General features: G+C 40.8%; 3 protein-coding genes and 2 long non-coding RNA genes across 8 annotated transcripts; 1 reads left to right on the forward strand and 4 right to left on the reverse strand.

Moving 5' to 3' along the window:
* Positions 1 to 47,654: 47,654 nt before the first annotated feature.
* On the reverse strand, positions 47,655 to 48,589 carry LOC120045571 (piggyBac transposable element-derived protein 4-like). The gene is made up of 2 exons (XM_038990475.1): positions 48,301 to 48,589; positions 47,655 to 48,134 (listed from the first exon to the last, which is right to left on the reverse strand). The coding sequence occupies exons 1-2, from the start codon at positions 48,521 to 48,523 to the stop codon at positions 47,842 to 47,844; spliced, it is 516 nt and encodes a 171-aa protein (XP_038846403.1). The 5' UTR covers positions 48,524 to 48,589; the 3' UTR covers positions 47,655 to 47,841.
* Positions 48,590 to 48,657: 68 nt separating this feature from the next.
* Positions 48,658 to 58,240, reverse strand: LOC120046427. Its single transcript, XR_005476803.1, has 8 exons — positions 55,001 to 58,240; positions 54,340 to 54,795; positions 53,935 to 54,154; positions 53,508 to 53,714; positions 53,141 to 53,285; positions 52,952 to 53,035; positions 49,467 to 52,813; positions 48,658 to 48,699 (listed from the first exon to the last, which is right to left on the reverse strand). It is a non-coding gene; the product is annotated as an uncharacterized LOC120046427 (long non-coding RNA).
* A 7,014-nt stretch (positions 58,241 to 65,254) lies between these two features.
* Positions 65,255 to 220,448, reverse strand: cpn1 (carboxypeptidase N, polypeptide 1). Its single transcript, XM_038991648.1, has 9 exons — positions 219,954 to 220,448; positions 180,248 to 180,444; positions 145,289 to 145,444; positions 126,088 to 126,264; positions 125,904 to 126,015; positions 86,789 to 86,928; positions 83,522 to 83,621; positions 66,423 to 66,541; positions 65,255 to 65,840 (listed from the first exon to the last, which is right to left on the reverse strand). The coding sequence occupies exons 1-9, from the start codon at positions 220,186 to 220,188 to the stop codon at positions 65,730 to 65,732; spliced, it is 1,347 nt and encodes a 448-aa protein (XP_038847576.1). The 5' UTR covers positions 220,189 to 220,448; the 3' UTR covers positions 65,255 to 65,729.
* LOC120046429 lies at positions 157,410 to 160,816 on the reverse strand. The gene is made up of 3 exons (XR_005476804.1): positions 158,781 to 160,816; positions 157,877 to 158,101; positions 157,410 to 157,691 (listed from the first exon to the last, which is right to left on the reverse strand). It is a non-coding gene; the product is annotated as an uncharacterized LOC120046429 (long non-coding RNA).
* Positions 220,449 to 249,302: 28,854 nt separating the features above from the next.
* LOC120046430 (inhibitor of nuclear factor kappa-B kinase subunit alpha-like) lies at positions 249,303 to 267,298 on the forward strand. Of its 4 annotated transcripts, none has more exons than XM_038991650.1 (22): positions 249,303 to 249,709; positions 249,863 to 250,100; positions 250,319 to 250,413; positions 253,898 to 254,015; positions 255,532 to 255,601; positions 255,885 to 255,973; positions 256,079 to 256,168; positions 256,260 to 256,384; positions 256,472 to 256,579; positions 260,605 to 260,740; positions 260,940 to 261,140; positions 263,012 to 263,114; positions 264,754 to 264,877; positions 265,018 to 265,169; positions 265,291 to 265,352; positions 265,469 to 265,578; positions 265,673 to 265,722; positions 265,845 to 265,953; positions 266,062 to 266,209; positions 266,740 to 266,831; positions 266,953 to 267,052; positions 267,134 to 267,298. In XM_038991650.1, the coding sequence occupies exons 2-22, from the start codon at positions 249,996 to 249,998 to the stop codon at positions 267,209 to 267,211; spliced, it is 2,265 nt and encodes a 754-aa protein (XP_038847578.1). In that variant the 5' UTR covers positions 249,303 to 249,709; positions 249,863 to 249,995; the 3' UTR covers positions 267,212 to 267,298. The 4 variants fall into 4 exon arrangements, with proteins under 4 accessions (XP_038847578.1, XP_038847580.1, XP_038847577.1 ...); XM_038991652.1 differs by having other exon boundaries at positions 249,868 to 250,100; XM_038991649.1 differs by having other exon boundaries at positions 249,303 to 250,100.
* Positions 267,299 to 288,358: the final 21,060 nt, after the last annotated feature.

The following is a 288,358-nucleotide window of genomic DNA, read 5'->3' on the forward strand; positions in this document are numbered from 1 at the left end:
TGGGGGCCTAACGTTGTATCCTAATTTGAATTTGATGCAGGTCATGTTGTTCTTCAAATTACCGTCTCTGGTAAACACACACTATATCAAATAAAATCAATGTTTATTTGTCACATGCACAGGATCTAGAAATTGTAAACGGTACAGTGAAATGGTTTCTTGCACAGTGTCATTCATATTTCATTCACACAGTGAAGTTTAAGATGAACAGGTTTAGGCTACTTATTACACATTTTTACTACAAATTTTCCATATACCCATCATGAGGTTTGCTACCACCTAGCCTATGAATAAAAATGTATGACGTAGGTGCACAGGTCGAGAGAAATTTGAGTAATCAAGGTGACAGACATTGACACATTCAATACCACCTTGCACAATCTTTCCTGCATCTAGCTGTTCTAGGGTGTAATCATGAGTCAAACACTCGCAAACGAGAGTTTCTATTGGACAAATTCAGGTATGTTTATCCCCGTTTAGTTCCGTTTAAGAAACGCTTTTCAAGAGAATCGGCAGAATGAATACACACCTGATCAAGCACAAACACAGTTCACTTTCATAGCAGCCAGATCGTTATATAATTCCTTTTTGAATCTACTCACTCTCTTCCTCTCACGTTTTCCCTTAGCTTATGGACTTCAGTGAACAACAACACATCAGCTTTCTGTGTGTCACGCCCTGGCCATAGAGAGGCTTTTATTCTCTATTTTGGTTAGGCCAGGGTGTGACTAGGGTGGGCATTCTAGTTTCTTTATTTCTATGTTTTGTATTTCTATGTTTTGGCCGGGTATGGTTCTCAATCAGGGAGAGCTGTCTATCGTTGTCTCTGATTGGGAATCATACTTAGGCAGCCTTTTTTCCTTTGGTGTTTGTGGGTAGTTATCTTTGTTAGTGGCACTATAGCCCTGTTAAGCTTCACGTCGTTTCCTTGTTTTGTTGTTTTGTTGGCGACATTCATTTCAAATAAAAAGAAATGTACGCTCATCATGCTGCACCTTGGTCTCCTTCCGACGACGGCCGTGACAGAACTACCCACCACAAATGGACCAAGCAGCGTGGTAAGGAGGAGCAGCGGTTTTTGGACTAATGGACTTGGGAGGAAATCCTGGACGGTAAAGGACCCTGGGCAAAGGCTGGGGAATATCGCCGTCCAAAGGAGGAAATAAAGGCAGCGAAAGAGGAGCGGCGTCGATATGAGGAGGCAAGTCATCGAAGCAGGCACGAGAGGCAGCCCCCAATTTTCTTTTGGGGGAGGCACACGGGGAGATTGGCGGAGTCAGGCTATAGACCTGAGCCAACTCCCCGTGCTTACCACGGGGAGCGAGTGACCGGGCAGGCACCGTGTTATGCGGTAAAGCGCACAGTGTCTCCGGTGCGCATGCACAGCCCGGTGCGCTCGGAGCCAGCTCTCCGTAAGTACCACGCTAGAGTGGGCATCCAGCCAGGGCGGATTGTGCCAGCTCAGCGCTCTTGGTCTCCGGTGCGCCATTTCGGCCCAGGGTATCCTGCGTCGGCTCTGCGCACTGAATCTCCGGTGCGCTGTGACTGCTCAGTTCGTCCTATGCCTGCGCTCCACCCGTGCCGGGCTAAAGTGGGCATTCAGGCAAGAGGAGAGGTGCAAATGTTAAGCACCAGATCTCCAGTGCTCCCCCACAGCCCGGTCCATCCAGTGCCTCCTCCAAGGACCAGGCCTCCAGTAGGTCTCCCCACCCTGGTTCATCCTGTGCCTCCTCCAAGGACCAGGCCTCCAGGAGGTCTCCCCAGCCTGGCGAATCCTGTGCCTCCTCCAAGGACCAGGCCTCCAGCGACGGTCCGCAGTCCGGAATCTCCAGCGACGGTCCGCAGTCCAGAACCTCCAGCGACGGTCCGCAGTCCGGAGCCTCCAGCGACGGTCCGCAGTTCGGAGCCTCCAGCGACGATCCCCAGTCCGGAGCCTCCAGCGATGAGCTGCAGTCCAGAGCCTCCGGCGGGGGTTCCCAGTCCGGAGCCTCCGGTGACGATCCGCAGTCCGGAGCCTCCAGCGGTGGTTCCCAGTTCAGAGCCTCCGGCGATGATCCACGGTCCGGTTCCTCCGGCAATGATTCACGGTCCGGAGTCTCCGGCGACGATCCACAGTCCGGTTCCACAGAAGCGGAGGGATCAGCATAGGGAGCGGGGGCTACGTCCCGAACCGGAGCCGCCATCAAGGGTAGATGTCCACTCGGACCCTCCCCTATAGGTTCAGGTTTGCGGCCGGGAGTCCGCACCTTTGGAGGGGGTACAGTCACGCCCTGACCTTAGAGAGCCGTTTTATTTCTCTATTTGGTTAGGTCAGGGTGTGATTTGGGGTGGGCATTCTATGTTGTCTATTTCTTTGTTTTTGGCAGAGTATGGTTCCCAATCAGAGGCAGCTGTCTATCGTTGTCTCAGATTGGGGATCATACTTAGGCAGCCTTTTTTCCCACTTTCTGTTGTGGGATCTTGTCTTCTTTTGTTGCATGTGTTTGCACTACTAGCTTTACGTTCGTTGAGTTGTTTATTGTTTTTTGGTGGAACATTTAAAATTAAAGGAAAATGTATGCCTACTACGCTACACCTTGGTCTTCATTTAACGACCGACGTAACAGTTGTAAAAGTTAGTTTGTCCCATTTTTCTACTGTATCTGTTTCAGAGCTCTACCCATAGTGCACTATTTTATTACAGGAGGGTAACCCAAGCAACGAAAGAACAAGGCTAACTCATGCTATCTCAAAGTTTACCATCTAACGCCCCTTTGCCAGCTAGCCTATGCAGGAGTGAGCTAGCTGCACTTCAAAGTGATTTTAGTCAATTTTAGTAAAACAGGAATATGTGTTGACATAAACAGCAGGTACTGTATGTATTGACATGCACGCAGATTACTTTTGTTGAAATAGCTGACAGCAATTCAAAGACCTAAGACCTTAGTTAGAAAATGTAAAAATGTTGCTAGGAGAGACATTGAGTGACTGCTTTTGTTCCCCTTACAATCATCGGTCCTTTCCGATGTGACCTTGGGATTGTCCATGGGTGTGGGCAAATGTGGTTGAATTTCTACTCTATGGTAGTATTGAGAGAACTTTAAATGTAAATGTATTTACCAGGGAAGTTGACTGAGAACACATTCTCATTTAAAGCAACAACCTTGGGAATAGTTACAGGAGGAAGAGATAAATGAGCCAAATGTAAACTGAGGATGATTAGGTGGCCATGATTGTATGAAGGCCAGGTTGGCAATTTAGCCACGACACCAGGATTAACACCCCTACTCTTACGAGAAGTGCCATGGGATCTTTAGTGACCACAGAAAGTCAGGACACCCGTTGAACGTCCAATCTGAAAGACGGCACCATACACAGGCCAATGTCCCCTATCACTGCCCTGGTGCATTGGGATATTTTTTTTGCCCAAAGGAAAGGGTTCTTTCTATTGGCCCTCCAACACCACTTCCAGCAGCATCTGGTCTCCAATCCAGGGACTGAGCAGGACCATCCCTGCTTAGCTTCAGAAGCAAGTCAGCAGTGAGATGCAGAGTGGTATGCTGCTGGCTTTTTGTTACTGTACAATGAATATATATGCCAAATGACAGCTTGACTGTGCTAGCTTGCCTTCAAAACATTTAAAAGTGTCTAATGTTTGGTGATTTCAATGAAATCATTATTTAAATTTATGCAGTGTTATGACACATACAGTTGAAGATGGAAGTTTACATACAACGAAGCCAAATATATTTAAACTCAGTATTTCACAATTCCTGACATTTAATCCTAGTAAAATTTCCCTGTTTTAGGTAAGTTAGGATCACCACTTTATTTTAAGAATGCGAAATGTCAGAATAATAGTAGAGAGAATGATTTATTTCAGCTTTTATTTCTCTCATCACATTGCCAGTGGGTCAGAAGATTACATACACTCAATTAGTATTTGGTAGCATTGCCTTTAAATTGTTTAACTTGGGTCAAACCTTTAGCCTTCCACAAGCTTCGCACAATAAGTTGGGGGAATTTTGGCCCATTCCTCCTGACAGAGCTGGAGAAGCTGAGTCAGGTTTGTAGGCCTCCTTGTTCGCACACGCTTTTTCAGTTCTGCCCACAAATTTTCTATAGGATTGAGGTCAGGGCTTTGTGATGGCCACTCCAATACCTTGACTTTGTTGTCCTTAAGGCATTTTGCCACAACTTTGGAAGTATGCTTGGGGTCATTGTCCATTTGGAAGACCCATTTGCGACTAAGCTTTAACTTCCTGACTGATGTCTTGAGATGTTGCTTCAATATATCCACATCATTTTCCTTTCCTCATGATGCCATCTATTTTTGAAGTGCAGCAGTCCCTCCTGTAGCAAAGCACCCTCACAACATGATGCTGCCACCCCCGTGCTTCACGGTTGGGATGGTGTTCTTCGGTTTGCAAGCCTCCCCCTTTTCCACCAAACATAACGATGGTTATTATGGCCAAACAATTATATTTTTGTTTCATCAGACCAGAGGACATTTCGCCAAAAAGTACGATATTTTTCCCCATGTACCGTAGTCTGGCTTTTTTGGGCGGTTTTGGAGCAGTGGCTTCTTCCTTGTTGAGCGGCCTTTCAGGTTATGTCGATATAAGACTCGTTTTACTGTGGATATAGAAACGTTTGTACCTGTTTCCTCCAGCATCTTCACAAGGTCCTTTGGTGTTGTTCTGGGATTGAATTGCACTTTTCGCACCAAAGTACGTTCATCTCTAGGAGACAGAACACGTCTCCTTCCTGAGCGGTATGACGGCTGCGTGTTCCCATGGTGTTTATACTTGCGTACTATTGTTTGTGTAAATTAACATGGTACCTTCAGGCGTTTGGAAATTGCTCCCAAGGATTAACCAGACTTGTGGAGGTCTACAATTTTTTTCTGAGGTCTAGGCTGATTTCTTTTGATTTTCCCATGATGTCAAGCAAAGTTTGAAGGTAGGCCTTGACATACATCCTCAGGTACACCTGTAATTGACTCAAATGATATCAATTAGCCTATCAGAAGCTTCTAAAGCCATGACATCATTTTGTGGAATTTTCCAAGCTGTTTAAAGGCACAGTCAACTTAGTGTATGTAAACTTCTGACCCACTGGAATTGTTATACAGTGAATTATAAGTGAAATAATCTGTCTGCTAACAATTGTTGGAAAAATTACTTGTGTCATGCACAAAGTAGATGCCAAAACTATAGTTTGTTAACAAGAAATTTGTGAATTGGTTGAAAAACGAGTTTTAATAACTCCAACCTAAGTGTATGTAAACTTCCGACTTCAACCGTACAAGTGATTGTTGACCAGCTTCATTATTGTTATAATTAAATCGATATTAAAGTATGACTGTTTGAAGAAATAACATAAGTCTCTCTCACTGGGTTAGAATTTCCACCACATTAGAGACAAAGCTCTAGAGTCGAACTTGTAGCTATCATTACTTTCATCATCCTAATTACTATCGGGGCGGCAGGTAGTGTTTTGCGAGTATTTAGGCCAGTATTTCGAAAGGTTGCTGGATCGAATCCCCTGGCTGACAAGGTAAAAATCTGATGTTCTGCCCCTGAACAAGGCAGTTAACCCACTGTTCCCCGGTAGGCTGTCATTGTAAATAAGAATTTGTTCTTAACTGACTTGCCTAGTTAAATAGAGGTTACATTTAATCCCTCTCATTGTATGTGAAAGTTCTCGGTCCCTTACTTTAAAACAAAACTTTAAAGATGCCAATAAACAATGCAAATAAACTTACCGATAGAAAAGAGCAGGACTTAGTCCTCGGGAGAGAGTCTGACCCCCATGTCCTACAGTAAAGGGAGAAATAAAGAGAACATTCAGGCTAATGTCAGCGAACAGATGATTCGTTAAAGTCATTATCAGTGACAGTTTGTGATATAAGCCACCTTCTCTTTTTTTCAAGTTTTTTTTTTTTTTTAATTTATAAGTTTTTAAATAATTATTTATTACAAAAAACACAAGGAAGGGGTAACATTAAAGTATTAGAACATGAAGGACAAACAATACAGCATCAAGACACTATCAAACATGTATCAGTTTTTCCGCAACAGAGCCATCCTTATGTGTGAGGGTGCGTGTGCATGATAGTGATATAAAATATGTTATTGTTTCCTTTTTCATGATTACAATCTTGTGAATCCTGAACCCTCCAAGATCCCCCCACAGTTCCCCAATAGCTGTCCCTCAACCATTTGAGACCCCTCCCACAGCCACCCCAGAAGAAAATAAAATAAAAAATACAATTAATTCCATTCCCCACGCCAAAGAACCCCCCAAAGCACCAACAACCAAGAGAATTAACTAAATAGAAAAAAAGGAAAAGACAGAAGAAAACAGCAAACAACCATGCAAAAAAATCTAATCTTTTTTTTTTTTAAACAAAGGACATCAAGGACAACTGAAATCATAACAGCAATGCCTACTTTATATGTTTGTGTGCATGTCTGGCACTATTACATGTATGTGTGTGTTCTTGTATGTGTTTATTTGAATGAGAGTGTGTGTTTTTGCATGTGTACAAACACCTGCACGGCATCAGCCTCAGGCAAACCGGCATTAGTTGTAAAAACACTGCCACTTAGTTAGTGTCATTCAAATGTACTTTTATTATGTTTTATTTTGACTTTTTTTCCCTTTATCTTTTGACCCTCATTCTCTCTCTCACACAGCAACTCCACTCCCACTTGTCTCCAATTCCACATACCAACCCTCAGCTTCCCTCAGCCCATCCCATCTATCTCTGCTGGCCACCCACTTCGTGTTTCTACTCAACACATATCTTTCAACTAATGCTATGGTGTTTAACGTACAATTTCAATCTATCTAATCGAATAGAATCTATAGATTGCGTATTGAAGATAAATACTTTTGCGAAGAGTATGAGTATATTAGTAATTGCCTGACCCGGTCTCTCCAGATCTCATAACAATACTATTTCTAGGGTCAATTTTAGATCAATGCTGTGCATTTTCAGCCATTCCTGAACCTGAGACCAGAAACAGGCTACCTGAGGGCAATACCAAAATAAATGGTCTATTGATTCTGTATCCTCACAACAAAATCTGCAGATCTTTGATGATTTTATGCCCCAAATATTCAACATTTTGTTGGTGGCAAGAATTCTATATAATAATCTTAGCTGAAAAGCACGAAGTCTTGAATGTTGCGTTGTTTTATATATCAACTCATACACCCTGTACCATCGAATCGGTACATCAAAAATCTCTTCCCAACTATTTTGCAATCTGTATGGCACAGTTGTCAACATCCTGGTCCTCAAAAGAAACTGGTATACTTTCCTATTTATGATATTTTTATTCCTCCGCCAGTTTTGATCCTTTATATTGGGCAGACAGACCAGTTCCCTACCTCCTCCCGCTGCCACCCGCCTCCTCCATTTTTGGAGCAATGCTGTAATCAATTGGTTGTACTCTTGGATTGAGCAGACCTTCCCGTACAATTCTGATAACTCCATGAAGGACATAACTCTACCATTACAATTTACAATATCATTTAAGAACAAAATACCCTTTTCAAACATCTTTCCCATAAATACAGGTATTTTATCAACCAGCACATTTGAGTTCAGCCATAATATTTGTTGTAATATTTGTTCTATCTTTTCAGGGGGATGAAATTGAAATTGTAGCCAGCTCTGCAATGCTTGTTTGAAAAAGACAGATACTTTGAAAAAAGTATCATTTTCAATTAATCGATAATGAGACATGGCAATCTGCACAAAGGCAAACAGGCAATTTTTAAACAATGGATGAGCTTTTCTTATTAATCTACTTGAGAACCATTTAGGGTTCAAATAAAAATGTTGAATGAGTGAATCTTTTAGAGAGAGATTTAGTGCTTTTATATTTAATAATCTCAACCCACCCAACTCATATTCATTATATAGATAGGCTCGTTTTATTGTGTCTGGTTTAGCGTCCCAGATAAAGCGAAATATTCTTTGCTCATATGATTCGAAAAACGAATCAGGAGTAGGCAGCGCCATAAGTAAGTGAGTAAACTGAGATATGACTAAGGAGTTAATCAGGGCAATTTTTCCATAAATAGACAGGTATTTACATCTTGTCTATTTTTATAAGTTTTCTATTGAAATTTGTTGTGGAGAGCTTATTTATATATTTTGTGATATGAATACCGAATATGTCTACTTCACCATCAGCCCATTTTATAGGTAAGCTGCAAGGTAATGTAAAACTTGTATTTTTTAAGGATCCAATATTTAATATTGTACACTTATCATAGTTAGGTTTACGTCCAGAGAGTCCAGAAAAGTTATCTACATCTTCAATGAGACATTGCAGGGATCTAGCTTGCGGACTTAACATAAAACTTGAGTCATAGGCATACATTGACACCTTTGTTTTAAGCCTTGGATTTCTAATCCTCTAATGTGGTTATTGGATCTGATTTTAATAGCTAGCATTTCGATGACCATAACGAATAGATATGGTGACAGCGGACACCCTTGTTTAACTCCTCTTGACAATTCAGAACTCTCTGAGAAGTAGCCGTTATTTACTATTACACACCTGTGGTTGCTATACACTATTTTTACCCATTTTATAAGAGAATTACCAAAACTGAAAAAAATCCAGGCATTTTTAAATAAAATCCAGTCTGACTTTATCAAATGCCTTTTCAAAATCCGCTATAAACACCATTCCTGGCTTCTTATATGTTTCATGATGTTCTATTATTTCTAGTAGTTGTCGTATATTATCTCCAATGTATCGGCTGATCAGGATGAACAATATCTGGTAAAACCCTTTAATTCGGAGTGCTATGCATTTTGCTAGTATTTTTGCATCACAACATTGAAGTGTAAGGGGCCTCCAGTTTTTTAGATAGACCGGGTCTTTATATTTGCCATCTGGGTCTTGTTTTAATAATAGAAAAATCAGACCTTCCTGCTGAGTACCTGACAGACTGCCATTTCTATAGGAGTAGTTAAAACAATCAAACAACGGAGTGTTTAGTATATCAAAAAATACTTGTTTCCTGTAAACAGTATATGTTATAATCCTTTTCTTTAAGCCATGTAAAGATGGATCTTTTTTTATAATCTGCCAAATCGTTACAATTATAACTAGCTATACTTATTTCACCCCTTACCATAACTAGATACTATTCTCAGTCTAAATTGACCATAATTAGTGCTTGTAAAGTTACTGCCATCAGAGGGATTATGGTCAAAACTAGAGCTTTCAATGTCTGATATTTAGAATTCAAGAAATAGGTTCTAGCAATATTTATTTTATTACCTTGCCTGTTTGCCTGTGCGCCAATGCCAGAGATGTTAGAAAATTGAGACAAATTATGTGTTTAACAAATCTGAGTAGGTTGATGTGTATGATATTGGATATGATATAATGAGAGTGTGTATGATGTCTGTATAAGAGTAAGACTATAATGTGTGATGTTCAAGTAAATAATAACTCTGGCAATTTGCATGTTTGAGTGTCTATGTGTGTAACATGTAGTGCGTATAGCCTTAATATTCATAATTGTAATCCTTATCGTATCACCATCATAGTTGCATCATAATTACCTTTAACATAATTGAAAAACACATCCCAGCATTTCAATAGCAATTGACGTTTCACATGATCATGAAAGAGACCTTGCATTACTCTAGAGACGGCTTCACTACAGTACAAATATTTTGATATCTTCCCCTTGCTTGTTGTAAACATATATAAACTTGTAGACAAATACATCAAAAAAGATAGACAAACAATAAACACATTAAATTATAAAACAGTTCTTGACAAAAGAGAGAGGGGGAGAGAAGAGAAAAGAGAGAAAGAGAGAGTGAGAGAAGAGAGCGAGATCATGTGTATGTATGTCCATATGTGTAAGCAAGCATGTAGTGGAGTACATGTGTGTTCATATCCACTTCATAATGTTCAGATATTTTAAACAGTTCCCATACCTTCTTTTTTTCCGTAACCTGAAGTCCCTGTAGAATTTAGTACAGCCACGGTGTTATGGAGCTGTCTTGGAATAGCTGTCCATCTATAAAGAGTTTGTTCACAATGATAAAGGCACGCCTACCATCCATCCTTTGTTGTCTTTGTACCGGATACAGTCTCTTACGACGTTCGTTTATCTCCTTTGGAAATTGGTCATTGAGACCGAATTTGATCCCTTTAAAACCTCTTGAGCCTATGGGGGGTGCTATTTCGATCTTGGAAAAATTGGTCCCCAAATTAAACTGCCTCGTACTCAATTCTTGCTCGTACAATATGCATATTATTATTACTATTGGATAGAAAACACTCTCTAGTTTCTAAAACCGTTTGAATTATGTCTCTGAGTGAAACAGAACTCATTCTGCAGCACTTTTCCTGCCAGGGAGTGAGATTTCAGAAATCTCGGCCTCTGTTCCCAGGTCAGTTTATAAGTCCCTGTGAACGCTGTGGGGCTACAAACACTGCATATGCCTTCCTCTAGATGTCAGTAAGTGGTGACAATTTGAATGGAGTCGATTGCGCAATCTGGGACCTTATATAAGACCCTGGAGCGGAAGTACCTTTCTTTTCAACCGTGCGCTCGACGCAGAATGGACGTCGGACTGGCCTCCTTCCAAGCTTTGGTTTAGCCAGTTCTATATCCCCGGTCATGTTTTTATTCGTTATAGGTGTTAAAGACATCATAAGGTAGTTAATTTAAACCGACTTATAGTAATTTATATCAGTTTATTGCGATTTTCTGGCATTTCTTTGTGACGCACTTTCAAGAGTTGGACACTTTTCCGGTACATGCCGAACGTTAGTGGCCATTTCGACAGGACAAGAGGACATCTTTCGACCAAAAGACGATGGTTCTGGAGAAAGGACACCTTGCCCAAGATTCTGATGGAAGCTCAGCTAATAGTAAGAACTATTTATGCTGATAAATCGTTGTTCTGTTGAAAAATGTTAAATGCATAAGCCGCCATTAATTTTTGGGTAGCTTCGCTTTAGCGCACCCTGTATTGCGCAGTAAGGTTAATTTTAAAAATGTAATTCAGCGATTGCATTAAGAACTAATTTGTCTTTCAATTGCTGTCCAACCTGTATTTTTTTAGTCAAGTTTATGAATAGTTTTCGATAAAAATAGGTGTCTTTCCAAGATGGCGCCGGACAGATTGCTTGAGTAGTTGGACACTATTTTCATTTTATAAGCACGATTTGTGCCGCTAAATATGCACATTTTTGAACAAACTCTATATGTATTGTGTAATATGATGTTACAGGACTGTCATCTGAAGAATTCTGAGAAGGTTAGTGAAAAAATTAATATATTTTGGTGGTGATAACGTTATCGCTCTTTTTGCCTTGAATCAATGCTGGGGTAATGTTTGCACATGTGGTATGCTAATATAACGATATATTGTGTTTTCGCTGTAAAACACTTAGAAAATCTGAAATATTGTCTGGATTCACAAGATCTGTGTCTTTCAATTGCTGTACGCTGTGTATTTTTAAGAAATGTTTTATGATGAGTAATTAGGTAATACACGTTGCTCTCTGTAGTTATTCTAGTCGAGTTGTGATGGTGGCTGCAATGGTAAACTATGATTTATACCTGAAATATGCACATTTTTCTAACAAAACATATGCTATACAATAAATATGTTATCAGACTGTCATCTGATGAAGTTTTTTCTTGGTTAGTGGCTATTTATATCTTTATTTGGTCGAATTGGTGATAGCTACTGATGGAGTGAAAAAATGGTGGAGTAAGAAAAATTGTGTCTTTTGCTAACGTGGTTAGCTAATAGATTTACATATTGTGTCTTCCCTGTAAAATATTTTAAAAATCAGAAATGGTGGCTAGATTCACAAGAAGTGTATCTTTCATCTGGTGTCTTGGACTTGTGATTTAATGATATTTAGATGCTAGTATTTACTTGTGACGCTATGCTAGGCTATGCTAGTCAGCTTTTTTACTGGTGGGGGTGCTCCCGGATCCGGGTTTGGGAGGAACTAGAAGTTAAGCTCCCTTCCTCTGCTTTTGAAGCTCCTTTTGTTGGTAGTGTTCAAATTTTGCGATGATCGGTCGGGGACCCTTGGTCTTGTCGCTCCGAGCTCCAAGTCTGTGTACTCGGTGGAAAGCCACCTTGTTTACAGTCTCTATAGGAAGTTTCAATGCGGATTTCATGAATTCTCTGATCGCGCCCTCTGGATTATTGGATGCGTCCTCAGGAATACCAGAAAAAAATTGATTTTCACGCATGCTACGACTTTGTATGTCTAGTAGCATCTCCTTCATCACCGTGTTTTCCCTGAGTAGACAATCCATGTTGGAATCGTGTATTTTTACCTTAGCTGTGAGTGTCTTGTTTTCTCTTTGGAGCTTGAGAATTTCACTCTGGCTGAACTCCAAACTCCCCCTCAGCCCTGCTACCTCCTCACACAACTTTTCCATTGTTGCATGGATTCCAGCTAGAGCACTAGCCTCTACCTCAATGGTAAGTAAATCGTCAGTGTCTGTAGATGAATCTGTTTTTCTTTTTTTTGTCGGGTTAAAGTTATTTTGTGAGGTGTAGGAGTACGAAGGAGTATGTTGTTCCTCCATAGCGTAAAGCTGTTGGTACTTGTCGATTTCCCTCAGGATCTCCTTGTCATGTTCTGACCTTTATTTCCTTTGTTTTTGTCTTTAGTTAGTTGGTCAGGGCGTGAGTTGGGGTGGGCAGTCTATGTTCTGTGTTTCTATGTTTAGGTTTGTCATTTGGCCTGATATGGTTCTCAATCAGAGGCAGGTGTTTTTCATTGTCTCTGATTGGGAACCATATTTAGGTAGCCTGTTTTCACTGTTGGTTTGTGGGTGTTTGTTTCCTGTGTCAGTGTTTGTGCCACACGGGACTGTTTTCGGTTAGGTTACTTTGTTATTTTGTATTTGTGTCTTGCTCAGTTGATTATATTAAAACATGGACACTTACTACGCTGCGTCTTGGTCCGATCCCTGCTACACCTCCTCTTCAGACGAAGAGGAGGAAATCTGCCGTTACAGCTTGGTATCCAGATTGGCTCTATACTGCAAACAGTTGTTTTACAAAAAAGATAACAATGAGTCTTTCCCACGACGACGACAGGTGTCTGTAGTACAGCCAGCTAGCACTCGCGGAATCCACACAAAAAAAAAGGACCACAAACTTGCAGTCCCAGCCGTAAAGGCTAACCGTGGTGTGGAATCCTTAGTAACAAAACTTTAGTTCGGATTGAAATCTATTTAATGAAAAAGTTTTAATGTAAACAATAAACCGAGTGTAGACAGTACAGTGTCCTGTTGCGCTCTCTGATTACGTCTCTCTCTCGTAATGTCAACGCTAACGTTCCACCTTCTCTTCTTTAAAGACAAATTGGGTTGGCCTGAAAGTAATTATGTTTGCAAAAACCCAGACAGACATGGAAACAAATTACTGACGTTAGTTTACCATACAACTGGTTAACAGTTTTGCGGAGGAAGTCCCTTTCTTCTTCCAAAGCCTCCATTTTGATCTTCATCTTCAGTATCTAAATGTTCATCTTTTCAGTTGTATGGTCAGAGGGACTTGACACAGACACAAAAAAATCAAACAAAGGGTATTTGTCAAAACTTTATAAGATATTCTACAGAACAAATGTTTAAAGACGCCATTAAACAATGCAAACACACTGACCAAAAGATGAGGCAGGACTTGGTTGTCCTAGGGAGGGAGTCTGACCTCCTTGTTCTAAAGGGAGAAACAGAGAGAACAGTCAAGCTAATGTCAGCCAACAGATGATTGGTTACAGCAGGGATTCCCAACCACAAGTCTGTGGACCCTCCTGCCCATGTTATAGTTTATAGCCTGGCTGATGCACAGATCGGTGATACACACAAACAGGTCAGATAGCCATTCTGTCCTAAGCAATATTCAAAACACAAACAATCAAGATGGATTTAAGGCCGACCTAATGGTAGAATGGAATTGAATGTATTACAATTACATGTACTTAGCCTACATTTCAATTATCACTTAGTGTCAGTCTCTAAAACACACACCTGTGTCTGAGTTAAATGTGCATGTTTCCTTGCAGAGTTTGTCGAAACGAAGAGGTATGATCAGACTCCCTCCTACTCTATCCGGAAGTATTCAATGTTAAGCCAATCTCGGGTTCCACTTACGGATGGGGAAACATCTCTTCATCGGTAGGTTAATGAATTTGTCACACTAAGAAAGTTTTGGATAATGACATTTTTAGATGGGGCAGCATTCCTGCCAAAGACCATAGGCCTATGCAGACCTTATCTGGGAGGTTGGCAAGTTGGCAACAGAATGAACACACTGTCTCTTTCTTAGCCCTACATAGAACACCGCCCATTGAATGCATTGTCTTATAAAACATTGTTACTGTATGTACAATATTTACGCTGCAAACATTTTGACAATGTTCGGGAAACACCTTTTCTGCATATTATACTTTACATACACACTTAGAAAAAAAGGTGCTATCTAGAACCTAAAAGGGTTCTTCGGCTGTCCCCATAGGAAAACCCTTTGAAGAACCCTTTTTGGTTCCAGATATAACCCTTTTTGGTAACCCAATAGGGTTCTACCTGGAACCAAAAAGGGTTCTCCTAACCTTTTTTTCTGAGTGTAGGCAAACAGTGTTTTATGCTACATTACATAAATCTTATTAATTATAATGTAATAATAGATAAGGTATATGTATACAGCATAAAACCTTATAAAGCACACAAAAAATATGTGACACTCAGTTGAACTCCTTTTCAGGTCTCCCAAAATTGTGACATTGTTTTAAGAAAAATTGTTTTTGAAAAGTTTTACCTTCCTTTACTTTTGTGTCTCTCTGTTGACAGTATACCTATTAGGTTGAATTAATTCAACAATTTCATATCAACAGCCTAAGCCAGGTTAATGTCTTTTATTTTTTCACAAATATCATTTGCAAGCTTTGTAAATAGCCACTAGTGACTAGTCCACATTACATGGTAGGATAAATCAACCAATAGCAGTTTTCTGCACATTTTCTACTGCGTGCATCCTTCTCCGACATGCTCACATGAGCAAAACCACATTAAATTATTTCTACAACTTTTCCATCAAATACAATTTAACGAAAAAAAACAACTAAATAATAACCCACGAAACCCAATTACGGCATTGTTTGTCACAGGTTATAAAAAAACGGCAAGAATTTGCATAACTCATCTGACAAATGGCAAAATTGCCATACCTGATCATTCTGTAAAAGTAGATGCTTTCACTGTGCCGAGGTGTGTTATGTGGGGCATAAGGAAGTGATACTGTAAATCACTAACTGTAAAAAGGTGGCACCAGGGAAAGGCAGAGTTACTGGTTATTTATTAATTCAGTTTCTTTCGAAACACACACATACACCTCCCTCCAGACAGGTTCTGAGTATCAGGGGAATGTCAACGTGTAACATGAGAAGGCATACGGTAATCGACTAATTCAATTTCCGTAAAGTACATAACCTAAGAGACAGCTGACCGAGGCAAATCCCCAGTTGGTTAGGCCCACCTGTGGCCTAATTCCAAAACATCTTGTGAAGTTCCCAGTCTGTCAAAGGGCTCATAAACGCAGTGGCATTCAGATGCACGTGGCACTGCTGTTCCTGTCACTGCCGATATGCCCTCATTCCAGGTTAGCCTACTGTTAATCAACCTGGTTAGACTGATGCCCTTTGGAGTGCCATGTTGGGGTACCATACACTGTATGGATAAGCTTATTGGGTAGGTGAAGGGTAGGGTTGTCAATGGGATTTGATCATGTCAGTCTGAATCAGGCTTTGTGAAGGAAAAAGAGGCAGCTGTACATTTGGCATGTCTTTACTGGTTGCACATTCACACACCATTTGCACCATGTGTGTACGCAATTCACTACGGCTGTCATTGTCAGCATATAGGCCTATAATTGGAACATCCTGGCATCGACATAACTCTCATACTCAGATGGACAGGCTCACACACACACACACATACACACACACACACATAGCGCTGTACACCAGATGCACACCACACACACACATTTTCAGACCTCTTACACTGAACGTATTGCTGAGTGTGAGTCGAGAATGATATGCTACCCGTGAAACACAGACATAGTGTGAAATGTTGTAGTTATTTTGCTCACTGCCATTTGCTCATGCAAAATGTCACCCAAAGTGTAATTTTACTCTAAGTGTCCTAAATATTGATTTCATAACACATTAAATAGAATAACCATTGTGTATTCTTAGAATTCCTGGTCCAGCTCTAAATGACGTTTAAAAAAACGTCATAATGCCTTCATAAAGCACTACATAAATGTGTTACAAAGCATCTTTAACCGTATGTCATGCTATATTAAGGGTTCATAAATGTGGCATAACTGTGTGACATAATCATCAATGTCAAATATGATATAAACATGTGCTTTATAAAGGGTTGTGCTGAAGGATGGCATATGTTCTGAAGTGATGTCATGTTAGTCACATTACACCCAATCTCGTTCTCAGACAATTCCTCCCAAATGCAAGGTTGGTCTGATGGACCAACGCATAAAAGTTGGCCTTCATTAGTTAGGGTTATGTTTAAAATAACATTTTAAGAAGATGAATAGTGGAAATTGGCAGGATTTAGCAATAATTATGACTTTTTGACTGTGTTAAGTAGTGACGATGTCAAATCCTATAGAATTCTATGGTCCCTCCCACTAAGGCCAATTTTGAATAGCCTGGGGACAACAATACAACTAGAAACACTTACCTTGAAGAAAGCCCCCAACCTATAAGAAATTGAAAGTTGCTTTCTTCCCGGAACCAAGTTACATTTTTTTCAGTACACAAACACACAAATAACAAAAACAAGCCATAATGAATCTCAAATATAAAATATATTTTGATTTGTTTTCAATGTTTTGGTTACTACTGTAACCAAAATCATGTACTATGGTACATGTACAGTACATTTACAATGTAGAAACAAAGAAAAGCCCTTGAATGAGTAGGTGTGTCCAAACTTTGGACTGCCTTATATCATATGATGCTGTACTTTATTTAACCTTTATTTAACTAGGCAAGTCAGTTCAGAACAATTCATTATTTACAATGACAGCCTACCAGGGAACAGTGGGTAATCTGCCTTGTTCGGGGGCAGAACGATATATTTCTACCTTGTCAGCTTGGGGATTCGATCCAGGAACACTTTTGGTTACTGGCCCAACGCTCTAGGCCACTAGGCTACCTGCCACCCCAACAAGTCAGACCCATTTGGTCATTCATAACGCACACATAAAGACTTAACGATTTAAACACGAATGTATTAACACAGTGCATTATCACTAACAGATAAAATAAATAAACATTAAACACATGTTTAAACCATACATTTCCATTTATACTTCCGGATCACAGAATTTCTGACATTTTCGAAATAAAAGTGCCCCACGTAATACTAGAGAAGTGTCAATAACCAAAATAATTGTCTAAACATTAATAATGATTCACATCTGTTCATATTTAAGTGACATTTGCATTAAATTTGGGTTTTAAAACATGTTCCGAGGTCAAATAAATGCCCCTGATGCTAATCACTGTACAGTATATGGAATACATTTTGATTTAGAGCAAGAACTACTGTGGGAGCCGCAGTAAAAGTATTAAAGGGAATATTCAATAGGGTAATAGAATGTATATATGGTGTCATTTCATGGGGTATGGAGTGATGCTGGCCTTTTACTCCACCCATTACATTTACTCCACCCATTACTCCACCCATTACTAACTGCAGTACAGAAAATCCACTAACCAAACAATAGTCCAGGGCATGCTCACTGATTAAAAGGGCAAATACACAAAATAAATTAACTTCTCACATTTTTCCCAGACCTCAAAAGTCATCCCCTTATGCGTTTTAAGCATTATTGTGAACACAGCACATCTAAATGCTGTTGTTGTTCAATAAAAAAAGTTTGACTTTTGACAACACTTTAGAGTGGGGGAAGTTGAGGTCTGGTCCAATACTGACTATGCACTAGGGATTTTAGGGAAAGAGATTGGGCCATCCTAGAAGTGGTTTAGTGAAATATAATATAATATATAACATTTTGCAGATGCTTTTTTCCAAATTGACTGTGTGAATACATTTTTACGTATGGGTGGTCCCGGGAATCAAACCCAATATCCTGGTGATGCAATGCTCTACCAAGATGCATGACAGGGTTATACATGCTTTGTGAAGCCTCAATTTAATATGATTTATAAGTTCTAGAAATAAGCTGTGCTTACGCCACCCTTTTTTAAAGAACAGGTTTATGTCATATTTGACATAGTGGATTTTGTCACATTTGACACTGGTGGTTAAGTCACACAGTTATGCCACATTTATGAACCCTTTATAAAGCATGACGTAGAGTTATAGATTATTTGTAACACATGCATGTTGTGTTTATGAAGGCTTTATGAAGGCTTTATAAGCTGCACGTTATTTAAAGCGAGACTGAATTCCTTAGAAAGCCGTTATAAACTTGGAGAGCTCAATATTAAAGAGTCTCTTACACTGGTGTTAAAGATGCTGACATATGCCTATACAAACTAACACTCAATTACTCAAACCACACACACTGGCCTGACAAGTGACACCCACACACAAACAAAAGCCTCAAAGGGTTCAGGGGCAGGTAGATATAAATAGTGCTCCTCTTGACGGCTCAGTCACTGGAGGACAGAGCAATCCACGCTCTCTTGTGACCCAGCCCCCTGATCCTTCCATAGTGCTCGGGAAGTCACCCTTGTGTCTGACCCCAGAGCTGACATTTACGCTCCCTAACCCATACACGGAACAAGGCACATGCTTCCCAGGGTATGAGGACAGTGGGGTGGGGGAGGGATAGATGCCATGCTCCCTCCAACCAACTCCCCCAACTACCATGCCTTGGCATCAGATACAGGGGTATAAAAGCTTGGGTAATAATACTTCTGCTGGTAAGTTGCAGTTATCCTTTTCTGGGGAAGAAGGATAGGAGATACAGAAGGAAGGAGGACAGACAGTCATACATACAGGAGTTTGTCATGAAGGGCCATACGCAAGTAAATCCTTTGTAAATCAGTTGTTCCTCAAAAGTACACCATTGGTTTGATTAAAGCAACAATATTTTTTCTGTTTTCTGCTTCTTCAACCTTCTCTTGTTTTCTCACTTTATATGTCCTATCTCTTTGCTGCTTTTCACTCTTTCACAGGAAACACTTGTGAAACATCAACAGCACCTACAGAGGCAAAAGGATGTTGTCGCATACAGGATGAAGAAGTTGGCAGCTAAGCAGGTTGACTTTACAGTAAGTCAATGATTGTCTGGTGAATGTCTCTCGACAGATGCTTGAAGAACACTTGTTGGCATCCTATTCTATTTCATTTAGATTCAGAGCTGGGGTGAGTTCCATTGCAATTCATTCCAATAATATTTATGGAACATTATGTCTGAGGGATAAGGAGTTTTGGGAGATGGTGAAATAGACCTACACATGCGTTGAATTGCAGCAATGGTTTTAAAGGCTTTCCAAAGACGTCATAGTCACTTGCCACTGTGAATCTGTATCTTTAAAAATTGTATTTCCATTGGACTGCTGTCAAATATAGTCTAATTATGATTGTTTTTTCAAACTGCTAATTCTGATCATTTCACATGACCCCTCCCCCACTTCAGAAGAAGACCAATGCACTGAAGGAGAAGATTAAGAAGAAGTATGAGGACATGAAGAGGGTTCTGGATGAGGACCTGCGAATCACTCTGACCCAGCTGGACATGGAGTATCAAGCCACAGAGTGCACCATTGAGGACAGAATAGAGCGCTGCTACCACCTCAGTCAGGAACTTGACCAGGAGATAGCCCAGCTCAGCACCCAAATGGAGAAAGAGCAGTCAGACGAGAAGGTGAAGGCCGTCTGAACATAACATAGGGACATTCTAATTTGACTCACGTGCCTGTAACTTTCACATAAAGAGTGTGACAGCAAGTTATGCACACTTACTTCAAGTTTGGATTTGGCCCATAGAAGCAGGGTTGGAGTCGTTTCTGAATTCAATTGCTGATCAAATTCAATTATTGATTTAAATTCTTATTAAATAGTCCCCAGGTTGCAGAATAGGAATTCCAGTATAGGAAACAGAATATAATTACAAGAAGAAGCTTTCACCCTACATGAATGTCATGTTCGTACGAAGTCCTGATATTCATATTCGACTTACCTTGCAAAATCTAAAAGTTATGCTAGGACGCTACAATCTACATGGGTGTCAATGGAGAGGCTAATTTAGTCCAATTTATTGAAACAAATATTTGATAGCACTTTATAATATCTTCACATAATAAAGCACTTAAAATGGATAGGTAAATAGTTTATTCATATTTTATGAATCATTACCCCCACATTTGTAAATGTTAGTAACCTGGTTATTCAAACCTTTATAAACAACTTTTAAAGTATTTAATAAGTTGTATAACATAGGTCTTTAAAAAACATTTACTAATCATTAGTTACATATTTTTGTGTGGCCCTATCTAAAGTGTGGGATATTTATACTTTATAAATACTTTTTGTGTGACGATTGTAATTTCTCACAAAAAGCTGGACATGCCATTGGTAGATCCCAGCAGTACAGGATGCTCCTTAAGGTTTTAAAGTGGCCCCTAGAACATACCAATGGTTAACCTTTTTCTGCCTGTCCGTTCGAAAATCAGAAACATGTTTCCAGTGGATGTCACATCAATATCTCTGTGCTGCAATCACCAAATTGTTCATAAACCCCTCTTTTGATAGGTTAAATTATGCATTAATAATATATGATTGGTTTAGGGGTTAAGGGGCGGGAATTAGCCTCAACACGAATATTGCTCATTTGAGGCTGCTGCCACAGGGAGGCGCTTCTCCCCCCCTTCGATTTGACTTTGGCAGCTCCATCATTCAAATGTGGACAAAAATATCAAGGTAAGAAACTGTATGTAATTCGTTTTTATGTTAGTAATGATAATATTTACATTTTAGTCTGTTTTTTCAGATTGATTAGATGAGTCTGTGAAATTAACTTTTGATGCCTGGTGAGCTAACTATCTTTACCAAGCCAAGTAGTAGAATCAGCTTGAATATGAGTTGACAATTTCTGAGGTAAAAGTTAATATTATCTGATCAATGACATCGATATTTTTTTAAGTACATGAAAAGCTTTAAGAAGCTTTGTGAAATCTTCTCAGATAATGGTAGCTGTCTAGCTAGATTGCTAGCTAGCCACTTAACTAGTTATGATGGCTAGCTAGCCTGTGTTGTTCAAGTCAGTCACCCAAAACAAAGCAAGGTAGCCTACTTGATGTTAATGTTTACTTTGATAACTACAAAATAAAATGCATTTGTCAATAGGTGTTAGAGCTAGAAACTAACTGGCTAGTGATTATACAGTACCTTCAGAAAGTATTCAAATCCCTTGAGTTTTTCCACATTTAGGTTACAGCCTACATTTTTTAACATTTCTAAAAAAAAAAATGTTTTCACTTTGTCATTATGAGGTGTAGATTGCTGAGGAATTAAACATACATCTATTTTAGAATACGTCTGTAATGTAACAACATTTGGAAAAAGTCAAGGTGTCTGAATACTTTCTGAAGGCACTGTATTGTGTCCCTAGCTAGCCTGCCAAAAGGGAAAGGGTTGCTGTGAAGAAAAATTGGATGAGCACATTTTAATAGCTAGTCATGTCCCCATAGCCAGTCATCCCCTGCTGGCTGTATATCATTAGGTGTCTGTTTATCTGTGATATGAATCCTATAAAATATTAAGCCTTCTGGCTGTTGATTCCAAGAATAATGTAATGTTATAGCTTAAACCTACTTATAATAGCTTAGAAATAATGGCTTGGTGGTCAGCTTGGTAACTAAATGTTCCTGGTCTAGCTGGTTTGTGACTGGACTATCAGATATACAATTATATGGCATGTTTTCTCAAATGTTATAGTGAAAACCTTTGTATAATAACATGAAACATTGTCACCATGCAATTGATAACTTGTGGATACAATATTCAATTTCATTGATGATTCCCTTTTTTATGTACTGATGTGTATTCTGAATATAACTTTATGTCAATCTCACTCTATTCTTTGGAGGGGTTGTCACTGATTTACATTTGAAATGTTAATGTTCATTGTTTGAGTTTTAGAAATGGACAGCAGAGACCATTACCAGCGGATATTACAGTCCCTGTCCATGAGGAGGAGGACACTGACGGCAGATGAACTACGGGTCATTGCTTCGAAATGCCTGCAGGATGAGGAGGACCATGAAGGCACGGCTTTCTTAGAGAAAGATGCCCATGATGCTGAGCTACTCAGTGAAGAGGAGAATGAAGAAAATGAGATCAAGAATTCAGAGGAAGTTGAGGAGCCACCACCTGAGGCCTCTCAGCCAAGTTCTTCAACGGAAGGTAACTATAAAATGTGTTACTGATATGTATTATCAGGCCTTTATACAGTGCCTTCAGAAAGTATTCACACCCCTTGACCTTTTCCACATTTTGTTGTGTTACAGCCTGAATTGAAAAATAGCAATTAAATAGATTTTTTGGGGGGTCACTGGCCTACACACAATACCCCATAATGTCAAAGTGGAATTCTGTTTTTCAAAATTGTTACAAATGTAAAAAAAAATAATGCTTAAATATCTTGAGACAATAAGTACTCAACACCTTTGTTCTGGCAAGCCTCAATCAGTTCAGGAGTAAAAATGTGCTTAACAAGTCACATAATAAGTTGCACACTCTGTGTGCAATATTATTGATTTAAATTAGTTTTGAATGACTACCTCATCTCTGTACCCCACACATACAATTATCTTTAAGGTCCCTCAGTCGAGCAGTGAATTTCAACCACAAAGACAAGGGAGGTTTTCCAATACCTCGCAAAGAAGGGCAACTATTGGTAGATGGGTAAAAATAAAAAAGCAGACATTGAATATCCCTTTGTGCATGCTGAAGTTGTTAATTATACTTTGAATGGTTTATCAATACACCCAGTCACTACAAAGATACAGGCGTCCTTCCTAACTCAGTTGCCAGAGAGGAAGGAAACCGCTCAGGGATTTCACCATGACGCAATGGTGACTTTAAAACAGTTACAGAGTTTAATGGCTGTGATGGGAGAACTCAAGATGGATCAACAACATTGTAGTTACTCCACAATTCTATCCTAATTGACAGAGTGAAAAGAAGGAAGTCTGTACAGAATAAAAGTATTTCAAAACATGCATCCTGTTTACAACAACGCACTAAAGTAGTACTGCAAAAAAAATGGCAAAGCAATTAACTTTTTGTTCTGAATACAAATTGTTATGTTTGGGGCAAATCCAATACAACACATTACTGAGTGCCATATTTCCAAGCTTAGTGGTGGCTACACCATATTATGGGTATGCTTGTAATTAAGGACTGGGGAGTTTTTCAGGATAAAAAAATAAACGGAATGGGTAAAGCACAGGTAAAATCCTATAGGAAAACCTGATTCAGTCTGTGTTTCACCACACTGGTAAATGGCACCTTTCAGCAGGACAATAACTTCAAAAACAAGGCCAAATCTACACTGGAGTTGCTTTCCAAGAAGACAGTGAATGTTCCTGAGTGGCCGAGTTACGGCTTGGACTTAAATCTACTTGAAAATCTATGGCAAGACCTGCAAATGATTGTCTAGCAATGATGAACAACCAATTTGACAGAGTTTTAAGAATTATTGAAAGAATAAATCGGCAAATGTTGCACAATCAAGGTGTGGAAAGCTCTTAGAGACTTACCCAGAAAGACTCACAGCTGTAATCGCTGCCAAAGATCAACTCAAACTAGACCCTAAACTCATCGAGATGGAGAGGGCGCATAGGAATGGCACGTTATTCCCGATGGACTGCCCAGTTCTATAGTGGTGAAACTGCTCGGGTTCAAAGACAAGGAGATTTTCAGGAGAGTCAAGTGTCTGAAGGGAACCAAAATCTTCATCAATTAAGACTTTCCCAAAAATGTGTGCCTCAAAAGAAAGGAACTGCTGCCATAATGAAAAAAGGCAACATCGCATACCTGAAGTATGATCTGCTGTGGATAATATATTTACAGCCATTAGTGGCGCAGTGGTCTAAGGCACTGCAGCTCAGTGCTAGTGGTGTCATTACAGACCCTGGTTTGATTCCAGGCTGTATCACAACCGGCTGTGATTGGGAGTCCCATTGGGTGGCGCACAATTGGCCCAGCATTGTCCGGGTTAGGGTTTGGCATCTTTTTAGATTAATCCAAAGCGTTTGGCACAGTTAATTTAAATTGCATTATTACGGTTTTCATGATTATACATATAATTGCTTATATAGTTAGGTTTGATAGAGAACAACTTGTTCATGCAAACGGCTGTGCATCTACCAGGGCCAAGATATCCTGTGGTGTGCCACAAGGTTTGATAATTGGACCTTTGTTGTTCCTAATCTATATCAATGACCTTGCTGCTGTGTCTTCTACCATATTTCACATTCTCTTTGCTGATGATACTAATTTGATTTTATCACACAATTATGATTCACTAATTAATGAAACCACCTCAGGTATGGCCAAATTTTTCAATGGTTCAAGATAAACAAATCATCTTTAAATGTAAAAAAAAATGCACGTTTTGTGATGGTGACTTGGGTGGGTTATCGAGGTGAATTTGTATGTCTATGGTGGCCTGATATGGTTCCCAATCAGAGGCAGCTGTTTATCGTTGTCTCTGATTGGGGATCATATTTAGGCAGCCATTTCCCTTTTGTGTTTGTGGGATCTTGTCTATGTTTAGTTGCCTGTCTGCACTATTTGTATAGCGCCACGTTTCGTTAGTTGATTTTGTTGTTTTTGTTCAGTGTTCATTCATTAAAGAGAATGTATGCATACCACGCTGCACCTTGGTCTCTCTCATACATTACATTTACATTTAAGTCATTTAGCAGACGCTCTTATCCAGAGCGACTTACATTTTTAACCTTTTTTATTTAACTAGGCAAGTCAGTTAAGAACAAACTCTTATTTTCAATGACGGCCTAGGAACAGTGGGTTAACTGCCTTGTTCAGGGGCAGAACGACAGATTTGTACCTTGTCAGCTCGGGGATTTGAACTTGCAACCTTTCGGTTACTAGCCCAACGCTCTAACCACTAGGCTACCCTGCCGCCCCATACGACGATCATGACAGAAGATCCCACCAAAATTGGACCAAGCAGCGTGTACAGGAGGAGTGGACTTGGGAGGAGATCCTGGATGGAAAAGGACCCTGGACGCAGGCCGGGGAGTATCGCCGTCCTAAGGAGGAGATAGAGTCAGCGAAAGCGGAACGGCGACGATACGAGGAGATGGCTCAACTGACCAAGCACGAGAGGCAACCCCAAGAAAAATGTTGGGGGGGGGGGCACATGGAGCAGTCGGCGGAGCCGAGGAGTGAACCAGAGCCAGTCAGGGAGTTGAATGAGGAGCTTGACGCAAGATTCCGGAGAGAGGTGCTGGCATTGAGAGCGCTGCAGAGCGGTCGTGCTGAGGTGCATGTCATCAGCCCGGTGCCACGCATCAGATCTCCAGTGCACCTCCACAGTCCAGTACATCCTGTGCCTCCTCCCCGCACTCGCCCTGAGGTGCGTGTCATCAGCCCGGTGGCACCTGTACTGGTCCCACGAATCAGGTCTCCAGTGCGCCTCCCCAGTCCAGTACGTCCTGTGCCTCCTCCCCGCACTCGCTCTGAGGTGCGTGTCATCAGCCCGGTTCCACCTGTACTGGTCCCACGCATCAGGTCTCCAGTGCGCATCCACAGTCCAGTACGTCATGTGCCTCTTCCCCGCACTCGCCCTGAGGTGCGTGTAATCAGCCCGGTGCCATCGGTACCGGTCCCACGCATCTGGCCTCCAGTGCGCCTCCACAGTCCAGAGCATCCGGCAACAGTTCCCAGTCCAACTTACCTACCTTCTCCCTTTTCCACTTGCCTCCTCCATTTGTGGTAGTGCTGCAATCAGTTGGTTGTAAGTTTGGATTGAGCAGATATTCCCATATATTTTCGCTAACTGCATATGTGACATAACTCCTCAGTTTGTATTTATAATATCATTAATACATCTAATACAATTGTACTTTTTTTAACATGAAGTATGTTTTTTTATTAATCAGTATATTTGTGTTTAACCATAACATTTGTTGAAATCTTTTCTGGAGGATAAAACTGAAATTGTAACCAGCTTTGCATGGCTTGTTTAAGAAAGGGCAATACTTTCAACAATTTCATTTTCAATTAGTCGGAAATGAGAAGTTGTAATCTGTACGAAGGCAAAAGGCCATTTTTGAATGAAGAATGGGCCTTAATAATCTACTGGAGAACCATTTGGGGTTTAAGTATAATGTATGTATGAGTGAAGCGTTTAGTGAGAGGTTTAAAGCTTTAATATTACATAATTTTAGCCCCCAACTCATATTCATTATATAAATAGGCACATTTAATTTTGTATGGCTTAGCATTCCAAATAAAATAAAATATTTTTTGCTCATATGATTTAAAAAACGAGTCATCTGGAGTAGGCAGTGCCATTAGTAAGTAAGTCAACTGTGATAGGACCAAAGAGTTAATCAATGTGATTTTTCCAAAAATAGACAACTATTTACCCCTCCGTGGTTGCAGAATCTTATCTATTTTTGCAAACTTTCTATTGAAATTAATTGTGATAAGTGTATACCAAGCATGTCTACTTCACTTCCGCTCATTTTATTGGTAAACTACAAGATAATGTAAACACTATTTTTTTATGATCCAATACGTAATATGGTACACTTGTCATAATTAGGTTTTAAGAAAAGTGATCAAGATCTTTGATGAGACTGCGCAGGGATCCAGATTGTGGACTTAAGAAAAAAATAGTCGGCATAGATTGACACTTCTGTTTTTATCCCCTGGATTTCTAACCCCTTGATGTTCTTGTTGGATCTAATTTTAATATCTAGCATTTCAATGGCCATAATAAATAGATATGGAGACAACAGACAGCCTTGTTTTACTCCTCTTAAAAGCTCAATACTTTCTGAGTAACCATTATTTACTACAGTGGCTTGCAAAAGTATTCACCCCCCTTGGAATTGTTTATTTTTTTTGCCTTACAACCTGGAATTAAAATTGATTTGTTGGAGGTTTGTATAATTTGATTTACACAACATGCCTACCACTTTGAAGATGCAAAATATGTTATATTGTGATACAAACAAGAAATAAGACAAAAAAACTGAAAACTTGAGTGTGCATAACTATTCACCCCCCCAAAGTCAATACTTTGTAGATCCACCTTTTGCACCAATTACAGCTGCAAGTCTCTTGGGGTATGTCTCCATAAGCTTGGCACATCTAGACATTCTTCCATATGTTTGGGGAGTCTCCCACATGCCTTTTGGCGAACACCAAACATGTTTGCTTATTTTTTTCTTTAATTAAGCAATGGCATTTTGTCTGGACACTCTTCCGTAAAGCCCAGCTCTGTGGAGTGTATGGCTTAAAGTGGTTCTATGGACAGACATTCCAATCTCCGCTATGGAGCTTTGCAGCTCCTTCAGGGTTATCTTTGGTCTCTTTGTTGCCTCTGATTAATGCCTTCCTTGCCTGGTCCGTGAGTTTTGGTGGGCGGCCCTCTCTTGGCAGGTTTGTTGTGGTGCCATATTCTTTCTTTTTTAATATATTGGATTTAACGGTGCTCTGTGGGATGTTCAAAGTTTCTGATATTTTTTATAACCCAACCCTGATCTGTACTTCTCCACAACTTTGTCCCTGACCTGTTTGGAGAGCTCCTGTTTTGAGAGATCTTATTTAGGGGCTTCATAGCAAAGATGCATGCACCACTTTTTCGTTTTTTATTTTTTAACTTTTATCTTTTGAAACAAGTTATTTTTTTCATTTCACTTCACCAATTTGGACTATTTTGTGTATGTCCATTACATGAAATCCAAGTGAAAATATATTTAAATTACAGGTTGTAATGCAACAAAATAGGAAAAACGTGAAGGGCTGTCACGTTCCTGACCAGTTTTCTGTTTGGTATGTGTTTAATTGGTCAGGGCGTGAGTTTGGGTGGGTAGTCTATGTTATGTGTTTTCTATGTTGGGTTAATGGGTTGCCTGGTATGGCTCTCAATTAGAGGCAGGTGTTTGGCGTTTCCTCTGATCGAGAGTCATATTAAGGTAGGTTGTTTCACATTGTTTGTTGTGGGTGGTTGTCTTCCGTGTCAGTACATGTTACCACACGGGACTGTTTCGGTTTGTCTGTTCCTGTTCGTGTGTTCTTCGTTTCATGTAAGTTCGTAAGTTTAGGTCTGTTTAGTTCGTTTTGTTATTTTGTATTTCTAAAGTGTATTTCGTTTCGTCTTTGTCTTGTTAAATAAATCATTATGAATTCACACCCCGCTGCACTTTGGTCCAATCCTTGCTACTCCTCTTCGGATGAAGAGAAGGAGGAAGCCCGTTACAAGGGCGATGAATGCTTTTGCAAGGTACTGGTTTTTACATCTGGGGTTGCTGTACATACAGTTTAAGTCAGAAGTTTACATACACCTTAAAATTACTTGTGCATGACACAAGTAATTTTTCCAACAATTGTTTACAGACAAATTATTTCACTGTATCTCAATTCCAGTGGGTCAGAAGTTAACATACACTAAGTTGACTGTACCTTTAAACAGCTTGGAAAATTCCAGAAAATGATGTCATGGCTTTAGAAGCTTCTGACAGGCTAATTGACATCCTTTGAGTCAATTGGAGGTGTACCTGTGGATGTATTTCAAGGCCTACCTTCAAACTCAATGCCTCTTTGCTTGACATCATGGGAAAATCAAAAGAAATCAGCCAAGACCTCAGAAAAAGAATTGTAGACCTCCACAAGTCTGGTTCATCCTTGGGAGCAATTTCCAAATGCCTGAAGGTGCCACGTTCATCTGTACAAACAATCGTACGCAAGTATTAACTCCATGGGACCACGCAGCCGTCATAACGCTCAGGAAGGAGACGTGTTCTGTCTCCTAGAGATGAACGTACTTTGGTGCGAAAAGTGCAAATCAATCCCAGAACAACAGCAAAGGACCTTGTGAAGATGCTGGAGGAAACAGGTACAGAAGAATCTATATCCACAGTAAAACGAGTCCTATATCAACATAACCTGAAAGGCTGTCGACAGAAGAGGACCAAGGTGCAGCGTCGTGAGCGTACATTTTGCTTTATTATCAAAAGTGACGCCAACAAAACAACAAACGAGAAAACAACCGTGAAGCTAAAGGCTATAGTGCCAACAACATAGACAACTTCCCACAAAAACAGGTGGAAAAAAGGGCTACCTAAGTATGGTTCTCAATCAGAGACAACGATAGACAGCTGCCTCTGATTGAGAACCACACCCGGCCAAACACAAAGAAATAGAAAACATAGAAATAAAGAAACTAGAATGCCCACCCTAGTCACACCCTGGCCTAACCAAAAATAGAGAATGAAAGCATCTCTATGGCCAGGGCGTGACAGCCGCTCAGCAAGGTAGAAGCCACTGCTCCAAAATCGCCATAAAAAAGCCAGACTACGGTTTGCAACTGCACATGGGGACAAAGATTGTACTTTTTGGAGAAATGTCCTCTGGTCTGATGAAAAAAAGATTTAACTGTTTGGCCATAATGACCATCATTATGTTTGGAGGAAAAAGGGGGATGCTTACAAGCCAAAGAACACCATCCCAACCGTGAAGCACGAGGGTGACAACATCATGTTGTGGGGGTGATTTCCTGCAGGAGGGACTGGTGAACTTCACAAAATAGAATTATGAAAAATTATGTGGATATATTGAAGCAACATCTCAAGACATCAGTCAGGAAGTTAAAGCTTGGTCGCAAACGGGTCTTCCAAATGGACAATGACCCCAAGCATACTTCCAAAGTTGTGGAAAAATGGCTTAAGGACAACAAAGTCAAAGTATTGGAGTGGCCATCACAAAGCCCTGACCTCAATCCTATAGAAAATTTGTGGGCAGAACTGAAAAAGCGTGTGCGAGCAAGGAGGGCTACAAACCTGACTCAGTTACACCAGCTCTGTCATGAGGAATGGGCCAAAATTCACCCAACTTATTGTGGGAAGCTTGTGGAAGGCTACCCGAAACGTTTGACCCAAGTTAAACAATTTAAAGGCAATGCTACCAAATACTAATTTAGTGTATGTACTGTATACTTCTGACCCACTGGGAATGTGATGAAATAAATAAAAGCTGAAATAAATAATTCTCTCTACTATTATTCTGACATTTCACATTCTTAAAATAAAGTGGTGATCCTAACTGACCTAAGACAGGGAATTTTTACTCAGATTAAATGTCAGGAATTGTGAAAAACAGAGTTTAAATGTATTTGGTAAAGGTGTATGTATACTTCCGACTTCAACTATATCTCACTTGGTCAGGGTTTTTCAACATCCATATACCCACTAGTTCTAATGTATCCATGATCATTGTTATCTTAAGTGGTTGAGGGTGATAGTTTGTGGATTCATTTCCTTTACGATCCATTGAGGTACTTAAAACCGTATTATAATCTCCCACCATAATAATTGATTCTTTCGTTGCTTGTGAGCTCAATAGATTATTATATATATTTTCGAAAAAGTGTGGATCATCATTATTTTGCCCATATTGATTAATTAGCCAGATCAGTTTTTTTTGTGTCCAATAGCATATTTAAAATAATCCATCTTTCTTGCGGATCTGTTTGCACAGTTTGCACAATCGGATCAGAATTTGCATTAATGAGTATAATCACCCCTCTTGAGTTTCTTTGCCCATGACAAAAATATATTTCTCCTTCCCAGTCCTTTTTCCACCCAACCTCATCTATATTTGTAGAATGAGTTTCCGGTAAACAATAGATATTATATTATTTGTTCTTTTAGCCATGTAAAAATGTATATTTTTTTTATGATCTGCTTATGCTAAGCAATTATAACTTGCTATACTTACTTTCCCACTTACCATAATGATACCCAAGATTCAATTAAACTTACCACAACCAATGTTTGTAAACTTACCATTAAAAAGCACCATGATGATTAAGTGTCCATATAGCTTTACTATAATAACTTGCACTGTTAAGCATACTGTATCTGCAACTTTGTAAACCTCCAATTTTCCTAATATTCCACCCACTAAAACCTCCCCCATATCTAGGTCTGTTGTCACTAAGACTATCAGACCATCTCCCTGACTCATGATGCACCTTTGCGTCCTAAGGCAAACCCTTGGCCGCCAAATGGCGTTGGCCGCCAAATGGCGTTGGCCAGAGGGAAATATGGGCAGTCCTATGATAACATAAATATCTATGAGGATGCTTAAAAGAGCTAACCAAATACCATGGAAAACAGTCAGAAAAAAATTCATAGTAACAATAATAGATAATATTAATATACATAATAACAGCACAATCTTATAAATGCATGCTCATATTTGAAAGTCATCTCAGCCCAGCCTGCTCAGTTCATTGGATTCAATTGTTTGACAAAAAATTGAAAACCTAAACCTTAATACATGGCCTCACTCTGAATCCTTAAATAGATGGGTGGGGATAAGGCTTTAGAGGGTGTGAACGATCCTGAATGGGTGTAGACACAGAAGAGCACTCAAGTACGTGTACCAAAACATTCAAGGGCTATTTCCTCAAGAGTGAGGTTACAAGTTTATCAACTTTCAAAGCAGATTTACTTTCCCATTGTTCCTCAACTCTAATGTATGATATACTATTTTCTAGCTCTGTTTGCTACATAAGACCGAATCGAGACGGTTGGTCACATATTGCTAAAGGCCTGTTTTGTCTGCATGCTGTTGTTCACTGATTGATTTGCAGCACTCCTGAGACGATCCACGGCCCGGAACCTCCTGAGACGGTCCGCTGTCCTGAACCTCCTGAGAAGGTCCGCTGTCCGGAACCTCCTGAGACGGTCCGCGGTCCGGAGCCTCCGGCGACGATCCGCGGTCCGGTTCCACGGAAGCGGAGGGATCAGTTTGCGGAGTGGGGGCTACGTCTCGAACCGTAGCCGCCACCGAGGATAGATGCCCACCCGGACCCTCCCCTATAGAGTCAGGTTTTGCGGCCAGAGTCCGCACCTTTGGGGGGGGGGGGTACTGTCACTCCCTGACCTTAGAGAGCCTTTTTATTTCTCTATTTGGTTAGGTCAGGGTGTGATTTGGGTGGGCATTCTAGTTTGTCTATTTCTTTGTTGGCCGGGTATCGTTCCCAATCAGAGGCAGCTGTCTATCGTTGTCTCTGATTGGGGATCATACTTAGGCAGCCTTTTTCCCCACCTTAGTTTGTGGGATCTTGATTTTGTTAGTTGCTGTATAGCCTGCAGAACTTTACGTTCGTTTTGTATTTTGTTGGTTTTTGGTGTTCATTTACATAAAAGTAAGATGTTCGCCTACCACGCTGCACCTTGGTCCAATCCATCTTTCAACGAGCGTGACAAGGAGATTATCTTTTAATGATCTTTCTCCATTTCTCTGCTCTGATAGCCATGAGCCTGCAACTCTCATCTCTCCAGTGTTGCACTTTGTAATCTATTTCCTTATAGAATCATAGCCGTGCGAACGGTTCCGGAGGAGCTGCATCACCCCTAATAAATTCTAAAATGTATAGAATTACTGCTATCTGTTCAGAAAAAAATGAAATAATTTAGAATAGCGTACTACACCATGAGAGAAGGCCTATAATTTAGCCACAGAGGATCAATCTCTCTTAAGTCTCATAACCCCTTACAACCATGTGTTTCAAAACTCCTTAACGTTGGTGGCAGCTCAGTTGCCACTAGTTTTAGTTTTACAAAACACTTAATTTTAACAATGAATTAGCACACAATACAGAGGATGTTTAAGAAAATACAGTATATTGAACATAAGTGACTTTTCTACCAAAACCAAAGTGTGGATTGCAGTCACTTAGAGCAGTCTAATGTCGGTTAACCCAGAACTAAAATATTGCGTAATTTGGTCAGCTGCCAGATTAAATTTTGGGTCCATAGGTGTTAGAAATTGGGATTAACGGTTTGCGAAGTCTTCACCCTCAGCAAAAGGAAGCTCTTCCTCATTTCCTTGCAACAGTTATTTCACAACAGTTTTTGTGAATAAAATGTTCTATATGTTCCCTTTAAAAACTTCTTGTGGGCAGGGGGCAGCATTTTCACTTTCGGATAAATAGCATGCCAAATTTCAACTGCCTGCTACTCATCCCCAGAATATAAGATATGCATATTATTAGTAGATCTGGATAGAAAACACTCTGAAGTTTCTAAAACTGTTTGAATCATGTCTGTGAGAATAACAGAACTTATGTAGCAGGCAAAACCCTGAGGACAAACTTATTTTTTTGATGTCACTGTCTTTTCAATTACATTTCTTAGAGACACCAGATTTCTAATGGACTTGCTTGCAGTTGCTACCGATTCCACTGGATGTCACCAGTCCTTGGAAATCGGTTGAGGTTATTCCTTTGTGTAATGAAGAAGTAGGGCTATCATAAATGTTACGAAAAAAAGTTGCGTCAGTTTGTTTTCTTTTTGTATTGAACACAGATCATCCCGTCTTCAAATTGATCGATTATTAACGTTTAAAAATACCTAACGTTGTATTACAAAAGTAGTTTGAAATGTTTTGGTAAAGTTTACATGTAACTTTTGATATATTTTGTAGTGAAGTGGCAAAAGTTGGAAGCTGTGTTTTTCTGGATGAAATGGTCCAAATAAATTTACATTTTGGATATATATCGACGGAATTAATCGAACAAAAGGACCATTTGTGATGTTTATGGGACATATTGGAGTGCCAACAAAAGAATTTCGTCAAAGGTAAGGCATGATTTATATTTTATTTCTGCGTTTTGTGTCGTGCTTGCAGTGTTGAAATATGCTTCTCTCTTTGTTTACTGTTGTGCTATCATCAGATAATAGCATCTTATGCTTTCGCCGAAAAGCCTTTTTGAAATCTGACATGTTGGCTGGATTCACAACGAGTGTAGCTTTAATTTGGTATCTTACATGTGTGATTTAATGAAAGTTTGATTTTTATATCATTTTATTTGAATATGGCGCGCTGTATTTTCCCTGGCTATTGGCCGGTGGGACGATTGCATCCCACCTGCCCCAGAGAGGTTTTAACATCCAGTTTTGTGTGCTCATTCTTTTACCATTGATACATTTTAGGCTATTTTGATTAAGGTACATCAGGTACTGCTGGAAAGTCTACCAATGGCATATGCATCTTTTTGTGAGAAATTACACTGGTCACTGAAAATTTAGTATAAATAGCCCACACTTTTGATGAAGCCACGCAAAAAGATTTACATCATTATTAGTAAATGATTTATAAGGACCTACATCTTATGAATGGAGTAATGATTAAGTTATTATAAAGTGCTACCAAATATTGTATCTAAAAACTACTTACAAAAATCTGTAGTTAATAAATGATTCCAGTGGTTGATGTTCAGGCTGAAGTTAAATGTGGGCCCTTATGCTTTGTCATCATTGTTAGTGAATGAGTGTAAATGTCTGGAAAATCACAAGCTATATAATGGGAAATCACATATATATTAGCAAATGCTACCAAAGTGCTACCAAAATGGGGACCTAAAGCTAGCTGACAAGCTAGCTGAAGGATGGCAGTAGTGGCGGATGTTGCTGTGTGCTCATTGAATGGCAAGGCAAGGGAAGCACATATCATGTTTTAAATGTCCTTCTTACTGGTGGGAGCTAGCATTGTGGTAGAATTGGGAACCAGCATGGATCCTATTTGGTAGATTTGATTGAATCTGGATGCAATAAACCAATATAACTTTCAGATTGATTACGATTTGATCTCTGGCCTCTAACTGCTTTGTAATCTCCATACAGGATGCGGAAACGGAGAGAAGGTATGTATCAGGAAACACATTTTTTGGTTACAATTTGGAACTTTTATGAACACCTCTTTCCATGACATAGACTGACCAGGTGAATGCTATGATCCCTTATTGATGTCACTTATTAAATCCACTTCAATAAGTGGAGATGAAGGGGAGGAGACAGGTTAAAGAAGGATTTTTAAGCCTTGAGAAAATTGAAACATGGATTGCGTATGTGTGCCATTCAAAGGGTGAATGGGAAGACAAAAGATTTAAGTGCCTTTGAACTGGGTATGGTAGTAGGTGCCATGCGCACCAGTTTGTGTCAAGAACACAACCATGGGAAGCATTGGAGTCAATGCTTTCGATCCCTTGTAGAGTCCATGCCCCGACGTATTGAGACTGTTCTGATGGCCAAAGTGGTGGTGAAATATATTTTTTTTACGGAGTAGAGTGGCTGCGTGACCAGACTCAGGACGCCTGCTAAAATACCGTACCTTCTGCGCATGTGCTACTTTCCACAATTGTTTTTAACCAGTAGCTCTGCTGCTGCTCCCCCCTCCCTTCCTGTTCTACTCACCCTGAGGTGATGATCAGATGTCTTTGTCCGTTGTAAGACATGTTGTACAAACAATGACATGATCAACCATACAAATCGAATTTACCTCCTACACACATTGCAACCTGAGTGCAGCAGACTGATCACATGTTGAGAAAAACTCTGGTTACCGCTAGGTGCCAAACGTTAGGCTGCTCAGAAGTGGAAAAGGCTACTTTTGCAAATTTCAATGATGTGCTGTCGAATAAATCGTGTGTTCCATGATCATTGAGAAGCAAAATAACAGTTTTATGTTATTGATGGTTAAAACACAGATTCTTTGGCCCCAGTGCTATGTAAATACAGGACTAGGCTACAAGTTACATGTAGGCTAGGTTATGTTGTCTTGTAGGCTAAATGCATTTGGTCATGTCGTCCTAAAGTAGCCGGCAAAACATATATTTCAGTGGAGGCTGCTGAGGGGAGGACGGCTCATAATTATGGCTTGAATGGAGCGAATGGAATGGCATCAAACACATGAAAGACACGTGTTTGATGTATTTGATAACATTCCACCTATTCTGCTCCAGCCATTACCATAAGCCCTTCCTCTCCAATTAAGGTGCCACCAACATCCTGTGATATATTTTTTGGAATGTTTGTTTCAAATCGCCTCTGTGTTTTTATTTTATCTGAGCAGCAGCTACTTTAAAAGTAATGCATATGCAGAACATGATATGGTTGTTTAGCTATGGGGAAGAGGCGTCCTGTGTGACGGGGTGGGACAATCTAGTCAATTTATTAATAGTGTGTACAGTATTTATAATGTATTGTATATTTTATATTGTATTGTATATCTTAATGATCCTGACTAAGTATCGGCCATCTTGAGTGGAAATTGATACATAAAAGGAAACAACCTATAATAAAACTTCTCATAAGACATTGTAAAGGCTCTAATCTTGGCAACCCAGAACCAAATCTTGCATGACCACTGGTTCTAGGATGTTGAGATTGGTGCAGGCGGCAGAACCAGGGCGGATCTTCTTAATGCTTACTTACTTATATTGCTTGTTTACTGTGCTTATTCATATAAGTTATCATAACGTGTTACCCATTTTTCTGTTAGTGTTGTTTGCTGTGTGAGTATGACATCACATTTTATGTATGTTTTTGCATATGTACCACAATGGTCAAATAAACCTACATCTAAGAGTATCTGTGTGTGTATGTACCAATTCCTCTGCTTCCTTGTCTCCAGAATAGCAGAGACGATGAAGGCTACGGATCCAGAATTGCTTCAGGTGGATGAATTTAAGAATGAACAGCTCTTGAGTTTAACCATCAACCTCCTGCTTTTCATCCGGTCCCAGGTCCCTGTCACCAAGAAACTCTTTCAGAGCTGTGAGTTCAATATCAATTTATTTAAAGATCCTGTGCAATGACTTTTATTACATTAAGTGTTCATTAAGCCACAAGATAAAGATTTATAAACACTTTTCTAAATATATTTTCCTCCAAAATAGATTTACAATCTGAAAACATTTTTTTAACTGAAATGAATTGATTGCTTTTACGCTGGGAAAGTGGGAGGATATTTATTGTCCAGGACCACAGCTGTGGTTCATTCACTTTTTCAGCCATGCTGTTGGCACCTAAACATCGTAAATGGGTGTACTAACCATCAAACATTGTTGTGGAATGTTGTAATTCACGTTGGCGTCAGCAATGATTTTTGGACATGATTTTTCCCAAAAATAATTTAACTAGCTTTATCCTCGTATTTTGGTCGTTTGGGAAGTTTTGAGTTGTCGCATGTATTACGGTTGTTGTAGTTGGACAAAACAAGTATCGTAATGGATATGGGCAATTGTCCTGATACTATAAGAATCCTAGTATTTTTTGTTATTATCGGGAAAAAAAGTAATTTCCATGTGCCAGTGCAAATCTTTCAATCAAGTGCGAGGTGCTACGTGGTCTAAGTAACTCAATTGTCTAGTTTGCCTGTCTGTAAAAAGATCCTGTTGCACTGAATGGATAGAGAAGAGTCTCCTCTCATATTTCAGTCTGTCATTTAGATTGCTACTGCCTCCTGTAAGCCTGCTACTATGATAAAACAGGACGTTTGCTAGCATAGTATCTAACAAGCGTGGCGAGGGTAGGGGAAAAAATATAAAATGCTGATGCGCATTCTGACTGAGTGACAGCCAACTTGCCTGCCCGCTGCAAGTTGAGGACACACAGACACGGCTTTTTAGGTCTATAAATGCCCAGGAAGATTTTGGTATTTTGCCAACATCTACTTTGGCATATTAAAACACTTTCATGTTTATCGATCACGAGTATCATCTGACTATCAACTGTCATTTTACGAATACAATCACAAATATGAGTATGGCCAGGTCGACACACCCCTAGAAAGCAGATCAATCAGATGGCCTTCCTACCGGTTCTAAACTATGGCGACATCATCTATACGAATGCAGCTGCCGCTCGTTTTATCACGGTTTTGCACTTACCATTGCATTCTCTACACTCTAAAAAATGACACATTTTTATTTTCTGTAACCCAGCGCTGAGTCACTATATTACATACCTAGCACTGGGTTATTTTGACCCAGCACTGTTGGGTTACGTGAATGACCCAACACGTTGGGTTACTTCATTTACCCAAAAATGTGGTTATTTTGACCCAGCAGTGGATTGCTTTTTACTCTTTTGCTGGGTTATTGTTATTCATGTATTTTTGACCCAGCAGTGTGTTATTTCTTACTTTATTGCTGGTAAAAAAAAATGTGAGTAGATTTTCTAAAGGTAGCAATCTGTCTGTAACGATTGTTCTCCTCCTCGTCTGAGGAGGAGCATGGATCGGACCAAAATGCAGCTTGTGGAGAATACATGTTTGATTTATTTTAAAGAAAACGAAACGAAGAACACTGACAAACTATACAAAACAACAAACGACGTCAACAGACCTGAACATGTGAACTTACATATAACGAAGAACGCACGAACAGGTACAGACTAAACAAACGAAACAGTCCCGTGTGGTACAAACACTGACACGGAAGACAATCACCCACAAACAAACGGTGTGAACAGCCTACCTTAATATGGTTCTCAATCAGAGGAAACGTCAAACACCTGCCCCTGATTGAGAACCATATAAGGCTAAATAACAATGAACCTAAACATAGAAACAAATAACATAGACTGCCCACCCAGCTCACGTCCTGACCAACTAAACAAAGCTAAACAAAGGAAAATAAGGTCAGGAACGTGACACTGTCTAACAACAACAATCAATTTTAGAACATTACTACACAGTCTATGAAATTCTTAAATTGACATATGGCCAAGCATGACATATTGTAGATAAAATGTAGAGGTGATTGTCAGTTTCCTCTACAGTCTCATTCTGAACGTCGCATAATCCGGGAATCTGCACGGACCCGGGTCCCACCAATGAGTTCGTACCACACCAATCTTAGTTGATTATTTATTTACTAGAAAGCTAAAATGATGATAAAAGATACACATACACAAAAACACAGTCTAGGCTATTGATTAGAACTTAGTATAACAGGCCAACACACCAAAATGGGGATTTAAAAGAGAGAAAAAGAGAAAGTACACGAGAGAAATATACATTCGGGTGCATTTGTCAGCTTATTTTAACCCTAGCCTTGCCCCGAACTGCCGCTCTTATGGGTCAGAATATAATGATGTAATTACGTGTTGGAGGTCTCAGAGGGGAAGCTCCGCGTGAGTCGTTTAGGCTTCTCAATGACGCACTTCTCCGGCGCAACTCTCTGGTTGTCCTCACGATGTCAGTGTCCTTTTGGCTTAGTGGTCTGATTCCTCGCCCTTGCTCTGGAAGGGGTCTTCTGAGGACAGACAGCTGTAGCTCAGAGCTCACAGTGTAGGAATGAAACAGTGTAGATACCACGATTCGATGGAGAGTGGAGGCTAGGTGGTCCGGCTTGAATTCACCCGCTTAGACACATCCGTAGCATGGGTAGAAAAAATAGTTATTTGTCTTCAACCTTGTGTTGCGTTTTGGGTTCGTTGACTTTTTAGACCATGGCTGCAGCTCGGGTCACTTAGTCTGATATGTTAATTCTTAACTCACATGTCTTATACCCTTGGGTCAGAAGTGGGCGTAACCGCCTTTAGGGCAATTCTCTGGGCGTACCAAGTTAAGAGCCAAGGTCTAGATTTTACTCAAATCCAATTTTAGACAACTAACTTCACATTTCATCTTTACCAAAATATTCTCTTTGATTTGGACATTTTCCACACAACGTACAATGTATAAACATCAAACATATCCCAGGAAAACTCTTAAAGTTACAATGTTTTCGTAATAACGTCATCTATTAACCTTTAATAACAAAACAAAAATGACATACATTTTCATATTCCATCTATCGTCATGACCACCATTGTGGCTGACGGAAACCATTGTTCCAAAGTCCCTTTATTGCATGTTTAATGTTCTGTGGCTGGTTCTCCATAGTGAGACGACAAAGGAATGTTGTCTGTGGCCTAAGATTTACCATGGGCGTGAGGGATCATAAAACCCCCACATCTTCAGAACCCTAGATCTCTCCTCCTCTGTTGGGGGTGAGAGAATCTGTAGGGTTGTGGTCTCCTGTAACCTGACCTGATCAGGACAGTCATGACAGGGCAGACAAAATGGATAAAAGTGGATTAACATTTGAGACAATACTTTAATTTCTATATGTAGCTTCCTGAACTCGGTACACTGGGGGTGGGAGAAACACTCTCATGACCATGTCCTGTTTGTATCTGGGCAGTCGGGGACAAAGGCATAACGTTAACACAGTTTAAGTGGAGAGTCAAACTGGATAGCCTAAACTTGGATATACAATTTAGACACTCCTTTCATTTCAATATAATGTTAAAGTAATTGTCTCCATCCAGACTGAGACTAGCTAGCCAGCTTACTAGCTAACTCAGAAACAATTAGGCTATAAAGTCCACCATAAAAACATGAGTTATAAGCTTGCCAACTAGCTACAACCATGTTAAATTAACTCAGAGACAGGGAATAGGCCTAGCTAGCTTAATATAATATATAGCTAGCTAGCCAAACCGTATGAGAAACCTATTTAGAGCTAGCTAGCTAAGTTTGCTAGCTAGCTTGCTCGATAAGATTATCTAACATTGTCAATGACTGATATAATATTTAATTATGATTATTTAATCTGAATGGATAATTAGTAATGTTAGCTTGCTAGTTTTTTACTCACCGTTTTTGGTCAGCCACAATGCCTTGCCCAGTTGTCTGTCAAACTAATTCCACTCAGGTGTTGTGCTGAAAATCTCCCCCCTGCCGGAATTCTCCCCCCCACCTTCTAATTTCCTTAATTTGTGGCTAAAGTCAAATATATTCTGTGGCACACATCAGAGTCAAATACTTTCTATAGAACAAACTTTGTTAGGATAGGCAGCCAAAATGAATAATGAATGTATGTGTGTTATATTAAACATAGAGGGAGCCAAATGTTGGCAAGCAATACACATTTCAGAACAACTATGGCAGAATTATTATCCTTATACTTTCAAAAATACTAGTCGAATAAGACTTGGGAGAGATGACAAATTTTGAGATTTATTTAAAGACTAATTGTCAGATGTGTGCGTACTGGTAGCGAAGTCAGGTGCAGGAGAGCAGAGATTTGTGAACAGGCGCACACTTTATTTAGGCAAAAGTGCAAAACGCGCAAAATAGTCACAAGAATTATGTTTAACAATTAACATCTTCGTGAAAAATAACACGGAAAAACAAGCCAGTCTGGCGCGTGAACAATACACACGTAACACAGACAATCTTACACCAAGACATGATGGGGAACAGAGGAATAAATACATGTAGATTGATTGGGGAATGAAAACCAGGTGTGCAGGGAACAAGACAAAACAAATGGAGCGGCGATGGCTAGAAAGCCGGTGACGTCGACCGCCGAACGCCGCCCGAACAAGGAGAGGAGCCGACTTCGGCGGAAGTCGTGACACTAATACAAATCAGTAGCGGATTTAGGTACGGGCGGCATCTTGCCGGGGGCGGCACGGGGCGCCCCCATGTGTGGGCGGGCGCGGTCAGTGAAGAGGGGGTTCGCCCATGGCGCCATACAAGGTAGATCCACCATATTCACTTGAAACAAATAGCCAAACCGAAAACTGCAGACAAAAATACTTTCTGCTGCTAAGATCAGTGAAATGTTAGCTAAACGGACAACTGAGTGAAGAATAGAAATCTCAACTAGCAAGCAAGTCACAGCAATGAACGCGAAGGGGGGGAGAATTCTGGCAGGGGGGAGATTTTTGGCACAACACCGGCTAGTCGACGAGATTAGGTAAATTGAGAACACTGTCTTTAACCTCAATGTCAACTTCTTTTTACATTGCATTGTTGTTTTTAGCTGTAAAGATTATGTATTTGGGATGTTTTCAGTGTATTTTGAACGCTTTAGACAATGTGATTAATCACAAGGGGAAAAAAGTGTGCACTAAAATTACAAAAAGTGAACTTGAGTTAACTGATTAACTTGGACAGCCCAAGTTTGTTTGTATTTCCTTTGTCTGGTTCCTTTGCTCCTGCTTTGATTGTGTAATTGCTTGGTCTTATAATGCTTTTTACCACAAATGTGAAAATGTTCTAATCTGAGAATCCTGAAATGCTGGGAATCCTGAGATTCATGTTCATTCCGGAAATGGTATTTAAAACCATAATGTAGCGATCTTCGCTATATGAGCCCAGTACAGTTCCCACCAAGTGGTTTAATCCTATTGGTGCGATGCCTATGGTATTTGCTTTTCATGCCAGCGACCCAGGTTCGCTTTCCTGCCCTGCCGTTTGCTACATTGGTGTCTGAAGTGGGATGGTGGCTGTGAGGCAATTGGAATGCACAGCCCAGATGTGTGAGGAGGCTGAGTAGTCTAAGCAAAGGGACATACAGTGGAAGTATTTGATACACTGCCGATTTTGCAGGTTTTCCTACTTACAAAGCATGTAGAGGTCTGTAATTTTTAACATAGGTACACTTCAACTGTGAGAGACGGAATCTAAAACAAAAATCCAGAAAATCACATTGTATGATTTTTAAGTAATTAATTTGCATTTTATTGCATGACATAAGTATTTGATCACCTACCAACCAGTAAGAATTACGGCTCTCACAGACCTGTTAGTTTTTCTTTAAGAAGCCCTCCTGTTCTCCACTCATTACCTGTATTAATATGTATTTAATTGCTCAATTTATGTGTGTTTTACTTAGATGCCTCTGACGTTGTCCTTGACCCTACCACTGCCCACCCGAAACTTATAATTTCCCCTAAGGGTGACTTGGCAGAGTACACGGACACCTGGCAAGAAGTCCCAGAGAACCCCTCACGCTTCGACACCACCCTCAACGTCATCAGCCGGCAGGGCTTCCGAGAGGGACGTCACTACTGGGAGGTACAGGTAAGTGGGAAGACCTACTGGGAGATAGGTCTCACCTACCCAAGCATCCCACGCAAGGGCCGCGAGGAGGACTGCTGGCTGGGCCGTGGAGACGAGTCTTGGGCAATGGAGTTCTTTAATGGGGACTACACAGCATGGCATGACAGGGTGGCCCATGCGCTCCCTGTGGTGGCCGGACAGCACTTCACTCGCATCGGTATTTACTCCAGCTTCCCCGGGGGCCTGGTGTGCTTCCTGGGGGCCGACACCATGACCCCTCTCCACTGTTTCTATGTCGCCACCTTCACCAATGTCCTCCACCAGGCTGTGTGCCCCGGGCACGACAATCAGGGGTCCAACTGGAAGCCCCTTAAGATTTGCGATGCCTCACGCTCTGCCCCTACCCTCTGATGGAGGACAAATGCCAAGGCTGGAGGGAATGGGGGTGGTATTTAACTTTTGTCATGTGTTTTTTTTTGTGTGTTATGAACCATGCACACCAAGTCAGATTTTTTTTCTGCACACCTGGACTAACTGTCTGGTGCTGCAGTCTTATGTCCGCTTCCAATCCAAACAAGTTTGTGTATGTGTAAAAACAAATCGTATAAAAATTTCCAGGAGCTTGAAACACCCACCTAATGTTGAAACATTTGTTTCTACACCCTTCGGACTTTGTGTGCAAAGTTTTCATTTAGCTAAATGGATTTATTGTAAATCCAGGATTAGCATGTGTATGCAACGTCTGTACGACAAAAATAACACACAATTCATTTTACAATACAATTATTCATGTTTAATACAATAAAGTAGTGTTGTCACGACTTCTGCCGAAGTCGAAGCCTCTCCTTGTTCGGGCGGTGCTCGGCGGTCGACGTCACCGGTCTTCTAGCCATCATTGATCCATTTTTCATTTTCCATTAGTTTTGTCTTGTCTTCCTACACACCTGGTTTCAATCCTATTCATTACCTGTTGTGTATTTAACCCTCTGTTTCCCCTCATGTCTTTGTCAGAGATTGTTTTATGTTCAGTATTCGTGTTTTGTATTTGGTGCGCGACGGGTCCCCGTACCCACTTTGTTTCATTGTATTTCATGGTTTTGGAGTTATGTGTTTTAAGTGATTAAACTACTCCCTTCCACCAAGTTTTGATTCTCCTGCGGCTGACTTCCCTGCCACCTATACACACGACTGTGACAAGTGTTTACATAGTCATTCCTTTGATGTGAAGTAATTTAAACATTGTGTTGCCCCAGATTCAAAAGGAGCCATTAGTAAATTCACAATATTTCCTTTTTTAGGGAATTTGTCTTCCTTTTCTATATAATAATTTTTCCATTTTTCTTTTCAAAATATATTCCTGAGTACAATAGCATTTAAACCTGGAAAGCATTTAAAATATGATTTCCCCCATTCAATTCCATTCCAAAACAAGTGGAGCAAACACTCCTTTTAGTACAGGTAGGGCACTACATCGCTGATTCATGTGTCGAGAGGATTCAAGGGTGCCATCTGTGTGATTGAAAGGTATGTGTTGAATGGGTAACATGTCTACTCGGTTGCCACAGTTCACTACTGTGGCTTATAGAATTATTTTGTAATCATGAAAAAAATAAAATAAGAAAATGACTGATGAAATTAAACAAAGACTGGAAAAAGAAAATGGCAAAGAAATTCAAGATGGCACCGAATGTTTTCCCAAAGTTACTAGCAATTCGTAGTTGCAATCCTGTAAATTGCGCTGGAACGTTGCAGAAACATTGGAACAATGCAGTGTGCGAATTAGTACAGGTGAATTGTGAATGATAAGACTTGAACCACCAGTAATAGCTGCCTCTGCAGATGACAGAGTATTTCTGGCTTTGGGACAAACATGAATATGCAATAACAAACTTAAATCTGTGAATGTGTGCTTTTGAAGGGCAACAAAGCATTGGCAATTGAAGGTATTCATGATCAAATGTATGTGATTTTGGGTACTCAAAGCATTTATCAAATGTAAAATGTTAATGCATTTGATTTTGAAATTGAAGGATAACACCTGGTGCCTTTAACCATGGTAATGCTATAACTGTGACAATTTACCACACTGATATACAGTGAAACAATGGTTATGTGTGTTTTTGAGGCCAGATTCAATTCACTTATCACATGGATTTCCTCCATTTTGACAAACAAATTAAGGTATATGTTGTTTTACTTCAAACTCAACATTATTAGAAAATTGTTCACAAATAATGTTGTGCAAGAAATAAAAACAATGAAATTTGTGAATTTGTCAACATAAAAACAAGTTAAATTAACCAAGGCCATTTATAAGACATTGATACACTGAGTATACCAAAAATTAGGAAACACCTTCCTAATATTGAGTTGCACCCACCCTCTTTTTGCCCTCAGAACAGCCTCAATTCGTCGGAGCATGGCGTCTACAAGGTTTTGAAAGCATTCCACATGGATGCCTGGCCCATGTTGACTCCAATGTTCAAGTACCATGTTTCATAAACGTTTCAACAGTGTCTCTGGAAAACTACCTCTTCATGTCAAGAAATGTTCCCTTCCCCCCAAACCTAAAGAAATGCCCTTTGGCACAAATACTGTTAGCTGTGATCTTTGCCAATAAATCAAATGCTTGTACAAAAGCTGGGGGAAAATTAGACAATTTTCAGATATATCAGATTTTCAGATATAACTGATTCCGTCCCCTAAACCTTTAACAACCCCACAAAAATGGCAGCAAATTTTCTGGGTCGGTAAAATAACATATATTTCACACAGCCTGTCGACAAAGATCCGATCAAATGTGATATGAAGAAGAGGAAAGTATCACCACCAACACATGAACGCAGAGTGCCACTGTAGAAATGAATTTGGAGAGATTGTTTTGTGCTCAGCTACGCTACACGTGCAAAACGGCATTCTCGCCCAAACCGCGCAGTGTCCCACTGTGCCTGGATCATCCCCGCATTTTTAGACCGCTTGGTCAGTGTGTGGATTAGTCAGTCTCGTCAGTCGGTCTGTCAGTCTGTGGTGGTCATTGGCGGTCAGTTGAAATGCAGTTCTTTTGTCAGCATGGAGACTACGCAGGGGAACTGCTTTTTCTCGCTGAATCATGGGTCCTCGGAGCAGGACTCGAAGCTGGTGGCCACCATGTAGTTGACACGTGTGAGGATCTGCATGATCTCCAGCTGCATGCCAAACTCATTGAGGACATTGCAGAGTGCCTGAACCAACCAGGAGCCGCGCCCAGGGTTCCTCCACGAGTAGTACCCTACTCTCTCCAATTGGCACTGATGTCAGCGCACGCACGCACACACACACACTACAAGCACACACACAACTACGTTTCCAGCCAGAGTTTTAATGCGAGTAAAGTCATAACGTTTAAAAAGAATCATGACAGCTGTGATGGAAACAGGATTTTTTAGTACAATTTTATAAATGCAGACAGATAATTCGATTGTTCGTCATGGTGGGATCTTTTTGTGTCAGTAAAATTAATTACGCCTTTATGCGCGAATATGGCTATAATAGCCATCATATCAAAGTAAATGTGGAGTCACACGATGATATGGTGTGTGGTTCTACGACTCAGGAAACCATGCAGTTTATTAGGCTACAGAAGAAATAAAATATTATGAACTTCACAGGGTGGTGAAAGTGCACGGTGATGAGCTTGATACTCCTTTCCAATAAATATTGAGGGTCTTATTCTGGTGACATGATGAGTGATGCTTGACTGCCACTTGACAAATAATAATATTCTCGCTCTTATTCATAATGATCTCATCATGAAGACTAGCCTACCTGCACTGTATCTATGAGCTGTTGGCTAGACCGCAGGAGCCAAGACCAGAGTAGGCACATTCGCTATTTAACACAGCTGTTTTTTTGACAAAACTATTGGTAGAGTTGAAAATGCGTTCGAAACACATTGAACTTATTCAGTACATGAAAACTTAAGCAAATTGATTGATTTTATATCTGACAAAAGTCAGTTTAGTGAAAACACACCACTGGTGGGAAAATTTGAATATTTTGTTTATGCAGATTTGAGAACTGTATGTTGTGTTAGGTTTCTACTGTAGCTCACTGTATGTATGGAGCATACTATATTTGTGTGTATTCCTTATAACAGTGGACATGCAAGGTACTCATTTCATAACTTTTATGGTGTTATACTCAATTGTGCTTATGTAGCTAGCTACATTCTATTATATCTGTAAAACAATGCTAATTGCTTCAGAGAAGTATTGGCTTGTGTTGTCTTTTGAAGATATCCTGGCCCTATGACCATGGCTTGTTTTCATTTGGCCTGTTTAGCATAGCTCAGTTCTTCCCTGCCCTGCCCCCTTGTGGAGCTCAACAGTTACTGTTTCTTACTGTTAAATAACTCATATTTGTGATTATGTCAAGGCAATTTATTATTTTTATAGCAGTGTTATTATGTTCTTTGTTATATTGTTTTATTGCTATATCCTGATATTGTATTCTAATGACTAATAATTCCTCTTTATACTATACATTCAGAAACCATAATTTGCCAATATCTTAACTGGAACTGGACATCATTCGAACTGATGATTGATGCCAGCTTTTGTATGCTAGTGTACACTCCTTAACAGTTTTACTGGATGAAAACACAGCAAGAAAACATATAGGCCTACATGTAATAATCGTCTATTTTATTGAAGTATTGGTGGTGGTTGAACAACAAAAACTAGTTTTACTAGAGGGAAAAAAGCTGCAAGAAAAGACTGACAACTTATGAATATGCATAACCCATATTCATGCAGTGATTGAACAACAACTGCATTTCCAACCCCCACCTATAAAGGCATAATATCATTGCAGGTCACCTGTCAAGTCAGTCAGTCAGTAATTGCTGCAGATGTACTCAATAGTGCTTGAGCATATGGTATTCCCAAAGCATGGTGAAATACATAGAGGTGTGTCACAAGCTAAACACATGTACTTTGTCAACCTCCTCTGCTTCCTTCTCTTGGTGCCAGACAGGCAGACTTTGCAGTGACAATTCTGTGCAGTGAGGCGTAGGGGATTGTCTGCAGCAGGACGGCACCTAGTGGATGAACGCCGAGGGGTGTGGTGCTCCTCCAGCAGCTCTCTCATTAGGTTTTCTCTGTACTTTTGGTATGTAATTACTTTACCTATGGGAGAGAGGGAGTGGGGAGGATGAATGAGGGGAGATGATGATGAGGCAGTGGGTAGGTGGGTGAGATATTGTCAATATAATTGCATAATGGAACGGTATGTGATCTTTATGTGAAATGTACGTCCAATTACAAAAAAGACATTGTTCGGTAATCATCTCACCTGTTAGTTGGCAGTGAACTATGTGGCCATTTAGGGCAGCAGTGTCGATAACATGGAAAAAAAGATTATTGTAGTACTTGGTCGTTTTCTGAGCGCATTCCACAAAGCTGTTTATCATGTCCACCTTATCCACTGTCCCCATTTTGAGGTTATAGTCAAGCACACAGTCTGGTTTGATCTTTCTTTCTTCCATCAAGTGGTCCACCTTCCCTGTGGCCGACATGGTTGCTGTATGGACAGTGGAGAGGACATGGACGTCTCGTTTGTCATGCCACTTTACTGCCAGCTGTTGACAGTTTTCCTTGAACTCCACCTCCTCTCTCTGCATCTTCCTGCATCCGAATGCCGGCATCCCCTTCCTGTTTGACCTGACTGTGCCACAGGCCCCTCTGCAGGTAGCTAACCAACCAGGTTCAATGTTAACATTAGGCTATAACTAGCAATGCAAATGGCTCTGAGATACGAATAATATTATTACACAGATCATATGCGTAATGTTAGCTAGCTAACAGTACTCTTTAACTTGAAATTAAAATTACTTTCTGACTAAATTAGAAATGTGTAATATCTGAAAATGTAGCTAGCTAGACTGTCTTACTCGTATACATGGATGGACGCTTCTCCCTCTCTGTCACGGATGTGATGATTGCCCTTAGTTTGAAGATTTAATTCGGAGACAGGTGTTTTATACAACAGCCTTCTGTGTGTTCTCTGTCTGCATATTTGCAATGAAACACCAGAATTTTCTCCATCTCCTTAGCTATCATACTCTAATTCCACTGAATCCTCCAGAAAGTGGAGAGCAGCACTTATGCAATTCTACTATGTGATATCTTTTTTTTTTAAAGCAGCGTTAGAAAGGATTACCTACACATACTGACCAGCTCATGCTATGGACAAAAGCGTGCTACATGGCAGACCAATCCGAACTCATCTCTCGGCATGTCCAGCCCACTCATTATCTCAGTCAATCATGGCTAGCGGGAAGGTTACCTAAGTGTATGTAAACTTCCGACTTCAACTGTATGTTCGACAATTTAATAGAACAATTATATCCAGTCAGTTGAGATTTGCTGGATATAATAAATATGGCCCGTAGTTACACACTAAAATAACACGTTTTGCCCTTACATCGAATACTTTCTTTTAAAAAAAAGACTACTTACGATTCTTCACCACTAGAGGTCACTGATTGCACAAAGCTGAACTCGAACGAGATTACAGAGGGGCGGGATTTCCATTGCCCAAGACGGAGGAATTTCAACGTGACACAGGAAAAATGGCTGCTTTCCCTTTGTTAGCTTTATCATCTCGTGCACAGCTAGCTGTTCTTATACTGTTCCAAGCACACAACAGGATCACTTACACTACGGGAAGGGGGTTTACTATTGACGTCTCACATTCAACCCATTCGGCATTTTCTGCTAGCACTATATTACCGCAAAGCACGGTAACATAAAAAGAGATACGCCTGTGGCCTACTCACGCTGTCTAAGCGCGATAGACGGATAGATAATACTCCAGCCCGGTCAACAAATAGATCTATCCTCAAATTTCTAACATTGCTGGATCCATGCCATCGCTCTAGAAATGAATACTGAACGAATCACTCGCTCCTGAAATGCGAGTGACAGAAATAGTACACGTCTGGCATAATGGACTATATCTGAAATTTAACAACTCATACTACTCTGACGTCATCAGATACACCACACCGGGGACAACTTCTATGGTTACACAGACACAACAAAATCCTGCCTACGGCTCTATTCGTATACAACGCAGTCTGTTTGCCTAGTAATTCATATATATACTTAATACAACAGTAACGTCTCGTTCTATCTTAGACTCCTCGCACAGGGGCATCAATTATGTCATGATGTGACGATCATTAAAGTGAAGACTGTTATATTATCAAATCAATTCTCTATGTGTAATTATTACGTGATTAAACTAATCATGTAAATATTAATTACCTAGGAAGTCGGGGCACCACAGGAAAATGTTATTTAAAGAGTTACTATCTCACGAATGTAACTCTTCATATATTTTCATATTTTATTGATTATAGTCACTCATTAATGTATTATTACCTCATCAGTCCTTCTGAACGTTGTAATTCTTTATAGTCTGCACGAACCCTACTTTATCGATGAATCAGGAATACACAAATAGGCGCAATTATTTATTTACTGATTAATTAAACAATTACAGAATATACAAACACATACTAACATTATACAGTAAATAGTCCTTAGAAGACTAACGAAACAGGACAGTTTGGTTATAACACCATGGCGAATTCAGAGAGAGGACGGGGGAGGAATGGAGACAAAGAAGTTACTCTATCGGACATTGGGAAATACAAAATCTTAAGCACTCCAGTAACCGCTCATTTGGTAAAAGGAATGCAATTGACATATTTACGATTGAGCTGTCATTGATTGTCCAAATCCTTTGGTCACGGAGATGTTGAGTGTACGACTCTGGTTCGGCCACCAGAGATTGCCATGTCCTTATACACCTCAGTCTGCTTGGTCTATAGAGTGGTAGATTTCTTAACCATTTGTAACGTATTCAGCTGGCGCTGCACGTAACTGGTCTAATATGTTAATTATTCAGCAAGTCCTTTTACACACTTGGGGGAAAAGGGCGTTCCATTACGTTTGGCATAATGTCTGTGCACACGTGGGCGTGGTTACTGACTGGGAAAATTTACATGAAAAAACACTTTCTCATTTAGAAGACTAAAGTCACAGTTCTATCTTTTCAAAAGTATTCTGATACTTAATCATTCATTTCATACAACATTCAGATGCAAACCTCATAATTGAGAAGAGTAGATAAACAGAGATACAGTTATGTGGTTCTACCGTCTTTCATGATGTCACAACATAAAAAAACAAATTCGACATGAGGGTTATTTTAGTCTCCAATGACCATTTCCAGCATTGCCCAAAATATAAATATTGTTTCATTCTCCATTTTTGAGATGTTGGAGTCTTGGCGGGAAAGGATCCTTTGTTCTACTGGGAAATCTCTGTAACAAAAAGGCTGTTTCCCCACCACTACTGCCTGGCAAGGAAAGGTATTTCCGACCATCATAAAACTGGCCAACAGCCCCAGGAGAGGTTGGGGGTGGGGTTCTGACCTTTGTCTAGCCGGCATCTTTAATCTCCAGCACAGGACTGGCAAGTCATGACACCTCTCAACTACACCATTTTTCAATTCTTCATCAATCCACAGGGATTTAACAGTTTTTACAGTCATTTTCTTAATGGGTCCATGCTTATTAGTATCTGGGATATGCAATTTCATAAATGTGTCAAGTTCAGCGGCTGGTTGCTCGTCATTACACACCACGGACCAAGAAATATTATTCAAATCAACAACATCACTGCAAAAAGTCAGCTCTCAAGAAAAAAATATTTTAAAAAAGCAATAAAATGGGGGAAATATTACTTAAAATAAGCAAAATGATCTGCCAACAGAACAGGAAAATTTCACTTGCCAAGATTTTTTTAAACAAGTAAAAATATCTATTCTCAAAGAACGCAAAGATATCTTATAACTAGTACGGCCAGACTAAAAACAAGTAATTTGTCTGGATACAAAGAAAAAATTTAAGAATCATTTTTCAATATGTAGGAAAATGTGCTTAAATTTAGCAAATGCTAGTGCCATCATCTTGAAATAAGGCTATATGTTTAGTAAATATATCTTAAAACCAGTACAGCTACACTAAAAACAAGTACATTTGTCTGGACACAAAGAAAAGATTTAAGAATAATTTGCTCTATGTAGGAAAATGTGCTTAAATTTGCTATTGTAATCGTCTTGAAATAAGGCCAAACACCCTGGAATTAACAGAAAAATTGCATATTGTGCTTAAAATAAGTAATCCTGACTAAGATAAATGTACTTGTACTAATACTAGAAATAAGATTGGCTTGCTTAAAGAAAGAATGCCTCTAACTTCTTTTCAATTCTTTATCCAGAGGCTGCATATGGGCAGAACAAAGGATGCAAAAACAACAACAACAAAGGCCATTGGTGGTCAATGTGAAAATGAAAAAGCAAGACCTATGGCAAGATAACAAATGTAACAGTGCTTTAAGGTTATCGGATCGGTTCTCGGATCGGTCGATACACACAGTTCTGTTATCGGGACCGGAATTTTTAAATTTGTTATTGTGCAACCCTAGTCAGTAATGAACTTTTTCCACTCGGCCATAGCCTTTTTATATGAAGAAGTCATGTCCCGGTCGTGGATGGGGTCCGAGAGGACTTCTGTCTGCAGCACAGAGAGGAGTGTCGCAATGAACTTAGGATATGTGAGGTGAAAGGCGTAATAACACGCCATGAGATACGTCACACTTGCATAGATGTTTTCTTTTGGGAAGGTCACCACAGGCATGGTTCCAATGGCCAGATTGCAGTTGGTTTTGCAAACAATCACGACAGGGCTGAAGAGTGGTCTTGCCTGAAGAAAGGTGTTGGGATCTTCTGCAGACTGACACAAACACAAAGAGAAAAACAAATATGACCTCAAAAACAATTCACACTGCTTTTGTATGTTATGGTCAAGTAATATGAACATTCTAATACATGCACACATTTCTTAACTCAAGGATGTGAAGCATAGCCTCACTTGCATGTCCTAACGTCTTCGTTGGAGCCACAGCTGATGGGAACATGTCTGGTAAAGCCTTCATCAAGGCGATTGAGTGCTTCACTGTTAAAAACGAAAATAGTCTCATTTGATTTACTGCAGCCAGTTATTTAAACAAACATTAATACTTTCATGGGATTCTCCATTGTCAACAGAGCCAGTAATTACCTTTGTCCAGCAGCGGTTGCTTCATGACCTTTTGAGCACTCCATAAAACTGTGCCTTGTTGTAAAAGGTACCCCCAGCGGGTCTTCAGTTCAGGTACGAAGCGGGAGTTCCCTCGATCGAGGTTCCGCCGGAGTTCATCCATAACCTGACACACACACAGACAGACAGACAGAGATAGTCTTACACTATCTAGCTGGAGGCGTAGGAAGCATTAGCCTGGTTACTACCAGACCGAATTCTCGTGAGCTCACTGTTTTACATTTGCTCAAAGTAGTTTACCCCCGTCCCTGCTATGGCTTCTCACGCTGCTCAGGTCTGGTGTTAACCAGGCTAAGAAAGCATACTTAAAATGAATACATTTGCTTACATGATCCAGTTCTCTGAAGCAGGGATACGCTTGAATATCTTGGTAGGCCCGTCCTGCTCCTTAGTAGCATCAGAGTCGATAAAGGCCCGTGTTGCTTGAGGTCCAGGAGCTGGGAAACATCCTTCTGGTTGGGTCTGGCCTTTGTTTTGTACATCTCCTGTAGAATTTTATAATGTCTCGCCTGGTTCTGTAGGCTCTCAGTAGTTTCTGATGCCAGAAAACATAACAAACCCGACCAATTAACATTTAAAAATGTAGACTGAAATTAAGACCAATGTTCCCACTGGTACTACCACCCCAAACCTCTCATTCCACAGGAAACACTGAAGACTAAATAGTTACTTTGTTTCTAGTCCCTCGTTTAGAGTAGTAGTAGAAGTTGCATTTATACGGAAACACTATCCACTATTTAAATTTGTGTACTTACCACCCAACTGTTCAACCTCTGGGGTGCTGCATCTAGATTGTGGGGATCTCTCCAAGATCAAAGTTGAGGAGGTGGACTCGTCAGTCTCATCAGTGGACATCTCCTGGCTGCTCTGAAAGCTAAGGCTTCGTGGCCTCTTTCTTGAAGGGGTCGCTCCCTGCTTCTTTTTGGGGGTTGTCACACTCTGAATCCTTTTCAAAAGCTGCTTCTTCACAGATTCCTAACAAACAACAAATTGTTTGTGTTATAAATCACATTTAACAAAATCAAATCCAGAAATGAAACGATACAAGCAGACACATGTTTCCATGATTGATCTGGATGAAGCACATCCCTCCTATTTTGAGTGTCAGATGTTTGCACTTTGGTATTCAACATGTGTTGAATACCTGAGTAGTGACTTACCCACTCAGCTCCACTGGTTGCAGATCTGTCCCGCAGCATTGGGTAGTAGTCTATGAGATGCTTCGCCATTACAGTGAGTTCACGGCTGCATGGATACTGGAAGTCATCCCTGCCGCTCTCTTAATGGAAATCATGCTTGTTACTGTATTCCTGATTAATCAACAGCGAAGATCTTTGGAAAGGATATAGTCTCCTTCTTGTCCAGCACGCTATTATTCAAAAAAGGTGCTTCTTGATTGCTCCAACTCTGTGTCTGTGTATAAGACATACTGTTGGCTGACAAGCTGTACGGTTCTGGTGGCACCATGTTGGTCTCTTGGGTTTGGAGAGGGGTGGGGGGATGGAGAGTGGAAGGGGGTAGAGGGTAGAGGAGGAGGAGGGAAAGGGGGTGGTAGTGGGGCTGAAATCACAGGTCCCAGAGGAGGTGCCTGGTCTACACAGGTCTGATTCTTGACCCTGTATAAGACATACATTTATTCAATGGTAATTATAAAGGCAAAGAACACCACACTGTAACAACAACCTAACAGCAAACACCAAAACAACTACATCTAAAGATACATGTATTGTAAAGATGGCCAGGAAATGCGTCTTTGATAACAGGAAACACTGCCTGCATGGTTAGATTAAATGTCTCCCAAATGTCAAAATCTAACATTACCTCATTTTCACCATGAGAAAGTCTCCAAATGGTTCTCCTTCTGAAGAAGTGCTCTGGCCCGGGAAAGAGATCCCGTAATCCTCCTTAGAGAGGCTGGGCAGCATGTCTGTGCTTACATTAGCAGCTGAAAAACACATTTAACCACTTGGTAAATAGTTAAGTAATTAGCAACTAATACATAGTTTATAGACGCAAAGTGTCAGGTTGATATAGGTTATGAGACATTAGCATACTGTCTGTCTTCCCTTTCCAGTTAATGCCGGAATGATTTACCAAGCTAGCTAATGTTAGCTAACAAAATTAGACTACCAGTATATCATTAACGTTGACGTTAATTACTTTAAACCAAAAGATAGTGCAAGCTAATGAAACTAACGCTAAATTGTCACCCATATTGAAAATCTTAGTTACGTTAATCTTTGCTTGCCTAGCTAAGATTGTAGATAATGACTGACACCGTCGATAATTGAGCTTCGCCGTCTTTTGGCCCTTTCTATTTATTTTCTATTATCAATAGAAAGGGCGCCAAAGACGGTGAAGCTAAATAATCGACGGTGCCAGTCATTAGGGCACATTTACACCTTATTAACACTATTTCTGGCAATAAAGCCCTATCAATCTAACCAAAGTTCAAGTGTTTTCAACGAATGGCCGTTCGTGCAGTTATTAACTGCTAACAGATAACGTTATCTAGTTAAAATTAGCATGCTAACTTGGTTTACCAACTTTCCAATTCAAATGAACGTTAGCTAAAATTAGCTTGCTAAGGAGAAAGGTAGACGGGTATAAACAAATTAACATTACCTTTCAATACTGCATTTGATATATGATCCATGCCAGGATATGTGTTATCCATTCCATCTTCATTCATGGTTTTGCTAGATGACTCAAAGATTTGGACCACCTTTGACTTTTTTTTTTATAGGCCTCCCTTATGTAGCTAGATAATGTGATGAACATATGTCACTTAAGTAATATCACACAAGAGGGAGTGCTGAATATCAGCACGGCTGTGATTCGGTCGTACGTACGAGGCTGCAGGCCGAGTGCGGAAGAGAATAATATTCAGTATAACAGCACGACCTCGAGTGTGATACTGCTTCTTTACAACAGTTCTTCAAGCGCCATTTATTAGCTAACAGTAATAAGCGACAAAATATTATGATTTGTTTATTTATTTAATCATTTATTTGGCTCCGCCAACACACATAGTTCCACAACTGGACTGGGACTGGACTGTTGCGAAGCACCACAAACATTTTCCTGCACACTAGCTTGCTACTTTGTGTAGGTCTACACGTTACCGTCCTCTCCTGACGACCATTCATAATTTAACTCAAATGTTATTTGTGGAAATATGTTCATCTCTGCGGTGCGAAGTTTGTTACAATCTAAGATAGATAACGGTCGTTAATGTAATTAACGGTTATTAGAACACCTGTAAAGCGGAGTGATACGTGTATAGTTTAATGTCCCAGTGCTGTTCTCTACTCCAATACTTGGTCGTATTATAAATACTTCTGAACTTCATTTTCAATTCTTTCCATCCTTTTCATAGAAAGCAGTGGGAACGTTTTACTTGCGTTTGCTTTTAGTAACGTTCAAGATGCTTTGGCGGTGCGTTATCTGCTGCCTTTTTATGACTTTTCATTGAAACTGTTATTGAGCCATATCAATAGATTGCACAGTCACAGCTCTGCTTTCTGGTTGCTCGGATACACTGAAGAATATAGAGTGTACAATTCCGTATATCATCATGTAAAGAGAAGACACCTTCAACACCTACTTGAAGGCACCCGACCAGGTGAACAGCCATCGGAGGCAAGCCAAGTACCACCGGAACAAGTAGCTAGCTAGGATTTGTTTTTGTTTTCTGGATGTTAAAAAATTATTTAATGAACGGACGATACACGGACCAAAGTCATACTATCCATAGGCTATTCGATAATTTTAGGTATAATGACTCTTATGGCTAAAGCTGGGTTAATGTGAAAAGAATCAATGATAAATGGGAACAAAACACTTAAATAGCTCTATTGGTGAAACTATATACAATTTCAAATAATAATCTGTTTCTTTGATATGTGGTACACAGGACAACATTCAACCCGATCAGCTTCTAGCTAACTCCAGCATCACTGATCAGCAACTCCATACACCTGACTCAGATGAAGGGCAAAGGGGCATTGACCAACATGGAGCTGTCACAGTGCAACAAGTAAGTTACTCGGTTGGTGGTAATCTACTGAAATTGACCATATTTTTTTAAGTACTTGGCTATACTAATAGCATTCATAGTCCTGTCACAAACATTATACTTGTCATGAACTAGTAATGTCCAGCCTGCACTTGCATTCCATTTGGTCATTATCTGTCAGGATACTGCATTCAATGTCAACTTTTTTTTAGGATCTGACAACATATGCCACTGCTTTTGTGATAAATGCCAGAGCCAAGCATTGTCTCTCACAGGTAAGATGCTTTTTCTGAACAGAGCACAGCATTTGGTTAGTTACATTATGCAGAGCATTTTGTAATGGTTCAGTGATGGTTGAGTTAATTCTTAGTGCTAGGTTGTCCGCCTTACTATTGTTGATCCCTTATGTCCTTATGTTAATGAATATGTATAAGTATACATGATGGTGTGTTCCGACCTCCATGATTGATGACATCTCTCTCTCTCTCTCTCTCTCTCTCTCTTTCTCTCATTTTCAGAAAGGTGTGAATGGCATTGGTGCTGGGGTACAGCAGTAACAGTCATCACTATTGGACAACCTCAGGAAGCAGATGGAGGGAGTGCTAAAGAAGCATTCAGAAAGCACATCAGGTCTACTTGAAAAAGATGCAATGGATATATGTGACAATTTCATTGACCCTTTTGCTGGCGTTGCAACAACATTTCGACAGGACAGTGTTATTAAGAAGCAGTTTAGCTGTTTGGACGCAGAGGAAATTCCAATTGCTTAAACCTGGTGGCTTCCCCCTCTCTCTCACTCTGTCCTACACTCAGGTTCTGTTATCTCAGGCAATAAATTCCTGGCGGAGACTTTCTCCCCCTGGTAATACAGAGAGAGAGACCACAGAGAGAACACCATAGACCACAGAGGGATTTCACTTGGCCAAACTCCTAAATTCCCAACATGGGAGTTTTAAACAATATGTCCACCTTTGAGAGTGTGGAAATGGTCCGTGTACACTAAAAGGACAGTTATGTTGAGTGTGTTTCATTTGGTGACCTAATGAAGGACAGGAAACACGCATAACTATATCTCTGAATGTGTAAATTTCTCAATTATGGGGTTTGCATCTAATTCTTGTATAAAATTAATGAGTAAAGATTCAACTATTTGTGAAATGATGTAATGTGATGTTAACCTTTTAATTTGAGAGAATTGAATTCTCTGTAAAGTTTCACTAGTCGCGGCCACGCCCCCGTGAGCACAGACATGATCTGGCATCATGAACCTCACTTTTCTATAGTAACGAATAAAACCCACTCCTGAGAAAATCCTCTTCAGACCACGCATACCTCAGTGTAAGCTGAGGTGGCACAGGTTTGAGTACCAAGACTAAGCAAAACCACAGCTGGAGCTGTGATTGCGAATAGTTGAGTACCAAAACTAGAAAACTATACCACGTGGAGCATTGGCTACACGGCTGGAAATGGTTCAACTCTGAGACTATCGATCCCTACAGAATAAGAGCAAATCTTAGATACTAATTACTAGTCTGCAGCTAGAAATTATGTAAACCTGGGATGCGAATACCGACAACCGCCGAAACATCTACTCTTAGAACAATGGACGCCTGACATATTCATAACAACAGACACTATCAGGAGCCGCCGATAGACCTACAACCACTCTCCGATGAACTGACTCCAGCAGACGGACTGACAATTCCAACAGAGAAGATCACAATGACATATGGGCGTAAATATATTTATTGCAATTATTCCCGAATGAGTTGAGCTCTTTGTAGCCTGGGTCGGTTGTTGGTATTCAGGTACTAAAGCGTCTAGGGTGAAAAAGTTTAATGAAAAAAGTTGAGCGAGGAAAAAACTAAGACATTGGTAAATGTGTTAAATTGCAGACTTTTTAAAATGTAAACGGTTATTAAAAGTAAAAAAAGAAAAGTTTGGCAGGTAGCCAATTTGCAACAGATAAGCCAGATAGGCCTATCTGGCTTTTATGATTATAATGGTCATAAGGCTTCTTGACAGTGTCATAAAGTGTATCTTCAAAATACAATGGGGGGGGGGGGAAACAGCAACAACCAGGTGGCGACACGCATCTCTGCATGCCTTGCAGACAGCTCAGCTTGGCTGTCAGCCCACCACATCAAGCTAAACCTCGACAAAACAGAGCTGCTCTTCCTCTCAGGAAGGCCTGCTCACTCCAAAACTGCTGCATCACTGTTGACAACTCCACAGTGTTTCCCTCCCAAAGTGCAAAGAACCTTGGCATCATCCTGGACAACACCCTGTCATTCTCTGCAAACATCAAAGTAGTGACTCGCTCCTGCAGGTTCATGCTCTACATCCCTCAAACTCAAATCTAGACCTTGAAGCCAGTTCCACTGCTTGTTTTCATTGTTCCCCTCTAATCAGGGACAGATATAGGCCAGGCACCACCTGGTGGGTGCAATTAATTATCAGGTAGCACAGACAACCAGCAGGCTCCAGATCTCGTAGGGTACGATTTTAATACATCTGCTCCACAACATCAATAGAGTATGACCTTTCCTCGCACAGGAAGTGGCGCAGGTCCTAATCCAGGCACTTATCAGCTCCAGTCTAGACTAGTGCGCCTCTGTTGGCTGGGCCATCAAACCCCTGCAACTTATCCAGAATGCCGCAGTCCGCCTGGTGTTCAACCTTCCTAAGTTCTCCCATGTCCACCCGCATCATCTTCAAGATCCTGGTGCCTGCCTATGGAGCAACAAGGGGAACTGACCCTCCATACCTTCAGCCTATGCTCAAACTTTATATCCCTACCCGATTACTCCGTTTTTCAACAGGACAATGACCCAACACTCCTCCAGTCTGTGTAAGGGCTATTTTACCAAGACGGCGAGTGATGGCGTGCTGCATCAGATGACCTGGCCTCCACAATCCCCGGACCTCAACCAAATTGAGATGGTTTTGGATGAGTCGGACCACAGAGTGAAGGAAAAGCAGCCAACAAGTGCTCAGCATATGTGGGAACTCCTTCAAGACTGTTGGAACACATCCCAGGTGAAGCTGGTTGAGAGAATGCCAAGAGTGTGCAAAGGGTGGCTATTTGAAGAATCTCAAATATAAAATATATTTTGATTTGTTTAACACTTTTTTGGTTACTACATGATTCCATATGTGTTATTTCATAGTTTTGATGTATTCACTAATATTCTACAATGTAGAAAATAGTAAAAAATTAAGAACAACCCTTGAATGAGTAGGTGTTCTAAAACTTTGACCAGAAGTGTAGCTGAATAAAATAGAAATGATATTTTCTCCAAATTATTTCCAAGGAAGTGCCCACATGCAGCTATTCTGAGTTGAGCAGTTAACAAAGAAACAGGTCCCTCTATATGCTTAATTTAGAGTTATTTATGCAACTTTAGTTGTGATAGAAACGTTGGGCTGTTCTTCCAATGTATGAGGCGCTCACCTGCAGCTAAGAGTTAGAATATCTCCCCCTAGTGGTAGTGCTAAGTATACAAGTATATTAAAGCAAATAAATAATATTTTTGTGAACAAACTTTGATTCCAAAATATGGAAATGTTTAGAATCTATAGCAGGACATTGTTGTTGTAAGGTTAATAATATAAGCCAGATAGACCTATCACGTACATGACTATACTGTATGCCAGTCATAAGTCCCAAAGAAGGTGTTTTGTCCTGCTCCTGCATTCATCCCAGTCATCAGTGACAGAGCATTGGGCTAGGCACATATTTGACATCAATGTCTGTACAATTTCAACAGTAATAAAATGGCTATTTTATTTTATTTTTATATAACATACTATTAAGTAGAATGGAATGGGTTGCCTTGTGTTGTAGGATTTGTCGGCTTTGATACTCTTATGTAGGTGTCATAACCAGCCATAACATTTTACAATATGTCACAACACGCCTAAATATTTGTCATGACAGTGTTATAACAATGTTATGACAGATTATGTCAGCTGTTATGACATGGTTTATGACCGTGTCATAAAGTGTTACCCATATATTTTATATAGGGTATATTTTTTTCACATCTTTGATGTACACAAGTATTTTGGTGAGTTGATCCACTGTTGCAGCACCATCAATAACAGTTCAGATGCATGTTTATTCTAACACATCGTTTTTGTACCGTGCATAGAACTGCTCCGATTAAGCATTATATTTGTTATTACTTGAGTAGATGCTGAGAAAAAAAAAAAAAAATCTCAGTAAATGCATTCTGCTTTAATATTGTCAAAAGGTCTATGTCATCGTTATTGAACATATTCAGTAGGTCCCATATGAAGAGTTTAATTCCAAAATGCTATATATACATTTTATGACATTTTATGACATTTCATAGCTTTTATTGATTAAAGAACTTATGAAAGAGATTGGTGTGTTTTTCACCATCGAATCATGGCATAGGTTTGTTCAATGACAGACATGTATTTGTTTGAAATGTATCACTTGATAGTTTCATTTCAGACATTTCAATATACTTTGTATCCCTCATTTACCAAAGTGTTTCCATTATTTTGGCAGTTTCCCGCCTCACTATCAGAGGAATAAATAGTACTGCTAGATTTAACACAGTCAAATGTGAGAAATAACGACATTTTTAATAAAGAACTGTACAAATGCTACATTTGTGAGGTCAATATTTTTTTTGACTATTCTAAACAATGAATCAACACAGTAATATGAGATCTGTATGTAAAATATTTACATTTGACATTTGTCATTTAGCAGATGCTCTTATCCAGAGCGACTTACAGTGAATGCATTCATCTTAAGATAGCTAGAGGAGACAACCACATACCAGTCAAATATACAGGATATGAACATTCCATTCCAGCTAAACAATGTATATCTAGAGTTTTGTAACAAAACCCATTTTAATAAACATAACATCTATGAAATGGAAATCAGAGAACAGCAATATTTTACATACACCTGAAGGTACCCATAAGCAATCAGTTCTGATGAAAAAAGACAAATGTGAAAAATGTGTGGATATAGCGTTTTGGAACTAAACTCTTCATATATACCCTTACATATGTATGTACCTTATAACAATAAGCATTTGTGCCAAGGTTCAGTGATTGTCATTGAAGTTGGTGCCAGATGATTTGGGATTCTATGCTGGGGATGTTGGCCTGTGTCAGGATGCTGACGTTGGTCTGTCGATCCTTCCTCCTGTATCTTCCTTAAGATCTTTTGCTGCTGACACTCCAGTTTTTGAAGGTGCCCTTCTGTATGTCACCCATGTCTCACAGCCGTTGAGATGGTTGGTATTATGACAGCCTTTTACACTATGAGTTTTGTGTTGGTCCTGAGGTCATGTTTTTTTAACACATGCTTTGTCAGTTTTCCAAAGGCTGTGCTGGTGCAGCATCTCCTGTGCTGTATTTCTTCCTCAATGGTGACTTGTTGAGGAGAGATGGCTGCCGTGGTAAGCAAAGTGTTCCACATTGTCAAGTGGTTCACTACCAGTCACCTACTGTCAGATGTGATGGTTGTCCTGGGGCAGGCTGGGGGAGCACCTTTTTTTCTGTATTTTCAGGTTGAGTCCCAGACTCTTTGGTGATTGTTTTGAGCTTGTCAGGGCACCCAAGGATTTCTCAGAGCACATCTCAACTGATTGAATCAAAGGCTTTGGTCAGGTCGATCAATGCCATGTACAGTTCCTGATAGGTTTTTTTCTTCAATTAACAGACACTTTTATCCAAAGCGACTTACAGGAACAATTAGGGGTAAGTGCCTTGCTCAAGGGCTCATTGGCAGATGTTTCACCTAGTCGGCTCAGGGCTTTGAACCGGCGACCATTCCGTTACTGGCCCAACGCTCTTAGGCTAACTGTTCTTGTCTCACAGCAAAGATCATTGTGCCTCGTGAATGTTTCCCGGAGAGTGTTATCAGCATAGGATGCGATCAAGTACAGTCAGATCCAAAATTATTGGCACCCTTGATAAAGATTAGCAAAAAAGACTGTAAAATAAATAATATAAATACGGATCTACATTGTTTGCAACAACAACAAATAGAAAATTTGATTCGTTTATACTAATACAATTGCTCAGAGAAATATATTTTGCAGTCAATTAACCATTTCTTTGTGGATTTTGATATGTGCTTGGGGTTATTGTATTGCTGGAAGATCCGGAGCAGTGAAAACGCATTCTTTGGAGTGATGAATCACGCTTCACCATCTGGCAGTCCGACGGACGAATCTGAGTTTGGCGGATGCCAGGAGAATGCTACCTTCCCGAATTCATAGTGTCAACTGTAAAGTTTGGTGGAGGAATAATAGTCTGGGGCTGTTTTCACGGTTCGGGCTAGGCCCCTTATTTCCAGTTAAGGGAAATCTTGACGCTACAACATACGATGACATTCTAGATTATTCTGTGCTTCCAACTTTGTGACAACAGTTTGGTGAAGGCCCTTTCCTGTTTCAGCATGACAATGCCCCCATGCACAAAGCAAGGTGGTTTGTCGAGATCGGTGTGGAAGAACTTGACGGGCCTGCACAGAGCACTGACCTCAACCCCATCGAACACCTTTGGGATGAATTGGAAAGCCGACTGCGAGCCAGGCCTAATCGCCCAACATCAGTGCCCATCCTCACTAATGCTCTTGTGGCTGAATGGAGCAAGTCCACCCAGCAATGCACCAATATCTAGTGGAAAGCCTTCCCAGAAGAGTGGAGGCTGTTGATTGATTTTGGATTGAGATGTTCAACGAGCAGGTGTCCACGTACTTTTGATCATGTAGTGTGTCTGTGCTATCGCGGCGGTCACGCAATTGCATTCAGCCAAGAGTCGTTCACAATCTAGTCCAGTTGCGGCCCAAACTAATCCTTCTTCAAAGTTATCAATAAATAATCATATTTGTATGCCTAGCAATCACAAATGTACATTGTTTGAAGCACACTTGTATAAGTCCCAGTCACAATTGACAGCTCCAATAAGCCCCCTATGGTGAACGAGAGGCTTGAAAAATCATGATTCTTTCAAATTTTTTAGTTCATCATTTGCCTATAGGGGTCCTGCGTACTCTGGGCATTACTGAATCAAATGAAATAAAGAAGTTGAAATATTTTGACTGAACAAGTTAAAGATGCACTTTGCAGAAATCGCTATGCAATTTCCTGGTTGCTAAAATTCTAATAGTTGGCCTAATTTCAGTTTATGTTATGAAACAAGCAAGTCTAGTGTGGAGAATCATTGTACCATCTAAATTGCTGTGAAATAACTTTTCCATACCAAAAATATTGGTGGTGTAAGCTGGTGTACAAAAACGAAAGTAGAAGATGCAAAAACAAAACCTGAGAACATGAAGCAAAGAAATAGCTCTGTCTACCCCTTCTTAGACTTGCTTTGAATGAGAATGACAGATCTATAACACACATTTCTATGTGAATTTGGTCAGGTTGTCCAAAAAGTTACATATTGCAGCTTTAAAAAGTCAGTAAAAAGAGCCAAACTTCCCTTCACTAATTTCCACAGTGATTTTCACATGTTGCTTGCAAACGTATTTACAACACTGAAATTAAACATTTGTATACAAAAAAATATTGGTTGAAGCTGGTGTACAAACACGAAAGTAAAAGATGCAAAAAATAAACTTAAAACAGGAAGCAAAGAAATAGCTTCTTAGACTTGCTTTGAATGAGAATGACAAATCTATAACCAGTAGTGTAAAGTGCTTAAGTAAAAATACTTTGAAGTACTACTTAATTCGTTTTGGGGGTATCTGTACTTTACATTACTATTTGTATTTTTGCTAACTTTCTGTACTACATTCCTAAAGAAAATAATGTTTCCTAAAGAAAATTCACATTTCTATGTGAATTTGGTCGAGTCGCCCAAACAGTTACATATTGTAGCTTTAAAAAGTCAGTAAAAGGAGCTGAACTGCCCTTCACTAATTTCCACAGTGATTTTCACATGTTGCTTCCAAACTTATTACAACGATGAAATGAAACATTTGTTCACAAAAAAATATTGTCCTCACATATTAGCATTATTTTTTATATTGTAAATCATAGGAATTAGCCGACTTGAGTGTAGTATTCCTTTAATTAACTAAAGCTAGTATCACATTATAAGATATCATATTTCATAAAACCAATTATTTCAACAATTCATCTTTATTTTTATCTTTAAATAATTGTTTATCTTTATAGTATTGAAATGATGTGCTATGCTGCTATATAGATATTTTTGCACATCATATTATTGCCTCTAAAATGTATAAGACTTCAATGACTAATACATAAAGTAAAGCATTCACCACCTTTTATTGTTGATTCATTTCATGAAATTACTGGAAATCAATGTTTTTTTTTTACTCAAAATGTGAACACGAAAACTGTCCTTAAAAATCACAAAATTATAGAGCTCATACAGTACAAATCAGGAGTAAATCAGGCTTACAAAATAGGTGTATCTTTAAGTGACATTTATTACACATTGTCAATCGTTCCCTCTGCGTGGACATGTGGGTGTGTTCTTTGTTTATCTCACACCCATGTCTCATCTTGGGCCCAGGTTTAGGGGGACCTTAGCTGAGAAGAGGTTTTTCTTGCTGTGGTGGGACTGTGTCAGATTTGTGTCTTTTGGTGCCACTTTCAGGTAAAAGTGCAACTGTAATGAGTAAGAAAATAGAACATTGAGTTTGAGGGACAGACTTGCAAAACCGAATGAAATTAAAGACATCCTCCGGAACTTTGACAACTAGTAAGTTTTTTTTAAACCTCCCGCTTTGGACTGGATGTGTCAATGTGTAGTTCATACATGCATAATCTATGAGCAGAATTACTGTTTTACCTCAATTAGCCACAAAATCCCAGGTTTGAAAGTTACTCTTCACTGGAAGCTGTGCAGCGCAATTTTCCCTACATTTTCCTCCACATGGGCCAGCCCCCTAGCAATTCAAGTTCTAGCCAATGAGCTTCAGCCCCATGCCATTTGAGTGACAGCTAGCAAGATGCCCACACAGCAAAGTCAGACAGAGAGATCAATGACGTGGTGCACATATCTGCAAATATGTGATGTAGTACGCAATTTTTGGTGACCATTTTTGACTTGTGAGTTATACTTTCAGATCTACTGGCTAAAAAGTGTACAAAAGTACAGGAGGAACTCTTTAAACAAAAATTGTTTTAAGGCTGATATCATGCCTAACATTTGAATAAACTCTCATTCTCCTCTCACACACAGTCTCACCTGTATAGCCTCAGCAGGTCCCACTGTCACCGTAATGGTAGAGGGCAAGTATCCTGATGCTGATGCTGTCACAGTGTAGGTGCCTGGTAACAGCAATCTGAAGTAGTCTCCATCCACACCTCAAAGACAACATACAAGTAACATAGGTTCAGTGTACACTCCTGAAAAATACAACAGCTTGTGGCTGCCATGACAGCCTGAGCTAAGGGTATGGCCACATTGAGATTTTTTGTACAAAAATTGTGGATGAAACCAATGATTTTTCAATGGCAATCATCTGTTGCCAGAATGACAACGGAGATGATTGTCCGACAATGTCTGCAACTCATCTGCAAAAATTGAGATGAGCTGAACTTTTGACAGACAATGATATACATCATATACTGTACACGATTTCATCGGTGTTCATGAATCTCAGTATGGCAATTAAAAATAATTAGGTCCTACTTGAATTTGTCCTCAAAAGATGTGGTTATTATGGAGAATGCCCTGTTAGAACAAAAGTAGTGTAGAAACTGCAGGTTTACTCAAAATCTTTACTCCATATTCGGGTGTTAGCTCGCGTTCGCTCACGAAAGCCTGGGGAAGTTCATAATGGAAAAATATGAAAGGAGCGCATATTGACAGCGGCTCTTAGCGAGTGGTTGTGCGTGGAAACTATTTTTAAAAAACAGCCACCCTGTCCATCCCTCGTCCTCCGCAAATTATCATTCTAGAGTAAGCAAATTGACTGTGCTAGGATAGCCAGAATGCTTCTTATTTATTTTTACATTTGGAAATTGTTTTTAATTTGATATAATTTGGTTGTTATGACACTAAAACGGCACACTCTAAAAAATTTGGCGTTAAAAACATGCCAAGTTGGGATATTTGGTAACCCAGCGCTAGATAAATATTGGACAGAACACACGCTGGGTTAGTTTGACCTAGCCAGTTGGGTTGTGTGAATAACCCAACATTTTGGGTTGTTGGGATTACACAAACATTGGTTAATATAACCATCATTTGTTTTTTTCCACTTTCATGCTGGGTTAGCCAAGCAGCAGGCTCTTTTTGAATATAATCCTTAGATTTTTTTCAGGAGGCAAAAAAAATATGGGGACTGGAAATTATGCAGACAATTACATTGATAGAAGCCACAATCTATCTGAAATATTAAAATTGATCTACCCCCTCCAAAAAAACAAGAGTCAAGAGTTTTTTCTTTATTTTTTTACTATTTTCTACATTGTAGAATAATATTGAAGACATCAAAAACTATGTAGTAACCAAAAAAGTGTTAAACAAATGAAAATATATTTTATATTCTTCAAAGTAGCCACCCTTTGCCTTGATGACAGCTTTGCACACTCTTGGCATTCTCTCAACCAGCTTTAGCTGGAATGAGTTCCCACATATGCTGAGCACTTGTTGGCTGCTTTTCCGTCACTCTGTGGTTCAACTCATCCAAAACCGCCTCAATTGGGCTGAGGTTGGGTGATTATGGAGGCCAGGTCATCTGATGCAGCACTCTCCTTGGTCAAATAGCTCTTACACAGACTGGAGGTGTGTTTTGGGTCATTGTCCTGTTGAAAAACAAATGATAGTCCCACTTAGCGCAAACCAGATGGGATTGTGTATCAGATGGGACTGTGTATCGCTGCAGAATGATGTGGTAGCCATGCTGGTTAAGTGTGCATTGACTTCTAAATATATCACCTACAGCGTCACCAGCTAAGCACCCCCACACCATCACACTTCCTCTATGCTTCACGGTGGGAACCACACATGTGGAGATCATCTGTTCACCTACTCTGCGTCTCACAAAGACACGGCGGTTGGAACCAAAAATCTCAAATTAGGACTCATCAGACCAAAGGACAGATTTCCACCGGTCTAATGTCCATTGCTCATGTTTCTTGGCCCAAGCAAGTCTCTTATTATTATTATTGGTGTAGTGGTTTCTTTGCAGCAATTCGACCATGACGGACTGATTCACAGTCCGGACAGCTGATTTTGAGATCTGTCTTTTACTTGAACTCTGTGAAGCATTTATTTGTCCCGCAATTTCTGAGACTGGTAACTCTAATGACCTTAACCTCTGCAGTAGAGGTAACTCTGGGTCTTCCTTTCCTGTGGCGGTCCTCATGAGAGCCAGTTTCATCATAGCGCTTGATGGTTTTTGCAAATGCACTTGAAGAAGTACTTTGAAGTTTCCGGATTGACTGACCTTCGTGTCTTAAAGTAACGATGGACTGTCGTTTCTCTTTGCCTATTTTAGCTGTATTTGCCATAATATGCACTTGGTATTTTACCAAATAGGGCTATATTCTGTATACTATCCCTACACAACTGATTGGCTCAAACGCATTAAGGAAAGAAATTCCACAAATTACCTTTTAACAAGGCACACCTGTTAACTGAAATGCATTCCAGGTGACTACCTCATGAAGCTAGTTGAGAGAATGCTAAGAGTGTGGAAAGCTGTCATCAAGGCAAAGGGTGGCTACTTTGAAGAATGTAAAATATATTTTATTTGTTTATTAACACTTTTTTGGTTACTACTTAATTCCATATGTGTTATTTCATAGTATTGAGGTCTTCATTATTAAACTACTATATATATACACAGTACCAGTCAACATTTTGGACACACCTACTCATTTCAGGGTTTTTGTATATTTTTTATATTTTCTACATAGTAGGACATCTATAAGCCTCATGAAGCTTCTAAACTATCAGTGTTCAACAATAACATGTGATAACTATACAGCAGAACAGATGAACAGGAATGACGTTTACTCTCACAGGTGGCCAGAAATAACTACCTGCAAGCCACGCCCCCATTCTTCAAATCTGACCCGCTGGATCATATCTCAATAACCCAGCATCAATAACTCAGCATCAATAACCCAACCTGGCTCTTTTTAAATAAAACATCCCAACTAAGTGACCCAATGCTTGCACGTGAGTAGCAGTTATTGGCTGTTACGTTTCGAATTTCTGCCTTTGTTTGAAGGTGCTTATTTTGTTATGGCTTTTGGGGGCAGTATTTCGACATCTGGATGAGAAGCGTGCCCAAAGTAAACTGCCTGTTACTCAGGTCCAGAATCTAGGATTTGCATATAATTGATAGATTTGGATAGAAAACACTCTAAAGCTTCCAAAATTGTTAAAATAATGTATGTGAGTATAACAGAACTGATATGGCAGGTGAAAACCTGAAGAAAATCCATCCAGGAAGTGGGATATTTTTGATGTGTGTAGTTTTCAATTGAATGCCTAAACAGTATGTGTTGGGTTAGGACCCAGCTTGCAGTTCCTATGGCTTCCACTAGATGTCAACAGTCTTTAGACATTGTTTCAGGCTTGTTTTCTGAAAAATTTGGAAAAATTAGACAATTTTCTAAGTGGACTGTAGAATGAACCAGAGCTAGTTTGCGCGCATAGTTTGCGCGCCCTTCGATCTTTTTCCTTTCTATTGAATACGCTATTGTCCGGTTGAAATATTATCGATTATTTAGACAGGATGAGGATTCATTCTAAACATCGTTTGACATGTTTCAACGAACTTTACCAGTACTATTAGGATGTATTCATCTGCATGTTGTGACCGCCATTGAGCCAGTGGATTAATGAACAAAACGTGCCAAGAAAACGGAGTTATTGGGAAATAAAGAGGGACTTTATCAAACAAAACAAACATTTATTGTGTAACAGGGACTCTTGTGACTGCAACCATATGAAGATCATCAAAGGTAAGTGATTCATTTTATCGCTATCTCTGACTTTCATGACTCCTCTACTTGGCTTGAAAATGTTTGTATGCTTTTGTATGCGGGGAGCTGTTCTCAGATAATCGCATGGTATGCTTTCGCCGTAAAGCCTTTTTGAAATCTGACACAGCGGCTGGATTAATTAACAAGAAGTTTATCTTTAAGCCGATGTATAACACTTGTATCTTTTATGAATGTTTATTATGAGTATTTCTGTATTTTGAATTTGGTGCTCTGCAATTTCACCGGCTGTTTTGGAGGTGGGCCGCTAGCGGAACGCCTGCACCAGAGAGGTTATTCCAGTTGTTGGGAGTGGCAAATGCATTTTCTTTTTCATTTGCATGAATATATGCACATAACATAAATGGGATCATCATCAAACTGTGGGATGTGACAACTAATGGGGAATTTTGTTCCGGTACGCTGATCTTTTGTCTCTGATCATTTGGACAAATCACGGTTTTGCTGGTGGTCGCATCTTTGGAAATTCGGAAGTGGAGGGGACATTTGGCCTATATACTTTCCCGAAACTTGCAGAGGCAGATCCTCGTTCTAGTATATTTTCTCACACAACTTCCCCAGAACGTAATCGAGCATCTGACACAAATACGAGATTTTAATTCAGGGTTTTCAAATTTAACACCTCACCTACGTGTGTGTGTGTGTTAGTTATTTATTTACCACAGTGCAGAACCTTGCATACACTCTTAGAACAAAAATATAAATGCAATATATAACAATTTCAACTATTTTACTTAGTTACAGTTCATATAAGGAAGTCAGTCAATTGAAATTAATTAATTAGGCCCTAATCTATGGATTTCACGAGACTGGGAATACAGATATGCATCTGTTGGTCACATATACCTTACAAAAAAGGTAGGGGTAGGGGTGTGGATTGGCAAACCAGTCAGTATCTGGTTTGACCACCATTTGCCTCGTGCAGTGCGACACATCTCCTTCTCATAGAGTTGATCAGGCTGTTGATTGTGGCCTGTGGAATGTTGTCCCACTCCTCTTCAATGGCTTTGCGAAGTCACTGGATATTGGTGGGAACTGAAACACGCTGTCTTAAACGTCGATCCAGAGCATCGCAAACATGTTCAATCGGTGACATGTCTGGTGTTTGTATGCAGGCCATGGAAGAACAGGGACATCTTCAGCTTCCAGGAATTGTGTACAGATCCTTGCGACATGGGGCCATTAATTATTATGCTGAAACATGAGGTGATGAATGGCACGACAAGGGGTCTCAGGATCTCGTCATGATATCTCTATGCATTCAAATTGCCATAAAAAAAATGCAATCGTGTTCATTGTCCATAGCTTATGCCTGCCCATACCATAACCCCACTGCCACCATGGGGCACTCTGTTCACAGAGTTGATATCAGCAAACCATAAACACTGTCTGCCATCTGCCTGGTACAGTTGAAACCGGGATTCATCCGTGAAGAGCACAGTTCTCCAGCGTGCCTGTAGGCATCGAAGGAGAGCGTCTGCCCACTGAAGTTGGTTACGACACCGAACTACAGTCAGGTCAAGACCATGGTGAGGACGACAAGCACGCAGATGAGCTACCCTGAGACGGTTTCTGAAGGTTTTTGCAGAAATTCTTCGGTTGTACAAACCCACAGTTTCATCAGCTGTCCAGGTGGCTGGTGTCAGATGACCCTGCAGGTGAAGAAGCCGGATGTGGATTTCCTGGGCTGGCGTGGTTACACGTGGTCTGCGGATGTGAGGCTGATTGGACGTATTGCCACATTCTCTAAAACGACATTGGAGACGGCTTATGGTAGAGAAATTAACATTCAATTCTCTGACAACAGCTCCGATGAACATTCCTGCAGTCAGCATGCCAATTGCATGCTGCCTCAAAATCTGTGGCAATGTGTTGTGTGACAAAACTGCACATTTTAGAGTGGCCTTTTATTGTCCCCAGCACAAGGTTCACCTGTGTAAGTATCATGCTGTTTAATCAGCTTCTTGATATGCCACACCTGTCAGGTGGATGGAATACCTTGGCAAATGAGAAATGCTCACAAACAGTGATGTAAACAATTTGTGCACAACATTTTAGGGAGATAAGCTTTTTGTGCATATGGAAAACTTATGGGATCATTTATTTCACCTCATGAAACATGGGACCAACACTTTACGTGTTGCATTTCTATTTTTGTTCAGTATAGTTTCACATACAAACGCTATATGTCTGGATTCAGAATCAAATAGGCTTCCCCAAAATAACATGGTCGCTGGATTAAAATGTTTATTTTCATTGGTGATTTTGTGCATCAGGTAGACAGATTTCAGATGTTTCATTAGTACGTAAATCGTTCTTCTTACACAGCATTTAACTTCACTAGGGTAGGTGGCATTGGGAATTTTGGATGAAAAGCGTGCCCAAATTAAACGGCCTGCTACTCACCCATAAAAGCTAGAATATGCATATAATTTTTTGTATATAATTTGTATATTTGGATAGAAAACACTCTGACGTTTCTAAAACTGTGTGAATGATGTCTGTGAGTATAACAGAACTCATATGGCAGGCAAAAACCTGAGAAAAAATCCAACCAGGAAGTGGGAAATCTGAGGTTTGTAGTTTTTCAACTCTTGACCTATCAAATACACAGTGTCTATGGGGTCATATTGCACTTCCTAAGGCTTCCACTAGATGTCAACAGTCTTTAGAACCTTGTTTGAGGCTTCTACTGTGAGGTGGGGGTGAATGAGAGGGGAATGAGTCAGAGGTCTGCCAAAGAGCCATGAGCTGGCCATGCGCGTTCACGTGATAGTTAGCTTGCGTTGCATTGCAATTCTAAAGACAAAGGAATTCTCCGGTTGGAACATTATTGAAGATTTATGTTAAAAACATCCTAAAGATTGATTCTATACATCGTTTGACATGTTTCTACGGACTGTAACGGAACTTTTTGACTTTTCGTCTGCACCTAGTGATCGTGCCTCATGAATTTTGATTACTGGGCTAAACGCGCAAACAAAAAGGAGGTATTTGGACATAAATGATGGACATTATCGAACAAAACAAAAATGTATTGTCGAACTATGATTCCTGGGAGTGCATTCTGATGAAGATCATCAAAGGTAAGTGAATATTTATAATGCTATTTCTGTCTTCTGTTGACTCCACAACATGGCGGATATCTGTTTGGGTTGTTTTGGACTCTGAGCGCTGTACTCAGATTATTGCATGGTGTGCTTTTTCCGTAAAGTTTTTTTGAAATCTGACACAGCGGTTGCAATAAGGACAAGTGGATCTAAGATTCCATGCATAACAGTTGTATCTTTTAGCAATGTTTATTATGAGTATTTCTGTAAATTGTTGTGGCTCTCTGCAAAATCACCGGATGTTTTGGAACTACTGAACATATCGCGCCAATGTAAACTCTGATATTTGGATATAAATATGAACTTTACCAAACAAAACATACATGTATTGTGTAACATGAAGTCCTGTGAGTGTCATCTGATGAAGATCATCAAAGGTTAGTGATTCATTTTATCTCTATTTCTGCTTTTCGTGACTCCTCTCTTTGGCTGGAAAAATGGCTGTGTTTTTCTGTGACTTGGCTCTGACCTAACATAATCGTTTGGTGTGCTTTCGTCGTAAAGCCTTTTTGAAATCGGACACTGTGGCTGGATTTACAACAAGTGTATCTTTAAAATGGTGTAAAATACTTGTATGTTTGAGGAATTTTAATTATGGGATTTCTGTTGTTTTGAATTTGGCGCCCTGCAGTTTCACTGGCTGTTGACGAGGTGGGACACTACCGTACCACATACCCTAGTGAGGTTAACAATTTTAATCAAATTATTATATTTATCTGACTATTCACAATGATTTTATTAATGTGTGCATATTCAGTGCCAACCGTGTTCCTATTGGTTAGTCACTGGGATTGCCTCGTAACCCGCCACACTACACGATAAAGGCAAAACAAATTCTGACACTGCCAGAACTTTTTCGGAGCAAAAACATTGGACAATAATTTATGACCTAAGAATTTTACAGGATTTGAAAATGTCATCTAGGATGGCAAAATCGTGGAATACGACAGCTAAAATCATACAGTCTGCAAAGGCCTTACAGTTGAAGTCGGAAGTTTACATACACCTTAGCCAAATACATTTAAACTCAGTTTTTCACAATTCCTGACATTTAATCCTAGTAAAAATGCCCTGTTTTAGGTCAGTTAGGATTACCACTTTATTATAAGAATGTGAAATGTCAGAATAATAGTAGAGAGAATGATTTATTTCAGCTTTGAATACACTCAATTAGTATTTGGTAGCATTGCCTTTAAATTGTTTAACTTGGGTCAAACGTTTCATGTAGCCTTCCACAAGCTTCCCACAATAAGTTGGGTGAATTTTGGCCCATTCCTCCTGACAGAGCTGGTGTAACGGAGTCAGGTTTGTAGGCCTCGTTGCTCGCACACACTTTTTCAGTTCTGCCCACAAATTTTCTATAGGATTGAGATCAGGGCTTTGTGATGGCCATTCCAATACCTTGACTTTGTTGTCCTTAAGCCATTTTGCCACAACTTTGGAAGTATGTTTGGGGTCATTGTCCATTTTGAAGACACGTTTGCGACCAAGCTTTAACTTCCTGACTGATGCCTTGAGATGTGGCTTCAATATGTCCACATAATTTTCCTGCCTCATGGTGCCATTTATTTTGTGAAGTGCACCAGTCCCTCCTGCAGGAAAACACCCCGACAACATGATGCTGCCACCCCCGTGTTTCACGGTTGGGATGGTGTTTTTCGGCTCGCAAGCCTCCCCCTTTTTCCTCCAAACATAATGATGGTCATTATTGCCAAACAGTTCTATTTATGTTTCATCAGTCCATAGGACATTTCTCCAAAAAGTACGATCTTTGTCCCCATTTGCAGTTACAAACCGTAGTCTGGATTTTTTATGGCGGTTTTGGAGCAGTGGCTTCTTCCTTACTGAGCGGCCTTTCAGGTTATGTCGATATAGGACTCGTTTTACTGTGGATATAGATACTTTTTTACCTGTTTCCTCCAGCATCTTCACAAGGTCTTTTGCTGTTGTTCTGGGATTGATTTGCACTTTTCACACCAAAGTACGTTCGTCTCTAGGAGACAGAATGCGTCTCCTTCCTGAGCGTTATGACAGCTGCGTGGTCCCATGGTGTTTATACTTGCGTACTATTTTTGTACAGATGAACGTGGTACCTTCAGGCATTTGGAAATTGCTCCGAAGGATGAACCAAACTTGTGGAGGTCTACTAGGGGCCTAAACAGCTACCCTGGGGAATTCCTGCGTCCACCTGGATTATGTTTGAGAGGTTTCCATTAAAGAACACCCTCTGTATTCTGTTAGACAAGTAACTCTTTATCCACATTATAGCAGGGGATGTAAAGCCATAACACATACGTTTTTCCAGCAGCAGACTATGATCGAGAATGTCAAAAGCTGCACTGAAGTCTAATAAGACAGCCCCCACAATTTTATCATCAATTTCTCTCAGCCTATCAACAGTCATGTGTGTAAGTGCTGCGCTTGTTGAGTGTCCTTCCCTAAATGTGTGCTGAAAGTCTGTTGTCAATTTGTTTACTGTGAAATAGCATTGTATCTGGTCAAACACAATTTTTTCCAGAAGCTTACTAAGGGTTGGAAACAGGCTGATTGATTGGCTATTTGAGCCAGTAAGGGGTGCTTTACTATTCTTGGGTAGAGGAATGACTTTAGCTTCCCTCAAGGCCTGAGGGCACACACTTTCTAGTAGGCCTAAATTGAAGATGTGGCAAATAGGAGTGGCAATATCGTCCACTATTATCCTCAGTATTTTTCCCAACAAGATTGTCAGACCCTGGTGGCTTGTCATTGTTGATAGACAACAATAATTTTTTCACCTCTTCCACATTGACTTTACGGAATTTAAAAGTACAATTCTTGTCTTTCATAATTTGGTCAGATATACTTGGATATGTAGTGTTTGTTGCTGGCATGTCATCCCTAAGTTTGTTTATCTTGCCAATAAAAAAGTAATTGAAGTAGTTGGCAATATCAGTAGGTTTAGTGATAAATCAGCCATCTGATTCAATGAATGATGCAGTCGAGTTGGCATTTTCCCCCAAAATTTCATTTAAGGTGCTCCAAAGCTTTTTACTGTCATCCTTTATATCATTTATCTTTGTTTCATAGTATAGTTATTTTTTTTTTAGCTTAGTCACAAGCTTTCTTAATTTGCAGTACGTTTGCCAATCAGTTGGGCTGCCAGACTTACTTGCCATACTGTTTACCTCATCCTTCTCAACCAGACAATTTTTTAATTCCTCATCAATCCACAGGGATTTAACAGTTTTTACAGTCATTTTCTTCATGAGTGCATGCTTATTAGTGACTGGAATAAGCAATTTCATAAATGTGTCAAGTGCAGCGTCTGGTTGCACCTCATTATTCACCACAGACCAGTGGGGATGGTGTCGCGGGGTGATGAGACATAGCATTTTCCTTCATGGCCAAAAAGCTCAACTTTAGTCTTATCTGACCAGAGTACCTTCTTCCATATGTTTGGGGAGTCTCCAACATGCCTTTTTGCTTATTTATTTCTTTAAGCAATGGCTTTTTTTCTGGCCACTCTTCCGTAAAGCCCAGCTCTGTGGAGTGTACGGCTTAAAGTGGACCTATGGACAGATACTCCAATCTCCGCTGTGGAGCTTTGCAGCTCCTTCAGGGTTATCTTTGGTCTCTTTGTTGCCTCTCTGATTAATGCCTTCCTTGCCTGGTCCATGAGTTTTGGTGGGCGGCCCTCTCTTGTCAGGTTTGTTGTGGTGCCATATTCTTTCATTTTTTTATAATGGATTTAATGGTGCTCCGTGGGTGGTGCTCCATGGGTTATAACCCAACCCTGATCTCACATAGCGTTTTTCTTGATGGCCAAAAAGCTCAACTTTCGTCTCATCTGACCAGAGTACCTTCTTCCGTTGGTCTTCATGGTGCCGCTTGCTTGGTGGTGCCCCTTGCTTAGTGGTGTTGCAGACTCTGGGGCCTTTCAGAACAGGTGTATATATACACTGAGATCATGTGACAGATCATTTGACACTTAGATTGCACACAGGTGGAATTTATTTAACCAATTATGTGACTTCTGAAGGTAACTGGTTGCACCATATCTTATTTAGGGGTTTCATAGCAAAGGGGGTGAATACATATGCACGCAACCACTTTTCCGTTTTTGAATTTTTAAAACAAGTTATTTTTTTCATTTCACTTCACCAATTTGGACTATTTTGTCTATGTCCATTACATGAAATCCAAATAAAAATCTGTTGAAATTACGGCTTGTAATGTAACAAAATAGGAAAAACTCCAAGGAGGATAAATACTTTTGCAAGGCACTGTAGGAAACATTTTTAATACTTGTAACATTCATCTCTATGCTGATGACACAGTTTTGTATTCCTGTGCCACCTCAGTGCAGCAGTCCATTTGTGAACTTCTGAATGACTTTGATTCAATTCAGAAATCATTTACAGATCTTATTCAAATAAAATCAAATGTAATTTGTCACATGCGCCGAATACAACAGGTGTACAGTGAAATGCTTACTTACAAGCCCTTAAAGATATACTTCTCCTTAATGCAACCACTGTGTCAGATTTCAAAAAATGCTTTACGGAAAAAGCACACCATGCAGTAATCTGAGTACAGCGCTGAGGCACCAAAACAAGCCATACAGATACCCGCCATGTTGTGGAGTCAACAGAAGTCAGAAATAGCATTATAAATATTCACTTACCTTTTTATGATCTTGATCGGAATGCACTCCCAGGAATCCCAGTTCCACAATATATGTTTGTTTTGTTCGATAAAGTCCATAATTTATGTCCAAATACCTCCTTTTTGTTTGCGCGTTTAGTTCACAAATCCAAATTCAAGAGGCGCAGGCACTTAGTCCAGACGAAAAGTAAAAAAAGTTATATTACAGTTCGTAGAAACATGTCAAACGATGTATAGAATCAATCTTTAGGATGTTTTTAACATCAATCTTCAATAATGTTTCAACCGGACAATTCCTTTGTCTTTAGAAATGAAAAGGAACAGAGCTCACTCTCACGGGCGCGCGCCTGACTTAGCTCATGGCATTCTGCCAGACCCCTGACTCAAACAGCTCTTATTCGCTCCCCCTTCACAGTAGAAGCCTGAAGGTTCTAAAGACTGTTGACATCTAGTGGAAGCCTTAGGAAGTGCAATCGGACCAAATTTTACACTGTATATTGGATAGGCAAAGACTTGAAAACCTACAAACCTCAGATTTCCCACTTCTGCTGTCATGGTGAAAAAACATATTGATTCAATGATTGTAAAGTTGGGGAGAGTTCTTTCTGTGATAAGGAACCTCAACCTCAGTTTTATCTTATTTTGATTATTGCCCAGTCATATGGTCAGATACTGCAAAGAAGGACCGAGAAAAACTTCAGCGGGCCCAGAACAGAGCGGCATGTCTTGCTCTTCACTGTAATTGGAGGGCTAATATCAATACTATGCATGCCAGTCTCTCTTGGCTAAGAGTTCAGGAGAGACTGACTGTATCGCTTATTGTTTTTATAAGAAACAATGTGTTGAAAATTCTAAATTGTTTGCAAAGTCAACACAGCACTAACACACACACTTACCCAACCAGACATGTCACCAGTAATAATTATAATAATTCAATATTAAACAGATTTTGGCAGTAGGCAGATTTTACAATAGTCATGTAATGGTAACTAACCCACTTTTGTACATCGCGCAGTTCCGTACAATTGACCTTATTTAGCGCCCAAAAAACGTAATACTTCCAGGTAAACTGTAATATGAACACCATTGTAAAGCCCAATTTCTCACCTTTCCAACAAAATCAAAGACGAGACCGCCACGCTGCCCGTCTCTGCATGATTTTAGTAGGTAATGGAGCTTCGCCAGGTCTTTTTAAAAAGGCTACTGAGTGATAGTAGCGAAGGCTACTTAGTGATAGTGAAAGGGGGAGATATGTTGTGAAGAGAAACTGCTTTTTCACCCGATTTGTCCAACTTATCAACTCTAAAATGTAAATAAAACACTATAAAGAGTTTATATAATATCTCATTGCATACCTGTTTGAAGGTTTGTGTCGAATTTGATGAGGCGTTTAGGGCTGCGCTAAAGTTAGCTTCGCAAGTAAACTGCGGCTGTCGCGACTTTTGAGATTCATGATGGCTCGCAATAATGACGCAAAAAATGTACCATGATTGAATTAACCACTGTATTGATGAACTCACATGTAATTCACTTAAACTCACCATTTGATTATGTCTTGATAAATAAATAAATACAGTTAAATAAACAATATTAACATAAAAAAGAAATAACTAACAACAGTTGTAACACCAACTCACCACTGTCCTCTCTCTCCAATGACATATGCAATACTATTATGTTGGATTACATGGAAATGTTATTCACATTTGTGAGTCCATTTCCTTGGAACTATGTTAATAAATCATGTTGTATGAACACACACAATTTTTTTTTTATTTTTTTTTTTGACAGGAAATGTCTGGAAAGGGAAAGGCCCAACAAGAGCCCAAGAAAAGGCGCCACTACACTCCCGAACAGCTACAGGCTGCTGTCAAGGAGGTGAAGGCAGGGAGGAGCCTGAGGGAGATGGCTCGTGAGTTCGGTACCTCACACCACTCCCCAGGACTACAAAAAATATATATATGCCAATGCCCCTCACCAAAACCAATCACCTCAGATGAGGAGGCCCAGCTGCTATCCTATATCCTGTGGATGGCCAAACATGCCTTCCCTCTCAGCAGGACAGTCATAAAGCTACTTGCTCTCGAGATCCTCAAGGAGAGTGGACACACCACCACCGTCAACTTAGAGTGGGGTCTTAGTGACAACTGGTGGTCGAGATTCATGGCTCGCCACCCTGAACTATCCAGCAGGATCACAGGCACCTTGGAACGGGCCAGGGTGCATGGGGCAACTCATGAGGCAATCGAGATCTTCTTCAATATCTACGAGCCTATCTTCAATAAGTACGGGTTGGAAATAAATCCTTACCTCATCTTTAACTGTGATGAGACGGAGTTCGGGGAGAAGCCCAAGTCCAGGGAGCGGGTGCTGGTGTAGAAGGGCAGAAAGCATATTTATCAGCAACAGAACACCACCAGGGAGCACATCACTGTGCATGCTTGTGTGAGTGCAGCGGGTGAGAAGATCCCCCCATTTATCATCTTCCCCCACTGCCTCCCGAGTACTGCCTACTCCCTGGAGGGTCCCAAGGATGCCCTTTATGGAGTTTCCCCCAAGGGCTATAAGGATAGTGAGCTCTTTATGAAGTGGCTGGCCTTCTTTGTGAAGCATGCCCCTGCTGAGAGGCCCCTTCTCCTCATAATGGATCAGCAGGAGACGCATACATCCAGGGACGTGGTCAGGTTCTACCGGTAGAACATGGTGGAGGTGGTGTTACTGCCATCACACACCACCCATGTGATGCAGCCACTGGACATCAGTGTCTTTGGCCCCCTGAAGTCGGTTTTCACCACCAACGCGGCACGCTTGGGCCTGGTGCGGGGGGATGTTGTCATTGGCAAGAAACACTTTTCTGTCATGCTGCACCAGGCCTACCCCAAGGCGGAGAGAGCAGTGAAAACATCAAGGGTGAGTTCAGGAAGGCCAGGATTTTCCCCCTGAACCGGAAGGCCTATGACCACACCCAGATGGTGAGGATCGCAGTGGCCCCCACAGCACCAACCACCGCGACCCCCACCTCCGCCCCCACAGCAGCGACCCTGGCGGCTCCTACAGCAGTGAACACTGCAATTCCAGCAGCATCAACCCCATCCCCTGTGTGCTGTCCCACCTGCAAGCAGGTCACCCCAATCAACCACCTGGTGGCTGCAGGCGTTGTCTCAGCGAGACTGGCAAACGTCCTGATGCCTCCTATCTTGGCAAACAAGTTTATTCAGCAGCAGCCGACCATGAAGCGCAGACTTCCCCTGCCAGCTCGGGTCATCACCGCTAACGACTTCCTTGAAATGCTCATCAAGCAGGACCAGGAGAAGGACAAGGAGGATGCAAATCAGAGGAGGCAGGAGGACCTGCACAGGAAGAGGGAGGATCTGCAGAGGAGGAAGCTAGAGTTGCAAAGGAAGAGAGAAGAGAACAAGAAACGCATGGCTGAGGTGCAGGTAGCAGACCTCGCTGGGGGGCACTGTGCCATCTGCCGCAACATCGAGCCACCGATTGGTGAGGATGACATTAACAAGTGGGTGCAGTGTGAGTTCTGCCTGCTCTGGTTCCATCTCCAGTGCCTGGATTTGGAGGTGGTGCCAGAGGATGACTGGTACTGTCCCAAGTTCAGACTCAACAAGGAGCTGTAGAAAGAAGAGCCCCCCTGACCCCCCACACTGTCATCAACGGAACATTTAGTAAATCTTTTTGTAAATCTTTTTTTTTGTACAACCAATATGTTTTTATTCACCTCTATGCTTTTTTTCCCCAATCAGTTGTTTTATTCCTATCAGTTATTCCAATAGATTTATTGCAATCAGTTGTTTTATTACAATCAGTTATTCCAATAGATTCATTCCAATCAGTTGTTTTATTACAATCAGTTTTTTTGGGAGGCATTGGATCAGCGTTCTCGTCGCGCCTCCTGTCAGTACCTGTTTACAGGGAAGCAAATGGTCCCAAAACATTTCATAGTTCATAACTATAGCAGTTTGGTGACATGATGTAAAGGGTCACCGAACTGGCTGTGCACGTTGGTCTTTTAGGGAGGCCCCGTTCATTTTCTTCACTTGAACAGAAAAAGAGGCATGCAGGAATGCCGCATCTCATTTTGAATTAGAGCATGTCATGTGAAAATGAGTTTAATAGATAGCACACGTGAGAATTTAGGACATGCGCTATTGCACACATGAGATTTCACACTTAAGTTATTGAACACACAGCACTCATGAATAGGTTGGCACAGCAAAGGTATTTCAAAACATTAACACAGCAAAGGTGAGTGAAAAAAAACGAAAGCTCTGTCAGCAGGTTTGCTTGTGTAAATGCAGATCAGAGGTTGGCACAGTTGTATTCTTTTTAAGATTCTGCACATCACAGTCTTATGCAATTCATTATTGATTGATTCATTGTTTGTGTTATTGATGACCACATTGCAATTAGCACCCTACTCATGAAATATTCGTTTAATATTAGCCATGCGAGAGAAGGGCTACCCCTGGTGGAAGGAGGCTGTACGGCACAAAATAAGTAGTGACACGTCACAATGTAACATACCGCGTCAGAGGGGTCCGTTTTTTCATCTTTTCCCGAAAACTATTTGTGCATTACCATGTCAATTAACGCTGAATCGAAACTTAGTTCACACCCCGGATTTTGATGAATGTATGCTTCTCAGAAGTAGTTTTCACATGTCCGAACTCAGAATCAAATATGCTTCCCAAAAATACCATGGTCGCAGTGGGATAACGTTTATTTTTATTAGTGCCATAAGTTAGCCTGATTTCAGATGTGTTCATGTAAACAAGATTATTAGGGAAATCCTTCTTCTTGCAGAGCCTGTAAATGTTTTAATCAAACTGTGATATTCACAATAATCGCATTATTGTGTGCATGTAACCATACTCATTGAGACTCAGTTTGAAGGACCTACATGTAACATTATAGCCATAAATTCGATTTCTTCATGGTGTTTTGAAGGACACTGCTGCGAAATGCCAAAAAATGGCTTACTACTGCTTCTTACCTTATCATAATATTATCAGTTACAAGGAAGAAGATTTGTATTGCTGACGTTTTTGCTATTGTTGTCTACCTTCTGAATGAGAACCAATCCTAATTCAGGAAGTTGTACACACAACAACAGACGGGCCATATATTTGCTAAATGCTTATTTGCTTTGAAAAAACCCGAATTAGCAGTGTTGCGCAGCATTGTTTTGAATTTCTATTCCTTTGCAACTAGTGGTATGTATCTGAAATGTGATGCTAGTAAATGTTACATGCTACATATAGAATACATAATTGAAACACTACAATCTCATGAAACACAAAGGCTATTTAAAATAAACATAAAGAATAAACACCCAGTTCAAAAGATTATTGACCCCAATTTATTCAAAGTGTCTTGTTGTATTCTATTGTTAAATTATGGAAATTATATATGTAGTTGACTAAGATCTGTGCAGACGTACCTACTAGTAAGCCTAAAAACGTTGGTATTGCTCAGGGTTTTTAGCTGGTTGTACGTGTTTTTGTGAGAAAAACATGTCTCCACTGATGTAAAATGGTTTCTCTGCCCCTCTTACCAGTGGTCACATCGTGGTTGATACCAGCTACTGAAATCTCTGCGTTGCCGATTGGGTTGTTGTTGTTATCATACACCATTCCTTTGATCCCATGATGCACCTGGAGAGGGCGCAAGGACAGTTTACTGAACCCCCCCAATAGTGCAAGAAAACAAACCTTTGCTTTTATAATACTACACCTTAGAGCTGGGCGATATGGACTAGAAGTCATATCATAATACAAAATGTTTTACCATTTTGCTCGATAACGATAAATACAACGACATACAGTGCATTCGAAAAGTATTCAGACCCCTTACCTTTTTCCACATTTTGTAACGTTACATCCTTATTCTAAAAAGGATTAAATATAATTAAAAAAAATCCTCATCAATCTACACAATACCCAATAATTACAATTTTTTTGCAAATGTATTAAACATAAAAAACAGAAATACCTTATTTACGTAAGTATTCAGATCCTTTGCTATGAGAATCGAAATTGAGCTCAGGTGCATCCTGTTTCCATTGATCATCCTTGAGATGTTTCTACAACTTGATTGGAGTCCAGCTGTGGTAAATTCAATTGATTGGACATGATTTGGAACGGCACACACCTGTCTATATGAGGTCCCACAGTTGACAATGCATGTCAGAGAGAAAACCAAGCCATGAGGTGGAAGGAATTGCCCATAGAGCTCCGAGACAGGATTGTGTTGAGGCACAGATCTGGGGAAAGGTACAAAAAAATGTCTGCAGCATTGAAGGTCCCTAGGACACAGTGGCCTCCATCATTCTTAAATGGAAGTAGTTTGGAACCACCAAGACTCTTCCTAGAGCTGGCCTCCTGGCCAAACCGAGCAATCGGGGGAGATGGGCCTTGGTCAGGGTGGTGACCAAGAACCTGATGGTCACTCTGATAGAGCTCCATAGTTCCTCTGTGGCGATGGGCGAACCTTCCAGAAGGACAACCATCTCTGCAGCACTCCACCAATCAGGCCTTTATGGTAGAGTGGCCAGACGGAAGCCACTCCTCAGTAAAAGGCACATGACAGCCCGCTTGGAGTTTGCTAAAAGGCACCTAAAGGACTCTCAGACCATGAGAAACAAGATTCTCTGGTCTGATGTAACCAAGATTGAACTCTTTGGCCTGAAAGCCAAGTGTCATGTCTGGAGGAAACCTGTCACCATTTCTACGGTGAAGCATGGTGGTGGCAGCATTGTGCTGTGGGGATGTTTTTCAGCGTCAGGGACTGGGAGACTAGTCAGGATTGAGGGAAAGATGAGTACATAGAGTTCCTTGATGAAAACCTGCTCCAGAGCGCTCAGGACCTAAGACTGGGGCGAAGGTTTACCTTCCATCAGGACAAAGACCCTAAGCACACAGCCAAGACAACGCAGGAGTGGCTTCGGGACAAATATCTGAATGTCCTTGAGTGGCCCAGCCAGAGCCCGGACTTGAACCCGATCGACCAGCTCTGGAGAGACCTGAAAATAGCTGTGCAGCTACGCTCCCCACCCAACCTGACAGAGCTTGAGAGGATCTGCAGAGAAGAATGGAAGAAACGTCCCAAATACAGGTGTGCCAAGCTTGTAGCGTCATACCCAAGAAGACTCGAGGCTGTAATTGCTGCCAAAGGTGCTTCAACGAAGTACTGAGTAAAGGGTCTGAATACTTATGAAATGTGATATTTCAGTTTTTTGTTTTTATAACTTTACAAAAACTTGTTTTTGCTTTGTCATTATTGGGTATTGTGTGTAGATTGATGAGGGGGAAAAACATATTTAATCAATTTTAGAATAAGCTGCAACGTAACAAAATGTGTAAAAAGTCAAAGGGGTCTGAATACTTTCTGAATGCACTGTATATATTTCTTGATGCACAGTTACTTTCCATTAGCGTCAGACATCTAGACATTTTTTTTCCAGCGCTAAGGAAACAGATGGTATGATTCAAGAAAAAAGTTGTCTATTTCATCTAACACAGGGCTGCCCAACCCTTTTCCTGGAGATCTACCGTCCTGTGGGTTTTCAGTCCAACCCTAATTTAACACACCTGATTCTACTAATTAGCTGCTCAACAGGACCTAAACTAGCTGAATCAGATATGCTAAATTAGGGTTGGACTGAAAACTTACAGGACAGTAGATCTCCAGGAAGAGGGTTGGGCAGCCATGATCTAACATATCCATGGAATGCATGATTGATATTTTGATGTGCAACCTGTTAAAATGGGATCCAGAATTATCAGATTTATTTTGGGCTCTTTACAGATGAATTTGCCTAAAATGTTTTGTGCAAATTGGCCTAGGCCTATACTACTTAATTCACCACCTGAGTAAGTGGGAACTCAAAACATTTAACTAGAGAGCTAACTCTAAATATGATCTTGTTGCTAGATAGCCATGTAATTGGTAAATGTTATCAATAAATGTAATGTCCAACCAAGACCTTCCAGCGCTAGGCATAGGCTTCTTGATGTATTCACTGCAAATGGGACCATTTGCTCTGTGGGCGCAACAAAACCATACTACATAGCCTACTCCAATTGTGAATGGTTTTGCTCAATATTGAGGGTTGAGAAATAAATGATATACCCACAGAAAGCTGATACTCTCCACTCTTTAACAATAACATCAGTAGTTGCTTTAAAACAGTTTTTCCAGCAATTGCATTTTGAAATGAGCAACGATCATTTGCTTGTGCTTATGCCTCCCGAGTGGCGCAGCGGTCTAAGACACTGCATCACAGTGCTAGAGGCATCACAACAGACCCGGGTCTGATCCTGGGCTGTATCACATCCGGTCGTGATCGGGTTAGGGGAGTGCTTGGTCAGGGTAGGCCGTCATTGTAAATAAGAATTTGTTCTGACTTGCCAAGTTAAATACATGTAAACATATTTAAAAAAAAAAAAATACAAATCTGAATGCATCTCTCCCTCTGTTCTCACAGAGACAGGAAGTGAGAGTGGCTCGGTCACACAGCAGCCAGCAGCGAAACAGCGACAGGAAGATACTTTCACAGCAGGAATCAATATAATGCACATTACTGTTGACCAAATAATAGTTTTTCAAAAAACAAATCTGTAGGAACGTTGTTTAGCATAATCACTGAAAATTACTGACCTAACCTAAATCTACTGATACTGTGCTACAGTAAGTGTGTGTGTGTGTGTGTGTGTGTGTGTGTGTGTGTGTGTGTGTGTGTGTGTGTGTGTGTGTGTGTGTGTGTGTGTGTGTGCGTGCGTGCGTGCGTGCGTGGTATGAAGAGAGAGATTAGAGAAAGTACCTGCTCCAGGAAAGAGATCAGGGCCTCTCTGTTGCCCAGCCATTCTCTTGACAGGGCTGATGCCGGGGGGAACTTGTCACAGCTGAGTTCCAGAGTGATCTCAAAGCAGTTGGTGTATAGGTAGTTAAAGTCCTGCATTCCTGTGGAGAGACATAATACTGTTAAAGTGAAGGTACATTGAACACATCTACACAAATATTTTTCTATGCTCTTTTTTCATCATACTTTTTAAATGATTTGGGAACAATGGGTACTGGAGAAAGAGATTAATCACAATGGAATGTTAACATGCACACCACCGCCATCTATTATACTGTACATTCCCCTCCATATGTATTTGGACAGTGAAGCTAAATTGTTTAATTTGACTCTATACTCCGACATTTTAGATTTGAGACATAATGTTTCATATTAGGTGACAGTACAGAATGTCAGCTTTTATTTGAGGGTATTTTCATCTGTTTTACCATTTAAAAAATGATAGCACTTGTATGTATCTAGTCCCATTTGAAGAAGTCATATTGTGTTTGTATAAACTAATTTATAGTGTATTTAACACTAGAACTGCTAAGCGGTCATTTTGACTGATCATGATTATCATTTACTTTTCTCACTTTTTCATTTTTTAACTCACGCACCCCTCCGTCCTTTAATTTTCCTAAATAAGTCTATATAACACACTGCCATTGTTAGAGTCTTAATATCACAAACATAACTTGTTTTAGGGGGGCATAACCAGTTTTAGGAGGGCATGTCATTTTTTTGGAATGGTTTTCCCCAGTTGCCCCTCCTTCTTCCAAAAGTAGGGCCTGCTCCGCTCCTTCAAATAAAAAAATGATTGGTCACACACATACTTAGCAGTTGTTATTGCGGGTGTAGCAGAATGCTTGTGTTCCTTCTTCTGGCAGTTGAAAGTGCAGTGCCCAGCTGATAGTCCCCCTAACAATTTCATCGAAAACTAAACCTAAACTATATCGAGTCCAATTTCACACATAAAACAACAGATTAAATAAATTAAGTAAAGTATGATGGGGAGAATGGGTGAGTTGATGAGCAGGGGAAGCGAAATAAGCATAATTATGTAATCACCAGTTGTGAATGAAGGACAGGGCGGGCCATCCTATTGTGTTGATCCATTCTAATTATAGGCCTAATTTGAAAATGTTATGTACCCTATATTTAGTTCACCGAATCAAAGCAGTCTTATCAGTATACTCTGGTCTACTACAATTTCTTCACTTCCCTGTCATTGGAGAACAAGTTGCTTGTATAGAAAACAAGTCTGGCCGGCACCATGAACAAAGTGACGCAAAATAAAGCACCTACACAGCCGTTGTACTCCACAACAGTGCTGAAGAATGACAAGACAACTGGACACAATCTAGAGAAAACAGGATACTATTACGCACTATAACCAAACGAAGGTATGTCAAAGTGGGTCAAGCAAATGAAAGTTATGAAAATTGTGTCAGGGGATAACAGCTAAATGAAATCCAAATGATGCCATTGCATGAAGATGCACACAAGCACGAGCTGACTATTTTTGACTGCTCTCATATTGACACTTACATTCATTATAATGCCATTATTGCTTTTGTGCAGAGTTGCACTATTTATGAAGGCCACTTGGCACTTTTAATGATGTTTAGGCTACTGGTGTTTTCATCTATTTACCACGCATCTTTTGACCGTGCTTCTTGGTGGTTGGGGTATTTTTTATTTTATTTTGTCTTTATAGAAATAAGCTGTTACCATGTTCCAACGCATATGCTTTCTGTTTCAAAGTAGTGAACAAAGGAACTCCACAAATACAACATGTGTTTTTACATATAGCCTACAGTAACAAACTAATGAAAATGCTATTGTGTTATTTGAAATAAAATCCATATCGTATTCTAATGTTACCCAAGGCCTTCATAAACACAACCGAATGATAATTGTTGCTGTAGCATATATGAAATAAATTAATTACACTGTTAGACCGTTGCAGTCAAAATTACTGCTCATTAGCTTGAAGGGGGGTCAATCGATGCCTGGCAGTTCTAGTGGTAAGGTGTCAAAAGTTTAGTATTTGGTACCATATTCCTTGCACGCAATGACTACATCACGATTGTGACTCCACAAACTTATTGGATACATTTGTGGTTTGTTTTGGTTGTGCTTTGGGTTATGTTTTGTATCGGTAATACAGTATGTAATACAGTGGCTTGCGAAAGTATTCAACCCCCTTGGCATTTTTCCTATTTTGTTGCCTTACAACCTGGAATTAAAATTGATTTTTGAGGGGTTTGTATCATTTGATTTACACAACATGCCTACCACGATGAAGTTGCAAAATATTTTTTATTGCGAAACAAACAATAAAAAATACAAAAAAAATTAAAACTTGAGAGTGCATAACTATTCACCCCACCTAAGTCAATACTTTGTAGAGACACCTTTTGCAGCAATTACAACTGCAAGCCTCTTGCGGTATGTCTCTATGAACATGGCACTGGGATTGTTGCCCATTCTTCAAGGCAAAACTGCTCAAGCTCCTTCAAGTTGGATGGGTTCCGCTGGTGTACAGCAATCTTTAAGTCATACCACAGATTCTGAACTGGATTGAGGTCTGGGCATTGACTAGGCCATTCCAAGACATTTAAATGTTTCCCCTTAAATCACTTGAGTGTTGCTTTACCAGTATGCTTAGGGTCATTGTCCTGCTGGAAGGTGAACCTCCGTCTCAGTCTCAAATCTCTGGAAGACTGAAACAGATTTCCCACCAGAATTTCCCTATATTTAGCACCATCCATCATTCCTTCAATTCTGACCAGTTTCCCAGTCCCAGCCGATGCCAAACATCCCCACAGCATGATGCTGCCACCACCATGCTTCACTATGGGGATGATGTTTTCGGGGTGATGAGAGGTGTTGGGTTTGCACCAGACATAGCCTTTTCCTTGATAGCCAAAAAGCTACATTTTCATCACCATATGTTTGGTGCGTCTCCCACATGCCTTTTGGTGAACACCAAGCGTGTTTGCTTATTTTTTTTCTTTAAGCAATGGCATTTTGTCTGGACACTCTTCCATAAATCCCAACTCTCGTGAGTGTACGGTTTAAAGTGGTTCTGTGGACAGATACTCCAATCTTCACTGTGGAGCTTTGCAGTCTCTTTGTTGCCTCTCTGATTAATGCCCTCCTTGCCTGGTCCGTGAGTTTTGGTGGGCGGCCCTCTCTTAGTAGGTTTGTTGTGGTGCCATATTCTTTCAATTTTTTTTATATTGGATTTAACGGATGTTCAAAGTTCCTGATATTTTTTATAACCCAACCCTGATCTGTACTTCTCCACAACTTTGTCCCTGACCTGTTTGGAGAGCTCCTTGGTCTTCGTGGTGCCCCTTGCTTAGTGGTGTTGCAGACTCTGGGGCCTTTCAGAACAGGTGTATATATACTGAGATCATGTGACAGATCATGTGACACTTAGATTGCACACAGGTGGACTTTATTTAACTAATTATGTGACTTCTGAAAGTAACTGGTTGCACCAGATATTATTTAGGGGCTTCATAGCAAAGGGGGTGAATACATATACACACACCACTTTGCCGTTTTTCATTTTTTCATTTTTTGAAACAAGTTATTATTTTAATTTCACTTCACCAATTTGGACTATTGTCCATTATATGAAATCCGAATAAAAATCAATTTAAATTAATGCAACAAAATAGGAAAAACGCCAAGGGGGATGAATACTTTTGCAGGCACTGTACTTGTAGTATTGGTCACTACCTGGATGTAACAGTGACATGCCAATTAGCTAACGTTGCGACAAGCCAGTGCAAATGACCAGTGCAACGGTGTTGTATAGAGGTTCTTGCCGTCATGAGTTGCTTCCCACCGGGCAACGGTTGCTTCCCACCGGGCAGAGGTTGCTTCCCACTGGGCAGCTGTATCACATGTCGCTGGCGGTAGCTAATGTGGCCAATTTCCCAGGTAACAAGGGACGTAACTGAGACATTTGTAACGTTCCTGTTAAGTCTTCCAGAGGTACTGAATGTCATTGGACATTACAGGCACATTCATAACATTTTTAATAAGCATTATAGAGGTTATAAATATCCGGTCGCTATACAGCCATTATGGGAACATTAAAACCATTCCTTGGTACTCCATGAAAGGTTCTGAATATCATGTTATTTTGGAGATATCCTAGGAACATTTCATGACATTAGATTTAGAGCTATGGTATGTCTTCATATAACGTTACAATTGGAATGATAGAAATACATTTTGGAACGTCGTCTGTAAGTCAAGTGGTGGTACACTTGTGACATTGTCTTTCTAAGTGTGTAGGATTTTTTAAAACATTCTAATTAAGTACTTTAGATGTTCTGAATGTCAGGACACTTTGGTGACATTGTAGTAGTATTTGTAACGTTACCAGAAGGTTCCTGAAATGTACTGAATGTCTGGTCACTTTGGCAATATTTCACATAACATTCCCAATGACTCTAGTAGATGTTGTGAATGTCAGATCCCTAAATGTCAGGTCAAATTCGGGACATCGTAGTAACCCAGCTAAGAAAATGAAGTTCAGGGACGTGACCACAAAGTTATTTTAGTCCCCACATAAGTCATGATAAGGTTATTGTGAAACATGCCTTGTACGTAGCTGTGGTGTCAGCTGACAAAAGTTACCGCCCAAGTGTCCCAAGTCTTTTCATGACGTTAAAATGTCATGGATCTTAAATAGCTAAATGACGTTAGTAACATAAGAGATGTCATTGAAACTTCCCTGAACGTGCATGCTGTTACGTACCTTACTGGTACTGCAGGTACCCACTGACGAAAGTTACGTTCCCAGTGGTTACCAGAAACTGAATTTTGTGGGGCTCTCAATGTACTTTCTGACGTTTAACACGTTATGCGGTTGACCTAAAAAATAATGTTTTCATGAAACGTCTCCTAGATGCACCTGTGTTGTCAGTTGACAAAGGTTATGTCCCAAGTCTCTTCAGGACGTTGAAATGTGGGGGACCCTGAATAGCTGAATATTGTTATTTAATAACGTTATAAGAGATGTCCCTGAAACTTCCCTGAACGTGCATACTGCTACGTACCTTATTGCTACTACAGGTACCCACTGATGAAAGTTACGCTCCCAGTGGTTACCAGAAACTGCATTTTGTGGGGCTCTCAATGTACTTTTTGATGTTTAGTAACGTTTGGAGGTTGACATAAAAAGCATGTTTTCATATAACGTCTAATTTCAGAATGTTAAAGAGCCGTGCATAGTTATCTAACTTTGCAATGACTATTATAATAGACATTATGGATCATTGTCAGGAAGTTCTTTGGAGGTTCTGAATGTCAGGACACTTTTGTGATATTTTAATAGTATTTGTGACATTCACAGAATATTCCTGAAATGTACTGTTGGCAGGTCACTTTGGCAATATTCTACATAACATTCCCAATGAGTCCAGTGAATGTCAGATCACTTTTGGGATATCCAAAGAACATTTAGGAATGTTCCTTTGAGAGCCCTGGTGTATCTACAAACAACATTGCAGTTGTGTTACTCAAAGACTTAGGAAAATATTTATTGTACAGTATGTCCCTTAGTGATCTATTTGTCACATTTTCTTTCTGAGCATAAGGGGACATTATAAACGTTATTTCTAAAGTCTAGGAAGTTCTAAAATTACTTAACAATATGATGATTTTGGTGACATTTTGGGAACCTTCATAACATTCCCAGCTAGTCCTTTCAATGTTCTAAATTTCAGGTCAATGTCGTGATATAATAATTCAGAACGTTTGGTATAGAGCCATGCATAGTTACATCTAAAGTTGCATTATACATAGACATTATGGAACATTGTCAGTATATCAAGTGGTGGTATATCTGACTACATGTGGATATTAGTTACGTTTTCAGTAAGTACTTTGGAGGTTCTTAATATCAGGACACTTTGGTGACATTGTAGTAGTATTTATAATGTTCACAAAAAGTTCCTCAAATGTACAGAATGTCGGACTACTTTGTGAATATCCAAAGAACATTTTGGAATGTTTATTTGAGAGTTGTGATGTGTCTACAAACAACGTTGCAATTATGTTACTAAAGAAACATTACAATTTTACTTTAAAAATCCCTCGTTATCAAACATCTTTCTACAAACATTTCATAATGTTAATAGAGTTATATACATAAAGGTACCATATGAGTAATACATAGACATTCTGGAATATATACACTTAAAGTAAATACAGTGTATATCATAATAAATATATTAAAACAATGCTAAAATCAAAGAAACATATTAAGTAAAATGTTGCTAGGACTGTCCTTTCTTTATTCTCTAAAGAAGCCATGCAGGAAAAGTCAGGAATGTAAGACTCAACATTAACTTGAATGTGGCAAACTGCAGCTTTGCTTTCATGTTAGGGACCAGATTGCTAATGGCCATGAAGGACAGCCTGCATGGAGTGCTGCTTGTGGTTGTGGATCCATGCGAAGTTGTTCCATGTGTTACGGTGTAAACCTGTGTGTGAAAAAACTTGCGGACGAGCGAGGATAAATACCTGACTGCTCCACAGTAGTCTTGTGGCAGCAGTGACTCTGGGTACGAGCTGGTCTTGGAACCTATCCCCAAATATGACTGCCAAGGGAAAGAGGGCCTTTAGTGTAGGATAAAGTAAGAGTAGCAGTGGAGGGAGATAAGATATGTCAAATAGTGGGTATGAGGAAGCAAGGAGCCTGGTGGAAGCACACCGTTGAGAGGAAAGTCTCATGGAAGTGGGGCCACAGTGCAAGTCCCATATCCAGGAAGTTCAACGCAGCCTATCCAACCTGTTCAGTTGGAGTCTCTAGCATGCCTGCTATGTTCCAGATGACGATTGCTGAAGCACATTTTGAGATGCAACGCAAAGCCAGTGGGAGTGGGTTGGCGACATGACCAGGTTCTCAAGACTATTGCAGATGCAGTAAGTACAGGAATCGGCATTGGCAAGCAAGTATATTGTGAAGGAATGCCTTTCGTGCCTTTGAAGCAGAATAGCAGAACTGTTTAATCAATTGATGACAAACCTGTTTCCCTGTGTGTAACCCATTTGGTCTGTTTTGATCATCCTGTATGCTGGCTTGTTGAAGAATGACGTGCCCTCGATGTAATTTTCCTTGCACACAGGGCCTAGCTTTCTTGACACAAATGGGTCTCGGCTCCATGATGTAACCCATGCTGAAATCATCATTCTGATCTAAGTGCCCTCATCAGCCATGTTCCATCAATGTCAATACAGAGATACTTTGACTCACCACTGTGGACTGTGTACCCATCATCTCCATTCATTCATGTTTGTATGCTTACATTATTTGCATATCTTGAAATAAATCCAGATTCAACCTTTCCGCATTTTCCTAGTGAAGATGATTTTACTTTATCACAAGCATGGCCCAATGCTGAGCAAATCACCTTTAATAGAGAGCAGCAAAATCAAAATCATCAATATGGAAATAACCAGCTGGAGGTTCGTTGGCTGATGCTGTTGAACAGGCCATTCAAGGCAAACAGAGGTTATTCAAAGTGGATATCTACCCTGAGCTTTGAATATCACTCCATGACAGAGATCCCAAAATATTAGGGCCAGCATACTTGTGTTTGGAGTAAAGGAAGTGGGAGCTCTTCCCTCCCGCAATGTATTTTTCCATAATTTTACCGATTTTAATAAATGTATGGAAATTCATCATGTAATTTTGACCTCAGTATAGGCCTACAGTGATTTCTCCACTAAAGGTTTAGCTATTATGCTGTGGTACTTAGAGGTAATTTATGGTTTGGTACGGTACCCTGCGTCACCCCTTCATTGCTCCAGACCAGCGCAAGGGGGAGTTAGAGCACTGATTATGCTTTTGGGTCCTACTGTGTCTCTAACTGAAAATGAATGGGCGACATAAACCTAAATAGAAACTGATAATTGTACACGACTTCAGTATTACTTACTAAACCTGTTGTTACACTAAGGTTTTTATTATTTTATTTTGTTAGGATAATTTTGCTCTTACTGTAATAGTTTAGCCCACTGCTAACCAGTCACATTGTACAGTGCCTGAGTGGTGCAACAGTCTAAGACACTGCATAGCAATGCAAGCTATGTCGCTACAGATGCTGGTTCAATAGCTGTGCCAGCCTCAACTGGGAGACCAATGAGATGACTGTAGGTTTTTGGTTTCTCTCCCTCTAAAACAGAAATGAATCATTCTAAATAACAAACTGGCTTTTTTACAAATGAGTAACAATGTCTCACCCCATGTTCAAGAAAGGCCTTTTTCACACTCATTTTACGTTATTTTTTAAACTAAGCGATTATTATTATTAATTTAGAATTATTTGAAAGCCCCTTGGATATTCTCACAGATATATTATTTACCGTCTTATTAGCAGGACAATATATATTGGTTACGTGGCTCCCGCATGGCGCACATGGCTCCCGAGTGCTTTCCAGTTTTCCAGCTGTATCCACTGAAAGCGCTCAAGGTTCAAGGCACGAGGACAGGGGGACGGGATGGGCCGCGCACAGAAGACGGACCTAGCCCATGGGGTAGGGAGGAGGAAGGGAAAGGGGGGGTGGTCCCCCACCCCGCCACACTGGGTAGCACAGAGCAACACTTTAAGGGGCATTGCACTAATAATGGCGCTGACGAGGGAAACGTTCCCGCTGTTCTTAGTGCCAGTCTGCACCTTCAAACTAAAACAATGTAACTAATAGTGACATCTTTACGCTTTCGTTAATAAAATAATGATACAAATACTCTTTCAAAATGAATTACAGAAATACCCTACAATCCTCCAATCTTCTATGTGTGATTATTGGCGGAGAGTCAAGTCATATTTTTCGATATACTGTAGGCCTACCGTAGGCGACATGAGTCTCACCAGTGTTGAGTAATATGCTATTAATTAAAAGTGGTGTAGGTCTTACATATTTAAAGATCATATTGACGTTAGAAGCAATAGGATTTGAAGCAATAGCCTACAACTATTTTAGCACCGTTTTGCGTTGCAGTGAGACAAGCATGGAGACTGGTCTTGATTAAATCAATGAGATTTCTATTTTGACTGAATCTCCGTTTGGGTATTGGTTAGACTACAATTATGGTGTAGAAATGTTATGCTCTTAGTGTAACATTTATTTACATAATTTCTTGTCACGGACTCCACAAACTCCACAAACTCCTGTCACGAACTCGGACACCTCCTGCGCCTCGATTTTCTGGGTGATTTAAATATGGACTGGCTTTCATCAAAATGCCCATTCAAGAAAAAGAGCCATATCCATATCGTAGCCATATCTAGAATAACCAAAGTTGCAAAGGCTAGGCCTAATATAAAGTGAGTGTGGAAGAGGTGAAACAAATTGTTGTCTGTCAACAATGACAAGCCACTAGGGTCTGACAACTTGGATGGAAAATTACCGATGATAATAGCGGATGATATTACCACTACTATTTGCCATATCTTCAATCTAAGCCTACTAGAAAGTGTGTGCTTTCAGACCCGGAGGGAAACAAAAGTCATTCCGCTACCTAAGAATAGTAAAGCCCCCTTTAGTAGCTCAAATAGCCGACCAATCAGCCAAATAGCAACCCTTAGTAAAGTTTTGGAAAAAATAGTTTGACCAGATACAATGCTATTTCACAGTAAACAAATTGACAACAGACTTTCAGCATGCTTATAGGGAAGGATATTCAACAAGCACAGCACTTATACAAAGGAATGATGGGAGAAAAGGATGATAAAAAGATTGTGGTGGCTATTTTGTTACACTTTAGTGCGGCTTTTGACATTATCGATCATAGTCTGCTGCTGGGAAAACATATGTGTTCTGGCTTTACACCAGCCTGCAATATTGTGGATAAAGAGTTACCTGTCTAACAGAACACAAAGGGTGTTCTTTAATGGAAGCCTCTCCAACATAATCCAGGTAGAATCAGAAATTCAGCTGTTGTCTAGGCCCCTTACTTTTTTCAGTCTTTACTAACGAGATGCCGTTGGCAGATGACTCAACATTATACACGTCAGCTACTAAAGTAACTGAAATGACTGCAACAGTTAACAAAGAGCTGCAGTTAGTTTCAGAATGGCTGGCAAGGAATAAGTTCAAACCTTACTAATGACATGCCACTGGCCTTGAGTAAAGCCAGTGTGTCTATGTATGTGGATGACTCAACACTATACACGTCAGTTTCAGAATCGGTGGCAAGGAATTTTAGTCGTAAATATTTCTAAAACTAAAAGCGTTGTATTCGGGACAAATCATTCACTAAACCCTAAACTTCAACTAAATATTGTAATAAATAATGTGGAAATTGAGAAAGTTGAGGTGACTAAACTGCTTGGAGTAACCCTGGATTGTAAACTGTCATGTTCAAAACATATTGATACAACAGTAGCTAACATGGTACAGATCAGACTATGAGAGGCACACAGTACTACATAGAGCCATGACTAAATGGAACTCTATTCCACATCAGGCAACTGATACAAGCAGTGGAATCATAAAAAAAACAGATAAAAATACACCTCATGGAACAGCGGGGACTGTGAAGCAACACAGACATAGGCACAGACACATGCATACACACACGATAACATACGCACTATACACACACACATACATGGATTTTGTGTTTTAGATATGTGGTAGTGGAGTATGGGCCTGAGGGCACACACTTAGTGTGTTGTGAGTTCTGTAATGAATGTATTGTAATGTTTTTAAAATTGTATAACTGCCTTAACTTTGCCAGACCCCAGGAAGAGTAGCTTCTGCCTTGGCCTGCACACTGCCCTGACCTCAACCCCATCTAACACCTTTGGGAGGAATTGGAACGCCGACTGCGAGCCAGGCCTAATCTCCTACCTCACTAATGCTCGTGGCTGAACGGAAGGAAGTCCCCGCAGCAATGTTTTAACATGTAGTGGAAAGCCTTCCCAGAATAGTGGAGGCTGTTATAGCAGTAAAAGAGGGACCAACTCAATATTATTGCCCATGGTTTTGGAAGGAGATGTTCTACGTGTCTTTGGTCACATAGTGTAGCAGGCATAAAAGTGTATCCATCTCGGTCCGAGCTGGAAAAAACAGGTGCAATGGATCATGGCCATTGCATTTAATTACCATGGTATTGCCCTGAATTAGGTTGAAAATTTGCTTAATGGAAACTACAACTCCCTTCAGCCCAGCGTCCCACATAGTCCTTGTGGGGTTAATTTTGAAAGTTACGTTCCCCAGCAAGAAATCTATACATTGTCGCTCAAACAGAAGGGGGAACTAACAAGAGTCGCTGACAACAACCAAAACGAAATAGGTGGGGTTCATTTTGAAAGTTGCATAAACACACAGGCTAATATAAAAATACTAAAAAGCAATGGACTTTAAGTTGGAAGCATTTGTGGAAAACTCTACATGGGCGATGCTAGATAAATGTACGAAGGTGAATCATTGCAAAGCATTATACATCAGAGCTGCACATGCCGATTAGAAAGGAGTAGTCAGAGTTAATCTATACTGCTTTGATGGTGGAGGAAATCCTTCCTGAGAGGGAGGATGATGAAAAGCATCCTACGAGTGGTAGAGTACACCCCGTAGACGTGCAACTGCAAGAGGTTGAACTAAAGGCAAAATGGGAACAACAGAAATTAGAGCTCGAGCACAAGGAAAGGGAAAGAGAATGTGCAGCCAGATTAAAACAAGAACAAGAAGAGTGTGTGCATGCCATTCAATAAAAAGAGATGGAGCTGGAACCGAGACAAAGGGAGATAGGTCTGGAATCACTCCGAATCAAGTCAGGCCATCCTGCACCCTCAACAGTTTGATCTTGGTCGGAACAGCCGGCTTGTACCACATTTCAACGAAAAGGAGATGGATGTATATTTTACTCTGTTTGAGCGGATTGCCACATTCCTAAAATGGCCATGAGATGTATGGTCACTGCTCCTCCAATGTGTTCTTGTGGGAAAAGCCCAGAAAGTGTACAGATTGTGACACTTTTTTAAAGCTGCTATCCTTCGGTTTACGAGTTGGTCCCAGAGGCATACAGACAACAGTTTCGTAATTACGAAAGACTGAATCACAAAGCCATGTTGATTTTGCAAGGGAACAAGCATGTCTTTATGCCTGGTGATGTGGTTCTCAAGAGGTCAAGGACCTTGAGGATTTAAACACTAATACTTCTCGAGCAGTTCAAGAATTGCCTTCACAAAAGGGCTGCTACCTACATTTATGAGCACAAGGATCTCACTCTTGAGAAAGCTGCAGTTACAAACTACCTTCTTAAAGAAAGCACCAAGTAGTTATCCTTCCGGACAAAGCAATCAGTGGACACCCCCATGAGTGTCTTTCAGAACCCCTCCTAAAACCCCACCTGTTTCGTTTTGGTTGTTGTCGGTGACTCTTTGTTAGTTCCCCCCTGTTTGAGTGACATTATTTGATTTTCTTGCTGGAGAACATAACAAAAAATATTACTAATGGAATTCAAGTAATTGAACCGACATCAGTCAATTAGTTGTTTAATAACCGATCATTCTCTGGTGTCATACTTAATTACACCAATAGAAAATACACTTAGCGACAGAATTTTGATAATGAACAGAGTACATCTTCTGGCCCCGAAATGTATTAACCCTTGTGTAGTCTTAACATTCTGTATACTCCCCTTGTCCTAAGGGTAAAAAATGACCCGCCTTCACTAAAATCCTAAAATAAAGCAGCTTAATTGAATTTTAAACCCCAAATCTATTTTGCATAAAGAAACAACCTGTCATTCATCAGAAACTTTGTGAATATCTGGGTTTTCCATCTTCACAATTCAGAAAGACTGCATTTAATCAGTGGACACCACATGTTTTTATTACAACACACCTGTCATAATTGTTTTCTATATTAAAGTAGGGGTTAATTATTATTATTGCTAAAGGTACTGCATAGGTGTAAACATACACTTTTTAGCAAGAGATAGCACTTGTATAGCCTAAGGAAGTAGCAGAAATGTGCAGAAAATAGTTTTGAATGCATTTTATTGAAGGGAAACAATAATAGTATTGAACCTTTTTGACAACATAGTGATATATTCTTATATACTGTACAATGAGGAATCCAACTACAAAATACTAGTCTTCTCCCATTTTTTTAACCATTGCCCCCACCCACAAGGTGTATAAACAACACCAATAAATAATAAAATAATCAATCAACTCTAATTAGCACATGTAGGACAGTATGCATGTGTGTGTGCATGGACTTTGCAGATGTATTTCTCACACAGCACATAGTATTTGTTTTACAGTCCTTCTTTGGGGAGCAGAATTGGCATCTCCTCCTCTTGCCTGCCCCAGCTGCAGCCTCAGGTGGATCAGGACAAGATTCAGCCCCCTGAACAGCTTTCACAAGCGCTGCAGAGGCTGCTGTGCGGGGGAGGCGCTCCCTTCTTTGAATGTGTGGGGTTACAAGTGCCTTTCCCAGCTGCTCCAGGAACACCCTCCTCTTGTTCCACTTATCAGACATCCAGGTAGGGTTGATCTTGTTCCATATCACAAAGGTATTGTATGAGGACACATAAATGATGTTATGGAAGATGACCAGGGGCCAGCGGGCAGTCATCCTCCTGCAGCTGTAAGTTCCAATCACCTTGCCCAGGTTGTCCACACCTCCTTTGTTGTGGTTATAGTCCAGGATTATGGCTGGCTTCCTGTCCTCACAATCACTGATCTCAGCCGTTTTGTGCAGTGTGCTCAGGAGGACCACATTCTTGTTCATTTTTAGAGGTAAGAAACTAGAGTGGTGGTGCGGTGAAGGCAAACTTTGATGAGAAGGCCCCTTTCCCTCTTGCGAGGAGTGCAGGGGGGAACCAGTTGCTCATCCACTGTTACTTCAGGCCCAGGGTTGTAGAGGTATGGCAGACGCTCCACCCATTTCTCCCAGACCTCTCTTATGGCCGCCAGTTTGTCTCTCACACGTCTTGCAGGTCTTAACTCACGGTAATCAAATCGTAGCATTCTTGAGAAAGTGTGAAAGACTTTCAGTGGCATCGTGGCACGGAAAATCACCCTTCCACTCTCTGCATCCCAGAGAATACATGTAGCCTCGCCTCGGGACCAATACACACCAACTAAGATTGGCAGCCCTATATAGGCACGCAGGTCAATCTCATCCATTCTTTTCCAATTGTCTCCATATTTACGGAAACCCTCCAAATGTGTCATCTCCAGGATGATTTTTTCGATGGCTGGTGTGATGAACATGTAGAATGTTGAGGCGATGTCCTGGGCATGGGCAACTGCATGTCTTGTGGGCCCTGGGGTCATCCTTATGACATTTTGTGCTGCCATCCTGCCCTGGTTGTCATATGGTGACAAGGACCATGCTATTTTGCTGTTCTTTTGACAAAAATGTCTCTCTTTCAGCTTGGGAGATTTCTTCTTCATCTGAAGATGATGTATCGTGCTCTGGGTTGTATTCTTCCCCATCTTCTTCTTCAGATACTTCCTCTTCTAAATCAGTGTTCTCTTTTTCCTCCTGGACATCTGAAAAAATCAGATCTACGACCTGTTGGGCACTGAAACGTGCACTCATGGCTTCAGCAGAGAGAGAACTGGGGGTACTGTCATCTGCAGCACCTTTATAGCCTCTGACTGCATTCCCTATTAGTAAACAATAGCCTCTGAACCTGAGTCATGTGTGGGGTCGTGGATGGGAGATGCTGCACATGCACAAGGAAGTTTTAGTTTTGTCTGAGTTCAATCAGTAGCACACGATCTCAATGTCTCATTGTGTGTGTGTGTGTCTCTTTGTGGTTTTTGTGGTGTGTATAACAGCCAGGTCAAAAATGACCCTAAGACAATCTTTGTACCCTGGTGGTGTACAGCTTTCATGGAAATATGAACAAAGGCGATGTTTCACTTTTTCTAATGTTGGGGGTCACTCTAGGAAAAGTCATCAAATTTCAAGGTGAAAAAATATCATTTAGGGGGTTTTCTCTGCTGTTAAACATAGTGGCGGGTCATTTTTGACCCTTAAGACAACACAAGGGTTAAATACGTAAACGAAAAAATCTAAACCATAGAAAACTCTGAAGAAAACATGTCTCCTAGTTGTATTCTGTCCTTCATGTCTGAGCCACAATGACAAAACCATTGATGCCATTCTTCGTGATCTTCTTCTTTTAATGGTGTGATTAATAGGAGTGGCAGCCATATGGGTTACATTTTCCAACTGGACGATTCAACACAAAGCTTCCTCAACACCCTTTTTCAGCCAAACTTTTTTAGTTTTTCTCCTGCGTTTTTTCCCGGCGAGATGATTTGAAAGCCATTGGAATCTCTTCAGTAACATCTAGTCCAGACTCTAAAGTGACCATTTTAGATTGTTCTGAATTCAATAGCGCAAATGCCACCAAATTGGTTAGTTCTTATGTATTTTCAAACGCTTGCACAGAGGTAAATTACTTTGTGCCTGTCTGTAGTTTCAGGTGGCGATATTGGTTTAACTTCTTCTTAATAGGGGGCGCCATTTCCACTTTGGGAAAAAATTGTGCCCAAATTAAACGGCCTCGTACTCTGTTCTAGATCATATGATATGCATATTATTATTACAATTGGATAAAAAACACTCTGAAGTTTCTAAAACTGTTTGAATTATATCTGTGAGTAAAACAGAACTCATTTGGCAGGCAAACTTCCAAACAGGAAGTGAAAATTCTGAAATGGGTCTCTGTGAAAGGCTTCGCCTATTCAATTGCCTTGTATTTATGGATATGTATGCACTTCATACGCCTTCCACTAGATGTCAACAGGCAGTAGAACGTTGAATGAGGTGGCTAGCCTGATGTGGGACCGAATGAGAGCTTTTGGAGTGACAGGTCAGCCATATTGGCAGTACCTGGCTACGCACTAGGGTTTGTCACATCGTTTTCTGCAATGCGTTAGGTAGACACGAAGAAATGCTCCGTCTGGGATGTTATTGGATTGATTTCTGAAAAACATCCTAAAGATGGATTATCAACTGAGTTTGACCAGTTTATTCGACTATTATTATGACTTTTTGAATTTTTCGTTCATGCGTAAAATCTTCATGGACACGTGAGCTCCACTATGCTAGCCAAAGTTGCTAATTCGACAGAAGAAATGGACATTCTAAAACAAAACAACGATTTATTGTGGAACTAGGACTCCTTGCACTGCATTCTGATGAAAGATCATTAAAGGTAAGAAAATATTTATGATGTTATTTCGTATTTTTGTTGAATATGTTGACTCGAACATGGTGGAGAATGGCTGAGCGCTGTCTCAGATTATTGTAGGCTGTGCTTTTTACTAAAGTATTTAAAAAAAAATCTAACACAGCGGTTGCATTAACCTGTTGAGGACAGAGGGCGCTGTTTTCACTTTGGGGGAAAATCGTGCCCAATTTAAACGGCCTCATACTCAATTCTTGCTCGTACAATATGCATATTATTATTACTATTGGATAGAAAACACTCTCTAGTTTCTAAAACCGTTTGAATTATATCTGTGAGTAAAACAGAACTCCTTTTGCAGCAAACTTCCTGTCAGGAAGTGAGAAATCTGAAATCGGGGGCTCTGTTCCAGGGTCAGTTTATTAATTTGCATGTAATCTATGGGTCTACATGCACTGCATACGCCTTCCCCTAGATGTCAGTAAGCAGTGGGAATTGGAATGGGGTGTCTAGGTAGATCTGAGGCCGAACAAGAGCTCTTGGAACCGGGGGTGCAGTCTTTTCAACGTTCGTCATGGCGCGAGACAGACCTCAGGATTGCGTTCTGAAAAGCTGTTGTTATAGGCGTTAGATATATCCGGCTCTGATTTAATTCGATATACGTGTTAAAAACATCATAATGTAGTTATTTTAAACCGAGTTATATCAGTCTATAATCAGTATATTGCGATTTTCGGTATTTTCTTTGTGCTGCGTTCTGGGGATTTGGACACGTCTGCGCCACATGGCTAATGTTTGCTGCTAATTCCAAAGTTGAAGACGACAATCTACAACCGAGCAACGATTATTCTGGACAAAGGACAACTTGTACAAGATTCTGATGGAAGCTCATCAAATAGTAAGAACTATTTATGATGTTAATTCGTATATGTGTCGAAAATGTTAAACTATTATTCCGCCATTAATTTCGGCGTGGTCTCGCTTTAACGCACGCTGTATGTCGTAGTAACGTTAATTTTAAAAATCTAACACAGCGGTTGCATTAAGAACTAATGTATCTTTAATTTGCTGTCCAACCTGTATTTTTTAGTCAAGTTTATGATTAGTTATTGATTAGATTAGGTGCCTCTCCCAAGATTTCTCCCGACATTTTGTTTGCAGTTTGGCTACTATTCTCATTGTATAACCACGATTTGTGCCGCTAAATATGCTGTCATCTGATGGAGTTTGAGAAGGTTAGTGAAAAAATTAATATATTTTGCTGGTTTATTCGCTATCGCTAACGTTATGTTGAATGAATGGGGCTGTGTGGTAGGCTATTGTAGTAAGCTAATATAATGCTATATTGTGTTTTCGCTGTAAAACACTTTAAAAATCTGAAATATTGGCTGGATTCACAAGATGTTTGTCTTTCATTTGCTGTACACTGTGTATTTTTCATAAATGTTTTATGATGAGTATTTAGGTAATTCACGTTGGTCTCTGTAGTTATTCTAGCTGCTTTGGTGAGATTTTGTGATGGTGGCTGCAATGTAAAACTATGATTTATACCTGAAATATGCACATTTTTCGAACAAAACATATGCTATACAATAAATATGTTATCAGACTGTCATCTGATGAAGTTGTTCCTTGGTTAGTGACTATTTATATCTTTATTTGGTCGAATTTGTGATAGCTACCTATGCAGTAAAAAAAATGGTGGAAACATGCGGTTGGGTCTTTTGCTATCGTGGTTAGCTAATAGAAATACATATTGTGTTTTCCCTGTAAGACATTTTAAAAATCGGAAATGATGGCTGGATTCACAAGATGTGTATCTTTCATCTGGTGTCTTGGACTTGTGATTTCATGATATTTAGATGCTAGTATTTACTTGTGGCGCTATGCTAGGCTATGCTAGTCAGCTTTTTTACTGATGAGGGTGCTCCCGGATCCGGGATGAGTACCAAGTAGAAGTTAAGGACAACAAAGTCAAGGTATTAGAGTGGCCATCACAAAGCCATGATTTCAATCCTATATAGAATTTGTGGGCAGAACTGAAAAAGCATGTGAGCGCAAGGAGGCCTATAAACCTGACTCAGTTACACATTAGCTCTGTCAAGAGGAATAGGCCAAAATTCATCCAACTTATTGTGGGGAGCATGTGGAAGGCTACCCAAAACGTTTGACCCAAGTTAAACATTTAAAGGCAATGCTACCAAATACTACAGTGGGGCAAAAAACTATTTAGTCAGCCACCAATTGTGCAAGTTCTCCCACTTAAAAAGATGAGATACCTGTAATTTTCATCATAGGTACACTTCAACTATGACAGACAAAATGAGAAAAAAAAGATCAAGAAAATCACATTGTAGGATTTTAATGAATTTATTTGCAAATTATGGTGGAAAATAAGTATTTGGTCAATAACAAAAGTTTATCTCAATACTTGCAGTGATGTTTTGGGGCTGTTGCTGGGCAACACGGACTTTCAACTCCCTCCAAAGATTTTCTATGGGGTTGAGATCTGGAGACTGGCTAGGCCACTCCAGGACCTTGAAATGCTTCTTATGAAGCCACTCCTTCGTTGCCCGGGCGGTGTGTTTGGGATCATTGTCATGCTGAAAGACCCAGCCACGTTTCATCTTCAATGCCCTTGCTGATGGAAGGAGGTTTTCACTCAAAATCTCACGATACATGGCCCCATTCATTCTTTCCTTTACACGGATCAATCGTCCTGGTCCCTTTGCAGAAAAACAGCCCCAAAGCATGATGTTTCCACCCCCATGCTTCACAGTAGGTATGGTGTTCTTTGGATGCAACTCAGCATTCTTTGTCCTCCAAACACGACGAGTTGAGTTTTTACCAAAAAGTTCTATTTTGGTTTCATCTGACCATATGACATTCTCCCAATCTTCTTCTGGATCATCCAAATGCTCTCTAGCAAACTTCAGACGGGCCTGGACATGTACTGGCTTAAGCAGGGGGACACGTCTGGCACTGCAGGATTTGAGTCCCTGGCGGCGTAGTGTGTTACTGATGGTAGGCTTTGTTACTTTGGTCCCAGCTCTCTGCAGGTCATTCACTAGGTCCCCCCGTGTGGTTCTGGGATTTTTGCTCACTGTTCTTGTGATCATTTTGACCCCACGGGGTTAGATCTTGCGTGGAGCCCCAGATCGAGGGAGATTATCAGTGGTCTTGTATGTCTTCCATTTCCTAATAATTGCTCCCACAGTTGATTTCTTCAAACCAAGCTGCTTACCTACTGCAGATTCAGTCTTCCCAGCCTGGTGCAGGTCTACAATTTTGTTTCTGGTGTCCTTTGACAGCTCTTTGGTCTTGGCCATAGTGGAGTTTGGAGTGTGACTGTTTGAGGTTGTGGACAGGTGTCTTTTATACTGATAACAAGTTCAAACAGGTGCCATTAATACAGGTAACGAGTGGAGGACAGAGGAGCCTCTTAAAGAAGAAGTTACAGGTCTGTGAGAGCCATAAATCTTGCTTGTTTGTAGGTGACCAAATACTTATTTTCCACCATAATCCTACAATGTGATTTTCTGGATTTTTTTTCTCATTTTGTCTGTCATAGTTGAAGTGTACCTATGATGAAAATTACAGGCCTCTCTCATCTTTTTAAGTGGGAGAACTTGCACAATTGGTGGCTGACTAAATACTTTTTTGCCCCACTGTAATTGAGTGTATGTAAACTTCTGACCCACTGGGAATGTGATGAAAGAAATAAAGCTGAAATAAATCTCTCTACTATTATTCTAACATTTCACATTCTTAAAAAAAAGTGTTGATCCTAACTGACCTAAGACAGGGAATTATTACTAGGATTAAATGTCAGGAATTGTGAAAAACTGAGTTTAAATGTATTTGGCTAAGGTGTATGTAAACTTCTGACTTCAACTGTACATTAAGGCTGCTATGTAATAATTGTTTTCTTTGACATTTGTTTTTTCTTTTAAATGAGGACTAGTTATCCATTGAGCAATCGCCATTGTTTTTATTCATACGGTTTGTAGACAATAGATTATGCCCTCTTATACTCTGTTTTAAACTCTTTTTTATTTCAAAACCTTAGACTACAAACTATGATTAGAAACTATGATCAACTATGGTCAAACTATGACGTCATGTCTGTGTGTGAGTAATGATCTATTAAGTAAATAGTGTAATATTACTATCTTTCTCTCTATCTCTCGCTCTTGCTCTCACTCTCTCTTTCTACGACCTCTCTCAATGTATACCAATGTTTAAAATAGTTAACAAGATTTTTCTCTCTCTCTCGCTCTCTTTCTACGACCCCTCTCAATGCATACCAATGTTTAAAATAGCTAACAGTGTTTCAATATTTTGTCTTGCAACAGTTCTGAAAGAAAATGACATTAATTTTGGGGGAGAATTATTCATATAATGTCTTTCATAGAGGGTTTGACGTCTTTGATAAGTTTATGTAATAGATAATATGTTATTATTTCAGGTTACCCTCAGTTTCCACAGGTAGTACTCAAGTCCTTGATTGATGAACAACCTGACGATGAATCATCCAACAATTAAAAAAACAAGATATCATTGACTGATCTCTCTCTCTGTATTTATCTATTTCTCTCCCCTCTCCCCCCCTCTCTATATACTGTACCAGGCAACAACAAAAAAGAAAAGACGAATGACATTAACTTCTGAGTGTTGAACTGTTGTCCACTCTATAGCCATGCTGGTTATTATCTGACCCTGCTGATCATCTATGAACGTTGGAACATCTTGAATAATGGTAAGGCTTCAAGGGGCACCCAGCACAGCCAGCAGAAGACTGGCCACCACTCTGAGCCTGGTTCCTCTCCAGGTTTAATCCTAGGTTTATGATTTCCAGGGAGTGTTTCCTAAATGCCGTGATTCTGCATATGCATATGCATTGATTTGTATTTGTATTTATTTATTTAACCTTTATTTAACTAGGCAAGTTAAGAACAAATTCTTATTTATATGGTTTGTTCCTGGGACGTCCATAAGGACATTTAAAAGACGCTCTTAGAAAGAGCCTGGAGGTTTTTGTCTAGTTCCTGATGGTCTCAAAAAAGATTGTACCCAGGGCACGCACACATTTTTACATTTTTTTTTACATTTTAGTCATTTAGCAGACGCTCTTATCCAGAGCGACTTACAGTAGAGTGCATACATTTTATTACATTTTTTTTTTTTTTTTTTACATACTGAGACAAGGATATCCCTACCGGCCAAACCCTCCCTAACCCGGACGACGCTATGCCAATTGTGCGTCGCCCCACGGACCTCCCGGTTGCGGCCGGCTGCGACAGAGCCTGGGCGCGAACCCAGCCCAGCCTGGGAGCGAACCCAGAGACTCTGGTGGCGCAGCTAGCACTGCGATGCAGTGCCCTAGACCACTGCGCCACCCGGGATGCCTCGGTATCACCTCAGTATCATTACACAGCACCCCTTGTTACTGTTGCCAAGCCCTACAAGGCCCTGATTGGTGAACCACTGATCCATTCACATCTCTTTGTCTGTTGGCAATGTTATGGACACCCACACACAAACAAACAGTGCTTTTAATAACATATTGGGCCCATACTTGCGAACATTAGAAACAGTTTGAACTCAAACTTGTTCTCTGTCTCAAGACCAGTTGGACATGATTATTTCCTGTAACAGATTCTGCATCAGCCAATTACAAATATTGACGTAGTTGGACATGATCAAACACTTTTTCATGAAAGCGTCCTTAATTAACAGAAGTCAAACTGTCATGACTTCCGCCGAATTCGGTCCCTCTCCTTGTTCGAGCGGCGTTCGGCGGTCGACGTCACCGGCCTTCTAGCCATCGCCATCGCCGATCCACTTTTCATTTTTCATTTGTTTTGTCTTTGTCTTACACACCTGGTTTCAATTCCCCAATTACTTGTTCATTATTTAACCCTCTGTTCCCCCATGTTTGTTTGTGAGTGTTTGTTTGTTTTGTAATATGGTCCGTTATTGTGGGCTCGAATATTTTGTGATGTATTTGTGGAATCTTGAGTAAATACGTTTATTACTAATATCTGCTGTCCTGCACCTGACTCCTCTACACCAGCTACACACAGGCATTATTACACAAACTGCACGATCTGCTAATCAGAGTTACTAAAACACATGCAAAATTTCAGCTGGATGAACATCTCACAGCGAGCCTGGCTACTGGTAATTATTGCAGTTTGCACCAAGTTCGAATCTCGGGTGTACATTAAACTTGAATGTTCGATCACATGGATGTGTGTGAAATGGATAAGCAAAAACGTGGGATTTTGTCATATATGCGAAAAAATTGCCTTTAGAATGTCAGCTGGTCAGGTTAGCAGAGGGCTAAGTGTTCCAGGTTATCTGGGAAAAGCTAACATGTAATGTTTTATCATGTGCATCTACATTGTGGTCCTGTGTGAGTCAGCTGGTAGAGTATGGCACTTGCAACACCAGGGTTGTGGGTTTAATTCCCACGGGGGACCAGTACGGAAATGTATTCACTCGCTACTTTAACTTCTTATGGCTGCAGGGGCAGTATTGAGTAGCTTGGATGAAAGGTGCCCAGAGGTGCCCAGAGTAAACGGCCTGCTCCTCAGTCCCAGTTGCTAATATATGCATATTACTATTAGTATTGGATAGAAAACACTCTAACGTTTCTAAAACTGTTTGAATGATGTCTGTGAGTATAACAGAACTCATATGGCAGGCAAAAACCTGAGAAGAAATCCAAACAGGAAGTGGGAAATCTGAGGTTGGTCGATTTTCAACTCATCGCCTATCGAATACACAGTTGGATATGGATCGGCTTGCACTTCCTACGGCTTCCACTAGATGTCAACAGTCTGTAGAACCTTGTCTGATGCCTCTACTGTGAAGTGGGGCCGAAGGAGACAGGAATGAGTCAAGTCTTCCATGACCTGACCATGCTCTGACCATGCGCGTTCACATGAGAGGGAGCTCTGTTCCATCACACATCTGAAGTCAATGGAATTCTCCAGTTGGAACGTTATTGAAGATTTATGTTAAAAACATCCTAAAGATTGATTCAATACATCGTTTGACATGTTTCTACTGACTGTTACGGAACTTTTTGACATTTCGTCTGCTTTTAGTGAACGCGCTTCCTGACTTTGGATTTGTTTACCAAACACGCTAACAAAAATAGCTATTTGGACATAAATGATGGACATTTCCAAACAAAACAAAAATTTATTGTGGAAGTGGGAGTCCTGGGAGTGCATTCCGACGAAGATCAGCAAAGGTAAGTGAAGATTGATAATGCTATTTATGAGTTTTGTTGACTGCATAATTTGGCGAGTAACTGTATTGCTTCCTTTTGTGGCTGAACGCTTTTCTCAGATTATTGAATATTGTGCTTTTGCCGTAAAGCTTTTTGAAATCTGACACAGCGGTTGCATTAACTTCTTGTCAATAGTGGGGCGCCATTTCGACTTTGTAAAAATTTGTTCCCAAATTAAACTGCCTCGTACTCAATTCTTGCTCGTACAATATGCATATTATTATTACTATTGGATAGAAAACACTCTCTAGTTTCTAAAACCGTTTGAATTATTTCTCTGAGTGAAACAGAACTCATTCTGCAGCACACTTCCTGTCAAGGAGTGAGATTTCTGAAATCGAGGTCTCTGTTCTAGGGTCAGTTTATAAATTCCCATGTAAGCTATGGGGCTACATGCACTGCATACGCCTTCCTCTAGATGTCAGTAAGCGGTGAGAATTTGAATGGAGTGGATTGCACCATCTGGGGCACTATAAAAGCTCATGGAACGGAAGGTCCGACCTTTTCAACGGGGCGCCTGACGCAGGAGGGACATCACAATGGCGTCCTGAAAAGCTTTTGTTTTAGCAGTTCTATATCTCCGGCTCTGATTTAATTTGATTTTTGTCTTAAAACCTCTTGGCAATAGGGGGTGCTATTTGCACTTTGTAATAATTTCGTTCCCAAATTAAACTGCCTCGTACTCAATTCTTGCTCGTACAATATGCATATTATTATTACTATTGGATAGAAAACACTCTCTAGTTTTCTAAAACCGTTTGAATTATTTCTCTGAGTGAAACAGAACTCATTCTGCAGGACATTTCCTGTCAGGAAGTGAGATTTCTGAAATCGAGGTCCCTGTTCTAGGGTCAGTTTATAAGTCCCCATGTAAGCTATGGGGCTACATGCACTGCATACACCTTCCTCTAGATGTCAGTAAGCGGTGAGAATTTGAATGGAGTGGATTGCACCATCTGGGGCCCTATATAAGCTCATGGAACAGAAGTACCGTTCTTTTCAACGGGGCGCCTGGCGCAAGAGGGACATCACAATGGCGTCCTGCAAAGCTCTCGTTTTAGCAGGTCTATATCTCCGGTCATGTTTTTATTCGTTATAGTTGTTAAAGACATCATAAGGTAGTTAATTTAAACCGACTTATAGCAGTTTATATCAGTTTATTGCGATTTTCTGGGATTTCTTTGTGACGCGCTATCAGGAGTTGGACACCTTTCCGGCACATAGCTAACGTTAGCGGCTATTTCGACAGGAGAAGAGGACATCTTTCAACCAAAAGACGATTGTTCTGGAGAAAGGACACCTTGCCCAAGATTCTGATGGAAGCTCAGCAAATAGTAAGCAGTCTTTATGCTGTTAATTCGTATTTATGTTGACAAATGTCAAATAATAATTCCGCCATGAATTTCGGTGCGGTCTCGCTTTAGCGCACGCTGTATTGCGCAGTAACGTTAATTTTAAAAATCTAACACAGCGGTTGCATTAAGAACTAATGTATCTTTCATTTGCTGTCCAACATGTATTTTTTTAGTCAAGTTTATGATTACTTATCGATTAGAATAGGTGCCTCTCCAAGATGGCGCCGGACAGATTGCTTGAAGTTTTGGCCACTAATCACATTGTATAACCACGATTTGTGCCGCTAAATATGCACATTTTCGAACAAACCCTATATGCATTGTGTAATATGATGTTACAGGACTGTCATCTGATGAAGAATATCAAGGTTAGTCAAAAATTATATATCTTTTGCCTGTTTGTTACGATCGCTAACCTTTGCTGCTGGTAAATGGTGTTGTGTTTCTGGCTATTGTGGTAAGCTAATATAATGCTATATTGTGTTTTCGCTGTAAAACACTTAAAAAATCTGAAATATTGGCTGGATTCACAAGATCTGTGTCTTTCATTTGCTGTACGCTGTGTATTTTTAAGAAATGTTTTATGATGAGTAATTAGGTAATACACGTTGCTCTCTGTAGTTATTCTAGTCGCTTTGGTGAGAGTTGTGATGGTGGCTGCAATGGTAAACTATGATTTACACCTGAAATATGCACATTTTTCTAACAAAACATATGCTATACAATAAATATGTTATCAGACTGTCATCTGATGAAGTTGTTTCTTGGTTAGTGGCTATTTATATCTTTATTTGGTCGAATTTGTGATAGCTACTGATGCAGTAAAAAAATGGTGGAGTAAAAAAAGTGGTGTCTTTTGCTAACGTGGTTAGCTAATAGATTTACATATTGTGTCTTCCCTGTAAAACATTTTAAAAATCAGAAATGATGGCTGGATTCACAAGATGTGTATCTTTCATCTGGTGTCTTGGACTTGTGATTTAATGATATTTAGATGCTAGTATTTACTTGTGACGCTATGCTAGGCTATGCTAGTCAGCTTTTTTACTGATGGGGGTGCTCCCGGATCCGGGTTTGGGAGGAATTAGAGGTTAAGAACAAGTGTATCTTTAATTCTATGTAAAACATGTATCTTTCATCAAAGTTTATGATGAGTATTTATGTTATTTGACGTGGCTCTCTGCAATTTCTCCGGATATTTTGGAGGCATTTCTGAACATGGCGCCAATGTAAACAGGTTTTTGGATATAAATATGAACTTTATCGTACAAAACATATATGTATTGTGTAACATGAAGTCCTATGAGTGTCATCTGATGAAGATCATCAAAGGTTAGTGATTCATTTTATCTCTATTTGTGCTTTTTGTGACTTCTGTCTTTGGCTGGAAAAATGGCTGTGTTTTTCTGTGATTTTGTGGTGACCTAACATAATCATTTGTGGTGCTTTCGCTGTAAAGTCTATTTGAAACCTGACATTTTGGTGGGATTAACAACAAGATTACCTTTAAAATGGTATAAGATACATGTATGCTTGAGGAATTTTAATTATGAGATTTCTGTTGTTTGAATTTGGCGCCCTGCACTTTCACTGGCTGTTGTCATATCGATCCCGTTAACAGGATTGCAGCCATAAGAAGTTTTAAGCCACTCTGAAGAAGCACATCTGCTAAAACATACAATGGCTTGCGAAAGTATTCACCCCCTTGGCATTTTTCCTATTTTGTTGCCTTCCAACCTGGAATTAAAATAGAATTTGGGGGGGTTTGTATCATTTGATTTACACAGCATGCTTTTCAATTTGAAGATGCAAAATATTTTTTATTGTGAAACAAACAAGAAGTTGAAAACTTGAGAGTGCATAACTATTCACCCCCCTAAAGTCAATACTTTGTAGAGCCACCTTTTGCAGCAATGACAGCATCAAGTCTATTGGGGTATGTCTCTATAAACTTGGCACATCTAGACACTGGGATTGTTGCTCCATATACTGATTTATTTAATCTAGCAAAACTAACCGCTTTCTTGGCAAACATGCGTTTTTTCGGTGCGGCCCGTTGTCCAGCCCTTTGTCCACTGATCTCCACGGATCGTTGTTGGCATGTTTGTATGCTCTGCAAAAACATGTCCACATTTTTAGTACACAATCATTTAAAAAATATAGATTTTTATTTAACCTTTATTTTATTTATTTTATTTTATTACACAGTATGCCTACACATTGATAGGCTATATACATTTAGTTTTGTTTTGAAAATGCACTGAAACAAAAATACCTTTAATTTGGTGATCTGTCAGCTCTGACTCATTTTCAAGTCCTCTCGTGGTTACGGTTCTGCTGGAATGGGTAGCATCATAGAAAGAAGCTGGCTTGATGAAACAACGTCCATTTCTTCTGTTCTCTTTGGTCGCAATGTCATTTTTTGCAGGTAGGGGGGGGGGGGGGTGTTCACACCTTAAGTAGCCGGGCTATAAAGAGTCTATTGTCCTGCTAATCGGGCAACAAGTGTTTGAAAACCTGTTTTCAAAATGCCACCAGCTGTCCATCACTGCTGTAAATAAAAACACAGCATCTTGTTTACATTCTTTATTGTAACCACAATGTCACAAATAATTTGTATCTAGTTTTTGTAAGGTTTCCAATTACTTTTAGAGTTTGGGATTTACAAATGTGTGCTTTTCATGTAATTTTCATTAAATCCAGTTCGGATTTAAGTTTAACTTTTGAGTAAAGCCTTTAATGAGAGGTCTAATGCTTTAATATTTAATAAGATCTGCCCCCCGAATTCATATCTAAGGGGCATTTTTCACACCATTATTAGTTACATTGTTTTAGTTTGAACGTGCAGACTGGTTATAAGAACAGCGGGAACGTTTCCCTAGTCAGTGCCATTATTAGCGCAATACCACTTAAAGTGTTGCTTTGTGCTGCCCAGTGGGTCAGGGTGGGGGTCCACCCCCCTCCCCCTTCCTCCCTTCCCCATGGGCTAGGTCCGTCTTCTGTGCGTGGCTCTGCGGCCCATCCCGTGCCCCCAGCCCTCGTGCCTTGAACCTCGCACGCCCACCGCTGTTTCAGTGGATACAGCTAGAGAACTGCAAGGCAATTGTCACGTTCGTTATAAGGATCGGACCAAGGAGCAACGTGGTATGCCTACATTCTTATTTATTAAAATAATGAATACTGAACAAACTAACAAAATAATAAAACAAACCGTGAAGCTATACAAACGAGTGCTGACAGGCAACTACACATAGACAAGATCCCACAAACACCAAAGGGAAATGGCTACCTAAATATGATCCCCAATCAGAGATAACGATAAACAGCTGCCTCTGATTGGGAACTATATCAGGCCACCATAGACATACAAATCACCTAGACCTACAAAAACCCTAGACATACAAAAAACCCTAGACAATACAAAAACTAGCGTACCCACCCTAGTCACACCATGACCTAACCAAAATATAAAGAAAACCGAGATATCTAAGGTCAGGGCGTGACAGCAATCCCATTGTGCCCCACCGGGAGCCATGACCAATATATATTGTCCTGCTAATAACATGGATAATAATATAACTGTGAGAATGTCCAAGGGGCTTTTATATAATTCTAAATGAATAATAATAATCGCTTTGTTTAAAAAATAACTATATTTTGGAGATGATTTAGTTTTCAAATAATGTAAAATGAGCGAGCAAATGGCCATTCTTGAACATGGGGTGAGACATTGTTTCTAATTTGTAAATAAAGCCAGTTTGTTATTTAGAATTATTTATTTCTGTTTTCAGAGGGAGAGAAACCAAAAACCTACAATCATCTCATGGGTCTCTCAGTCAAGGACGGCACAGGTATTGAATCAGCATCTGTAGCAACACAGTTTGCACTGGTATGCAGTGTCTTAGACCACTGTGCCACTCTGGCGCTGTACAACATGACTGGGCGGGAGTGGAAATAGTCCAAACAAAATAACAGAATAAAAACCTTAGTCTAACAACAGTTTTAGTAAGTAGTCCTGAAGTCGTGCACAGTTATCAGTTTCTATTTAGGTTTATGTCGCCCATTCATTGTCAGTGAGAGACACAGTAGGACCCAAAAGAATAATCAGTCATAACCCCTTGCGCTGGTCTGGAGCACTGAAGTAGTGACGCAGGGGAGCGGTCTAAACCACAAATGCTCTCTAAATCCTGCAGCATAATCACAAAACTTCTAGTGGATCAACCACTATAGGTAACCTAGTCAAATAATTAACATCCAATCACATTAATCGTTACTCTCTCGCGGGAATTCCACTAGCAGTCCGTATATAGCCAAACGTAGCTGCTGCTCATGCCGTTTGCTCAAAAATTGATAAATGATGATACTACCAGCAGTACTACACCTGCACCTGTCGACGACACAAGTTGTTCTGCTTCCACGAGCACATCCAAAATTAGCATCAGTAACTCATTTGTTGTTAGCCCAGCTAGCATGGACACTAACCGTTGTGAATCTGATGCAGCCGAAGAGCTACTGCCTCCTTACCCATGAAAACACCAAACATCAGACAGGGAACGTTGGACCATCGAAGAGGCGCAAATTGATTTGGGGTTCACTTTATATTGGGAGTAGTGCCTTTCCTCAGCCACAGTGTGTTATATGTGCAAAAGAACTATCTCACAACTCGATGAAACCTTCACTCCTGTGCAGACATTTAGAAACAAAACATGCCAATTTGAAAAATAGTTTTTTTGAGCGAGAATTAAGACGACTTTCGAGTAGTAAGACATGTATAAAAGCAACAGATACCATTAACAACAAGGGGCTAGAAGCGTCTTATATGGTGAACTACCGAGTGGCTAGGACAGGCAAGCCCCATGCTATTGTGGAGGACTTAATTCTTCCTGCTGCCGCGGATATGGCTGGAACAATGCTGGGGGAAAAGGCCCAAAAAACTATACAGACAATGCCTTCATCAAACAACACTGTTTCACTACGCATCAGTGACATGGCAGGATATGTTTTGAAACAATTACTGCTTGCATACAAGCCAGTGAATTCTATGTGTTACAGTTGGATGAGTCACCAGACTTGGCAGGCCTGGCACAGCTCCTGGTATATGTAATTTACTTTTATGGAGGATCAATTAAGGAAGACATCTTCTTCTGCACACCACTGGAAACCAGGACAACAGTAGAGGATATTTTTTAACTTCTCACGAGTCACAAACCCGGATCCGGGATCCCCCCCATCAAAAAAGCTGACGAGCATAGCCTAGCCTAACGTCACAGGGATATCATATAATATAATTTTCATGAAATCACAAGTCCAATACAGCAAATGAAAGATAAACATCTTGTGAATCCAGCCACCATTTCCCGATTTTTAAAATGTTTTACAGCGAAAACACAATATGTATTTCTATTAGCTAACCACAATAGCAAAAGACTCAACCGCATATTTTCACCATTTTTCTACCGCATAGGTAGCTATCACAAAACCAACCAAATAGAGATATAATTAGTCACTAACCAAGAAACAACTTCATCAGATGACAGTCTTATAACATGTTATACAATAAATCTGTTTTGTTCGAAAAATGTGCATATTTCAGGTATAAATCATAGTTTTACATTGCAGCTACAATCACAAATAGCACCGAAGCAGCAAGAATAATTACAGAGAGCAACGTGAAATACCTAAATACTCATCATAAAACATTTATGAAAAATACATGGTGTACAGCAAATGAAAGATAAACATCTTGTGAATCCAGCCAATATTTCAGATTTTTTAAGTGTTTTACAGCGAAAACACAATATAGCATTATATTAGCTTACCACAATACCAAAACACACAACCGCATTTATCAGCAGCAAAAGGTAGCGATCGCAAAAAAACAGCAAAAGATATAAAATGATTCACTAACCTTGACAAACTTCATCAGATGACAGTCCTATAACATCAGGTTATATAATACACTTATGTTTTGTTCGAAAATGTGCATATTTAGAGCTGAAATCCGTGGTTATACATTGTGAAAACGTAGCAACTTTTTCCCAGAATCTCCGGATATATTTCTGACACTCACCTAATCTGACCAAATAACTCATCATAAACTTTACTAAAAAATACATGTTGTACAGCAAATGAAAGATACACTAGTTCTTAATGCAACCGCTGTGTTAGATTAAAAAAAAATAACTTTAGTACGACATACAGCTTACGTTATAATGAGACAGCGCCCGCAATGAGGGCGGAAAATAGGAATAAACATTTTCCACAGAAATACGAAATAACATCATAAATGGTTCCTACTTTTGCTGAGCTTACATCAGAATCTTGTACAAGGAGTCCTTTGTCCAGAATAAATCGTTGTTTGGTTTTAGAATGTCCTCTTCGCCTGTTGAATTAGCAACCTTAGCTAGCCAAGCGGCGCGAAGATGTCCATCTTCACCAAAGAGAACGGAAAACGCCAAAACTCCCGATAAACGTTCAATAATCTGATAAAACTATATTGAAAAAACATACTTTACGATGATATTATCACATGTATCAAATAAAATCAAAGCCGGAGATATTAGCCGCCTATACCGAAAGCTTTTCAGAAGCCAATGCAGATGTCCTTCCCGCGCCTTGCTAGACAAAGGAAATTGGGGTCACGTCATTCCAAGAGCTCTTGTTCGACCTCAGATCAAGCTAGACACCCCATTCCACCTCCCACTGCCTGTTGACATCTAGTGGAAGGCGTATGAAGTTCATGTATATCCATAGATTTCAAGCAAATGAATAGGAAGGCCCTGGAACAGAGCCTCGATTTCAGATTTTTCACTTCCTGACATGAAGTTTGCTGCAAAATGAGTTCTGTTTTACTCACAGATATAATTCAAACGGTTTTAGAAACTTGAGAGTGTTTTCTATCCAATAGTAATAATAATATGCATATTGTACGAGCAAGAATAGAGCACGAGGCAGTTTAATTTGGGCACGATTTTTTACAAAGTGAAAATAGCGCACCCCTATTAACAAAAAATTAAGTACTGGACAGCTTTGTGACATCAAATGGACTTAGGTGGTCAAGATGTGTTGATAACTGTATTGATGGTGCAAAAGCCACGACAGGGAGACTTAGTGGAGTGGTAATGCATGTGCAAGCAGTGCCCTATGCAATGATATGGGCATGTAACTCTTTTACAACATACAGACGTGCGCTGGTTATCAAAGGGCAAAGTATTGACATGTTTTTTTTAAATTGAGAGACAAGCTTAAAGTTTTCTTTACTGACCATCATTTTTACTTGTCTGACTGCTTACATGATGCCGAGTTTCTCACATGACTGGCATATCTGGGTGATGTTCTTTCTCGCCTGAATGATCTGAATCTAGGATTACAAGGACACTCCGCAACTATATTCAATATACGGGACAGAATTGAAGCTATGATTAAGAAGTTGGAGCTCTTCTCTGTCTGCGTTAACAAGGACAACCCACAGGTCTTTCCATCATTGTATGATTTTTTGTGTGCAAATGAACTCAAGCTTACAGACAATGTCAAATGTGATATAGCGAAGCACCTGAGTGAGTTGGGTGCGCAATTACGCATGTACTTTCCCGAAACGGATGACATAAACAACTGGATTCGTTATCCCGTTCATGACCTGCCTCCAGTCCATTTACCACTATCTGAACAAGAGAGCCTCATCGAAATTGCAACAAGCGGTTCTGTGAAAATTGTATTTAATCAGAAGCAATTGCCAGAGTTCTGGGTTAGGGTGTGCTCAGAGTATCCTGCCTTGGCAAATCGCGCTGTTAAGACACTGATGCCCTTTGCATCCACATACCTATGTGAGAGTGGATTATCGGCCCTCACTAGCATGAAAAACTAAATACAGGCACAGACTGTGTGTGGAAAATTATTTAAGACTGAGACTCTCTCCAATACAACCCAACATTGCAGAGTTATGTGCATCCTTTCAAGCACCCTCTTCTCATTGACCTGTGGTGAGTTTTTCACAATTTTCGATGAACAAATAAGGTTTTATATGTAAGATGGTTAAATAAAGAGCAAACTTATTGTCACTTCCCACGAGCCGGGTTGTGACAAACTCCCACTCATTCTTATGTTTAATAAATGTATTGTATAGTGTGTGTGTGTGTGGCAGGCTTACAATGATGGCAAAAAACAACATTTGAGAGTGCGCTGACCCTGGTGCTAGAGGGGGTACGCAGCTGGAGGTTGAATGATTGAAGGGGTACAGGACTATAAAAAGGTTTGGGAACCACTGCAGTCTTGGGGGTGCATGCAAAGAGTGAAAATCTTACAGCTGAAATACTATTCAGATGTATTTGAAGAGTTTTGAGAGTACTCCTTTCTTATTTTCTTTACTCAACCAGTACATCCACTCAAATAAATGGAGATGCTTCTTTAAACTTTTTTTGGTCCGATTCTCCCTTAGCCTCCAGACCTGCCCCTTTATTGTCTACCACGCTCTTTCAATGTGTTGTGTGTGTGTGACATCACGTGAAGATCAACATGGTTGTTTATGTGGTTGACTGTCTGGTGATTGTAACCCAGCCTATTCAGAGACCTGACATATGCTCTCCAGCAGTCACTCAGAATGGTGGAACCTCTTCGCAAATGTTGTCTGATGTTTCCTATGAAAAGTTGTCCACCATTTTAAGAACTGGGCGCCGTCTGTTGTGTTCGACCTCCATCATCCCAAACACCTAATCCCGTCTTCTTCATGTTGGACCCATCCTTCTGCAATTGTACCTAAAGATAGGAACAAGTTATTTTGTGACAGGGAGTTGGCCAGTGGTTAGTCACGCCTTGTAATGGCGGGGGATCAGTAAATCCATGGGAATTAGCATAATGTCACTTATGACACAAGCCAAGGTCTGATGGGTGAAGTTGTATAATGTTGAAATACCCAAAACTTGATCCTAGGAAACATCACTGATGATGTGTCCAAGAGCACAAAGATGTATTTATCAAATAATTCAGTATATGAAATTGGCAAGCCCTCTATTTCTTTAATCCATATCAGTGTATCCACTGAAGAGTACTTTAAAAAGGCAACTGATTACCATAAGTCAAATATATCAACAAATTATCTCTCAGCTCCCAAGCCCAGATAATGGATGTTAATACATCAAAATAGATAATGCTATTCATTTCTCTTGTGCGAGAACTTGTATTAATCTATCACCACCAATCTCCGTGGAGAATTTGATCCAATTTGGAAACTCTTCCTCTTGAACCTCCTCAGGGCTTTATTGCAGACCTTCTGAGAGGTAAGACAAATGTTAGTGATATGAGAGGTCTTGAGTGTCCCAGGGAAGCATGACTCTCAGCTTCTATATGGGGGGGGGGGGGCAGCAACAAAATCAACTCTCACTTAGGGTGACACTGCTCCTGTCTCATGTGGAAATACACTTTAATGGAAGTTGTCACAAAATAACTGAGTTTGAGTTTGTCTGTTGTTCCTATTTGAACTGAAATGCACAGTAAACATTGTAATATTTGATAAAACATTCCGACTATATTTAGTCAGCAAAACAGGCATTTTAAAATTCAAACAAATTGAGTAATCAAAGTAATAACTGACACATTGATTATCAAAATAGTTGTTTGTTGCAGCTCTAAAAACAGTACTCAAAACACATTTGTAAAAGCTTTTGCTTCATTTGACTGAATAGTGTAGGCTCACAAGAATAATACATTAGGGCAGCAGCAGTGGTGCAAGCCTCTCCAGTCGCGCCATGCTGCCCTTCTCGACCTGCCACCATGACAAGTAACCTAAATACCTGTGGGAAACACTGGTCGGGATGGGTGGCAAAGCAAGCTCAATGTTGAAAATCTTGGAGAGACCCTTTAAGTTGTCCAGTAAATAAGTATCCCAAAAGACTGATTATTAAAAACACCCTTTTGCATAAAGTTTTTTAAGTGAGCAAAATGTTCCTCAGAGTGAATATAGGTAAACAAAACTGGTGGGGTTTTCAGAGTCAAAATTGCTCATTATTCAGTGTTGATCGACAACTGTAACAATCACAATGCACCTCTCTCCTCTGAACAGTTTATGTTGAGAGGTGTCTGTTACTTGAACTCTGTGAAGCATTTATTTGGGCTGCACTCTGAGGTGCAGTTAACTCTAATGAATGTATCCTCTGCAGCAGAGGTAACTCTGGATCTTCCTTTCCTGTGTCGGTCCTCATGAGAGCCAGGTTCATCATAGCGCTTGATGGTTTTTGCGACTTCACTTGAAGAAACTTTCAAAGTTGTTGACATTTTCCGTATTGACTGACCTTGATGTTATCAAGTAATGGTGGACTGTCATTTCTCTTTGCTTATTTGAGCTGTTCTTGCCATAATTTGGACTTGGTCTTTCACCAAATAGGGCTACCTTCTGTATACCACCCCTACCTTGTCACAACACAACTGATTGGCTCCAACGCATTAAGAAGGAAATAAATTCCACAAATTAACTCTTAATAAGGCACACCTGTTAACTGAAATGCATTCCAGGTGACTACCTCATGAAGCTGGCAACTGTTAAGGATACAGCATGTTCTGGTTGTAAATGCTAATAAAAAATAAACTAAATATTGTGAGTGGTTGACGCTTGCTCCAGATGTGCAGTGGAGAGAGCAGTCTTCCACCTTCCACGAAAGATAATCACAGAATTTACATAAAATTGCTTGTTCCTGTGTAGAAACATTGTAATTACAATACTTTTCTTTATAACATTGTAATAACTGAAAGTGCGATATACCCTGCCAAATATTTAGTAATATTGAAAGTACATAGTGTAATTACTAAGGTGCTGTAACAAACGTTTTCCTAGAATAAGATGGATTCCCATTGACCACAACTACATGTACTGTATTGGGTGTCTGTATCGTTGTAACATAGTAACTACATAGTAATTACATGAGTAATTGATGATGTGTTTCACTTCACATTAAGTTGATTGTCCCTGTGTAGAAACATTGTAGTTATGATACTTTTCTTTATAACAACATTGTAAGAACTGACATTTTGATATATCCTGTGAAATATAATATTACGTAGTAATTACTGTACATGTAACTACTATAAGCCATGCATTTAATTTTGTAAGCCATGCATTTAAACTTGTCATATAACCCCCTATTCCACCCAATATACAACATCGTGGGTTGAAACACTCTACATTGGTCATACAACTGTTTTAGATCTATATTTTGCATATCATTTAAATGTTTATAAGGAGTCTTGGAGATGTTTTCAAAATAAGTGGTCTAATATTGAACTATTATGCAGCACTTTACTTGTGATTGAATGGGATACTGATACACCTTTTTGTTGAGAATTGCCAATATGATAACTAACATACATTTTATTCTTGTTACAGGATCTCTTTCTTTATACAACAGAAATGCTTGCCAGACTGCGGGTCATGGAGAACCCTGATATTCGGAAGCTTGTATTGCCCTCTGGAATACCTGCTACCGTCGCTGATCTTAGCTCAATTGTGCCAGAGACGGCTTCAAGGGGATTTTAGTCTACAGTACATGGACAGTGAATTTGGAGATCAGTGCTTTTCCTTGACGGACACTGATGACATTAAGAACAAAGACACAATCGAAGTTGCTTACCTTGACCCCCCCCCCCCCCCCCCCTCCAAGTATTGGACACCAGCTCTACCATGCTATCGGATGACACCTGCTCCTCTGGGTCCCGTGACACTGTGATATGGTCCTCTCCACTTTGTTTCCTCCAATACTCACTACGTCAACAGTGTGTCACTACATCAGAGTGCGCAGCTGAACACTGTATGCTGGAAACACTTGGTTTGTTATTATTACTAAAACATAACCAAACTTTGATAAACATATATACCAAACTTCTTTTTGCATGGGTTCTGTGACGCGGTTAGCTTTTAAGAGCTAGGGACGCTATTTCTTGTCCCAGAGTCCCGCTTAACTGACAGGTTAAAGTCTGCTTGAAAGAGCCACTAACCTAGCTAAGCTGCTAACGTTAGCCGTCAAGCTAACAAAGTTGGTTCCAGATGAGTTTTCCAATGGAGCCCTCTTTGTCTAGAAAAGTAAATGAACAGTTCCATACGCTGTAGGAGATGTATCTACTACGCTTTGTTTCGGGACAAACTGGATCACTCAGAGTTCCAATGCCACAACTGTTTGCTTGCCGAAGATTATAGGCTTAAGGTGGCTTCCTTGATCACGCAGGTCGCCAGCCTACGTAAGAAACTGGCGAATGTTTACCTTATCTGTGCCGGTGGCTGGACGGAATTCGCGCAAGCAATTCCGTTATTCCGACTGGCTGGTGTTGCCCGGAGTCCGTTTGCCAGGGAAGCCTCTCCTCGTGCCTCTCCTCCCCCATATCTGATGGCGGAGACGAAGGAGCACAGCAAGAGGAGCATGGCAATAAACGATGGTCGTATGTCACGAGCCGTGGAAGCTGAAGACAGTGGTCTCCCGCAAAGTTGTCTACACTCCCAATGAGAGGCCCGGAGCGGATACAATCAATGAATAGTTTTGCTGCCCTGGAGCCTGATCTTCCTGCACCTTCGTGGGATACCTGTGTCTGCGGCCGCTGTGCCTACTCCTACTCCTTCCCCTATGATTCGAAATCGACGTCGACAACCTTCTGTTCCTGCTCTACAACGAGCGGGGCTTCTCCATCTATCAGAGGCCTGCATCAACCTTGAAGCGTGGGAGTGTGCGAAATTCCTCGTCCTTCTCGCCAGCCGTGATTTTGGGCAGCTCCATGGTAAGAACTTTTACTGTTCCTGGTGCAAAAACAATGTCCTATCCATGTGCCTATGAACCAGATTTATGCTGTTGTCACTGTAGGAAGTCCACTGTGTGCAGCTCACCCTACACTAACATAAATAAACATGAGAATATCTACTTCTGCTAAGCTTCCCAGTAAAACAATGAAAATAAGCAAGCATCCCAGAAAAGTGCTCAAAATAGCCCACATTAACATATATAGCTTAAGAAACAAGGTTAATGAAATTAATAACTTGCTAGTAAGAGATGACGTTCATATTCCTGAAACTCACTTAGACCAGTGGTTCCCAAACTTTTTATAGTCCTGTACCCCTTCAAACATTCAGCTGCGTAACCCCTCTAGCAGCAGGGTCTGCGCACTTTCAAATGTTTTTTGTTGTTGCCATCATTGTATTCCTGCCACACACACACTATACGATACATTTATTAAACATAAGAATGAGTGTGAATTGTCACAACCCAACTCGTGAGAAGTGACAAAGAGCTCTTATAGGACCAGGGCACACATAATAAAAATAATCAACAATTTTGCTCTTTCTTTAACCCTCTTACATATAAAACCTTATTTGTTCATCGAAAATTGTGAAAAACACCACAGGTTAATGAGAAGGGTGTGCTTGAAAGGATGCATATAACTGCAATGTTGGGTTGTATTGGAGAGAGTCTCAGTCTTAAATAATTTTCCACACACAGTCTATGCCTGTATTTAGTTTTTCATGCTAGTGAGGGCCGAGAATCCACTCTCACATAGATACAGTATGTGGTTGCAAAGGGCATCAGTGTCTTAACAGCGCGATTTGCCAAGGCAAGATACTCTGAGCGTAGCCCAATCCAGAAATCTGTCAGTGGCTTCTGATTAAATACAATTTTCACAGAACCACTTGTTGCAATTTCGATGAGGCTCTCTTGTTCAGATATCGGTAAGTGGACTGGAGGCAGGGCATGAAAGGGATAACAAATCCAGTTGTTTGAGTCATCTGTTCCAGGAAAGCACTTGCGTATTTGCGCACCCAACTCACTCAGATGCTTTGCTATATCACATTTCACATTATCCGTAAGCTTGAGTTCATTTGCACACAAAAAATAATATAATGATGGAAAGACATGTGTGTTGTCCTTGTTAATGCAGACAGAGAAGAGCTCCAACTTCGTAATCATAGCCTCAATTTTGTCCCGCACATTGAATATTCAGTGGTTTGCGAAATTATTAATTTCCTATTTTGAATCATGATTCTTCAAGTTTTTAGATAATCATTCACCGGTAGGGGGTGGTCCTGCGTGCTCTCGGCATTAGTGAATCTAAAGAACGAAATGAGTCAAAAGTTCCGAACATCCCATCACTAAAAGCCAGTAACTTTATGATCAAATGTTATCAATGTACCAGCAACCGTAATTTTTCATACATTGGTCATCACACTTTGATCTGGGTTCATCCAAATATCAATACAGGACCTTTTAAACTCACCTTTGGACAGAGAGTACCAGCTGGCTCCATTGGTGATCCCTTCATCAAAAAAATCTCCACAGTTCCACCCCTTATGCATCCAACTGTGGGCATACGAATACGTCCTGGCCAACTGTAAGTACACAAAGACACATGTTTCAACATGTGCTATAATGTGACTGAGCTTTTGTTAATGCACCCGTACCTTTTTGAATATCTTGTCATCTGGGGTTGCGGCGTATGTGGTCTTGCCTCTGATGCGGGGGTCTCTTGACTTGTCAAAGGGGTAGTTGGCCACCACTGCCCCACCATGCAGGTTAGCAGACAGAACAAAGTTATAGTTCTGCATCCACTTTATCACTGCCAGTGTCTCCAGTTCAACCTGTAGGAGGCCAATGAGAGAGTATATATATTTTTTTAATGTATACTCAGCTTGTATCAGACAATTTAACACTCAGCACTCAAACAAGGTATTGAAAAAAAACTTGGTTAGTGTAAGATTATTTTATTTTTAGTTGTATTTACTTTATTACAAGGTGTGCTTGATGAAATCAAGAGCAACTTTATAAATTGTTCATACTTATTATTATTATTATTTTTCACTTTCCTCCGGAAACTGTAGAGCCAAAACCTTAAAACTAACAACAAAAACTCTAAAACGTCTAGATTGCCACTGGTCAATGTGCTTGAAAAAAAAACGTTTTTGCTAGTACTTATACTTTTCACACTAAAACCATAATGCATTAATCCCAATGCATTTCAAAGGCCATAGAGTTGAATGGTAAACATGTCCACTGTAATTATCCTTCAACCGTTTAAGCTAGAAACGTCATTCACACTTTAAAATGTGCAGACCGGTCTGGAATAGGCTGTTTGTATACAGCTTTTTGATACCATTTATATAATTTTTCAACTTTAACCATTTTAAATTAGCATTAAAGCTCCATAGACTTCAAAGCCAATTTTGGATTCGCCACTGCTTTTGAAGCATTTTAGCTACAAACACCAACACAATGTCAACATTTGCAGACTGACTCAAATTCAATTGCCTTTCAAAAGATTGTTGATACTATTTGTACTTTTTAAACTACAACCATTTTACATTTTCATAAAAGCTCCATAGACTTCAAAGGCAAACTTTAAAGGAGATGTTTGCTTTTTTAACCACCTATAGTTGATGTCCACGCCCCTGTGGAAATCTAATTAGCATAATAATAAAAAATCAACATCAAAATCGGTCAGTTGAAGGTAGAGGTATCAGATTTTTTGTGTTGTCGCTCTTCCGTATCTGTGGTGAAAGGTGGCAAAGCTAGAGCGGTGTTTGTCAGACCATGAGACATCCGAAAATCGGTCTTCCCTCGAAAGAAAACATCTGTAGCATCTGAACAGTTTGGGTTACACACTAATATGACACAGTACAGCAAGACTCTCACGAACACGTACATGTCGGTTGTTTTGCTCTAGGACGTCCACCAGCCTCACAAGACTAGTCTGAAGGTAGCCGGGTACCATTTTAAAAGTGAATGGAAGAATTGTATACATGGAGATAGTTTAGTGCCCAAAATAAGGGATTAAATACATGTAAAAAAAAGTTCTGATCATTCTTATTTCTCTCAGACAGCCACTTAAAGAACAAATTTCCTTTAGATTATTTTTTATTTTTTACTATCTGTTTATCCATGTATGAAGCTGTTGTTCAATGTGTTTCTATTGGATAATAACACTAAGGCCAAATTCAATGTTTCATGATATAATTTTTTGATAACTTAAGGGGTCCTAAAATTCTAAATCAAATAGCTAAATGATCCTTGGTATGACCATCTTAAAACAATTCAATATGTTAGCTTAGTAGAACCCAAAAGAGTCTAGCCTAGCTGGTTAGCTGCCTGCTGTCTGACAAAAATCACTATTTCAGTAGTTCTTCAAAGTATATAAGGCATACTTTTAAGAATGCTAACAACTATCAATCAATTAGATGTATTGTCAGGTAGAGATACCTAAGCAACTGTTCTTTAGCTCTCTCGTTGTCTCTCTATCGCTTTTCCTGTCCGTGTGTCTGCCAGCCCCACAGGCTTGCCCAGGTAAGAACCAACAAGAATAGGTCATTGTAGTTAATTACCACGTTTTCTGCGCTTAAAGGGTGACTGCACTTTCTGATTTGGCCTCATTTTATATTTGCTAGCGGCCATGACTGAATTCAAACGTGAGTTGGTTTTGGAAAGTGGTTCAATGTCTCTTGTGTGTGTTTGCAGGTGGAAAGAGTTAGACAAATTATTTCGACAATTAGCTTCAGCCAGCTGGTGTGCGACCATGGAGATATTGGTTTGACTTTGGATATCCTATCTCTGGGGCTAGTTAGGGGCGGTCAATAAATTACACAATGTAAATGAGACAATATTTTCATGTTGCACACCTTTGTTTTTCCATTAAATGCTTTCAATATTTGTACGGGAATTTTTAGGTCAATTAAATTTGGAGCCATTGAAATTTTAACATAATTAACCGTTGGTCTTAACTAGCCCAAAGTCAATCAAATTTACCACGGGCATTATGGTTGGGTCGCGTGCAGCTGCACTCTGAATTGATGATTACTTGTGTAATGCCAGATGTAGGCATGTGGGAAGGATTGAAACAAACCCAACCTTCATTTACATTGTGATGCCGTAATGACCACAGGTCTCACTAAACTCTGTTTTGGATGAGACTGACATGACCAAAGTTATCCTATTTACACTTTGTAGTACATTTTGAAGGTAGAACAAGTGTTTCTGACACACCGATGAGGCTGTTTTCTAAATGAGAAGTTGTTTTTTAGGGGCAGTTGCTCTTTAACTTCTTCTGGCTGCAAGCCCGAGGCCGGCCACAATATGACAACAGCCACTTCAAGTGCAGGGCGCGAAATTCAAATTATATTTTTTAGAAATATTTAACTTTCACACATTAACAAGTCCAATACAGCAAATGAAAGGTACACATCTTCTGAATCCAGCCAACATGTCCGATTTTTAAAATGTTTTACAGCGAAAACAGCACGTATATTTATGTTAGCTCACCACCAAATACAAAAAAGGACAGACATTTTTCACAGCACAGGTAGCATGCACAAAGCCAACCTAACTAACCAAGAACCAACCAAACTAACCAACAAACAACTTCATCAGATGACAGTCTTATAACATGTTATTCAATAAATCTATGTTTTGTTCGAAAAATGTGCATATTTCAGGTATAAATCATAGTTTACATTGCAGCTACAATCAGAAATTGCACCGAAAGCAGACTGTAACGGCATGCAGCGGGTTGTGAATACATAATGATTTATTAAAGCAAACGACGAAACACGAAAACAAACACTTGGAAGGATTACAAAATAACAAAAACGAATGTAGACTGACCTAAACCATGAGAACTTACATATAACACGAAGCACGTAGGAACAGGTACAGACTATAACAAACGAACGAACAAACGCTACAGTCCCGTGTGGTGCGCAGACACAGACACGGACGACAATCACCCACAAACAAACAGTGAGAACAACCTACCTTAATATGACTCTCAATCAGAGGAAACGTCAAACACCTGCCTCTAATTGAGAGCCATACCAGGCAACCCAAAACCAACATAGAAACAGAAAACATAGACTGCCCACCCAAAACTCACGCCCTGACCAATAAACACATACCAAACAACAGAAAACAGGTCAGGAACGTGACAGAACCCCCCCCTCAAGGTGCGAACTCCGGGCGCACCCCTACAACTCAAGGGGAGGGTCTGGGTGGGCATCTGTCCGCGGTGGCGGCTCCGGCGGTGGACGAGGACACCACTCCACCACTGTCTTTGTCCCCCTCCTTAGCGTCCTTTGAGTGGCGACCCTCGCCCCCGACCATGGTCCAGGAACCTTCACTAAGGCCCCTCCTACATAGAGGAGACAGCTCAGGACAGAGAGGTAGCTCAGGACAGAGAGGTAGCTCAGGACAGAGAGGTAGCTCAGGACAGAGAGGTAGCTCAGGACAGAGAGGTAGCTCAGGACAGAGAGGTAGCTCCGGACAGAGAGGTAGCTCCGGACAGAGAGGTAGCTTAGGACAGAGGGACAACTCTGTACTAATGGCAGCTCCGGACTGAGTGGCAGCTCCGGACTGGGTGGCAGCTCCGGACTGGGTGGCAGCTCCGGACTGGGTGGCAGCTCCGGACTGAGTGGCAGCTCCGGACTGAGTGGCAGCTCCGGACTGAGTGGCAGCTCCGGACTGAGTGGCAGCTCATGACTGGAGGGCAGCTCATGACTGGAGGGCAGCTCATGACTGGAGGGCAGCTCATGACTGGAGGGCAGCTCATGACTGAAGGGCAGCTCATGACTGAAGGGCAGCTCATGACTGTAGGGCAGCTCATGACTGTAGGGCAGCTCATGACTGTAGGGCAGCTCATGACTGTCTGGCGGTTCTGGCAGCTCCTGACTGGCTGGCGGCTCTGGCAGCTCCTGACTGGCTGGCGGCTCTGGCAGCTCCTGACTGGCTGGCGGCTCTGGCAGCTCCTGACTGGCTGGCGGCTCTGGCAGCTCCTGACTGGCTGGCGGCTCTGGCAGCTCCTGACTGACGGACGGCTCTAGCGGCTCCTGACTGACGGACGGCTCTAATGGCTCGGGCCAGACGGGCGGCTCTAATGGCTCGGGGCAGACGGATGGCTCAGAAGGCGCTGGGCAGACGGATGGCTCAGACGGCGTTGGGCAGACGGATGGCTCAGACGGCGTTGGGCAGACGGATGGCTCAGACGGCGCTGGGCAGACGGATGGCTCAGACGGCGCTGGGCAGACAGATGGCTCAGACGGTGCTGGGCAGACAGATGGCTCAGACGGTGCTGGGCAGACAGATGGCTCAGACGGTGCTGGGCAGACTAACAGTGCAGGCGGCGTTGGGCAGACAGCCGACTCTGACCTGCTGAGGCGCACAGTAGGCCTGGTGCGTGGTGCCGAAACTGGAGGCACTGAGCTTGAGACACGCACCACAGGGAGAGTGCGTGGAGGAGGACCAGGGCTCTGGAGACGCACTGGAAGCCTGGTGCGTGGTGTAGGCACTGGTGGTACTGAGCTGGGGCGGGAAGGTGGCGCCGGATATACCGGACCGTGCAGGCGTACTGGCTCCCTTGAGCACTGAGCCTGCCCAACCTTACCTGGTTGCATGCTCCCCGTAGCCCGTCCAGTGCGGGGAGGTGGAATAACCCGCACTGGGCTGTGTTGGCGAACCGGGGACACCATGCGTAAGGCTGGTGCCATGTACACCGGCCCGAGGAGACGTACTGGAGGCCAGATATGTTGAGCCGGCTTCATGGCACTTGGCTCAATGCTCACTCTAGCCCGGCTAGTGCGGGGAGGTGGAATAACCCGCACCGGGCTATGAACACGTACAGGAGACACCATGCGCTCTACTGCGTAACACGGTGTCTGCCCGTACTCTCGCTCTCCACGGTAAGCCCGGGAAGTTGGCGCAGGTCTCCTACCTGACTTCGCCACACTACCCTTTAGCCTCCCCCCCCAATACATTTTTGGGTTGTACTTGCGGGCTTCCAGCCTTTCTTCCGTGCTGCCTCCTCATATCGTCGCCTCTCCGCTTTACATGCCTCCAGCTCCGCCTTGGGACGGCGACACTCCTCTGGCTCTGCCCAGGGTCCTTCTCCGTCCAGAATCTCTTCCCATGTCCAATCCTCCTTGACCCACTGCTGCTGTCGTTGCTGTCCGTTAACCCGCTGCTTGATCTGGGTTTGGTGGGTGATTCTGTAACGGCATTCCTCCTCCTCTTCATACGAAGAGGAGGAGTAGTGATTCGACCAAAATGCAGCGGGTTGTCAATACATAATGATTTATTAAAGCAAACGACGAAACACGAAAACAAACACTTGGAAGGATTACAAAATAACAAAAACGAATGTAGACTGACCTAAACCATGAGAACTTACATATAACACGAAGCACGTAGGAACAGGTACAGACTATAACAAACGAACGAACAAACGCTACAGTCCCGTGTGGTGCGCAGACACAGACACGGACGACAATCACCCACAAACAAACAGTGAGAACAACCTACCTTAATATGACTCTCAATCAGAGGAAACGTCAAACACCTGCCTCTAATTGAGAGCCATACCAGGCAACCCAAAACCAACATAGAAACAGAAAACATAGACTGCCCACCCAAAACTCACACCCTGACCAATAAACACATACCAAACAACAGAAAACAGGTCAGGAACGTGACACAGACAGAATAATTACAGACACCAACGCCAAATACCTAAATACTCATCATAAAACATTTCTGAAAAATACATAGTGTACAGCAAATGAAAGACAGGCATCTTGTGATTCCAGACAATATTTCCGATTTATTAAGTGTTTTACAGCGAAAACACAATATAGCGTTATATTAGCTTACCACAATAGCCAGAAACACAAACCATTCCCCAGTAGCAAAAGTTAGCGATCGTAACAAACCAGCAAAAGATATATAATTTTTGACTAACCTTGATAAGCTTCATCAGATGACAGTCCTATAACATCAGGTTATACATACACTTATGTTTTGTTCGAAAATGTGCATATTTAGAGCTGAAATCAGTGGTTATACATTGTGCTAACGTAGCATCTTTTTCCCACAACGTCCAGATATTTTTCTGACACTTTTTCTGACACACAATAACTTTTTCTGACACACAATAACTATTCATAAACATAACTAAAAAATACATGTTGTATAGGAAATGATAGATACACTAGTTCTTAATGCAATCGCCGTGTTAGAATTCTAAAAATAACTTCATTACGATATGCAGTTTACGTTATGGCGAGAGAGTACCCAAAACCTGGCCGCAAACGACTAGTTCACATGTACGACAGATATATGAAATAACATCATAAAATGGGTCCTACTTTTGCTGATCTTTCATCAGAATGTTGTACAAGGGGTCCTTTGTCGGGAACAATCGTTGTTTGGTTTTAGAACGGCCTTTTTCCCTCTCGATTTAGCAAGCACACTTGCCAAGTGGCGCAAATCTCTCCATTGTCAACAAACTCAGAGAACGGAACACGGCAAAACTCCCGAAAAAATTTCAATAATCTGATTAAACTATATTGAAAAAACATACTTTACGATGATATTGTCACATGTATCAAATAAAATCAAAGCCGGAGATATTAGTCGTCCATAACAACAGCTTATCAGAAGGCAAATCCAGGTCCCTTGACGCGCTCTCCAGAAAACAGGAAACTGGTGATACGTCATACAAAGAGCATTTATTCGAGCCCAGATCAAGTTACACTCCATTTCTTCTCTCACTGCTTGTCGACATCTAGTGGAAGACGTATGAAGTGCATCTAAACGAATAAATATCAAGCACATTTATAGGCAGGCCCTAGAAGAGAGCATCGATTTCAGATTTTCCACTTCCTGTCAGGAAGTTTGCGGCAAAAGGAGTTCTGTTTTACTCACAGATATAATTCAAATGGTTTTAGAAACTAGAGAGTGTTTTCTATCCAATAGTAATAATAATATGCATATTGTACGAGCAAGAATTGAGTACGAGGCCGTTTGAAATGGGCACCTTTTATCCGGCTACTCAATACTGCCCCTGCAGCCCAAACAGGTTAACTATGGTGAGTTGGACGACATGTCCCAGAGAGAAATCTCTAAAGAAATGGTACATTGAGCTCACATAAAAAACTAACTAACAAAATGGATTTCAAATAAGTGAACCGTCATCGGTCAATTAGTTATTTAAAAAACAAAAAATAAACTTTCGCTTAATTACACAGCACTACAGAAATATATATATTTTTTGGGGGGGGAGGGGGGTTTACCCGTTTATCTCAAAAATATTGATTTGGTTTGTTGTGACTTTAGGCTAATTTATATTCAAGATCATTTACTGATTAATTACTGAAAAAATTTATTGATTTGATTGATTTGATTAATGTGGTTATCCTAACCAAATTAATCTAAGAGGTGCACTATTAAGGGTTGGATATAGAGAAACTCTTGAATTAACTCTATCAGTAGTTATAATTAACCGTTATACCATTAATTACTATATCAACAATATAATCACATTCAATTTGACTATATTCTCATTCTGAATAGCCGATAAGCTCTGGAGCTGTAAAAACCAAGTCACTCGCAAATGGCTTCAGTTTCACAAATAATTAATTCAAGGTTTTATTTACTAAATTAGGTAGTTAAAAGATACCATACAAAGGCAGGGTACAGGGTCTTAAATATGAATGGCTGCTGTACCGCTACTCAACCAAAATACAAAACTAATAGCATTGATTTTGGGACAAATCATTCACTAAACCTCAACTACATCTCGTAATGAATAATGTGGAAATTGAGCAAGTTGAGGTGACTAAACTGTTTGGAGTAACCCTGGAATGTAAACTGTCATGGTCAAAACATATTGATACAACAGTAGCGAAGATGGGGAGAAGTCTGTCCATAATAAAGCGCTGCTCTGCCTTCTTAACAACACTATCGACAAGGCCTAGTTTTGTCGCACCTAGACTACTGTTCGGTAGTGTGTTCAGGAGCCACAAAGAGGGACTTAGTAAAATTCCAGTTGGCTCAGAACAGGGCAGTATGGCTGTCCTATAAAAGTACACAGGCATGCATGTAAATCTATCATGGCTCAAAGTGAAAGAGAGAGACTTCATTACTACTTGTTTTTGTAAGAGGTGTTGATAAGCTGAATGTACCGAGCTGTCTGTTTGAAGTACGGACACCCATGCATACCCCACAAGACATGCCACCAGAGGTCTCTTCACAGTCCCCAAGTCCAGAACAGACTATGGGAGGCGCACAGTACTAGATAGAGACATGACTACATGGAACTATATTCCAAATCAGGTAACTGATGCAAGCAGTAGAATCTGATTTTTTTTTAAGGTAGGCCTTCAGAAACATAAAAAAATACACCTTATGGAACAATGGGGACTGTGAAGAGACACACACAAAGGTACAGACACATGCATACGCATACATTGTGATATTGTTGTATGGTGGTGTTGAACATTTTGTATTGTAGATATGTAGTGGTGTAATAATGTGATATGATGTACTGTTTTATCTTTAGTTTCTTTTGTAATGTAAGTGCTTTAATATGTTTGCACCCCAGGAAGAGTGACCACTAACAAATACAAACACAATTGCACATTCACAGGATGTTTTTGAATGATATGATCTTACAAATTGAAAGAGGAAATGAAAAGTGTTACAGGGTAATATTACTTGTATGTCGATGTTGCCTGTCCAGTTGGATTACGTTTGGATGGGATGAAGCCATGGTAGAGCCGGGGAAAAGGCAGTGTTGTCCAAGTTTCTCTCTGAGTCCGGGAAAGCAAAGTCTATGAGAGCTCTTCTAAGCAGTAAATTCTTCCTCTGATCCCAGCTGGGATGGATTGCGAATTCAGTCATTTAGTCTTTAATGCAAACAGAGTTTCACAGGATAATTTCTGGGATGATTGCTTCTGTCTGAGTAGGATAGGAAAAGTACATAAGTGTTTTGTCGATAGGAGTTTGGTTTCCAAGGAGAGTTAGGTCATTCGTTCCTCATGGCATGTCCGCACCCCGAAGAAACTTGATCCGCCGTCTGTTAGCAAGTCCTGTATTTTATAGAGATACTCACAGAGGGCGGGTCAACATGTTTCAAGCAAAGCACCATAGTCTCTGTGGCTAAGAACACTAATGTAACCTGCCTAAATGACTACCGACCCGTAGCACTCACATCTGCAGCCATGAAGTGCTTTGAAAGGCAGGTCATGGCTCACATCAATGCCATTATCCCAGAAACCCAACACCCACTCCAATTTGAATACTGCCTCAACAGATGCACAGATGATGCAATCTCTATTACACTCCACACTGCCCTTTCCCACCTGGACAAAAGGAAGACCTATGTGAGAATGCTATTCATTGACTACAGCTCAGCGTTCAACACCATAGTGCCCTCAAACCTCCTCACTAAGCTAAGGACCCTGGGACTAAACACCTCAACTCCCTCTGCAACTGGATCCCTCTGCAACTGGTGGTAAGGGTAGGTAACAACACATCTGCCACTCTGATCCTCAACACGGGTGCTCCTCAGGGGTGCGTGCTCAGTTCCCTCCTGTACTCCCTGGTCACCCTTGACTGCACGGCCAGGTACAACTCCAACACCATCATTAAGTTTGCCGATGACACAACAGTGGTAGGCCTGATCACCAACAACGATGAGACCGCATATAGGGAGGAGGTCAGAGACCTGGCCGTGTGGTGCCAGGACAACAACCTCTCCCTCAACGTGATCAAGACTAAAGAAATGATTGTGGACTACAGGAAAAGGAGGACAGAGCACCCCCCATTCTCATCGACGGGGCTGTAGTGGAGCAGGTTGAGAGCTTCAAGTTCCTTGGTGTCCACATCACCAACAAACTAACATGGTCCAAGCACACCAAGAGAGTTGTGAAGAGGGCACGACAAAAGCTATTCCCCCTCAGGAGACTGAAAAAATTTGGCATGGATCCTCAGATCGTCAAAAGGTTCTACAGCTGCACCATCGAGATCATCCTGACTGGTTACATCACTGCCTGGTATGGCAACTGCTCGGCCTCCGACCGCAAGGCACCACAGAGGGTAGTGCGTACAGCCCAGTACATCACTGCGGTCAAGCGTCCTGCCATCCAGGACCTCTATACCAGGCGGTGTCAGAGGAAGGCAAAGACTCCAGCCACCCTAGTCATAGAGTGTTCTCTCTGCTCAAAATACATCCACAGGTACACCTCCAATTGACTCAAATGATGTCAATTAGCCTATCAGAAGCTTCTAAAGCCATGACATCATTTTCTGGAATTTTCCAAGCTGTTTAAAGGCACAGTCAACTTAGTGTATGTAAACTTCTGACCCACTGGAATTGTGATACTGTGAATTATAAGTGAAATAATCTGTCTGTAAACAATTGTTGGAAAAATGACTTGTGTCATGCACAAAGTAGATGTCCTAACCGACTTGCCAAAACTATAGTTTGTTAACAAGAAATTTGTGGAGTGGTTGAAAAATGAGTTTTAATGACTCCAACCGAAGTGTATGTAAAATTCCGACTTCAACTGTATGAAACCCCTATTACTACTACTACTACCATTACTACTGCCGTCACTACCAACACCACTACTACTATTATTTCACAACGATAAATACTTTATGACTTGCAAGCATGCACATTTACTACAGGAAATGTCAATTTCTTCCCCTGATATTATTAGATTTTTTTTAAAGCTATGAACACAAAACCAACATTTAAATGTGCAGATCGCCCCAACTTAGATTGCTTGAAAAAAAATGCGGGATATCATTTATACTTTTTGAACGAAAACAATATTTTAAATGAATACCAAAGCATTTCAATGGAAATAAAAGGGTCATACACTTCAATAGACAAACATCAACAATTCTAGAAAAGTGTCCTTTTGAACTATTGAAGCTATCCACACCAAACCACATTTAAAATGTGCAAACTGACCCAACTTAGATAGAAGCAAAAATATGTATGCAAGCTATGTATACTTTTTGAACTATAACCCATTTACATGTGCTAGAATACAAACTTCAAAACATTTAGGCTATCCTAACTTCAAATTCTTTAAATTAACTTTCAAAGCAGAATTGCTTTCCCATTGTTCCTTAACTGCAGTGTACGATGTACCTTTATCCAATGTAAAAAAAATAGACTGTGTGTTCACAGTTTCGTTCAGGAATATGGAGGATTTATGTAGAAAAGATGAGAAAAGTCAATTTAACATGTATGGTCTATCAAATCTAAATGAATTTGAGTGACATCTCCATCAATACCCACATAAAGACAACCAGAGCAGCCTTTTTTATTTAATACTGAAGGAGTGGAGGGGTTCTACTAAACTAACATATGGAATTGTTTTAAGATGGTCATACCAAGGATTATTTAGCTATTTGATTTTGAATTTTAGGACTCTTTTAAGTCTAAAAATATATATAATATATATATTTGTTTTTAACGTCTCTGGGGCAGGTGGGACGCAAACGTCCCACCGGCCAATAGCCAGGGAAAATACAGCGCACCATATTCAAATAACATGATATAAAAATCAAACTTTAATTAAATCACACATGTAAGATACCAAATTAAAGCTACACTCGTTGTGAATCCAGCCAACATGTCAGATTTCAAAAAAGCTTTTCAGCGAAAGCATAAGATGCTATTATCTGATGATAGCACATCAGTAAACAGAGTAGCATATTTCAACACTGCAAGCACGACACAAAACGCAGAAATAAAATATAAATCTTGCCTTACCTTTGACGAAATTCTTTTGTTGGCACTCCAATATGTCCCATAAACATCACAAATGGTCCTTTTGTTCGATTAATTCCGTCGATATATATCCAAAATGTCAATTTATTTGGACCATTTCATCCAGAAAAACACAGCTTCCAACTTTCGCCAAGTCACTACAAAATATATCAAAAGTTACATGTAAATTTACCAAAACATTTCAAACTACTTTTGTTATACAACGTTAGGTATTTTTAAACGTTAATAATCGATCAATTTGAAGACGGGATGATCTGTGTTCAATACAAAAAGAAACCAAACTGACGCAACTTTTTTCATAACGTGACTCTCTCCAAAAATGTACTTCATGTGACCCTCATTTACGATAGCCCTACTTCTTCACTACACAAAGGAATAACCTCAACTGATTTCCAAGGACTGGTGACATCCAGTGGAAGCGGTAGGAACTGCAAGCAAGTCCATTAGAAATCTGGTGTCTCTAAAAAACCTAATTGAAAAGACAGTGACATCAAAAAAATACAAATTCTGAATGGTTTGTCCTCAGGGTTTTGCCTGCTACATAAGTTCTGTTATTCTCACAGACATGATTCAAACAGTTTTAGAAACTTCCGAGTGTTTTCTATCCAAATCTACTAATAATATGCATATCTTATATTCTGGGGATGAGTAGCAAACAGTTGAATTTTGGCATGCTATTTTTCCCGAAAGTGAAAAAGATGCCCCCTGCCCTCAAGATTAAACTACCTTCAGACGAGTCTTGCAAGGCTTCTGGGCGTCCTAGAGATGTACATGTTCTTGAGAGTCTCTCCTTTCCATAGAGAGGTCATATCAGTGTGTAACACACAAACAGTTTGGACGCTACAGACAGAAGTTGGCAGATTGGTGTTACCGACTTCAGATGAGTTCCGTGACGCTTGTGGGGGTTGTAAAGTAAAACGGAGAACACCATCGTGTTCTTGAGAGTCTAGTCTTTCCAATAAATTGTCATATTATCATACCTTGTGGGATTGGTAATAATCTGAAAAGATTTAGGGAGTTGCATTGCTTTAGGATTTGGTCAGGTGGTTTAAGCATGTCCCAGTTTACGTCACCTAGCAGAACAAATCAGACTTAGTGTTAGGGGCCAGGAGAGAGCTCCTGGGCATTTAGGGTACAGGCCATTTAGGGTACAGGCCATTTAGGGTACAGGCCATTTAGGGTACAGGCCGGTGCTAATGGTGGACGATAACACCCAGCAACAGTCAACAAAGATTAATTTGAAAGTTTAATGCTTAAAACCAGCAAATCAAATTGTTTGGGGACAGATTTTGGTGGTCTCTTTTTTTCCACGTGCAAAAGGAGGTCGTTAGCTATATCTCTTCAGTTTCAGCCAATGGTCCTTTACGACGTCCAAACAAAGTTGTCATGTGGCTGTTGGATTTTGGAGATTGCGAGGAGGATATCCTATGCGCCAAATGAGTGCATAGCATTTGTCCTTTCACAGAATAAAACATGAGCCAACCTGCTGCTCTGTAGTGTTGGGGCACTGATTGAAGGCTTATCTGATGATAAGTGTTCAGTTTCCTTTCACAGCAGGTTCTGATCAGTAATCATCAAAGGTAGTGGGATCTTGGACAATTCGACCCAAACATCGATGTTAAGTTCTTGCACGGTCCACGTTCAGTCCTCCATTTTCATTTCGTGTTGGTTGGCTCCGCAGCTAGAGGCTGCAAGCTCCTCAAACAGTGGTTGATGTGTGGAGTGAAATAACCGAAGTAGCCTACCCGCATGAGTGAAACGAACCTGCTATTCGAGCGCACTGTTCCTGCCTATTTGATAATGGGCCATTCTAAATGTAAACTAATTTTAAATATTAGTAAAGACAAGATTAAATTGAGAAGAGTCTGATGGGTGAAAATATGATCACTTGATGAAGAAAAGCAAGCTTTTTTTGCAACTTCAAATCATCAATGCTTTGTGGTGGCAGGTAGCGAAGTGGTTAGAGCTTTGGGCCAGTAACCGAAAGGTTGCTGGATTGAATCCCTGAGCCGACAAGGTAGAAATCAGTCGTTCTGCCCCTGAACAAGGCAGTTAACCCACTGTTAACCCACTGTTCCCTGGTAGGCCGTCATTGTAAATAATAATTTGTTCTTAACTGACTTGCCTAGTTGAATTAAGGTTACACATCAATAGCCTATAGTTACATCATGCTGCCCATATTTCTATGGTTTGTTTCATTCACAACTAAAGTTGCCAAATAACTCTAAATCTAGCATATAGGACCTGTTTCAAATGATCACTTTTACACTCAACATAGCCACTTCATATGCGCACTCTTGCTCCGGAATGGTAAAAATAACCTTTCTATTTTATTCTAACTAGTTCAATTATATTCTTCTTACTATAAAATCATATAATACAAAATAATGGCATGGGACTTATAAGCATAGCTTTCTCTGCAAAAATAACAAGCCTATTAGCCTATTATTAGACTTTTTAAAATGTAAATGTTCCAAAGCCAGCAGCTTGCACTGTATTTCATGACCGACACAGCCCTAGCCAGGCGCACCGGTTTGTTTCAAGAACTGTGACACTGCTTGGTTTTTCACTCTCAACAGTTTCTCATGTTTATCAAGAATGGTCCAGCACCCAAAGGACATCTAGCCAACTTGACACAACTGTGTGAAGCATTGGAGTAAACATGGGCCAGCATCCCTGGGGAACGCTTTCGACACCTTGTAGAGTCCATGCTCTGACGAATTGAGGGTGTAACTCAATATTAGGAAGGTGTTGCTAATGTTTGGTATACTATACTTTTCTAAAGAATGTCTTCGGTGAGGTAATTCATATTACTGAGAAGAAATAGGAAAACATTGGGAGCCATGCCATTCTGAAGAGGTTTTGTTCTACCTGTAAGATTTATGGGAAGATTGTTCCATTTAATTAGATCTGCTTTCATATTCTTGAGTAATGGGATACACTTATCTTTATATATATTTGTTGTTTGTTGTCACTTATTAAGCATCCTATGTATTTTATATTTGTTGTGGTCCACTTAAAGAATTGCTGTAGATCATGAGTTATTATTTTTATTTTTCCTATTGCCATTATTTGTTTTTTTCCCACGTTCATTTTATATCCTGTAATTGTGAAGGCTTGTATTTTTTTTTTTCATTTACATATTTCATATATTTTGGGTTTGTTCATTCTCCATATTCTGTTACTTAATGTATTTTCTGTTGGTGTAATTAAGCAGGATACCGGAGAATGATACGATACCACTATGTCATGGATTTTTGAACCCAGTAAATTGTTCAGAGAATTTTTGGATAGCTTTTCTTACTTTGAGAAACAAGGAGTAGTCTTTTGTAGTTGGGAATAGTAATCTCAAGGTTAATTATTTGTAGAGATTACCTCTTTGGAGGTTCCTTGAATTTGCCTTTTTTTATTGCTACAGTATGTGTGTGTGCGTTTGTATATATACATGGGAGTGTGAGGGAAGAGTGAGGGATGGTGAATATGAATATGTGTAGGTAATATGTTGGGCGGGAATGAACGAGAATGGATGAGTAAGTCAATGGATGGATGGGTGTAAGTGTGTCTGAGAGGTAGGGAGGGAGGAAAAAGATGGGAGGTTGGGACAAGCTTGGCTTGGGTGGGTAAGGGTGGGCAAGGATGAGACTGAATGAATGGCAAAAGGATATATGGGCGATAGTTGTGTATTTTATTTCACAATTGAATTCAGATTAGGACCAACAATGATAAGGAGGGTGAAGAGGTTGATTTCATTTAGAAAGAAAATACTGTAATGATGAGTTTGTGTTATGGTTATTTATCAGTGTTGGCGCTCATGTTTTGCAGGTTTTTATCATTCACTTTTAGATTTTACTTTGTTAAAAACCTCTTAAGGATCGGACCCTTTTAAAAGAAATTCGCCTAAAATTACATCAAATCTAACTGCTTGTAGCTCAGTACCTGAAGCAAGGATATGCATATTCTTGATACCATTTGAAAGGAGGGGTCACTGATCCCGTAGAGGTTAATGATAAAGAGGGTGAAGAAATTGATTTTAATTTAGAATAACAATAGTGTAATGAGTTTGTGTTATACCTATTTATCGGCGTTGGCGCTCATGTTAATAATTTGACCGTGCGCCTTGCGGGTTGATACCATTCCTCTTTTACGTTTTACTTTGCAAAAGTAAACTGTTACGGGAGTGTTTTATTTACTATAACTATATTACTAATCACATTTATTGTAAGGGAAACTAACACATGATACGTGTTGCAGTAGGCCTTTAGAATAATGCAAAACATATCCTTGACTCTATCCAAGTTGATGAGCGAAAGGGAAACAAACAATGCCAGTCAGCCTGCACAGCCGACCCTGTCACACCCTGGCCTTAGTTATCTTTGTTTTCATTATTATTTTAGTTAGGTCAGGGTGTGACATGGTGAAGTATGTGGTTTTTGTATTGTCTAGGGTGTTGTTTGGTTTAGGGGGTTTAGTAGAATAGATGGTTTAGTGTTCAGTGTAGGTGTATAGGAAAGTCTATGGTTGCCTGAATTGGGTCTCAATTAGAGACAGCTGGTTATTGTTGTCTCTGATTGGGAGCCATATTTAAGGCAGCCATAGGCTTTAGCTGTTTGTGGGTCATTGTCTATGTCTAGTCTATGTTGAACGTAAGTAGTTTGTGTGTGCACTTGCGTTTGTAGCTTCACGGTCGTTTGTTGTTTTGTTTAGTTGTATAGTGTTTGTGTCGTTTTCGTCTTCTTTCTTTAATAAAAAAGAAGATGTATTCATATCATGCTGCGCCTTGGTCCAATCTCTCATATCAAGACGATCGTGACAGACCCAAAGAAACTACTCCTAAACTATACCGAAAATAATTTCACACATAATAAGACAGCCTATAGAGAAGATTAAATTGACCAAAGTTGATTTGTGACAATATTATCAGTTGTCAAATCATACATGAAGAGATGGGCGCACCTTGTATTTGACAGATGCAGGGAAAGGAGCATCACTTTATGCAGGTAAAACATTTTGATGTCTATATAGTATCAGAAAGGTCATATTCTTCAGTTTCTACCTTTGTCAAATAACTCTCAAAATTCAAGAGGTACAGCTTTATTTCCAAATGTTCACAAGAATATCTGCGCTGTCCATGCATTCAGCACATGACTACTCGCTCGGCACATTACTCTGGCTACTAAGCAAAGACTAGTAACATGATAAGCTTAAAATATGCTATTCTGTTTTCTTTTAAATATATTTTCTTATTTTCACAATTTTTCTTTAGACCTGCCAAAACAAAATTATAATGGACTTCTTTGTGATAGACTTTTGTTTTTACTTGTAGCCTAAAATAAAGTCATGTAAATGTTATTATGCTCTTAGAAATAACAGTTTTTTAGTATTTTAATGTTACCTAAGACCTTTGTGAACACAACAAATGTATTATTCTTCAGATAGCATATATTAAATATATTTATTAGACTGTTAGATTGTTGATGGGTCTTTGGCTGGAAGTGTCGAAAATTGGCTTTCGGACCACATTTTTCACTTGGACTTTGTAGAATTAAACAAAACATATCCTTGACTCTATCTAAACAAATAACTATTGTTGTTCTATTTTTAGATGTATATATTTCCACAAATATTTATTCATGCAATTCATGCTTTATATTTGTTTATGCACTATTTATCAAGCGTTGGTTTTCATGTTTGCGCATCTTATGGGTTGATATGCATCTGATGCATCTGTATGCTAAAGGTGTAGCCCAGCAACATGAAAGGCCAGGCAATTGTAGTGTTAATAGCATCATTGGTTTGATTGTGTGATAATATAAATGTTTTCTAATATGTGGAAATTGACAATTCACCTCACACTACACACTGTAGTAATAAACAGGAATTTACCACAACAAGCAACATCTAACAACTTTCCTAATAACAACACACACAACAGTCACAGTGCCTGCTCTATCTGAGTTAAATGTAAAAACTATTGATGTCGCAGGTTAAAAAAGGAACTAAACTCATCAAAAAAAGAAACGTCCTTTTTTCAGGACACTGTCTTTCAAAGATAATTCGTAAAAATCCATGTAACTTCACAGATCTTCATTGTAAAGGGTTTAGGTGCGTTTATCGTCGAAGGAATGAGCGTTACACCAAGGCCTGTACTCTGGAGCGGGATCAATTTGGAGGTGGAGGGTCCGTCATGGTCTGGGGCGGTGTGTCACAGCATCATCGGACTGAGCTTGTTGTCATTACAGGCAATCTCAACGCTGTACGTTACAGGGAATACATCCTCCTCCCTCTTGTGGTACCCTTCCTGCAGGCTCATCCTGACATGACCCTCCAGCATGACAATTCCACCAGCCATACTGCTCGTTCTGTGCGTGATTTCCCGCAAGACAGGAATGTCTGTGTTCTGCCATGGCCAGCGAACAGCCCGGATCTCAATCCCATTGAGCACGCCTGGGACCTGTTGGATCGGAGGGTGAGGGCTAGGGCTGTTCCCCCCAGAAATGTCCAGGAACTTGCAGGTGCCTTGGTGGAAGAGTGGGGTAACATCTCTCAGCAAGAACTGGCAAATATGGTGCAGTCCATGAGGAGGAGATGCACTGCAGTACCTAATGCAGCCGGTGGCCACACCAGATATTGACTGTTACTTTTGATTTTTACCCCCCCCCCCCCTTTGTTCTGGGACACATAATTCCATTTCTGTTAGTCACATGTCTGTGGAACTTGTTCAGTTTATGTCTCAGTTGTTGAATCTTGTTACATTCATACAAATATTTACACATGTTCAGTTTGCTGAAAATAAACGCAGTTGACAGTGAGAGGACGTTTCTTTTTTGCTGAGTTTATATAAACCGGGACTTTGTTGGGGTTCAAACCGGTTCGTAATTTTATTTTGCTAGTCGGAACAGTGGAAAGAAAGTAAAAAAAATAGTGGTTCTGTTCAGAAAAACTGTTGGAAAAAAAGTTGGGTTCCATTCCCTGGTCTTAACCCCATGTATTCTTCCGCTACTCGGTCTTGTGGTTGATCTGCAGGGCTGTCTGGTACATACCTGATGCTCCCAGTTATCAGGCAGGGGCAGGTGATGGTTCCGATCATTAGTCTTCTCGTAGTAGTACATGAGAGCGTTCAGGTCTGGAAAATTCCGGTTCAGGTCCACCTCCCTGGAGTTGCCTCGCCCAACTAGGTAGCCATTGAACTCAGGACCCTGATGGACAAACAGAAGAAAATCCTATGAGGTTACACTATATCTTAAAGTCCTATTTCAACTGATGTTCCCCTGGTAAGAGTGATTACCTTCACTAGGGAAGGGGGCACTATTTTTACCTCCGGATGAAAAGCGTTCCCAAAGTAAACTGCCTGCTACTCAGGCCCAGAAGCTAGGATATGCATATAGATTTGGATAGAAAACACTAAAGTTTCCAAAACTGTTAAAATAATGTCTGTGAGTATAACAGAACTGATTTGGCAGGCGAAAACCTGAGAAAAATCCATCCAGGAAGTGGGATTGTTTTATGTTTGTAGTTTTCTATTGAATGCCATTACAGTATACATTGACTTAGGACTCAAATTGCACTTCCTATGGCTTCCACTAGATGTCAACAGTATTTAGAAATTGTTTCAGGCTTGTATTCTTAAAAATGAGAGAGTAAGACCACTCTGAATGAGTGGACCCTACAGTGTCCCAGAGGTTTTTCATACGCACGCCTTTCTTGTTTACCTTTTATATTGACGACGTTATTGTCCGGTTGAAATATTATTGATTATTTAGGCTAAAAACAATCGATTATTTAGGCTAAAAACAACCTGAGGATTGATTATAAACATCGTTTGACATGTTTCTACAAACTTTACAGATACTATTTAGATTTTACGTCTGCCTGTTGTGACTGCGTTTGAGCCTGTGGATTACTGAACAAAACAAACATTTATTGAGTAAATGGGAGTCTTGTGAGTGCATTTAAAAATAAAGGAGAGCCGCACACTCTAGGAGCTCAAATGCAAAAATATTTAATTTACCAACGTTTCGACAGGCAAGTTGTCTTCATCAGGGTACAATCCTTACCAACGTTTCGACAGGCAAGCTGTCTTCATCAGGGTACAATCCAGCATCACATAGGTGTGCGTTTCTTTTTCTTCTAGATTAGTCTTGTGAGTGCAACCATATGAAGATCATCAAAGGTAAGTGATTAATTTTAGCGCTATTTCTGACTTGTGTAACTCCTCTACTTGGCTGGTAACTGTTTGTAATGATTTGTCTGCTGGGCGTTGTTCTCAGATAATCGCATGGTATGCTTTCGCCGTAAAGCCTTTTTGAAATCTGACCGTGGTTGGATTAACAAGAAGTTAATCTTTAAACCGATGTATAACACTTGTATGTTTTATGGATTTTTATAATGAGTATTTCTGGTTTTGAATTTGGCGCTCTGCATTTTCACTGGATGTTGGCCAGGTGGGACGTACCCTAGTGAGTTAAACAATGGGTACTTTATGGTTTTACTTTGAATAATTTCACACAATCAATAATTATCAGTACTATGGTCAGTGGTGTAGTGCTCTTTTTTTAGGTGCCTAAGCACTAAGTCAACATTTAGAGCATAAACATTTTAGGCCATACACACCAAAAAAGCTGGTGAAACCCTATTGTATTTGTTGGCGTACACTATTAGGGGTTCAGCAGTGAACCTGGTGAAACCGTATTGTATTTATGGGATTCTGTAAATTGATGCACAAATACTACTTGGTCAAATGGTGGCGCTATAAACAGACTTTAAATTCAAAAGGTCAGCCGACTCCTCGTTCAACCTAGAGTCTTGGAATTTGCTACATATGTTTACCGAAAGGAACAAATTTGCCTCTTGGACCAATGACGTCACCGTGATGGATTATCCGTTTTGAAAATAGTATAAATTATTCTACATTTTTAAACAACATCTCCTCAGACACCACTAAACCATTTTCTCCCAAACTTGCTGTACAGCATCTATAGACCAAGATATTGAAATGTATTATAAAATAAGTTGATATCTTAAACTTCATGGCCGCTGTGAGCCAATGAAGTTGAGTGAGTTTGGGCCTGACAATTCAAGTCACTCTTGGAGGGAATAGAGCTCCCTGCTGGCCATGCATCTCAATACTCTACAGTGTTTCCTGAAGTGTGCACAGGTCCACTACCCACATGGATTGAAAAGTATAACATTGGTGTGAGTACCAGAGATGAAGTCAAGACCGTACACCTTTAGATCTAGACCAAGACTATATTTTCTCAGACCCAGACCAAGGACAAGTGGATCGAGACCATGACCAGTCCAAGACCAGTTTAAATGGGTAAAAATAAGATCCAGTGGAGTAATTTTAATTGTATTTTTTTTAATTTATCCTTTATTTAACTAGGCAAGTCAGTTAAGACAAAATCTTATTTACAATGATAGTCTAGGAACAGTGGGTTAACTGCCTTGTTCAGGGGCAAAATGACAGATTTTCAGCTCAGGGATTCGATTTAGCAATCTTTCGGTTACTGGCCCAATGTTCTAACCACTAGGCTACCTGCCGCCCCTCAAGTAAACTTGAGTAAAGTATAGCTCTGTACAGTACAGTTCAGTACAATATAGTTCAGTTCAGTAAACTATAATTCAGTACAGTAAAGTACAGTATAGTACAGTAAGGTACAGTACAATAATGTACAGTTCAGTACAGTATAGTTCAGTACTGTATAGTTCAGTACAGTACAGTTCATTACAGTATAGTTCAGTACAGTAGAGTATAGTTCAGTACAGCACAGTACAGTATAGTTCTGTACAGTACATTACAGAGCAGTAAAGGACATTACAGTACAGAGCACATTATAGTAAAGTACAGTACATTATAGAGGTCTATGTTTGAGCCAAATATACATCTATGTTTGTGCTCTTTGAGGGTTGGAGCCACTTGCAGGCTCTGCATGTCAATAACCTACACTTTTTCCTGAAGTGTCCATCACCCACATGGTGGTCCTCTGTGGCTCAGTTGTTAGAGCATGGCGCTTGCAGTGCCAGGATAGTGGGTCTGAATCCCACGACCACCCGAATGTATCCACACATGACTGTAAGTTGCGTTGGATAAAATAGAAAATACATATTATAAGATTTGTGTAAACACAAGAAATTGAGTCAAGACTGGAACCAGCAATTCATACATGCATGCTCTTCCATAGTGTTCAACCCTGATTTTTGCCATGGCTCAGAGGCTTAGTGACTTAGTCTTGAAATATATGCCAACCCATGGCGGCCTGGGTTCAAATCCTATCAAGACCTACTGCCTCTTTCAGATAGACATCGCTAAACAGTGAGGGATTGTTGTTGTACTTGAACCAAATTGTATGACTTCTAAAATAAGGCATAATGTTTGAGAAACTATAAAGCGCGAAACGGTCGGAAAGGCGAAAAGGGTGAAATGGGCGAAAAGCTCCGAACCAGGACTCAGACCAAGGACCAGTGTATAGAGACCATGTCCAGACCAAGACCAGTTTAAATGGAGAAAATGCAGCATGCAGCAACTACTCTTCCTGGGGTCCATATAAAACGTACAAATACATGACAAAGTACAGAACAGTAATAGACAAGAACAACATAAGATACTACATTAAATTAAAATGTAAATAAGAGTTACACACAGAGTCTACAAAACATTAGTAACACCTTTCCTAATATTGAGTTGCACCCCCTTTTGCCCTCAGAATAGCCTCAATTCGTTGCAGCATGGAGTCTACAAGGTATCGAAAGCATTCCACAGGGATGCTGGCCCATGATGACTCCAATGCTTCCCACAGTTGTCAAGTTGGCTGGATGTCCTTTGGGTGGTGGACCATACTTGATGCACACAGCAAACTGTTGAATGTGAAACAAACAAAGGCATTTTGCATGTTGAAGGTGACTAGCAACCATGTTCACCAAGGTCAGGGTAGCATCCTCACTCCCCCTCTGGGCCTTATAGGCAAACTGTAACAGGTCCAGTTGATCTGCTATGGAAAGGGCAAGGTGCTTACTAACAACCCTTTCAATGCATTTGGCCAAAAGAGGCGTGAGGGCCACAGGTCGAAAGTCATTTGGTGATTTAGCTTCTGACTTCTTAGGCACCGGTACAATGATCGACACCTTCCAGGATATTGGCACTGTGCAGGTGGTCAGCAGGAGTTGAAACAGTCGTGTGAGTACTCCCTTGAGCTGGTCAACGCAGACCTTCAGTACTTTGCCCCGTAGTCTGTCTGGGCCCGGTGCTTTGTGTGGCTTAATATTTAACAAGCATGAGGCCATCTCATTCTCTGTTATCTGGACAGGAGAGGATATGGCGATACTCTCACATATTTGTTTACATTTGTCTTTAAAATCGACGGTATCAAATCTTCCATAAAAACAGTTTAGGTCGTTTACAAAGGATGAACAGTCTGACATATTATTGTTCTCGTCCTTTCTCTTCCCATCATTGCATTAAGTCCTGCCCATGCTTGTCTTGGATTGCCAGTACAGAACCTCTGCTCCACTTTATCCTTGAAGTTTTGCTTTCCATATTTTTGACCTGAATTAATTTTCTTTCTCCTTTACAGCATCAGTATCTCCTTTCAGGAATGCAAACATCCTTTCATTGAGGCACATTTTCAAGTCCTTAGACACCCAGGGCTTGTTGTTGGGAAATACTCGGACAGTTTTCGTGTTAATGTCAGTATCCTCACAGAACTGGATATATGAGGTAATGCTGTCTGTCAACTCGTGGGGATCCCTGAGTCAAAGAACACCTCCCAGTCTGTGACGTCAAGGCAATCCTTGAGCTCCTCCCTGCTGTCCTCTGTCCATACCTGAATGGATTTCTCTACAGGTTTTTCACGTTTCACCTGCTGCCTGTATCTCGGTAGGAGATTGATAAGGTAATGGTCTGTTTTCCCGATGGGTGCTCTGCACACTGCCTTGTATGCGTCCTCTATGTTGCCATAACAGGATGCGAGTTGAGCGAGTTGGACAGGTGACGTACTGTTGCAGAGTGGGGAGGTGCGCGGAGAGGGAGAGCATATTAAAATCCCCTAGCACAAATACTGGCTGGTCAGATGATCGTAAAAGTGCAGCACTGAAACAGTCTGTAATCCTGTCAGCAGCTTCCTTATTGATAGGTCCAAGGCACATAGACCAGAATAATGGTAATTTGTCCAAACATGCGTGGTAGATAGAATAGCCTGAATGATACAACGAGAATCTCATAGTCTCCGGTGCACACTTGTTCAATCACATTACACTGCGTGGCCCAAGTATTGTCTAAAAAGGTGCATAGCGCCCCGCCTATTGATTTATGTAACGTTATTTTGTCTCGATCTGCTCTAATGACAGTGTATCCATCAATGTTCACATCAATATTAACCTGCTTGAGCCACGTTTCTGTAAAGCAGATTAAGTTACTTCTCCTAAAGTCCTCTTCAAATTTAGCCCTTGCCTCTAACTCATCCACTTTGTTATTTAATGACCGCACATTTGACAGGGTGATCAACGGGAGCGGGTGATGGCATCCCCGCCTCTGTAATCTGTTCCTGATACCACCTCTTGAGCCTCGCGTCTTCTTAGTTCCCCTTTTTGACTTTGTAGAACAACCATCAGGCAAGGCAATGCTGTTTTGGCTTTATCTTCGGAAAGAGAGCAGAAACTTACGGGAGTAGGTGATGGTGGTTGATTTACTCACTGAATCCATACAACCTCCGGTAGTGATTGTAAAGTTTTCCGCATATTACAGCGGTTAGGATTAAGGTCGTCACACATGCCACGAACAATACACTTTTAAACTTGCGACGCACTTAGATTTAGACAAGTGCGACAAAACTAAACAAAATTGAACGATATAACTATAAACAAACAAACAATTCCCGCAGGTGAGCTCAGGGTCTGGCAGCAGTGCTGAGAGTAGAAGCAGTGTAAAAACAAAGGGGGGGGGGGGTCAATGCAAATAGTCCGGGTGACCATTTGATTAATTGCTCAGCAGTTTTATGGCTTGGGGGTAGAAGTTGTTATAGAGCCTTTTGGACCTAGACTTGGCACTCCGGTACCGCTTGCTGTGTGGTAGCAGAGGGAACAGTCTATGACTTGGGTGACTGAAGTCTTTGAAAAAATGTTGGGCCGCCTAGTATATAGGTCCTGGATTGCAAGAAGCTTGGCCCCAGTGATGTACTGGGCTGTACGCACTACCCTCTGTAGAGACTTACAGTCGGATGCCGAGCAGTTGCCATACCAGTCGGTGATGCAACCGGTCAGGATGCTCTCGATGGTGCAGCGGTATAACTTTTTGAGGATCTAGGGACCCATGCCAAATCTTTTCAGCCTCCTGAGGGGGAAAAGGTGTTGTCTAGCCCTCTTCACGACTTGCTTGGTGTGTTTGGACCATGATAGTTTGTTGGTGATGTGGACACCAAGGAACTTGAAACTCTCAACCTGCTCCACTACAGCCCAGTCGATGTGAATGGGGGCCTGTTTGGTCCGCGTTTTCCTGTAATCCAGAATAATTTCCTTTGTATTGCTCACTTTGAGGGAGAGGATTGTTCTCCTGGAACCACACTGCCAGGTCTCTGACCTCCTCTCTATGGGCTGTCTCATCATTGTTGGTGATCAGGCCTAGCATCGTTGTGTCGTCAGCAAACTTAATGATGGTGTTGGAGTTGTGCTTGGCCACGCAGTTGTGGGTGAACAGAGAGTACAGGAGGGGACTAAGCACGCACCCCTGACGGGCCCCCGTGTTTAGAATCAGCATGGCAGATGTGTTGTTGCCAACCCTTTCCACCTGGTCATGGCCCGTCAGGAAGTCCAGGATCCAGTTGCAGAGGGAGGCGTTTAGTCCCAGGGTCCTTAGCTTAGTGATGAGCTTTGTGGGCCCTATGGTGTTGAATGCTGCGCTATAGTCAATGAACAGCATTCTCACATAGGTGTTCCTTTTGTCCAGGTGGGAAAGGGCAGTGTGGAGTGCGATTGAGATTGCGTCATCTGTGGATTTGTTGGGACGGTATGCAAATTGGAGTGGGTCTTGAGTTTCTGGGATGATGGTGTTGATGTGAGCCATGACCAGCCTTTCAAAGCACTTCATGGCTACCGATGCGAGTGCTACGTGGCGGCATTTAGCCCATCTGGTAGGCTCATGTCACTGGGCAGCTTGCGGCTTGGTTTCTCTTTGTAGTCCGTAATAGTTTGCAAGCCCTGCCACATCGACGAGCATCAAAGCCGGTGTAGTAGGATTCAATCTTAGTCCTAAATTGAAGCTTTGCCTGTTTGGCGGTTCGTCTGAGGGCATAAGCATCCGATTAGTGTCCCGCTCCTTGAAAGCGGCAGCTCTAGCCTTTAGCTCGGTGCGGATGTTGCCTGCAATCCATGGCTTCTGGTTGGGATATGTTCTTACGGTCACTGTGGGGACGACGTCATCGATGCACTTATTGATGAAGCCAGTGACTAAGGTGGTATCCTCCTCAATGCCATTCGATAAATCCCGGAATTTATTCCAGTCTTTGCTAGCAAAACAGTCCTGTAGGATAGCATCCTACATCCATCTGACCGCTTCCATATTGAGTGAGTCACTGGTGCTTCCTGCTTCAGATTTTGCTTGTAAGCAGGAATCAGGAGGATAGAATTATGGTCAGATTTTACAAATGGAAGGCGAGAGAGAGCTTTGTACGAGTCTGTGTGTGGACTAAAGGTGGTCTAGAGGTTTTTTTCCTCTGTTTGCACATGTGACATGCTGGTAGAAATTAGGTAAAATGAATTTAAGTTTGCTTGCATTAATGTCCCGGCCACTAGGTCACGCTTCTGGATGAGCATTTTCATGTTTCCTTATGGCCTTATACAGCTTGTTGAGTGCAGTCTTAGTGCCAGCGTCGATTTCTGGTGGTAAATAGATGGCTGCCAAAAATATAAAAAGAAAACTCTTGGTAGATAGTGTGGTCTAGAGCTTAACATGAGGTACTCTACCTCAGGAGAGCAATACCTCAAGACATTCTTAATATTAGACATTGTGCACCAGCTGTTATTGACAAATAGACACACAGCCCCACCCCTCATCTTAACAGACGTAGCTGTTATATCCTGCCGATGCACGGAAACCCAGCCAACTGTGAATTATCCTTGTCGTCGTTCAGCCACGCCTCTGTGAAATACAGTTTTTAATGACCCGTTGGTAAGATAGTCTCGAACGGAGCTCATACAGTTTATTCTCCAATGATTGCACGTTGGCTAATGGAATTGATGGTAGAGGTGGGTTACGGTGACGAATTCGGTGACGAATTCTCACAAGGCAACCTGATCTCCACCCAGAGGGTGGATTTCCTCTTTTCCTTTTTTTTCTTCATGTGAATGACAGGGATTTGGGCCTTGTCTGGGAACAACATTATGTCCTTCACGTCCAGTTCGAGGTGAAAAGCCATAACAAGTGAATTTTTCAATAACAAATGATGATCAATAACATCAAAGGCTGTACTGAAATCTAACAATACAGCACCTACTATCATCTTATTATCCAAATGCATTTTAGCCAATCATCAGTCATCTGAGTCAGTGAGGTACAAGTTGATTGCCCTTCCCTATATGCATGCTGAAAGTCAGTAGTTAACTTGTTCTTTAAAAAATAGCATTGTATTTCTTCAAACACAATTATCTCCATCATTTTACTAAGAACATGCAGCAAACTGATTGGGCAGCTGTTAGAGCCAGGAAAGAGTGCTTGACTATTTTTAGGTAGCGGAATTACTATAGCTTCCTGACACGCCTATGGACACAAACACTCTTTTAGGACTTGGTTAAAGACATGGCAAATAGGGGTGGCAATACAGTCCGCCACCATTGTCAATAGGTTCCCATCTATGTTGTCTATGACTGGTGGCTTATTATTATTGATGGATAACAACTGTTTTTTCACATCTTCATTATTAGATCTTCAATACACACATATGATGGTTCACTGTTCAATGTTGTCATTTCACTTCTCAGTTTGTCAACTTCACCAGTGGAATTGTTTTTGAAAAAAATAGCTCATTCAAGAGATTTTGTTCCAAATGACCCATTAACTTCCATGAACGATGGAGATGAATTGGGTTTTCTGGCCATAATATAATTTGAGGTGCTCCAAAATCTTTTCCCTTCGTTGTTTTTGTAATTGATCTTGCTTTGTTTAGATAATTTATTTTTTCTTGTTCGTATTAAGTTTTGTACATAAAGGTAATTTGGTATGAGTAGCGTTTTGAATGTTTTTCACAAAATCCATCATGGCGGATTTATGGGCTCGTGAAGCAAATTTGTTCCTTGTGAGGAGAGGAACCTATGTACCAATTTCTAGGACTCTAGCTCACATGTGGTGAGGGGCATGAGCTTTTCAATTTTCACATTTCAATTGCTTATTATAGCACCACTATGTGGCTAATTCACATGTCATCTGAAGCAGATAATAGCTAAACTCAAATATTGTTTACATGTTGAGCCATATTTTCTCAATTTACAATGATACCAATAGACAATGTATTTCAGGCAAACCATGAACCAGATTTTGTCTTTTACGTGCTGACATATAAAACTGTTAAGTGCAAATCTAACCCTTTTAGGTACCGTATGAAAATAAGGTGACGACAATTAGGCTGCAGGAGATGAGCATTACAGGAAACATTTTATTTGGTTCATTTAATTTTATTTCATTCATTTTACCAATGTTGCTTGCTAAATTATTGCAGTTGTTCCCATAGATATACAGTACATGGTTGCTCTATGAATCACTGACCCTGGATAAGCTAGCGACTGGGCTAACATGGCTAACCTTTTAGGTCAATAATATGTGACCAACTGGCTCAAATCGGTCTTATGTTGCAAAATATGAAATTTTGTTTTTTACTTTGGATAAAAGTAGAGACTAAGAGCTACAAAATGGTATATCATACACTGCATTCTTGAGGAGTAATGGGAAAGTAATTCTGCTTTGAAAGTTGATAAACTTGTAAACGGACTTTTGAGAAAATGGCCTTTTGAATATTTTTGGTACCTGGTGGAGAGCTCTCCTTTGTCTACACCCATTCAGCATTGTTCACACCCTCTTAAACCAGCCCCACCCATCTCTTTAAGGATTCACATGTGAGATAATGTGCTAAACAGTGAGTAGTGTAGTAAAGATTAAGACTAAAAGTGGTAAAAGTAGTAGCCTACAATAAGGAAAAATTCCAGGTAAACAGAAAGTGTCCAGATAAAAATATTTTATAAATATTAGATGACGCTTACCCAGACAATCTTGTCTAAATTAATGAGTCATGTGAAAGAAATGCTATAACCCCCAGCCACATCTTGCCAAGTGGATGGGTCTCTACAGAAGGTGTAAACGGTGCAGCCAAATGGTTACTTGCATAGTAGCAATATCAGAAATAGATAGTGACAATATAAATAAAATAATATACATTATGTAAAAGAACAATATCAATAACAACATCAGTGATAGATGAGGTAGTTATATGCATACAATCAGGGGTAAAGTGGCTGAGCAGCAGGATAGGAGAGAGTTAGGAGAGAGTCATTTGAATAGAGGCACTGCAGATAGTGCTGATGACAGGTCCGTCCAAGCCACACATGAAAAAGGGAATCTATATTCGGAGAGCCTGTTTCGGTCCTGCCCTTGACTTTGGTGCAGGGCATGTGATGTCCGAAGCCTCTTTGTCGCAAAACTCCCTGATCTTCTCATAAACATACGTTTGTATAGCTCTGTCCAGTTCAGGTGGTGCATGTACAGGCAGATGATCAATGGGAGGGAGGATGTCAGCGTTGCGCAGCAGCTGAAACCTGGTCACGACTGAGTCCAGAGACTCCTTGGCGACAGCAACACCAGGCTCCAGAACATTGAAGCTGTAAAACAGGAAATAACAAAAATAATTTAGAAGACATTACATCCTTGCACAACATCAATTCACCTCCTAAGTTTAGATAAGAAGAATAACCTCATACAATGCAATGAAAATTATATTCACCTGAAGTGCTGGTACTGCTTGCACTGTGGCAGCGGCCTGCAGTACGGAGTCAGGTGTTGTTACCAGCCATAGCTTTCCACCAGCACCGTACCATCCTTTTTTTTCGAATCCAAGATGGTGCAGCAGTCGGACGTGTGATTGTCTTGTCCCGTCTTGTTCCATGTAAATAGTTGATCTCATCGTTTTTTTTGTATATATTTTAATCTCACTTTCCACCTACAATCTAAATATACTTTCCTGCAACACGCCCCACCCAATGTGGTACGGATCTGCTATTTTTATACGTTATAACTGGAACCTCCATCAGAAGCTAGCCAGCTAACTAGCTACTAGCTTGTAGTCACTGTAAGCCACGGCTAGCGGTCTACACCTTTAGCTCGGTCACCGGCCAGCTTTAGCTCAGTCAATACCTGCCAGTCTGCACAGCGCGATATCGGACTGCTTTTCTCCACCACATCACTGGATTCCTGCCGCAAGCTCTGGGCCAGTACACCTGAACATCGCAGCTAGCTAGCTGCAATCAAGTGGATACTGCTAGCTAATGCCTCTGTCCCAAAGCAAGCACCAGTTATCCTTGAGCTAGCCTTGAGCTAGACCCATCTCCTGGATAGCCGAAGAGGTATACCCACTAATTCGTGGGCTACAATACCTCTTTTGCCAATTGGCCTGGACAATTTATTGCCGACACGGAGCCCCGCCAATCAATCACGACTGGTCTGCTGACATAATCGTCCGATGTGGTTTCAACAGGCTTTTCCGTTGCATTGTCACCGAAGACCCATCTGCTAGCCCCGGCCCGCTAGCTTTCTGAACGCAGTGCCTCCCGCTCGCCTAGCATAGTAGCGACTACCGAATGGCTCCCGGACTCACCTATTGCTGCTCATTGGACCCTACGATCACTCGGCTACACATGCCTCTCTCTAATGTCAATATGCCTTGTCTTCTGCTGTTTCGGTTAGTTACAGTTTATTTCACTGTAGAGCCCCTAGTCCAGCTCAACATGCCTTAGATAGCTCTTTTGTCACACACCCCACACATGGGGAGACCTCACCTGGCTTAGCTGGTGTCTCCAGAGATGCAAGCTCTCTCATTGTCACTCAATGCCTAGGTTTACCCCCACTGTACTCACATCCTACCATACCCCTGTCTGTACATTATGCCGTGAATCTATTCTACCACGCCCAGAAATCTGTCCCTTTTATTCTCTGTTCCCAACGCACTAGACGACCAGTTCTTATAGCCTTTAGCCGTACCCTTATCCTACTCCTCCTCTGTTCCTCTAGTGATGTAGACGTTAACCATAGTCGGTGAAGAAATGGTGCATGTAGTTGATGACTGCCTGTGCATTGTCCGTGCTGGATGACATGCCTTCATCAATCAAGTAGTTGACTTGTTGTGGTTTTCCTTCACAGCAGACACCAAACAAGTAGATGTGACCTGGCTGCATAGAGTCAGAAGAATAGTGCACCTGCAAACAACAAAATAACATTAAGATAAATTAAAATTAACTGTCACACCCCTGTCAGTCTGTCTTTACACAGCTCGAAAAGCATTTGCCTGCTTCCCACATATGTATATTTTATATTTTGTGTGTGTGTGTGTGTATCTATCATCTATGTCCTTAATCAGTATAAAATAGGACATATTGCTTACTTGTTGAGCAAAATCAAAGCTGTAAAGCATTCCTGATGTCTTTGCTTGCAGGTTCAGTAGTGCCCCCAGAGACAACTGCAGGTCTTGACAGGTGGTCTTGCAGTCAGCAACCATCTTCTGGTCGACAGACCGCTCACTCTGAACAAGTGCTTGCTTGGGCCAGCTCTCTTTTTGATGGGAGGCATTAGACCATTCTCCTTTTATGACAGGCGTGTTCTACTGATGCTGAAAGACAAATTCCAGATACAAATATTTTTGCATTATTATACAATAGATAGCCGTAATCACCATCAGACACACCTGGCTAACTTGATAGGTCATGTAATCATCTGGCGAAGTGGAGTCTTTTGTTTAGACTTGTAGCTAGCTAGCTAAACAATGAACCATAATCCAAATCCATAGAGTACTACCAATACAAACAGATTGTCATAGCTCGGTTCAGTGTTAGCTAGTTAGCTAGCTAACATTAGGCTATAACTAGCAATGCAAATGGCTTTCTGAGATAATATTACTCCACAGATCGTACACGTATGCTAGGTAGCGAGCCAGCCATTTTACATCAGCTAGCTAACAGTACACTTTAACTTGGGGTATTTTGTGTAGACATTGAGCTAGCTAGTTAGCTAGCTAAACAATGAAATACAAACAGATTGTCATAGCTAGCTACAGTTAACCAATTAAGTTCAATGTTAGCTAGTTAGCTAGCTAACATTAGGCTATAACTAGCAATGGAAATATATTTCTGAGATAGCATTATTCCACAGATCATACAGGTAATGTTAGCTAGTGAGCCAGTCACATAACATCAGCTAACTAGCTAACAGTAAGCTTTAACTTGCAATGAAAACAACTTTCTGACAAAATTAGAAACGTATAATATCTGAAACTGTAGCTAGACTCTTACCCATATACATGGATGAACGCTTCACAGCAGACTGCAACCCCTTTCATTAAATAAGACGTCCTGTGTAGTTTCCGTTTTGTTTGAACAGCTTGCTTGGCACGTTGTGTCAAGTCACTGTGGTTCACATCTTCTGATTCATTTTCAGAATCAGAGAGAGCCAGCATGGTACGATCGTCCTCCTGATAGTAGTCCATCACAACTTTTTCCCACTGACCCTTGTCGATAGCGGCTGATAAATTCAGGGCAGCAATGTTATTAAGAGCAGTAGCAACACATTTGCAGTTCTCCATGGTTAACGTTATATCTTTAGAAATGCAGTAGAAAGGATTATCTACTCATAACGAGCAGTTTATTTTATAGACAGAAGATGCTACACGGCAGACCAATCCGAAACTCATCTCTCGGCATGTCCAGCCCATTCATATCTCAGTCAATCATGGCTAGTAGGAAGGTTACTGCCTTTTTTTAGGCTTGTAATTTAACAACTTTATTTGTATTTACAGATGGCATACACGTTTGTTATTAAGGCACATGAAAGTTCAAATGTTCAAGAAGGTATTTCTGCCCAAAAACGCATTTTGATTTATTTCTTTTATAAAAAAATGTTCAAACGCCTCTCCTATGAAGTCATGACTTGCGACATAGACTAGATTTCTGAAACGATTCAAATTGTGGTCAGTGGTTTAAATTAATAGTTGTGGTCATTAGTTGTGCTGTTGTGGTCAGGTGTCGTGTTGTTGTGATCAGTAGTTGTGTGATTTTGGTCAGTAGTTGTGGTCATTAGTTGTAGTTAGTAGTTGTGTGGTTATTGTCAGGTATGTGGTTGTGGTCATTAGTTGTGTGGTTGTGGTCAGTAATTGTGGTTATTAGTTGTGGTCAATAGTTGTTTGGTTGTGGTCAGTAGTTGTGGTCAGTAGGTACAGTCAGTAGTTGTGGTCAGTAGCTGTGTGGTTGTGGTCAGTAGTTGTGGTCAGTGATTGTGATTATTTGGTGTGATCAGTAGTTGTGTGATTGTGGTCAGTTGCCGTTGTCAGCAGATATGTGGTTATGGTGATTAGTTGTGGTCAGTAGTTATGGTCAGTAGTTGTGTGGACGTGGTCAGTATATATGGTTGTAAGTTGTGGTCAGTAGTTGTGTGGTTCTGGTTAGTAGTTGTGGTCAGGAGTTGTGGTCAGTATTTCTGGTCAGTAGTTGTGTAATTGTGTGGTTGTGGGCAGTAGTTGTGTGGTCAGTCATTGTGTGGTTGTGGTAAGTAGTACTGTGGATTTGGTCAATAGTTCTATGGTTGTGGTCAGTAGTTGTTTGGATTTTGTCAGTAGTTAGTTATATGGTTGTGGTCAGTAGTTGTGTGGATGTGGTTAGTAGTTGTGGCCAGGAGTTGTGGTCAGTATTTGTGGTCAGTAGTTGTGTGGTTGTGGTCAGTAGATGTGTAGTTGTGGTGATTAGTTGTGGTCAGTAGTTGTGTGGTAGGGGTTAGTAGTTGTGGTCAGGAATTGTGGCCAGTCCTAGCTGGACCATTGCTCTCATCTTTTATATCAACATAGACAAGGCTCTAACTCCTCTAGATCCAAAATGAGATAGGGTGCAGGCCAGGCAGCAGGCAGTTAGTCAGCCTGCCAGTTTAGTGGAGTCTGTCACTGCCACAGTCAGTATAGTCAACTCAGCTTTCCCCATTGAGACCACACAACTTTCCCTATTCTGTGCCTCAATCTAGGTCGGGCAAAACTAAACATAGCCGTGTTCACCTTAGCAATCTCACTAGAATAGGGCCCTCGTCCATTCCTGTTATTATTGAAAGAGATTGCAATCTCTCACATCTCAAAATAGGGCTACTTAATGTTAGATCCCTCACTTCCAAGGCAGTCATAGTCAATGAACTAATCACTGATCATAATCTTGATGTGATTGGCCTGACTGAAACATGGTTCAAACCTGATGAAACTAATATGTTAAATGAGGCCTCTCCTCCTAGTTACACCATGCATACCCCACAAGACATTCCACAAGAGGTCTCTTCACAGTCCTCAAGTCCAGAACAGACTATGGTAGGTGCACAGTACTACATAGAGCCATGACTTCATGGAACTCTACTCCACATCAAGTAACTGATGCAACATGTAAAATGTGATTTAAAAAACGGATAAAAGGGCCTCCGAGTGGCGCAGTGGTCTAAGGCGGAGGTTAGGGGAGGATTTGGCCGGTGTCCTTGTCCCATTGTGCACTAGCGACTCCTGTGGCTGGCTGGGCGCAGTGCACGCTGACACGGTTGCCAGGTGCACGGGGTTTCTTCCGACACACTGGCTTCCGGGTTAAGTGGGCATTGTGCCAAGTAGCAGTGGGGGTTGTGTTTCGGAGGACACACGGCTCTCGACCTTCGCCTCTCCCGAGTCCATACGGGAGTTGCAGCGATGAGATAAAACTGTAACCACCAATTGGGTAAAAAAACAATAAAAAAACGTATAAAAATACACCTTATTGAACAGCGGGGACTATGAAGCAACACATACATAGGGACAGACACATGCATACACATACACACTTATACACACACATGGATGTTGTATTGTAGATATGTGGTAGTGGTGGAGTAGGCGCCTGAGGGCACACAATGTGTTATGAAATCTGTGAATGTATTGTAATGTTTTAAAAATTGTATAATTGCCTTAATTCTGCTGGACCCCAGGATGAGTAGCAGCTAATGGGGATCCATAATAAATACAAATACCACATCCCCCATGCATCCCGCAAAGATGGAGGTGTTGCTGACATTTACAACAGCAAATTTCAATTTACAAAAAACAAAATTAATGCGTTTGTACCTTGAGCTAATCAATGCAGTCTACTCAATCACTTTTTATAGCTACTGTTTACAGGACTCCTGGGCCATATACAGCGAACTCACTAAGTTCCCTGAATTCCTATCGGACCTTGTAGTCATGGCAGATAATATTATAATATTTGGTGACTTCAATATTCACATGGAAAAGTCCACAGACCCACTCCAAAAGGCTTTCGTAGCCATCATCGACTCAGTTGGTTTTGTCCAACATGTCTCCGGACCTACTCATTGCCACAGTCATACCCTGGATCTAGTTTTGTCCCGTGGAATGAATATTATGGATCTAAATGTTTTCTAAATTTAACCTTGCGTAATACCCTAGATTCAGTCGCACCCCTAAAAACAAAATACATTTGTAAAAAAAAAAGAAAAAAAGCTCCCTGGTATACAGAAAATACCCGAGCCCTGAAGCAAGCTTCCAGAAAATTGGAACGGAAATGCCTCTCCCCCAAACTGGAACTCTTCCGACTAGCTTGGAAAGACATTACCATACAATATCAAAGATTCCGCACGGCTGCTCGATCATTCTATTTTTCCAACCTAATTGAGGAGAATAAGAACAACCAAAATGTATTTTTGACTCTGTTGCAAAGTTATCTAAAAAGCAGCATTCACCAAGAGAGGATAGCTTTCACTTCAGCAGTGATGAACTTCTTTGACGAAAAGATCATGATCATTAGAAAGCAGATTACGGACTCCTTCTTGAATCTGCGTATTTCTCCAAAGCTCAGTTGTCCTGAGTCTGCACAGAACTGCCAGGACCTAGGATCAACTGAGACAGTCAAGTTTTTTTAATCCTATATCTTTTGACACATTCATGAAAACAGTCATATCCTCTAAACCTTCCAGCTGCATGCTGGACTCTATTCCAACTGAACTACTGAAAGAGCTACTTCCTGTGCTTGGCCCTCCTATATTTAACATAGTAAATGGCTCCCTATCCTCCGGATGTGGGTCAAACTCATTAAAAGTGGCAGTAATAAAGCCTCTCCTGAAAAAGCCAAACTTTGACCCCCCCCAAAAAACTATTGGCCTATATCAAATCTCCCATTCCACAAAAAAAAATGTTAAAGCTCACTGCCTTCCTAAAAACAAATAATGTATACGAAATGCTTCAGTCTGGTTTTCGACCCCATCATAGCACTGAGACTGCACTCGTGAAGGTGGTAAATGACCTTTTAATGGCGTCAGACCGAGGCTCTGCATCTGTCCTCGTGCTCCTAGACCTTAGTGCTGCTTTTGACACCATCGATTACTACATTCTTTTGGAGAGATTGGAAACCCTAATTGGTCTACATGGACAAGTTCTTGCCTGGTTTAGATTTTATCTGTTGGAAAGATATCAGTTAGTCTCTGTGGATTGTTTGTCCTCTGACAAATCAATTGTACGTTTTGGTATTCCTCAAGGTTACGTTTTAGGGCCACTATTGTTTTCACTGTACATTCTACCACTTGGTGATGTCATTCAGAAACACAATGTCAACTTTCATTGCTATGCAGACGACACCCAGCTGTATATTTCGATGAAACGTGGTGAAGCCCCAAAATTGCCAACCCTGGAAGCCTGTGTTTCAGACACAAGGAAATGGATGGAGGCACATATTTTACTTTTAAACTCAAAACAGAGATGCTAGTTCTAGGTCCCAAGAAAAATGGATCTGCTGTTGGATCTGTCAATTAATCTTGATGGTTGTATGGTCGTCTCAAATAAAACTATGAAGGAATTGGGCGTTACTCTGGACCCTGAACTCTCTTTTGACGAGCACATCAAAAATATTTCAAGCACTGCTTCTTTCCTTCTCTGCTACTTTGTCCCAGACCTGCTATTTTCGACTCTCTCTCTCTCTCTCTCTCTCTCTCTCTCCAGCACCTGCTGTTTGACCTCTGAATGCTTGTCTATGAAAAGCCAACTGACATCTACTCATGAGGTACTGACCATTCTCTACAACCACTACGATTATTATTTGACCCTGCTGGTCATCTATAAACATTTGAACATCTTGAAGATGTGGCCTTAATGGCCACGTACTCTTATAATCTCCACCCGGCAGAGCCAGAAGAGGACTGACCACCCCTCAGAGGCTGGTTCCTCTTTAAGTTTCTTCCTATGTTCCTGCTTTCCTAGGGAGTTTTTCCGAGCCACGGTGCTTCTACATCTACATTGCTTGCTGTTTGGGGTTTCAGGCTGGGTTTCTGTATAGCACTTTGTGATATCTGCTGATATAAAAAGTGCGTTATAAATACATTTGATTGATTGATAGTATTTTGATTGATTGAGTAGTATGTAGTTGTGGTCAGTAATTGTGGTCAGTGCTTTTGGTTAGTAGTTGTGGTCATTAGTCGCGGTCAGTAGGTGTGTTGTTGTGGTCAGTAGTTGTGTGATTGTGGTCATTAGTTGTGGTCAGTAGTTGTGGTCATTAGTTGTGGTCAGTAGTTGTGTGGTTGTGGTTAGTAGTTGTGGTCAGAAATTGTGGTCAGTAGTTATGGTCAGTAGTTGTGTGATTGTGGTTAGTAGTTATGGTCAGTAGACGTGGTCAGTAGTTGGGTGGTTGTAGTCAGAAGTGCATTGTTGTTGTCAGTAAATGTGGTCAGTGATTTTGGACAGTAATTGTGGTCATTAGTTGTTGTCAGTAGTTGTGTGGTTGTGGCCAGTAGTTGTGTGGTTTTGGTTAGTAGTTGCTGTCAGGAAATGTTGTCAGTCATTTTAGTCAGTTGTTGTGGTCAGTTGTTGTGGTCAGTAGGTATGGTCAGTTGTTGTGTGGTTAGTAGTTATATGGTTGTGGTCAGTAGTTGTGTTTTCAGTAGTTGTGTGGTTGTGGTCAGTAGTTGTGTGATTGTGGTCAGTAGTTGTGGTCAGTAGTTGTGTGGTTGTGGTCAGTAATTGTGGTCATTAGATGTTTTCAGTAGTTGTGTGGTTGTGGTTAGTAGTTGTGGTCAGGAGTTGTCGCCAGTAAATCTGGTCAGTAGGTGCGATGTATTTAGTAGCTGTGGTGATTATGGGTGGTCAGTAGTTGTGTGGTTGTGGTCAGTAGTTGTTGTAAGTTGTACTGTGGTTGTGGTCAATAGTACATGGTTGTGGTAAGTAATAGTGGTCAGTGGTGTTGGTCAGTGGTTGTGTGGTTGAGGTCAATAGTTGTGTGGTTGTGGACAGTAGTAGTGTTGTCAGTAGTTGAGTGGTTGAGGTCAGTAGTATGTGGTTGTGGTCAATATTTGTGTGATGTGGTCAATAGTTGTATTATTCAATAGTAGTGGTGGTCAGGAAATATTGTCCGTTGTTTTAGTCAGTTGTTGTGGTCAGTAGGTACGGTCAGTTGTTGTGTGGTTAGTAGTTGTGTGGTTTTGGTCAGTAGTTGTGTTTTCAGTGGTTGTGTGGTTGTGGTCAGTAGCTATTTGTGGTCAGTTGCTGTGTTGTTGTGGTCAGTAGTTATGGTCAGCAGTTGTGTTTCAGTAGTTGTGTGGTTGTCGTTAGTAGTTATGTTCAGGAATTGTGGTCACTAGTTGTGGTTAGTAGGTATTTTAGTAGCTGTGTGGTCAGTATTACGTGGTCAGTGGTTTTGCTTAGTAGTTGTGGTAATTAGTTGTGTGATTGTGGTCAGTAATTGCTGTCTTTAGTTGTGGTGAGTAGTTGTGTGGTTCAGTAGTTCAGTAGCTGCGTTGAGACAATGAATTATCAATGACCCAAGCCCAGCTCAGCTAATCCCTACCATTATGACGCAGAGTTGTCATAATGCTTCAGAAGATTTACATTACACCAGGGGAGTCGGTCGACACAATATAAGTAACCTACTTTATGTCCCTTTCACTTCCCTGAATGCTTCTACTGATCCTACTGCTATTGTATGCAGTAATCATTATGCCTGTGAACCAGATTTATACTGTTAGCACTAAGCTGGTGTGCCCTAGGAGGAAGTCCACTGTGTGCAGTTCACCCTGTACTAACACAAAGAACATGAGCACATCTACTGCTGATCATCTTCCCAGTAAAGCAAGAAAAGCAAGAAAGCATCCCAGAAGAAAAGTGCTCAAAATAGCCCACGTTAATTTTAACAATATAGCTTAAGAAACAAGGTTCATGAAATCAATAATTTTCAAGTAACAGATGACATTCATATTCTGACTATCTCTGAAACTCACTTAGATAATACCTTTGATGATACAGTGGTAGCAATACAAGGTTCTGGTGGGAAGCTGCTATAGACCACCAAGTGCAACAGTATCTGGATAACATGTGTGAAATGCTTGATAACGTATGTGATATCAACAGAGACATATATTTTCTGGGTGATTTAAATATTGACTGGCTTTCATCTAGCTGCCCCCTTAAGAAAAAGCTTCAAACTGTAACCAGTGCCTGCAACCAGGTTCAGGTTATCAGTCAACCTACCAGGGTAGTTACAAACAGCATAGGAATGAAATCATCAACATGTATTGATCACATATTTACTAATGCTGCAGAAATTTGCTTGAAAGCAGTATCCAGATCCATCGGATGTAGTGATCACAATATAGTAGCCACATTTAGGAAAACCAAAGTTCCACAGGCTAGGCCTAATTTAATGTATAAGAGGTCATACAATAAGTTTTGTAGTGACTCCTATGTTATTGATGTAAATAATATCTGTTGGTCTGTGGTGTATAATGAGGAGCAAACAGACACTGCACTTGACACATTTATAACATTGCTTATTCCAGTTACTAATAAGCATGCACCCATTAAGAAAATGACTGTAAAAACTGTAAAATCCCTGTGGATTGATGAGGAATTGAAAAATTGTATTGTTGAGAGGGATGAGGCAAAAAGTATGGCAAATACACAGTCCCCAAGTCTGGCAGCCCAACTGATTGGCAAACGTACTGCAAATTAAGAAATCATGTGACTAAACTAAATAAAAAGAAACTGTACTATGAAACAAAGATCAAATATATAAAGAACGATAGTAAAAAGCTTTGGGGCACATTAAATGAAATTTTGGGGAAAAAAGACAACTCGGCTTCATCATTCATTGATTTAGATGGCTCATTCATCACAAAGCCCACTGACATTGCCAACTACTTTAATGACTTTTTCATTGGCAAGATAAGCACATTTAGGAATGACATGCCAGCAACAAACACTGACACCAGACATCCAAGTATATCAGACCAAATTATGAAAGACAAGAATTGTACTTTTGAATACTGTAAAGTCAGTGTGGAAGAGGTGAGAAAATTATTGTTCTCTGGCAACAATGACAAGCCACCGGGGTCTGACAATTTGGATGGAAAATTACTGAGGAAAATAGTAGATGGTATTGCCACTCCTATTTGCCACATATTAATTTAAGCCTACTAGAAAGTGTGTGCCCTCAGGCCTGGATGGAAGCTACAGTCATTATTTTGTAAATTTTACTAACGACATGCCACTGACTTTGAGTAAAGCCAAAGTGTCTATGTATGTGGATGACTCAACACTATACATGTCAGCTACAACAGCGATTGAAATGACTGCAACACTTAACAAAGAGCTGCAGTTAGTTTCAGAGTGGCAACGAATAAGTTAGCCCTAAATATTTCTAAAACTTAAAGCATTGTATTTGGGACAAAACATTCACTAAATCCTAAACCTCAACTAAATCTTGTAATAAATAACGTGGAAATTGAGCAAATTGAGATGACTAAACTGCTTGGAGTAACCCTAGATTGTAAACTGTCATGGTCAAAACATATTGATACAGTAGCAGCTAAGACGGGGAGAAGTCTGTCCATAATAAAGCGATGCTCTGCCTTCTTAACAATACTATCAACAAGGCAAGTCCTACAGGCCCTAGTTTTGTCACACCTGGACTACTGTTAAAAAGACTCAGGAAAATTACAATTGGCTCAGAACAGGGCAGCACGGCTGGCCCTTGGATGTATACAGAGAGCTAATATTAATAATATGCATTTCAATCTCTCCTGGCTCAAAGTGGAGGAGAGATAGGCTTCATCACTGCTTGTATTTATGAGAGGTATTGACATGTTGAATGCACTGAGCTGTCTGTCTAAACTATTGGCACACAGCTCTGACACCCATGCATACCCCACAAGACATGCCACAACAGGTCTTTTCACAGTCCCCAAGTCCAGAACAGACTATGGGAGTCACACAGTACTACATAGAGCCATGACTACATGGAACTCTTTTCCACATCAAGTAACTGATGCAAGCAGTAAAATTAGATTTAACATGAGTTTATGGTCCTACAATGTTACCATTATTAGAGACTGCTGGAGGTGTCATAACTCTGTGATGATCTGAAGGATCAGGTTACACTGGGTCCGCGCTACAGCATGCTCTCTCTCGTAGAGGGGGAGAACGGGAAGTCGGCTGTTTTATGGTCGGTCATAAAATACGCTGCCACTATGCTCTGTAGTGTTTAAGAATGGAACGTAAACTGTGGAACACAGAGAGACACTTGGACATCAAAAGTTGGAATAATTAAACAATATTTCTATTATTGAGAATGTGGGAGTGGTCCGTGGACACTTAAGGGACAGTCATAACGAGTGTGTTTCATTTGGTGATCTCATGTAGGACAGGAAACGCACATAATTGTATCTCTTAAAGTGTACATTTCCCAGCTGTCAGGTTTACGTCTAAATATTGTGAAATGTATGTGATTAACCTGTTTGGGATAGAGGGCAGTATTTTCACGTTCGGCTGGAAAGCGTGCCCAGAGTAAACTGCCTGCTACTCAGGCCCAGAAGCTAATATATGCATATTATTAGTAGATTTAGATAGAAAACACGCTGAAGTTTCTGAAGTTTCTGTCTGTGAGTATAACAGAACTCATATGGCAGGCGAAAACCTGAGAAAAATCCAACCAGGAAGTGGGAAATCTGAGGTTAGTAGGTTTTCAAGTCTTTGCCTATCCAATATACAGTGTAAATGGGGTCATATTGCACTAAGGCTTCCACTAGATGTCAACAGTCTTTAGAACCTTGTTTCAGGCTTCTACTATGAAAGGGGAGCGAATAAGAGCTGTTTGTCTAAGGGATCTGGCAGAATGCCATGAGCTAAGTCATGCGCGCTGCCGTGAGAGCGAGCTGCGTTCCTTTTCATTTCTAAAGACAAAGGAATTGTCCGGTTTAAACATTGTTGAAGATTTATGATTAAAACATCCTAAAGATTGATTCTATACATCGTTTGACATGTTTCTACGAACTGTAATAGAACTTTTTTGACTTTTCGTCTGGACTTTCGTCTGGACTTGCCTGCGCCTTGTGAATTTCGATTGGTGAACTAAACGCGCTAACAAAAAGGTGGTATTTGGACATAAAGCTGAACTTTATCGAACAAAACAAACATTTATTGTGGAACTAGGATTCCTGGGAGTGCATTCTGATGAAGATCATCAAAGGTAAGTGAATATTTATAACGCTATTTCTGATTTTTACTGACTCCACAACATGGCGGGTATCTGTATGGCTTGTTTTGGTGCCTGAGCGCTGTACTCAGATTATTGCATGGTGTGCTTTTGCCGTAAAGCTTTTTTGAAATCTGACACAGCGGTTGCATTAACCTGTTTGGGCTGCAGGGGCAGTATTGAGTAGCCGGATAAAAGGTGCCCATTTCAAACGGCCTCGTACTCAATTCTTGCTCGTACAATATGCATATTATTATTACTATTGGATAGAAAACACTCTCTAGTTTCTAAAACCGTTTGAATTATATCTGTGAGTAAAACAGAACTCATTTTGCAGCAAACTTCCTGACAGGAAGTGGAAAATCTGAAATCGATGCTCTCTTCTAGGGGCTGCCTATAAAGGTCCTTGATATTTATTAGAATACATGCACTTCATACGTCTTCCACTAGATGTCGACAGGCAGTGAGAGAAGAAATTGAGTGTATAACTTGATCTGGGCTCGAATAAATGCTCTTTGTATGACGTGTCACCAGTTTCCTGTTTTCTGGAGAGCGCGCGAAGGGACCTGGTTTTGCCTTCTGTACAGCTGTCGTTATAGACAACTAATATCTCCGGCTTTGATTTTATTTGATACATGTGACAATATCATCGTAAAGTATGTTTTTTCAATATAGTTTCATTAGATTAGTGAAATTTTTTCGGGACGTTAGGCGTGTTGCGTTGTCTGCGTTTGTTCACGAAGGAGAGCTTAGCGCCACTTTGCTAGCTTTCCGTGCTAATTGACTGGAGAAGAGGACATTCTAAATCCAAACAACGATTGTTCCCGACAAAGGACCCCTTGTACAACATTCTGATGAAAGATCATCAAAAGTAGGACCCATTTTATGATGTTATTTCATATATCTGTCGAACATGTTGTACTAGTAGGTTGCGGCCAGGTTTTGGGCACGCTCTCGCCATAACGTAAACTGCATATCGTAATGAAGTTATTTTTAGAATTCTAACACGGCGATTGCATTAAGAACTAGTGTATCTATCATTTCCTATACAACATGTATTTTTTTGTTATGTTTATGAATAGTTATTTGGTCAGAATATGTGAGTGCCAGAAAAATATCCGGACGTTGTGGGAAAAAGATGCTACGTTAGCACAATGTATAACCACTGATTTCAGCTCTAAATATGCACATTTTCGAACAAAACATAAGTGTATGTATAACCTGATGTTATAGGACTGTCATCTGATGAAGCTTATCAAGGTTAGTCAAAAATTATATATATTTTGCTGGTTTGTTACGATCGCTAACTTTTGCTGCTGGGGAATGGCTTGTGTTTCTGGCTATTGTGGTAAGCTAATATAATGCTATATTGTGTTTTCGCTGTAAAACACTTAAGAAATCGGAAATATTGGCTGGAATCACAAGATGCCTGTCTTTCATTTGCTGTACACCATCGATTTTTCAGAAATGTTTTATGATGAGTATTTAGGTATTTGACGTTGGTGTCTGTAATTACTCTGGCTGCTTCGGTGCCATTTCTGACGGTAGCTGTGATGGTAGCTGCAATGTAAAACTGATTTATAGCTCAAATATGCACATTTTTCGAACAAAACATAGATTTATTGAATAACATGTTATAAGACTGTCATCTGATGAAGTTGTTTCTTGGTTAGTTTGGTTGGTTCTTGGTTAGTTAGGTTGGCTTTGTGCATGCTACCTGTGCTGTGAAAAATGTCTGTCCTTATTTGTATTTGGTGGTGAGCTAACATAAATATCCGTGGTGTTTTCGCTGTAAAACATTTTAAAAATCGGACATGTTGGCTGGATTCACAAGATGTTTATCTTTCAAATGCTGTATTGGACTTGTTAATGTGTGAAAGTTAAATATTTCTAAAAAATATATTTTGAATTTCGCGCCCTGCACTTGAAGTGGCTGTTGTCATATTGTGCCCGGCTTCGGGCTTGCAGCCATAAGAAGTTAAGGAGAAGTTTATCTTTAATACTATGCATAACACTTGTATATTTTATCTAAGTTTTTGATGAGGTTTTCTGTAAATTGATGTGGCTCTCTGCAAATTCACCGGATGTTTTCGAGGCACAACATTACTGAACATAACATTTATTGAAATTGAAAGTGGATTACGCTGGTAAAGTGAAATATCACTTCATCTTCTAAATCGCTCTGGTGACAAATATACTTTTTTCCTTGTCTCCATTCGTCCACATGGCTGCTGGATATGCTTTTCTACCAATGAAAATGTTGTGAAGTTTACCCATTATTTCGTTTTTGTTAAGACCAAAAAAATGGAGGCAATGGGAGAACATATTCAAGGAAGTAAATACATTTAAACAATGTTTAAAAAATGATGTATTGTTAGCTAGATAGCTGGCTATGTTAGGCCACTTTGTAGGCTAACTCAACTGAGCTGCTAGCTAGTTAGCTAACTTTACACACTGTTTAGCAAAGTGAATTAAATGTCATCAGCTAGCTAGCTAACTTTTTATTAGCTAGCTATCTTATTGTAATCATTGAAAATTAAAAACACTGTCTCCTATTGTGTAGATAAGAGGTTGAAATTGCAGCCCCAGCTGTCAGTAAAGGGAAAGTGTAGGCTACTGGATAGCCTAGGCACAATCGGCTTCCTAAGCTAGCTAGGATAGGCGCTGTTAATTTTGTGGGAGGATATTCCCTAGAGGGGAAAACTTTGAGGACAGAGATATAATAGCAACATAATATTCAGTGCTGTCTAATTTGAGTATAATGAAGCCTGTTTATTCGAGATGTTTTCTGTCCTCGGATATGGAAAGCTGTGAAAGCCTGTTTGCAGATGACGTGAGAGGTCTCAAGGAATGTCCCAAGAGACTAAGTGTTATACAGTATGTGTAGGCTTACCTACGTTTGCAAATGTTATATATCAGTGGAGCAAGGTTGGCCACCGCTGGTATGGAGTTTTTTTTGTTCACCTGAAATAATGCTTTCGTAATAATAGCCTACTTGTTACTACTCAATTATCTATTGTTGTTTAGACTAAGAGATCAAATCCTTATATACGAGTTAGCTTATTTGTACATTTTGAAGTGAAGTGTTGATTAAACTATTATTCAAAATGAACTAGTGTCAAATGTTGCTTAATCACATATCACAATACTGCAATAAAAAGGGGAAGGGTTCTGTCTCTAATGTGTCTGTTTTTCTGTGTTGTATTCTCAAAATAACATTTCCTTTTTGTCTAGTTGTAAGATCACCAATCTTTTTTATCTGATTGTCTCTCTCTCAGTATATCAGCTATATGAATCCATTTTGCAACTTATCATATGGCATGCATCGCCAATGCAGCCATAGGCATACACTATGATGGCATTACTGACTTATGGGCGTCTGTGATCAAATCAAATCAAAGTTTATTTGTCACGTGTGCCAAATACAACAGGTGTAGACCTTACAGTGAAATGCTTACTTACAGGCTCTAACCAATACTGCAAAAAAAGGTATTAGGTGAACAATAGGTAGGTAAAGAAATAAAACAACAGTAAAAAGACAGGCTATATACAGTAGCGAGGCTACATACAGACACCGGTTAGTCAGGCTGATTGAGGTAGTATGTACATGTGATATGGTTAAAGTGACTATGCATATATGATGAACAGAGAGTAGCAGTAGCGTAAAAGAGGGGTTGACGGGTGGTGGGTGGAACACAATGCAGATAGCCCGGTTAACCAATGTGCGGGAGCACTGGTTGGTCGGCTCAATTGATGTAGTATGTACATGAATGTATAGTTAAAGTGACTATGCATATATGATAAACAGAGAGTAGCAGCAGCGTAAAAAGAGGGGTGGGTTGGGCGAGGGACACAATGCAAATAGTCCGGGTAGCCATTTGATTACCTGTTCAGGAGTCTTATGGCTTGGGGGTAAAAACTGTTGAGAAGCCTTTTTGTCTTAGACTTGGCACTCGGGTACCGCTTCCATGCGGTAGTAGAGATCTGAAGAAGAGAATAGCTAAACTCACACATTGTTTACATGCTGAGCTATATGTTCTCAATTTAAAATGATACCAGTAGACAAACCATATACCAGATTTTGCACATATCTTTTTAAGTGCTGACATAAAATAGTTTAGTGCAAATCCAACCCTTGTAATTTAGGTACAGTATGAAAATAAGGAGACATTTATGCTACAGGAGATGAGCATTACAGGTAACATTTTATGAGGTTAATTTTATTTCATTAATTTTAGCAATGTTATTTGCAAAAATATTGAAGTTATTCCCATAGATAGACAGTACATGGTTGCTCTATGTTTCACTGACCCCGAATAAGCTAGCGACTGGTCTAACACAGCTAACCTTTCAGGTCAATAATATGCTGATTTTATTAAAATGTTGTTGGCTTTATAATCGTGAGGGAAATTGAACTAGCTAGTAGTTTGTTAGTTATGCCTAGCTAGCTTACAAGGTTAGCTGACTTCTCAAAATGAAACTCATTGTGGCTAGCTACTGTACTACTTGTCTTTACAGCCAAATATCACTTCAGAAATATATTGACATGGCCAGCGTTGTACACCATTTGTGATCCGTTTCAGAAAGCTAGGCATATGTCGCACATCACTACTTCACAGGAGAGGCATTTGAACGTAAACATTTTATTTTTTAATCAAAATTCGGTTTCATTTGCAGAAATAACTTCTGGTACGTGTGAACTTTCATGTGCCTTAATAACAAACTTGTATGCCATCTGTATATATGAATACAAAATTTAAATTACGAGCCTAGTTGTTTAGCCATGTAAAAAGGCAGGAACCTTCCCGCTAGCCATGATTGGCAGAGATAATGGATGGACTGGACATGCTGAGAGATGAGTTCGGATTAGTCTGACGTGTAAATAATACTTGCTTCTGCAGCTTTTTTGAAAGATATCATGGAGAACTGCAAAAGTCTTGCTATTGCTGCTACTGCTCTCAACAACATTGCTGCCCTGAACTAAGCAGGCGCTATCGAACCAAGATCAGTCGGAAAAAGTTGTGATGGACTACTTTCTGGACAACAAAAGCTGTTGAGAAGCCTTTTGGACCTAGCTCTGACTCTGAAATTGAATTAGACGATGAGTAAATCCCTGATTTGAAGTAAAAACTTTTGAATTGATCCAGACATTGTAGAGTCTTCTGATGACATTCATGGGGAAGAAACGTTGATCAACAGTGTTGTTTTCACGGAAGTTGAACAAGTTTTGAAATCAGTGGAATTTTCTAATTTTGTCAGGAACTCGTTTTCATTGGAAGTTTAAGCATAATGTTAGATAGCTAGCTAATGTTAGCTGACTGGATTGCAAGCTAACGTTACGTGTATGATCTGTGTAGTAATATTATACTTATCTCAAAAACCCATTTGCATTGCTAGTTATAGCCTAATGTTAGTTAGCTAGCTAATATTAAACCTAGTTGGTTAGCTTTAGCTACCTGCAGATTCATACTACAGCATTTCATGCATGGTCGCTAGATATGACCATCGGTTTGCATTGCTAGTACTGCAAATTGTATCTGTTTCATTAGTTGACATTGTAACGTTATTTGCTAGCTATCTAGCTTGCTAGCCAGACTCCCGGGTTCACGTCTTTTCCGAGCAGCCCAGCTATGGTGCAAGTTGGCTAGCTGGCTAGCTAACTCATATTCCTTGACAACACTAACCCTCAACTAGCCTAGTCGCTAGTTGAAAACATAAACGGAAAGTCAATTTCTCTTACGATTATAAAGTCAACAAAATGTTAATAAAATCAGCATATTATTGACCTTAAAGGTTAGCTGACCAGTCACTAGCTTATCCAGGGTATGTGATGCATATACAGTACATGGTTTCTCTATGGGAACAACTACAATCATTTTGCGAGCAACATTGCTAAAATGAGTTAAAATCAATAAAATAAACCTCACAAAATGTTACCTGTAATGCTTATCTCCTCTAGCTTAATTGTCATCTCCTTATTTTCATACTGTACCTAAATTGCATGGTTTGGATTTGCACTGAACAATTTTATGTCAGCACTTAAAAGGCATGTACTGTACAAAATCTGGTATATGGTTTTCCTCATATACTGTACATTGTTTACTGGTATCATATTAAATTGAGAACATATAGCTCAACATGTAAACAATGTGTGAGTTTAGCTATTCTCTGCTTCAGATGACAGATATGGCCCATAAGGCTAGTAATGCCATCATACTGTAGGCCTATGGCTGCATTGGTGATGCATGCCATATGATATGCTGCTAAATGTTTTCACATAGCTGCTATACAGAGAAATAAAACAGATTGGAGATCTTACAACTAGATAAAAAGGAAATGTTCATTTGAGAATACAATACAGAAACACAGACACATTAGAGACAGAACCCCTTCCCCTCTTTGTTGCAGGACTGTGATATGTGATTAATCAATGTTGACACTAGTTCATTTTGAATAATAGGTTAACAATTACAACATATTTAAACACGTCAGCATCCCGGAGTCGCCTCTTCAATGTTGATGTTGAGACTGGTGTTTTGCGGGTACTATTTAATGAAGCTGCCAGTTGAGGACATGTGAGGTGTCTGTTTCTCAAACTAGACACTCTAATGTAGTTGTCCTCTTGCTCAGTTGTGCACGGCGGCCACCCACTTCTCTTTCTATTCTGGTTAGAGCCAGTTTGTGTTGTTCTGTGAAGGGATTAGTACACAGCGTTGTACGAGATCTTCAGTTTCTTAGCATTGTCTCGCATGGGATAGCCTTCATTTCTCAGAACAAGAATAGACTGACAAGTTTCAGAAGAAAGTGCTTTGTTTCTAGTCATTTTGAGTCTGTAATCGAACCCACAAATGCTGATGCTCCAGATACTCAACTAGTCTAACGAAGGCCAGTTTTATTGCTTCTTTAATCAGCACGAATGTTTTCAGCTGTGCTAACATAATTGCAAAAGTTTTCTAATGATCAATTAGCCTTTTAAAATGATAAACTTGGATTAGCTAGCACAATGTGCCATTGGAAAACAGGAGTGATGGTTCCTGATAATGGGTCTCTGTATGCCAATGTAGATATTCCATTAAAAAATCTGCCGTTTCCAGCTACAATAGTCATTTACAACATTAACAATGTCTACACTGTATTTATGATCAATTTGATGTTATTTTAATGGACAATTTTTTTTTTGCTTTTCTTTCAAAAACAAGTGACCCCAAACTTTTGAACGGTAGTGTAAGTTAGTTGTAAAAATGTAAAACGCTAAAAGCATTGTATTTGGGACAAATCATTTACTAAACTCTAATCCTCAACTAAATCTTGTAATGAATCATGTGGGTTTCGTTTTCCGTTGTTCTTGGAATAGAAACACCATAATATTAATCAAATTAATTAAGCTACATTTCTTAAAATCATTCCCAAATACTATGTTCTTACAAAAAAAGATTTTAAATTCTCTAGTACAGCCAATATTGAAGACTATCAAATGCTTCTCAAAGATGCCCTTTGGTGGTCAAACTAGCACTAACTAGCATTAATGGCAACACTGGTTGATAATCAAATAACGTGCCATAGAATTCTGCAGCGGCCCGCATGGTGTGCTGCAGTATGACGCAACTTTTACAGGAAGAACCACTGTAGGGCTGGTATCTACGAAGTCATTATGAATATTTTATTTTTCTTGACATACTCTCCAGATGTTTCTGTTATTTTTGGATGGTGAGTGTAACATGTTGAATTTCATGTTGTATAATTACACAAAACCTGAATAGTTCCATGATTGATATTACTGTACTTTTTTTTTTATTGTTGTGAGTGCCCTTTTCAATGGTGCACACTTCCTTCTCCCCCTGTATTCCCCCTCATAAACATCACCTGCCCCTCATAAACATCCCTTGCCCCCCTTACCTCTTGCCGTCTACAGTAGCGATGTGGAAGAGGTAGCTTACTGTAAAATTGTCCCATGAAAATCCATCAATGTATGTTAAAACAGTTGAGTTTATATGGTTAGTGACAGTGTATTATAATGGCATCCCTTCATTATATTGTGATATATATGCATTTCAGTCATTTATGAACGTTTTGTCTTGTAACGTGTGCCTATTGTACATGTAAGATAGCTACTGTATTTTATACTGTACGCTACATCGTCATTGGGGTAGCATGGCTATTCATGTCCACTTTCGATGTGAATTTGTACTTTGCAGAGGAGTTGGCATATAAGGGCACCACAGCATTTGTTTATGGATGTTTTTCCTGTCATTATCAGAGAAGAAAATATCAACACCAACCCTGATCCTTTTGGTCATATGTAAGCTGATCAAAACACAATCAGGAGGCAATCTACACCGGTCACAAATGCAGCTGCCACTGTATTGAAGCCATTGGATGCAGTTTATCATAGTGCATTTTGTATCAGAATGTAGACTGGACCTTGCTGAAGTCTCGTAGATCATTTTATTGCGCTCTTTTTGTCTATAAAGCCCCCTTGCATAAACTTCCGCCATACCTTACCTCATTGTTAACCTATAGATGTACGGCCTACCGGACCCGGGCTAAGGGATTGCTAACTCTGGAGGTCCACTGACTTGGGGAAATCTGCTTTTAGTTTTTTTGCACTTACACCTACAATACACTTAAACATTTGAGAAATTGGTGCCTCTAGGGAGAGCTCTACAACTAACCTGATTCAGCTTATCAACCAGCTAATTATGGGAATCATGTGTGTTAGATTAGGGTTGGAGTGAAAACCTACAGGACGGTAGCTCTCCAGGAACAGGGTTGGAGATCCCTGCTCTAGGGCATTTCAGATGGTTGTTAGGGGTCCTTTATACTGAAGAATGTAAAATGTTCTTTATTATTGTGTTTTGCTTTTTGTGTGTTGTGTATTATAACATGTATTTTAATGTGTATATGAATGTGTAGTTTAATGTGTTTATTGTATTTTGATGTGTATTGTGATATTATACAGGGCTTATCTGGAAAAGAGATCTTGGTCTCAGTATTGACTCCCTGTCAAAACAAAGGTTAAATCATATTTTTTAAAGTTATTTTACTGTAACAGTTGCTTGTTTTCCATTTAACTTGATTAAAAGCCTTCAGTAGGCTACCCTTACCCTACTGGTTCAACAGCAATACGTTGTCGTGTGTCTTTTATATCTTGGCCATGCAGCCATGTAGCCATTCCATAAAAGGTATTTAAATCATCCATTCGTGTGAGAGCCTTGAATTTAAAATATACTGCACATCCTAAAATATATACATCCTAAAATATATACCTGCATACTTCATTTAACTTGTTCAAGTATCCATCCCCGTTTCCAAAGAGCGGTTACCAAAGATGCGCTCCTCCAAATGTATTTAAATTACTCAGTCCTATAATGCAGTATCAATGGTAGGCCTAGGCTATATCTTGCTTACTGAGAATGTGCCTCACACATAAAATAACATTTACTGGAGCCTAGTATTTTTTTATTTTAGGAGAAGTGCATGTAGGACATACTCATTGAAGCCAATTACAATGTTGACTGCCAACACTTCAAACATATTGAGCACACACTGGATATTCTTTTTGACTGTTGCTATTACTCGTTACTGTAGCCTATACTATTAAATTATCTGTCATATCAATCCACAATGGACTAAGACGAGAATATTATGTGCCCCAGCCGAATTGGAGTAGATGCCAACGCAAAGACCGTCAATAACCTACAGAACTTGAGACAACCACATGCAATATTAAGCCTTAAAACACTTTGATTGGCCAGTGAGTAACCAGCCCTCGTCACATCTACAACTAATTTATTCATCAAAATCTAGCCCTTTTGCACCACCGCCAGCTATTGTGCTCATAATATGAAAAAATAAATAGTTCTGACACACCCCTGGACCTATAGCGCTACCACCAGCGCTAAGATTTACCATTGTTAAAAGAGGCCTCAGAGCAGGCGAATACACAGATTCTACCGATGAAATTAAAGTGTTCTCGTTCTAGCTTGTGGTGAGGAGATTTTGGATGTTTATGACACAATGTAGTGTTGTTAATATAGTAATGACTATATACAGTGGCAGAGCTAGGTGAATTGCCCATTAAAATATGTATGTATGTACAAACACAGAACAGCAGTGTCTTCACTTATAACTTTGGTTGACATGCCCAAAAAACGCACCCAGTGAGAGACAGCAGGACAGGTGTATAGTTGCAGTTAAAATGATTGGCACCCTGACACTTTACACTGAGTGCAATGGAGCAAATCGCAAATAAATGCTAGTGTCACTAAAAACTGAGAAGGTGGTAATGAGGAAAAGTATAGGGATAGGTTTCCACACAGACAACATTTCCGAACACACTTCTATGGAAGGACCACCTCTGCAAAATCATGATTAGTCTAAATAAACCGTGACGCTATCCAGTGTATCATAAAAATTGTTTCTCAAAATACCAGACAGATTTAACATTGTCATTTATTTAACATTTTGTGCCAGTTTCCCGGACACAGATTAAGCCTAGTCCTGCATTTAATTGCTAAGCCTCTCTCGTGGACAAACTATGTAAACATAAATGGTACTGTAGAATCTGTCAAGAGACTATGGAATACATCGGGTAACGAGCAGCAGTTGTTCCGGTGCTTGGGCTTTTTGTCAATTGTTATTTGGAAGTATCAGGATAGTGCGAGGGTGTTTCTTAAACTGGGGATGTGGATACGCCGCAAGGCTATTTCTCCCACAGCAGACACTTTAAATATCGAACTTAGCCACGCTTGAAATATCAAACATTGCCGTAGCCAGTTGGCAAGCATGCGAAAATGTCTCTTTTGCCAGTCATTTTTAAAGAACAACTGCCCCTAAAAACCAACTTCTCATTTAGAATACAGCATATATGGCATAGATATGAGTCAGAAACATTTATTTTACTGTCAAAATTGACTACAAAGTGTAAATAGGATCATTTGGGTCAAAAAATCAGTCTCATCTAAAACAGAGTTTTGTGAGACTTGTGGTCATGACTGCATCACAACATAAATTGTAATCATCAATCAATTGCAGCTGCACATGACCCAATCGTAATGCCTGTTGTAAATTTGGCTGTGAGTTTTCGTTTCCGAGGGTGGAGACCTCTAACACGGCTCCCCCTAGAACTTAATCGAGCATCTGACCAAATTATGCAAGATTTTTGTTCTGGGTTAATCATGACAGTCACGAGAGACTAGTGTGTTCACAACATCAATAGAACTGATGAACATCACAGTCAGTACCTGGTTGGCAGCCACTTCATAACCATCTGGGTTCATGGTAGGCAGGATGTGGATGCGCGTGTCATGGATGAGGCGTGTGATCCTCTGGTTTCCGGCCCGGTATTCCTCACACAGGAACTGGGAGAGCTGGATCAGCAGCTCCCGACCCAGCACCTCGTTCCCGTGCATGTTCCCCACATACTTGAACTCGGGCTCCACTGAAAAACAAGAGTCAGGTGGCTGGAGGTCAGGAGGGCTAATTAATGAAAAGGTCATAGATGCTCACATCCCCTTAAAGTGCTGTGTATGTAGAAAACTAAAACAAGCAACCCCTCACCCCAACACTACCCATTAACCCTCCCCGGCTACTCAGTCTGCCACTCTATTTCTGCAGTTTTGTTTTTGTCAGAACACTGTGGAGCAAGGGCAAATGTTAGCGCCCGTTGACCCTGTTAGATGTTTAGAGAACTGGTGTGTGTGTTAAGCCACATATTGTCATGTTCTAACGCCGTTCTTCAGTAGAATCCATCCCTTAGGCCTTTCACTCTGACACAGCACCATTTGATCAAGTGAGTTGTTGAACTGACAACACAGTATCTCTTGAATGTAATATTGATTCAATAGAAACACAAACAGTACATCAGCCAACAAAAGACAAAGAACAAGTGACATGATTAGATTATTTAGCTAGTGTCACCTGTTTTATGTAGGTAAAATACAAACTTATTAGGTTAGCAACTTACCATGATAGATGTTTACTCCAAAAGGAATTGGATTACTTTATTACTTCACCCTATGGTGGGTAAAAAGTAGCTTTTTACCCACCAAAGGGTGGACAGATCTCCAGTTCTCCTTATGGGAATTGAGCCCTAACTTTTTCCGACAGATATGCTGCTAAAAAAGTAGCTTTCTACCCACCATTGTTATGTTGGACGATGTTGGAGACTGGAGAGCACTTGCAGCAAGCACAATTGCAACTTTGATTGTCTTCTAACATTGCAAGACAGTCAAGTGAGTTTTAATATTGTGAGTTTTAATATAATACTGCTGAATGGCTAAATTGTAATGTGAATGTAGTGCTATGTATGTATTTTTATATCTGTTATGTATTTTTCTTTTGTTTAATTTTTGGACCCCAGGAAGAGTAGCTGCTGCCTTGGAATTTACAGTACAATATCAGGTATTTCTACAGCTGCACCGTTGAAAGCATCTTGACTGGCTGCATTACTGCTTGGTATGGCAACAGCACCGCCCTTGATCGCATGCCGCTACAGAGGGTGGTGCGGACAGCCCAGTGGGGCAGAGCTCCCTGCCATCCAGAACCTTTATATCAGGCAGTGTGAAAGGAAAGCCCGGAAAATCACTAGACTCCCACCCAAGCCATAGACTGTTCCCTCCGATTCCTCACGGCAAGCGGTACCAGTCTATCAAGTCTGACACCAACAGGCTCCTGAACATTTTTTTTTTTTTTTCACTGTCTCTATACACAATCACAGGACTCTATGCACTCATGCTCACTGGCACTCCAATACACACATAACATGCACTACAGAGGGTAGTGCGTACAGCCCAGTACATCACTGGGGCCAAGCTTCCTGCCATCCAGGACCTATATACTAGGCAGTGTCAGAGGAAGGCCCGAAAAATTGTCAAAGACTCCAATCACCCAAGTCATAGACCGTTTGCTCTGCTACCGCATGGCAGGCAGTACCGGAAGGCCAAGTCTAGGTCCAAAAGGCTCCTTAACAGCTTCTACCCCCAAGCCATAACACTGCTGAACAATTAATCAAATGGCCACCCGGACTATTTGCATTGACCCCACTCCCCCCTTTGTTTTTACACTGCTTCTATTCCCTGTTTATTATCTATGCATAGTCACTCTACTCCTACCTACATGCACAAATTACCTCGACTAACCTGTACCCCCGCACATTGACTCTGTACCGGTACCCCCTGTATATAGCCATATTTTTGTTATTTTATTGTGTTCCTTTTGTTTAAATATTTTTTTTAACTTTTGTTTATTGAGTAAATATTATCTTAACTCTATTTTTTAAAACTGCATTGTTGGTTAAACAAGTCAATGCCCCATAATTTAGCCCCATAATTTATTCTCTGTCCACAGTTCCTGTTTTTCAGTTCTTTCACCGTGTCATGGAACACTCACACATCCCTCAATTCTACTAAAAGAGGCCTTTCAGCAAAAAAAATGCAAGCTCAGCCCTGGTCAAAAGTGTTACCACAGGAACTCCCAGCTGTCAAGCTGTTGTCACAGTGGTGGGTGGTGTTAAAAACAGATATATCACTACATTTGTCAAACTGCATCCATTTTGGATAGTAATTGTTTATTATTAACCTATTTTACTTTTACTTACTTCAGTCTATAGAAAATAAACAAACAGGCAAACATGCTCACAATAAATGCTGATTCAGTTGTGGTCCACAACAAGCCTATTAGCAAATAGAAGTACAGTGGACTATTTCCCCTATACTAAGCACAATATGTAGAAATCACTCCGTCATTGCCTGGTTGCTAAAATTCTGACATTTCTGTTTATATGACAAAACAAGAAATGTATAGTGTAGAGAATCATTGCACCATCTAAACCACTGAAAATCATATTTCCTTTAGACCTATTCCATGGACTATCAGTTTTCCAAAACACTAAATCACAGCACAAAATAAAACTGCTTCAAATTAGAGAGTCAAATAATGAGTTTACATTTCATCTCACCAGGAAAACCCACAATATATGCCATTTCAAAAAATATTCTCACTCTTCTTTTACGATATACAAAGAAACAAAACTAACTAATAAATATACCTCTTGAGTTTGAGAAACATGAATTTAGTACAAGAGATTAGCACAATTATCTTGCAATATCCTACCCACAAAACTAAGGACCTGATACTCAATTGTTTATGCATTTGTTGTAATTAAAGACTTGGTAAAAAAATTATGTGAACTTGAAATCATGTTTATAACGTTTGTTACTCTCATCGATTAATTGTTCCTTGAGCACTACATTATATAAATAATTCTCGTGAAAATGACATGGTATGCATTTGCTTCATTGTTTACATTTTTATTGTTGACTCACTCTTTGATATTCACTCCTTACAGAGTGTGATTTATTTGATAACAAAAAATAAATAATGGATCAGCCAATAACTAAAAGTGCTCTACATATTACATACTATCATGAATAGCACAATTGTATCCTTTAGGCAAAAATTTGCAGGAATTGCAATATACTTCATATGAAGTGTTACAAATTCAATACAGTTACATATTTAACAATAACGGTAGGACCTCAGTGAAAATAACACATCAGGAATAGCGTGTTGGGAAGATTAAAATCCTTAACTTTTAATATAAATTAACTTAAAACTTGCATCAAACCTTTGTGGAAAATACAGTGCTGTAAAGGGTGTGTTGGTGGCAGGGAAGTCAGGCGCAGGAGAACAAACTTGGTATAAGCGGAGTCGTTAAATAAGTGCTGACAACTCCAAAAACCAAAATATACAAAATAACAAAAGTGGGTACAAAACCCGTCACACACCAACACAAAACTTGCACATCACATACAATCAAACAATCTCCGACAAGGACATGAGGGGAAACAGAGGGTTAAAAACACAACATGTAATTGATGAGATTGGAACCAGGTGTGAAGGAATTCAAGACAAAATCAATGGAAAATGAAAAATGGATCAGTGATGGCTAGAAGGTCGGTGACATCGACCGCCAAACACCGCCCGAACAAGGAGAGGGACCGACTTCGGCGGAAGTCGTGACAAGTGCAATAACATTAATTTTGTAACAATTAAGCCAGATACTAAACTCAGCAAAAAAAGAAACGTCCCTTTTTCAGGACCCTGTCTTTCAAAGATAATTTGTAAAAATCCAAATAACTTCACAGATCTTCATTGTAAAGGGTTTAATAAACACTGTTCCCCATGCTTGTTCAAATAACCATGAATAATTAATGAACATGCACCTCTGGAACGGTCGTTAAGACACTAACAGCTTACAGACGGTAGGCAATTAAGGTCACAGTTATGAAAACTCAGGATGATGGCTGTATGTCATAGGACATTAAAAAAAAGAAAATACTGCAAAGTTTCCTAAGGACTAGAAGTGAGGTGACCCTCTCTGTCGGCGCAATCTTGTACATAGCACTGGTGGTCAGTAGTTGTGTTATTGTGTTAGTAGTTGTGGTCAGTAGTTTTGGTCAGTGTTCATTCGTTTTTGTAAGCAGGTGTGTGGTTCAGTAGTTGTGGTTAGTAGTTGTGTGGTTGTGGTCAGTAGTTGTGTTCAGTAGTTATAGTCAGTAGTGGTCAGTAAAACATGTTGTGTTCAGTAGTTGTGGTTCAGTCGTTGTGGTCAGTAACTGTGTGGTTGTGGTCAGTAGTTGTGCTCAGTAGTTGTGGTCAGTAGTTCTGGTCAGTAGTTGTGTTGTTGTGGTCAGTAGCTCTGGCCAGTAGTTGTATGGTGAGTAGTTGTGGTCAGTAGTTGTGTAGTTCTGTTGCAGGTTCTTTGGGCCCTACTGTATGGACTTGGTCAGTAGTTGTGGTAAGAAGTTGTGTGGTCAGTATTTGTGGTCAGTAGTTGTGTTGTTCTGGTCATTTGTTGTATAATTCAGTAGTTTTATGGTCAGTAATTGTGTTCAGTAGTTGTGGTCAGTAGTGTTGGTCAGTCGTTGTGGTCAGTAGTTTGTGTAAGTAGTTGTCTGGTTCATCAGTTGTGGTCAGTAGTTGTGTTGTTGTGGTCAGTAGTTGTGTTCAGTAGTTATGGTCAGTATTTGTGTGATTGTGGTTAGTAGTAATGGGTAAGTAGTTGTGGTTCGTAGTTGTGGTCAGTAGTTTTTGTTATGGTCAGTAGTTGTCGTTAATAGTTGTGTGGTTGTGGTCATTAGTTATGTGGTTCAGTAGTTGTGTGTTGTGGTCAGTGGTGGTCAATTTGTGTTAAAAGTTGTCTTGTATTTACAGTGAATGGAACGTTAGAAGTTACAATGTCACAATGGGGATATTTCAAATGTTGAGTAAATCCTGTTCAAGGAGATGGAGGACAAAATAAAGAACAAAAGTTTTATAAAGTATAAAATATGTCCAAAAGTTATATACAAGCAACCAGTCTGCATGTTTGAAAATGTTAACAGTGTTTCTTGCTTAAATGGTGTAAGAGGTGTAGCGTGCTAAAGAATAATAAGAAGAAGTATGTCAATGTTTCAAGTGAGGACTTTTGCTTCGCAAGCCCCACAATATTGAAATCCAAGAAATACAACAGGATTTCACCAGCTTCAATGTTTGAACCCCTAATAATGAATCAGAATAAACACAATAATGTTTTACCAGCTTCACTGCTGAATCTCTAATAAAAATGAACCAGAAGAACCAAAGTATTCAAATTTTGGTTCAGGCACAACACCAAAAATCCCTCACTGTGTAGGGCTGTCTATCTGAAAGTGTCAGGATTTGAACCCGAGTTGACATGGGTTGGCATGAACTCATGCCATGATAGTCAAAGCTTTTATTTCAGGCTATTTACAGAAAAATAAGTCCTGGATGCTTTGCTAGCAATAAAAAAACAAGAAATCCACATGGGCCGACCACTTGGATCCCGGTCTGCTTAACTGTGCAGCGCCCATCATTGTTGGCTCAATTACCAAAATGTTTTATTGTTATCAGGAAATATTCCAAAAGTACGGAATTCAGCTCTTGTGCTGCCACTCCATAAGGGCAGGGATAGTAGTGATCTTAATAATGAATTGCCCCATTTCAAGGCTTCCTTGTCTAGTTAAGATTCTTCAATCACTGATAAATGTATAACTTTGCTCTTTTTTATCTGAGAAATCTATTTTGAATGTAAACCAATCAGGGTTTAGGCCTGGGCATAGCACTATTACATTTAACTAGGCAAGTCAGTTAAGAACAAATTCTTATTTACAATGACAGCCTACCCAGGCCAAACCCAGACCAATTGTGCACCACCCTATGGGACTCTCAATCACAGCTGGATGTGATGCAGCCTGGATTTGAGCCAGGGACTGCAGTGATGCCTCTTGCACTGAGATGTGGTGCCTAGACCACTGCGCCACTCGGGAGCCCTAAAGTAACCAAATCCCTTACCTAACCTTAACCATTTTAAATGTCAACTTCGATTGGGTAGGGACATCCAAAGGATCTTGAATAGCACGTAACTGTGACTGTTTATCATCTGAGAGCTGTATCCATGAATACTGGGCAGGGGACACAAGATAAGAGAGACTGGTGTGAGAGACAGACAGTGGCCTGACCATGGAATCAGGAACTGGAATACTATGACATAGCCTGACATTTTCTGATGGAAATTTTGCTGCTCTCGGATCACCATTTGACCATACCTGACGTAGAGTCTTGAAATGCTGTGCATAGTTCCCTCTTCTCACAAGGAACACATTTGCCTCAAGGACCCACAAGGTCTGCCATGATGGATTTTCTGCCATTTAGAATTTTTTCAAAACACTTAAATGACATCTCCCCCAGAACCACAGGGCCGATCTGGATTAAACTTGATATATGGCATCTATGGACCAATGTGTTTAAACATAATATTTTCCAGATTAGTATGTCAAACAACTGACCAATAAACGTTAATGCGGTCATGGTCTGGCACATAAATGCATATAAATCAGACACAGATATTTGTATTGTAACCAAACTTGGTACACATGTTCCAAACCCTGTCAAGAGTCAACATATGCAAGCACATTCAGATTGACCACACGGTGGCGCTACAACAGGAACATGTTTATATCTCTTGATCTGTTTGACTCAGTGTTTAAATTGTAAACCTTTGTGGTTATTGTGTTGTTGTGCTTCCCATTTGAGGTCTGGATTGTGATTCCTAGGATTTTTGTGTGGTGTCAAAATCTTACTAATTGTGGTAACTACCTCTTTTGCTATTCAAAGGTTATTCAAAGGTGCTGTCAGGAGAAACAATTTCCCTTCCAAGGCTACAGATGGAGAGACGGAAAAGTTTGTCATAAGGTGGCTGGAGCATGCACCAGACAGAGACGGAGGCAGAGCAGAAAAATAGACCCAGAGAGACAAAAATACATTTACAGAGCATTCGGAAAGTCTTTCTACATTTTCTTACGTTACAGCCTTATTCTAAAATGGATACACATTTTACAAAATGTCTCATCAATCTACACACAATACTTCATAATGACAAAGTGAAAACAAGTTTGTAGAATTTTTAACAAATAATAAACAAATAAAAAACAGAAATACCTTATTTACATAAGTATTCAAACCCTTTGCTATGAGACTCGAAATTTAGCTCAGGTGCATCCTGTTTCCATTGATCATCCTTGAGATGTTTCTACAACTAGGAGTCCACCTGTGGTACATTTAATTGATTGGACATGATTTGGAAAGGCACACACCTGTCTATATAAGTTCCCACAGTTGACAGTGCATGTCAGAGAAAAAACCAAGCCATTGGGTCGAAGGAATTGTCCGTAGAGCCCCGAGTCAGGATTGTGTTGAGGCACAGATCTGGAGAAGGGTATAAAAATATTTCTGCAGCATTGACGGTCCCAAAGAACACAGTGTCCTCCATCATTCTTAAATGGAAGAAGTTTGGAACCACCAAGACCCTTCCTGGAGCTGGCCACCCGGCCAAACTGAGCAATCGTGGGAGATGGGCCTTGGTCAGGGTGGTGACCAAGAAGCTGATGGTCACTCTGACAGAGCTCCAGAGTTCCTCTGTGGAGATGGTTGTCCTTCTGGAAGATTATCCCATCTCTGCAGCACTCCACCAATCAAGCCTTTATAGTAGAGTGGCCAGTTGGAAGCCACTCCTCAGTAAAAGGCACATGACAGCCTGCTTGGAGTTTGCCAAAAGATACCTAAAAGACTCTCAGGCCATGAGAAACAAGGTTTTCTGGTCTGATGAAACCAAGATTGAACTCTTTGGCCTGAATGCCAAGTTTCACGCCTGGAGTAAATCTGGCACCATCCCTACGGTGAAGCATGGTGGTGGCAGAATCATGCTGTGGGGATGTTTTTCAGTCGAAGGGACTGGGAGACTAATCAGGATCGAGGGAAAGATGAACGGAGCAAAGTACAGAGAGATCCTTGATGAAAACCTGCTCCAGAGCGCTCAGGACCTCAGAATGGGGCAAAGGTTCACCTTCCAATAGGACAACGACCCTAAGTACACAAACAAGACAATGCTGGAGTGGCTTTGGTACAAGTCTCTGAATGACCTTGAGTGGCCCAGCCAGAGCCCGGACTTGAACCCGATTAAACATCTCTGGAGAGACCTGAAAATAACTGAGCAGTGACGCTCCCCATCCAACCTGACAGAGCTTGAGAGGACCTGCAGAAAAGAATGGGAGAATCTCCCCAAATAAAAATCAAATCAAATCAAATTTTATTTGTCACATACACATGGTTAGCAGATGTTAATGCGAGTGTAGTGAAATGCTTGTGCTTTTAGTTCCGACAATGCAGTAATAACCAACAAGTAATCTAACCTAACAATTCCACAACTACTACCTTATACACACAAGTGTAAAGGGATAAAGAATATGTACATAAAGATATATGAATGAGAGATGGTACAGAACGGCATAGGCAAGATACAGGTGTGCCGAGGTTGTAGTGTCATACCCAAGAAGACTCAAGGCTGTAATCGCTGCCAAAGGTTCCTCAACAAAGTACTGAAACATTTGATCCATTTTAGAATAAGGCTGTTATGCAACAAGTGTGGAAAAAGTAAAGGCGTCTGAATACATTCCGAATGCACTGTAGATACACACATACAAACATGTAAGGCAGAGGTGGGCAACTCCAGTCATCGGGGTCTGATTGGTGTCACACTTTTTCTCCATCCCTAGCAAACACAGCTGATTAATCAAATTGCATTCTAAACTGAAGATCATGATTGGAATATTTGTGTTGTGGAGAAATGACCAGGCAGGAGACGGGGAGTACAGTTAGTTTCGTTTAGTCAAAAACCCCTCATGCTCTACAGCCCCCGGCCCAATAGTGGCAATCTGCATTTCCTATTATGTGTAGTAACATATCACTGCCCTATTACATTACTGCTTAGTAACAGCATAGTAACTAATCTAAACAGATGTAGATCACAGATGCTACAATGATTAGGTAATTATTGGAGTCAGGCTGGTAACTCTAATGAACTTATCCTCTGCAGCAGAGGTAACTCTGGGTCTTCCTTTCCTCTGGCGGTCCTCATGAGAGCCAGCTTCATCATAGCGCTTGATGGTTTTTGCGACTTGAAGAAACTTTCAAAGTTCTTGAATTTTTCTGAACTGACTGACCTTTGTGCAAAGGGTGGCTACTTTGAAGAATATCAAATATAAAATATATTGTGATTTATTTAACACTTTTTTGGTGACCACATGATTCCATGTGTTATTTCATAGCTTTGATGTCTTCACTATTATTCTACAATGTTGAAAATAGTAAAAATAAAGAAAATCGCTGGAATGAGTAGGTGTGTCCAAACTTTTGACTGGTACTGTGTATGTGACTTGTTTCAGGAAACTGGGCGTATGTCGAAAGCCACTAATTCAAATGAGAGGCTTTTGATAGTTTTTTGTAATTCCATTTATAAATGCATTTTTGGGGCAGAAATGCCTTCTGGAATATGTGAACTTTCATGTGCCTTAATAACAAATGTGTATGCCATCTGTAAATACAAATAAAATGGTTAAATTACAAGCCTAGTTGGTTTAGTCATGGAAAAAGTCAGCAACCTTCCCGCTAGCCATGATTGGCTGAGATAATGAATGGGCTGGACATGCCGAGAGATGAGTTCGGATTGGTCTGCCACGTAGCACCTTCTGTCTATAACATAAGCTGCTCGGTATGTGTAGAAAATCCTTTCTACTGCAGCTTTTTTTTAAAGATATCATGGAGAGCTGAAAAATGTTTCCAACTCTTCTCAATAACATTGCTGCCCTGAATTTATAAGGCACTATCAACAAAGGTCAGTGGGAAAACATTGTGAATGACTACTTTCTGGAGGATGATCATGCCATGCTGTCTCTCTCTGACTCTGAAAATGAATCAGATGATGAGGAAATCCCTGATTTAGGTAAAAACATTTTCATTGAACCAGACATTGTGGAGTCTTCTGATGACAGTGATGGGGAAGAAACAGCGATCAACAGTGTTGTTGTCATGGAAGAAGTTGACCTTGTTTTGAAATCAGTGGAATGCCTGGTGGAAGCAGAGTATGATAAGGAGATTAATAAAATTCTGGAGTTTGATTGCAAATGCGGAGGGAGTCAAAAAGACAATACAAAAGGCTGCTGTATAAAACACCTGTCTCCAGATTACATCTTCAAACTAAGGGCAACCATGGCATCCATGACAGAGACGGAGAAAGATCTGATGATTCTTATGGCATTGCACACGGTCAGTGTAAGAGTCTAGCTACATTTTCAGATATTATACATTTCAAAATTTTGACAGTCATGTGTAAAGACTGACAAGGATGTGACAATTCATTTTTATTTCTCTAATGTTCTTTTGTTGTTGTTTGCAGGCGCACTATCCTGACTGTATTCAGCCAGATCCCGTCTACTTTTTAACAAGAACTAGTTTGTGCTCTGGGACCTACTTTTTTAACAAGAACAAGTATGTGCTCTGGTATTGTGCCTGCCGGACCATCCACAAGATCCACCACAGTCTGGACCTTCACTTCCTGATCACAGGCCACACCAAGTTTGCCCCTGACTGGTGCTTCGGCCTCATCAAGCCGCGCCTCAGAAAGACCACAGTGAACAAGAGATTGCTTGTATGGTGAAGAACAGCACTGTGACAGGGGTTAAAATCCCAGGGGTTAACACTACTGTTCAGTCGGGTGGTCAGGTGCCACAAAGAAAGTTACAATTGGTTCAGAACAGATCAGCACAGCTGGCCCTTAAATGTGCCCGGGAGCTAACATCAATAATATGCATGTAAATCTCTCATGGCTCAAAGTGGAAGAGACTTGCTTTTGTAAGAAGTGTTGACATGCTACTAGCACACAGCTCAGACACCCATGCAGACCCCACAAGACATGCCACCAAAGGTCTCTTCACAATCCCCAAGTCAGGAACAGACTATGGGAGACGAAGAGCACTACATAGAGCCATGGCTACATGGAACTCTATTCCACATCAGTTAACTGATGCAAGTAGTATCAGATTCAAAAAACAGATACAAATACACCTTATGGAACAGCAGAGATATAGACACACATACACATGATAAGACCTACACTCTAGACACACGTACACATGGATTTATTGTAAATGTGTGATAGTGGAGTAATGGCCTGAGGGAACACAATAAAGTGTATTGGATAAAGTCTTATGAAATGTAATGTCAAGTAATATTTTAAACTGTATATAACGGCATTAATGTTGCTGGACCCCAGATAAAGTAGCTTGGCAACAGCTAATGGGGATCCTTAATAAATACATATACAAATCCCACAGCTAATTGGACTGGAGGATGGTACGATGCTAGTGGAAAGCTATGGCTGGCAACAACACCTGACTCCGTACTTCAGGCCGCTGCCACAGATCAAGCAGTACCAGCACTCCAGGTGAATATATTCTTAATATCTAAACTTGGAAGGTACATTTATGTTACGCAAGGTTGTAATGTCTTGAAATGTTTTTTGTCTATTTTCCTGTTTTTACAGCCTTGATGCTCTGGAGCCTGGCGTTGTTGTCGCCAAAGAGCATTCGGACTCAGTCGGGACCAGGTTTCAGCTGTTGCGCAATGCTGACGTCCTTCCTCCCATAGATGGTCTGCCTGTGCAAGCAGCACCTGGACTGGACACAACTAGACAAACTTATTTGAGAAGATCAGGGAGTTTTGCGACAAAGAGGGCATTGACATCACATGCCCTGCACCAAAGTCAAGGGCAGGACAGAAACTGTCTCTGTATTCTGTGCATGTGACAAATAAACTTGTATTATTTACACAATCATTCAAAAGTTCAGGGTTACTTAGAAGTTTACTTGTTTTTGAAAGAAAAGCACATTTTTTGTCCATTAAAATAACATCAAATTGATCAGAAATACAGTGTAGACATTGTTAATGTTGTAAATGACTATTGTAGCTGGACATTTTTAATAGAATATCTACATAGGCGTACAGAGGCCCATTATCAGCAACCATCACTCCTATGTTCCAATGGCACGTTGTGCTAGCTAATCCAAGTTGATAATTTTTAAAGGCTAATTGATCATTAGAAAACTTTTGCAATTATGTTAGCACAGCTGAAAACATTCGTGCTGATTAAAGAAGCAATGACACTGGCCTTTTTTAGACTAGTTGAGTATCTGGAGCATCAGCATTTGTGGGTTCGATTACAGGCTCAAAATGGCCAGAAACAAAGCACTTTCTTCTGAAACTCATCAGTCTATTCTTGTTCTGAGAAATGAAAGCTATTCCATGCGAGAAATTGCCAAGAAACTGAAGATCTCGTACAACGCTGTGTACTACTCCCTTCAAAGAACAGCGCAAACTGTCTCTAACCAGAATAGAAAGAGGAGTGGGAGGCCCCGGCGCACAACTGAGCAAGAGATTACATTACATTAGACTGTCTAGTTTGAGAAACAGACGCCTCACAAGTCCTCAACTGGCAGCTTCATTAAATAGTACCCGCAAAACACCCGTCTCAATATCAACAGTTAAGAGGCGACTCCGGGATGCTGGCCTTCTAGGCAGAGATGCAAAAATAAAGCCATAAATAAAGCCATCTCAGACTGGCCAATACAAAATGTTTAATTAAGACGGGCAAAAGAACACAGACACTGGACAGAGGAACTCTGCCTAGAAGGCCAGCATCCTGGAGTCGCCTCTTTTACTGTTGATAAACTTGGATTAGCTAACACAATGTGGCATTGGAACAGTGGAGTGATGGTTGCTGATAATGGGCCTCTGTGCGCCTATGTAGATATTCCATTTAAAAAATCAGCCATTTCCAGCTTCAATAGTCATTTACAACATTAACAATGTCTACACTGTATTTCTGATCAATTTTATGTTATTTTAATGGACAAAAAATTTGATTTTCTTCAAAAACAATACAATTTCTAAGGGACCCAAACTTCTGAACGGTAGTGTATATAGTGTGTGTTTACCAGAGACGGCAATGTGAAGAACAATATGACCTGCACCAAAATCAGATTAGGATATAGGTCAAGGACTAGATAAAGTGTATATTTTTACCTGGAGTTTTTCCTTATTGTAAGCTACTACTTATTGTAAGGTTTTACACTACTTTACATGGCCTCACATGTGAATCCCTAAAGAGATGGGTGGGGCTAAGGGTTAAGAGGGTGTGAACGATGCTGAATCGGTGTAGATATGGAAGAGCTCTCCAGTAGCTATACCAAAACATTCAAGGACCATTTGCTCAAAAGTGGGGTTACAATTTTATGAATTTTCAAAGCAGAATTACAATCCCATTGTTCCTCAACTGCATTATATTATATACTATTTCATAGCTCTGAGTCTCTACTTACATAAGACTGAATTGAGGCAGTCGGTCACATATGTATGCAGCAGCATCTAGACGTAAACCACTAGATGCTGTTTTTCATTGTGACCTTAGGTTTATTACTTGTAACAATTGTGTTTTGTATCCAGAAGTGTGTTGGGCCTTTTTGTATGTAAGGAGAGAATAGCATTTTATTGTGTTCATCTACAAAGCCCTCATGTAAAACTTCCTATGTATCTATCATCATTAATAGGGGCTCCCAAGTGGCGCAGCGGTCTAAGGCTGTGCCACGCGCCAAAATCGATTTAGACTTCCAAATTACCAAACCCGATCTCAGGCTTGGATAACACTGGAGGCCCATTTGGTCTCCACAGAGTGGGGTAAAGCTGCTTTATGTTATTTTTGCACCATTATGTTGAACAATTTAAAGAGCTTTCTGAAATGAGATGTTCTGGTCCCACTTGGGCAGTTCAGAGTAATGATCAGAGACCTCTATGCTGATAAACGTTGTCTGTTTTCCTTAATAAGTTTTTACATTTTGAATATTGTATATTGTATGTGTTTGATGTATTTATGCAGTGCTCATCTGTAAAAGAGACCCTAGTCTCAGAATGACTTCCCCATCAAAATAAAGTTTAAATTAAACAAATACTTTACTGTACATTACTGTACTGTAACTACTGTACTGCATATTACATTACTGCACTATACTGAACTGTACTGATCTATACTGTGCAATACTTTACAGTACTAAACTGAACTAAACTGTACGATACTGTACATTACTGTACAGTACTATACTGTACTTTGCTATACTGTGCTGAACAGTATACTACTGCACTGTCCTGTCCTGAACTATACTGAACTGTACTGAACTATACTGTACTGTACTGAACAATATTCTACCTTACTGTACTGTACTTTACTGTACTGAACTAAAATGTAGTATACTGAACTATATTCAAGTTTACTCTAATGGATCTTGTTTTCCCCCCATTTAAACTGGTCTTGGTCTGGTCATGGTCTCGATACACTGGTCCTTGGTCTGGGTTTCAGAAAGTCTGGGTCTGGATATAATGAGCTTTGGTCTTGACTTCATCGCTGGTACTCACACCAATTTGTGACAGCCCGGCTCAAATCGGTCTCATGTAGCAAAATTGAAATTGTGTTTTTTACATTGGATAAAAGTAGAGACTCAGAGCTACAAAATGGTATATTATACACTACAGTTGAGGAAAAATGGGAAAGTAATTTTGCTTTGAAAGTTGATAAACTTGTAAATTCACTTTTGAGAAAATGGCCTTTGAATGTTTTGTTACTACTATTGGAGAGCCCTTGTTGGTCTACACCGTTTCAGCATCGTTCACACCCTCTTAAACTTCAGCCTCACCCATCTCTTTAAGGCTTGAATCGAATGTACTAACAACAGCAGTCAAGCATCCAAGCTAACCTGCTAGCTACTTCCAGACATCTAAGTGAGAGAGAACAGCTTACTGAACATTACTCGCCCTAAAGGAGCTGGTTAAGATGTTATGCTATCCAGAGCGTTGAGTGCAACCATTGACTGTGACTGCAACTGTGCTGTCAGATAGTCTGTAAATTCAGAGAGTTTCGCATTCAGAGCGTACACAGGACACTCTGGCCGATGAGTAGGGTTGATCCCTCGTTCTGACCTCACAACGGCAGTCATACACCCAAGCTAACTGGCTAACATTGGTTAGCTTTCTAGCTACTTCCAGACACATAATGAGAGAACACCCGACTCTGATCATTTTACTCGCCTTAGCAGAGCTGGTTAGGCTGTTTTCATGTTATCCAAAGTGTTGGTGACTGTAACTATGCTGCTGGCAACAATTTAATTACGCTTTTTTGCAGACGTTTACTGACACCGGACATATTCAACGGGTGTTCGTAAATTCATCAGTTATTCTATGCTCTCTGGCACACTCAGACGAGAGTGCTCTGAAATCATAGTAGATGGACACATTGAATTTATGAATGGACCTGAAATGGTTACTTGCATAGTGGAGTATTTTGTTAAGACATGTAGCAAGCTAGCTAGCAAGGTAAACAATGAACCATAATCCCAACTACAGGTAGCTACCAACCAGGTTCAATGTTAGCTAGCTAAGATTAGGCTATAGCTAGCTAAGCAAATTCCTCTGAGATACGAATAATAAGGCCATACACGTAACATTAGCTAGCTAGCTAGGTAAACAATTAACCATAATCACAACTCATGACATTACTACCCTGCATGAATCTACAGGTAGCTAACCAACCAGGTTCAATGTTAGCTAGCTAAGATTAGGCTATAGCTAGCTAAGCAAATTGCTCTGAGATACGAATAATAAGGCCATACACGTAACATTAGCTAGCTAGCTAGGTAAACAATTAACCATAATCACAACTCATGACGTTACCACCCTGCATGACTCTGCAGGTAGCTAACCAACCAGGTTCAAAGTTAGCTAACTAACATTAGGCTATAGCTAGCCAAGCAAATGGCTCTTTCTGTCAAAATTAGAAACATGTAATATCTGAAAATATAGCTAGCTAGACTATCTTACCCATATACATCATTCATGGTTGGACGCGTCTCCTATCGGATGCCATGGTTGCCCTTAGTTTGAAGATGTAATCCGGAGACAGGTATTTTCTCCATCACCTTAGCTATCATACTCGAATTCCACTGATTTCAAAACTCAGTCCTCCAGAAAGAGGAGAGCAACACTTTTGCAGTTTTAATACCCAATACATTTAAAAAAGCTGCGTTAGACAGGATTACCTAGACATACTGGCCAGCTCAAATACACAGAAGCATGCTATATGGCACACCAATCCAAACTTATTTCTCGGTATGTCCAGCCAACTCATTATCTCTGCCAATCATGGCTAGCATGAAGGTTGCTCTTCTTTCTTTGGCTAAACTGTATTCGTATTTACAGATGGCATCCAAGTTTGTTATTAAGGCACATGGAAGTTCACATGTTTGAGAAGGCAATTCTGCCAAAAATGCATTTTGATTTAAAAAAAAGTTTACGTTCAAACAGCTCTCCTGTGAAGTAGTGACCCGCGACATACGCCTAGTTTCCTGAAACGGGTCACATTTTATACACTTCAAGAACATTTTTAGAATTATGAGAGGCATGGCCAGCAGGGGGCTCCATTCCCTCCAAGAACAACTTGAAATGTCATGCTCAAACTTCATTGGGTCACAGCAGCCATAATGTTTAAGATATCAACCTAATGTATAATGCATTTAAAGATCTTATTTTACAAGTCATAAAATGTGGTTCAGGTATAACAACATAACAACAACAATCTCTCATTGTCTAGCTAGAGCCTCTTTGGGATAGGCGTACCGCTAGCGCCCGACCTCGACAACATCCGGTGAAATTGCAGAGCGCGAAATTCAAATGACAAAACTCGTAATATTAAACATTCATGAAAATACAAGTGTCATACATCATTTAAAAGCTTAACTTCTTGTTAATACAGCCACTTTGTCAGATTTCAAAAAGGCTTTACGGCAAAAGCACCCCATGCAATTATCTGAGGACAGCGCCCCGCACACAAAAGCATTACATATATTTCCAACCAAGCAGAGGCGTCAGGAAAGTCAGAAATAGCGATAAAATAAATCACTTACCTTTGAAGATCTTCATCTGGTGGCAATCACAAGGGTCCCAGCTACATAACAAATGGTCCTTTTGTTCGATAAAGTCCTTCTTTATATCCCAAAAAAGTCAGTTTAGTTGGTGCGTTTGACTCAGTAATCCACCGGTTTCCCTCATTCAAAATGCATATAAATGAATCCCGTAAGTTACCAATAAACTTCTTCCAAACAAGTCAAACAACGTTTCTAATCAATCCTTAGGTACCCTAATATGTAAATAAATTATCAAATTTAAGACGGTGAATAGTATTGTCATTACCGGAGATAAATAACGAAGTGCGCGCCCCCACCGGAACACGCTACAAACACTACTGCCAAAATGGGAGCCACTTACAAAAACTACAAATTCTAGCTAATTTTTCAAAAACAAGCCTGAAACTCTTTCTAAAGACTGTGGACATCTAGTGGAAGCCCTAGGAACTGCAATCTGGGAGGTATTCCTTTTATATTCCCATTGACAGCCATTGTAATCAGTGGTAAACTGAAAAATAAAAATTGTCCTCGGGTTTTGGCCTGCCATATCAGTTCTGTTATACTCACAGACATTATTTTAACAGTTTTGGAAACTTTAGAGTGTTTTCCATCCAATACTACCAATTGTATGCATATCCTAGCTTATGGGTCTGAGTAACAGGCAGTTTACTTTGGGCACCTCATTCATCCAAACTTCCGAATACTGCCCCCTATCCCGAAGAAGCTCTAGGGAAGCCTTTCTAAAACCAGCAGGATTTGAACCCGGGTGACTTACAGTAATCCATGCATATATTATTTACATTTGTGTGGTCGTGAGAATCAAAACCACTTTCCTGCAATGCTTTACCAACTGAGCTACAGTGGACAATCATGTGGGTCGTGGATAAGTGCACACTTCAGGAAAACATGTAGGGTATTGACATGCATAGCCTGCAAGTGGCTCCAATCCTCCAAGAGCACAAACATAGACTTACAGTATATTTGGCCCAACCATAGATGTACTGTATTGTACTGTACTCTACTCTACTGTAATATGCTCTACTGTACTATAATGTACTGTACATTACTTTGCTGTACTGAGCTATACTGTACTGAACTATACTTTACTGTACATTATTGTATTGTATTTTTAAAATGTTTAATTGATCCTTAATTTAACCTCTAGGCAAGTCAGTTAAAAACAAATTCTTACTTACAATGCCGGCCTACACCGGTCAAACCCGGACGACGCTGGACCAATTGTGCGCCGCCCTATGGGATACCAATCATGGCCGGTTGTGATACAGCCTGGATAGTTCAGTTTAGTTCAGTACAGTAGAGTATAGTTCAGTAAAGCACAGTATAGTAAGGTACAATTGTAGACTGTCATTGTCAATAAGAATTTGCTCTTAATAACCTTTTCTCAATAAGGGGGGCGCTGTTCTCACTTTGTAAAAAATCGTTCCCAAATTAAACTGCCTCGTACTCAATTCTTGCTCGTACAATATGCATATTATTATTACTATTGGATAGAAAACACTCTCTAGTTTCTAAAACCGTTTGAATTATATCTGTGGGTAAAACAGAACTCATTTTGCAGCAAACTTCCTGTCAGGAAGTGAGAAATCTGAAATCGAGGGCTCTGTTCCAGGGTCAGTTTATTAATTTGCATGGAATCTATGGGTCTACATGCACTGCATACGCCTTCCCCTAGATGTCAGTAGGCAGTGAGAATTGGAATGGGGTGTCTAGCTAGATCTGAGGCCGAACAAGAGCTCTTGGAACCGTGGATGTAGTCTTTTCACCGTTCGTCTTGGCGCGAGACAGACCTCAGGATTGCGTTCTGAAAAGCTGTCGTTATAGGCGTTAGATATATCCGGCTCGGATTTTATTCGATATATGTGTTAAAAACATCATCAACTAGTTATATTAAACCGACTTATATCAGTTTATATAAGTTTATTCCGATTTTCAGGAATTTTCTTTGTTATGCGTTCTGGGGATTTGGACACTTCTGTGCCGCATGGCTAGCGTTGGCTAGCGTTCTACAGATGAAGACGACATTCTACAACCGAACAACGATTATTCTGGACAAAGGACAACTTGTACAAGATTCTGATGGAAGCTCATCAAATAGTAGGAACGATTTATGATGTTTTTTCGTATTTCTGTCAAATGTTTAGACGTAATTTGGGCGCTGATTTTGGGCGCTGTATCGCTATAACGTAAGCTGTAAGTCGTACTAAAGTTAATTTAAAAAAATCTAACACAGCGGTTGCATTAACTTCTTCTGGCTGCAAGCCCGAAGCCGGGCACAATATGACAACAGCCACTTCAAGTGCAGGGCGCGAAATTCAAAATATATTTTTTAGAAATATTTAACTTTCACACATTAACAAGTCCAATACAGCATATGAAAGATAAACATCTTGTGAATCCAGCCAACATGCCCGATTTTTTAAATGTTTTACAGCGAAAACACCACATATATTTATGTTAGCTCACCACCAAATACAAGAAAGGACAGACATTTTTCACAGCACAGGTAGCATGCACAAAGCCAACCTAACTAACCAAGAACCAACCAAACTAACCAAGAAACAACTTCATCAGATGACAGTCTTATAACATGTTATACAATAAATCTATGTTTTGTTCGAAAAATGTGCATATTTGAGGTATAAATCAGTTTTACATTGCAGCTACCATCACAGCTACCGTCACAAATAGGACCGAAGCAGCCAGAGTAATTACAGACACCAACGTCAAATACCTAAATACTCATCATAAAACATTTCTGAAAAATCGATGGTGTATAGCAAATTAAAGACAAACATCTTGTGAATCTAGCCAATAATTCCGATTTTTTAAGTGTTTTACAGCGAAAACACAATATAGCATTATATTAGCTTACTACAATAGCCTACCACACTACCGCATTCATTCATCAAGGCACCAGGAAGAGTAGCTGCTGCCTTGGCACCAGCTAATGGGGATCCATAATAAATACAAATGCAAATACTCTACTGAAGTTTACTCTACTGAATCTTATTTTTACCCATTTAAACTGTTCTTGGTCTGGTCGTAGTATCGATCCACTGGCCCTTGGTCTGGGTCTTACAAAGTCTTGGTCTGGGTCTGGATGTAAAGGGTGACTTCATCTCTGGTACTCACACCTATTATATAGTTTTTAATCTATGTGGGTAGTGGACCAGTGCACAATTCAGGGAACATTGTATTGAGTATTGAGAGGCATGGCCAGAAGGAGGCGCCATTCCCTCCAAGAACGACTTCAACTGTCAGGGCCAAATTCCCTCAACTTCATTGGCTCACAGCGTTAATGACGTTTAAGATATCAACTTCATTTATAATGCATTTAAATATATTGGTCTATAGATGCTCTACGGCAGGTTTCGGAGAGATCGGTTGAGTGATTTCTGAGGATATGTTGTTTAAAAATGCTGAGAAAGCTCACATTTTTCAAAATGGAGGATGATCCATCATGGTGACATCATCAGTCTTAGAGGCAAATATGTTCCTTCGGTAGAGAGGAACCTTTGAACCAAATTCTGAGACTCTAGGTCAAACGATGTGTTGGGGCTGACCTTTTGAAATAAAATGTTGTGTATAGGGCCCCCATTTGGCCGAGTTGCACCAGATGTATTTGTGCACTGACTTAAACCATCCCACCAAGTTTGGTCTCTGTAGATCGTACCATTCAAGAGCTATAGCTCTCTAAAGATTATTATTGTTTTCCAATCTTAACAATTATAATAGGGTTCCATTGGGGAATGGACCCCTAATGAACCAGAAGAAATACAATTGTGTTTCACCAGTTTCACTGCTTGAACCCTAAATACAAAACGTTGGATTTGGACTGACAAGGTTTAATACAGCTTTGCTTAAGTTGTATTCTTCTAGAATAATTTTGTCGATTTTTTATAATATTTTTTAATGAATGTTGAATAGTCCCAAATTGAGCATATGCAATTTGCAATGTGTTTTATTATTTTTCTCAACAGCATGCAACTTAACGCTGTCAGACTATGCCGTGCGTGCATCTCGGTAGATGGGCCAGACATCTGGTCCGACCTGGGGTTGGGAAATTGGGACATAACTTTTTTAGAGCAATTTGGGTCTTTGAAGGCGTTTGTCAGCGGTTGAAGTAGTTGCTTCGACATTCGGACGTGTCTTTCTCTGCTTCTTGCCATCTTTTAAAAATGTCAAAATCCTCTTCTACTCTACCAACCAAACGAAAACATCTGGGGCTGGTTTCACCATTTGGGCGTTAAAAAGTTGGTCTTAAATGCTAGGTCGGACGAAGCTAAGTCCGACTTTGGGATCAGAATTTACACCTGTTGCACCAACTCCAAAAAATGCTTGTCGTAGCTAAGTCCAGTGTAAGAAATGCTTTAATGAGATTTGATGCTTCATAATGATGGTTGCTCGGCAGCGCCCATTACTAGGCTGTTACCATTCTGAGGCATGTCACTACGACAATCACCTCGCAAAGCCCACCACTATGCATGCATGTTTTCTTAACCACAACTGGATGGATCAATCAATAATTACTGTGGGAATGAATATCACAGAATTACGAAAACATTGGAATAAAGTAGGCTAATGCCATTGAAGGAATGTATCATACATATTGTTGCTTACTGAAACTACCAAAGTCATCCAAACATTTTAAATAATTTAAAGCAATAGCCATGTGCGGTCAACAATAATTTCAGCACTGTTAAGATTGGGACAGATACATCAATCAATATGAGATTTTTGTTTTCACAGAATCTACGTTGTGATATTTGGCTACAATTAGGCTGGGAAAATGTCAGGCAAATTGAGGTGAATGTTCATGATGATAATCTTTTGTCTAGTTTGCTCATCTAACAGTGTTATAAGAACATTTTGCTAGCATGTTAACTAGCTATGTAGCCTACGCTAGACTAGTAAAACAGGTTTTGCTCTTCTTTCGCGTAGTATCCTGACCAAAATCCCTTGACTTTTCTGAAAATCAATCAATGTGATTTTGTTTCACTGAATAGCTGTCTGTATGTTTGGTTATTTGATCTCTGGCTGGGCAAATAAGTGGAAGCAGCAGCTCATCTATTTGTTTGCTAACATCTGATCAGACATATTTAGCATGCTATGTAACATAAATCAAGTGTATTATTTGCAATTGTCTCGCACATAGGCCACTCAAAAAGCCCGCTGAGGTCATGAAATATGAACACTAGACTCATCCTTTTGAAAATATAAATTGATATGATTTTCTGTTCATATATCAATTTAACACCCTACATCTGCTTGTTTGTTTCAATATCTGGGGTTTTGCATGTGCATTCATTGATTGATTGATCTTATGCTACACAAAGATAAATAACATACATATTTCTAAACTAATCCAATCTGTTAGTAGTTGTACTTATTGCAGCCGTTACTGAGATGGTTTAGGTAGTCTGATTTATCAACCTTCCCTACCTTGACAGTTATTCTGAATTCAGGTTGCGGATGACTTAGTTCCAATTGTTGGATATCATCACTCTGGCTGGATTCCAATAGGAATTACACATGAATTTGCAAGCCAGCATAATGTCACTTACATGCCTGATGTGGCCAGCGAACCATGAGTTTCAGACCACTGTATTAGGGTAAAATTAGGCTGTCAAAGTACGTTCTTTTGATATATGTGATGTATTGTCATAAAGTGTTACATTTTAATGATAACATATTCACTTAGGCACTCACTTGGTGAAGACCACAGGACTGAATGCCATCAAATGTCACTAAAAAACACTCATGGGTGGTACATTAACTCTACAATTGACTCGAAAGACACATTGGGAAATATACAAACAAAGATTTACACCCTTCATAGAGGGTTCTATGAAGAACTTTTAGAACACAGCAGACACTAGGCACTCCATAGAATGAGTTTGACACCCTTGCTTTAGAGGATGAAAGGGTTCTTGGTAGAACCCTTTGCAGAGGGTTCAAGGAAGAACCCTTCATAGAGGGTTCTAGGTAGAGCCATTTACAGAGGGTTCTATGAAGAACCTTTCAAACGGTTCTACCTAGTACCAAAAAGGTTTTCCCTATGGGGACAAACTGAAGAACCCTATATTTTTCTGAGTGTAATTACCAGTTTTGAGCAGTTCAGTGATAGTTCAAATTATAAGAAAACAATATCAAAAGCTATGTGAATATTGCATTGTGAAAAGCAGATACTAAGATTGAATATGTATGCAAATTGAAAGAGCGATCCCATACAGATTTTAAAATTTTTATTTTATACATTTTAAATACATTCCAACATATGTGACCCACGACTTGGATTTGGTCCTATGTAGCAACATTTGAAATTATGTGTTTTACATTAGATAAAAGTAGAGACTGAACTAGAAAATGGTATATTATACACTGCAGTTGAGGAACAATGAGAAAATAATTCTGCTTTGAAAGATGATAAACTTGTAACCCCACTTTTTAGAAGATGGCTCGTGAATGTTTTGGTAAGCGTACTGGAGAGCTCTTCCTTGTCTACACCCACTCAACATCGTTCACATCCTCTTATGCCTTAGCCCCAGCCATATCTTTAAGGATTCAAAGTGTAGTAAACAACCAAAGATTTCAAGACTAAAAGTGGTGAAAGTAATAGCAAAAAGTAGTAGTAAAAATATATATCCTAATCTGATTTTGGTGCAGGTCATGTTGTTCTTCACATTAACGTCTCTGGTAAACATACACACAATATCAAATAAAAGCAAAGTTTATTTGTCACATGCACAGGACACTAAAGGTGTAATGTTAGGTACAATGTTTTCCTACTGAGCTTTGTCAATAGCGCTTTTAACTTCAGGGCAGCAATGTTGAGAGCAGTAGCAAAATATTTTCAGTTCTTTGTGATATCTTTCAAAAAAGCTGTGGTAGACAGGATTACCCACACATACTTAGCAGCTCATGTTATAGACAGAAACATGCTACATATCAGACCAATCTGAACTCATCTCTCGGCATGTCCAGCCAATCCATTATCTCAGCCAATCCATTATCTCAGCCAATCATGGCTAGCGGGAAGGTTCTGTATTTTCCCGTGGCTATACCAGCTAGGCTCGTTATTTAACGATTGTATTCATATTTACAGATGGCATACACGTTTGTTATTAAGGCACATGAAAGTTCATATGTTCCTGAAGACATTTCTACAAAAAAAACGTATTTTGATCAAATAAAATAAAAACTTTGAAATTCCTATACTGTGAAGTAGTGACGTGCGACATATGCCTAGTTTCTTGAAACGAGTCACATATATTTCGGAATGCATTTATGAATGTATATCACAATATATTTTAAATGTATCAGGATATGGATTTAATGTATTTCAAAATACATTCTGAAATACATTATTGAAATGTATTTAAAGATATATTTTGTCAATATATACAGTATATACGTACCAGTGAAATGTTTGTATACACCTTCTCATTCAAGGGTTTTTCTTTATTTTTACTATTTTCTAAACTGTAGAATAATAGTTAAGACATCAAAACTACGAAATATCACATATGGAATCAGTCTTGAAGGAGTTCTCACATATGCTGAGCACTTGTTGGCTGCTTTTCCTTCACACTGTGGTCAAATTCATCCCAAACCATCTCAATTGGGTTGAGGTTGGGTGATTATGGAGGCCAGGTCATCTGATGCAGCATCATCACTCTCCTTCTTGGTCAAATAGCCCTTACACAGCCTGGAGGTGTGTTTCGGGTCATTGTCCTGTTGAAAAACAAATGATAGTCCCACTAAGCGCAAACCAGATGGGATGGCGTATCACTGCAATATGCTGTGGTAGCCATGCTGCTTAAGTGTGCCTTGAAATCTAAATATATCACCACAGTGTCACCAGCAAAGCACCCCCACACTTCCTCCTCCATGCTTCATGGTGGGAACCACACATGCGGATATCATCCGTTTACTTACTCTGCGTCTCACAAAGACACGTCGGTTGGAACCAAAAATCTAAATTTGGACTCGGACCAAAGACAGATTTCCACCGGTCTCATGTCCATTGCTCATGTTTCCTGGCCCAAGCAAGTCTCTTCTTATTATTGGTGTCCTTTAGTAGTGGTTTCTTTGCAGCAATTCGACCATGAAGACCTGATTCACATAGTCTCCTCTGAAGAGTTGATGTTGAGATGTGTCTGTTACTTGAACTCAATTAAGAATTTATTTGGGCTTCAATTTCTGAGGCTGGTAACTCTAATGAACTTATCCTCTGCAGCAAAGGTAACTCTGGGTCTTCCTTTCCTGTGGTGGTCCTCATGAGAGCCAGTTTCATCAAAGTGGTTGATGGTTTTTGCGACTGCACTTGAAGAAACTTTCAAAGTTCTCGAAATTTTCCAGATTGACTGACCTTCATGTCTTAAAGTAATGATGGACTGTCGTTTCTCTTTGCTTATTGAAGCTGTTCTTGCCATAGTATGGACTTGGTCTTTTACCAAATAGGGCTATCTTTTGTATACCACCCCTACCTATCACAACACAACTGATTGTCTCACGCCTTAACTTCTTATGGCTGGGGGCAGTATTGAGTAGCTTGGATGAATAAGGTGCCCAGAAGTGCCCAGAGTAAACTGCCTGCTCCTCAGTCCCAGGTGCTAATATATGCCTAGTATTAGTATATTTGGATAGAAAACACTCTGAAGTTTCTAAAACTGTTTGAATGATATCTGTGAGTATAACAGAACTCATATGGCAGGCAAAAACCTGAGAAAAAATCCAACCAGGAAGAGGGAAATCTGAAGTTGGTCGATTTTCAACTCAGCCCCTATTGAAGATACAGTGGGATAATGGTCATGTTGCACGTCCTATGGCTTCCACTAGATGTCAACCGTCTTTAGAAACTTGTTTGAGGCTTCTACTGTAAAGGGGGGCTGAATGAGAGGGGATTGAGTCAGAGGTCTGGCAGAGTGCCAGGAGCTGGCACGGCGCATTCACATGAGAGGTAGCTCCTGTTCCATTTGCTTTTTCTGCAGACAAAGGAATTCTCCGGTTGGAACATTATTGAAGATTTATGTTGAAAACATCCTAAAGATTGATTCTATACATCGTTTGACATGTTTCTACGGACTGTAACGGAACTTTTTGACATTTCGTCTGCAACTAGTGAACGCGCTTCGTGAGTTTTGATTTGTTTACCAAACGCGCTAACAAAAGTAGCTATTTGGACATAAATTATGGACATTATCGAACAAATCAAACATTTATTGTGGAACTGGGATTCCTGTGAGTGCATTCTGATGAAGATCATCAAAGGTAAGGGAACATTTATAATGGTATTTCTGGCTTCTGTTGACTGCACAATATGGCGGATATCTTTTTGTCTTGATTGGGCTCTGAACGCCGACCTCAGATTATTGCATGGTTTGCTTTTTCCGTAAAGCTTTTTTGAAATCTGACACAGCGGTTAAATTAAGGAGAAGTGGACCTAAAATGACATGTATAACACTTGTATCTTTGATCAACGTTTATTATGAGTATTTCTAGAAATTGATGTGGCTCTCTGCAAAATCACTGGATGTTTCTGGAACTACTGAACATAATGCGCCAATGTATACTGAGATGTTTTTATATAAATATGAACTTTACTGAACAAAATATACATGTATTGTGTAACATGAAGTCCTATGAGTGTCATCTGATGAAGATCATCAAAGGTTAGTGATTAATTCTATTTCTATTTCAGATTTGTGTGACTCCTGTCTTTGGCTGGAAAAAATGGCTGTTTTTCTGTGATTTGGCGGTGACCTAACATAATCGCTTGTGGTGCTTTCGCTTTGAAATCAGACACTGTGGTGGGATTAACAACACGATTACATTTAAAATGGTATAAGATACTTGTATGTTTGAGGAATTTTAATTATGAGATTTCTTTTGTTAGAATTTGTCGCCCTGCACTTTCACTGGCTGTTGTCATATCGATCCCATTAACGGGATCGCAGCCATAAGAATTAACCTCTCTAGGGTATGTGAGACGGTAGCGTCCCACCTCTTCAACAACCAGTGAAACTGCAGGGTGCCAAATTCAAAACAACAGAAATCCCATAATTAAAATTCCTCAAACATACATGTATTTTACACCATTTTAAAGATACACTTGTTGTAAATCCAGCCACAGTGTCCGATTTCAAAAAGTATTTACGACAAAATCAAACCAAACGATTATGTTAGGTGAGTGCCTATTCACAGAATATCACAGCCATTTTTCCAGCCAAAGAGAGGATTCACAAAAAGCAGAAATATAGATAAAATGAATCACTAACCTTTGATGATCTTCATCAGATGACACTCATAGGACTTCATGTTACACAATACATGTATGTTTTATTCGGTAAAGTTCATATTTATATCCAAAAATCTGAGTTTACATTGGCGCGTTATGTTCAGTCGTTCCAAAACATCCGGTGATTTTGCAGAGAGCCACATCAATTTACAGAAATACTCATTATAAATGTGGGATGAAAATACAAGTGTTATGCATGGAATTTTAGATGTACTTCTCCTAAGTGCAACCGCTGTGTCAGATTTCAAAAAAGCTTTACGGAAAAAGCAAACCATGCAATAATCTGAGTCGGCGCTAAGAGCCCAATCAAGACACAAATATATCCGCCATGTTGTGCAGTCAACAGAAGTCAGAAATAACATTAGAAACATTCACTTACCTTTGATGATCTTCATCAGAATGCACTCCCAGGAATCCCAGTTCCACAGTAAATGTTTGTTTTGTTCGATAATGTCCATCATTTATGTCCAAATTCCTCCTTGTTGTTCTAGCGTTCAGTCCACTTTCCAAACTCACGATGCGCGGGCAAGTCCAGCGGAAAGTACGGACGAAAAGTTAAAAAAGTTATATTACAGACCGTAAAAACATGACAAACGAAGTATTGAATCAATCTTTAGGAAGTTTTTAACATAATTCTTCAATAATGTTCCAACCGGAGAATTCCTGGCATGGTCAGCGCATGTTCAGGTCATGGTAGACCTTACTCAATCCCCTCTCATTCGCCCCCACTTCACAGTAGAAGCATCAGACAAGGTTCTAAAGACTGTTGACATCTAGTGGAAGCCTTAGGAAGTGCAACATTACCAATATCCCACTGTATCTTCAATAGGAGCTGAGTTGAAAATCGCCCAACCTCAGATTTCCCACTTCCTGGTTGGATTTTTTCTCAGGTTTTTGCCTGCCATATGAGTTCTGTTATACTCACAGACATCATTCAAACCGTTTTAGAAACTTCAGAGTGTTTTCTATCCACATCTACTAATAATATGCATATTCTAAAAATACTGCCCCCTACCCCAAAGAAGTTTTAAGAAGGAAAGCAATTCCACAAATTACGTTTTTAACAAGGGACACCTGTTAATTGAAATGCATTCCAGAAGCTGGTTGACAGAATGCCAAGAGTGTGCTTAGCTGTCATCAAGGCAAAGGGTGGCTACTTAAAAATATATTTTCTATAAAATATATTTTGATTTGTTTAACACTTTTCTGGTTACTATATGATTCCATGTGTTATTTCATAGTTTTGATGTCTTCACTATTATACTACAATGTAGAAAATAGTAAAAATAGAGAAAAACCGTTGAATGAGTAGGTTTGTCCAAACTTTTGACTGGTACTGTATATATATTTTTTTTTTCACTGCCTTTTTCTCCCCAATTTTGTGATTACGAACTTGTCTCATCGCTGCAACTCCCTAACGTGCTCGGGAGAGGTGAAGTTCGGGTCATGGGTCCTCCGAAACATGACCCGCCAAGCCGCGCTTCTTAACACCCGCTCGCTTAAGGAGTCGCTAGAGCACAATGAGCCAAGTAATGCCACCCTCCCCTAACCCAGACGACACTGGGCCAATTGTACGCCACCATATGGAACTCCCGGTCTCCTGAGATCAAACCCCAGGCTGTGGTGTCGCCGCAAATCTACGATGCAGTGCTTTAGACCGCTGTGCCACTCGGGAGGCCTTGGTCAATATATTTTCAAATGTATATAGAAATATTTTGTAAACATATTCCAACATGCATTTCAATTTATTTGTAAGAAATATATATATTTGTAAAAAATGTTGCTACTTTTTACCCCTTTTTCTCCACAATTTCATGTTATCCATTTGGTAGTTACATTCTTGTCCCATTGCTGCAACTCCCGTACGGACTCGGGAGAGGCGAAGGTTGAGAGCCATGTGTCTTTTTCAAAACATGACCCCGCCAAGCCGCACTGCTCTTGACACACTGCTCGCTTAACCTGGAAGCCAGCCTCACCAATGTGTCGGAGGAAACACCGTAGAGCTGGCGACCGAAGACAGCCTTCATGTGCCCGGCCGCCAAAAGGAGTTGCTAGAGCGTGATGGGACAAGGACATCCCAGCTGGCCAAACCCTCTCCTAACCCAGATGATGCTGGGCCAATTGTCCACCGCCTCATGGGTCTCCCAGTCGTGGCCAGAAATATATATTGTTATTAAAATGTATGGCAAATATAACAAATTGGCCAATTCGTTTTGTAACAAAATGGTGACTGTCTTAACAATTAAACTTTAGTAGACACTCTGGTATCACATGCAATTATGTCAGTCTTATTAAGACTGCAGAACTGGCAGTGTACAAGCTTAACATTTAATCACAGAACACAACATAACACATGCATACACACACACACACACAGGATAACATACGCACTATACATACACATGGATTTAGTACTATAGATATGTGGTAGTGGTGCAGTAGGGGCCTGAGGGCACACAGTGTGTTGTGAAATCTGTGAATGTTTTTAAAATTATATAAACTGCCTTAATTTTGCTGGACACCAGGAATAGTAGAATGGGGATCCATAGTAAATACAAAATACAAATACATTAAGATTAGACCGACCCGTTGTATAAGGAGTGCTATTATACGGCTCTACTGTGGATGGTAAATGGTGTTATGGTGCTTTCTTAACCAAGTGGGAAGTGGGAATTTGATGGTGAAAACTTGGAAGTATTTTTGGGGGTTAGTGGGTTAAGTTATTCCTAGAAGTCACAGAGGTTACAGAATTTTCGCACTTTAGCAAGTTTTTATTCATATTGAAAATCTGATTTATTGAATTCACCATGTGGTCTATATTAAAGGGCACATAATTTCATATAACAGACTTTTCAAATTCAATATTGGTGCATTATTTCTACATAACATATAAGAAAAAGGCACTCATTTCGTGGAATAACCCAGTACATGTTAAAATCTGCCCGTTAGACATCAGTTGCAAAATCCTCTTGTCAAGTTTGTTTGTTGGTTTATTTGTCGTATGCACATAAAATACATGGAGTCACTTAATGACCAATAATGTCTCATATTTGTAGTAAATTTTGCAGTCATTTAAATATATGTTAGTGCTTTTGGTATGCTTTTGGTATATGTTAAGTACAATAAAAAATATGTTTTATAAAATATATTGTCGCAGCGGCAGCCCTTGAAGGCAGGCTTGTTGGTGCCATGGCCTTGTCTTAGTGCTTTTGGCCTCCCATGGGACAGATTGTCATGCCAGTTAAATGCTGTTTGGTTAAAACTGCATTCCAGCTGATGTCTATTCTACAAGTTACCACCAGCTAAATGCCTATTTACTCTGTTCCATCTGACTGTGCAATCCACTCTCATCAGCCAAGCCAAGCAATTTATAAACTTGATTTTCACTATGAAAAGCATCTAGACATTATCTCACATTTCTTTTAGACAAACATTTCGTTTCCAACAGCGGAGATTTGTATAAACCTTGCTGTCTGTCACTCCGACATTTGCAACATTAATTAATTAAACATTAACATTGTTTCAATATTGAAAATCTATCTTCAGCTGTTCCATAGTAATGAACGTGTCGGGAGTCGGAACGAGAAAGACAGGCAGGCAGCGTTTCTCAGCCAGTCGAAATCATGAACCAGCATAATTTTTGGGATATATACAATGAAATGTCAATTGATAAAAGGCTAAACAAAATGAAGTGCAGCTCGTTTGCAGTCTTACCAGCTTCAGTTTGAAGTGATTGTGTTATCTGTGTTGTTGGCTAGCGCCTCTGAACCACAGTGTCCTGACGAGTGAGCAAATGTTCTATGCTAGGCGAAATCGTGCATCATTAGCTCATTGTTATGGATGTATCCAAATAAATGTCACTAGAAAACAGCTTAAACAAATGCAACCCCCCCCAAACCACCCCTCTTTTTACGCTGCTGCTACTCTCTGTTTATCATATATGCATAGTCACTTTAACTATACATTCATGTACATACTACCTCAATTGGGCCGACCAACCAGTGTTCCCGCACATTGGCTAACCGGGCTACCTGCATTGTGTCCTGCCACCCACCACCCGCCAACCCCTCTTTTACGCTACTGCTACTCTCTGTTCATCATATATGCATAGTCACTTTAACCATATCTACATGTACATACTACCTCAATCAGCCTGACTAACCGGTGTCTGTATGTAGCCTCGCTACTTTTATAGTATCGCTACTGTATATAGCCTGTCTTTTTACTGTTGTTTTATTTCTTTACTTACCTATTGTTCACCTAACACCTTTTTGCACTATTGGTTAGAGCCTGTAAGTAAGCATTTCACTGTAAGGTTGTATTCGGCGCACGTGACAAATAAACTCTGATTTGATTTGATTTGAAATGCAACTACTTTGCTGTTATTCTGGCTGTACTTTTTGACGTACTGTAAATTAGCTGTATTTGGCAAGCTAGCAAGCAAACTGGCTTATCCTGCTATGGCAACGATTGATATGTCTTTTGCGTCTGTTATTTTGTTAGCTAGATAATAAACCAAGGGAAGAAATATAATTTGCAAAATAGAACTAGCTAGCTACTGTTTGTGTAAAACAGCTACATTTCAGTTGTGTCACCTAGTCCTTCGCTAACATTAGCTAGCTAGCTATGTTGCCAACGGCAGACTGGGCAGAACGAGATGGTCCCACAAAAGGTGCCTCATTTGCACTGAGATGTCACTTGAAATCCAACGATTATCAAGACAAATTCAATTCTACATTTTAACTGCATTAATATCGTCCTACTTATTTACCTTGGTTCTCCTTGGTCAACATTGACTGTCACTGCACTTTTGTCCTCAATATTGCTCAATAACATGTGAACCAGTGAACGTCTTTTTTTTGCTGAGTAACATTACTACAAATTCCTACACGTGGGTATTTAATGACAATTTCAACAGCTGGATACAAATTTAAACTTTTAAAGTGCCCACCCAAATCCGATACTGTTTTTACCCGACCCAAGGATTTTGAATTGAACATGGCTCGTGTGCTAAGTGATATTATCAGCAAAAAAAACTAAAAAAATTGTCAAATACCTCCAGAAGAAAGTCATGGTCAAGAAATCTTTGAGGTGTCCTATCTGTGGCCACAAGCAGAAAATGACGCGTGCAAAATGGATACATATAGTAAGTTAACGTTACAACCAGTATTGATTGGCCTAGAGAACTTTGAGAAAGCTTGAAATGAGGAGTACTGTAAGAAATGTTTGAATATGTAATTGTACAGTGAATCTAACTTTCATCTTGAGCTGGTATGTAGCCTAGTTAGCTAGTCTCATAGGTTTTATGCGTGTACACTGCTGGGCCGAGCTGACATTGACTCATATGTCATTTTACCAGCCGGAAAACATTTTAGAAAATGGAGAAGAATCTAAGCTTTCCAGTGGCCAGTGTACTTCATAATTATGTCTGTGCTGCTTGAGAATTTTGATTTACGGTCTTTCTACAAGGGCTCACGCTCCTCTGACACTCAGGACTGCGTTCCCGTGTAGAGCGAGTGAAGAGCTTAGGAGACGCACCCCTTCTGGTCTACCTTTGGCCTGCAGCCTACCACTCAAGATGTTTCATCTGTCTGGAAAGCTGTTGTTCTCCTTTTTCCAACAATGTGGATGTATTCCTACTGCTACTGAAAAAGTTAATTGATAAGCATAGTAGAATGGAATTGAATGTAATAGAATTACTTAGCTTACGTTCCATTTCGATTATCACTTGGTGTTATCGTGCACCTCTGTCTGAGTTAAATGTGCATGTTTCCTTGCAGGATTTGTAGAAACAAGGAGGCATCATCAGACTCCTACTGCTCCATCCAGAAAGATTCAATGTTTAGCCATTCTCTCGTTCCACTTACGAACTGCGTAACATTTCTTTATCGGTAGGTTAATGAATTTGACAAACTAAGAGAGTTTTGGATAATTACATTTTTAGAAAGTGGTTCACAGGGGCTGCATTACCCAAAAGGGCTTTCAAAAATCCCTAACACTTTTTTGTTTTGTTTTTACACTGGGATGGCATCATGCTTCATCGATGATTAAATAGCTTGGCTAGTGGTAGACCTGCCAAGGTAAAAAAAATACATAATTTTGACCACTGTTTGTAAATAGCTGTTTCCCACAGAAAGTCCATGCTCTTTCAACACCCTATAAAATTAAGCATAACAAAAGAGCACTCTCTGATAAGTAATTACATTTTAGTTAGTGTTCCGTGGCATAGGCTTGTACAGAAGTGGAACAAAGTATAGCGAGTAGGTCTCTCCAGGCTGAAGAGAATGTGGTTTAAGGGCAAGTTAAGTTTGTGTGTCCAAAAACTGGGTCTCAATGAGTTGAGTCTTGGGCCTATCGTGGGTTTCATTTATATAAAAAAAGATTTGGGATTCTATTGTCATATGCTATTGATCTGATTTGATAATTATTTTGTGGCAATATTGCAGATTTGTACGGGGCTACACTTGAGGCAAGTTGATATGATAGAGGATGCCATTGCACGGAGCTCAAAGAACCTGACAAGAATGACGAAATGCCTGAGAAAGGTGAGAGGTGCATTGTCATTGTTACCGTTGTCGATCAACACAGAATTATAAGTAATTTTATCTCTGAAAAAAACACCAGTTTAGTTTACCTATATTCACTCTGAGAAAATGTTTGCTCACTTAAAAACTTTATGTAAAAGAGTGTTTTTAATCATCAGGCTTTTGGGATATTTCATGTGTTATTTACTGGACAGCTTAAAGGGGCAGTCCAAGATTTTACACAATTAGCTTGCTTTTCCAACCATCCCAACCAGTGTTTCCCACAGGTATTTAGGTTACTTGTCATGGTGGCAGGTCGAGAAGGGCAGCATGGCGCGACTGGGGAGGCTTGCACCACTGCTGCTGCTCTAATTTATTATTCTTGTGAGCCTATTCAGGCAAGTAAAGTAAAAGCTGTTATGTTTTGAGTACAATTGTGATTTGAGTGCCGTTTTTAGAGCTGCAACTAACACCTATTTTGATAATCTGTCAATTGTTACTTTGATTACTCAATTTGTTTGAATTTTAAAAAGCCTGTTTTGCAGACTGATTATTTGGCTGAATGTCTTATCAAATATTCAAATGTTTACAGTGCATTACAGTGCAAATGGCAATAACAGACACACTCAAACTCAGTTATTTTGTTACAACTTCCATTAACTTCTTGACGCTAGGGGACAGAATTTAATTTTATTTTTAATAACGTTCCCAAGGTAAACGGACTATTTCTCAGGCCCAGATCATAGAATATGCATATAATTTACAGATTAGGATAGAAAACAATCCAAAGTTTCCAAAACTGTCAAAATATTGTCTGTGATTATAACAAAACTGATTTTGCAGGCGAAAACTTGAGGAAATCCAACCCGGAAGTGCATTTTTTTTTTTATCCCTGTTTCATTGCCTGCCCTTCTTCCATTTAAAGGGGTATCAACCAGATTCCTTTTCCAATGGCTTCCTCAGGCTGTGACCAGGCTTTAGACATAGTTTCAGGCTTTTATTTTGAAAAATGAGCGAGATATTTCAAAACGAGTCAGGTGTCCTTTGATTAGTTCCTGCGCACGAGAGGGGTAGCTCGACATTTTCTTTCTCCCTTTTATTGAATAGGTTACCGTCCAGTTGAAATATTATCGATTATGTATGTTAAAAACAACCTGAGGATTGATTATTAAAAACGTTTGACATGTTTCTACGAACATTACGGATACTTTTTGGAACGCGCAACCCAAATGGCGTTTTTTTGTTATAGAACTAATATTTATCGAAAAAAAAAACATTTATTGTGTAACTGGGAGCCTCGTGAGTGCAAACATCCGAAGATTATCAAAGGTAAGCGATTAATTGTATTGTTTTTCTGACTTTCGTGACCATGCTAATTTGGGGCTAGCTGTTCTTACTGTTTTGTCTAGTGATTGATAAACTCACAAACGCTTGGATTGCTTTCGCTGTAAAGCATATTTTCAAAATCTGACACGATAGGTGGATTAACAACAAGCTAAGCTGTGTTTTGGTATATTTCACTTGTGATTGCATGATTTTAAATATTTTTAGTATTATTTTTGAATCTGATACTTTTTGGAATTTTCTTCTGCCTTTCAGGACCGGAACGAGCATGTGGTTTTCTGACCATAACGCGCAACACAAATGGCGTTTTTTTTGTTATAAAACTAATATTTATCAAACAAAAAGAACATGTATTGTGTAACTGGGAGTCTCGTGAGTGCAAACTTCCGAAGATTATCAAAGGTAAGCGATTAATTTTATTGCTTTTCTGACATTCGTGACCAAGCTAATTTAAGGCTAGCTGTTCTAGCATTGATTGATACACTCACAAACGCTTGGATTGCTTTCGCTGTAAAGCATATTTTCAAAATCTGACACGATAGGTGGATTAACAACAAGCTAAGCTGTGTTTTGGTATATTTCACTTGTGATTCCATGATTATAAATATTTGTAGTATTATTTTTGAATTTGGCGCTCTGCAATTCAGCGGTTGTTTAGGAAAATGATCCCATAATCGGGATCTGTGCGCCAAGAAGTTAAATTAAAGTGCATTTCCAAATGAGACAGGAACAGTGTAAACTCAAGACAATTTGGGACCCTAAGTGAGATTTGATTTTGGTGTCCCTTCTATAGAAGTTGAGGGTCATGCTTCCCTGGGACACTAAAGTCTTATATCACTAACATTTGTCTTACCTCTCATTATTGAAGGTCTGCAACAAAGCCCTGAGGAGGTTCAAGAGGAGGAAGGGTTTCCAAATTGGGTCAAGTTATCTAGTAACATTCATTAGCTGGGCTTGGGAACTGAGAGATAATTTGTTGATATATTTATCTTATGGTAATCAGTTGCCATTAAAAAGTACTCCTCAGTAGATATACTGATATGGGGGAAAATAGAGGGCTTGCCCATTTTATATACTGAATTATTTGATAAATACATATTTCAGTGCTCTTGGACACATCATCAGTGATGTTTCCTAGGATTATGTTTTGGGTCTTTCAACATAATACGGCTTCACCATCAAATCTTAGCTTGTGTCATAAGTGACATTATGCTAGTTTCCATGGATTTACCTCGCTATTTCAAGGCGTAACTAACCACCTTCATAAAACAACAATATGCACTTGTTCCTATTTTAAGTACAATCCTGGAGGATGGCGCTAACATGGAGAAGACAGGGTTGGGTGTTTGGGATGATGGAGGTCAAACACAACAGACCGCAATGGCGGAATACCGCTCACAGGCAAACTTAATCCCTATCATCAGACGACATGTGCAAAGAGGATCCAACATTCTGAGTGACTGCTGGAGAGCGTATGTCAGGTCTCTGAATAGGCTGGGTTACAATCACCAGACAGTCAACCACACAAACAACTTTGTGGATCCTCACACAGGATGTCACACACAACACACTGAAAGGGTGGTGCAGACAATAAAGGGGCGGTTCTGGAGGCTAAGGGTTTTTAATTTAAAGAAGCATCTCCATTTTATTGAGTGGATGTACTGGTTGGGTAAAGAAAATAAGGAAGGAGTACTCTCTCAACACTTCGAAGACATAGGATCATTATATTGGCATGCCTCTAGAGGAAATGTTTTGTCAAAACCATTCCAAGCTGTAAGATCAGACATTGTTTGTCACAAAAGTAGGGTCAATGTTATCTTTCAAATTAGTGTGTTTCATTCTTTTGACAGGGTTATAAGCATGTTTTGTTGCTATCAGTGTTTTTTGGGTCACTGCATGTAAAAATGTTTTTGATATCACATGAAACATGACACTATGGATCCCATTGCTTCCAAACATATCACTGTCGGATCAACAGGCTACAACCCTCAAGAAAGTGTATTACGAAACTGCAGCTACTACAATCAGAAACACGTTATTACATAGTAACTACATGTTAATTACATGATTAAATCAAAATGTTTTTCACTTTACATTAAGTTGCTTGTTCCTGTGTAGAAACATTATAGTTATGATACTATTCTTTAAAATGACATTGTAATGACACATTTTGATAAACCTGCAAAACATTTAATCATATGGAAAGTACATAGTAATTACTCTTAAAGGTGCTGTAACAAAAATGTTCCTAGATTGAGATGGATTCCCAATGATCACAACTACTAGTACTGTATTGGGTGTCTGCCATCGTTGTAACATAGTAACTACATAGTAATTGTATGAGTAATTCACAGTACGTTTCAATTTACATTAAATTGCTTGTTGCTGTTAAGAAAATTTGTAATTACAATACTTTTCTTTATAACTAATAATTACTGAAATTTTGATATATACCGCAATATGTTTAATAACAATTAAAGTACATAGTAATTACACTTAAAGGTGCTGTAACAACATTCTTCCTAGATTAAGATAGATTCCCATTGATCAAAACTACAAGTACTGTATTTTACCTTCTTTTAACTAGGCAAGTCAGTTATTAAGAACAAATTCTTATTTTTAATGAAGGTCTAGGAACAGTGGGTTGTTCAGGTGCAAAACGACAGATTTTTACCTTGTCAGCTCGGGGATTCGATCTTGCAACCTTTCGGTTACTGGTCCAACGCTTTAACCACTAGGCTACCTGCCATATTGGGTGGCTGCCATCGTTGTAACATAGTAACTGCATAGTACTGTAATTACATGAGTAAGTCATAATGTGTTTCACTTTACATTAAGTTGCTTCTTCCTGTGTAGAAACATTGTAGTTGTGATACTTTTCTTTATAACAACATTGTATTAACTGACCTTTTGATATATCTTGTGAAATATGTAATTGCATTGAAAGTACATTGTAATTACACTTACAGGTGCTGTAACAATGTTCATCCTACATTGAAGTGTATTTTCCCGGTGATTGTAATAAAAAGGTTTACCCTACTGTGTTTCACTTTACTTGAAGCTGCTTGCTCATGAGTACCTACATTAACATTATACAGCACATTATATTATTTTGAACAACATTTCACTTACATTACACCTTTTAAGACAGAGAAATAAACCCAAAATCCCTTTTCAAAGGCAGGTACATAGTATTTACAAAGGTTATACCATTATGTGCTTCACTTTACATTAAGTTGCTTGCTGCTGGGTAAGTGCATTATAGTTGCATGCATATCCATTGTAAATACATTGCTCTTACATTTAATTCAGTACATCCTTTAAGCCAAATAATATGGAAATAAGATAACTGAAGCTGTAGTTAATGATAGGGTGTGCGTTGTTACACCAGCTGACTGAGTCCTAGCTTAGCTTATTTTGGTGGTAGTGACTTATGTAGTTACATGTAACAAGGTTAAATAATAGGATGCATTGTTAACACGGCGCTATACAGAAGACTGCAAAAGTGTAATTACAAAACATGTTAGTTACATTTGGAATAAGACATCTAAATATATCATGAGTAATTACACATGTGGAATAACCTCCGACAAGCTGATTTGTAATTACATGTCCTTGTTCCACTAATAACCTATACCGCTTAACCCTTATTACACTGTAATTACATAGTATTTACATAGTAATTACATGTAACTACTATGATATAAATACATGTATTACTATTTAGTTACATATTAATTAATGTACACTTAATGTAAAGCGTTACCAAGTGGGTATATCAGAAGAACTCTTAAATGAAAACCAATCAAACAATGTTTCCATCCAACCATTGTATATGAATAAAGTACCTGTTGGATAAAAAAAACTAACGTCAGGCCTGAAACAGTATAATTGTCGATAACTTTCCAAATGTCGACAAAAAAATATATAACTCATTTTTTAGTCTGTGAAACAGATCATATTGCAAATGTCAGTGGAAACACTAGGTTGTGCATTTGTTGATAGAATAACCATCAAGCTTGCAGTCACGCAATGCTATGTTGTGTGGTCCTCCCACTACTAATTGGAAAAGCATACAGTTTATTAGGCTACAGATTCAATCATTTATGATGAACTTCACAGGGTGGTGAAAGTGCACGGGGAGGAGCATGATGCTCCTTTCCAATAAATATCAAAGGTCTTCATTTTATGCTGGAGCTATAATGATCGGTGCTTGGCTGCCAAATGACAAATAAAAAATGATCTCGCTCTTATCCATCATCTCATCATGTAGCATACCTTGAAGGAGGTGAGTAGCCATACGTTAACCAAACATCACAAGCCCTATCTAAAGCCGTAAAGGTAAGAATGGACCACTCACTTGCTTCGTGGATGCCTGGGTTATCACTGAACTCCAGTACATAGAGGTGGCGTCCCTCCACACTGCGCCCAATGCTGTAGATCCGTGTGATGTATGGGCACTCACTCTGCACTACGAACAGGGCCCGCACTAACTCCTCATAGCGGTGGTGCTGGATGTCAGATGCCCAGGCTACGGTCCCATTTAGGCCAATGAGAAGGGCCCCGAGCCAGACAATATTCCACCCCAGCCACATGGTCACTCACTGTAGCAGGGAATTGGAGATGAGTTGAGCTTCCCTTGACTGCCAACCCCTCTCTTCGTCTGACTGCCTTAGTGCCTATGTCTCTCACTTATTCTCTCTGTTCCTCTAACTTTGTCTCTCTCTCTCTCTCTGTTTTCTGCCTCCTCCCAGAGCGCCCTACACCCCCACACTGAAGAGCAAATAAGGACAGCCCCCTCTCTCTTTGTCTTGTTCCCTTACTCTCTCAACTGCCTCTTTCCTTTGGTCCCTTGTCAAGTACGTGCAAGTTGCTTCACTGGCATTAAGTGTACATAAGAGGCTGTCTGGTTTTACTATGTCAGTACCCCCTCCTCCCTCCCCCCTCTCTCTTCTCTTCATTATTCCTCTCTTGACAAATGTGGGGGTTTAGATTGACAATAACTCCTGGCAGGGGTTTGTTCTCTCTGCCACTGACTACAGTAAAACAACAAACATATGTAGTAGGAAAGGGAGACAGAGTGGGTGTGTGTGAGAGAGAGAATGATACCTAACTCACATATGTTACTTGAAACATTTATTTGGAATTGTTTATTTGGTCCCCTTTCAAGCAGTCACATTTTTACCACATTCTTGTCAGCATTGACCTTTTATAACGCCATTGCTTTCTGCAACTGAGCAAGAGTAATTCAACTTTGACCCTCTTGTTGCAATCGTTGTCATGGTAACCCGATATGAGAGCAAGCCCTAAAACAAACATAAATGGACGGCTTTCATTTCTTAACATTCACATCAGTAAGTTAGCAGCTCGCCATACTTGGAAATCTTTTGTAAATAATTACCTTGTAGTGTTCCTGTTATGGTGAATAAAAAGTTGGCTCCAGTTAAATTCAAACTTTGTCAGATATGTTCTGATAATTATATGAGCTGGTTAGCCAGCTAGATAGCTAACAAGCTAACATAGATAGCTAACAAGCTAACAATAAACCGAAACATTGTCTAGAGTCTAGAGAAAGTTGCTTTTAGTTGCCTGGCTTGCTAGACTGACATATTGAGTGCTTGGAACTACAAGGTTCTATCTGCATTTTTGTCAAAATGTAGTTATTCACATAGCCTTGTTCTGTTTAATTTTCTCTACCTATATAGTACTCTAAATACCCAAATTCATGTTGTTAAGTTCAAAATAATACAAGATAAAAACTGCTGAGACCATTCAGAACTTTAAAGCCATTTATCTCAGAATCATCTTTTTGCTGGTAGAACCTCAATATCCTATATTTAGCTTGCGACTATAAGGTTCTACTGATGAGTTTTTTGCTGCAAAAAATAGAGCAAGTAACGTTGCTATTTGTACTAGGCTGCTGCGATGTCAGACTGATGTTTTTGTGTTTATACTTTTTCATAATGACGAGGACAAGTTTGGTCATGATTTAATGCGTGCCAAAGACAGTAAGATGTAAGGTGACGTTTATACTGAGGGGTTGGCAGGACTTTTAAAGACATTACCGTGATCATGACTAGGTCGGTCGCAGGAAGTAAAAGTAGCGTCTAGGTGTATGAGAGGGAAAGGGAGAGAGATGAGACACAGGTCATGTGCCCTACTCCCTCTCTTTGTAGGGGGTTGGTCATTCTTCGATTGCATTGGCTTTTGGGCATGGCATTTTGGAAATAAAATAACCCCCCCCCCCCCCCCCATTTTCTTAAATGGAGGCCACAGATTTTCAAGTATAAGGTCATTAGCACTTTAAAAAAATAAATATGATTGATAATTCTGCTCACAATGTCATTAACCTTCATGTAAATGTAAAGTCCCCTAAACGTGGTTCTGGTACTGGTTCCGACCTTCATTTTTGCCAATAAATCAATCTGTGGACACGTAGATTGAAATGGCTTGCATTGAGCGACATAGGCTGTGCCACATAGGCTGTGAAATCTGAAACCCCTTGAAGCTGGGATGTCCCTCCTACCATTTCATTTGTTATTCCGACTGTCCATCAACTCCTGGCTGAACCTTACTTCACAGCCACTGACAGCAGGAGAGAGTGGTTTAATCACTGTAGCACATTCAGAGATTGATTTATAGACATTCATCTAAAATAATTAATAGATTTTAATCAAAAAACACTTTCTGCTTTTCATAGATGGACAATATTCAAATGAGATGAAAGGCGAGTTTCTAACGAGTTCAGGAAGCCAAGCTAGAGCTCTTTTAGACGTTCACAGTGATGGGGGCAGAAGTTTTGATCAAGAGAGACCTTTAGAAAATATGCAGTTTCTCTAACAGTAAACATACAAATATGTATTTTACAGATATAAGGAAGGTGAAATCTTATAATTAGTCATTTTATAATTTGATTATACTATATTTAGAAAGCATATAAGTCATTTCAAGCCTTATTCATACAGTTTTGTTGAATAGGAAATAAATCGTATAAAATATTTCATATTTTCATATTTTTATAATATTTGTACTGTGTACTTGAGCTTGTGTCCTCAAAAGAGACTACACCTCAGCAATTTATAGCTATTTTACCAGAATGGGGAGATTTTAACCTTTTTTGGAGTATACCGCATTACTAGATATTGTTTATGGCCCTCTCATGATAGATAATTACTTTTGGGGATTACATAGATACATTTTCAATTACATTTAGTAACATTTAACTTTCATTTCAATGACAATGACACATGGATTTAGATTTACCAAATGATTAACGCAATCCCAAAATGTGTGACATACTACAAGGGTGTGATTACTCTAAAAACATTCAATAAAGACCCCTCCCCAATAATTGTTTGCCCTGGAGGGTATTCTCAAGGTCCTCACAACCTTTGTAATAAGTGATTTTCAAGGCAGTAAAACCAATTACATAAAACTTAGGATGAAATATTAGGTAAAGGTATTTTAATAGCCATCTTTTATTGATCCATGCAATATATTAAATATTTTCTTTCTACTATTCAAAATAATAGATAGATGTCTCTAAATTCCCTCAAAATATCACTACAACTCTATTCACCACTATTGGGACATGCCAGTTTGATTGTCCAAAGAACTTTCAACAATGCATAGAAATAAAGTTTTGCAGTATAAGTGACCTACATTATGTTTATTAATTAATCAAATCAAATGTATTTATATAGCCCTTCTTACATCAGCTGATATCTCAAAGTGCTGTACAGAAACCCAGCCTAAAACCCCAAACAGCAAGCAATGCAGTTGTAGAAGCACGGTGGCTCGGAAAAACTCCCTAGAAAGGCCAAAACCTAGGAAAAAACCTAGAGAGGAACCAGGCTATGAGGGGTGGCCAGTCCTCTTCTGGCTGTGCCGGGTGGAGATTATAACAGAACATGGCCAAGATGTTCAAATGTTCATAAATCAACAGTTTAATATAAACAAAAACATGTATTATGTGTAACTATTTGCCATTTAAAGTTTTTTTCATGGTTGGAAAGGCGAGGGACATAAAATCCCCCAAAATCGAAGAATGACCAGGGTTGTTTTAGCAATACCACCCCCCTCTCTTCAAAATACATTGATGCCTCCATCAATCATTAACTCTGGTGTGACCACAAACAGTGGATTTTGTGTCTACCCCCACTTCTGGGAAAAACAGCTTTACTGATCCAAAGGTTCAAAGAGATCAGTGCCAATTCCCAACAGAGGTGTACGCACGCACGCACGCACACACACACACACACAGTGGTTTCTGTCAATCAACCAAGAGCCTATAAAGCTGGGACTGTCTGTCAATGTCTTTAGTCACTCATCCACCACATGGGGCATCATTTATCAACCATGTGTATATTCCTCATTAAATTCTGGAGGACCGTGTGCAACAAATTAGTGGGATTTAGGGCATGTAGATTCAGTCTATCACCGTGTTTTATCACTGGGGACAATTGTCGTACACATCACTGCATTTTGTACAGTTCTGTTGGCTGGGAGTCTCTGACTACCAGAAGGGCCCCTCATTGGGATACAGCATACTTTTTGTATATAAAGCAGTTTTTCAGAGACTCCCCCACTACCTCAGCTCACGTATTAATTGGAGATCCAGCTTTCAGACCAGCTCTTTGGACTGGCTGGTTCTGGAGGTTCCGCGGGTCTCCTACTGACCTGGGGGAGAAATGCTTTTATTTTTTTTGCCTCCAGCTCATGAAATAGCCTTCAGGTCACCTTGAAATTAGACTTGCAGGTCTCCATTGGACAATTTAGATTGAGTTTAAGGAAGGTTTCTTGGCAATTTCTCACATGGAATAGCCTTCATTTCTCAGAACAAGAATAGACTAATGAGTTTCAGAAGAAAGTACTTTGTTTCTGGCCATTTTGAGCCTGTAATCGAACCCACAAATGCTGATGCTCCAGATACTCAACTAGTCTAAAGAAGTCCAGTTGTATTACTTCTTTAAATCAGAACAACAGTTTTCAGTTGTGCTAACATAATTGCAAAAAGGTTTTCTAATGATCAATTAGGCTTTTAAAAATATAAACTTGGATTAGCTAACACAACGTGCGATTGAAACAGTAGTGATGGTTGCTGATAATGGGCCTTGGTACGCCTATGTAGATATAAGGGACCCCAAACTTTTGAACAGTAGTGTACATACAGTACCAGTACCATTCAAAGGTTTTTCTTTATTTTTACTATTTTCCACATTGTAGAATAATAGTGAAGACATCGAAAGTATTAAATAACACATATGGAATCATGTAGTCACTAAAAAAGTGTCAATCAAAATAGATTTTATATTTGAGATTCTTCAAAGAAGCCACCCTTTCCCTTGATGAAAGCTTTGCTGTCTGCAGCATTGAAGGTCCCCAAGAACACAGTGGCCTCCATAATTCTTAAATGGAAGAAGTTTGGAACCGCCAAGACTCTTCCTAGAGCTGGCCACCCGCCTAAACTGAGCAATTGAGGAAAAGGGCTTTGGTCAGGGAGGTGACCAAGAACTCGAAGGTCACTCTGGCAGAGCTCCAGAAAACCTCTGTGGAGATGGGAGAACCTTATAGAGTGACAATCATCTCTGCAACACTCCACCAATCAGGCCTTTATGGTCAAGTGGCCAAATGGAAGCCACTCCTCAGTAAAAGGCACATGACAGCCCGCTTGGAGTTTTCCAAAAGGCACCTAAAGGATACTCAGGCAATGAGAAACAAGATTCTCTAGTTTGAGGAAACCAAGATTGAACTCTTTGGCCTGAATGCCAAGCATCACGTCTGGTGGAAACCGGGCACCATCCCTACGGTGAAGCATGGTGGTGGCAGCATCATTCTGTTGGGATGTTTTTCAGTGGCAAAGACTGAGAGACTAGTCAGGATCGAGGGAAAGATGAATGGACCAAAATACAGAGAGTTCCTTGATGAAAACCTGCTCCAGAGCACTCAGGACCTCAGACTTGGGCGAAGGTTCACCTTCCAACAGGACAACGACCCTAAACACACAGCCAAGAAAATGCTGGCTTCGGGACAAGTCTCTGAAGGTCCTTGAGTGACCCAGCCAGAGCCCGGACTTGAACCCGATCGAACATCTCTGGAGAGACCTGAAAATAGCTGTGCAGCGACACTCCACATCCAACCTGACAGCGCTTGAGAGGATGTGCAGTGAAGAAGTTAGGAAACTCCCCAAATACAGGTGTGCAAAGCTTGTCGTGTCACATCCAAGAAGACTTGAGGCTGTAATCACTGCCAAAGGTGCTTCAACAAAGTACTGAGTAAAGGGTCTGAATGCTTATGTAAATGTCATATTTCATTTTTCATACATTTGCAACCGTTTCTAAACACAGTTTTTGGTTTGTCATTATGGGGTATTGTGTGTAGATTGAAGAGGAAAAATATCTGTGTCCCCTTCTTTTTGCCCAAAGTTTCATTTAAGGTGCTCCAAAGCTTTTTACTATCATTCTTTATATAATTTATATCATCATCATAATGGTGGACGGAAGAGAGGGTGGTGCGGCAGGTGCCGCTTCTCATAGGAATGCTGTTATTTTATCTAAAACATCAGGTGTACGCCGACCCCAGCTAAGTAAATCATGCAAAGAGTTAAAGCGCAATTATGTGTTTTATCTCCAGTACTTTGCCATGATTGTCAGTTATGTAGCTGCTCTACTGATAATCTCAGTGCGTCCTTGCTGGGATGACACAAATCTACTGCCGGAGAATACCAACACCAAACACATTGATTCACCGTTCCACGGGAGTGGACATTACACAGCATACCATAATGTTCTGAATAATGGCCAAGTCTACCTCGCTCCCTATTCCACTGAACCACTTAGGCGTAACAAACACAAGTCCAACATTTATCGGAAACTGTTAAACTACCTGTTCACTACCCTCCTGCTCTCCGGGGATGTGTAATGTGTAAACAAATTGAGTGGTCATGTGATAATGAACTAGAATGTATTGGCCTGAACGTTACACTGTCTCCCCAAATGTCTTTTACCCTTATTGGAATGTATAGGCCACCTTCCACCAAAAGTGTGTTTTTTGATCAGTTTAATAACATGCTTAGGGAATGTGATTTTGGGAAAGAGGTCATCTTAATGGGAGATTTTAATATTAATTATGAAGACAAGTCTTGTAGGAAAACCCTCAAACGGATCACTAATACCTTTGACCTTACACAGCTAGTTAAAGGACCAACCAGGGTGACTTGTTGCTCTAAAACACAGATTGATTTGGTGTTTAGTAATAAACCAGAGAGAGTGACTAAATCATTCAATATGGTTACTGGGCTACCTGGTCATAATCTGACACTTATAGCCAGAAAGCTGTCTAAGAGCAGGTTTAACCTCTCTACTGTTAGAAAGCCGGATCAACTAAGAATACCTAAGAGTGAATTAAACTATTTTGAAAATGCAATTAAGGAAATTAACTGGAAGGATCTCTTGTCCTATACAGACGTGGAAGCTGATAGTCAGGTTTTTCTATCCACAATCCAGACTACAATAAATGGTTTCCTAAAGAAAATCAAATCCAAACCTGGCCAAAAGAGTACTCTTCCTTGGCTAAATGGAGAAATCTGGAAATTGATGAAAGAACGAGATTATGCTCTAAAAATAGCCCTAAGATCCAAATTAGAGCAGGACAGACGTAGGTTTACCATGTTGAGAAATAAGGTGATGAAAGAAATCAGACAGGCCAAGGAAAACTTTTTTATTAACATAATTGGTGAAGCAAAGGGAAATTATAAATTGATCTGGGAGAATCTAAAAAAGCTAACAGGGAAAGACCATAGTAACAGTGCAAAAAGACTAGAAATCATGGTGAATAACAATCTAACACAGGATGCAGTCGAAATAGCAATAGCCTTCGATTCCTACTTTATTGACTCTGTCAGGGTACTGACACAGAACCGCTCCACTGATTTCTTGGGCTCAGTGCTTGTGAATGACGCTCAACCTGTCTTCGTCATAAGGGAGGTTTCTGAATCAAAGGTGAACAAGGTGATTAGCTCACTAAAGAACTCTAAAGCCAAAGATGTGTTTGGGCTGGACTCTACCTTTCTTAAAAACTACAAAGAGTCAATCATTGGCCCCATTACTAAGGTCACCAACACATCTATTGGTCTGGGGGTATTTCCAAGGGTATGGAAGTCGGCCATAATAACGGCCATCTTTAAATCGGGCGACCCTGCTGACATGAGTAACTACAGGCCCATTAGTATACTACCTGTGATGTCAAAGGTTGTTGAAAAGTGTGTAGCAGAACAACTGATTGCCCACCTCAACAACAGCCTCTTCACATTACACTCCATGCAGTTTGGCTTCAGAGCGAAACACTCCACAGAAACGGCCAACTGCTTTCTTCTGGAAAATGTGACGTCCAAGATGGACAAAGGGGGCGTTGTTGGGGCTGTGTTTCTGGACCTAAGAAAGGCTTTTGATACTGTTAACCATGAGATTCTCATCACAAAATTGTCCAAGTTAAACTTTTCCCCCGATGCTTTGAGGTGGATGAAATCATACCTTGGAGGCAGTACTCAGTGTGTCAGAGTGAGCAATGAGCTGTTGCCCACTCTTAGCTATGATGTGGGCGTGCCCCAAGGGTCAATACTGGGGCACCTCCTGTTCAGCCTGTACATTAATGATCTGCCTTCTGTCTGTACTGGGTCTGAAGTTCAAACGTATGCAGATGATACAGTGATATATGTGCATGGAAAGAGCAAACAACAAGCTGCACAAGAACTCACTACTGTAATGGTCCAGGTTACAAAGTGGCTCAGTGACTCGTGTTTGCATCTCAATGTGAAAAAAACAGTTTGCATGTTCTTCACAAAGAGGGCAACAGATGCTACTGAGCCAGATGTCTATGTGTCAGGGGAGAAGCTCCAGGTGGTATCTGATTTTAAGTATTTTGGCATCATACTTGATTCCAACCTCTCTTTTAAAAAGCATGTGAAAAAGGTGATTCAAATAACCATTTTCAACCTAGCTAATTTCCAATTTATACGAAATTGTTTGACTACAGAGGTAGCAAAACTGTACTTCAAATCTATGATACTCCCCCACTTAACATACTGCTTGACTAGTTGGTTCCAAGCTTGATGTCCAACATTAAAACCTATTCAGTCTGTCTACAAACAGGCTCTCAAAGTGCTTGATAGGAAGCCCAATAGCCATCATCACTGTTACATTCTCAGAAAGCATGAGCTCCTGAGTTGGGAAAATCTTGTGCAATACACCGACGCATGTCTTGTATTCAAGATCCTAAATGGCCTGGCTCCCCCTCCACTCATTATTTTTGTTAAACAGAAAACCCAAACATATGGAAGCAGATCCTTAAGGAAAAGCACCTTTAGTAAATCCGCTTTCTCTGTGAGAGCTTCCCATGTCTGGAATACAATGCCATCAGACACACATAACTGCACCACATATCACACTTTCACAAAATGCATGAAGACATGGCTAAAGGTCAATCAGGTTTGTGAACATAATCCCTAGCTGTGTATTGTCGCTTTCCATGTTGTCTGTAGCTTGTGAGGTGTGGAAACACTTTGTTGCTTTTATTAATATTATCTTGCTGCTTTTTGTTATATGTTGCTCTGTCTGTATGCTATGTCTTGCTTGTCCTATGTTGCTCTGCGTGTGCTCTCTGCTCAATGATTGTCTATAGTGTAATTGTTTTTAATAGCCTGCCCAGGGACTGCGGTTGAAAATTAGCCAGCTGGCTAAAACCGGCACTTTTAAAGAAACGTTGATTAAGGAGAAGCATATCTTTAAATCTGTGAATAACACTTGTATCTTTTATCAATGTTTATTATGAGTATTTCTGTGATTTGATGTGGCTCTGTGCAAATTCACGGGATGTTTTGGAGGCAAAGCCAAATGTAAACTGAGGTTTTTGGATATAAATATGAACATGATTGAACAAAACATACATGTATTGTGTAACATGTTGTCCCGGGAGTGTCATCTGATGAAGAATATCAAAGGTTAGTGATTCATTTTATCAATATTTCAGCTTTTTGTGACTCCTCTCTTTGGTTGGAAAATCGCTGTATGCTTTCTGTGACTAGTTGCTGACCTAACATAATGATATGTTCTGCTTTCACCGAAAAGCTTTTTTGAAATCGGACACTGTGGTTGGATTAACGAGAATTTTATCGTTAAAATGGTGTCTAATACTTGTATGTTTGAGAAAATTGAATTATGAGATTTCTGTTGATTGAATTTGGCGCCCTGCAATTTCATTGGCTGTTGGCGAGGGTTTCCGCTAGCAGTCCTAGACAGGTTAAATTCTCTAGTACAGCCAATATTGAAGGCTATCAAATGCTTCTCAAAGATGCTCTCTGGTGGTCAAACTAGCACTAACTAGCATTAATGGTAAAAATGGCTGACAATTAAATAACGTGCCATAGAATTCTGCGGCAGCCCGCAAGTTGTGCTGCAGTATGATGCAACTTTTACAGGAAGAACCACTGTAGTTGAAATAAACATCTGCGTTTTGTATTTTTTTATCATTGTTTTATCAACGAAAGCATAAAGATGTTGATGAACAAATACTGTATATGCGTCTATATGCGTGTTACACGGTCCAGTTACAGCTTCTTCTGAAAAAGTAGAAACCAGTTTATTTTTTTGCGTGCACGCGATACAGTGGAAGAGCAATTCTTACACTATTGTTTTAAATTCAATCACTCTCTTCTTCTTTATACTCATCATTCAGGTAATTCAAATTAAATTGTAATACATTTAGTGACTCCCGTAGCAAAGTTTAAAAACAGACGGATTTGTGAAATTGCTTTATTCAACATTTTCCGGTTGCATGACGTTTGGTGATCACAGAATCAGTAGGTGTAGGCAAAACCATAAACAAATAGGTAAACTGTGATATGACTAAAGAGTTAATCAGGGTGTTTTTTTTCCACAAATAGACAGGTATTTTCCTTTCCATGGTAGCAAGATCTTAACTATTTTTTGCTAACTTTCTATAAAAATGTATTGGAGTGAGATCATTTCTTCTTTCGGGATATGTATACCAAGTATGTCCACATCCCTGCCAGTCCATTTTATTGGTAAACGACACGGTAATGTAAAAGCAATATTTTTTTGTGATCCAATACGTAATATAGTAAGTAAAAAAAAGCAAGCTTGCAACACGCATCTGATTATTCATTATGAATAGGATTTATTTTATTTATTTTGTTTACATTCTTCATTGTAACCACAATGTCACATTGAACACACACAACATGAGGAGATTAACTTGGTCAAAACAGTCAAAATATTTCTTTATTAAAGACTTCTTCACATAAGCATAGAAGTACTCCGTGTTTCAGGAACTCACTTCAAGAACTCACTTTCGAAAATCTTCAGTCTACATGTCAAGTGTAATTCCTCTCTCAACTCCAGGACCACCGCCAGCATATTTTTTTATTGTGCCTGATGCAGGACTCTAGTGCCAGAGAGACTCTCGGACTGAAAACACCTCAATTTAGATAGTAAATTTGTGCCTCAGTTTAGACTACCGCTCTAACTCCCCCTTGTGATAGTGTAGTGCATTGACAGAACAAGCAATCTGCCACCATCTACCACAAACTCAGAACTACAAAATGGTATATCATACACTGCAGTGGAGGATGGTGGCTTGAAGAATTGAGGAGGATGGGTGACCCACGGTATAGACGCGGAACACACAGAGACCACAAAGTGTGTTTCAAAAAGACTAATTATTTTGACCTAAAGCATTTAATAAAGAAATGTATAATACAATATTATGGGGAATGGGATTGAGAAGGCTACTTACACAGTGTTGGAAAGGGATCACAGCAGTGATTGAATGAGGGTATGAGGCATGAGTTGAGGGGTCCAGAGACTTGACCAGTGCAGGACAGGATTTTACTGGGAAGACAAAAAACAATAACACAAGACACTACCCAGTTAGACAAAAGAGCTAAGAATGAGTTAGTCCAAACAAGGAGTAATATCTTTGATGTGTAATAATGGGATTGTGTATGTGATTGACTCTACATACAGTAATGAGAGAAAATTGATAGGGGTACTCACAGTGCTTGGAAGGGAAACATTCAATGTGCCAGTAGATGAGCGGGCACATGAGACGTCATGGCTTCAGTTCACGTCAGGAGAAAGTTGACAATGGTAGTGGAGTCGAGTAGTCATCTCCTCTAAATCATGGAACATGATACAAATAGAAGATACATTCAATTATAGCTGCGCCATCGTAGATTTGGACAACGAGTTTCTCTATGAAGTTACATCTCAAAAGTCGTAAACAGACTGCGCATCTCGCCAACTTGACACATCAAAGTAGCTCAAGAACATTCCTGAATAAAGCCCTGATCATCACTGACAACTGCAAGCAGACTGGAGTTCTCCTTTTTACCTCCTGGGGCATGGAGTTTTTCCTTATATCTTTTTTTACTTAACTATGCAAATCAGTTAAGAACAAATTCTTATTTACAATTACGGCCTAGGAACAGTGGATTAACTGCCTTGTTGATAGACAATAGAACTCACAGTGCTAAACTTGCATTATGCATGTTTGCATCATGCAGGCCTATGCAACTGTCGGCCTTATAAAAAAATGACTCAGGTAATAATTTTGGATTAAAAACTGTCAGAGTCTAGGTGATGTGGGTATGGCGGAGTCAGGCGCAGGACACAGAGATGATTAATAATAGTAACTTTATTCAAAAATAATCTTCCAACAAGGAGAACAAAAATCCAGAATCACATAAACGAGACAACTGACAACAATAAACACGCACAAAACCATGATGGCTCCAGAGTATTAAATAGGGAAATATTTCAAACGGGAAATGGGAAACAGGTGTGTACAATACAGACAAAACAAATGGAAAAAGAAATGTAGATCGGTGGAGGCTAGAAAGCCGGTGACGTCGACCGCCGAACGCCGCCCGAACAAGGAGAGGCACCAACTTCGGCGGAAGTCGTGACAGTGCCCACCCCCCCCCCCCCCCCCTTGACGCGCGGCGACACCGGCCTCGGGGACGACCCGGAGGACGAGGCGCTGGACGATCCGGGTGGAGACGATGAAATTCCTGCAGTAAGGAAGGGTCCAGGATGTCCTCCACCGGCACCCAGCATCTCTCCTCCGGACTGTACCCCTCCCACTCCACGAGGTACTGAAGGCCCCTCGCCCGACACCTTGAGTCCATAATGGCTCGCACAGTATACGCCGGGGCCCCCACGATGTCCAGAGGGGGTGGAGGAACCTCCCGCACCTCAGACTGCTGGAGCGGACCAGCCACCACTGGCCTGAGGAGAGACACATGGAACGAGGGGTTAATACGGTAATCAGGAGGGAGCTGTAGCCTATAACAAACCTCGTTCAGTCTCCTCAGGACTTTAAATGGCCCCACAAACCGTGGACCCAGCTTCCGGCAGGGCAGACGAAGGGGTAGGTTTCGGGTCGAGAGCCCGAAACCTGTGATGGCGGTCGGCGCTCGCCTTCTGCCGCCTGATGGCGCGTTGCAGGCGCACATGGGCAGCGTCCCATGTTTCTTCCGAGCGCCGAAACCATTCTTCCACCACAGGTGCTTCAATCTGGCTCTGATGGAACGGTGCCAGGACCGGCTGATAACCTAGTACATATTGAAAAGGAGATAGAGGAGTGGCGGAGGGAGTTTTGGGCCATCTCTGCCAAGGGGATGAAAGCTGCCCACTCCCCCGGCCCGTCCTGGCAATAGGACCGCAGAAACCTACCCACATCCTGGTTAACTCTCTCCACCTGCCCATTACTCTCGGGGTGAAAACCTGAGGTGAGGGTGACCGAGACCCCCAGGCGTTCCATAAACGCCCTCCAGACCCTAGACGTGAACTGGTGACCCCGATCAGAAACTATATCCTCAGGCACCCCGTGGTGCCGGAAGACGTGGGTGAACAGGGCCTCCGCAGTCTGTAGAGCCGAAGGGAGACCGGGCAAAGGAAGGAGACGGCAGGACTTAGAAAACCGATCCACAACAACCAGGATCGTGTTGTTTCCCTGTGACGGAGGAAGATCCGTCATGAAAAACACCGATAGGTGTGGACACGGCCGTGGAACGGGTATGGGTTGTAATTTCCCTCTGGGCAGGTGTCTAGGTGCCTTGCACTGGGCGCACACCGAGCAGGAGGAAACATAAACCCTCACGTCCTTAGCTAAAGTGGGCCACCAGTACTTCCCACTAAGACAGCGCACTGTCCGACCGATGCAAAGATGACCAGAGGAGGGTGACGTGTGAGCCCAACAGATCAAACGATCGCGGACATCAGACGGAACGTACAGACGCCCAACTGGACACTGGTTGGGAGTGGGCTCTGTACGTAACGCCCGCTCGATGTCCGCGTCCACCACCCATACCACCGGTGCCAGCAGGCAAGAAGCCGGAAGTATGGGAGTGGAATCCGTGGACCGCTCCTCTGTGTCATACATCCGGGACAATGCGTCTGCCTTAGCGGTCTGGGAACCTGGTCTGTAGGAAAGGGTGAAAACAAAACGGGTGAAAAACATGGCTCACCTTGCCTGACGAGGGTTCAGTCTCCTCGCCGCCCGGATGTATTCCAGATTGCGGTGGTCAGTCCAAATTAGGAAAGGGTGTTTAGCCCCCTCAAGCCAATGCCTCCACGCCGTCAGAGCCTTGACAACAGCCAACAGCTCCCGATCACCCACATCATAGTTTCACTCCGCCGGGCTGAGCCTCTTCGGGGAAAAAAGCACAGGGGCGGAGCTTTGGTGGCGTACCCGAGCGCTGAGACAGCACAGCTCCTATCCCAGCCTCGGATGCGTCCACCTCTACTATAAATGCCAAAGAGGGATCAGGATGAGCCAGCACGGGAGCCGAGGTAAACAGAGCCTTCAGGTGACCAAAAGCCCTGTCCGCCCCAGCTGACCACTGCAGTCGCACCGGTCCCCCTTTTAGCAAAGAGGTAATGGGAGCCACTACCTGACCAAAGCCCCGGATAAACCTCCGGTAGTAGTTGGCAAACCCTTAAAACCGCTGGACCTCCTTAACTGTGGTGGTAGTCGGCCAATTACGCACAGCTGAAATGCTGTCCTTCTCCATCTCCACCCCTGTCACGGACAGGCGGTACCCTAGGAAGGAGACGGACTGTTGGAAGAACAGACATTTCCCAGCCTTGACGTACAGGTCATGCTCCAACAGTCGACCAAGTACCTTGTCCACCAGGGACACATGCTCTGCGTGTGTAGCAGAGTATATTAGAATGTCATCTATATACACCACTACACCCTGCCCGTGCAGGTCCCTGAAAATCTCGTCTACATAGGATTGAAAGACTGATGGAGCATTCATCAACCCGTACGGCATAACAAGGTACTCATAGTGCCCAGAGGTGGTACTAAATGCCGTCTTCCACTCCTCCCCCTCCCGGATACGCACCAGGTTGTAAGCGCTCCTGAGATCCAATTTTGTGAAGAAGCGCGCCCCGTGCAATGACTCTGTCACACTGGCTATGAGAGGCAGCGGGTAACTGTACTTCACTGTGATCTGATTTATACCTTGATAGTCAATACAAGGGCGTAAACCTCCATCCTTCTTCTTCACAAAAAAGAAACTCGAGGAGGCAGGTGAAGTGGAAGGCCGAATGTATCGCTGTCTCAGAGATTCGGAGAACATATGTTTCCATAGCCGCCGTCTCTTCCTGTGACAAAGGATACACGTGACTCCTGGGAAGTGCTGCGTCTACCATGAAAATTATCTCACAATCCCCCCGTTGATGGGGTGGTAATTGAGTCGCCTTCTTTTTACAGAAAGCGAGAGCCAAATCGGCATATTCAGGGGGGATGTGCATGGTGGAGACCTGGTTTGGACTCTCCACCGTAGTTGCACCTATGGAAACACCTACACACCTCCCTGAGCACTGACGTGACCATCCCTTGAGAGCCCCCTGTTTCCACGAAATAGTGGGGTAATGATCGGCCAACCAGGGACGCCCAAACACCACAGGAAACGCAGGTGAATTGATCAGAAAGAGATTAATTCTCTCCTTATGATCCCCCTGCGTTATCATACATAGTGGAGCTGTGACCTCCCTGATCAGTCCCGACCCTAAAGGACGACTATCTAAGGCATGTGCGTCAGGACTACTGGGCATGATGACTCCTTGCTGTCCCCAGTCCACCTGGCCTTGCTGCTGTTCCAGTTTCAACTGTTCTGCCTGCGGCTATGGAACCCTGACCTGTCCACCGCACGTGCTACCTGTCCCAGACCTGCTGTTTTCAACTCTCTAGAGACCGCAGGAGCGGTAGAGATACTCTTAATGATCGGCTATGAAAAGCCAACTGACATTTACTCCTGATTATTATTTGACCATGCTGGTCATTTATGAACATTTGAACATCTTGGCCATGTTCTGTTATAATCTCCACCCGACACAGCCAGAAGAGGATGGCCACCCCTCATAGCCTGGTTCCTCTCTAGGTTTCTTCCTAGGTTTGGCCTTTCTAGGGAGTTTTTCCTAGCCACCGTGCTTCTACATCTGCATTGCTTGCTGTTTGGGGTTTTAGGTTGGGTTTCTGTACAGCACTTCGAGATATTAGCTGATGTACGAAGGGCTATATAAAATAAACTTGATTTGATTTGATGTACAGGGAAGGGCACAACAACAGGAACAATAGGGATCCCTAATCTAATTGCAAATGAACGATCAATAAAGTTCCCAGCTGCACCTGAATCTACTAGCGCCTTGTGCTGGGAATGCCGGGAAAACTCAGGAAATTCTATACATAAACACATGTGCGAAACAGGAAGCTCTTGGTGAGTCGGGTGCCTACTCACCTGGGATGATCCACCAGTGCCCTGCCTGCTGCCTCGACTCCCTGGAGAACCTCCCCAGCACCGACCAGCAGTGTGCCCTCTGCAGCCACAGGTGGTGCAGGGAATGGCCCCGCCTCCGGTCCCCCTCATAGCAGCACCTCCTAGCTCCTTCCGCGTCGGATCTGAGGTGCTGGGGGATGGAACTGACGGACCTCGATCCGGACGTCCGCGGGACGCCAACAGGTTATCCAGCCTGATGGATAGGTCCACCAGCTGGTCAAAGGTAAGGGTGGTGTCCCTGCAGGCTAGCTCCCTACGAATGTACAATGTACAATACAGACAAAACAATTGGAAAAAGAAATGTAGATTGGTGGAGGCTAGAAAGCCGGTGACGTCGACCGCCGAACGCCGCCCAAACAAGGAGAGGCACCAACTTCGGCGGAAGTCGTGACAAAAACGTATAGGCAGCCTAGCCAGCCCAATTTTTAATATAATCAACATTTGATCACATTCATATTTTCTCCTGACACACAAATGGTCTATAAATACATAACGTTACCAATTAGTTGCCCTGACCAGATGGACAGGGCGCATAGGCTGTATGCAGCTACTTTTATTAGTAGCCTGGAGATGATCAGATGGAAAAATTGTCTCGTTTTCATCCCATACAGCATGTCAGATTTCTAATGTTTAGGTGTGGCCTAGTCTGCTGCAACACTTATGTCATGAGTTTTTGCTTGTGTCTGTCAGGAGTGATTACTGTCCGGAGTGATTACTGTCCGGAGTGATTCGATTAAAGAGAGAGGTTGACGCAGCACATTTTTAATCTCTCTTTAATCTAACTTTTAATGGATGATGCGATGGAAGCTATCAAATCATTAGGAATTGTTTTCGACATCGCAGAAAAGATGTTCAGCATTTAAAGAATCTTAACTTGCAAAACAGGCGGCTTGATTATAGGCTCCCTGTTAACCAGCTATACATTTGATACAAGTTGGTATTGAACGCCCTCACCTTTTCCCCTCACCTTTTCATCCTTCTTCATGAAACTGATCTCAAGCAGAGGTCGACCCTCGCTTTAATTCGCACCTTTTCCGTGTACCCCAGAGAATGAAAGGGGTTCTTCAACAAAAAGTCCATAACATTCTACCATTCTGGCGGAGAAAACTGCACACTCGCGCTGGTAGCTAGCTAGCTACTGAAGATAGCAAGGCAAATTTAAATAAATTGCACTAACTGGACACAAAAATTAAGTTCTAAACCCAAGAAAACAATGAATAATATACCTCCTCCATCTCCTGCAATTTTAAAAAACGAATTTGAATTGAATAATGTCCCAAAAATGCTCAACTATCACTCTTCACTCTTAATCTCTATCCATAAATGTCTCCAAGCTTCTCAACACATAGAACCCCCATAATGATCTGTGGCACAATCCCAATACAACACACTAGGTTCATTCTCTGATTCTACATCTATGATTGGATGGACAACATGCCAGTTCATACTACAAAATCTTTGATTGGTTGGAGGACATCCTCTGGAAGCAGTCATAACTATCATGTATGTCTATGGAAGGGGGTGAGGGCCGCCAGCCTCCTAGGTTTTGCATTGAAGTCAATGTAGCTAGAGGAGGATGGAAGCTAGCTGTCCTCCGGCTACACCATGGTGCTAGCCCAGACAGTGCTGTTGAAGTTACTGTCGACCTTCATTGTATTTTAACCAATTATTTGGTGAAATATGGATATATTTAGTATAGTTTTATCTAAAAAGGATCACTTTTTTATGTTTCAGTATTTTTTTTCTTCATTAAATTTCACTGAGGAGGATGGTCCTTCCCTTCCTCCTCTGAGGAGCCTCCACCGATACACTGCATTTTTGAGGAACAATGGGAAAGTAATTCTGCTATGAATGTTGATAAACTTGTACACTCACTTTTGAGAAAATGGCCTTTGAATGTTTTGGTACCTACTGGAGAACTCTCCATTGTCTTCACCCATTCAGCATTGTTCACACCCTCTTAAGCCATCCCCACTCATCTATTTAACAATTCACATGTGAGATCATGTGCTAAACAGTGAAAAATAGTAAAATAGTAGCCTACAATAAGGAAAGATTCCAGGTAAACAGAAAGTGTCCAGGTAAAAATATTTTATAAATATTACATGACGCTTACCCAGACACACTAAATTGATGGGTCATGTGAAAGAAATGTTATAACCCCCAGCCACATCTTGCCAAGTGGATGGGTCTCTACGGAAGGTGTAAAATGTACAGCCAAATGTGACTCGATTCAGAAAACTAGGCGTATGTCGCAAGTCACGACTTTACAGGAGAGCCGTTTAAATGTAAAACATATTTTTTTATCAAAATGCATTTTTTGGCAGAAATGCCTTCTCGAACATGTGAATTTTCATGCGCCTTAAATAACCAACTTGTATGCCATCTGTATATATGAATAAAATTGTTAAATTATTAGCCTTGTTGGTTAAACCACAGGAAAAGCTAGCAATCTTCCCACTAGCCATAATTGGCTGAGATAATAAGTGGGCTGGACATGCCGAGAGGAGTTCGGATTGGTCTGCCATATAGAGGGCTTCTGTCTATTTGAGCTGTTCAGCCTGTGTTGGTAATCCTGTCGAACTCAGCTTTAAAAAAAAATTATTGTGTAGTGGAGGTGCATAAGTGTTGCTCTCCGCTTTCTGGAGGATCAAGTTTTGAAAGGGGGTGGAATTAGAGTATGATAGCTAAAGAGATGGAGAAAACACCTGTCTCCAGATTACATCTTCAAACTAAGGGCAACCGTGAAATGACATTCATGACAGGGATACGCATCCATCATGCATGATGATGACACGGATACTAGGAGTGGTGGGTAGGAGTCAAGCGCAGAGAGCAGAGGGTTCAGTGATTTGTAGATTTATTTCTCCGGCACAAAACGGTCACGCCAAAATACAGGGCGCATAAACACTGACCAGCCCAAACACAGGGCAAACGATCCGGAGAACAATGAAAACACATCCACAACCGACAGAGAACACAAATAATCCCGCACAAACCTAAGCGGGCCTAACAGGCTTAAATAGACCAAAAATCAAGAAACAAAAAGGAACAGGTGCAACTAATAAGACTAAACTAACAGAAAAGGAAAAAGGGATCTGTGGCGGCTAGTAGACCGGCGACGACGACCGCCGAGCACCGCCCAAACAGGCAGGGGGGCCACCTTCGGTGGGAGTCTTTTGGCTGATCCATTTGTGGTTTCAGGGTGGGTGAAAACAGAGTTGGGTGCTGTGGAATTGGTGAGGGTAACCAGAAGTGATCTTGTGATAATTGTTTGTTTCTTCTGGTCACAGGGAGAAGGCGTTCAGCGTGAAACGAATGTGGGCAAGAAACGTGAATTGTTTTGTTCTCAAGGAAAGGAGTGATGGGGGAGTAGTAAAACTGGGGGAGTAGTAAAAGTTGACCAACTGAAGGGGAAGATTCCCGGTGTTTGTGATGCTTGTCGATTGGTGCGACACAGGTGGCTTGAGTGGTGAAACAGAAGAGTCATTGTCTGTTCTTTTGAGATTTGATGTTGAGTCTTTGCCCGACAAAGTGATATTAGGATATATAAGTTATTCTGTACGAGCTTTTGTGCCGAATACGTTACGTTGTTACAGGTGTCAAGCTTATGGGCATGTGGCGGCAGTGTGTAGGATGGAGGTTCCCAGGTGTGAGAAGTGTGCAGTAGGGCATGAGACAAAGGAAGGTGTAGCACTAGGGAAAGTAGTGTTATGTGTTAATTGTAGGGGTGCCCATGGGGCTGGGGATCAGAAATGTCCTGTGTGAGAGGCAGGTTGAGGTTTCCAGGGTTAGAGTAGTGCAGAAGTTGTCAAATGCTGAGGCAGTGAAGAAAGTAGAGGAAGATGGGTCAAGGGGGAGGGATCCTGAGAGGAGCGGTGTGAGTAGTAGATCTGTACCAGTACAGAGGGATAGGCCAACAAGTGATACAGTGGGGCAAAAAAGTATTTAGTCAGCCACCAATTGTGCAAGTTCTCCCACTTAAAAAGATGAGAGAGGCCTGTAATTTTCATCATAGGTACACTTCAACTATGACAGACAAAATGAGAAAAAAAATATCCAGAAAATCACATTGTAGGATTTTTAATGAATTTATTTGCAAATTATGGCGGAAAAATAAGTATTTGGTCAATAACAAAAGTTTATCTCAATACTTTGTTATATACCCTTTGTTGGCAATGACAGAGGTCAAACGTTTTCTGTAAGTCTTCACAAGGTTTTCACACACTGTTGCTGGTATTTTGGCCCATTCCTCCATGCAGATCTCCTCTAGAGCAGTGATGTTTTGGGGCTGTTGCTGGGCAACACGGACTTTCAACTCCCTCCAAAGATTTTCTATGGGGTTGAGATCTGGAGACTGGCTAGGCCACTCCAGGACCTTGAAATGCTTCTTACGAAGCCACTCCTTCATTGCCCGGGCGGTGTGTTTGGGATCATTGTCATGCTGAAAGACCCAGCCACGTTTCATCTTCAATGCCCTTGCTGATGGAAGGAGGTTTTCACTCAAAATCTCACGATACATGGCCCCATTCATTCTTTCCTTTACACGGATCAGTTGTCCTGGTCCCTTTGCAGAAAAACAGCCCCAAAGCATGATGTTTCCACCCCCATGCTTCACAGTAGGTATGGTGTTCTTTGGATGCAACTCAGCATTCTTTGTCCTCCAAACACGACGAGTTGAGGTTTTACCAAAAAGTTATATTTTGGTTTCATCTGACCATATGACATTCTCCCAATCTTCTTCTGGATCATCCAAATGCTCTCTAGCAAACTTCAGACGGGCCTGGACATGTACTGGCTTAAGCAGGGGGACACGTCTGGCACTGCAGGATTTGAGTCCCTGGCGGCGTAGTGTGTTACTGATGGTAGGCTTTGTTACTTTGGTCCCAGCTCTCTGCAGGTCATTCACTAGGTCCCCCCGTGTGGTTCTGGGATTTCTGCTCACCGTTCTTGTGATCATTTTGACCCCACGGGGTGAGATCTTGCGTGGAGCCCCAGATCGAGGGAGATTATCAGTGGTCTTGTATGTCTTCCATTTCCTAATAATTGCTCCCACAGTTGATTTCTTCAAACCAAGCTGCTTACCTATTGCATATTCAGTCTTCCCAGCCTGGTGCAGGTCTACAATTTTGTTTCTGGTGTCCTTTGACAGCTCTTTGGTCTTGGCCATAGTGGAATTTGGAGTGTGACTGTTTGAGGTTGTGGACAGGTGTCTTTTATACTGATAACAAGTTCAAACAGGTGCCATTAATACAGGTAACGAGTGGAGGACAGAGGAGCCTCTTAAAGAAGAAGTTACAGGTCTGTGAGAGTCAGAAATCTTGCTTGTTTGTAGGTGACCAAATACTTATTTTCCACCATAATTTGCAAATCAATTCATTAAAAATCCTACAATGTGATTTTCTGGAAAAAAAATTCTCATTATGTCTGTCATAGTTGAAGTGTACCTATGATGAAAATTACAGGCCTCTCTCATCTTTTTAAGTGGGAGAACTTGCACAATTGGTGGCTGACTAAATACTTTTTTGCCCCACTGTATATGTTTCAGTAAGATTAGATTTGTTGCATTTCAAATCAAATTTTATTAGTCACATGCGCCAAATACAACAGGTGTAGACCGTACAGTGAAATGCTTACTTACGAGCCCCTAAAAAACAAGCCAGTTAAAACAAAATAAGAGTAAGAAATAGAAGTAACAAGTAATTAAAGAGCAGCAGTAAAAAAACAATAGCGAGACTATACACAGGGGAGTACCGGCACAGAGTCAATTAGTTGAGGTAATATGTACATGTAGGTAGAGTTATTAAAGTATATGCATAGATAACAACAATCGAGAGTAGCAGCGGTGTAAAAGGGGGGGGGGGGGGGGCAATGTAAATAGTCTGGGTAACCATTTGATTAGATGTTCAGGAGTCTTATGGCTTGGGGATAGAAGCTGTTTAGAAGCCTCTTGGACCTTGACTTGGCGCTCCGGTTCCACTTGCCGTGCGGTAACAGAGGGAACAGTCTATGACTAGGGTGGCTGGAGTCTTTGACAATTCTTAGGGCCTTTCCCTGACACCGCCTGGTATAGAAGTCCTCATTGGCAGGAAGCTTGGCCCCAGTGATGTACTGGGCCGTACGCACTACCCCCTGTAGTGCCTTGCGGTCAGAGGCCGAGCAGTTGCCATACCAGGCAGTGATGCAACCAGTCAGTATGCTCTCGATGGTGCAGCTGTAGAACCTTTTGAGGATCTGAGGACCCATGCCAAATCTTTTAAGTCTCCTGAGGGGGAATAGGTTTGGTTGTGCCCTCTTCACGACTGTCTTGGTGTGCTTTGACCATGTTAGTTTGTTGGTGAGTGTGACACCAAGGAACTTGAAGCTCTCAACCTTCTCCACTACAGCCCTGTTGATGTGAATGGGGGCGTGCTCAGTCCTCTTTTTCCTGTAGTCCACAATCATCTCCTTTGTATTGATCACGTTGAGGGAGAGGTTGTTGTCCTGGCACCACACAGCCAGGTCTCTGACCTCCTCCCTATGGCTGTCTCGTAGTTGTCTGTGATCAAGCCTACCACTGTTGTGTCATCAGCAAACGTAATGATGGTGTTGGAGTCGTGCCTGGCCGTGCAGTCATGAGTAAACAGGGAGTACAGGAGGGGACTGAGCATGCACCCCTGAGGGGCCACTGTGTTGAGGATCAGCGTGGCAGATGTGTTGTTGTCTACCCTTACCACATGGGGGCGGCCCGTCAGGAAGTCCAGGATCCAGTTGCAGAGGGAGGTGTATAGTCTCAGGGTCCTTAGCTTATTGATGAGCTTTGAGGGCACTATGGTGTTGAACGCTGAGCTGTAGTCAATGAATAGCATTCTCACATAGGTGTTCCTTTTGTCCAGGTGGGAAAGGGCAGTGTGGAGTGCAATAGAGATTGCATCATCTGTGGATCTGTTAGGGTGGTATGCAAATTGGAGTGGGTCTAGGGTTTCTGGGATAATGGCGTTGATGTGAGCCATGACCAGCCTTTCAAAGCACTTCATGGCTACAGACGTGAGTGCTACGGGTCGGTAGTCATTTAGGCAGGTTACCTTAGTGTTCTTGGGCACAGGCACTATGGTGGTCTGCTTAAAACATGCTGGTATTACAGACTCGGACAGGGAGAGGTTGAAAATGTCAGTGAAGACACTTGCCAGTTGGTCAGCGCATGCTCGCAGTATACGTCCTGGTAATCCGTCTGGCCCTGCGGCCTTGTGATATTTATAGCAATGGTTATCAATTGCACTGCAGGGATGGAACGTAAGTCACAGATAATTGAGGTTGTGGTGGCAGCTGCAGAGAGGTATTTAGGTGTGCGATACTTGACAACAGAAGAGTTACAAGGTGTTGTCCAATCCTTTCAGGTTGTTGGCCTGAGGTATGTGGAGTAAGTGGAGTAAGGTGGTGTTATTTTTTATTATTTTATTATTATTTTTTGTCAGTGTTGTGTTAGATCAGTTATTCCCAAACTGGGGTACGTGCAATTCCTTCGGGGGTACTCCAAATAAAAATCTGATTAAAACTATTTTAAACTATTTTTTATTTTTCTTCACATTTTCAAACAATCCATTTAGATTGTCCAACGGTGCTATACATTTGGGTAAGGTTTTTTTCTCGACTGAGTAGCCTCGTTTCACTGCCAAAAATACAATTAAACCATCTATTGTTCAGTGAAATAACAATGCGATGTCAAATACAGGTAGCCTAGTCAAATAATTAACATCCAATCACATTAACCGTTACTCTCTCGCGGGAATTCCACTAACGGTCCGTATGTAGCCAAACATAGCTACTGCTCATTTTGTTTGCTCGAAAATGGATTAATGGTTAAAAAAAGTAAGGCCCGCGTCCATAGAGACACATACCAGCTCTACTGGTAGTAATGCTACTACCAGCAGTACTACACCTGCACCTGTCGACGACACAAGTTGTTCTGCTTCCACGAGCACATCCAATGCTAGCATTGTTGTTAGCCCAGCTAGCATGGACACTGACAGTTGTGAATCTGATGCAGCCGAAGAGCTACTGCCCCCTTACCCCAGGAAATCACCGAACAACAGACAGGGACGTTGGACCATCGAAGAGGTGCAAATATGATGAGAACTACATTGATTTGTGGTCCACTTATATTGGGAGTAGTGACTTTCCTCAGCCAAACTGTGTTATTTGTGCAAAAGTACTATCTCACAACTCGATGAAACCTTTACTCTTGCGCAGACATTTAGAAACAAAACATGCCAACTTGAAAAATAAGCCACAGGAGTTTTTGGAGTGAGAATTAAGACGACTTTTGAGTAGTAAGACATGTATAAAAGCAACAGATACCATTAATAACAAGGGGCTAGAAGCGTCTTATATGGTGAGCTACCGAGTGGCTAGGACAGGCAAGCCACATGCTATTGTGGAGGACTTCATTCTTCCTGCTGCTGCAGATACGGCTGGGACAATGCAGGGGGAAAAGGCCAAAAAAACTATACAGACAATGCCTTCATCAAACAACACCTACGTATCAGTGACATTGCAGGAGATGTTTTGAAACAATTACTGCTTCGCATACAAGCCAGTGAATTCTATGCGTTACAGTTGGATGAGTCAACAGACGTGGCGGGCCTGGCACAGCTCCTGGTATATGTCCGTTACGTTTATTGGGGGTCAATTAAGGAAGACAGCCTCTAATGCAAACCACTGGAAACCAGGACATCAGGAGAGGATATTTGTAAAGTACTGGACAGCTTTGGGACATCAGATGGACTATGGTGGTTAAGATGTGTTGGTATCTGTACTGATGGCGCAAAAGCCATGACAGGGAGACATAGTGGAGCGGTAACACGCGTGCAAGCAGTTGCTCCCGACGCTACTTGGGTACACTGCAGCATCCACCGAGAGGCTCTTGCTGCCAAAGGAATGCCTGACAGCTTGTAAGACGTTTTGGACACTACTGTGTGTCATGTTTTGTCTTTCATCATGTCTTGTCCCTGTGCTTCCCTCTGCTGGTCTTATTAGGTTCTTTCCCTCTTTCTCTCTCTCTATCGTTCCGTTCCTGCTCCCAGCTGTTTCTCATTCTCCTAACGACCTCATTTACTCTTTCACACCTGTCCCCTATTTTGCCCTCTGATTAGAGTCCCTATTTCTCCCTCTGTTTTCCGCTTCTGTCCTTGTCGGATTCTTGTTTGACGTTTGCTGTTCCTGTGTCCTTGTTCCGCCCTGTCGTGTTCTTTGCCTTCTTCAGATGCTGCGTGTGAGCAGGTGTCAATGTCAGCTACGGCCAGTGCCTTCCTGAAGCGACCTGCAGTCTGTGGTCGCGTCTCCAGTCGTTCCTCTCTGTTGACGAGAGGATAGTATCCAGGAGAATCATTATTTGTTTTATTCTGGAATAAAGACTCTGTTACTATTACGTCGCTTTTGGGTCCTCATTCTGCAGCACAACACTGTGAGAATGGTTAATTTTGTTAAAGCAAGGCCTATGAACTCTCGTGTATTTTCTGCATTATGCAATGATATTGGCATGATATTCTATGCGTTACAGTTGGATGAGTCATGGCTTTTACATAAAAGCCATGTAAAGCTTTTACAACATAAGTGCGCTGGTTATTATATCTCTCTGGTCACCCCCAAAGCCAATTCCTCCTTTGGCCGCCTCTCCTTCCAGTTCTCTGCTGCCAATGACTGGAACGAACTACAAAAATCTCTGAAACCGGAAACACTTATCTCCCTCACTAGCTTTAAGCACCAGCTGTCAGAGCAGCTCACAGATTACTGCACCTGTACATAGCCCATCTATAATTTAGCCCAAACAACTACCTCTTCCCCTACTGTATTTATTTATTAATTTTGCTCCTTTGCACCCCATTATTTATATTTCTACTTTGCACATTCTTCCACTGCAAATCTACCATTCCAGTGTTTAACTTGCTATATTGTATTTACTTCGCCACCATGGCCTTTTTTTGCCTTTACCTCCCTTATCTCACCTCATTTGCTCACATTGTATATAGACTTATTTTTCTACTGTATTATTGACTGTATGTTTGTTTTACTCCATGTGTAACTCTGTGTTGTTGTATGTGTCGAACTGCTTTACTTTATCTTGGCCAGGTCGCAATTGTAAATGAGAACTTGTTCTCAACTTGCCTACCTGGTTAAATAAAGGTGAAATAAAAAAATAATAATAATCAAGGGGTAAAGTATTGACACACTTTTTTAAATTGAGAGACGAGCTTAAAGTTTTCTTTACTGACCATAATTTTCACTTGTCTGACCACTTGCATGATGATGAGTTTCTCACACGACTGGCCTATCTGAGTGATATTCTTTCTCGCCTGAATTATCTGAATCTAGGATTACAAGGACTCTCCGCAGCTATATTCAATATGCGGGACAGAATTGAGACTATGATTAAGAAGTTGGAACTCTTGTCTGTCTGCATTAACAAGGATAACACACATTTATTTCCATCACTGTATGATTTTCTTGTGTGCAAATGAACTCAAGCTTACGGACAATGTCAAATGTGATATAGCGAAGCACCTGAGTGAGTTGGGTGTGCAATTACGCAGGTACTTTCCCGAAATGGATGACACAAACAACTAGATTCATTATCCCTTTCATGCCTGCCTCCAGTCCACTTACCGATATCTCAACAAGAGAGCCTCATCGAAATTGCAACAAGCGGTTCTGTGAAAACTGAATTTAATCAGAAGCCACTGCCAGATTTCTGAATTGGGCTGTGCTCAGAGTATCCTGCCTGGATAAATTGCGCTGTTAAGACACGGATGCCCTTTGCAACCACGTACCTACGTGAGAGGATTCTCGGCCCTCACTAGCATGAAAATTAAATACAGGCATAGACTGTGTGGAAAATTATTTAAGACTGAGATTCTCTCCAATACAACCCAACATTCCAGAGTTATGTGCATCCTTTCATTCACACTTCTGTGAAATCAAACTGTCCACTTAGGAAGCAACACTGATTGACAATAAATTTCACATGCTGTTGTGCAAATGGAATAGACAAAAGATGGAAATTATAGGCAATTAGCAAGACACCCCCAATAAAGGAGTGGTTCTGCAGGTGGTGACCACAGACCACTTCTCAGTTCCTATGCTTCCTGGCTGATGTTTTGGTCACTTTTGAATGCTGGCGGTGCTTTCACTCTAGTGGTAGCATGAGGCGGAGTCTACAACCCACACAAGTGGCTCAGGTAGTGCAGCTCATCCAGGATGGCACATCAATGCGAGCTGTGGCAAGAAGGTTTGCTGTGTCTGTCAGCGTAGTGTCCAGAGCATGGAGGCGCTACCAGGAGACAGGCCAGTACATCAGGAGATGTGGAGGAGGCCGTAGGAGGGCAACAACCCAGCAGCAGGACCGCTACCTCCGCCTTTGTGCATGGAGGAGGAGGAGGAGCACTGCCAGAGCCCTGCAAAATGACCTCCAGCAGGCCACAAATGTGCATGTGTCTGCTCAAACGGTCAGAAACAGACTCCATGAGGGTGGTATGAGGGCCCGACATCCACAGGTGGGGGTTGTGCTTACAGCCCAACACCGTGCAGGACGTTTGGCATTTGCCAGAGAACACCAAGATTGGCAAATTCGCCACTGGCGCCCTGTGCTCTTCACAGATGAAAGCAGGTTCACACTGAGCACATGAGCACATGTGACAGACGTGACAGAGTCTGGAGATGCCGTGGAGAACATTCTGCTGCCTGCAACATCCTCCAGCATGACCGGTTTGGCGGTGGGTCAGTCATGGTGTGGGGTGGCATTTCTTTGGGGGGCCGCACAGCCCTCCATGTGCTCACCAGAGGTAGCCTGACTGCCATTAGGTACCGAGATGAGATCCTCAGACCCCTTGTGAGACCATATGCTGGTGCGGTTGGCCCTGGGTTCCTCCTAATGCAAGACAATGCTAGACCTCATGTGGCTGGAGTGTGTCAGCAGTTCCTGCAAGAGGAAGGTATTGATGCTATGGACTGGCCCGCCCGTTCCCCAGACCTGAATCCAATTGAGCACATCTGGGACATCATGTCTCACTCCATCCACCAACGCCACGTTGCACCACAGACTGTCCAGGAGTTGGCAGATGCTTTAGTCCAGGTCTGGGAGGAGATCCCTCAGGAGACCATCCGCCACCTCATCAGGAGCATGCCCAGGCGTTGTAGGGAGGTCATACAGGCACGTGGAGGCCACACACACTACTGAGCCTCATTTTGACTTGTTTTAAGGACATTACATCAAAGTTGGATCAGCCTGTAGTGTGGTTTTCCACTTTAATTTTGAGTGTGACTCCAAATCCAGACCTCCATGGGTTGATAAATTTGATTTCCATTGATAATTTTTGTGTGATTTTGTTGTCAGCACATTCAACTATGTAAAGAAAAAAGTATTTAATAAGAATATTCCATTCATTCAGATCTAGGATGTGTTATTTTAGTGTTCCCTTTATTTTTTGAGCAGTGTATTATTTGTGCCCTGGTCCTATAAGAGCTCTTTGTCACTTCCCACGAGCTGGGTTGTGACAAACACCCACTCATTCTTATGTTTAATAAATGTATTGTATGGTATGTGTGTGTGTGTGTGTGTGTGTGGCAGGCTTACAATGATGGCAAAAAACAATATTTGAGAATGGGCTGAGTCTGACCCTTGTGCTAGAGTGGGTACGCAGGTGGAGGTTGAATGTTTGCAGGGGTACAGGACTATAAAACGTTTGGGAACCACTGTAGATGGTAGGGTATTTGTTTATTTTCAAGCAAAGTATAAGGGAGTTATACTCCAGTCTAGTAGGTGGCAGTAATGCAACATTTATTGGATGCTAACCGCCGTTAAACATCCTCGAAGAAGAAGCAACAGCAGCCGCTTTTGACTCTTATGACATAGCTAATATTACCACTTTGTTTCATTTTAGCGTGGAACAAAAATACCGGTAGCTAATTAATCTAGAAATGAATTACTATCAACGGTGTTTCATATCTTTCCGTTATTTATTCTAGATGGTTTTATTGTTGTATTCAGCTAGCTAGTAACGTTAGCTAACGCGTTAGTGAAATAGTTTTGACAGGACAGCTCTAGCTAGTTCGCTTACGTTATCTAACTAGCTACTTTGTTTACGTCTTGCTTTGCGAACTTCACCTGGCAAGCTAGCCACTCCGGTCCACTGTGGAACTAGGACACCGGATAAACGACATGGTTGTGGGCATATAGGCATATCCAACAATTGTATTGTTCTGTCAGCCTTCCTGCCTTAGTAAGTTAAAAGTTGCAGAGTTATTGGAGCGCTAGAGAAGGCCTTTACTAGCATGACACTATCACACCTGATAAAACTGATACATTCTGATTGAACTGATCAACTAGACATGGTCTTAAGTCGGAAGCGTCATAGCTGAATCTGTTGTGTTAGTGCAGGGCTGAAAAAAAGTCCTGCACACCAGTTGGAGACTACTCCGGAGGCTTCACAGCAAATGGCACGTGAAAGTCATTCTGTCCAGAGTAACTGAAATATTACACTCTCGAGCCCTCCACAGCTGAGAGGGATGGAGAAAGTCCCGGTCAAACAGAGCCAAGTGTGTGGGCTGTGGGAGCTGAAGGAGCAGTTGGGGACCGGAGGGTTTGGACACGTTTACCTGTACCAGCACCTGGTGAGTCCGGATCATATTACTACACACATACACATAAAGCCATCTGGAGATGAAAGTCTCAAACAACATTATCTTCTGAGATGCTCAGCAGGAATGCAACGTACGTGTGTGTGTGTGTGTGTGTGTGTGTGTGTGTGTGTGTGTGTGTGTGTGTGTGTGTGTGTGTGTGTGTGTGTGTGTGTGTGTGTGTGTGTGTGTGTGTGTGTGTGTGTGTGAAGGAGACATCAGAGAAGATAGCAGTGAAATTGTGTCGTCTGGAGCTGAACTCAAAGAACAGAGAACGCTGGAGTAGAGAGATACAGATTATGAAGAAGTGAGTGTCACACCTACACATCTAGTAATAGCCACACAAACACTGTCAGAACTGGGTTCAAATACCATTTAAAATGATTTCAAATACTTTAGCTCTACTTGCCTGCTGCACATATATCACTCCAGTGTAAATTGCTGCATTGTAATTACTTCGCAACTATTGGCCTATTTATTGCCTTACCTCCTTAGGTCATTTGCACACACTGTATACAGATTTTTCTATTGTGTTATTGACTGTACGTTTATTCATCCCATGTATAAATCTGTGTTGTTTTTGTCGCACTGCTTTGCTTTAGCTTGGCCAGGTCGCAGTTGTAAATGAGAACTTGTTCTCAACTGGCCTACCTGGTTAAATAAAGGTGAAATGAAAAAAATGGAACCAATAAAACCTCAAAGTGCAAACCCAGCTCACCTGGCGCTCCAGAGAGGTATCCTACAAAGCAAGCTAGATCTACTCAGGGTTTTCTAAATCTAACCAGCTTGACATTCAGGCTGCATCCGTAGTACGACGGTGGATATTGTGTTATTTCATATTTTTGATGTCTTCACTATTATTCTAAATAGTAAAAATAAAGAAAAACCCTAGAATAAGTAGGTGTGTCATAACTTTTGACTGGTACTCTGTGTGTGTGTGTGTGTATATATCTATACACAGAGAGTACCATATATATATTTAAAAAAAATTCTCCCCAATTTCAATCTTGTCTCATCGCTGCTACTCCTCAACCTGCTTGGGAGGTGAAGGTAGAGACATGCTTCCTCCGAAACATGACCCCCTCCCCCCCCAAACCGCGCTTCTTAACACCTGCTCACTTAACCCAGAAGCCAGCCGCACCAATGTGTCTGAAGAAACACCGTTCAACTGACGACCGGGGTCAGTCTTTCTGCCACAAGGAGTCGCTAGAGCACGATGAGCCAAGTAAAGCCTCCCCTGACCCGGACGACGCTGGGCCAATTGTGCACCACCCTATGGGACTCCTGATCACGGCCGGTTGTGATACAGCCTGGGATCGAACCCGGGTCTGTAGTGACGCCTCTCGAACTGCGATGCAGTGCCTTTGACCACTGGACCACTCAGGAGGCACTGTGTGATGTATATATATTTTTTAATTACACAAAACATTTGATTAATAAAATAATTCATCATTCGTCTTCCTCAAATAAAGGGAATGATGACGCAATCTTTGCAAGAGGGAGGGAATCTGATTGCATTGGTTCTCAACTCGCTGCTCAGTCATTTCATTCAGGGTAAGTGGAGTTAGCTGTGAGTTAGCCTGCCCCGGAGCAGGTTTGTTCTGAAGGATTGCTAAAAGGTGAGCCACTTTCGTATGATCGGTTATCCTGAGTTGAACTCAGCGTTGACCAAAGTTACCTTGCTAACTCGTCAAACTTGCTTTGTAGGATACCCCTCAAGCTAGTTAAAGCAAATGCAGAAACTATTTAAAAAAAAATGTATATTAGTATTTGAACCCAAGTCTAATAACTATAACTACAAATACTTACTATAGGGGAAGCCATTTTTAATTCAATCACTTTATGACAGCACCCCTTCTTGATTTGAACGAAACCTTCCATACATATTTGCCCATTGTAGAAGTGCGCAGAAAGTTACTTTTTTGGCCTCAATACCAAAACATTTGAGAGAAAGCTGCTCAAAGTTTACCTATTTTGCATACCATACCATGAGACATCCATGTCTTCATCATTGGAAAATATAAACGGTTGAGATTGATATAATTTAAAAGCTTACAAACAGCTTTGTCAAACTATTTTATAATATCTTGAAAAAAAGATTTAAAAAATTAACACATTTACGCTGGATTGTGCCCACTATCGGTTGAGACACCACATGCTCTTGAATACAGGGTGGGTGTCATGTTTTGGCTGATAAATGTACTAAAATGGGAATCAAATTTAAATTTCAACTTTCAAATTATGCCTTTAGCGTCCAGTGCCCTTGGGCTGAATATAATAATTATATTTCCCTTCTCTCTGCGTGCTGCTTGCACCGAAGTACCTCTTGTTCGATATGGCTCTCCGTCACATGTTCGGGTCTTTTGTGGCGTAGCGGTCTAAGGCACTGCATCTCAGTGCTAGATTCGTCACTACAGACATCCTGGTTCGAATCCAGGCTATATCACAACCGGCCGTGATTGGGAGCCTCATAGGGCAGCGCAGAATTGGCCCAGCTTCATCCGCGTTTGTTCGGTGTAGGCCACCATTGTAAATAAGAATTTGTTCTTAACTGACTTGCCTAGTTAAATAATAAAAAAATTTAAACATGAGGTGTACGACTTGTTTCTTGCCTTACGCTGGGTATGATTCACAAGTGATAATATATAATTCACAAGTGATAGGCTAATATTGTCACCCATCAGACTATTCTTGATTTAATCTTGTCTTTACATATACTAAATAATATGTGTAAAGTTTTGATTTAGAATGGACAAGTATCATGCAACGATCTTGAAATGGGGGCAGAGGGAAAAAATACATGTTTTCTATGCACTTAAATAGCAAATGGAGGACGCTTTTCCTGTTTCATTTTAATGCCAGTCAGGTAGGCTATACTCCTCTTGTAAAGATAAGCAATGTGCTTAATATTAGGAAGTTGAGAAATAAATACAGTAGACCTAGCATATAGAAGGCTGATGGGATCCTCTTTATAATAGAGGCCATCACACTGTTTTCTCACACAATTGCATAGCCTATAGAAATGTTGCGCAACAGGAGCTCATGTGCTCATGAAGTGTATGATTAGATTTTCGATTACATTTGCATTGATGTCAGAGTGATTAGAGGGACAATAGAGTGCTGAGTACCAGGCAGTTAGCAAGTTTGGTAGGCTACTAATGACCATCAGCAACATCAGAGCTTGGTGAAGCCTAATTACCGTCAACTAAATGGTCACATGGAATTTGCCTGCCTTCATGACTCGTGACAGCTGGTAGTATGGTCACTGTAACAGACCTTGTCTGAAGGCTAATATCCATTCTATGAATTCTATTTCTGATTGAAATATCACCCACCCTGTATAATTTACCTTAAAAGTAAAAAACAATCAATTTCTTTTATGAATACATTTTATTTCCAAGAAATTGTCATAGTTTGACAACTCTGTAAGCTTTAAAATGAAATCAAATTGAACCCTTTATATTTTCCAGTGATGAAGACCATAGATGTCTCATGGTATGGTGGGAAATGCAAAATGGGTCAACTTTGAGCACCTTTTGTCTCCTGAATGTTTTGTCATTCAGGTCCAATATGTCATTTTCTGACAACTTCTTCCATTGGCAAACATGTATGGAAAGTTTTGTTTAAATCTAAAGGGATGCTGTCAAAAGGGGATTGAATTCAAACAGATTTACTCCATAGAAGCATAAACACAGGGATATGTCACCTTCTCTGTCCTTTTCTCCTGTGTCCTACTTCCTTGTCTTGTCTCCTCGACTCCTGACTCCTATCTTGTCTCCTTGCCTCTTCAGGTTGAGCCATGATAATGTGGTGAGAGCCAGGGAGGTTCCAGAGGAGATGAGTTCTATAGCGCTCAATGACCTGCCACTACTGGCCATGGAGTATTGCTCTAGAGGAGACCTACGCAAGGTACACGCACATGCACACACACACATACACACACTTGCAGTGATGCCATGTGTACAGTACCTTCAGAATGTATTCATACCCCTTGACTTTTTCCATATTTTATGTTTTTAGAAATGTTTACAAATTAATAAAAAATGAAAAGCTGAAATGTCTTGAGTCAATAAGTAGTCAACCTATTTGTTATGGCAAGCCTAAATATATTTAGGAGTAAAAATCTGTTTAACAAATCACATAATATATTGCGTGGCCTCGCTCTATGTGCAATAAACATGTTTAACAACTACCCCATCTCTGTACCTCACACATACAATTATCTCTAGGGTCCTTCAGTCGAGCAGTGAATTCCAAGCACAGATTCAACCACAAAGATGAGGGAGGTTTTCCAATGCCTCCCCAAAGAAGGGCGCCTATTGGTAGATAGGAAATTTAAAAGCAGACATTAAATATCCCTTTGAGCATAACGCAGTTATTAATTACACTTAGGATGGTGTATCATTACACCCAGTCACTACAAAGATACAGCCGCCATTCCTAACTCAGTTGCCGGAGAGGAAGGAAACGGCTTAGAGATTTCACCATGAGGTCAATAGTGATTTTAAATCAGTTACAGAGTTGAATGGCTGTGATAGGTTAGTATTGTAGAGTTTTCTCCTAAATGACAGAGTGAAAAGAAGGACGCCTGTACAGAATAAAAATATTCCAAAACATGCATTCTGTTTGAAATAAGGCTCTAAAGTAATACTGCAAAAAAATTGTGGCAAAGAAATTGTATTTTTGTCCTGAATACAAAGCGTTATGTTTAGGGCAAATCTAACACATCACTGAGTAGCACTCTTCATATTTTCAATTATGGTGGTGGCTGTATCATGTTGGGTAGACTTGTTATCGGCAATGACTAAGGAGTTTTTGGGGGGAATGAAAAGAAATGCAATAGAGCTAAGCACAGGCATCATCCTAGAGGAAAACTTGGTTCAGTCTGCTTTCCACCAGACACTGGGACAAATTCACATTTCATCAGGACAATTACCTAAAAAACAAGGCCAAATCTACACTGGAGTTGCGATGCTCCTGAGTGGCCTAGTTACAGGTTTCACTTAAATCGGCTTGAAAATCTATTGCAGGACTTGAAAATGGCTTTCTAGCAATGATCAGCAACCAACTTGACAGAGCTTGAAGAATTTTTATAAGAATAATGGGCAAATATTGTACATTCCAGGTGTGCAAAGCTCTTAGAGACATACCCAGAATGACAGCTGCCAAATGTGATTCTAGCATGTATTGACTCAGGGTTTAATACTTATCTACTCAAGAATTAGTGTTTTATTTTCCATTATTTTTTGGAATTTACATTTTTCTTCCACTTTGACTGAGTATTTTGTGTGGATCGTTTACCAAAAATTACATTTAAATCCACTTTAATCCCATTTTGTTGCAAAACAAAATGTGGAAAAAATCAAGTAGTGGGAATACTTTCTAAAGGCAATGAATTGTATGTGACTGTTCCTGATCCCTGTAGCTGCTGAACAAGCCAGAGAACTGCTGTGGACTGAAGGAGAGTCAAGTCCTGTCTCTACTCAGCCATGTTGGTAAGCTAGCCCCTTATAGTGAAATACACTCGTTCATTCTAGAGGTTGCTTTCCAGGGGTGTATTCATTAGTGTACACCAAAGCAAAATGCTTTGCAACAAACAAACAACAAACATTTTTTTTACAAACAAGTGCTGCTTATTGGGTAAAGGTATATTAGTCCCTCTGTTTTGGCCCATTTACTTCTGTTTGGTTCCAGTTGAGGTTGGTACATTGATACTTTGCAAGCACCATTTGGGAGTTTCTTTTCATTTTAGATAATGTATCATTATTGTACACACAGGGTCTGGTATCCAGTACCTCCATGAGAATAAGATCATCCACAGGGACCTGAAGCCTGAGAACATCGTACTGCAGGAGACCAGTGGGAAGGTGAGTGCACACACACACAAACAGATATTTGGAAACTGAAATAAGTATTGGTGCTGTCCATCTCTCCTCCCTATCTTTCCCTCTTTCCATTTATCTCTCCTCTAGTTTGTCCATAAGATCATAGATCTGGGTTACGCTAAAGACTTGGACCAGGGCAGTCTCTGTACATCCTTCGTCGGAACTCTGCAATACCTGGTGAGACCAAAACATTTTTTATACACTGACAATATATGCTTTTGAATCTATTTCCAATGGGAATCGTGTGTTACGTGTGTGCGCGTGTTAGGCTCCAGAGCTGTTTGAGAATAAGCCCTATACTGTGTCAGTGGACTACTGGAGTTTTGGGACCATGATCTTTGAGTGTACCTGTGGCTTCCGCCCCTTCCTTCACAACATGCAGCCGGTTCAGTGGTGAGTGAGTGTCTGTCTGTCACAAAAACAGAAGGCAAACAATTGTATGTTCTTGTAGAACCAGTAAAAGTGTGTGTGTGTGTGTAGGACCAGTAAAGTGCGCAACAAAGGTCCAAAGGACATCATGGCTGTAGAGGATATGAATGGAGAAGTGAGATTCTCTACACACCTACCCTACCCCAACAATCTGAGCAGGTACACATGCACACACACGTCACTCATAGTGGTCCTGTATGGCTCAGTTGGTAGAGCATGGCGCTTGCAACGCCAGGATTGTGGGTTTGATTCTTTGGGCCACCATGCATGAAATGTACAGTACCAGTCAAAAGTGTGGACACACCTACTCATTCCAGGGTTTTTCTTTATTTTTACTATTTTCTACATTGTAGAATAATAGTGAAGACATCAAAACTATGAAATAACCCCAAAAAGTGTTAAACAAATCAAAATATATTTTATATTTGAGATTCTTCAAAGTAGCCACCCTTTGCCCTGATGACATCTTTGCAAACTCTTGGCATTCTCAATCAGCTTCACCTGGAATACTTTTCCAACAGTCTTGGAGTTCCCACATATGCTGAGCACTTGTTGGCTGCTTTTTCTTCACTCTGCGGTCCAACTCATCCCAAACCATCTCAATTGGGTTGAGGTCAGGTGATTGTGGAGGCCAGGTCATCTGATACAGCACTCCATCACTCTCCTCCTTGCTCAAATAGCCCTTACATAGCGTGGGGGTGTGTTTTGGGTCGTTGTCCTGTTGAAAAACAAATTATAGTCCCACTAAGCGCAAACCAGATGGGATGGCGTATCGCTGCAGAATGCTGTGGTAGCCATGCTGGTTAAGTGTGCCTTGAATTCTAAATAAATCACTGACAGTGTCACCAGCAAAGCACCATTTCACCACCTCCTCCATGCTTCACGGTGGAAACCACACATGCGGAGATCATCCGTTCACCTACGTCTCACAAAGACACAGCGGTTGGAACCAAAAATCTCAAATTTAGACTCATCAGACCAAAGGACAGATTTCTACCGGTTTAATGTCCATTGCTCGTGTTTCTTGGCCCAAGTAAGTCTCTTATTCTTATTGGCGTTATTTAGTAGTGGTTTCATAAGCAGCAATTCGACCATGAAGGCCTGATTTATGCAGTCTCCTCTGAACAGTTAATGTTGATGCCTGTTACTTGAACTCTGAAGCATGTATTTGGGCTGCAATCAGAGGTGCTGTTATCTCTTATTAACTTATCCTCTGCAGTAGAGGTAACTCCTGGGTCTTCCTTTCCTGTGGCGGTCCTCATGAGTGCTAGTTTCATCTTAGCGCTTGATGGTTTTTGCGACTGCACTTGCGGAAACTTTCAACGTTCTTTCATTTTTCCGCATTGACTGCCCTTCATGTCTTAAAGTAATAAACTGTCGTTTCTCTTTGCTTATTTGAGTAGTTCTTGCCATAATATGGACTTGGTCTTTTACCAAATAGGGCTATATTCTGTATACCACCCCTAACTTGTCACTACATAACTGATTCTCTGAAACGCATTAAGGAAAGAAGTTCCACAAATTAAGTTTTAACAAGGCACAACTGTTAATTGAAATGCATTCCAGGTGACTACCTCATGAAGCTGGTTGAGAGAATGCTGTTGTGACTTTACTTTAACATGAATCTAATGAATGTTATTGATCTAATCAACCAGCTATGTTTAATTGTTACCCAATTTTAAATTAATCATGTAACAATTAACTCATTAGGATCTGGGGCACCACGAGAGTGATTGTTTAAAGAGTTACCATCTCCCAAATTAAACTCTAAAAAGGTCTTTGTCTATCACATCTTTAAACAGTCAACTTATTAGTCATAACCTCGTATCATATCAATCTGAACAGTCGTAACCTCCTTGCATCTGCAAAAACCTGAGCCTTGCCTTTGATTCAGCACTACACAAATTGGTTTAATTATTTATTTACTAGCTGATTTAAATGGTAACACAGGATAAACATACACACTTGATACGTTAAAAACAGGTCCCTAGCAGACTGACAACAATATGGCTGCTTGTTACAAAAGAGATTGGGAGAGAAGGACAGAGACACTTAACATTGGTACGTTTTAGAAACTACCCTCACTTACAGTAATCATATGCTTTGCTCACGAACCACCGCCCTCCTTGAGTAAGTAATCATTCATGTATTTATGTGAAATGTCTTGGTTCGCCGGATCTCTCTCGGTTGACAGAGCCGCCTTGTGAAGGGAGTTGGGCATTTTTGCGGCACGCTTGTAAGGCTCTGATTGTCCAAAATGGTTCCGACAATGTCTAATACTGTTGTCCCTCTTTGTATATGTCCGGTATCTGGTGACTTGTCTTGTAGTCCTGAACAGAACTACTTAGTTTATTTTCCTTCCATTCGCTCCTGAAGATGCTTCTTTGAAGATTGGCTAGCCAGCCAGGTCGATAGTTCCCAGTGGGGTGATGAGAGTATCGTAATACGATGGTTTGAGCAGAATAGTAGGATGGTCCAACTTGAATTCGGTTTTGAATATACTTTAGCTGCCCTAAGTAATCAGCCGTACCAGTGATTGTCCAGGAGGTGAGTTTACCTCGTGTTGAGATTCAAAGTTCAAACAACTTTAAACGTGTAGCTGCAGCTTCACACTTTTGTGGTCTGGTATGTTAATTCTTAACCCATCATTTTGTTCGAAATTGTGTTTTTATCAGGCTGACACGCTCTCTGACCTCACTCGGGCGTGACTTGTCACTGCAAAGTTTATGTAAAACAATTATTTATTTTCAGTCCCTCCACGATTCCGCGATTCTGCGATCGCATAATTCAAATCAAAATCAACATATCTGCGCATATTATGCGAGAGCTTGCAAATTTGACCAATCCCCGCACTTTTAGCACATAAAAGGGTCCAATCAAAGCAGGTTTGTAATTTTGACCAATTACTGCACTGTTACCGTGGAAAATGGCCCAATCCAAAAACACGTCAACAAAGTTTTCTCCCTGGCCTGTCAGCGTATTCACGTGCTAAGATGATGGGTGATTTGTTGATGGCTGACAGGCAGTACAATGAACAGAAACCAATCTCATTTGCCAACAAAAATAACAGCTAACAACCATGCAAAACAATTTCCAAATTGTAGAGAAAGTCGACAATCAACAGTCACTTCGAATCAGCAAAGCATATGAGAATGTCAGAACAGTTCCCACAGCAGCGGCAGATCACCATGACTGAATTGGTAACAGGGAAGACTGTGGCAAGCGCTGAAAGACTCAAGGAGAGTGGCGTTTTACTCAAACTTTTACTCCGCTAACCTTGGCTTTAGTAGGGTGGTCGCCACTCTGCTCTCCCCAGTCTGTCTAGGGAGAGCGCTGCTCAAAGCAATTTGTCAGCTTTGCCGTTTTAAACTCTCTGTATAACTTAATACAGATCACGAAAGCACAATCTTACTGAATTTTTTTTAAATGGAATAGTACATATCAGCCAGAACTCTATTTTTATGTTTTCTGTTCTTTATCTCCCCTACGACCCTTTCAGAAAACATCTCTTTTTTTTGTGGGGGGGTTTGCATCTCATGTTGATAGCAAGCCCCAAGACTGATGGAGAGGTGTGTGTGTCTGTTAGTGGATTATGACAGAGCAGTATTCGCGTTTGAACATGTTAGTTTCGGCGGGAAAAGTCTCTTGAAACAAAGTCACTTTTCTTTGGTGAATTTGGAGAGGGAGACCTGAATCTTCTCAACTTGATTTACAACAGGACATGAGTTGTTAATTCCCACAAGTCCCCCCCCCGATCTGACCTATTTGGATCCTCACAGGACAGTCATGACAATGACAAGAGTGTACAAAGCTGTCATCAAGGCAAAGGGTGGTTACTTTGAAGAATCTCACATTTATTTTGGTTACTACATGATTCCCTTTGTGTTATTTCATAGTTTTGATGTCTTCACTATTATTCTACGATGTAGAAAATAGTTAAAATAAAGAAAAACCTTTGAATGAGTAGGTGTGTCAACTTTTGACTGGTACTGTATGCGCATGACTAAGTTGCTTTGGATCAAAGCATCTGCTAAATGGAATGTACAGTATATTATTGCATTATATTAGCAGCAGTTTTCGGAACTTGTGATCCCGTCTATTTAAAATGTTGTTTTGTTTTTGCTCAATGCGTTACCTTTTTTACGTGAGGAAAATTTTACTTTTTTGTGTGTGTCTGTGTGTAGGTCCCTGTTAGAGCCAGTGGAATCTCTGCTACAGATGCTGTTGCTGTGGGACCCTGCGACAAGAGGAGGAGTGACAGACCGAGACACACACACACCCTGTTGCTACACTACCCTACAGAACATACTCAACATGAAGGTACACACACACTACAATGCTTGAAAACAACTTAGAGAGTGGTTGCGGCGCTAGCAAATTCAGCCTGAATGCAAGGGACTGTTCAATCTTATTACTTGGATAGTAACATGAGCCTCTGGAGGTTATTTCCTTTTAAATTGATGTGACTAATATTCTTGTCAAACAAATCCATATAATTATGCATATGTGTGCATTCTAGGTGATGCATGTGTTGGACATGACGTCGGCCCAGCTCCACTCCTTCGTCCTTGGCAGTGAGGAGGGGTTACACTCCCTGCAGCAGCGTGTGGAGACACACACCCACACACACATCCCTCCGCTCAGCCAGGAGCTGCTGTTGGAGACTGGAGTCTCCCTGGACCCCCGCAGACCACCAGCACATTGCCTCCCTGATGGACCGGTACAAGCTCGTGCGTCCACACACCAGACGGGTTCAAATACTATTTAGGTTATTTCAATTACATTTTACATTAACATTTTTGTCATTTAGCAGACTCCTATTTACAGCGATTTACAATTAGTGCATTCATCTTAAGATAGCTTGGTGGGACGGCCATACATTTCAGTCATAGTAAGTTACTTTTTTTTTTTTATCTATGTAATCTAATTTGGAAGCAAGTAGTTAAGTATCGGAATCTATTTGGAAATACTCAAATGCACAGTATATACAAATATTTAAATACTGTCATGCATTTGAAACAGGTCTGTTTGGTATTTTAAATAATGTTTTGGAAATAAGAATTAGAACATTTCAAATAGTACGCTATTTATAGGAAAGTATTTAGAAATACACCTAAAATAAGTATTTAAAAATATAGCCGCAAGCAGCAATGAATGGAGTTTGAATGACAGAAAGGACACAAGATCAGTTAGATGACAAAGCAAGCACTCTGCACATAAAGATCGTTTCTACATGATAATCAGTGAAAACTTTACCATGTTTATCTCTCAATACCAGAAGGATGACACAAGTGAAGTTTAGTCTAGTGCTGTAGATTGGCTGCAGCAGGTAATCATTCTTAGTCATGATTTCATGTATTGAGTTTATATATCAATTCAGGGGTCAATTTGACTAATGGTTTATGTTAAGATATTCTTTTTGCATTAGTGTATTGCAGTGGCCGTCGGTGATGTTTAAGATGATGGAAGACAATTGCTTTTTTTTATGAGCATGGCATAATTTCTATTACAGCATACTGGATGACTGTCATTTTCATTCTATTCACCCAGCTCAATGTAACATCGATAGGTTTAGGCCACAACATGATACTTCAATTGTCCCTATACCCGTCGTGATGTTTCTACAACTAAGCCTATGAATGAAAGTTTACAACGCAGGTGCACAGGTCAAGACAAATTTGAGTAATCAAGGTGACAGTGACCAAAGGACACATTTCCACCGGTCTAATGTCCATTACTTGTGTTTCTTGGCCCAAACAAGTCTCGTCTGATTAGTGTTGTCCTTTAGTAGTGGTTTTTTAATAGCAATTTGACCATTCACACAGTCTCCTCTGAACAGTTGATGTTGAGATGTGTCTGTTACTTGAACTCTGAAGCATTTATTTGGGCTGCAATTTCTGATGCTGGTAACTCTAATGAACATATTCTCTGCAGCAGAGGTAACTCTGGGTCTTCCATTCCTGTGGCGGTCCTCATGAGAGCCAGTTTCATCATAACGCTTGATGGATTTTGCGACTGCACTTTCATGTTTCTTCAAATGTTCCATATTGACTGACCTTCATGTCTTAAAGTAATGATGAACTGTTGTTTCTCTTTGCTTATTTGAGCTGTTCTTACCATAATATGGACTTGTTCTTTTACCAAATCGGGTTACGGTATCTTCTGTTTACCCCCTTGCCACCTTGTAACAACACAACTGACTGGCTCAAACGCATAAAGAATTAAATAAATTCCACAAATTAACTTTTAAGAAGGCACACCTGTTAATTGAAATGCATTCCAGGTGACTATGAAGCTGGTTGAGAGAATGCCAAGAGTGTGCAAAGCTGTCAAGGCAAAGGGTGGCTATTTGAAGAATCTCAAATATAAAATATATTTTGATTTGTTTAACACCTTTTTGGTTACTACGTGATTCCATATGTGTTATTTCATTGTTCTGATGTCTTCACTTATTCTACAATGTAGAAAATAGTAAAAATAAAGAAAAACCCTTGAATGAGTAGGTGTCCTTAAACTTTTGACCGTTAGTGTACACACACCCACATCAAATCACTCACACACACACATTGACATGTTTTCATTTCTCTCTAGCGAGGCTGGGACAGCGCCATAGTCTACCTGTTTGATAAGAGTCTGACTAAATACTCTGGACCTTTCACTGCCCGACCCCTGCCTGACAGCGTCAACTTCATAGGTAGGCATCACAACTACACAACCGCATAGGTAGGCATCACAACTACACTATCCTATAGGTAGGCATCAAAACTACACAACCCTCTAGGTAGGGCTTGGCGATTATGGCCAAAATATAATTTCACTGTATTTTTTCACATTTTTTGCAGTATTTTATGTTTTTGAATAATAAAAATTCGAAATTTTGCTTTGAGTAGTGCGTGACCCTAGGGTGACAACACATACATTCAAAGTGATTTCAATGGGTCTTCCTCCATTCTGATTTGTTTTATATTGTTCAATTTAACAAATGTTCTGCATTTTCGTATTTGTTTTCCTGCTCATTTGAGATCATCTCCACACTGCCGCGTAGGGCTACACGATATTGGCAAAAAATCTCAGCCTGATTTAAAAAAAAAAATATAATAATAATAAAGTTTTTACCAAATGTTGCAGTTGAGATTTGACTTTCGATTTAGATTAAAACACTTGGGTGAGCTATTGAAGTCATGGAAATATGATTATTTTAATTCTATAGTTAGAATATAATAGTAGGCACTTTGAATACTCTCTTTGACATGACAATGAATTAAAGTGCCAGGGAGGAGTTATTGTGACACGGTAGGAACCAAAGTGTTGGTCAATGTTTCCTACGAGACCCTATAGTCTTTGGCTACATTAAATGTTTTCTCTTAGCTACTTCATGTAGGTAACTTATTCCTGCTTTGCCTAATCCTCTTCTGTTTAGAAGATACTGTTACACAAACAACATGCTGATTTAGGCCTACACCATAACTGGTATCAGGCTGTATTAGCTAGCTATGTTTGCTCCGACTTAGTACATTTATTAGCTAGCCAGCTAACTAGCTATTAGCATTTGCGGCTAACGTGATTTAGGCACAACATGCTTAGAAGAGACAAACTAGCTGTTTGCAGATATTGTAATTATAGAGGTCTAGTGGATTTATAGTAAGACGCAAAGTGGAAACAGCATGGTTGTCATCAACATTGTTGCATGTTCTGCATTGACCACCAACAACAACATGCGCTCCTTGAGTAACAGGGGGCGGGGCTTGATCTGTGTAGAAAGCGTATATTATAAAAATGTACGTTACACACGGCGTATCACATTTAACAAACCAAACATTAAAATACCACTATAGAAGATAAAGTAAAAACCCAAACTGGTCCTTGCATCAATAATTGTATATTGTAAAATACGGTATACCACCCAGCCCTACCTCCTAGGTAGGCTTCACAACTACACAACCCCATAGGTAGGCTTCACAACAACACAACCCCATAGGTAGGCATCACAACTACACAACCCCATAGGTAGGCATCACAATTTAACAACTCCATAGGTACTGTAGGCTTAAAAATCTGCCAAGACTATCACTATATGCTCTTCCCAATGTGAGTATTCCTTGATGCAGGGTAAACATTGGGAAAAGCTAATAGCAAGTCTGGACAAAATTAAATTCTGTTAACCTTATCCCCAGGCTATTGACAAAGTGCAGATACAGTAAATGTCTGAGAACGATATTACAATTCTATTGAAGTTGATGTCTGTAAGCAGGAAGTCGCCCTGCTATGTATGATGATGTCATATTGCTGCTGTGTCTAAATGTGAACTGTTCCTCGCTGTGTGTGTGTGTTAGTGAGGGAGACGAAGACCCAGCTGCCTCTTGCTGCTCTAAGGAAGGTGTGGGGAGAGGCGGTTAGCTATGTTTGTGGTCTGAGAGGGGACTACAGCAGACTGTACCAGGGACAGAGAGCTGCCATGTAGGTACACACACACACAAATGCGGCACAGACACACTTGTACACACACGTGTACACACTCACACATAGGCATGGCACAAACACACACACGCTTGCCTTTCTGCCCTCACTCTCAACCTTGTGTGTGTGTGCACATGTAGGTTGAGTCTGCTGCGCTACAACACCAACTTGACGCGGTATAAGAACGTGTTGTTTAGCCAGTCTCAGCAGCTCAGAGCCAAACTGGCCTTCTTCACCACCAGCATACAACAAGACCTACAGCACTACGACCAGCAGAGAGACACTGGCATCTGTAAGCTGTGTGTGTGTGTGTGTGTGTGTGTGTGTGTGTGTGTGTGTGTGTGTGTGTGTGTGTGTGTGGGTGTGGGTGGTAGTGGTACTGACTGTTTTCTGAACTCTGACCAAACCTGTAGCCTCTGAGAAGATGCTGAAAGCCTGGCAGGACAATGAACAGAAAGCTGCTGCCTTTACACAGGTACTATACTATAGTTTTGTATGACAGCTGTCTACTCTACCGACAGCTTCTGCTAGCATGTATTGGACTGTGAGAGAAGCATTTGATGGCATAGCTTCGGTGTATGTGTGTGTTAGGTATCAGAGGTGGGCTATCTGGATGAGGAGATAGTGTGTCTCCACTCTGAGATTGTGGAGCTGCAGAGGAGTCCGTTTGCCAGGAAACAAGCTGACATCATGGAACAACTGTAGGTGTCTCACATAATTCTACAGCTTTTTAAACTATTCCCATGAAATGGACAAAGTATCGTTTTGTAAATAAATATGTGTGTGTCGTTTCAGGGAGGAGAAGGCCATTGAACTTTACAAGCAGCTGAAGGCCAAATGCAAGAGTGAGTAGAACCACTTCAGCACAATACTGATCTAGTATAGGCTGGTAGAGGTGTGTCTGTGAGAATGTGGATTCTCATTAGCTATACTTGTTTTGTGTGGGTGCGTGTGTGTGTGTGCGCAGGTCCAGACCCCCCTCATGGCTACAGTGACAGTTCAGAGATGGTGAAGACCATTGTCCAGACAGTCCAGAACCAGGACCGAATCCTCAGAGACCTGTACACACACCTCAGGTACACACACACACGCCTCAAGTACACCTACACCCTTCTCTCTTTCTCCCTCCCTCTAGTAAGCCAACACCCTTTTCTCTTTCTCTCCCTCCGTCTCCTTCCCTCTAGTAAGATCTTGGAGTGTAAGTGTCGTATTGTAGCATTATTTCCTAAGCTGGAGGGGGCAGTGGAAAGCATCAAGGCAGCAGAGGCTGCAGTCATGACTATGCAGATGAAGAGACAGAGAGAGTTCTGGCACCTGCTCAAGATTGCTTGTGTAAGTAAACGCGTGCACAAACACACAACTCCTGTTTATAGGCACACAGCCCAACAAACACCAGCAGTACAGTGTTATTAATGTTGTCATCAGTTGTCTTTACATGTTTGGGAAGGTTACTTTCTAAATGTAATCCATTAGTAACTAGTTACCTGTCCAAAATCGTAGTCTTTAGGATTATCCAAACTTTGTAACATAATCTGATTACTTTCAGTTACTTTCGGATTACTTTCCCCTCGAGACATAAGACAAAAAGGACACATCAAACACATTTTGTGTGTCATCATAGTGGTCTCTGACTTGTGGTCAGACTCGCTCAATGGAACAAACTTAAAATAGCGCCTTTTTTCAATGCTGAATTTAATGTAATTGAGAATCAAGTGTATGTATGTTTTTTTCCCACAAACTTTTTAAAAGTAATCGGTGAAGTAATCAAATCGTTTTTCAAAGGTAACTGGAATCTGTTTACAAGTTTTTTGCTGATAATGATAATTAATTTTATTTTATTTTTTATTTTATTTTGTGTGTAGGCCCAGAATGGCAGTCACAACTCTCTAACCCCCAGCTCAGATGCCTCTAGTCCCCCTCCTCTCCCCATGAACCCACTAGGACACACACACAGGTAAGACCATACTAAGTAACTAACGTAGTAATGTAATATGATCTCTTAAGACCACCCTCTACAGTTCTACCAAATAGTAACAAATGACTAAATAACACATTGGCACCATTCATGTTCTCAGTGAGTCAGTACGCCACCTACTGAATGAGAACCAGCGTTACCTGAGTCAGCTGACCTCTCTACTGCAGGAGACCTCACAGGACAAAACATGCAGTATCATGGTGCGTCCATGAGACTTGGGTGTGTGTGTGGGGGGGGTTCTGTGTGTATTCTGACTGACCCCTTGTCTATCTCTGATGCAGGACCAGGACTGGAGTTGGACTCAGTATGGATCTGTGGTTGACCCAACCCTAGAGACTCTAGACACACACACGCACTAGTAATGTGTGGGTTGACTCATAATCCGCAGTCCCTGCGGTTATATCCACAGTGTGGGCGGGTATAGGGTCATGAAATATTGTGTGGATATAGGGTGGGGGGCGGGCGGGTTGAATAAAGAGAAAATACATTTCTTAAAATCCATAAATGTTTCATTCTTGTGCAAGTTATATCTGTAGGCTACATTGAGGTTTTTCATTATTTTGAGGCTATCTGGCATTAGTGCATAAGCCTAAGCTTTAGGGAATAACTGTATGCGTGCCAAATAGCCTACCCGCCTATTGCCAAATGCTTTTGGGAATAGGCAGAAAAAGTGGCGTTTTCACAGCTTTCTATTTCCTTACAAATGGTCAAACTGATGTAATTTGGACATTTTGCACAAAAAAAGGGAAAGTATTTTTTTATTATTGCATTTTCTCCCCGGTCCCTCTCTTCTCTGCGAAAGAAGTGGAGATGACAGAACTTTACCGATGTCAACTAGATTTAATTCTATCGGTTTATGACATTCTGAACAATAATATATTTAGTGACCGAAGAGAAGCTGCATGTATCAACTCTAATTTTATTGGTCACATACACATGGTTAGCAGATGTTACTGTGAGTGTAGCGAAATGCTTGTGCTTCTAGTTCCAACAGTGCAGCAATATCTTTCAAGTAATATCTATCAATTCAACAACAACTCCTTAATACACACAAGTCTAAGTAAGGAATGGAATAAGAATATATAAATACAGTTGAAGTCAGAAGTTTACATACACCTTAGCCAAATACATTTAAACTCAGTTTTTCACAATTCCTGACATTTAATCCTAGTAAAAATGCCCTGTCTTAGGTCAGTTAGGATCACCACTTTTTTTTAAGAATGTGAAATGTAAGAATAATAGTAGAGAATGATTTCTTTCATATTTTATTTATTTCATTACATTTCCAGTGGGTCAGAAGTTTAAATACACTCAATTAGTATTTGGTAGCATTGCCTTTAAATTGTTTAACTTGGGTCAAACGTTTCGGGTACCCTTCCACAAGCTTCCCACAATAATTTGGGTGAATTTTGTCCCATTCCTCCTGACAGAGCTGATGTAACTGCTTCAGGTTTGTAGGCCTCCTTGCTCGCACATGCTTTTTCAGTTCTGCCCACAAATATTCTATAGGATTGAGGTCAGGGCTTTGTGATGGCCACTCCAATACCTTGACTTTGTTGTCCATAAGCCATTTTGCCACGACTTTGGAAGTATGCTAGGGGTCATTGTCCGTTTGGAAGACCTATTTGTGACCAAGCTTTAACTTCCTGACTGATGTCTTGAGATGTTGCTTAAACATAATTTTCCTTTCCTCATGATGCCACCTATTTTGTGAAGTGCACCAGTCCCTCCTGCAGCAAGCACCCCCACAACATGATGCTGCAACCCCCGTGCTTCACGGTTGGGATGGTGTTCTTCGGCTTGCAAGTATCCACCTTTTTCCTCCAAACATAATGATGGTCATTATGGCCAAACAGTTATATTTTTGTTTCATCAGACCAGAGGACATTTCTCCAAAAAGTACGATCTTTGTTCCCATGTGCAGTTGCAAACCGTAGTCGTCTGGCTTTTTTTATGACAGTTTTGGAGCAGTGGCTTCTTCCTTGCTGAGCGGCCTTTCAGGTTATGTCGATATAGGACTCGTTTTACTGTGGATATAGATACTTTTGTGCCTGTTTCCTCCAGCATCTTCACAAGGTCCTTTGCTGTTGTTCTGGGATTGATTTGCACTTTTCGCACCAAAGTACGTTCGTCTCTAAGGAGACAGAACACGTCTCCTTCCTGAGCGGTACGACGGCTACATGGTCCCTTGTTTTTTATGCTTGCGTACTATTGTTTGTACAGCTGAACGTGGTACCTTCAGGCGTTTGGAAATTGTTCCCAAAGATGAACCAGACTTGTGGAGGTCTACAATTTTTTTCTGAGGTCTTGGCTGATTTTTTTTTTTTTTTTTTTCCATGATGTCAAGCAAAGAGGCACTGCATTTTGAAGGTAGGGCTTGAAATACATCCACTGGTACGCCTCCAATTGACTCAAATGATGTCAATTAGCCTATCAGAAGCTTCTAAAGCCATGACATCATTATCTGGAATTTCCCAAGCTGTTTAAAGGCACAGTCAATTTAGTGTATTATAAACTCCTGACCCATTGGAATTGTGATACAGTGAATTATAAGTGAAATAATCTGTCTGTAAACAATTGTTGGAAAAATGACTTGTGTCATGCACAAAGTAGATGTCCTAACCAATTTGCCAAAACTACAGTTTGTTAACAAGAAATTTGTGGAGTGGTTGAAAAACGAGTTTTAATGACTCCAACCTAAGTGTATGTAAACATCCGACTTCAACTGTATTTGTTCTTCTGCTGGAACAAGGTGTTAGTGACAATGAGATCGTGCTGGGCATATAGTTAGCAGTCTCATGCCATTCTCACTGACCTGGCAAACACCATGTCTACCCAGCACTCCGCTCCATATCCTGTTGTTCTGTCCCACCCTAGCGTTGAAGTCACCCAGCAGAAAGATCTTGTTATTCCTGGGGATGCGGTGAAGGTCCTCCTCTAGTATCTGGTAGAAGCAGTCCTTTGCCTCATTTTCAGATGGTAACGTTGGTGCGTATGCATTGAGAAGAGTAGCATAACACATCTTGGCTAGGGGGATACGGAGAGATATGAGTCTTTCACTTATGCCGACATGTGTTTAGGTGAGGCTGGGTCGAAGGCTGTTGTTAATTGCCAGTTCCACACCGTGCTGATGTTGTCCACCCAGAGGGTAACCGTTCCAGAAGGTGTAACCTTCTCCCTCCTCTTTCAGGAAACCTTCATCCAGGTACCTGGTCTCACTCAGGGCAGCAATGTCAATGTGTAGTGCCTTAGTTCTTCAGCAGTCAATGCTATCGCTTTTATCGTCAGTGTCCAAAAGAGTTCTGATGTTCCATGTCGCCAGTTTCAGGGTTATTATTTTCTTTAGGAATTTTTGACCGCTGAGTGGAACTCCCGATAGGTGCTGTAGCCTGTCCAGGATGGAGTGAGTGGGCAATTTTTAGGCCACCTTTTCCAAGCCTCTCCACAGCTGGGGTGAGCACTGTGGCTCCTAAATAGGGCTGCTCAGTCACACGGGTCTGCCAAGAGCAGCTGCCACTAAATTCCCAACTGCTGGCGACCATAATAGTCCTGTGCCGCTAGGATGCAGGGTTCTTATTTAAGGGCTCCCAGTGCATTCACTCCTGCCCCCGTCACCAGAGCCTCCAACGCCGCCATACTTTAGTCCGGTTACCGGATGATTGATTCACCGAGGTCAGAAGTGGATACCTGTGCAAAGGAAGTTATTTAAAGTGCTGCTGAGGGTGTGCAATCCCCAACAACACTACTTCACTGTAGGAAGGTAAAATTCTAGTGGCAAGGGGGGAAACCCAGGACGACCAGTATCTTCCACAGCTGCAGGAGGCTGCCGGAAACTCAGTCTGTCGGCGGCGTCCTACCGCACTCTGCTTTTCTCTAAAGGTCTGCTAACCTAGCCTTTGTTGTACTACACTAACCCACAAGGCAGCGGGACAGTGATTGATGGCTGCCAGGACGTGTCCACACACAGGTGGGCCTGTACAGGTGCATCTCTGGGGCCCACTGCTGCTCAGAGATCCCCTGCCAGTTAGCCTGGAGTTCCAAGAAAACCATTTAATGTGTGCCGCTGCGAGGAGGCCCGACGGGAGTCTTGGTCATGGAGAGGCTTTGTACCGGGCAAGGGGAGACTTGTGCATGATGCTGCTCCCCAATTCACAAGGGCTAGCGAGCTGTAAGCGAGAGTATGCAAGCACGTGATAAGCGGGCATGCAACTAACCTCTACCTAGGCACTACTGTACTAGACGCATCACATGCACCCTGCTCTTTCCCGCTGACACGTTTGATCCACAGGTACATGCGTTATACCCTGGTTTGTCCTGAATAGAATGAGCCTATTTGTCTTAAGACCATTGGCCGCGGAACACGCACTTGAATGCAATCATGAGTCCAATCTATGCGCACCAAAATTGCAATCTGAAGTGCCTTTTGAAAGCATCAGATTGTATTTTATTTTTGGGAAGCTTGGTTCGCAACAATGCTATAGTGGAATGATAGTCTTTGATAATATTCTTTGATGCAAACATTTTGGCCCAATGCAAAATTGCATTCTAAAACGTAGCCTTTCTATTTGATAACAAAAGCCAGACCAGCTTCTGTTGTCAAGATGGGAAAACTGCACCCTCCCTCCCTCTAGAACTATTTGGCCATAATGACCATCGTTATGTTTGGAGGAAAAAGGGGAGGGTTGCAAGCCATAGAACACCATCTCAACCGTGAAGCACGGGGGTGGCAGCATCATCTTGTGGGGGTGTTTTGCTGCAGGAGGGACTGGTGCGCTTCACAAAAAGATGTCATCATGAAGAGGAAAATTAGGTGGATATATTGAAGCAACATCACAAGACATCAGTCAGGAAGTTAAAGCCTAGGTCTTCCAAATGGACAATGACACCAAGCACGCTTCCAAAGTTGTGGCAAAATGGCTTAAGGACAACAAATTCAAGGTATTGTATTGGCCATAACAAAGCCCTGACCTCAATCCTATAGAAAATGTGTGGGCAGAACTGAAAAAGAATGTGTGAGCAAGGAGGCCTACAAACCTGACTCAGTTACACCAGCTCTGTCAGGAGGAATGGGCCAAAATTCACCAAATTTATTGTGGGAAGCTTGTGGAAGACTACCCAAAACGTTTGATCCAAGTTAAACAATTTAAAGGCAATGCTACCAAATACTAATTGAATGTATGTACATTTCTGACCCACTGGGAATGTGATGAAAGAAATTAAATCTGAAATAAATAATTCCCTCTACTATTATTCTGACATTTCACATTCTTAAAATAAAGTGGTGATCCTAACTGACCTAAGACAAGTCATTTTTACTAGGATTAAATCTCAGTAATTGTGCAAAACTGAGTTGAAATGTATTTGGCTAAGGTGTATGTAAACTTCCGACTTCAACTGTACATACATAATGTATGCTACTGTAGAAACGACAATCCGATTTACAGAAAATAAGGCACTTACTTTGAAAGAACACACACATCTCCAATGTTATTATTTGTAAGTAATACAACAAAGGCAATGCGAGTGCTAACCGACTTGCCAAAACTATAATTTGTTGACAAGAAATTTGTGGAGTGGTTGAAAAATGATTTTTAATGACTCCAACCTAAGTGAATGTAAACTTCCGACTTCAACTGTATATACTACAGAGTCAGCACATTTATCCCAAGACAAATGCAGTGTGGTCATTGTAAAGCTTTTTGTCATGTTTCAAGTGTTTACAGAAGGGAGAAGCCGAGATGTCCAAATTGTGGAAAAGATCATATCTGTTTTAAAAGTGAGGAAAATGTGACATGTTGCAATTGCATTGGGAACCATGAAGCTACATCTTTTGATTGTCCGACAAGGGTGAAAGATAATGAGGTGGCCAAAGTCAGGGCTGTCCAAAGCATTTCATATGCAGCAGCTGTTTAAAGGCATCAAGGTTTGAATGGTGCTCCTGAAGAGTCCATGGTGGTGGATAGGCCTTCACAGCAGGCTGCAGGGGTTGCCGTTCACCAGCAGGACGCTGACATTTTAAAGGTTAAGACATACAGACTGTCTGGCCTTTATAGCTATGGTGATTAATGTCGCTGCCAAGGTGGAGAGCAGATCCAGGAAAATAGATATCATTGTCGATGAGTCAGAGCAGTTCCTGGGTGTAACGAACGTCGTCGGGAGAAGGAGAAGAGGACCAAGATGCAGCGTGGTAAGTGTTCATTTTTAATGTTATAAAATAAACTGAACACTGAAATGACAAAAACAACAAAGAGAGCGAACGAAACAAAACAGTTCTGTAAGGTATACACACTAAACAGAAAACAATCACCCACAACTCAAAGTGGGAAAACAGGCTACCTAAGTATGGTTCTCAATCAGAGACAACAATTGACAGCTGCCTCTGATTGGGAACCATACCAGGCCAAACACAGAAATACAAAACCTAGAACAAAACATAGAATGCCCACCCCAACTCACGCCCTGACCAAACCAAAATAGAGACATAAAAAAGAAACTAAGGTCAGAACGTGACACTGGGACTGAAAGATTTCTCGGCAGAGGAGTTACGGTACATGGAATATTGTCATAAGCCCGTACCACCCTCTCAGGCCCTAGTGCCTGAGAAGGGAGATATGGAGATTTGAAAAGAAGAAATGGGAGTTTTGTTTTTGTCAATGGACAATTTTTATGTGGGTGGATTAAGTTAGTTTCCCTATCACATATGGATTTTCTTTTTAAAACATGTTTTGGTTTTTCAACCCGTCCAGTTCGTGGTGGCAATACACTTTTTGGGGTTGTAGTCCGCCATAAAACCCACAGAAGAAGAAGGCCTGTGGGAGTGACTGGAACTGCAACACAGTCTTTTGACCATACCATGCTGTTTGTTTCTTTAGTTTAATGATCGGGATTCGTTTTGGTAGAATTTTATATGTTTTTGTATGAAGAAGAATGACAAATCCATTTATTTTTCAACTTAAATCAAACTCTGGACAATGGATTTGTATGCGTCAAGACTAACATTTCACCCCTCTCCATTGTGGCTAAAGGATTAGAATGGAAATTGTATTGGGACAATTATATTGTAACATTTTGGCACTACATTTAGTCAAAATACTACTTTGGAAAAGACTAAGTTGGAATTGAAAAACTGGATTGTTTGGAAAGACGGGTAAGCAATGAACAAGGGACTCGCGCGACCTCAAGACTACGCCGTAGAAAAGACACACTTAGGTATGCAAAGTAACCTAACAAGCTCACAAACTTTTGGATTGATTAATGGGTACATTTAAGTGTATGGCTACATTTATTATGTATTCAAAGTAATGGAAAGTTTGCTATTGGAGTGACTTATTTAGACACAGGGTTGAATGCATAGAATCCAATTTCCCATATCTACTTCCTAAGTCATTGAAGTGTGAATATTAATGATATAGTGACACTGTCAAAGGAGCGCAGCGCACCGGATCGCTTATTGATCTATGTTCATGCTTGCATATCGAAATATATATTGTGACAGTCTATTGAGGGAATATGGCTGAAGATAATTATACCACTGCAGATAGCGTTGTGTTTGGGGACAACATGGTGCTAGTGGAGGAGCTTCAATCAGAAAAGGCCTTGAAGGAGAAATGCGCAAATGCAGAAGGGGTAAACTGGGAAAGCCTACTCGCAAAATGAGCATTGTTACTGATCTGATGACTGTCAATAAGAATATTGAAGTTGTAAAAAAAAACATGTTACAGTTTAGTGAAATGTTGAATGGATTCAAATAATTTTTTGATCCTATCATCACCTGTCGGGGCGACAGGTAGCCTAGTGGTTAGAGCGTTGGACTAGTAACCGAAAGGTTGCAAGATCGAATCCCTGAGCTGACAAGGTAAAAATCTGTTGTTCTGCCCCTGAACAAGGCAGTTAACCCACTGTTCCTAGGCCGTCATTGAAAATAAAAATTTGTTCTTAACTGACTTGCCTAGTTAAATAAATTAAACATGATACCTGAGGATGAAATAAAAAATGATATGTTGAATTGGTATGAACCCAAATGGTAGCATATTTAGGCATTTCTTGTTACTGTGTCCCAATGGATCTCAGGTCCAGCACCAGAGAAACCTGATGAGAAAGATGTTAAACCTACTGACAGTGTGTCCCAAACCTCCAGCCACAGGTCTATCAGGAGTTCACGCTCAGGTGTATCATCTTAAGCCTGCATTCGAGCATTAATAACAAAGGCTGCTGCTCTCAAGTTCAAACACCATAGAGGATAACGAGGAGGAATTAAACCAACAAAAGATGGAACTGAGGAAAAGAATGGAGACGCTAGAGCTGCAAACTGAAATAGTAGCTGCTTCAATAAAACTCACAGTTTTGACATCCGCAGGTGAAGAAAGGCCAACTCAACAACACTAGATGGCATGAATGACTACTTTGAGCAAATGGCAGAGAGATACAGGATCTGACCTTGAATTTCACACAGGGCAGAGGGGCACTTCTGCCAGACATGCACTAAGTGTGCGTCCCAAAGAAGGACCCCAATTCATGGAGCACATTGACATTCAATCAGACCAGGCTCACAGTATTTCAGCTCAATCAGAACAGTCAGGACACAGTGCGATTCAGACAGCAGCTCACGGAGAGCATACTGCCGCACAAGACTCTAACACCAAGTCTGCAGGCCTGTACAGGACTAGGCCCATCTGTGTTGACCAACTCACATAGAGGGCCACGGGGAGAACAGGCAATACTTTCCAATTCACATGACGGTGCTCAGTACATTTCACAGGAAAACATAGAAAACCCTCTCATCACCATTCTCTAAAGACCGAATGAAGTTACTGCTATGTTAGTCAAATAGCAACATCATTCCTTTCTGCCACCCAGAGACATTGTTTTTAATGGTCAGTCATTTGAACGGAATGGTATAGTGCAGCGGTTCCCAAATTTTTTATAGTCCTGTACCCCTTCAAACATTCAACCTCCAGCTGCGTACCCCCTCTAGCACCAGGGTCAGCGCACTCTCAAATATTGTTTTTTGCCATCATTGTAAGCCTGCCACAGACACACTACACGACAATTTTATTAAACATAACAATGCGTGTGAGTTTTTGTCACAACCCGGCTTTTGGGAAATGACAAAGAGCTCTTATAGGACCAGAGCACAAATAATAATATAATAATAATCAATAATTTTGCTCTTTATTTAGCAATCTTACATATAAGACCTTATTCATTCATCAAAATTGTGAATAACTCACCACAGGTTAATGAGAAGGGTGTGCTTGAAAGGATGCACATACCTCTGCAATGTTGGGTTGTATTGGAGAGAGTCTCAGTCTTAAATCATTTTCCACACACAGTCTGTGCATGTATTTAGTTTTCATGCTAGTGAGGGCCGAGAATCCACTCTCACATAGGTACGTGGTTGCAAAGGGCATCAGTGTCTTAACAGCGCGATTTGCATAGGCAGGATACTCTGAGCGCAGCCCAATCCAGAAATCTGGCAGTGGCTTTGATTTAAATTACACTTTCACAGAACCGCAATTTTGATGAGGCTCTCTTGTTGAGATATCGGTAAGTGGACTGGAGGCAGGGCATGAAAGGTATAACGAATCCAGTTGTTTGTGTCGTCCGTTTCGGGAAAGTACCTGCGTAACTGCTCACCCAGCTCACTCAGTTGCTTCGCTATATCACATTTGACATTGTCCATAAGCTTGAGTTCATTTGCACACAAAAAAATCATACAAGGACGGAAAGACCTGTGCGTTGTCCTTCTTAATGCAGACAGAGAAGAGCGCCAACTTCTTTAATCATAGCCTAAATTTTGTCCCGCACATTGAATATACTGTAGTTGTGGAGAGTCCCTGTAATCCTAGATTCAGATCATTCAGGTGAGAAAATACATCACCCAGATAAGCCGGTGGTGTGAGAAACTCGTCATCATGCAAGCGGACAGACATGTGAAAATGGTCAGTAAAAACTTTAAGCTCATCTCTCAATTCAAATAAACGTGTCATTACTTTGCCCTTGATAACCAGCGCACTTCTGTATGTTGTAAAAGCGTTACATGGTCGCTGCCCATATCCTTGCATAATGCAATGAATACACGAGAGTTCAGGGGCCATGCTTTAACAAAGTAAGATGTCAGGCATTCCCTTGGCAGCAAGAGCCTCTCAGTGGATGCTGCAGTGTACCCAAGTGGCGTCGGGAGAAACTGCTTGCACGCGCGTTACCACTCCACTATGTCTCCCTGTCATGGCTTTTGCGCCATCAGTTCAGATACTAACACATCTTGACCACAAGTCTATTTGATGTCACAAAGCTGTCCAGTACTTAAAACATATCCTCTCCTGTTGTCCTGGTTTCCAGTTGTTTGCAGAAGAGGATGTCTACCTTAATTGACCCCCCATAAAAGTAACGGACATATACCAGGAGCTGTGCCAGGCCAGCGACGTCTGTTGACTCATCCAGCTGTAACGCATAGAATTCACTGGCTTGTATGCGAAGCAGTAATTGTTGCAAAACATATCCTGCCATGTCACTGATGCGGCGTGAAACAGTGTTGTTTGATGAAGGCATTGTCTGTATAGTTTTTTTGGCCTTTTCCTCCAGCATTGTCCCAGACATATCCACGGCAGCAGGAATAATTATTAAGTCCTCCACAATACTATTGGGCTTGCCTGTCCTAGCCACTCGGTAGCTCACCATATAAGACGCTTCTAGCCCCTTGTTATTAATGGTGTCTGTTGCTTTTAGACATGTCTTTCTGCTCGAAAGTTGTCTTTATTCTCGCTCAAAAAACTCCTGTGGCTTATTTTGCAAAACCTGAACCTGTACAAATCAGCTGCGCTAGACAATCTGGACCCTCTCTTTCTAAAATTTTCCGCCGCCATTGTTGCAATCCCTATTACCAGTCTGTTGAACCTCTCTTTCGTATCGTCCGAGATTCCTGAAGATTGGAAAGCTGCCGCGGTCATCCCCCTCTTCAAAGGGGGAGACACTCTAGACCCAAACTGTTACAGACCTATATCCATCCTGCCCTGCCTTTCTAAAGTCTTCAAATGCCAAGTTAACAAACAGATCACTGACCATTTTGAATCAAACCGTACCTTCGCCGCTGTGCAATCCGGTTTCCAAGCTGCTCACGGGTGCACCTCAGCCACGCTCAAGGTACTAAATGATATCATAACCGCCATCGATAAAAGACAGTACTGTGCAGCCGTCTTCATCAACCTGGCCAAGGCTTTCAACTCTGTCAATCACCGTATTCTTATCGGTAGACTCAACAGCCTTGGTTTCTCAAACGACTGCCTCACCTGGTTCACCAACTACTTCTCAGATAGAGTTCAGTGTGTCAAATCGGAGGGCCTGTTGTCCAGACCTCTGGCAGTCTCATTGGGGTTGCCACAGGGTTCAATTCTCGGGCCGACTCTTTTCTCTGTATATATCAACGATGTCACTCTTGCTGCGGGTGATTCCTTGATCCACCTCTACGCAGACGACACCATTCTGTATACATCTGGCCCTTCTTTGGACACTGTGTTAATTAACAAACCTCCAAACGAGCTTCAATGCCATACAACACTCCTTCCATGGCCTCCAACTGTTCTTAAACGCTAGTATAACTAAATGCATACTCTTCAACCGATCGCTACCTGCACCTGCCCGCCCGACTAGCATCACTACTCTGGACGGTTCTGAGAATATGTGGACAACTACAAATACCTAGGTGTCTGGCTAGACTGTAAACTCTCCTTCCAGACTCATATTAAGCATCTCCAATTCATTATTAAATCTATAATCGGCTTCCTATTTTGCAACAAAGCCTCCTTCACTCACGCTGCCAAACATACCCTCATAAAACTGACTATCCTACCGATCCTCGACTTTGGCGTTGTCATTTACAAAATAGCCTCCAACACTCTACTCAGCAAACTGGATGCAGTCTATCACAGTGCCATCCGTTTTGTCACCAAAGCCCCATATACCACCCACCACTGCGACCTGTATGCTCTCGTCGGCTGGCCCTCACTACATATTCGTCGCCAGACCCATTGGCTCCAGGTCATCTATAAGTCTTTGCTAGGTAAAGCTCTGCCTTATCTCAGCTCACTGGTCACCATAACAACACCCACCCGTAGCACGCGCTCCAGCATGTATATCTCACTGGTCATCCCCAAAGCCAACGCCCCCTTTGGCCGCCTTTCCTTCCAGCACTCTGCTGCCAATGACTGGAACGAATTCCAAAAATCGCTGAAGTTGGAGACATATCTCCCTCATTAACTTTAAGCATCAGCTATCTGAGCAGCTCACCGATCGCTGCAGCTGTACACAGCCCATCTGTAAATAGCCCATCCAACTACCGACCTCATCCCTATATTGTTTTTATTTACTTGTTTTGCTCTTTTGCACACCAGTATTTCTACTTGCACATCATCATCTGCACATCTATCACTCCAGTGTTCATTTGCTAAATTGTAATTACTTCGCTACTATGGCCTATTTATTGCCTTACCTCCTTACTTCATTTGCACACACTGTATATAGATTTTTCTATTGTGTTATTGACTGTACTTTTGTTTATCCCACGTGTAACTCTGTATTGTTGTTTTTTGTAACACTGCTTTTCTTTATCTTGGCCATGTCGCAGTTGTAAATGAGAACTTGCTCTCAACTGGCCTACCTGGTTAAATAAAGGTGAAATAAAAAAGAAATAAAAAAATGTTTTGTTTCTAAATGTCTGCGCAACAGTGAAGGTTTCCCACAAGAGAGTAACAGTTAATGTGATTGGATGTTCATTATTTGACTAGGCTACCTGTATTAGACATTGTTATTTCCCTGAACACTAGATGGTTTAATTTCTTTTTTTGGCAGTGAAACGAGGCTACTCAGGCGAGGGGAAAAAACCTCACCCAAATGTATAACCCAGTTGGAAAATATAAATGTACTGTTTGAAAATGTGAAAAAATAAATTTGAATCAGATTTTTACTTGGCGTACCCCCGATGGCATTGCACATACCTCTGGGGGTACACATACCCCAGTTTGGGAATACCTGGTATAGAGAATAGAGCCCAAACTATTCAAGACAAACTGCACTTCCTCGAACAGTACACCAGAGGACAGGCTCGAGAGGTAGTTAGGAGCTGCCAACATATGGCTCCAGATAAGGGCTATCAGATAGCCAAGGGCTTATTAAAGGAGCACTACAGCAATGAATACAAGATTGCCAATGCATACATGGAGAAGGATTTTAGCTGGCCTAGCATCAAATCTGAAGACCTCAAGACATTACAGGCTTATGCATTATACCTCAGAGGTTGTTGTAATGCAATGGAAGATGGAAGACATGGATGAGTTGGATCTGGCCTCCAGCTTAAAGAACATCATCCTGAAACTACCCTACAAGCTCAGGGAGAGGTGGAGGTTGGTTGCTTGTGAGTTACAGGAGCAGCGCCATGGCAGGCGTGCTAGACTCCTTGATCTCATCCTGTTCATTGAAAAACAAGTGAGAATAGCCACACATCCAGTGTTCGGTGATATTCAAGATCCTACAGGATCCAGAGGCAAGAATCAAAGGCCACAGTCAAGGCTCATTCACACGTCTATTCACAAATCCACAGGGAGCAGCTTTGCTACCAGCGTGTCATCACCACAGAAAACCCCCAAACCCAATATACATCAGATGTCTGTTCTGTCACAAATTGGAGCTGTGTCCACAACTTAGGAAAATGAGCCACAGGGAGAAGATTGGGTTCCTAAAGGAAAAGGGAATTTGTTTTGGTGGCTTGTCAAGTGGAACACATGCCAAGAGATTGCAATGGGCCTCTCAAATGCAGTGTATGTAACCAAACTCATGTTGATCAGAGCAGTCATCAGAAGCACCAGTGAGCAGTGCACTGGTTTCTCTGAACACATATCGGCATACCGGGGCCGGGGACCAAGAATGTGTACTTGCTATTGTACCAGTAAAGCACAGTAAAGGCAACATGGTTATCCAGACATACGCCTTTCCTAGACCCAGGAAGCACAGCCACATTCTGCACAGAGAGACTGATGACACATTTTGACATCACAGGAAGAGGAGCTAAAATTGTATTGAAGACCATGAATCAAATAAAAGGGAAGTTGATGCACACCCATGTTATCAGAGAATCGGACATTTCCGAGTTGAAGAAAAACATTAATGGAATTACCTGAAGCCTACACTCAGAACAACATGCCAGTGAGTACAGAAAACATCACCACAGAGAAAGACCGGCCCAAGTGGCCTTACCGGAGTAATATAAAGATTACTGAAATGAATGCAGAAGTGGAGATGTTGAAAGGAACCAACGCTCCTAAGGTCATGGAACCATGGGAGGTGGTTAACAGCTGTGAAAATGGACCATATGCTGAGGACCCTACTGGGGTGGGTTGTCAATGGTCCCCTTAGAAGCCATAATAATGAGGACAAGAGTCGCCGTCCTGCTGTTACAGCTAACAGAATCTGTTTCAAATCTGGAATAGATGTTGATAAGTCAATACAACACAGATTTCAATGAGAAATCCTATGAGGAGAAATAGAAAATGTCAGTGGAAGACAAAAGGTTTATGAAGATATTAAATGATTCTGTCAAGTTACAGGAGGGCCATTACAGCCTGAGGTTACCTTTCAGGAAGGATGATGACACCTTACCCGACAACCATCATGTTGCTGAACAGCGCCTCCTAAACTTGAAATGTAAGTTCAATGTTTTTACCTTGCTACATAAATAGATACGCTAGCGCAGGGGTGTCAAATTCAATCACCGCACGGGCCAAAAAAAACGTGCAAGTGCCACCCAAACTGGCCATTGCTTTATTAGAAAGAATATGGTCCTTTAGAATGTCCAGTTACGTACATAGGATACTGTATATACAGTAGCATTTTAACATATTAAAACAAAAGTGATAAATAATATTTGTCAAGCCTTTGCTGCTATTCTTGCAGATGAATAATATGCGATCCTAATCAAAAAGTATTTAATAGCTCCAAATAACAGAAACGGAGCTATAGGTTTGTAACATTTAAACTTAAAACATGTTTTTAGTTTTTTTTAGCACTGCATGGATCACTGGTGCGGTTGAATGCAGCATTGCTGTATGGAGCACTCAAAAAGTATTGTAGTTGAGTAGCCAACCTAGGCTACTGCCCAAATGGCCTACATGTTTCTCCTTTGCATGTTGTTTTGTTGCAGGTTTTGTTTTTTGGTTATTCATTGTCCAGCTTTAAAAACCAAAGCCAGACTGCAACATTTTAGTAGCCTAGCTAGGACTGTGGCGTTTGTTTGTGCACTTTCCCTCCTCTGTGCACTGTAAATGGGACACACGAAAGCAGCGCAATTGAAATTGAATTCACTGACTCGAGTGCATCAGGCTGTAATTTCATGAAGTAGATTACTCAACTGTTAACGCCTTTATAGTCGCTTTTGTGTCCTATCCGGCCCGTGGGCCTTGTGTTTGACACGTGTGCTAGCCCATTAGCCATGTTATGCCTGAATTGTGATCATTGCCCTTGCTAGTTTGATTGTATGGACATTATCAGACAGACTGTAACTCAATCTATTTACCACTACAAACCGATGGTGGTACAAAGACCGCACTCAACCAACTCTAGAAGGCCATAAGCAAACAAGAAAATGCTCATCTAGAAGCGGCGCTCCTAGTAGCCAGGGACTTTAATGCAGGCAAACTTAAACTGGTTATACCTCATTTCTACCAGCATGTCACATGTGCAACCAGAGGTAAGAAAAACTCTAGACCACCTTTACTCCACACACAGAGATGCCCTCCATCTGACCATAATAGTATCCTCCTGATTCCTGCTTGCAAGCAAAAACTAGAGCAGGAAGTACCAGTGAGTTGCTCAATACGGAAGTGGTCAGATGACGCGGATGCTACGCTACAGGACTGTTTTGCTAGCACAGACTGGAATATGTTGCAGGATTCATCCAATGGCATTGAGGAGTATACCACCTCAGTCATCGGCTTCATCAATAAGTGCATCAACGATGTCGTCCCCACAGTGACCGTACGTACATTTCCCAACCAGAAGCCATGGATTACACGCAACATCCTCATCGAGCTAAAGGGTAGAGCTGCCACTTTCAAGGAGCGGAAAACTAATCTGGGCGCTTATAAGAAATCCCGCTATGCCCTCAGACAAACCATCAAACAAGCAAAGTGTCAATACAGGATTAAGATTGAAACCGACTACACCGGCTCTAATGCTTGTCAGATGTGGAAGGGCTTGAAAACTATTACGGACTACAAAGGGAAACCCAGAAGCGAGCTGCCCAGTGATGCGAGCCTACCAGGCGAGCTAAATGCATTTTTTGCTCGCTTCAAGGCAAGCAACACTGAAGCATATACAAGAGCATGAGCTGTTCTGGACGACTGTGTGATAACGCTCTCGGTAGCCGATTTGAGCAAGACCTTAAAACAGGTCAACATTCACAAAGCATGCACGTTTACTCAAAGCATGCGTGGACCAACTGGTAAGTGTTTTCACTGACATTTTCAACCTCTCCCTGACCGAGTCTGTAATACCTACATGTTTCAAGCAGACCACCATATTTCATGTGCCAAGGAAGCGAAAGTAACATGCCTAAATGATTATCATGCCGTAGCACTCACATTGGTAGCCATGAAGTGCTTTGAAAGGCTAGTCATAACTCACATTAAAAGCATCCTCCTGGATACCATAGACCCACTCCAATTCGCATACTGCCCCAACAGATCCACAGATGACGCAATCTCAATCGCACTCCACACTGTCCTTTCCCACCTGGACAAAAGGAACACCTATGTGAGAATGCTGTTCATTGACTACAGCAAAGCGTTCAACACCATAGTGCCCACGAAGCTCATCACTAAGCTAAGGACCCTGGGACTAAACACCTCCCTCTGCAACTGGTTCCTGGACTTCCTGACGGGCCGCCCCCATGTGGTAAGGGTAGACAACAACACATCTGCCACGCTGAGTGGCAACACTGGGGCCTCTCAGGGGTGTGTGCTTAGTCCCCTACTGTACTCCCTGTTCACCCACGACTGCGTGGCCAAACACGACTCCAACACCATCATTAAGTTTGCCAATGACACAACAGACACAACAGGCCTGATCACCAACAATGATGATACAGCCTATAGGGAGGAGGTCAGAGACCTGACAGTGTGGTGCCGGGACAACAACCTCTCCCTCAATGTGAGCAAGACAAAGGAGCTGATTTGATTTGAATCATCCCCAGCTTCCAATTGGCTCATTCATCCCCTGTCACGCCCTGACCTTAGAGATCCTTTTTATGTCTCTATTTTGGTTTGGTCAGGGTGTGAGTTGGGGTGGGTATTCTATGTTCTATTATTTGTATTTCTATGTTTTGGCCGGGTAGGATTCTCAATCAGGGACAGCTGTCTATCGTTGTCTCTGATTGAGAACCATACTTAGGTAGCCCTTTTTCCCACCTGTCTTTGTGGGAAGTTGACTTTGTTTGTGGCACATAGCCTTAAGCTTCACGGTTTGTTTGGTAGTGTTTATTGTTTTGTTCTGCGTCTTTTATAATAAAAAGAAAATGTACGCTCACGACGCTGCGCTTTGGTTCAGTTCTTTCAACGGCCATGACATCCCCCTTCTGTTCTGTAACTATTCCCCATGTTGTTGCTGTAATGAGAATGTGTTCTCAGTCAATTTACCTGGTAGAAATAAGGGTTAAATAAAAAATGAATCAATAAATATCCAGGTGTACTCATACCCCAATGCATCCATACATAAGAATGGCAGGGTCCAAGACATGCTGTTGGCGCGAGGGTCGTCACTAATTACCACAGCCACAAAGTCATAATTATAGCTAAACCCTGCGTATTTCTACAATTTCTGCAACCTTAACCACATTGCTAACCTTATGCCTTAACCGTAGCCTTAAATTAAGACAAAAAAAGCACATTTTTGTTTTCATGAATATTTACGATACTTTGGACTTTGTGTCTGGGGTAACTAGTGACAACCTGACCGAGCCACCCAACTTTCTCAACATTCAACAAAACATTCATCCATAACTTCACAAATATATTACTTAAGAGAAGGTGATAAAACATTTGTTTTTTCTTATTTGTAATGATCATACACTGTTAATGTTATTGAATGTTTAAATATGCCATCAAATAATACAATTCCTAAGTGTCTTTTTTAGTTTTTGAAATTGCCTTACCATAAAAATATGTGGAAAAGTGAGCACACACAGTAGGTCACGCACAGAGATGGAGAAAACTCCCTCTAAAACAGCTTGACACTTTAGATACCGGACTGAGTACATAAGGCATAGGCTACAGAATATAAATATTTATATCCACAAAAAAAAATCACTTATGTAGGAAAAAGGATGAAAGGATCAGAAAAAGTAGGCTAGTATCAGCCTAGTATGTGCAATATAATAGTCTGAAGTAAATAAAACGTTTCTTCATTAGCATTTTCAGGTAGGCCTAAATGAAGCATTAACATACGAAAATGAAACTCCAATAGAAGTAGCCTGCCTACTTCTGTTGGAGCAGGTAGCAAGAACACAAATGGTATAGGCTATAAGCCTACTCAACATCTTGTAAAAGGTGCAATCAATAAAAAGTGAAATCTCCAAGTAGTTTTGTGCAGTTGTGCATCTCTATTATAGCACTTCATAAGGGCCAGGATTTTTCCTGACCATATGGAAAACTGAATGTGAATAAAAATAAATAACGGGACGAGGGACTACTGGATGAGATTGAGAAAGGTGCCCGAGTGGGGGGTGTCACTGTAACACAAATACAATCTATACCCGTCCCAGAGTTTAAGACCACAATTCACCCAAAAGTCAAGACCTATTTCACAATTGTGTTTTTAACTTAAAAATAGAGAGGTACTGTGTTTATTAATAGGACACGCCCTGCTGCCCGCTACCATGTTCTCCATCGCGCAGGACTGTTTCCTGCGCCAAGCCCACAAGCCTATATACGGTCTAGTGTAACCTAGCCTACACAGGGAAAATAGTGTATTTTAATGGCCTCTCCAAAGCAGCACTTTAGGAACCACTAGAACCGTTCCCGCAAGAAGGTGGTTACCGGACATGTCTGCAAGAGGTGAGTAGCCTATCCAATACCGCACTAACTGCAAAAGCCGTCATCTCATTCTGGACAGGAAAAACATATGTCCGATTTTGTTATCTCGGATGATTCGAGAGATATACTGTCATCCTGCGGGAGTAGGCTACGTGATTGAAATACACTTCATGATAGGATACCAGTAGCCATATGCAGCACATGCACAGCTAGAGGAGGGGAGGGGAGGGGGAGGGGGGGGCTACATATGGCTATATCGTTCCACTTATACGGGACTAGTAAAGGCCCAGTGCACTACTTTTGTGAAAAAAACATTTGTGGCATTTTTTTAATTGTTTAATTTGTATTTTTTATTTTTCAGGGGGTGCTGCAGCACTCTCATCAACCTTACTTCCCGCAGCTATGCATAGTGATATGATATATCCCTTGTTGATATTGTCTGCTAACATGAATTACTTTCAGCTCCAAATCCAAGTGTAAAACGCTGTTTTATTTTGTATTTTGAAAAATAATTCACAGTTTATCGCTGTAATGAGTGTTTCTTGGTAGTGCTAAACAAATCTACTTTGAAATAAAATAAAACACCTCACACACATTAGATTTTGCATCCCAATATTACACTTTATATCACAGAAGACTGAAATACATTGAAACCGTTTAACATAATTTCAAAATAAACATTATGTTTCTATGAAAAATATTAATAACATTGCACCCATGAGGCCACGAGGTCATTTGACTGCAGGAAAGGGCAACTAAGTGCAGCATTTATTACAGTTCAAAATAAACTCAGCATAAAAATAAATATCCTTGGCATTCCTGGTGTAACTCGGGCTGTTGTTGTTGCCATCCTGTACCTGGCCCACAGGTGTGATGTTCGGATGTACCCATCCTATGCAGGTGTTTTTACACGTGGTCTGCCACTGCAAGGACGATCAGCTGTCCGTCCTGTCTCTCTGTAGTGCTGTCTTAGGCGTCTCACAGTACAGACATCGCAATTTATTGCCCTAGCCACATCTGCAGTCCTCATGCCTCCTTGCAGCATGCCTAAGGCACGTTCACACAGATGAGCAGGGACCCTGGGCATCTTTCTTTTGGTGTTTTTCAGTGTCAGTAGAAAGGCCTCTTTAGTGTCCTGAATTTTCATAACTGTGACATAACTGCCTACCATCTGTAAGCTGTTAGTGTCTTAACGACCATTCCAGAGGTGCATGTTCATTAATTTCTACAGTTGCCTATACCATACCATAGTAGCCTAATGTCACGTCCTGACCATAGTGCTTATGTGTTTTGCTTGTTTTAGTGTTGGTCAGGATGTGAGCTGGGTGGGCATTCTATGTTGTGTGTCTAGTTTGTCTGTTTCTGTGTTCAGCCTAATATGATTCTCAATCAGAGGCAGCTGTCAATCGTTGTCCCTGATTGAGAATCATATATAGGTGGCTTGTTTTGTGTTGGGGATTGGTGGGTGGTTGTTTCCTGTGTCAGTGTTTGTGCCACACGGGACTGTGACGGTTAGTTTGTTTGTTATTTTGAATTGTGTATAGTTTCGTGTATATTAAATCATGGAAACTTACCACGCTGCACATTGGTCCTCCGATCCTTCTCGCCTCTCCTCGTCTGAGGAGGAGGAAGAGCTAGACTGCCGTTACACCTAATCAGTAAACATAAACTTTTGCAGACAGCCAGGCACAATCTTACAGATGTAAAGAAAACAGTTACAGTAAGGCTGTTTGACTATAATAAACAGTTTATTATAGTCTATCAAAAAATTGTGAACAAAAAAGGCTCATAGTGCTCTGTAATTTGCACAACCTCAATTCACTATGTTGAATATGTGGCTCGTGCCTGGAATGTTTTTTTTGTCTGTATGTGTGACTTTTTAGACATTCATAGGTGCATAGCCTACTGGATGAAACCCTGCCATTATATTGAATACATTCATGTCTTCATATGGTATAAACATGTAGTGATTATATTTTGGGGATGAAACACCTGTAGTATGGAGGTAGACAACATTTCTTTCCAGAAAAAGTCTTGAGCCCTGTGTACCCGTCCAGGGAGGTTAGTCAAACATAGACTACACTCTCTTGCAAACATCTTCAGCAGAAGAAAGGATCAATGAATGTGCAATAAAACTATTATTTGAATAGCCATGTTCATTATTTCACTCAATTAACTAGTTATTGCATTTCTTAATGTAAATTGATGGCACAGTAACCAATGTTCCCTCAATTTTTTCGCGACAGAGCAAATGTCAGGTCTGCTGAGCGCAAACTTGAGCACGTTTATTGTGAACACCGAGGTTGTACCCACTTTTATAGTTATAACAGTGGCCAAGTAGGCTACTGTGGCTATTTGACCATAATGTTGGCCTATCAGTGTGGCCTACCATTTACATTTTAGTTTACCATAAAAAACAATGGACAAAAT

This window comes from Salvelinus namaycush, chromosome 4 (genome assembly GCF_016432855.1).
Source record: "Salvelinus namaycush isolate Seneca chromosome 4, SaNama_1.0, whole genome shotgun sequence".
NCBI classification, from domain to species: domain Eukaryota; kingdom Metazoa; phylum Chordata; class Actinopteri; order Salmoniformes; family Salmonidae; genus Salvelinus; species Salvelinus namaycush.

Bases quoted from the DNA above. Each gene is read 5' to 3' on its own strand.
- LOC120045571 (XM_038990475.1), bottom strand. From the start codon at position 48,523: ATGTCGGCCACAGGGAAGGTGGACCACTTGATGGAAGAAAGAAAGATC. The intron at 48,135-48,300 runs GTGAGATGATTA...TCTCTCCCATAG, and splicing joins AGTTCACTGCCAACTAACAG to GTAAAGTAATTACATACCAA.
- cpn1 (XM_038991648.1), bottom strand. From the start codon at position 220,188: ATGTGGCTGGGGTGGAATATTGTCTGGCTCGGGGCCCTTCTCATTGGC. The intron at 145,445-180,247 runs GTACTGACTGTG...TTTGTCCATCAG, and splicing joins ATGAAGTGGCTGCCAACCAG to GGTCCTGAGTTCAATGGCTA. The intron at 83,622-86,788 runs GTACTTTCTCTA...CGCCCTCTCCAG, and splicing joins TGATCTCTTTCCTGGAGCAG to GTGCATCATGGGATCAAAGG.
- LOC120046430 (XM_038991649.1), top strand. From the start codon at position 249,996: ATGGAGAAAGTCCCGGTCAAACAGAGCCAAGTGTGTGGGCTGTGGGAG. The intron at 256,169-256,259 runs GTGAGACCAAAA...TGCGCGTGTTAG, and splicing joins TCGGAACTCTGCAATACCTG to GCTCCAGAGCTGTTTGAGAA. The intron at 265,954-266,061 runs GTACACACACAC...CCTTCCCTCTAG, and splicing joins GACCTGTACACACACCTCAG to TAAGATCTTGGAGTGTAAGT.